Below are 288,358 nucleotides of genomic sequence, written 5' to 3' on the forward strand. Positions count from 1 at the left end.
AGTTCTGCAGGGGAGGACGTGCTTGCTGAAAGAAGGTTTTAAGAGATCATCTAGGAGCTGATGAGGCAGACAAGGAGGGCATGGCATTCTTGGCAGAGAAAGACGCAGTGTTGTGAAAGGGCATGGCATGTTGGGATGTCTTAAGTGTAAGGAAGGAATGAAGAGAAGAATGGAGAGATGAGCAGGGGCTGGGTTGTGCAAGGCTTTGTCTGCCTGTCATGTGAGTCCTGGGACTTTCACCTAAAAGCAGTGGGAGTCACTGAAAGGCTTTTTGACAGGGATGTCAAAGGATCAAATTTGTTTTCAAGAAATGTAAGTCAGGAAGCAGCGGGTGTGTCTAAAGGAGGCAAAATCGGTGGCTGGAAGACAACTTCTGAGACTACTGAGATAGTCTAGCAAGAGATCATGAGAGCCTCAAGTGAGGAAACTACTGTAGGGACAGGAAGAGGGGAGAGCCCAGTAGCAATGAGGAAGATGATGGTAATTATAACAATTTTAAAAAATCAGGTAAGATTAATAAAACCATTACTGTTCTTGCTAGGCACTGTTCTAAGGACATTGAATGAATTATTTTCCTTTATTAATTCATTCAACAAATAGGTGGGTCAGGTGCAGTGGCTCATGCCTGTAATCCCAGCACTTTGGGAGGCCTAGGTGGGAGGATCACTTGAGCCCAGGAGTTTGAGACTAGCCTGGACAACATGGCGAAACCCCATCTCTACACAAAATAGAAAAATTAGCTGGGTGTGGTGGCATGCACCTGTGGTCCCAGCTACTCAGAAGACTGAGTGAGATGGGAGGATCACTTGAGCTCAGGAGGTCGAGGCTGCAATGAGCTGAGATCGTGCCACTGCATTCCAGACTGGGCAACAGAGTAGGACCCTGTCTCTAAAAGACAAAACAAAACAAATAAACCAAAAACAAACAGGTGAATAAATCAAACACTGATCCAGGCAATAAGATACAGCAGCAAATAAAACTAACAAAAATCCTTACTATGATGGAGCTTACATTCCACTGAGGAAACGGACCATAAACAAGATAAATAAATAAAATTTAGTAGCATGTTAGATAATGTTGAGTGCTAAGGAGAAAAAACAACACAGGAAAGGGGAAATAAAGTGTTGGGGAGGAGTGTAAAAATTTTAAATAGCAGAGCCAGGCAAGACCTCAATAAAAGGTGACATTTGAATAAACCTGAAGGAAATGAGGGAACTAGTCACAAAAATATCTGGGCAAAGAGCAGTCCATGCAGAGGGAACAGCATGTGCAAAGGCCTAGAGGCATGAACACACCTGCTAAGTTTCAGTAACAGTGGGAAGGCCAGTTTGGCTAGACTTCAGTGAATGAGGGGAGGAGAAGTTGGAGATTAGGTAAAGACATAGTGGAGTCTCAATCTTGTTGAACCTTGAAGGCCCTAATGAGGCTTTGGCTTTTACTCCAAGTGAGCTGGGAGCCACTGGAGCATCCTGAGCAGAAGAGCAATATGACGGAATATACATGTTAACAAGATCGCTCTGGCAGATTTTTGAGAATAGATTGCAAGGGACAAGGGCAGAATCGGAGAAACCACTAGTGCTATATTCCTGGAGAAAAATGATGGTAGCTCAGAACAAGATGGCTGCAATGGAGCGGGTGACAAATAGAAAAAATCAGTTTCTGATTATAACTTGAATATAGAGTCAATAAAACTTGAGGGAGCTCTGATGGATCAAAGAGAGAGAGAGAGAGGAAACAGGGATAAGTCTAACGGATTAGGCTGAGCAGCTGGAAAAATGGAGTTGCCTTTAACTGAGGTAGGGAAGACTGGAGAGAGCAAATTATGTGTGAGGGGAGGGAGATACCAGGAGTTCAGTTTAGGATCTGTCAGATTTTTAGATGTCCAGATGCCAATTGGATACATTGGCCTGGACTTCAGAGAAGAGGTCTGTGTTAGAGATAACAATGTGAGAATGATCCGCATATAGGTGATATTTAAAGCTATAAGACTAGAGGAGATCAAATAGGGAGTGAGCAAATAGAAAAAAAAGAAGGGATCTGAGGACTAGGCCCCTGGACATTCCAACGTTCAGAAGTTGAGGAGTTGAGGAATAAGAAACTACTATAGGAGATGAAAATGGGCTGGGCACAGTGGCTCACGCCCGTAATCCCATACTTTGGGAGGCTGAGGTGGGTGGATTGATTGAGCCCGGGAGATGGAGGCTGCAGTGAGCTGAGACTGCACCATTGTGCTACAGCCTGGACGACAGAGCAAGACTCTGTGTCAAAAAAAAAAAAAAAAAAAAGTGGGGAGAGAGGGAGAGAAAATGGAGCCATCAGAAAAGTTGGAGGGAAACTAAGCAAGTGTGCTGTTCCGGAAGCCAAGTGAGAAAAGCGTTTCAAGGAGGACAGCATGATCAAACAATTGTGTAAAATGCTGCAACAGGTCAACTCAGATGAGGATTGGGAAAGAATCACAGGATTTGGCAATATGGAAGTCACTGGTACCCTGTTCAGAGCAGTTTCAGAATGGAGATTCAAGAAATAATGGGAGAAGAGACACTGATGTCTGTGAATTACATGGTTTGGATCTGCATCCCACCAAATCTCATGTTGAACTGTAGTCCCCAGTATTAGAGGTGGGGCCTGGTGGGAAGTGGTTGGATCCTGGGGGTGGATTTCTCATAAATGGTTTGGCACCAGCCCCTTGGTGCTTTTCTTCTGACAGTCAGTTCTTGAGACATCTGGTTGTCTAAAAGTGTGCAGCATATCCCCCCTTGCTCTCTCTTGCTCCTGCTCCCACCATGTGAGATGCCTCACCCCCCACCTTAATTGTAAGTTTCCTGAGGCCTCCCAGAAGCTGAGCTGATGTCAGGATCATGCTTCCTGTACAGACTGGAGAACTGCGAGCCAATTAAACCTCTTTTCTTTTTTTTTTTTTTTTTTTTTTTGAGACGGAGTCTTGCTCTGTCACCTCTGAAGCCAGGCCGGAGTGCAGTGGTATGATCTCACCTCACTGCAACCTCCGCCTCCTGGGTTTAAGCCATTCTCCTGCCTCAGCCTCCTGAGTAGCCATGATTTCAGGCATGCACCACCACACCCAGCTAATGTTTGTATTTTTAGTAGAGACACGGTTTTGCCATGTTGGCCAGGCTGGTCTCAAACTCTTGACCTCAAGTGATTCACCTGCCTTGGCCTCCCCAAGTGCTGGAATTACAGGCGTGAGCCACCATGCCCAGCCAAACCTCTTTTCTTTACAAATTATCCAGTCTCAGGTATTTCTTTGTAGCAATGTGAGAATGTACAGTGAGTACAGACAATTCTTTGTGTGTGTTTGTTATTATTTTTTAGAGGTAGGGTCTCACGCTGTTGCCCAGGCTGGAGTGCAGTAGTGCAATCATAGCTCAGGGCAGCCGAAACTCCTGGGTTCAAATGATCCTCCTGCCTCAGCCTCCTGAGTAGCTGGGATTACAGGCATGTGCCACCATGCCTAGCTAATTTTCATTTTTATTTTTTATTTTTGTAGATACAGGGGTATCAATGTGTTGCCCAGGCTATTCCTGAACTTCTGAGCTCAGGTGATCCGCCCGAGCTCAGGTGATCCTCCCATCTAGGCCTCCCAAAGTGCTGGGATTACAGGTATCAGCACTGCGCCTGACCTCTACAATTCTTTTAAGGAGTTTTGCTCTAGAAGGAATTGGGGAAATACAGCAATAGCCAGATGGGAAGCTGGGGCCAAGAAATATTTTTTTAAGATGGGAGAAATAGCACCATGCATGGAGGTTGATGGTAATAACCTGGTAGAGAAGGGAAAACTGATGAAGAAAGGAGGGAGAATTTTTTTTAGGAGGGAATGACCTCTAAGGTACTAGTGATGAGTTGACCTAAGCTAGGAGCTAAGTTCATCTACAGGAACAGGAGTGAACAAATAATACAAGCACAGATAGATGCTTCACATTTACATTAAATAAATAAAATTTGAAATTCAGTTCCTCACTTGTAGAAGTCACATTTCAAGCACTCAGTAGCCCTATGTAACATGTGACTGAGGCTATTTTATTGGACAGAGTGGCTGTAAAATATATCCATCATTGCAGAAATTTCTTTTGGACAGCGCTGGCCTAGGGTGTGACCATGGGTATAAGTGGCTGAGGTTGGATGGAGGACAAGATCACTAGAGGAGAGGCCAGGGTGTTAGAAAGATCATCTGTGTGTAACTTGAAATTGCTAAGACCCAAGACAGAGGTAATATTGAGGTGAGTGAAAGTGGGTCAGTTATTAAAATTATAAAAAAGTGATTAATAAATGACTGGAGACTAAGTGATATGGTCTGATGATAAGATAATTATGGAGGAGGCAGGGGGCATGGCCTAGAAGCAGCAATGAGAAGCAAGAAGAACCCTACCTCAACCTCCAGGTCCTGTGGAAGGGAAGCCAGCTACCACTGCAGAGGGTTGCAGGGAAGCAGTGTCACCAGGGGACAGAGCCAAGTTTCAGTTACTCCTCCAGGGGGAGGGGAAGGACACACTCAGAGGACAGCACGAAGGAAAGGATTCTGCTGACGATTGCTCTGAGCTCCAGAGGGCAAGTGAAAGGGTTTTGGGAGATGAGGAGGATGGCGAGTGAGGCTAGAAAAGGGATGGGCAGAGTTAGATGGGGATTAGATGCCCAGGGATGAGAGGTGACCTGGGAGTCTTGGGTTTCTTGTGGTACGGACATCAGTGGGGATAAGGGACATGATGAAATTAGTCCTGATGGTCACGAGGTGCATAGTGAAGGATTGGGGGTGGGGTGGGGTGTCTTGACAGGAGCTGGAGGGGTTGGGGATCCCCTTTGATGGTTGCTAGGAGAGGCGTGGAGTCTGGCTGAAGGGGCATCTTACACTGAGCCATGCCCTTTCTTGGTGGCTGCCTAATGGTGGCCTTACTTGATCCCCACAACTCTATAAAGTGTACACTATTGTTATTCCAGTTTTACAGAAGCAGATATATTTAAAAAGCAAGGACTTGGTGAATGAGGGCCTTTAAATTGGAGGCTGAATCTTAATCACCAATGAGGAAGTTGAAAAAGGGAGTCTATTTGGGTGTGAAAGTGGAGGGGAGTAAAGGACTGGGAGGTGGATTCTGGTTTAACATGTCTGGAGTTGAAGTTGCAGGCAGGGTGGACTGCCACGTGGAAATGAGTTGAAGGTGCTTGAAACTATGGAAGTTGGCTCGACATAGGTGTCAGAGCTGGAGAAGTGGATTTAAAGTCAGCAGTCCAAGCTAGAGCAGATTTTTCACCCCCAGATCTTCCCAGGTCTTACCACCCCAGGGAAAATGGAATTGTTTCCTAGGGGTGAGAAACAAGAAGAGATTAGAAATAAATTTCAAGGCCGGGTGCAGTGGCTCATGCCTGTAATTCCAGCACTTTGGTAGGCCAAGGCGGGCAGATCATTAGCGGTCAGGAGTTCGAGACCAGCCTGACCAACATGGTGAAACCCCATCTCTACTAAAATACAAAAATTAGCCGGGCGTGGTTGTGGGCACTTGTAATTTCAGCTACTTGGGAGGCTGAGGCAGGAGAATTGCTTGAACCCAGGAGGCAGAGGTTGCAGTGAGCTGAGATCTCGCCACTGCATTCCGGCCTGGGCAACAGAGCAAGACTCCCTCTCAAAAAATAAAATAAAAATAAGTGAATTTCAATTTAGGAACCTGATAAAATCCCAGCTGTTGCCCTCAAACTACCTGTATAATATCTTTTCTCTGGCAGTGTTCTGAAGGATTTTCTCAATTTTACTGCTGGTTGAAGGCTAATGCTTTTGAAATATTGCTTTAATAGTGACCCCTAGTGTTATAAGGAGATATCTGCTAACTGACGAGGTAGTTTGGAAATGAAAATTCCCTTAACCTGAAAGTCATTGCATAGATTGATATTGCCAGAAGGTACCTTCATAAATTATTCAGTCCATCTCTCTGCCTTTAGGGAGGATCACACTTGAACAATTCCAGGTCACTTCCCTTCAAGAAAGATGTAATGGACCCGAAGAGAGTTCACAGCATGGCAAGTAGCATAAACAATGAGAGAAATGTACTTTCCTGTGAGAATGGATTGAAGAAAAGGAGAAAGAAGAGGACAAGGAGGAGGAGGGACAAGAAGAAACTGCAGACTAGAAAATGGACACATACAAAACAGTGAAGTAATAGAACAAATCTTTACATACTAGCTCTAAGAGGCACCTCTTTGAAACTATGAAGGGGCTGCATTAGCATAATCCTGGCGACCATTTTTGAGCATTTGCTCCATGGCAGGCATGCTTACAACCACCTATAAGGTAAGAACCATTATGATCTCCATTTTACAGATAAGGAAACAAGGTACAGCACTCAATTAATCAGCCGAGATGCCAGATGCTATGGCTCACACCTGTAATCCCAGCACTTTGGAAGGCTGAGGTGGGGGAATTGTTTGAGTCAAGGCATTTGACACCAGCCTGGGCAACATAGAGAGATCTCATCTCTACAGAAAATAAACAAAATAAGCTGCATGTGGTGGTGCACACTTGTAGTACCAGCTACTTGAGAGGCTGAGCTGGGAGGATCACTTGAGTCCAGGAGTTTGAGGTTGCAGTGAGCTGAGCTCATACCACTGCCCTTCAGCCTGGGCAACAGAGGCTGAAAAAAATAAAAATAAAAAAATAGCTAAGCTGAGACAGCTCCAAGGGGCAAAATCAGGATTGGAACTCAGGCTTTTTGACTCCTAAGTGTGTGTTTCTAATCTCAATGCAACAGCCCTTAACTAATAAATAGGAATACTAATTTATATGCAGAAAGCACGTAAGTCATTAAACTGGCAAAGGCTAAAAATATAAATTTGTTCTAGAAAAGTGTGGATGTGGACATGGCAGTTTGGGAACACCTGTGATGTTTTCAGGCAAATCCCCTAATCTGACCCGGTGTGCTAATTCTCGTGTCCTTACTACACATCAAATCTACGGACTTTCAGAGTAGAAACCTCATGCAGACCAAGCAGTACATTTCAATTTTTTTAAATCTGCAACAGCAGAGAAATTCTCCATGTCTAGCTAAATCCCTCCTGTTGATGCCCATTTTCTTTTATCCTGTCATCAATGAAGATGGAAAACAGCTGGACATAATCCTCTCTAACCTTTTCTATATGTGAACACCATTAAGTCTCTCCAGGTTTCTGGTCTATCCACCTTTAAGATACGTAGTCCTCCTTCCTTTTGAACATCTCCGCAGGTTTTGTTATTTATCTTGTGATTTTAATGACCCTTAGGGAAGCATTTCCAATCCTGAAGTTTGTGCTGATGTAATAATAAACCATAAAAATGTCTTCATTCTTAAAAGCAATGCAATGCCTCTAATTTTCAAAGGACTTCCATGTTCCTTATCTTGCTTGATTCTCACATATTTGTCCCTGTTTTACAGAAGTGAAAGTGAGGCTCAGAGAAATTAAGTGATTTGCCCAAGGTCATATAAGGAAATAGTGGAAAAAAATTAACAAGATTGTTAAAAAGAGGGAGCACGGTATATGATGACTGAGAAAGTCAAAGGGAAATTTTTAGAAGACATGTCAGTGTTGAAAAATAATCTTTTTTGACTTTCTGTTTGTCTTTGATAACTATCAGCATCTGGAAATATAAATACTCAGCAAACAAAAGTACAGCCTCCCTTTCCAGTCACGCACAGGGCTTTCATTTTCAAAACTGGAGCCCAGAGCCCCTCCTTCCACTTATAGGACTTAGGGAGCTGCCAACTCAATGCCACCTAATTATTATAAAGCCAGGCACTGTTCCCACCACCCCACCTGTATTAACTTGCGGAATCTTTACAACTATCTGAGCTGGGTGTTATTGTTACCTCTCGCTTCACAGATTTGGAAACAAACACAGTTAGGTTAAATAATTGGCCCAAAGTCATACAGAGTTGGTAAATATGAAAGTAAAGTTTAAGTAAAAGCCATGTAAATTTTGCATTTAAATTATTAAGCAGTAAGTATTCATCACAGATAATGATCCAGTATAATGGCTGTAAGTTAGGTAAGATAAATACGATCCCTTGAATGCACATGGAAATCAAGTCCTAGTGAGGTTAAGTTATTCCGTGTTGATCACACAGTGAGGCAGGGCTGATACGAGTTAGCATCCATTAGCATGGCCATACTAGTTCTTAAAATGTTCAGTATTTCTGCACAAATTGGTATTAGTTGCTGCCCCAAGCCCTCCATGGGCCTCTCCCCTGTGAACCCTTCAGATCTCCCCACAGCCCAGCAACTTGTGGGGTCCCTGCTCGGTGACGATTGCACTCAGAAAGAAGACCAGTATTTGGGGAGAGCCAGAGGGCTGGAAATGAAGACTAAGGAGTTTCTCTCTTTCCTATTTGGTGTATACATGATGATATACACACACAAGAACCCCTGATACAGTGTCGGGCCCTTACCTGGTGCACAATAAATGTTTCTGAACTTTCTGGACTGATTAGACTATGATGTGAGCTGTTTAGAAAAAGGCCGTGGGAGTCTGTTTTCAGCCTTGAATTTAGTAGGGGATTACTAAGGCACCAGAGCAGATATGCAGGGGCCAGGGAGGAGCTGCCAAATAAGAGGACGTTGTCTTGGTAAAAAAGAGAGTCTCTGAAATGGGCCAGTAGTTATAAATATCAATGGCAAATGCCTGAGCACTGATGTAAAAAGATGAATGCAAGAAACCTGACCGTCTTGGAAAAGACCTGAGCATGATGGATTCTTCCAAATCTAAATCCACGGAATTAGTTCTGAGACTCAGTGTTACATGGAAAGACGACAGCAGACAAGGCACCCCTCCATCTGCAAAACACTCCTGCTAGTGCTTCTAAGGGCACAGGAAGGGGACAAACAGAAACAAAACAAAAACAGTTGAGAGTCAAGATGATGAAAGACGACCAACACAAAGGAGTTTGTGAAGTGAGAAGTGTTACTTAGTCAACAGAAAATCTGTTGTGTAGTTTTATGCCCTCATTCTTGCAAAGGATATAGCAGAAAAAAGAATTGAGTCGTAAAAAGCAAAATATATTTCTCAATTTCCTAGTCATAACTTGGTGACTTAAAACAACAAAAGCTTATTCTCATAGAGTTCTGGAGGCCAAAGTCCAAAATCAAGTTGTTGGCAAGGCCATGCTCCCCCGGAAGGTTCTGGGGCAGAACGCTTTCTTCTCTCTTCCAGCTTCTGGTGGCTCCTGGCATTCCTTGGTTTGGGGCAGCATAACTCCAGTCTCTGCCTTGGCCCTCACATGGTCTTCCCTGTGTGATTTTGTGTCCTCTATTTTGTAAGGACACTAGTCATTAGATTTAGGGCCCAATCTTAATCTATGATGATTTCATCTTGAGCTCCTCAATCAATTACAATTAATTACATATGCTAAGAAAATTACATCCCTATTTCCACATAAGGTCACATTCTGAGGTTTTGGGTGGCCATAAATTTGGGGGCGGGACATTATTCAACCCACTATAATGTGTGACACATGCAGAAAATAGACAAAAAAGGGGAGATTATGCATTTATAACATAGGAAATGGATTTACTCTTTGTGATTACCTTGTTATTCTTTATTACAGCCAATATCTAATGATTGGTGACAATCAGAAGCAAACTTGACCTTTATCTACAGGCTGTAGGACAATGGTTCCCAAATGATAAACAATGCAACAGCACTGGTCCAAGGGAAAGCTTTCATAGGCCAAGACATCTTTTCCACAATCCCTGCGGGCTCTTGGTTGAAGCCCCAGGGCTGCTCAGCCTCAGCTAAGAGGAGCTACTGAGTAAGAGCTTGCTCTAGGCACCTGGGCTCTACCATCTGCCCCCCAAGTTCTTCACGGCCTAGTAAGGAATAAGGACAGCATCAGAGCGATCAGGGAACTTGCTTTCATTTACATAGAATATTCCAAATTAAGGGAGATGCCATTAAGAGTGTTACTTCCGTCTTTGCTAACAAACCTATGAGAAACTGAGTTTCATAGTGAATGATAAAGATATGAAAACACACTGAACATTGATACTCTACTTTGTGGTGTCCTATTGGATTTATAACCACAAGCTGATAAATCTGTATCAAACTAACAATTATGTACAATGCAATAGGATTTCGTACAGTAACTCTTCTAAACTCAAAAATTATGTATATATTTATAAAAATATATTTCATCTGTGTCTCTCTGTTGTCAGGTTATCAACTATCCTTTATGCTATGTCCTTTTTACTTTTTACGTGTAAAGTATGATTTCTTTAATGAAATAGTAAATATAGATTCTTACCTTACAAAATATAGAGGGCAACTTTTGTTGGTTCCATGCTTTTTAAACATTTTCACTGAATATATTTTATATTTCAGTGATTTCTTTTTTATTGCTTTGGAGTACAGAATTACTACAGAAATAAATTTCAGAGTATAAAGGTATTTCTCCATAAGAAAACCTGCCATTTAAAAGTCAAGCTTATAGGACATATTGGTTAAAATATAATTGTATTATTTTGATTTAAAGTAACAGGATTTGCACTTAAGGTATACCCTAGATTTCCTTTGCACAATAAATTCCTAAAATGCATGTATGATTCCATTTTATATTTAAATCCAAAATTTCAAGAGCACAGTCTTTTCAAATTAAGTTACACCTCCTTCTATTTTTCCTGCAGACAGCTGTCAATAGGCAAGATATTCCCACTGTAGCACTCACCTCTCCTATCCATCTGTCTTTCTACCAGGCATCTTGAGATCAGGCAAATAGACCGTGTCTGGGGTGAAAAATGACTGCAGAGGGAAAGCTGAACCCAGGCTGGACATAGTCGCTCTGCCCAGAACATTGTTTTTTCTCTTTTATGGGCCTTTACTCTGATTATCATTTGACAAAAATGGTAGTGAGAGCAGTGTCACTGGTTAATTACAGTCTCCTGAAGTGTCAAAAGACCTTGGTCTTCCTTCATATGGAAACTCTCTACCCTCTCATTTAAAGCAATCGAGGCTGGGTGCAGTGGCTCACGCCTGTAATCCCAGCACTTTGGAAGGCTGAGGTGGGCCGACCACGTGAGTCCAGAGTTTGAGACCAGCCTGGGCAACACGGCAAAATCCTGTCTCTACACAAAATACAAAAATTAGCCTGGCTTGGTGGCACACATCTGTGGTCCCAGCTATTCGGGAGGCTGAGGCAGGGGGATGGCTTGAGCCTGGGAGGTCCAGGCTGCAGTGAGCCATGATTGTGTCACTGCACTCTAGCCTGGGTCAAGCAGCAAGACCCTGTCTCAAAAAAAAAAAAAAGCAATTGAATAACTACTCTGTCCAAGGTGTTCCAAGAATGGCTTTCAATCTAATTGTGTTTTGTCTTCATTTCCTTGATGATTATTTTGTGCAATTGCTTCTGGGTGTCCTTTTCTGTATTCTTAGGGAGAAAAGGCAAAAGTTTCTGGCACCTTAATAGGAACTGTTTTGTCAGCTGCTCATAATTAGAAACGCTGAATCAAGTGGTCTTTTAGTCTTTCTGAATATTTCAAGCATCTAGAAACCAAGGTCTTATTCATTTTTGCATTTTAAATGTTGTTTGAATTACAACCAGAGGCCTTATTTACCAATATCCAGTAAAAGTCATATTTTAAGAGATATGTACATAATATGGCTGACTTGCTTTCTAGCTGACTGTCATGAAAAAGCCATTTACTTACATATATGAGTGCAGATATATGCATATCTCTGGCTGATGCCAAATGAAATCTCTTATCCACCTGCATGATACATAGTTTAATTTGGTACATCAAAACTGGTTGGGTCTTGCCTTCCAGAAAAGGAGCTGGCATAGACACAAGGGTGGCATGAGTCAGAAAAAGATGAAAAATACTTATCAGTTTCTTCTTGGACCTTCATGTGCTTTTGCACTTCATACACAAAATATATTATGTCCTTGGAAATGGCCCTTTATACCTCCTCCCCTCCTACCATCGTGTCAGTCTAATATATCATAGCGTAAGCCAGATATAAGCCTCCTTTTGGACTGAGCTGGCTGGTAAATTAACTTATGCTAAACGGCTGTCTGCCCATGACTGTCAACTCTATCATCCTTGTCTGTCTCCTTTTCCCTTTCCCAGACATTTCATTTCACTGTGGATGACATTTCATTTTATTCTCAATGCATTTCATCTCCTTGCAATGTAAGAAAATTTTCAGTGAACAGAATACTCCACTGACCCTTCTGAAACTGACAAGGATATTTGTGTGCCCCAAACTAGTTCAATTATACAACACTGCCTGGCTTCCTTTTCAGTTTACACTGGAGAAGCTGAGTTCATAAAAGAGAGCATTTGTCTCACTTGCACTTGAATCCCAAAACTGAACTTAAACATTATAGACACACGCTATGTCTATAATTTTTGACATTATAGGCATGAAGGTCCTTAATGGGCTAGTGGGCAAAAGCCATCTAGGAATCAGAAATCAACAGATACTTTCCGAGCACTTGTAGTGTGACCTTGGATGCTAGTTTCAAGATCACCTTAATGATAGTAGTGGCATTATGGCAGCGGCCGGTGAAGCACGGCCTAGGCTACGCACTCCACGGAGCCAGCGGGAGCTGGGAACAGGTGGGAGCCTCACCCCCTTCCGAGTTAGAGGGGCAGGAGCCCCAACCTCCTGGGCGCACCGCAGCTGCCCAGCCACAGCTGCAGACCCGGGCATCCCTTCGCTTTCGGAGACCGGGGAAGCCCACCTCCCCTCGCAGGATCGGAAGTGTCTGCTCCAACTGCCAGGCCTCTCCCTGCTCCCAGTGCCCGCTCCGATTTCGGAGCAAAGTTGAGGCTGAAGCCAGGCACTGTTGGGACTAGCTGGGTGTGCACGCGCTCAGGGCAGTGCTGACTCACCAGCCCTTGCCACCTCAGCCCCCTCCGGACTTTGGGCAACGAGGAGCATGGGAGGGAGGCCGAGGGGTGGTGACGGCAGCTCGGCACAGGCCTGCAGGCCCACCTCGACATGAACAGCCTGGGCACTGTGGGCTCGTGGGCAGCAGGTTGATGGCGGTAGGAGGCAGACAGGTTCCTGAGCAGAAAGCGGTGGGTCCTCGGTGAAACCCCACTTAAGCCAGAAGCGGCCTGAAGCCTGGGGGCTGGGCTGCCCGTTCCACCGACGGGAGTGAGAACTTATGGTGCTTTTTTCAGGCCCGCCCATTGCTGCCCATGGACCAATCAGCACACACTTCCTCCCCTCTGAAGCCCACCCCCGACCCCCGAGCCATACCCTGGCAGACTAGGGGACGACCTGCCTGCGGATGGAGCCATCCACTCTGGGCCACCTCTTCACTGAGGGCTGCAGAGACAAGAAGACAACCTGCCTGCAGATAGGAGCTACTCACTCTGTGGCCTCTCACTCTGTCTCCTCTTCGCTGAGGGCTGCAGAGAGAATGGGATGACCTGCCTGCAGATAAGAGCCACTCACTCCAGGTCTCCTCTCTGCTGAGAGCAGCAGAGACACCACCGGGATGACCTGTCTGTGGATAGGAGTCACCCACTTGGGTCTCCTCTCCCCTGAGGGCTGCACAGATGTTGGGATGACCCGCCTGTGGATTAGAGCCACCCACTCAGAGTCTCTTCTCTGCTAAGGGCTGCACAGATGTTGGGGTGACCTGCCTGTGATAAGAGCCATCCACTCTGGGTCTCCTGTCTGCTGAGGGCTGCACAGATGTTGGGGTGACCTGCCTGTGATAAGAGCCATCCACTCTGGGTCTCCTGTCTGCTGAGGGCTGCACAGATGTTGGGGTGACCTGCCTGTGGACAGGAGCTACCCACTCCAGGTCTCCTCTCCACTGAGAGCTGGACACTCATTGGGACAACCTTCCTGTGGAAAGCAGCTACCCACTTTGAGTCTCCTGAGAACTGTTCTACCACTCAATGAAGCTCCTCTCCACTTTGCTTACCCTCCAGGTGTCTGCCTACCTCATTCTCCTTGGATGCGGGACAAGAACTCAGGACCTGCTGAACGGCTGGTGTAAAAGAAATGTAACACAAACAGGGCTGAAACACGCATCCCCTACTTGCCACATTGCGGGGGATGAGAAGGAGGGAAGAGCTGTGGTCCCTTGTGAAGCCCAGACCTGGGGTTCCCTGAGCCAGGGCTGCGACACCCTCTTTGGGGTTTGCAGTTCCTGGTGTCTTCAAGCTTCTGGGTGCCACCAGGTTCCCCTTGTCCAGAAGCAGGTGCCTGCAGTGGAAGCCGGGCACCTTACAGACTTTAGAAGAAGGCAGAGCAACTAGCGCTCAAGGCCCATCCACTCCCACCCCAACCCCACTCTCAACTAGAGCAGCTCTTCTTTTCCCCCGAGTAGTTCATTTGCTGGAAGGCACTGGGAGGGGTGGGGAAAGCAGCCTCAACAATAATAATGCATGCATGTACTCTATAAATACTATCTGGCCAGGCGCGGTGGCTCACGCTTGTAATCCCAGCACTTTGGGAGGCCGAGGCGGGCGGATCATGAGGTCACGAGATCGAGACCACGGTGAAACCCTGTCTCTACTAAAAATACAAAAAAAATTAGCCGGGCTTGGTGGCGGGTGCCTGTAGTCCCAGCTACTCGGAGAGGCTGAGGCAGGAGAATGGCGTGAACCCGGGAGGCGGAGCTTGCAGTGAGCCGAGATTGCGCCACTGCACCCCAGCCTGGGTGACAGAGCGAGACTCCGTCTCAAAAAAAAAAAAAAAAAAAAATACTATCTGGGGATGATGGTGATATTATTGGGAATTCTAACCTATATATGAGAAAGGGAAACAACAGCTTCCTAATTTCCAAATGCGTTATGTTTCACTGGGGAGAATGGTTCTATGAGGTGGATCAGGCAGAAGTAACATTAAATCCTGTGAGAGAAAGATCTGAAACTTTTAATTGATTTATATTTAAACCCCAACCCTCTAACTGGTGAGCTGTGTGAACCTCAGTTTTGTCATTTGTAGTAATGGAACTCATGAACCTCCTTTATGGGATTATTGTGAAGAACCACTTTTTTTTTGTTTTACAGCTGGAATCCCAATGCCTTGAATAGTACCAGGTGGTGGTAGGTGCCCAATAAATATTTGTTGAATTAATAAATGAAATGACGGTCATGAAACCGTCAAACCCAGCATCTGGCTCATCGAAGATGCTTCATTTTCTTCCTGGGCAGATGACTCAATTGGATGGAGTCAGAAATGTTTTCAGGGAGGGAGTAGAGTAAAATAGTAATAATAGCTAACACTCTATGTACCAGATACTGTTCTACAGGCTTTCCACATATTAGCTTCTTTAATCCTCAGTTCCTAGAGTCTTCACCAACCTGAGAAAGTTTCCTAATCTTTGCCCTTAGGAAAGTTAGTTAACCTATCTCTGCTTCATTTTGCACATTTAAAAATGGAAATAATAACAGTATTCACTACTGACCTCATAGATTTGTTATGAGAATGAAATTGGTTAATCCATATATAATTCTTAGAACAATTCCTCATACAGACTAAGCACTCAATATGTTTTTAACTCTGATTAGGTTGTGAAATCTCTATTACTCCGTATTTTACTAATGATGTTCTTCTGAGTTCAGTAAGTAAATGCTTTAAGAATTCTGAGATGAGAGAGATCAATGTAGGCAGTAGGGGAACTTACTAGAGAACTTACTAGGATTTAAGCTGAGCCTTCACAAAATGTGGGTGGGCAAAGAGGAGTGGGAAGGACATTCTAGGAGGAGAAATATATGTAGCTAGGGACAGTGTTAGAGTCATCCTCTAAAGTGCTTGACTTCTGGTTTGCTATTTAATGGTTTTCCCATCTGTAAAATCAAGAAAATATCTGCCCTATGGGTTACTTTTATCAGGATGTTATATGAACTAATGAACATAAAATGCTTAGTACAGTGCCGGGCACATTGTAAGCATATAGATAGTTGGTACTACTGTTTACCATTAAGGGCAGACGTAGGCCAGCTCCAGCGGTTCACATCTGTAATCCCGGCACTTTGGGTGGCCAAGGCAGGTGGATTGCTTGAGCCCAGGAGTTCGAGACCAGCCTGGGTGACATGACGAGACCCCGTCAAAAATTAGCTGGGCATGGTGGCACACACCTGTAGTCCCAGCTACTCGAGAAGCTGAGGTAGGAGGATGGCTTGAGCCCAGGAGGTGGAGGTTACAGAGCCAGACCCTGTCTCAAAAAAAAAAAAAAAAAAAAAAAAAAGAAAGAAAGAAAGAGAAAAAAAGGGGGTAGACATAGAAGTTTATGAGACAATGCGAAAAATAGCCAATTCCATTCAAGAACTGAGCTAGTCCTGGCTCCCCAGAATGTATCATTAACTTTGTGATTTTTCACTTACATAAGACCTTATTAATAACATATATCTGGTTTAAGTGGAGTCTTAAGTTTTAATGGTTTGGATTTGGGATATGGAGTGGGAATTGGTTTTAAGTATATGACTTAGAATAACTTTCATACTTTTATACTTATATTTAAGTTGGTTAAAGTTACTTTGAAACTGAATTACTGAAAAGTAAACCAAATAGTAAATTTAGTGGAGAAGTGATTTGCTCTTTCTTCAAACTCTTTCTTGCAGACAGAGGTTTGCTCCTTTTAACTTGCTGCTGCCAGGGCAAGGAACAAGAAGTAACATGAGCCACAGGACTTCCCAGCCACTCCTTAAAATGCTTAATATAAACTTCTAGCTCCCAAAATACTTTTCTTGACCTCAGTGTTCTTTTAGACTGGTATTTCCTACTTGATCCTTTTATCCAACTCCAACCCCAACCCCAATATCTTCTTTTTTTTTTTTTTGAGATGGAGTCTCGCTCTGTCACCCAGGCTGGAGTGCAGTGGCACGATCTCGGCTCACTGCCAGCTCCGCCTCCCAGGTTCACGCCATTCTCCTGCCTCAGCCTCTCGAGTAGCTGGGACTACAGGTGCCCGCCACCATGCCCAGCTAATTTTTTGTATTTTCAGTAGAGATGGGGTTTCACCGTGTTAGCCAGGATGCTCTCGATCTCCTGACCTCGTAATCTGCCCGCCTCGGCCTACCAAAGTGCTGGGATTACAGGCGTGAGCCACCGCACCAGGCTACCCCCCATATCTTAAAGGAGCATGAGTTCAGGCCTAACTTTTCCTTTCATATCTATTGTGGGAATTATTTTAATCATTTAAAAAAGTTTCTTTGTGAAGATTACACGCACACTTGGAATGAAATGGCATTTTCTCATTGGAACTTCATGCAATCAAGGGTGGAGTTTGCAGATTTATCTACAACACATGCAAGCTCTAGGTGAATTAATAGACTCATCTTCTACAATCTATATTTGGAAAAATTGTAAATGTACACTTTCTTCTTTATATATGACATGAAAGATCAAATTAAAGACCTTTACGAATTTTTCCCAAGTGCCTTGTTCATTTCTGCCTCAGGTCCTTTGCACAGTTTTCCTTACCTGGATTTATTTCCCTGCACTTTACCTGTTCAGGCTTGAGACTCTCTGCATGAAGCCTTCCCGACTACACAGCTCATACCAAGCTCTTCTCTGCACTTTTGGGATTATTTTGTCTCACTGATTTGAAACTTAGCTTTATCATTCAGTGCATTTATTCTGTCTTCCCAAATTAAAGGGTAAAATCCAAGGCAGAGAACAGGTCTTTAGTTCCTGTGTATCCCAGCTCACTACCTAACACAATGCATTGGCAGAGAAGGCCCTCAAAATAATATTTTTATGTTTATGTGACAGTCTTCTTCTCAGTTCTGAAATAACTTCGCTAATAATGATTACATGATTGAATAATTTTCTTTGCTCTGAAAACAGAAAACACGTCATTCTTGTATTTCTGATACTTCGCTAGATGATAATATCAGAGAGTGTCGCAATGAGCAAGTCATTATGGAGATTCTGTCTGGTACTAATTCCAGACTCTATGTTCAACTTCTAGAGAGCACAAGTCCACAGATAGTTCTATTTATTAATTGGATTTGGCAAGGAGAGTTAATTCCTTGCAAAACTACACAAGCAAACTATTAAAAATAACATTCAAAGGAGAAGGCTAAAAATAATGTACAAAAAATCTAAATTGCTTAATTCAAGTGTAGAAAAAGAATTCTATTAAAATTCATTTAAGTATCTAGTGATAACGTTGAAGTGTTTAAAAAAGAGGCCAAATGTGGAAAGTTAGCTCAATCTCCTCAGCAACTGTTTTTTTTCTTTCTTTTTTAAGATTTTGTTCAGCTTTTAATAATGAAGACTTTATAAGTGGTGAAAATACGAAGCAAGATTTCTTAACAGTGAATCTTCTGAAATGTTAAATAAATTTTATATACAGTTGGCCCTTCATATTCATGAGTTCCACATCTGCGGATTTAACCAACCTCAGATCAAAAATATTCCAGGAAAAAAACAAACAAACAAAAAATGGATGGTTGCATCTGTACTGAACACGTACAGACTTTTTTCCTTGTCATTATTCCCTTGACAATATAGATAACAACTATTCACATAACATTTATATTGTAGTAGGTATTATAAGTAACTTAAGATGATTTAAAGTACATAGAAGGATGTGTGTAGCTTATATGGAAATACTACACCATTTTATATAAAAGGTTTGAGCACTCATAGATTTTGGTAACCAAGGGGTTCCTGGCCAATTCCCCGTGGATACCAAGAGATGACTGCACATGTCCCTTTTCTGGAGAAAATCCAAAGCTTTATTTGTATTCCCAAAGGGGAGGTTGTAATCAAAAGAGATTTTAAAAACACAGCGTTCTTCCTACTCACTACTCTGTGTTTGTTTGTTTGGAGACGGAGTCGCTCTGTGGCTCAGGCTGGAGTGCAGTGGCACGATCTCAGCTCACTGCAATCTTTGCCTCCCAGGTTCAAGTGATTCTACTGCCTCAGCTGGGACTACAGGTGTGTGCCATCGCACTCCGCTAACTTTTGCATTTTTAATAGAGACAGGGTCTCACCATATTGGCCAGGCTGGTCTCGAGCTCCTGGCCTCAGGTGATCCGCCCACCTCAGCCTCACAAAGTGCTGGGATTACAGGCGTGAGCCACTGCACCCAGCCTTACTCTAATAGGAGAGATGAAGATACTTCCAAATTACCTTTATTCCAAGTATGTCTCCAGTTTCAGTGCATTTTTTACTTACTTTGAAGTAAACAAAAACCCTCTACCTTTATCGGTCTCAAAATTAAAAAGAAAAACAAAACACAGGTAGCATTCAAAGGCTTAACTTATATAATGATCCCTTGGACCTAGGGAACTTGACAAGGATTTCTAGAGTTGCTCTTGAGAGCTTTGAACATCTGGAGTCCTCATAGGAGTGGGGCTGCTAAGTCATTAAAAAGTGTTAGCTTTTTAGTTTGCCTGATTAAAAATGTAGTATCATCTCCCTTTGGTCCCACAAAACCCACTAGAAGCACTTAACTGATTCCCACATAGTGAAACCATTCTCTGGGCAGTTAATTAGGAACTATGCCTTTCCCAGACTCCAAGAAGTTTTCAAACTGCTCAGCACAGTGTGTCTATTACATACATTATTAAAAGAAGAAAGGTTGCCTGTGCTTCTGGTAAAAACTCCTGCAGAAAATAAAAATCAAAACTATCTTGTAACCAGGGGGATTATGTGGAATAAAGTCAGTTTTCAAGAAGTCTGGCTTCTTATTTATTAAACAGAGTGGGAATGGAGCAGGGTTGAAGGGGTGGGTTGCCCCTCCACACCTGTGGGTGTTTCCCATTAGGTGGGACGAGAGACTTGGAAAAGAAAAAGACACAGAGACAAAGTATAGAGAAAGAAATAAGGGGGCCCAGGGGACCAGCGTTCAGCATATGGAGGGCCCTGCCGGCTTCTGAGTTCCCTTAGTATTTATTGATCATTCTTGGGTGTTTCTCGGAGAGGGGCATGTGGCAGGGTCATAGGAGAATAGCGGAGAGAAGGTCAGCAGATAAACACGTGAACAAAGGTCTCTGCATCATAGACAAGGTAAAGAATTAAGTGCTGTGCTTTAGGTATGCATATACATAAACATCTCAGTGCCTTACAGAGCAGTATTGTTGCTCACATGTCCTACCTCCAGCCCTAAGGTGGTTTTCCCCTATCTCAGTAGATGGAACATACAATTGGGTTTTATACCGAGACATTCCATTACCCAGGGACGGGCAGGAGACAGATGCCTTCCTCTTGCCTCAACTGCAAAGAGGCATTCCTTCCTCTTGTACTAATCCTCCTCAACACAGACCCTTTATGGGTGTCGGGCTGGGGGACGGTCAGGTCTTTCCCTTCCCATGAGGCCATATTTCAGACTATCACACGGGGAGAAACCTTGGACAATACCTGGCTTTCCTAGGCAGAGGTCCCTGCGGCCTTCCGCAGTTTTTGTGTCCCTGGGTACTTGAGATTAGGGAGTGGTGATGACTCTTAACGAGCATGCTGCCTTCAAGCATCTGTTTAACAAAGCACATCTTGCACAGCCCTTAATCCATTTAACCCTGAGTTGACACAGCACACATTTCAGAGAGCATGGGGTTGGGGGTAAAGTTATAGATTATCAGCATCTCAAGGCAGAATAATTTCTCTTAGTACAGAACAAAATGGAGTCTCCTATGTCTACTTCTTTCTACACAGACACAGTAACAATCTGATCTCTCTTTTCCCCACACAGGGTGAGAAGAAACACCAGCTTTCAGTGAAAGTCATCTTAAAGACGCTTGCCCCTGTTTAATGTGCTCATCATAATGCAGTGAATGACACTCCAGCTGAGAACATTAGTCACTCCAGTGATAACAGAATTTGGAAAGGATGGTGAACAGTTCTAAAAATATTTTTTAAATCTTTTATGCTAAGGATAGCTGCAGAATATAATTAAAATACCAAAGAAAATACCCCAAATTAAAAATTTAAGAAACTTTTCTTCTGTGCTTCACATATCCTAAAATTAAACTTTTTACTCTTCCTTCTTGATACCTGAGCCCCAACCTGTCCTACAGAACACATCTTATTACTATACTGAATGAGAATTAAAAAGAATGGGATATTGTTTATTAATCACTTATTCTCTAAAATATTTGTTTTGCCTTTTGTCATTTTTTTTCCTTCGAGTGTTTTCAAATCTTCCTTTTGAGGTTCAAACCTTAAAATACAGTTTTCAGGTGGATTATTTACTTCTTTTCCAATTACTCTCCAAGTAGGATGTTAATTGCCAATGAGGCCATTTGAGATCACTGACCTAACATAATTCAAGCTGCCCCATGAAAAACTGTACCTCAACACAGAATTAGGAGAACTCTGGTTATTATTCAGTGTGTGCTTTATTATTACATACTGTATTTATACATATTTGTAAAGAAGTGGCAGAAAGGGAATCAGGAATATTAACAATAATATTAAAATCCCTATTATTGTTTTCGTAAAGATGTCTTTTATAGCATGACCTATGTATTTGTTCCACATATGCTCATTCTTACCAGCTTATAATTTATGGATGTTTGGTGAGGGGCAGTTACAGGGATCTCAAATGGGCTCAGTTCAGGTTCCATTTCAAGGGCAGGTATGGGAAGATTTCCCTTCCTCACCCTCACCATCTCATGAGGTCTCCAGGCCCTACTGCCCTTCTGTGGGGAGTTCAAAGAGAGGTTGCCCACATACAGAAGTGGACAAAATAGGCCAAGGTCTAAGGCTAAGACTGGAATCATTTCTGCAAGGTGGTCACCAGGAAAAGTACTGGCTGCTGCCAAAGGAAGTCCTCTCTAGGGATGCTGAGAGGAGGAAGAGGCATTAATGCAAGCCCACAGGTCCAGGCAATGGACATTGCTCATTCCAGTGGGGGCTGGGCCATCTGCAGAGCCAACTCAGCTCCCACAGCTCCTTGAACTTCAAATAATGTCCCTCCCAGTGACCTTGGCTCTAATCGTCCTCATTATTGGGAGGCTCCATTGATCTTCCTGCTCTGTCCCTCCATCCACTTTCTTTCCATGCCTGGAGGGAATCCTTTTTAATGTTGAGGCAACTCCTCTTTCCTCAAACTCTACTTTCTTGCTAACACTTGGCTATGTTCCACGTCCCACTATTCTGATTATGATCCAGGCTTTCAAAAACAAAGATGGGAAGACTTCTCCCTCACCTCCTACATTTTATTTTCCTGTAAATAAGATAGCTACTACTTTCCCAGCCCTAACTACAGGTCAGTCCCTGCAAGGCCTGCCCTCTACCTCACCACAATTTTCCTTACTCTAGAGGCTTTCAGTTCCTGAACTGATACAGCCTCTCCCTCCCCCAGAGCCTTTGTTCAGAATGGTCTTCTCCTTCCTCTAGTCGCTCATGTCTACTTAACTCCTATTTATCATTCAAATCTCAGGTCTCAGCTCCTAATACTTCAGTGAATCTTTCCCTGACCTTGAGTCTAGGTCAAATTCTCATATTATACAATTTTATAAAAGTAGGTACCACTCTTTGAGAGCATTTATAGCAACTGCAATATTATATTTTTTAGTGTTTTTATTGGGTAGTGTCTGCTTCCCACACTATACTGCCAGTTCCGTGAGGGCAGGGATTTTTTAATCACTCTTATCATTAAATCCTCAGTGCCTAACAAGAGGAGCATGACAGGCTCTTGCTGAATAAAGTCATTTTTCCCCTCACTATAATCTTTAGAGTCACTAGGATTACATCACTTCTATTTGTGAAAACCCCCTCAGTAACTAAATAAATTAGGTAAGACCAATCTGGACTTCCAAAGGATTTAGTATAATTTCTCTAACAGAATAACTAAATCTGGAGGACAATGACCAAATTTAGAAGAAAAAGGCTGAAAGTTGAAATTCCACTTGTACTTGTAGCCTAATTACAATTCCTAATTCCGCTTGTACTTGTAGCCTAAGTACAAGTAGATGTTGTAAAAGGTTATTAGCTTCGTAGTAGATTTAAATTGCACATACTACAGTTCAGGAATGAAGAAATATTCTTTTTTAAACAAGTTAAACTTTACTTGCTCTCAAGCCCCCATTTCTGTTTGGTAGCAGAAAAATAAGAAACTTAACTTTTCCACTTAAATATAACTGTCTTGGGCTGGGTGCAGTGGCTCATACCTGTAATCCCAGCACTTTGGGAGGCCGAGGTGGGCAGATCATCTGAGGTCAGGAGTTCGAGAACAGCCTGGCCAACATGGTGAAATCCCTCTCTACCAAAAATACAAAAATTAGGCAAATGTGGTGGCACACACCTGTAGTCTTAGCTACTTGGGAGGCTGAGGCAGGAGAAATGCTTGAACCCAGGAGGTGGAGGTTGCAGTGAGCCAAGATGACACCACTGCAATCCAGCCTGGGCAATGCAGCGAGACTCCCTCTCTAAATAAATATATAAATAAATACACACACTCACACACATACACACACACATTATTTAGACATTGTAATCTTTAAACTGTTCCCTAGCATAACCTCTGGGTGCGGGTGCAGGTGCAGGACTTGTTACACATAGAAAAGGCATAACTAAACAGTAAACTAGTCACTCTATGGTGTGGAGTGAATATCTTTCTGCAAAGTAGTCCAAGAGTTGAGAGATGCAATTCTGGATCTTTTTGGGGGAATGGTTCCTCATTTGAGCAGGTAGTGACATGAAAATGGCACCTATCTTTATGCTAAGTCTATTTTGTAATATAGAAAACAAGGTGTTTGAGAGGCCGAGGCAGGTGGATCACCTGAGGTCGGGAGTTCGAGACCAGCCTGACCAACATGGAGAAACCCCAACTCTACTAAAAATACGAAATTAGCTGGGCATGGTGGTGAGCGCCTGTAATGCCAGCTACTTGGGAGGCTGAGGCAGGAGAATTGCTTGAATTCGGGAGGCAGAGGTCGTGGTGAGCCAAGATCGCATCGTTGCACTCCAGCCTGGGCAACAAGAGCAAAACTCCGAAGAAAATAAGGTGTAATACCAGCCAATAACCCAGGCAGTGACCTTGCATTAACGATTAGAAGAGTTTCTTGCCTTAGAAGAAGTTAGGGGAAAAGAAAACAAAAGTCAAGTCTTTATTCCTAATACAGGAAACAAGACTATCTGTGTCTTTTAATTTACTTTTTCCATTGAGCAAATATTTAATCATATCAATAGCCTGCTATGTATTTAGTAGGTACTTTTGGGGAGACATAAAGGAATTTTACGATAGTCTCACCTTTAAAAATATTCGCAATCTTGTTGAGATTTGACAACTAAGAAAAAAATAATTTAAAGTGGAGTGAAGCGGGGCTCTTAATCTTTTGATTTTCTCCTTGACACAATGGCTAAGAGTTTTCTGATCAAAGAAGCCAACCCCTTTGGCCTTAAATTAGGCTAATGTACAAAGATGAACATATAATTTATTATGTTAAACCAGCAAGACTACTTTTTCACCAATTCAATACCATGCTATAGTTTCTATTTTACTTGGCAAGGAATTTTCTAGCCCTGTGGTGATGGTAAAATATTCAACAAGAAGGATTTGCAAGTCAAATTTAGAAAATATCCTCTTCAGTTCAGGCCAACATCATAGCATATACACTCAAGTATAATAAAAGAAGTTAAAAAAAGTTTGAGCCCAGACATTTCATTCAATATGTAAACATGTATATTGAGTCAATTCTCTATTAGAAATACTTAAATAGTTTCAATCTTTTATTTTTGTTTTATGCTATTATAGTACTGCAATCTTTTTTCCAAGGTTCTGCAATACAAAAAGCTCTGAAAACTTTTTTGTAACCCATTTTGTGGTAAAAGCTGAATGGACGTGAACTTACTTAGCAATACAACCTACAAAGTTATTAAGCTATTTATGATCTTCACCTATCTGACTTCACATGAATATATGTTTCACTGCAGAATTATTTCATTGTAGGGTGTTGTTCCAGTACCCACTGGGGGAGTTATACAATATACAGCATATGCAATATTATCTTTTTTAAATATGAGAAGTTCTGAATTCTGAGACACATTTGCCCCAGGGTTTTGAATATGGGACTTTGGAACTGTAGGCATTGCAACAAATATCCTTAACATTTTTGTTTTGTCAGGATAAATGTATATCGTGTATACATATCAAGTCAAATTATCTGGGTTTGAATCCTTGTTCTGTCATTTATTAGCTGTAGCTATACTTAAATTTTTTCGTCAGTAAAATGGGGATAAGATTTCGAATTATTCTAGGGATTAAATGAGGTAACATATGCAAAACACTTAAAATGTCTGGCAATTAGTAAGCATTTAATACATGTCAGCTATAATTATGATAACATAAGAGCGTACCAATTTATAACCAATTTATCTAACAACAGTGCATCCATTTCCCTATGCTTTTATCTATATTTGGTATTATCATTTTTGTCTAATGTGACAGGCCAAAAAACAAAGAGAGAGAGAGAGATCCCATTGTTTTGCTTACATTTCTTTGATTTCCAGCGATGTTGAAAATATTTTCCTACTTTCATGAACCATTAGTATTTTTATACTCTTTTTCTTGAGTGTCACAATTTTATAAAGATCTTCCCTATTACAATATTTACATTTCCTATTACAATTCCTTATTACAATATTTACATTTACCTGTATTTTTTCTTGGTATTTGCAAGCCTGTTTGTTACTGTCTTTCCTTCCTTTCTTTCTTCCTTTTCAGAGTTTAATCCTTTTAGGATTAATTTTGGTATACGACTTTAAAAATATCCTATAGAGTTAGCCAGTTGCCCCAGTACCAGTTAAATACCAGTTACTGAATAATTCATCTTTTCACCACTGATTAAAAACTCCATTTTTATCACATACTAAATTAGTGGTCTTCTTCTAGATATTATATATCCTTTGATTGATCTATTATTTCTTTTCTTTTTTATTTATTTATTTTTTTAAGACCGAGTTTCACTCTTCACCCAGGCTGGAGTGCAGTGGCGCAATCTCAGCTCACTGCAACCTCTGCCTCCTGGATTCAAGTGATTCTCGTGCCTCAGACACTGAGTAGCTGGTATTATAGGCATGCACCACCACACCCGGCTAATTTTTGTATTTTTAAATTTTGTATTTTGTAACTATTGTATTTGCAGTAGAGCCCCATATTGGCCGGGCTGGTTTTGAACTCCTGACCTCAAGTGATCTGCCTGCCTCGGCCTCCCTAAGTCCTGGGATTACAGGCATGAGCCACTGCACCCAGTCTGATCTATTAATATTATTTCTCTTGCCCACACCATATTGTTTTGACTTCTGGTATGTCAAATACTCTATTATTTTGATTTTTCAAAATTTTCTTAGCTATTGATACACATTTATTCTCCCTAATGAAAATCAGAATGCTTTGGCAAAGTTTTCAACAAAACTGCCTTGGGATTTTGATTGGAATTAACTTGAGGGAAACTAGCATATTCCATAATGAGTCTTCTCATTTATTCAAGAACATAAAATGTCTTCATTTCTTCATAAACTTTATGTATGTTTCATAAACTTTAAAGTCCTTTTTAATAGCTACAGCTGATTAACAAGTTCTGAAATAAGCAAGCCCTTTTAATTTTTAGCAAATGGAAAACTAAATTGATTAACATGTGAATACCTTTATTTGTACTAGGTAGTTGAGAGGGACCGAATGTTTGTGTCCGAACCCCGACCCTCGGCAAAATTAATATGTTCAAGCCCTCACCCACAATGTGATACTTGGAGATGGGGGGAGGTAATTAGGGTTAGTTGGGATCTTCAGTTAGTGCCTTTATGAGAGACACCAGAGAGCTTGCTCTCTCTCCATGTTCACATGAAGAAGAGGTCATGTGAGCACAGAGTAAGAAGGTGGCAGTCTGCAACCCAAGAGGAGAGCCTTCATTAGAAATCAACCATGCCGATGCCCAGATCTTGGACTTCTAGCCTCCAGAACTGTGAGAAATAAATTTCTGTTGTTTAAGCCACCCTGTCTATGATACTGCAATATGGCAGTCCAAGCAGACAAATACAGTAATATGTTTGTTACTTAGTGTGTCCCCAGACTCTGGGTTACTCCAGGCTTCACAAGTTAATTATAGCCCAAGGAAATAGGACAACTGAAACAGCAAATATGGCAATAGAAAGGGCTAATTTGTCTGTAAAGTACATTTTATTGTATTGCTTTGCATAAGGATTGATTCAGAAAAAATAAAGGATTCTAAGTCACCTTTTTCCCTCATTCAAAATGAAAACCTCTCTATTTTTATTTATTTATTTTTTGAGACAAGGTATCTATCACCCATGCTGCAGTACAGTGGCATGATTTTAGCTCACTGCAGCCTTGATCTCCTGGTCTCAAATGATTCTCCTGCCTTACCCTCTTGAGTAGCTGGGACTACCAGCTCCTGCCACCATGCCCAGCTAATTTTTATTTTTAAATTTTGTGTAGAGATGGAGTCTTGCTCTGTTGGCCAAGCTGGTCTGAGACTCCTGGCATCAAGCAATCCTCCTGCCTTGGCCTGAAAATAGTTTCTGGGCTCCATATTTCTAGAAATGCTAGTTTCCCTATTTTATTGCATAGAAGAATGCCAATGAGAAGACTGTTACTGATGTTTAGTGACCACATGTTACCATTTGGGCATATTTGGAAGTGGTAACATGGAAGTACAATGTAGTCATTCCTTATAGTTGTGGAACACTTTACTAAAGACATTTATATTTTTATATGCAAAACTTTCTTTCAGTCTCATTCTATGAATGGAGTAAATTCAGATTCAGAGAAATATATGTCTATCACAAGGTAGCACAGAACTAGAGTTTGATTTGACTTATTCCACTGAATGAAACCTTTTCTGAGAATTTATTGTATGCACCTAGGTCTTTCTGTGCTGTGGTGGTAGGATTTTCTCTTAGCTTCCTGACAGACTCAAGCCATACTGTACTTACTTAGCTCAGGTAGCTCCTGGTGCCCTAAGGATCTAGCCTACCACTGGACTCTGAACCCACAGCCAGATGTGTGGTGCTGCCTCTCCTAAGGTGCAAACCTCTCTCTGCCAGTCCCTACCAAACTGGAGTCCCTACTGGACCAGCAGTTGAAAAGGGTGTCTCTTAACAGCTGAAGTATTTGCTTGGAAAGCTCTCCTTCAACCCTCTCTTTCCTCTTTTCCCCATTCTGGTTAATCTGCTTTGTATACAGTGAAAAGAAGGTTTGAGATTTGATCTCAGGTCCAAATAGGAAGCCAGGCAGGCAACATGAAACTCACAGGCCTTAATTTACTCATTGTCCTACTTTATCCTGAACCAAACCTTTCACTAGTAGTTAAGTGGCCATTGGAAGTGAAATGATGTCCCAAATTCAACATAAGACTTGCTCTTGATGAAGTAGAAGGAAGCAAAAACATTGTTGAAACAGTAGGGATTTGCAAGGCAAGAACAATGAAAATAATGCCACATTAAATTGAAAAACAGGCAAACTAAAGTTGTGTTTTGAAAAGACAAGCAATATTTAGTTCTAACTTTGTAATGATTGTGTACATAGAAGATAAATCAGGAGCAAGATATGCAGCAGTGATTGTCATCTGAGGAAAAGTTAATTTCTAAAATTTTGTTCAAAAAATTGCTTATATGTCTTCTAAACTACAAGAGTGCGCAGTAACAACTTTGAATTTAAATCTGTGGGCATTTTAAATTCTTATTTATAATAGCTTTGTCTTTTTTTTTTTTTTAATTAATTTTACTTTTTTTGAGACAGGGTCTCACTCAGTCACCAAGGCTGGAATGCAGTAGCACAATCACTGCTCACTGCAGCCTCAACTTCCTGGGCTCAAGCAATCCTCCCACCTCAGTCTCCCAAGTAGCTGGGACAACAGGCAAGTGCCACTGCACCTGGCTAATTTTCTTATTTTCTGTAGACATGGGGTCTCCCTATGTTGCCCAGGCTGGTCTTGAACTCTTGGGCTCAAGTGATTCTCCTGCCTTGGCCTCCCAAAGTGCTGGAATTACAGATGTGAGCCACCATGCCCGGCCCTGTCTTATTATATTATCTTTAGATACATTATGCCTCAGAAATATTTATGGATCATGGAATGGATGATGATCCATTTATGGAATGGATCATGTCATATAGGAGAAAAAAAAGAGGGTGCTTTCAGTACTTTGGAAATATTCAACTTATTTTAAATATTTTCAAAGGAACTACACTGGAACCTCTGTGATTGGTACAGAATTACCAAATCTGATGGTGTCCCAGTATTTCACTAGTAACAGTGTTCTCAGAAGAGATTTTATGAATAGTGCTACCAGCATGGATCCAGCATATTTTCTTGCCCTCAGTCCCCTAAACTCAAGGGAAGAAAATAATACAATTTTCCTTCATAGAGTATAGATAAGAAGCATTGTGGTACATAAAGGAATACAGGACTAGGTGACAGGGAACAGCTGCATTTTAGTTTTGGCTCTGAGACATTTTTAACCAAATCATTTCATCTTTCTAGGTTTTAATTTCCTCATCTATAAAAATGTAGATAACAATTCTTTTATCATTGAATATCTGGAATGATTAAATAAAACAGATCACAAAAAAAGAAAAAAATTATTGAGGAACCGATATATGCCAAGTACTATAGTTAAAGGTGGAACTCCTAAGGGCTCCATTAGACCCATGATTGTACCAAATTACAATTTTAAATCAAATCATTAATAAAATGCTTTCAAGCAATCCTTATTTCACTCTAAAAGAAACTTTAATTTTAATACATTTTAAGGCTTACTATTACCAACTCTCAAAAGCAGAATAAATCAACAGTTGAAAAATAAAAATGCTTCCTATAGATATTTCCTTCCAAATGTGTCATCTGTTGGCAGACTAATAATTCATAGTAAAAATAATCTGTATGTTTTACATTTTTATAAAATATTTTTCAAAGGGGATACTAAATTGAGTGTAATAAGTTAAATAAGCAAACTAACTAAAATTTAACAATGGAAAAGTCTCACAAATTATTGTTACAATATTCTACTATACAAAGACTATAGATGGAAATCAATTAATTTCATACAATATTTTAAAACATTCTATAGATAAAACTTCCTTAAACAGAATTTTAATCCAAAGTGTTACCCATCAAATTTGGGGGAAAAAAGGATTACATACATCAAAATATGCTAAAAGGACATTTCGTTTTACCTGAAAATAAAATTCAGTAAAATCCAAAAAATAATTAAATATTATAGATTAAAAGCTTGAGCTGTTAAAATTAGAAAAATATCTAGGCATAACTATTAAACTACAAATATCACAAGAATTTAATAAATGTTTCAATAATATATTTTTCTATTAAACACAAATATACATATAAATATTTAGGAAGAATCCATAGCTTCTAGTTACAGATGACAAACCTGATAGGGTCGAGGCCTGGCACGGTGGCTCACGCCTGTAATCCCAGCACTTTGGGAGGCCGAGGTGGGCGGATCACGAGGTCAGGAGATCGAGACCATCCTGGCTAACACAGTGAAACCCCGTCTCTACTAAAGATACAAAAAATTAGCCGGGCGTGATGGCGGGCGCCTGCAATTCCAGCTACTCGGGAGGCTGAGGCAGGAGAATGGCGTGAACCCAGGAGGCGGAGCTTGCAGTGAGCCGAGATTGCGCCACTGCACTCCAGCCTGGGTGACGGTGCGAGACTCCGTCTCAAAAAAAAAAAAAAAAAAAAAACCTGATAGGGTCACAGCTTTTCATTTAACCTGATATACAAATAACTTGAAAGTAGTAAGACTCATATTTTTAATCATTTTGGTATATAGTTAGGTCAGATTTTATTTTCAGCAGTTTTCCATAATTTCTTATTAGAAGGTCAGCTAGTTATGTGAAAAATAATTTAAAATTACTTTATATTTGATATTTAAAAGTCTAGTTAGAATACATATGGCATATATATATCTTTATAAAAATAAACTATTGCTAGATTTTTTTCTTAGATTAGGTAGATAAATTAAAATATTCTAGAACATAATCTGAACTTAAAAAACAAAATAGAAATCACCAATTCAATCTGTAAATATAGCAGAAGAGTTCCTTTCATGTTTGACATATTGACCATATGTGTTTAGTATAGCCCTTTGAAATACATTTTTTACACCCTAAAACCTTGTTAAATAGAAATTTGTATTTTTTATTCAATCATTATTTACTAGGGAGTTTTGTTATTCACACCAAAGATTTTTGCAGTTAAACCAAGGATTACTAGTTTTTCATTTTTTATGTTTAAGTGGTGTGGTATAACTCCTTTACATACCTTATACAATAAAATGTATCAGGAAAAGCTATTACTCTTTAGATGTACAATACATAGTTACTTAGGTGATAAAGAGTTAATAAAATTTTCAAGGTCTGCTAAAGAATTTTGAAGTCCGTCATTCATATCTTGACTTCTAAGAAATTTTTTCAGAGTATCTAAAGCAGTTATTGCCTCAGATTTTGATGGTAAAGGGAGTTCAGTTCCTGGAGATCCATCATCATCCTCTTCATCAGAAGTGTAAAATCCAGTTTCATCCGATCTACTTTCTTTGGTGCATACGGAATCACCATTTGGTGCTGCTTCACATGTCTCCAAATCGTCATCCAGGGCAGCATATTCTTCTATAGATAAACCTTCAGGAAATTCTACTCCTGCCCCCAGAGCATCAGCAACCAAATCCAGACCAGTATCCTTCTCTGCATTTGTTATGTCACTTTCTCCCTTTTGAGATTTGAATCCTGCCTCTTCATAGCTTTTAACAATAGTCTCTGGGGTCACAGCCCTCCAGCAAAGATGCAATGTATCAACTGCATCTAGTAGTGAAAATGTAAATTCTTTGCTACCTTCAACAGAGCTTAAAAATTTCTTGATAAGACAGTGTCGATATTTGATTTTAAGGCTTTTAATAATGCCTTGTTTCATAGCTATACATTTGGAAGATAACCATGATGGAAAGAATGCTAACTCAATTGATTTTAGGTTGTTTACCTCTGGATGTGCTGGAAAAGACTCAACAAAAATCACCACTCTTCGTTGCTGGGCTTGAAATTTCTCATCAAGCTTTCGCATCCATTGTTCAAATACATCTGAGGTCATCCATGCCATTCTGTTAGCTTCATAACACACAGGCAATGATTTTAAACCTTTGAAACAATGTGGATTTCTCTTTTTTCCAATGACAAGCAAAGGAAGTTTCTCTGAGCCATCCATGTTTGTGCCAACCACCAGAGTTATTCTGTCTTTGCATAACTTTCCAACTGAACATGTTTCGCCTTTAAATGCAAATGTATTGGTAGGTAACATTCGATAGAGCAGCCCAGTCTCTTTTATATTAAAAACATTTTTGGGATGATAATCATTTAAATAATAAGGAAGTACATTCTGGTACCAGACAGTCGAAGGGTCTACTGATACACCTGTAGCTTCTACAGGTTGAGCTCTGAATACTAAACCATACCTGGATTTAAAACGATCCAGCCAACCATTACTGCACTTAAAATCATTATGGCCCAGTTTCTGGGCAAAATCATTAGCTTTTAGACGTAACATCGGACCATTGACTGGTACATTTAGACACTGAGCAATTCGATACCACCTCATTAATGCCTCTTCCAGATCTGTGTAAAAAGCAGTTCTCAGTCTTTTTCTCTTTGGATCAAATCTTAGAGATTCAAAGGCTTCTAGAACTTTGTCTTTATTCTTCATAATAGAAGACAATGAATTTTTCTTTATTCCATATTCAGCAGCAATCTCTGCTTTTTTCTTGCCACTTTCCACTGCATTTATGATGTCAATCTTTTCCTCAATGGATAGGCTTTTCTTTTTCTTCACTGTTACAGGCAGAGTTGAGGCATCCACAGAAGCTTCTGCCATCTCAGCCAGTGCTTATGTAGAGATTACTCTTCTTATTTCCTGGTGACTGTTTCTTTAATTAAATTTGTTTTCCAGTATGATATAGATTGCTGCTTTCTATCCTACTTAATATACTAAAAGTTGGTAAGTGTCTAATAGTCTTATTTTGTAGGAACTTGATGACAAAATATGCTTTTTCAAAGATCTGAAGAAGAAAAATGTTATACGCGACTAGAATATTTTAGAAGAGAAACTTCCTTCTGAGAACCTTGTATAGCTCAGTTTATAGCTTATTCAGAGTTGTAGAAGTCAAGCTAAAATAGAAATCTCATTATATCAAACCTGTCCAGTCCTGCTGATGTATTTTTGGAACTTCAATCCTTTAAGATGATCCATTTTATCCATGCACACATTCAACCTCCTATTAATTCTCCATAGAAGGCCTCAGAGATAAGAAGAAAAAACGTTCAAAAGTTTTCATGCAACTATTACCCATTAATTGTCAAGTTTGTTCATGGTAAAGAAGAAAATGGTAGAATCCTTCTAGAACTTGCCAGTATATCTTCTTCTGTTGTTTGAAAATGTAAAAAAAAAAAAAGGCAATTTTAGCGATGTCAATTGAATATTAAAATAATGCTTATACCCAACTATTATGCTCTTAATAATGAAAATAATAGAAGCATCGTTCTGAAAATACAATAAAGTTTCCAAGAGAAATGCTTACCTCCCAAGGGCCTCTCTGTAAAAGCTTTCTAGTTCTGTTCTACAGATTAGAATTCTCACTTGCTTTTGAATGCGTTATAATATATAGTTCTGAAATAAACCAGATAAATTTAATCTATTTTGAAAATGTGGGCTTACCAAAATTAAAGAACTAAAAATGATGCTGGATAGATGCTTGGTGGCTATTTTTCACATGAGGTCACAGACTGCACCCTCTAACTTCTCCAAAAGAAAACATAGACAGTAGTCACAAGGTTCAACTTTTAATAGCGCATGGGAGACAGTGTCTCTTTTATAGGAGTCTGACAGAAAATGCTTCGCTAAAAAATCAAGTGACAATTCTATTTAAAAAAAATCTAAATCCCATTCGACCTAAAAGCTTAAAAACCCAATATCTTCTTATTTTTATTATTTACAATTTTTCTCTTCTCTTTTTTTTAAACCCTTATCCTGTTAGTAGGCTAAGAACTCAGTAACTTTTGTATTAATTTGACACATTAGCTGAATGTACAGAGGCCAGAAATACTGGACAAAAGGCATAGAAACAAACAATTAGGAGAGTATAATGCAGGAAAAGATGTAGACTACGAATAGGAAGGATAGTGACCACAAGTCTTAACGTCTCAGGTCCTCTACTTTCTATCTGTAAAAAAAAAAGGTGCCAGGGAGTTCTGAATTGAGAAGTGACTCTGCTATTTAGTACTCATGTGATCCCAGGTCATTTACTTAACCATTTGAAGCTTCAGCTTTGTTATCTGTAAAATGGGAGTAACTACAGCACCTACCTCATTATTGTGCATTCAAAAAGATTCAATGAAAGAGTGTAAAGCAGTTAGTACAGTATATAGTACTTTAAGAAAGTGCTCAACAAATGGGTGGTGATGATCTCATCATCATTATCTCTCTCATGTCTTTTGGCTGTGTGAATCTACAATTTGGAAAACTTTATAAAATCGTACTTGCAAACAGAAGCAAGAATCCCACCTTAAATCTATACTCAAAGTAAGGCTTTTCTTTTCTTTTTTTTTTTTTTTTTTTTTGAGATGGAGTCTCACTCTGTCGCCAGGCTGGAATACAGTGGCGCAATCTCGGCTCACTGCAACCTCTGCCTCCCGGGTTCATGAGATCTCCTGCCTCAGCCTCCCGAGTAGCTGGGACTACAGGCACATGCCACCACGTTCAGCTAATTTTTGTATTTTTAGTAGAGACGGGATTTCAACATGTTGGCCAGGATGGTCTCAATCTCTTGAACTCGTGATCTGCCTGCCTCGACTGCCTCCAGCCTCCCAAAGTGCTAGGATTACAGGCGTGAGCCACTGCGCCCGGCCTAAAGTAGGGCTTTTCTTAAGCCATGAGAACAGTCACATGGCCCCAGATAGGCTCACCTATACTTTCCCAAGTCAGCACCTCCCTTATCAGAATCTATGGGGCAGCCAAGATAATAACAAGCTAATCTGATGAGCAGTGTTACTTCTGTGTGAGTGTGGGCACTCCATTCTTCTTGCTGGGCTTCCTGGTTTCCCAGGTGATGCACAACTTTTTGCACAAAATCTTTTGACAAAACTTTTGCCAAAATTCTTCTGCCCTTGTTGTCCAACTCAAAGGAGGAATTTTTATCACAGGAATTACAACCACTAAAGGAATTCTTTTTTTTAAAAAAAAAGTGTCATTTCGAAAAAAGTCTTAAAAATAATGATAGCCCAGAGTTTTAGTTTTTAAATGGTTTTACTACCTGTATTCCAAATAATTAAGGAGGAAGGTAAAACTGGATTTCATTGGTCCCACAGTTACAATGTGGTTAAGAGCAGTCCAGAATCCAGGCTTTTAAATGTCAAGTCAGCATTCTTTTCACTATATTACAGTATCTTTGAATCACACTGGTGGGGCCTCCTGTGACCATAGTTACAGATTCTATGCTCCCAGCACCAACCTAAGCCAGCAATTCCAATGCCTTAAAAAAACAAAAAGCAACATTAGGCCTCCATGGAAGAATAGGCCATTATGAATTCTGTGAACACAAATAGCAACTCTATCTGTCAGGGAGGGCTAACCTAAGTAATAAGATTTGACCATACAACTAACATTAAAAAATCTTGCTTGCATATGGGATCTCTTCTTACATTTTCCTACAATGTCCTGTAAATGTGCAATTATTTCAAAATAAAAATAAAATTCTTGCTCTTATTAGGAAGATACAAACCTTCAGAAATTGACATAGCAAAAACCAATTTTTCAAAGACAAAACCAACCAAATTTACTAAGAGAAAGAGAATCTCCCAACTTCTTCCTTCATTCCTTCCTTTTTTCCTTCCTTCCCTCCTTTTTTCTTTCCTTCCTTCCTCCTTCCCCCAATCCCTCCCTCTCTTCCTCCCTCCCTTCCTTCCTCTCTCCCTTCTGCCTTATCTCATTTATCAGAAATAAAATCTATCATCTCAAACAACAAGGATTATAGAAAAGTAACTTGAATTTCTTCTTTTCCCATCCTGGTTAAAGCGATATAATATATACTATCAGAGATTGCTCATTATCTTGAGAAAATTGAAAATGTGATCACTTTATTTAGGAAGATTAGGTTTTTCTCCTGAGTTAACATTAGTCAAAGCTACAATTTTCCATGATAAGATACAATACATCTTTATTCCTAAAAACAATCACATTTCTAATGCCAAACAGACAAATTAGACTTTTTCCCTAGAAAAGAATAAGGCATCAATACTACTTGATCAATGAAGCTGACATTCTCCAAACTCCAACAGTATAACATCTGGGATATTCTTTTGCAAGGAGTAATGGCAGAAACTAATATTTCTCAGAATAGTCATCCTCTCAAGCTCATTAATCATTCTCCCTCTTGAAAATATTACAGCAGAGAAATGCTATTCTACACGTTAGGGAATATTTTCTCTATGTCAACGGTTAAGCTAATCAGAAAATACGAATATGAAAATCATCAGAAAAGACTCATCAAATTAATTTCAAATAAAGAAAACAACGGTCAATCCTACTATTAATAAGAAAAACATAAACCTTCTTTTTAAAAAAAACATACATTTTTGTTTTTGCCTATCAGAATGTCAGTATCTAGTACTTGCTGGGGTGAGGTAACAGGTTGTTAGGAGGCACATAAATTGTTACAATATGCTTATGGAGGGCAAATTTGCAATATGATATACAAACCTTAAAACTGTATATAACGTTTTATCTAGCAAGTCTATATCAAGGATTTTTTTTTTTTTTTTTTTTAAGATGGAGTCTTGCTTTGTCGCCCAGGCTGGAGTGCAGTGGTGCAATCTCAGCTAACTGCAACCTCTGCCTCCTGGGTTCAAGCGATTCTCCTGCCTCAGCCTCCCAAGTAGCTGTGACTACAGGCATGTGCCACCACGCCCGGCTAATTTTTTGTATTTTTAGTAGAGACGGGAATTCACCATGTTAGCCAGGATGGTCTCCACCTTCTGACTTCGTGATCCGTTCTCCTTGGCCTCCCAAAGTGCTGGGATTACAGGCGTGAGCCACCATGCCCGGCCTATATCAAGGATTTTATCCCAAAAGAATAATTTTAGATGTAAAAATAATTTCTTACAAATGTATTAGTTTTCTACTGCTAATGCAACAAATTACTATATACTCAATGCCTTAAAACAACACCCATTTATTATCTCACAGTTCTGTAGATCTTAAGTCCAGGTGGGCTCAACTGGGTCCTCTGTTTAGGGTCTCACAAGGCAGAAATCAAGATGTTGGTCAGAAGCTAGGCTCTTATCTGGAGGCTCTGGGGAAGAATTTGCTTCCAAGCGCAATCAGATTGTTTGCAGAATTCAGTTCCTCACTGTTGTAGGACTATGGTCCCTAGTTTTTTCTGTTGGCTGTTGGCAGGGACTACTCTCAGCTTCTAGAGGCTTCCCTCAGGTGCTTGTCTGTGGCCCTCTTCATTTCAGCAATGGAGAACATTCCTCCTGTAGAATCTCTTTCACACTTTGCATCTCTCTGACTTCCTCTACTGCCACAAGCAGGAGAAAACTCTCTGTTCTTAAAGTGCTCACTTGATTAGGTTAGGTCTACCTAGAATATCGCCCTTTTGATTAATTCAGAGTCAATTGATTAGCAACCTTAATTACATCTCCAAAATTCCCTTGCAAGTAACATAACATAATCATGGAAGTAATATCCCATCATGTTCACAGGGAGAGGGAATTATACAAGGTAAGTGTCACTGGAGTTCATCTTAGAATTCTACCTACTACACAGGACTATTCCCTGCATTGCTATATAATTACAGACAAAACTGAAAATATGCAACAAAAAGGATTCATTCAATAAATTAAATATCTACATGCTGAAATACTATTGTGCCACACAAAGAGAATATTTAACGATATGAAAAAAAATCCATGATATATTAAGTGAAAAAAGTAAAATATAAAATTATACGTCAACAAATACAACATACACTAAAAATTACATCACAGCAGAGGTTCATGGTTATTCCTACACAGCTCACTTCCAGCAAACCATAGGGTGTCAATAACAATTTGTTAAATAAATGAGGAAATATTTATCTACATAGATATAAAGAAAAAAAAATACATTGACCAAAATGTTGAATGTTCTCTCTAGGTAAATGAATTATAAATAAGTTCAATTTTTTCCTCTTTATAGTTAAAAACATTTTTACAGCTCTAATGTTCTACCTTTTTTTTTCTTCCACAACAGTCATCTTAGAATAATGTTCTACTTTTGCACCAAGTTATTAAAAAAAAAAATCAGTATCAGAAAACATAAAGCTGGCATTCTTCCCATTCAGAATCTCCAGGGATAATGAGGCACTCTCCTTTTATCAGTAGTTTATACCCCCCTGCAGAGAATCAACTACTTTCCAAACTTAAGAAAGCACTTACTCATTGTCTTCTACAGATAGATATCAACTATATCCACTTAATCCTGCTTGTACCATTACCCTAAGTAGCAGGAGTTGCTGGTATTCTTGAACTTGCCTGGTATGTAGCAGAAAACATATTTCCATAACTCAACTAGAGTTGGCCAATTTCCTGGTGCTATAAGAGAATCAAATAAGTCCAAAGTTCAGTTTCCCAAAAAGCATCTTATTTATAATGGAAAACATGCAGAACAGTAGTATAAAGCAGACTGAAATGGGAGCTCAAATCAAAGGCTGTAAGATCCAAAAAGAGGGAAAAGTGAATTCTCATAGGGAGGATAAATAATGGGTTCATGACAGAAGTAGCATCTGAACTCAGCTGTAAAGCATGGATAGGTACATCACAGGTAAGGAGAAATAGGAAAACATTTCTGCTGATAAGAATAGAGAATAAAGCATGGAAGAGGGAAATATGCAGTTTGAAGCATATTGAACAGTTCTTTGCAACTAAAGTTTCATACCTATGTCAATACTGGTATTTATACCTATCTCTATTAGTTGGCTAACTCAGCACTTTTCCTTCAGGTATATAAAAGAGAGTGCTCATTTGCAAGGTTGAGGCCAGATCTTGGTAAGCCTTTAATGCCAGGATAAAGAATTAGACTTCATTGAGTATGCCACAAATGCCATTCAGGGCTACTAGAATTCCCTACAAGCCCAATGAATAAATAGCACCTGATTTTTCAAAAGCCAAATAAACAGCTAATAGCAGTACAAAGTTAAATGAGTAGATAATCTCCATGTCATAAGTATATACGGAAGGCAGCTATTCCCTTTTTTCTTATCTCTCCAAAAATAAATGACAGTTCAGAGAAAAGTAGTAATCTTCTACTCTAAACAAAATGAGCAGGCAGGGTCCCCCAAGTTTTGGGGCAAAGGAGGAAAGGAAGAAAAGAAGGCAGAGAAGAAGGGAGGGAGGGAGGGAGGAAGGAAGGAAGGAAGGAAAAAAGGAAGGAAGGAAGGAAGGAGGGGAGAAAGGAAAAAAGGAAGGAAGGGAGGGAGAGAGGGAAGGAGGAAATAGAAAGCGGAAGAAGGAAGGAAGAAGGGAGGGAGACAAGAAGGAAAGGAGGAAAGAAAAAGAGGAAGGGAGGGAAAAAAGGAAGAGAGGGAGAGAGGGAAGAGAAAACAAGTCTCCTCTAAGCAGGGCCAGGCTTAAAATAATGTTTTTCAGTTAGTACCAAAAATATTCCCCAATCCAAAGAACGCTGGTTGCTGCTTCCATTGTCTCAAAGGATGTATAGAATTCCACTATTTTCCTTCACCAGCTGAAGTAGTTTCTAGTGTTTTCTTGGAGCCAGACTACATTCTAATTTCCTTCAGGGCAGTGGAAATCATGGAAAGATTAATCCTGTGTATATATAGCCTTGCACAGCTTAATACTGTGGATGAGGATTAATCATACACAGTACCAGAATTCACTGAAGAGTATCTAACTTGGTTAGCATCTTCACCAAGCAGAAGTTAGCATTAGTTCCAAGTCCATCTGAATCTCCATCAAAACCATCAGCAGCTGCCAAGGAAACTATGAACAAACTAAAGCAAGTCTTCACCTTTCCAAAACAAGAGACACTTCTGAGTCTAACAGTCTAATAGTTAGACTAACTTTAGTCAAGCTAAGCATCTCCAAACTCAAGAGACAGCTAGCAGGAATCCTTAAGACAACAGCCAGCCAAAACAATTCAGTATTCATTGTCCACATCATTCAAGCACCGCTGAGTCCTACCCTACACTTCCTCCAAGTCACTCTTCTGAAACCCTAGGAACAACACTTGTACTTAGCTGCAAGTTCTGTAGTCGCTCAGTTCCTACACAATTACAGCAGTAATTAATTTAGATTGGGATTATTTTCTTATAATTGAGAAGACTAATGGTCTCCAAACCAACAAGATGGCTTTGCACAGAAAAATCCACAGTAAGCTATAAGAATTGAAATTACAGTTTGAGTGGGTTGGCATATATATTTGCTCCTTTCTTTTGTTTAAGACAGAACCACTTAAGATGAGAGATTTGTGTTTTGGAATTTCAGTACTATTTTTGTAAGAGGTGGTATCCTAGAGAGCTCAATCAATATTGTTATACGTTGGAAACATTTATGGTGCCATAGGTATTTACTATTCACAGATCTGGGGAAGATACCTGCCAGGCATATTTCACCACACTGAAACTCCCTGGAAATCTGCAGAGGTAGAGCTCTGCCTTTGGGCATTAGTCATTAAAAATATCTTGTCAGCTACTGTGACAAGTAAAGGCAACTGAGAAGTACGGTCTAAAGAATGGTAAATCTCGCCATGTGCACAGTTACCCTTCGCATTTCTACAAGCGAAATGGGAGTAAAAATGAGCATTCAAAGCTGTCAAAGGAAAAGCAGTCCAGCAGTTCGAAGGGATATTCTGTGATGGACCAACTGTATAGTACAGTGTGCAAATGAACTTCAGGTCTATCTAGCGCCACGGCGGAGCCACACTTTCCCACCATTGAGCGCGGGGCATGGGGAGAGTAGTGCAGGTTGGGGCCCCGTTTAGGAAACTACGAAGGGCTCTGAGAGAGCGAATTGTTCAGCAGTTTCCGTGACAGGACAATGATCTATTTAAGAAGTAATGGGGCAAGCAAAGAAAGCAGAGCTCGGTCATCCGGAAAAAGAAAGAGAAGCCGGAAAGAAAAGTATCAGGGAATCTACTGTGAGAGAGCGAGCAAAGCAAAAAGCGATCACAGATCCAGAGCAAGTAAGGGCTCAGGGATGCCGGGTCCGGGGGTCTAGCCTTTCTGAAGGGAGGGGGCTCCCCAGGCACGGGGGCAGCGCGAGGGAGCGCCCGCATTCCGTCTGCTGCCATATCTTCGCATTCTCCCCACCACCCCCACCTTCCCCGCGGGACTGGAATAACCTTCTTCGTGCTCACCGGTGGCTGAGAAAGCAGCTTTCGCTCTTCTGTGGTAGCGTGGCAGTGAGCTACATCCACCTCCACCCTCCCGGCACCAGCTCACGGTCTGTTGGGGGACTCCTAACGTGTGAGGCTAGGGTGTGTGAATGAAAAAGAGGGAGGCGGAGGCCTCCTGGAGACCTTCGACCTCTCAAGACCAGGCAGGGGCGCCCTTCCACAAGCTCCCAGCTCTAGCCGGTGCCTCTGGCCCGGCGCGCACATCCTTCTACTATTAGGTCGCTGCCAGAAAATTACCCGGGCAACGACACCGCCGGAGTCCCGGATGTGGTTGCTAGAGCAGCAGAGGGAGGGGCGTAACCCGCCTCCCGGAGAAGGGCGGGGAGATCCTCGTGGGAGGTGCGCTGGCACCACCGAGACGTGGCCGGGCAAGGCCGGATTGAGGCAGAGAGAGGCCGTACAGGGCCAGGGACAACGCTACTTCCGGTCTCCTCACTTCCGGCTTCGCTGCTCTTGGTGCTGGTTCTGGAGGCCGGGTTGAGAGGTTGCCGGTCCGACTGTCCTCGGCGGTTGGTCAGTGTGAATTTGTGACAGCTGCAGTTGCTCCCCGCCCCCGAGCTGCCGAGGTGCGTGGGGGAAGGGGAAGAAGGAAAAGGTCCGTGTCGCGTTTCCGCTCACTTCTTGCCAGGGTTGAGGCGATTCCAGAGAGCGGCGGAAGGGATAAGCGTCGACTTAGAAGCTACCGAGTTCCCCTAAGACAGGTGAGGGCGGAGCTGGCTCGCCTGGGAAAAGGCGGGGGAAAGATGGTTTGAGGTGGCTGGTGGGGCGGGCACGTTGCCTCCGGGTTCACCGTTCCGGACTTTCACAGGGCACGCCTCTCCTTAGTCTGTGCCATATCTGCCCAAGTGTTATGCCTTTGGTTTCTTCTGTCCTTCATTCCTCTGTCCCTCTGAGTGTGCCCCCGAAACAGTCGAGTGAAGGTGTAGAACCGGCCCTTGCAGGGAGGCACTCTCTTGGCTTTGCATACATTGGGTGGGAAAAGGGGTTGCAGGATCCAGAACCCGGACCTTTCTTGACAAAGTGTCGGAGTCGGCCACCTTCAGGCTTGGTGTCCAACCCTCGTTTCTCCCCTCCTCTCCCTGCATCCCCAACTTCCTCTCTCCCGCAGTGGGAGGAAGGGAGATAGTGATAGTCCCTCTGAGAGGTTCATCTAGCAGTGTGCAGGGAGGAGTCTTGCCTGTGAAATGTCCCAAGCCTGACTGTGCGTCTGAGGACGTTCAAGGAATGCTGGAGTTTTGGAAAGGGAGTTGTGCGATTGTCTTCTGCTCCGTTCCTGTTTGCCAAGTTACTACTGTTTACGTGTCTAGGAAACGGAAATAATTTTTTAAAAACAGTTTTTAGACACTAGACGTTTTTCCCTTTTACTTTATTTTGTTATTACTTCCTTTGTTTTGTTCTTACCTTCCTCTTGAGCCCTTTGATTTCAAAAAGTTTACACTTTATACTTCCTGCAGATCCTTTAGCCACTTTTAGGATTTCTGTCCCCCGCCCCTACCCTCTTTTCTCCTAAAGTATAAATTTCATCTAACTCTATTCTTATTTGATAAGGAAAAGCCGGAAGAGATCCAGAACTTCTCATAAACTTTTGCTTTCATACTTTCACCTGTAAGGGTGTGTTCATGTTTGCCATTTAATTAACTTAATTGGCATAGAAATGTGCACCAGAAATGGTTACCTTAAGTCAGCTGTCTGTTAAGGCTTCAGGAATTGGCCTTTTCTTTTTTCTTTTCTCTTTTTTTTTTCTTTTTGAGACAGTCTCACTCTGTCGCCCAGGCTGGAGTGCAATGGCGAGATCTCGGCTCACCGCAACGTCCATCTCCCAGGCTCAGGCGATTCTCCTGTCTCAGCCTTCCCAGTAGCTGGGATTACAGGTAGGCGCCACTACCGCCTGGCTAATTTTTGTATTTTTAGTAGAGACGGGGTTTCACTGTGTTGGCCAGGCTGGTCTCAAACTCCTGACCTCAAATGATCCGCCCTCCTCGGCCTCCCAAGTGTTGGGATTACAGGCGTGAGCCACCGCGCCAGGCCGAATTGGCCATTTCATTGCTGTTCTCTGAGAGCGGCTACAGATGACTGTATTTTCCTACTGTCTTAATTCTACTTTTCCTTTGTTTGTCCTGTGGTGTTTTTTGTTTTGTTTTCCTTGCTTAGCATGACCCACGTCTTCTCCCAACTACCAAGTCTAACACACTTTTATCTGAGAAAACAGAGAAGATTTCTAATGTATTTTCTGGATTAAATCCCTGCCTCAGTTACTTTAGTTTCTTTTCAAATTGATAAACTGGTTTTCCTTGGATTATGATTTGCCTTAATCCTGGATGATGACTTGGGGTTCATGGCCTAAGGGTCAACAACTTTCAGGGGTCTTCTTCATTTCCACCCCTGAAATTATATGCAGTTTTGTTTGAGTGAATTTTTTCCCCCCTAGGGAAAGTGTCCATTCTTTTTATCAAATTCTCAAAGGAGATATACAGCCTTTTGATAGATTAAAACCACCACTTAGGCAGTGTCTTGTTGAAGTTAGTGAAAACAGGTTTTGTGTGTGTGTGTGTGTGTGTTTTCCACTTAGGCAGTATCTCGTTGAAGTTAGCGAAAACAGGTGTGTGTGTGTGTGTTTTTTCCCAAACTGTGCAAAGGAGATATATAGCCTCTTGATAGATTAAAACCACCACTTAGGCAGCGTCTTGTTGAAGTTAGTGAAAACAGGTAGGGGTGTGTGTGTGGGTGTGTGTGTGTGTGTTTTCCCAAACTGTAAATTGTTTGCTTTGGGACCAAGGAAAGGAGAATACAGGGATTCTTCAAGTTTGATATTGAAATCTCTACTTTAAAACGTGTTTCTAAATTCCTTCCTAGACTTACAGAAGGAAATGAGGCTGCCCGCTTTATTTCCTGATTTGTGGTTTTGAGGTTTCTTTTTAGGGATAGCTGTTTGTGGTCAATGCTCTGGAGATCCAGTGGATTTACAAACTGATGCGCCTATCTTTAATATGTATTAAATATCACCAACCAACTAGGCACAGTTCAGAGTAAAAAATTTAAATTCTAGTTGTATTTTGCTTTCATTTGCTTAATTTTTTTTTTTGCTTGAGGCATGTACCTTAGGACTTGATTTGGCTTTGCTAGGAAGAACAAACAAGGTGTTTCAGTGGTGTGGTCCTTTGGAATGTTGTTGCTTATCTTGACATCCACTTTCCCTCCATTCTGTATGAGATATTTTAATGATTGTTTCTCTCTTATGAATATGTTAGTATCCTTCCAAGCTTAATGTAAGTTTTAGAATACATATTTGAACTTACTGATTTGGTTGTGAATTATTTGTTGATGGAGGGTTGCAGTTCTAAAGGTCTGATACTTTTTTTTTAGAACGTTAACTTGAAGAGACCTATACAGCTCATCATAGTCTATCTTGAGTAACCAGTTTCTTCTGCTCACAAAATGAAATAAGTTTTCCTCTGTCTAGCAACCTCACTTCGGGGAGCAGTCAACATAAGTTTATAGAGAATAGCTTATGCTAGGCTGGGCATGGTGCCTCACGCCTGTAATCCCAACACTTTGGGAGGCTGTGGCAGGTGGATCACTTGATGTCAGGAGTTCAAAACCAGCCTGGCCAACATGGTGAAACCCCATCTCTACTACAAACACAAAAATTAGCCCGATGTGGTGGTGCATGCCTGTAGTCCCAGCTACTTGGGAGGCTGAGGCAGGAGAATCACTTGAACCCAGGAGGTGGAGGCTGCAGTAAGCCAAAATCCCGCCACTTCACTCCAGCCTGGGCAACAGAGTGACACTCCATCTCAAAAACAACAACAACAACAATAACAACAACAGACTAGCTTATGCTAAATTAGTTTCCTTTTAAGGTAATGACAAATTCGGAAGATAGTTTATATCTAACACTGTAACAATTACATTTATTTGCTTACCATGTGCATTGAGCTAAGTGCTTTACATTATTATCTGATAACCTTATAAAGTGGCTAAAGTCCTCATTTCTATAGGTGAAGAAAATAAAGCTGAATGATTAGCTGAAGCTAAAGTAGTCTGCTCAGAATTGCACTGGTGGAGCCAGGATTTGAACCTAGGTTGTCTGACTCCAGACTACTACTGTAGACAACTTCTACGATGCATCCATTATGTCCTTTTTGAAATGAGTTGGAGATATATCACCTGATTTTCTATCAGGTGTTAAGAAAAGGTCATTTCCTTTTTTAATCTTTAGTGGATGAACATCTGGTTGAATATCATACTGAGAAGTTTGACAAAAAGAAGTGAATTTGGAGGAGGCAGTTGGTAGGGGTTTCCTATGGGGATGGATATAAGACTCTGGTGTGTGTGTGTCTGTGTGTGTGTATTAGAACACACACATCTTGAAATAAAGAATTGTAAGTGTTATAAATTCTTGAAATGAAGATTCAAATAATAAGCAGATGGTATGTGTGTATATGAGGAGGGGAAAATGTGAAAATGAAGATTGTAAGTAATAAACTGGGCATTGTAAGAGTCTGGAAGTATAAATAAATTTTAGAATAATAAATTTGGGATGGAGGAAAGAATAAATTCAGAATGGAAGAAGGAGTAAATTAAACAGGAAACTTTAATATGGTTATGGATGAAAAGCTAAAATATTTGTACAGAATGGAAAGTGAGTTGTTCCACTTAATATGGAAGTTGATGACTTAGGTCCATGACAATCTAAAAGTCAGATATGTAGCACTACTTCTGGATATATGAAAAAGACTATTGGTCTGAAAATAATTTTGTTTTCCTTGACCTCTACTAGCTTTTGGCAGTCATGGAAGCCACTGAATGGCTCTTGCAGATTAACAGATATCCTTTATGAGACAAAAGTATTTATTTTCTTTTTCTTTTTCCTTTATTCCTATTCTCCTCTTTCTCCCATCTCTCATTACATTCTCCTCCATTCCATCTAAGCCTTTGTCTTAGGATGGGCATAGGCAGGTGTTGCTTAAACCTTTAGTTGTTCCTGAAAAAGGAATATAAAGTCTCTTTATGAAATACACTTTTTTCCCTTAATGAACATACTTATTTAAGTGAATGCTGTTCTTCAGCATAGGCAATCTGCTTTGAAATCTACTTCTAGTATGACTGTCAGTTCAGATTGAGACATACAAAAATGAAGTTCTTGCCTGGCTTTGTCACTTCATGACCTCAGTCACCAGAATCTGAATAACTTTGGGTATTTGGAAAAAATCAGATCCTCTCTTGAAAGACAAAGATTTGGGGATCTGAAGGTAGTTGCAAAACAGGCAGTTGCTCAAATCTTTTGTGAAAATATGGCAGTGTCCTTGCCATGTTTTCACCTAAGATAAGAGTTTATATTTTATTTTTGTATATCTGTGATAGCATTGGACTGGCAGCTCCTTCATGTTCAAGCTTGAGCCTCATTGGTCCCTGGGGAACAGTGACTTACGGCCTTTGGAACAGGATCATAAAAGCAGCAGAGTTAGTGGTAAGCCCTAAATCATCCAGAGGAGGGAGTCAGTTCGCCAACTCCAGTTTCTGCTAGCCTGAGATAGTCATCATGGCACACATAAAAAATGATTATATGGCAGGCTAGAGCCAGGCCCTCCCTGGTTCCCTGGAAGCTGTGGAGCGAGGGAATGGGTCACAATTTCAGCACATCTATAATCCATTCTTGGCACACTGTTGGAAGTCTTTGCCCTAGAGAAAAGGAATATGTTACTCTGTTTAATACCTTCTGTTTGTTTAGCATGTAATAATTTACAAAGCACTTTCACATATATCCTCATTTTATTTTTACTCCAGGAATACCAAATAGGTAGAGCAGATAACATCACCACATTAGAAATAAAGAAATTGAGATTTAGGTAAAGTGCTTTGTCCAGGGTCACATACCTAAAAAGGGATGGATCAGGAATTTACACCCTCAGTGGAAAGAGCCGCTGGGTTTAAGCCCGTGATCTGTAATCTCTAAAATGGCCAGGACCTTATCTGTTTTGTTTCAGTGCTATATATTGCCCAGGCTGGTCTTGAACTCGTGGGCTCAAGCGATCTTCCTGCCTTGGCCTCCTAAAGTGCTGGGATAACAGGCATGAGCCACTGCATCCATCCTAAGTATTATAAATTCTTGAAATAAAGATTCAAGTAATAAGCAGAAAATGGAAAGGATGTTTTTTCTATTCCTCTAATGTCTCCACCCAACCACACCTCTCTCCCAGTTAATTTGAAAAGTAGGTATTGGGGAATCAGATGAAATATATGAGGAAGCTGTAAACCTGCACTGTCTAATGCCGGGGTGCTAGCCACGTGTAGCTATTTAAGTTAGTTAAAATTAAATACAGTGAAAGATTCAGTTCCTCAATTGTACCAGCCACATTTCAGTGTCAGTATCATACGTGGCTAGTGGCTACTTTATTGGACAGTGCAAATTTAGAACATTTCCAACAACACTGGCCAGCCCTGATAAAACTTTAAAATGCGACATGATATGATGTGATACATAATTCCTATGTTGTTGAACCACGACTTTAAAAATCTGCTACCCATGGTGCCTAGCAGTTTTTGTTTTAGCTGATGAAATATTATTGCCATGTTCTCTCTCAGCTTTTTGTTTTAACTAAATCCAGATGGTCAAAGTCTAAGTCTAATGTTTTTCTTGGATATTTGGGGATTATAGTCAGCTGCTTTTCTAGGATAAAGATGTCAGCTTCATTAAGGGCATGAGTGTTTTCTGTCTGCTTTGAGCTGTAGATCTGTATGTCTTGCTGTCTTGTCGACATCCTTTCTTGAATATCTTAAAGGTATCTCAAATCCAGTATGTCTAAAATGAAACTGATTTCCCCTTCCCTCCCAACAAAACTGCACAACGTTGGTTCTTTCTTTGTTCCTTTTTTCAGTGAATGACACAATTATCTTTTCATTGTAAAATCCAGAAAACTAGAAGTGATCCTTAATTCCCTCTCCCTGATAGATCCAATGATTCAACAAGTTTTTAAAATCTTACTTTCTACATAACTCTTGAATTTTTCTATTTCTTCCTGTTTCCACTACTGCCACTTCATCTTGCCTGCAACTTTTACAGTAGCCTCCATTCTTGTCTATCCTCTCTAATTCATTACCCATCTTGAAGGCACAGTGATTTATTTTGAAACACATTTGATTGTCACTCTCCTTCTTCCTCCCCCAGTGCTTTTATGGCTTTCCATTGCTTCTAGGATCAAAATAAACTGCTTAACAACGTTTAGCTCTCCAGACTCATCTTGTACCACGTTCTGCATAATTCTCCAGTTCAACCATGCTGGCCTTCTTTAGTCCTTTGTATGCACCTTGCTCCCTGCCATTTTTGCAAGGCTTTTGTACATGCTTTTCTCTCTGTCTGGACCATTCTTTCTTTACTTTCATTTCATTTTCACTTGTTAGTTCCTAGTCACCCTTCACACCTCAGCTGAAGTTTTGCATCCTTAGAGAATATGCTAACTTCCCACATTAAGGTAATAGCATCATACATTTCCCACAGTTTGCAATTTACATTTATTCATGTGACTATAAGATTGTCTTTCTGTTCAGTGGCCTATAAATTTCATGAAGGTAAGGTCCATGTCTTGTTTTCTTTTTTGCTCATTGTTGAATCCCTAGCACCTAGCTCAGTACCTGACACCTAAATTTGACTCATTAAATTTCCAAGTTAATGGTATTAGGGATTTCAGTTCATTGAGTTTTGTAATACAAGAATTTGAATATGAATTTTTATAAAAATAGTGTTAAAATGGTAGTACAATTTGAGCATTCCTAATCCAAAAACTTGAAATCCAAAATGCTGCAAAATTCAAAACTTTTGAGCCCAACATGATGCTACAAGTACATAATTCTACACCCAACTTTATGTGATGAATCGAAGTCAGAATGCAGTTGTACAACAGTTTCCCCAAGAGAAAAAAGACCTGCCTAGCCCCCTTCAGCTGCCATGTATCTTTTCCTCACACACCCAGATGCACCTACGCAAACATGCCCACAAAGGGCAGTACAATGCCATGTGTATATGTAAGAAATAATTGGTTATTGATAGCATATAAATTCAGAGACAGGAATGATGGTGATGTCAAACAACCACGGACTGTCCACGTGAGTGGCTGAGATAGTGACACCTTTGCTTTTGGATGGTACAGTGTATACAAACTTTGTTTCATGCAAAAAATTATTTAAAGTATTACATAAAATTACCTTCAGGCTATGTGTATAAGGTGTATATGAAACGTAAATGAATTTTGTGTTTACACTTGGGTCCCTTCTTGAAGATACCTCATTATGCATATGCAGATATTCCAAATGCCAAAAAAATCTGAAATCCAAAACACTTCTAGTCTCAAACATTTTGGAAAAGGGATAATCAACCTGTAATTAAATTTTCAGTTAGACTATTTCTTTCAAGTGTATGGAAATAAATTATTAGGCTGGGCACAGTGGCTCACGCCTATAATCCCAGCACTTTGGGTGGCCGAGGTGGGTGGATCACTTGAGGTTGAGAGTTCGAGACCAGCCTGGCCAACATGGTGAAACCCTGTCTCTACTAAAAAATATACATATACAGATTAGCTGGGTGTGGTGGCCTGCACCTGTAATTCCAGCTACTTGGGAGGTTGAGGTGGAAGATCATTTGAACCTGGGAGGCAGAGGTTGCAGTAAGCCGAGATTGTGCCTCTGCACTCCAGCCTGGGCAACACAGCAAGACTCCGTCTCAAAAAAAAAATGTGTTATTAGTAGTTATATAAAATATAGCAATATAGCACAGTATTCTTAGATTATTTTGTAATAGACCCTTTTATTTTTGGATGGTTTTAGTTTTACAGAATTACTGTGAAGACAGAATAGAGCTTCCCATACCCCCTTTCCCCTATTATAAGATAGGCTGTGTGCAGTGGCTCATGCCAGTAATCCTAGCAGTTTGGGAGGTCAAGGCAGGTGGATTGCTTGAGCTCAGGAGTTCAAGACCAGCCTGGGCAACATGGTGAAACCCCATCTCTACCAAAAACACAGAAAGTTAGCCAGGCATGGTGGTGCTCATCTGTGGTCTCAGCTACTTGGAAGGCTGAGGTGGGAGGATCACTTGAGCCCAGGAGGCGGAGGTTGCAGTGGGCAGAGATTATGCCACGGTACTCCATCCTGGATGACAGAGTGAGACTCCGTCTCAAAAAAACAAAAACAAAAACATACTACATTAGCATAGTACATTTGTCACAGTGAACCAATATTGACACAATTATTAAAGTCCGTATTTTATTCAGATTGCCTCACTTTTCCCGTGTCTTTTTTTTTTTTTAATCTGCTCAAGGATCCCATCTAGGATAGTATATTACCTTTAGTGGTCATGTATCCTCTCGTTTTGACAGTTTCTCAGATTTCCTTGTTTTTGATGACAAGTTGATAGTTTTGAAGATTACTGCCTGGTCAGGTATTTTGTAGACTGTCCCTCAGTTGGGACTTGTCTGCTGTTTTTCTCATGATTAGACAGGGTGATATGTTTCTAGGAGAAAGATCGCAGAAGTAAAGTGCCATTCCCATCACATCATATCAAGAATACAGACTTTTTTTTTTTTTTTTTTTTTTGAGGTAGAGTCTCACTCTGTTGCCCAGGCTGGAGTGCAGTAACACAATCTCGGCTCACTGCAACCTCCACCTCCCGGGTTCAAGTGATTTTCCTGTCTCAGCCTCCCAAGTAACTGGGTCTACAGGTGCATGCCACCATGCCCGGCTAATTTTTGTATTTTCAGTAGAGAGAGGTTTCACCATGTTGGCCAGGCTGGTCTTGAACTCCCGACCTCAGGTGATCCACGCACCTCAGCCTCCCAAAGTGTTGGGATTACAGGTGTGAGCCACTGTACCCGGCCAAGAATACAAACTATTAATATGACAGTACCATTGATATTAACCTTGACTACTTGGCTTGAGATAATGTTTGTCAGTTTTGTCCACTGTAAAGTTACTCTTTTTCCCCCTTCCTTTTGTATATTGTACTTTTTAGAAGAAAGTCTCTCTGTGAAGCACATAATTGGGGATTGGGGAATTATGCTTTACCTCTTTAAGGGTGAAGTGTCTACATAAATTTTTGAAAAATCTTCTGTAAGGGTTTTTTGTCTATTTTCCCCTTTCAGTCATTCATTTATATCAGTCTGACTCCTGGATATTTATTTTATAGTTAAGGGTAAATCCAGTAGTACTTCATTTACTGTGTTGCTCAAATTGTTTCAGCTTTGGCCATTGGGAGCTCTTTTAGTTGGTGCCTGTATTCCTTTGACATACTCCTATCATTGTGAGACTTTTGTTCTTGTTTTGTTTGTTTGTTTGTTTGTTTTTGAGCACTTTTAACTTTCTGGTATTACAAAATGCTCTAGGCTCACCTTGTGTATCACCTACCACAGGCCTAGAATCAGCCTTTTCTCCAAGGAGCACTGATTCCTTCTATTGGAGAATAGTGTTAGGAACCAACGTCTAGGCACTGTGTTTGCTCATTGCTGTTGGGATGTCATTGCTTCTAGGCCCTCCCAGTGGACAGAGTAAAGAAATATATGTATGTACACTAACTCATGTATATACACATATCTATAAATATTTCTATATGTAACGATATATATGTTAAGCTATATTTTTAGTTTATTTACTGTGAGCGTTTTTCATTAAAAAAATTACCTGTGAATATTGAAGGGGTTTATTTTACATGGTTTTGGGAATTTAGTAACAAAAAGTAACTCTCCAATTATCCATTGCTAAGGGACAAAAGCAGTTCAGATAATACCAAATAACAGGTAACCTGTTTGATCTTTGAATGAAATCAATTACAACAACAGAGATGACCACCTCTCTTGTTTCTTGGTTGACTTCACTGCTAATGTTCTGGAACTCAGCCATCTATGAAGAATGAAGCCACAGCATACTGAATAATTTAGAGTTAATTTACAACTAGTTTTCTTTTCAGAGAGTAATTTAGTTTTGAGAGTCTTCTCATTTTACTTCTCATTAGTTTCTCTGTAACACAGTCTGAGTGGGGAAATTAAAAAGACTTCTGCAAACAGTCAGTTTTGTTACCTAAGAGTTGGTTATGGTGGTGGAGATAGGCATAGTTGAAAATCTGTTAGGTTAACTTTTAAATTGTTTCTTATTATGTATATAATCCAGAATTAACTGTATTTTATCCAGGCTTTCTATTTTTGACTTATCTAGACTGATGTGTTTATCTTTTTTTTTTTTTTTTTTTGAGACAGAGTCTCAATCTGTTGCCCAGGCTGGAGTGTAGTGTCACAGTCTCGGCTCACTGCAACCTCTGCCTCCCGGGTTAAGCGATCCTCCTACCTCAGCTTCCTGAGTCACTGGGACCACAGGTGCGTGCCACCATGCCTGGCTAATTTTTGTATTTTTTTTTATAGAGATGAGGTTTTGCCAGGTTGCCCAGGCTGATCTTGAACTCCTGGGCTCAAGTGATGCGCTGGCCTTGGCCTCCCAAAGTGCTGGGATTACAGGCTTGAGCCAGCATGCCTAGCCCGATGTGTTTATCTTAATAAGCAACCTGAACTTAATTTATCAATGTGTAAAAGAACTTGTAGGTATATAGCAAAATAGCTTTTACAGATACCAGATAGTTGTTAATATAAAGACAGAAGAATAATGTAAATTATTTTGTATTATCTTCTTTGGTTATTCTATTTATAAAAATAAATGTAATATACTTTGAACATATTGTGTGGTAAGCCATTTCCAGTTCTTTTGCATTGGACAGTAAGGAAAATGATTCGTTTTTCTTCTTGTTCGGAGAACTGTCATCATAGAAAACAAAATCCTTTTAAATTGTTTTGACTGAAAAGCTTCTATATTTTGGATATTTTCAACTCTGAACATATAGTTTTAAAATGGAGACATGTATGGTAACTCAATTTTTTATTGTAAACAAGTCAGTTCAACTTGAAAATTAATATTCAATTATGAAATCAAAACAAGTCTTTTCCAGGTTTCAAGCAATGTCATCTTGGTATAAGCTCTGTTTTCTGAATATAAACCTATTTTCATTGTAATTTCTAAAAATCCAGTAGGTTTCTGGATATTGGAAAGACGTGAATACAGATATAATTGTGCAAATTTCATAGTATTTTATTTTGAGGTGAGAATTTTGTTATAGTTTATAAAAGATATTTTCCTCTTCAGACCTCAGGGCTATTTTGGGACCTACAAATAAGTATGACCACTGGCTGCTTCAATTCTTGCTATTCAAAAGGTTAATAGTCTTTAAGTTAAGTATAATGTGATAATTATTCAACAGAAAGAATATGTTTTTCCTTTTTAACCTCGAACAAATTCTGTATCTGATGTTTAAAAAGTATTTTTAAAAGTTGTGGTAATATAAAAATGTGTGGAAATTGTGGCTGAAGCATTAAAAATAACTTGCAAAATAAATATATTCTCATGGTAAAGAAAAAACTGATCTTAATTCTCTTCCTGTTTATCCATGAATGAGAAAAGATGGGCATATTCCAATAGATTTCATCAAAAGTGAAAGAAATAGAGCCACTTAAAAAACTTTAGAATAATAACTGATCTCTGGAATATCAAATCTAAAGAAACTAAGCAAAATCACTTTAAAGCAAGCCCAAGTTTTGCTACTTTTTGCTCTCAGTGTTTTCTATTTACCTCCTTTTATTGTCCTTGAGTCACCAGTCAGAAGTTCTTGATGCTGTATATCATTATTTATAGTAGTTTTCAAACTTTTTTTTTTTACTAAAGTACTTTTAGAAAGTGTAATAACTCTTCAGACATTTCTTTGAAGACTCATATTTTATCATAAAAATTCAGCAAATTTATGTGAAGACTTATGTGTGTTGTTTTATTCAAGTGAATTTTGCTTTAGATTCTATCATACTTATTTTAGCGAAAAATAATGTAAATTTATATTCCAGTGTGATGTGCCATGTTTATCTTCTCTGCTGTGGTTGTATCTGCCCTCCTGTGTCTTGGGCATACCATTTCAGACCACCTGTTATATGAGTAGTGAATTTGAAAAGCTTACATTATGATTTATGTTCAACAACACTCCTGCCATAGATCCTTTATCATTAGACTTCTGAATGTTTAAACTCAGTGTTGTCATGGAGACTCTGAAGGGGTTTTCGGGATCCTGGCAAATCTAATACCTCCTGCCCTCTCTTTCCTGGGTGCTAAGAAGACCTTAAATGCATTTAAGAGTGGTAGAGTATAAAACTCTCCCTCACTAAAATTTGGGAAAGGATCTTATAAGGTTTTCCTCTGTATAGATCTGGTCTATTCAGTATGTATATATAAAAATGTGATTTTTATGGTAAAATCAAAGCAGCTATAAAGAGCTGGATGGATTTTAAACTTGAGGTGACAAATTCTAATTAATAATTCACTTTGTAGGTCTTTGGTTCTTACACTCTTTTATTAGCAAATACCTCTGTCTGATTTATAGTAGAACCCCCAGAGATGACTTAACGACATTTTGGCCTCCAATATAACTGGTCTTTGAGGGCTGAGCATCAGTGGTGGTTTTGTAGTAGTAATTTATCACTCTTGTTTTAAAGACAGCTTTCAAAGATAACTGAATTCATACAAAAATTAGAAAATGCATAACCTAAACAGCACAAATTATATAGGTCATTAACTTCTTAAGTCTTGTTACTCCCGTGTATTTTGTTATCAAAGTTATAAACAAGAAGACCTTTAAGAAATAAATATGAAGTGGATCAGAGCACTTAAAGAATGAGCCGAGATAGCACCATTGTACTCCAGCCTGGGCAACAAGAGTGAAACTCTGTCTCAAAAGAAAAAAAAAAATTTATTTATATATATATAATATTTAGTACCTATCTCTGTAATTCTCAGAAATTTGATATATGTTTCTCTATCTGCCTTGAGTTATTTGGTCTTTTCCAGAGCTGAATGATAATGACGTACAGTAGTCTTCCCATAGTCTTGGGGAAGATGTTCCAAGACCCACATACCTGAAACTGTGGATAGTCCCAAACTATATGTACTAAGTTTTCTCCTATACATACATACCTATGATAAAGTTTAATTTGTAAATTAGGCACAATAAGAGATTAACAGTAATAATAAAATAGAACAATTATAACAACATATTTTCTTAGTCTGTTTGAGTTGCTATAAAGGAATACCTGAGGCTGAGTAATTTATAAAGAAGAGAGGTTTATTTTCAGACCATAATTGATAGTTGATAACAAACTGTGGGAAGATAAAACGTGGATAATGGGGGGACCTACTATATTTTCTTCGTTGGTGCTGTTTTATACAGGGGGTCAAATGATAACTCCTATTTCACAAGAAAGTAAAAGACAGCAAAAGTGAACTGCCTTAACCTTCCATTTTTCCATGTTACTCTTCACTATCTCTGCAGATTCCTTCTTCCTTTATTCTGGCCTCACTGGAAGAGATTTTCTCCTTTTATTTAAAGGGTAATTCCTCTACCTTTGTTCAGAATTTCTTACTGTTTTTAAAAAAACTTTTAATCTAATTTTAGACTTGCGGAAGAGCTGCAAAAATAGTACAGAGTTCCCTTACATTCCTCACCCCATTTCCCCTAATGCTAACATCTTACATAACCGTAATATAATTATTACAAGTAGGAAATGAACATTGGTATAATATTATTAATTAAACTGTAGCTCTTATTAGAATGAAACCAAATTTTCAACTACTGTCCGTTTTCAGTCCCAGAGTCCTATATAGGAACCCACATTGAATTTAGCAATTTCTCCATAGTGTCTTTTAAAGTTTCTGACATTTTGCTTGTCTTTTATGACTATGACACTTTTGAAGAGTACTAATCAGTTATTTTTAGAATACCTCGCAGTTTGGGTTTGTCTGATGTTTTCTCATGATTGGACTGAGCCTATGCATTTTTGGCAAGAATACCACAAAAAATGATGTTGTGTCTTTCCTAGTGCATTGTATTGAGGAGTTTATGATATATGTCTTACTACTTATGATTACTTGATCACTTGGTTGAGTGTGCTGTTTTTACACTGTGAAGTTACTATCTTTCCCTTTTTAGTTGGTAAGTATCTTGTTGGAGCTACATGGAGACTGTGTAAATCCTGTTTCTCCTCAAACTATTGCTCTCTAATTTTAGCATCTATCAAGTGGATCTTGTCTGCAGTATTTGTGATATTTGCCTGATGTTGATTGTTTCCCACTTTGCTTCCTATGTTAATTTACTAATTGTAGTCTATTGTGAAGAAGAGTTGTCCCTTTTCCTCCATTTACTTATCAGATTGTTTATATCAATGTGGACTCATTAGTATTTTACTCCTTGTTTTTAATCTAGTACTATCATTTATTTTGTTGCTGCATTGGCTGTTATGGGCTCCTTCTGGTTGGTTCCTATGTTCTTTCAACAAACCCCCATCTGTTTTTGAAGTTTTCTTTATTTTCTGACACCATGTCAGCATGTGGAGATTACTATGGTTCTGAGAGTCAGAATTATTACAAAATATATCGTGTATCCAGAGAAGTGTCACTCCATCCTTAGCCTTGTTACCCTGTTCCCATGCCCTTTCCCTCTTCTTTCCACCCCTTTCTCACCTGCCTGGGGTAGGTAACCTATCTCTTTAGTTTCTGGTTTATCCTTCTGGCGTGTTTTTTTTTTATTTTTTATTTATTTATTTTTTTTTAGTTTTTTTTTTTTGCTTTTTCAGTAGAAATGTGTGTTTTCTTATATCCCCCTTCATTCTTACATGAACATACCATACCATAGGTATTTTTTTGCTTTTTTCAGACTTTGCTTTTTTCAGCTAACACTGTGTCCTGGAAATCACTTCCTATTATAGAGATTTTCCTCATTCTTTATTTCCCCCCACAGTTGCATAACTTGGATGTACCATAGTTTATTCAGTCACTTTCCTATGTGCCATATTCCTACCATAGGAAGGTAATTGAATATGGCACATCCAAGTTTCCAATATTTTATAATTACAAAGAATGGTGCAGTGTGTATTTGTCTTTGTATTTTTGGAGGTATATTCCTAGGGTGGATTCCTTGAAGTGGAATTGCTGGGGCCAAAAGTAAGTGTATATGTCATTTTGTTACGCATTACCAACACTCCCTCCAGAATGGTTGTACCAATTTGTATTCCCATCAGCAATGCATGTAAGTGCCTGTTTCCCTTACATCCTCACTAATGGAATGTTTTGTCATATTTTAAAATTTTTGTGAGTCTAATAGATGAGAAATGGTATCTCAGTGTTGTTTTAATTGGCATTTCTCTAATTTTGAGTGAATTTGAGCAATTGTTATTTATTTGAGGGCCTTTGTAATTTTTTTTTTTTGGTGAATTGACTGTGTCTTTTTTCCTGTATCTGATTTTTGGTCCTTTTTTCCTTTGTTTTTTTTTTTTCCCCCCCATTTTAATGTTTACAATTTAATAATCTCTTGATTGCAGACAGGTATGGTTGTTTGGTAGTATTCAGAAACATTACAGTAATGGTAGTTTTTTCAATTGGTGTGTAGTGCTCAATAATTATATATGAAATTGCTGTCAAACCAGTAAGACTGCATTTATGCATCCATCGTTTTCAGGATTGTTGATAACCTGGGCATATTTCCCCAAATAACTTTGCCTCCTTGCATCACAAGGCCCACTTCACTCACATTTACCTCAGTGACAGTCTTTGGTAATAACACCCAAAGTTGTATACAGTGGGAATGAGGGATTCTTCTTTACGCCAAGTATTGGTAGGCAAAAGGTGGCTTTCAGTTCAGGATGTGTTACATGGACTTTCTTGAAACGCAAGCCCATTGGCCTGATGAATCTTTCATAGTTAGGTGGTTTTCTTGTAAAGCCATCTCCAACAAAGCAGACTTCAGTAACCAACCTCTTCCATGCCTTCTTCTTTCCCTTTCCTGTTTGAATAATTTAATACTTCTGTTTCTTCCTGGGCACATACTTTAGGCAGAGGGACTTCCCATTTTCCCTCATTCTTTTTCGTTTCTGTTTAATCATATTGGAAAGTCCTTCAGCTCGAGATTGTCTCTCTGTCCAGCTGATAGGCAGGTACTGCTCCCTGTGGAATCTTTTCATCATTCTTTATTTGGTGTTTCTCTTTTCATGCATCTTGATGGTCTTTTTTATTTGTATTTTCTCAGCATGGCTCTGTTTATGATTAAGCTTAGCCTTCAGACCAATCATTTTCTTTGCCTTCTTTGAACATTCATGAGCCTCTCGACTTTGCTTCTTTCTCTTTCTCTCGTGGTAATCCAAATGGTATAGCATTTATGGTGTAATTCAGTATATTCATTCTGTGGCATGGTGACGGCTGCAGAGCACCCAGAAGCAGCCCCTGGGGTGCAAAAATGCTCTCCTTTCCCTTTGTTTTTAAGAGTTCTTTATATATTAGTCTTTTATGGTGTATATTGCGAATATTTCATCTTAGTTTGCTTTGCATGTACTGTGTGTGTTGTCCAATTAAAAAATTTTATGTAGTCAATATTTTCTTTTATTGTTTCTGGATTCTCCTTTCCCTATACCAACTTTAAGCAGAATTCATCCATTTTTTTCTAGTACTTTATCTGGTTTCATTTTTTATATCTAGATTCCCAATCCATTTGGAGTTTATTCTGGAGTATGATGTGAGATAGATTGAATTTTATATTTTCCAAATGGATACCTAGTTTTCCTGGCACCATTTATTGAAAAGTCCATCTGTACTTTAGTGATTTGAGATGCCACCTTTGTTATTTACTAAATTTCTGGGTATATTTGGGTCTAATTCTAGACTTTTTAGATTCCACTGGTCTATTTATGTGCTAGTCCCACACTACTTTAATTATAGATGTTTTTTGGTGTTGTAGTGTTTGATAAAGGTGGTCTCCTTGTGGTTTTCCTTTTTCAATGTTTTCCTACCTATTCTTGCATGTTTGATTTTCCACATCAACTTGAATATCAACTTGCCAAACTTTACAAAATAGCTTGTTAGTATTTTCATTGTATTGTATCGAATTTATAAAGTAAGGGAGAAATGGCATCTTTATAATGTTGTCATCCTTTCTTAGAATGGGGATATCTTTCTATTTGCTCAAGTGTTCTTCAGTGTCTTTCAGTGGTGCTGAAGTTTTCCTTCTGTAGTTTTTACACATTGTTTAGTTTATTCCTAACTATTTAATCTTTTTGTTGCTATTATAAATGGGATTTTCTCTGCCATTATTTTCCCTGGTTATTATTTTTGTATAGGAGAACTATTTTTTTGTATGTTAGTTTATTATCTTGCTACTTCATTGAATTTTATTTTTGAGTTAATTTTATTATTGATTCTTCAAGGGTTTTTAGGTTACCGTTATATCATCCGCAAATACAGATAGTTTTACTTTCTCCTTACCTATTATTCCTCTGATTGATTTTTCTTAACTAGTTGATTTGGCTAATACCTCTAGTATGATGTTGAATATTAGTAGAAATGGCCGGGCGTGGTGGCTCATGCCTGTAATCCTAGCACTTTGGGAGGCTAAGGTGGGTGGATCACCTGAAGTCAGGAGTTCAAGACCAGCCTGGCCAACATCGTGAAACCCTGTCTCTACAAAAAATCAGCTGGGCATGGTGGCAGGCACCTGTAATTCCAGCTACTCTGGGCGGTTGGGGGCAGGTGCTGAGGCAGGAGAGTCACTTGAACCTGGGAGGCGGAGGTTGCAGTGAGCCAAGATCGTGCCACTGCACTCCAGCCTGGGTGACAGAGCGAGACACCGTCTCAAAAAACAAGAATAGTAGTAGAAATGGTGGGCATCTTTGACTTTTTCCTGATCTTAGTGGAAATGCTTCTGTTATTTCTTTATTAAATAATTTAATGGTTGTAGGACTAAAATGTATATATTTTATCATGTTAAGAAATTACCTCCTAATTCTTGTTTCTTTGAGTGTTGGGTTTCGAAAGGGTGTTGAATTTTGTTACATGCACTCCATCTCAGTGGCATGGAGAAAATTGTGTTTCCTACCCGCCTTAGATTTATGAATACGGTATGTACTAATAGATTTCCTAATTGAACCAATCCTTTAGGATAAATCCCATTTGGCCATGTTGTATTATTTTCTTAATGTATTACATTCTGTTAGCAAACAGTAAAATCATTCCCTCCAGTGTATTTCTAGTGTAAAAATTTGTTTCTCTGCATTATTGTAGCTACAATGGTGTCTGGTACTTATTTTTGTGTGTATTTATCTCTGTGATTGGATTCAGAGTGCTTTTAGAACCGGAACTAGAGTTTATTTTTTATTACCCTTAGTGCCTAGCAGAATTCTTCATATGTGGTTGGTATTATCTAAATTTTACTGAATAAAAATAGAAGCAGAAATAGCACATTAAACTTTTCTTGAATGAAGTTTGAGTATCATGTTTCACTTAGACAGTGAACAGTCACATCAGTCCTAAAGAGCACTACCACCACCTGAAGGTCGGGGAGAGCTGAGTTCTGGTCTGGAACTTTGTTTTACATACGTCACAAAAACTAACATTTTGGCATCAGACATCACAGTTTTTTCATCTGTCAAATCAGTTGACGCTCTGGTCTTTTAAAATCTGTTTCATATGTAAATGATCTTATGAAATTAATTTTTACTTATTGCAGTGTGCATTTTTACATTTTGCCAATTAATTTTTCTGAATTTTTATTTGTCTTTAGAATGGTTTGCCTGTTGTAATGAATAGATATACATATGATTATAGATAATTTTGAAAAGCAAATTCTGAATACAAATAAATTAGTTATTATTTTCCCCATTTTTTTAGTTGAACAAATTTAACCTTCAGAGAGATGGCGACTGATTTAGAGGAACTGGTAAGGCTGGAGCACAATGTGGGCTTTTCTGTCTCCAATTACAGTGCTTCTGTGCCAATCTGCCATCTGTTTATGTGACACAGTACTAGGCACAGCATTTCTTCAACTAAGCCAAGCTACTGTGATTCAGTGTGGTAAGTTTTAATGTAGGATTTAGAGCTGGATTATTTATGTTTAGTCCAAAAATCAAAGACGAATTCTTTGCACAATATGTATTCCTTGCGGGGGATTCAGGGTTCCTTGTGATTTAAAATAGCTTGAGTGTTTTAACATTTGGCAAAGCAGTGTTGTAGTTACAGGTAATCCTGAGAAGCTAGAGAATTATGTATACTGTACGTATCTTGGTTCGTGGATTTGATTTTTTAGGATCAGATCTCTGAATCTATCCTGTTGAGAGATGATCAGGGGAAGATTGTGCGTGTGTGTTCTAGGAAAGATTGACAGCCTAGCCGATGATGGGATTCATAAAAATAAATGAAAGTATTCTGTTTGTGGTTTACTGTTGTGAGTTTTGTCTTTGTAATTGTCACTCTGATACATGCTAAACTAGAAATTTCCTGCTCAATAGGGAGTTAAGTCTGGATGACAGTGATCTGAAGGAAACTACTGCCAAGCAATTGATTGTTCATACTTGTCTGGAAATTAACATTAAAATCCATGTTATGCATTCCTTGTGTTTTTAGCTATACCCAAATGTGCAGCATTCATAGGGAACATTCTTATTAAATTTAAAAAAAGAACAGGTATGTGAGTATAAGCTGAATTTATCCTCCAGTTTAAAAGCATTATGTGAGTTTACAGTTAACAAAAGTACAGTTTAGGAATATTTTATGACTTTAAAATTCCCTACTCATTAGTATTCTACTAATTTAAACCTGCATTTTTAAAACTTATGGGTCAGATTTGTTTACAAGAAGAACAGTAGCCTAATAGGCAACATTCATTGAGGGCCTATTAAGTGTCAGGCATTGTACTAGGTTTTACATGTATTATCTCATCTAATGCTACAATAACGCTGTTGGTGTTTTCTCCCATTTTATAGATTAGGCAACTAAAACTTGGAAAGATCAACATAGCTTTTAAGGAGCAGAGCTATGATTTGAGCCGAAATGAAAGAAAAGATGAGTAAATTTAGGAAACTGTATAGAAAAAAACTATTTAAAAGTAGAAGCAAGAAATTGGGGAAACAAGCAAATTAGGTATATTTTTATAACAGTGACAACAAAAAAAGCAAGGAAATTGCATTAGATATTTATTAGTTTATCCTGAGATTGTAGTCTTAATTCTTCTTTTCTGTCTGTCCTTCAATATAGTAACACTAGAACATATACCTATTTCTAATATTTAAGGAAAATATACAGATATTTGCACTCTTCTGTAACTCAGACATCTAAAAAGTGAATTGAGCACAGATCCTGCATCCAAGGTCGTATTGTTTAATAGAGGAAATTTAAATGAAATAAAATGCAGAATAATCATTCCTTCAGAGTGGTACAAGTCAAGCATTGTGGCAGTTCAGAGGAGTAGCAGCCAGGAATATCAGTGAAGGTGCCATTTATTCTGAAGTCTTATAGCGTGGGTAGAATTTGAACTACTTGAGCAAAAGCACAGACAAAGAACATTGAGAAATATGTATGGAGAAGAGTAAGTCTAATTTCGTAGGGTATCTGAAGAAGCATGATTGGTAGAAAGAAAACAGGTCAGACCATAGGAAGGATTTTGAGTGTCAAGCTGAGGAGTCGGCTTTTATATTGTAGACACATCGGGGAGGGAGACAGACCATGTTAAAGATATATGTAAGTTATTTTATAATATAATGTAAACTAGTGTTTACTGCTGTAAAGCATAAGGGGTTAGAGTGATGAAGAGTGCTAATTGACATAGATTGGTCAATGATAGCCCTTCTGAGGAGTTGATGTTTGAGCAGAAACCTAAATGAGGTGAGGAAGAGAATCATGTGAAAATCCAGGAGGAAGAACTTTCCAGACAGAGCAAAGAGCAAAGCAAAAATACTAGTAAGATTGGTGTGTTTAAGAAACAGTGGAGAGGGCTCTGTGGGTAGAACTGCCTGTCAGGAAAGATGGAAAGGAATGTGGTTCAAGATGTAGCTAGCAGCTAGGATGGCTTTCCCTAGAGTAAATGAATTTCTCTATACTCATCTGTGTTCAGTAATTATCCGGATTTCACCGTATTTGCCTTATTCATTCATTTATAATAGTAGGTTTGAGAATTACCTTCCAACTGAGGCCATGAAATTGCCAAGATAGATAGAAGAAAGAAACACCAAGGCTGCAGACAGTAACATTTATAATCATATTTCAAATCTGTCTTGATTGTGGTCTGTTTTAGAAAAGTACACTTAGGGTACCCATAGTGACAAAGTTACAAAGAGTAGCTGTGCTGGTAAATACTAGTATTATTGGAACTACTTCAACGTTTGTTCTGTTAGTCTTGAGCTGAAATCAGTGTGCTATAATTTTACATTTGATTTTCACAACAACTGTGTTATATATAGGTGAGGTTAAAAATCTCATAAATGAGGAAACAAAGTTACAGAAGTAAAGTGAGATGCAAAGGATAAAAAGAGACAGAGCTGGACCTTAAGTCCATGTCTCTTAATATGTTGGTTAGTTCTGCAATTTCATTAAGTAGGCTTATTCACCTAATAGTTTTGAACCATGTTGAATTACCACTTTGTAATAAATACATTAACCACTTTTCAAAGGCCATATTTTTACTAATACAGAAGGAAATTCCAAAAACTTTGAATTATGAATTTAATAGAATTACTTTCTTTTTTCGTAGGCAAAAATCTGAATAATTTCATCTGACACAGAAGGCATTTGTGCTTTTTGGTATTGGAACAAAATATGGTCTCTCTTGAGATGCATAATTAGTCCACTAAGCACTGCAGCCTTCATTGTCTGAAGCCATAACTAAAACAGAATTGAATTAGTTTTGTGTCTTTCTTTTCTTCTTTCACTTTCTTTACTTTCTTCATTGCTTTGCCTGGAATTGACTGAACTTAAGAATTTGATCCTTTTAATAGGAAGAAAATATAACTACTTGATAACAGAACAAACTAGCTACTTGACGTATGTAGTTAATAACCTGAACATTGGAAATATTTCACAGTACTTTTTATTGCATTTTCAAATAACTAAAAAAAAGTAGATTTAAGAAACAGCTGGAAATACTTTAATTATACCACTTTGTTTTTGTTTGCTCAGTGGTAAACTGGATTAAAGAGCAATGTAAATGTGTTTTAGAAAATATAATGTCTTACGTAGTTCCACAAATCTAACCAAGGCTAAGGCAAGTTCTTTTAGATCCTTTCTAGAAAGTTTCTACATTGTTTCTAAGCATTTTAGAAATTACGTTTTACTATGAATAATATAATGAATAGCAGGTAACTTATTTCTAGTGTGCCTTTCTTTTGCATTATTAAGATAGTGTTTTAGTCTTTGGATAACTCTTATTTTCCATACGGTATTAGCCTATAAATGCTAAATTGTCATATGTAAAGCCATTTATGTTAATGTCAAAGTGTATTTTCAGGATTTGAAAAACGTGAGTAGCACGAGAAAAAAATTACATTAACTTTTAAATTTTAGCCCTAAGTCTTGGCCAGCTACAGAAAGGGCTATAGACTAGGGGTTGAATTGTCAGGGAGGAGAATTAGTGTGTATCCTCAGGGTAAAGATGAAGTTAGTGGAGATTTGTCCACTGTCCAAATTGGCCAGCATGAAGAAAGGAGGGGGAGAGTATGGTATGAGAAGCAGCTAGAGAAGTAGGTAGAGGTCAGGCTGTAAGCAGTTTTATGAGCCATGTTACCACGATTGTAGTACTGAGAAAGTTTGCTGGAGTGCCGTTTGGTCCACCAAAGGACAGGGGGGAAGCTATTCTCCCCCAGTGCAGTTGAAATAGGTTACATTTATGACATTGAGTGAAAAGACCCACAGGGCCTGCCAATCTAAGAGGCAATTTATAGCATCAGACAGTTTACAGAATTTTTCACCCTTGACACGATTGACATATTTGGGTAATTTTTTATTTTGGGGAATTGTCTTAAACAGCATTGTACAATGTTTTCCAGCATCTCTGGCCTCTGCCTTCAAAATGCCAGGAGGACACCATTCCCAGCTATAACAACCAGACATTGCTAAATGGTGGGTGGTGGGGAGGTGGTGTCAAAATCCACCCCCAACCTCCCCAGTTGGAAAACCACTGAGCTGTCCGGATCAATGATAACATGTGCATATTTTTGGGCGGTTGATGCCATTTTCAACAACAGGCTTGTTGTCCTGGGAACTCCTGATTTCCAGGTGTCCTAGTTTAATTCTGCAACTGCCAACTGCTAGGAGTAGGAGGTTCCTGGATGCAGTGTCTCTAAGGCTCTGGTATTAGCCAAAGACAGCCCTAATGATATAAATGAAGGTTAATGCATCAATCTGCAGTTGTTGGAAGTGAAGGGTCAGGGTAAATTAAGATGGGTGCTACTCTTAACTGCTCATGATAATATGGAGATAAAAGAAACAACAGTACAAGTTGTCAACATCAAGAAAGCAGTGTGTTTGATTCATATAAATGTCTGAATGTGTGTATGTATATATATAGTTGGGAGGGCCTGTTCATGTATTTCAGTCACTCTAGGAGAGGCAGTGTAATATAAAGATTAAAAACTCAAACCAGATTGCCAGGTTTGAATCCCCAGGTCATCACTTGCTAGCTGTGTGTCATTAGGCAAATTTCCTAATCTTTCTGTTTTCTTACGTGTGAAGAGTATTGGTGTGAAATAGGAATAATAATGGTACCTAGGTCAGAGATTTGTTGTGAGGTTAAATGAGATAATGCACATAAAGTGAGTAGAATTAAATCAGTTAATATGTAAAATTAATGTGAAAAACATAGACTAGTTCCTGATATATGGTGAGTACCCATTAAATGCTAGCTCTTATTATTGTTATAGAGCTTCATTTGCAAGTGGATACACTATTTAAATTAGTTAATTTCCTTAACCTTTTTAGGCTGCAGTCTCCTCATCTGTAAGATTGGGAAAATCATATTTACCTCACCAGAATAGTTGTGAAGGCTGAGTGAAATGATTTATGTAATGTGCTTAGCACAGTGGCTGACATGTAGTAAACGCTCAATAAAGGCCAGATTTTTAGTGATTAGTGTTAGGATTAGAGTAGGGAACTATTAAGATATCAGACAAATTTTATAGCATTCTGACATTCTAAAAACTTGCTAGACCATTTCAGAGTTGTCACCTGATACTCAAAAGCATTCATAAAGATATTGGAAGACCATTTTCCATTTATCCACTTCCTGATTGTAAATCTGATGTCAAGGTCTTATGTTGTAAGCAGATGAAACCAGTTCCAGCTCATTTACTCAGAAAAGGGATTTACCAAGAGGTTATGAGGTAGGGTATAGAATTGCCTGGAGCATTGGAAAACCAGAATCCAGGCCCACATATCTAGGAATATTGATTGAAATCATGGTTGAGCAGTGGTCCAGTGATGGCACCATTGCTTAACACTGGATTTGGCAGTTTGCACTGCCAGTACCTCTAGCTCTGGTGACTGGATGCTGCCGCTATGGTCACTTCTGACCTAGAAATTTGATCTTGCTGGTTATTGTTGCCCCCTGGTGAATTCTTTGATATCTTTCTTCATAACCCTAGTTTCTGATTCTAAGTCTGGGGCAAGTGGGCTTTGATTTGGCAGAGCCTAGATCATGATGGCAGTGCCCTAGAGCTTGGGAAAGAATAGTATTAATGTAACTGAATATAGCACTCATATGTCAAGCGCTCTTCTAAATACTTTATGTTTTTATTTTATGCCACAACAATGCTATGAGGTAGGTACTATTATCATCTTGTAGATGAAGGAAGAGAGCTTTAGGAATTTGCCTAAGGTTCACAGCTAGTGGAGGAGCCATGAACTGAATACAGTCTGGCTTCAGATATTTGCTTGAATATCTGGTATTTTGAGCTTTTATGTAATACAAGGCGGGCTCTGCCCTTTCCCAAGCCTCACAATGTGGTGGCTTTCCCCAACTTTGGTTGGGGCCTGGGGCTGGGCAGCCAAAAATAAGGAAATATACATCATACTTGGCTGAAGTCTTACTTGGCAAACCAGTTATGCCTGTATTGCCATTTTAAAAGATCTAAAATGAGGAACAGAGGAATTTTTTTTCTTCATGATTGCATTTTATGTTCTGCCACTCTTCAGATATTTGCCTTTCTTTAGATATTCTCTTTGAGGCAGTACTTCTAATTTTCAGACTCTGGATCAAACACAGGGAAAATAGGTTTGTAATTCTAGTGAGAGAGTATTGGTGTAATTTATTTTTTGTGGGCAGGACACATTTTGGAAAATGACAAACTTCTTTTGCTGCTGGGTTGTGGAGCTGATTAGTTCCTCTTTGTAGGTGGGCACTATGATCAGGGTTACACACACCTCCCCCAACCAGACTGGTATGGTATGGTTGCTCTCTGGGTGGATTGGGGGCCTGCAGGAAAAATAGGTCCTCTGCCATTAGAGATGATAAAATGTAATTTTTACCTTTTTTTCAAAATCAACGGTTTATTGAGGTAAAATTTACACATAAATGTACTCATTTAAAATGTGCAATCTAATGAGTTTTGACACATATATAAACTTGGAAAACCACAGTCATAATCAAGATACAGAATGTTTCCATCACCGTACAGTTAGTTTCTTGTGTCCCTTTGCAGTCAGTTCTTCCCTACATTACTTGTCTCCCAGGCAACCACTGATCTGTCATAACAAATTAGTTTTGTATGTTCTAGAATTCTGTACAACTGGAATCATAATAGTATGTATTCTTTTTGTGCCTGACTTTTTTTTTTTAGCTCAACATAAGTTTTTTTTTCTTTTTTTTTTTAGAGACAGGTCTCACTCTGACACCCATGCTGGAATGCAGTGGCAGAATCATAGCTCACTGTAACCTTGAACTCTCAGGCTCAAGTAGTCCTCCCACCTCAACCTGCTGAGTAGCTAGGACTAACAGGCATGTACTGCCGCAGCAGACTAACAAAAAAAATTTTTTTTAGAGAGCATCTCGCTGTGTTGCCCAGTTTGGTGTCAAACTCATGTTTTGAAATTAATCAAGAGTTATTGCATGCATCAGTGGTTCATTCCTTTTGTATTGCTGAGCAATATTTCATTGTATGGATATACCACAATTTGTTTATTCATTAACCTAGTGATTGGCCTTTTTTTTTTTTTCTAGTTGTGGGTTCTTATAAGTAAAGCTGCTGGGAGTACATATCTACAAGTAAGGACATTTAATTTCTCTTTGGTGAATGTTTTTGTATAGAATGGCTAAGTCATCTAGTCAAGTATATATTTACCTTTACAAGAAATTGCTAAACAGTTGTCCAAAGTGAAGTACTTTTTTGCATTTCCTACATTCATGTATGCAAGTTCCAGTTGCCCTTCACTAACATTTGGTATTATAGTCATCTTTACTTGAGCTGTTATAGTGGTTATATAGTGGTATCTTATTGTGGTTTTAATTTGCATTTCCTTGATGACTAATGATGTTGAGCATCTTTTAATGTACTTACTCGCCATTCCTGCACTTTCATTTGTGAAGTGTTCTGTTAAGTTTTGGCCATTTTTCATTTGTGTTTTCTTACTATTGAATTGCAAGAGTTACTTATATGTCTTTACTATCAGTCATTTGTCACATATAGATACTGTAACTGATTTTCTCCTGGTCTGTGGTTCACCTTTTTGTTTTTTTTGATGGTGTCTTTTGAAAAGAGGTTTTTAATTTTAATGAGGTCCAGATTGTCAGTATTTTTCTTTTCTTGTTTTTGCTTTTTGTGTCTAAGAAATTTTGATTACCCACTGTCATGACTCCATACTGTTCCACCCCAAGATAACCACTGTTCTGCCTATATCATCAACACTTACTGGTTTTCTTTTTTAATTGGATCATGTAGTATGTACTCTTTGGTTCTGGTCTCATTTGCTGAACATTATGTCTGTGAAGTTTTTTCCTTTTTTTTTTTTTTTTTTTTTGAGACAAAGTTTTGCTGTTGTTGCCCAGGCTGGAGTGCGGTGGCACGATCTCGGCTCACTGCAACCTCTGCCTCCTAGGTTCAAGTGATTCTCCTGCCTCAGCCTCCTGAGTAAATGGGATTACAGGCATGTGCCACCACGCCTGGCTATTTTTGTATTTTTAGTGGAGACGGGGTTTCTCCATGTTGGTCTGGCTGGTCTTGAACTCCCGACCTCAGGTGATCCGCCTGCCTTGGCCTCCCAAAGTGCTGGGGTTACAGGCATGAGTCACCGTGCCTGGCTTCCATTTTTTTTTTTTTTTTTTTTTTTGTAGCAGTAGTTTGTTGTGTTTTATTGCCATATGGTAGTTCATTGTATGACTCTACCACAGTTTATTTGATAGACATTTGGATTGTTTCCAGGTTTTGGCCATTATAGGTAAAGCTGCTATGAATATTCTTGTACTTGCCTTTTAATGGACATATGCATTTATATTTCTTGGGTATATTTCCTAGGAGTGGAATTGCTGGGTTATAGGATAGTTGTATGTTTAACTCAAATAGTACTGCCAAATAGTTTTCCAAAGTGATTTTTACCAACTTTTACTTGTACCAGCAATGTATAAGAGTCTAGTTGCTCTACATACTGGCTACTACTTGGTTTTGTCAGTCTTTCTAGTTTTGGCCATTCTAATCGGTGTATAATGGTATCTCGTGGTTTTAATCTGCATGACAAGTTGAGCTGAATGACTTTGTAGCTCCTTCCCAGTACTAAGGTTTTCTGTGTGTTTTACAAAGTGGAACTGGGCATGGTGGCTCTTGCCTGTAATCCCAGCACTTTGGGAGGCCAAGGCAGGCAGATCATCTGAGGTCGGGAGTTCAAGACCAACCTGACCAATACGGTGAAACCCCGTGGTATTTCACTACATGGTGGCATGTGCCTGTAATCCCACCTCCTCAGGAGGCTGAGGCAGGAGAATCGCTTGAATCTGGGAGGCAGAGATTTTAGTGAGCAGAGATTGCACCACTGCACTCCAGCCTGGGTGACAGAGGAAGACGCTGTCTCAAAAAAAAAAAAAAAAAAAAAAAGGTGGCAAGGGTTGTAGCATGTAAACACAGGTCCTTAAATAATAGTAGATGTTCTTGGGTTTTTGTATAAATACAACAGATATTTGTATAGCTAATTTTCTGTATTAACCTTCCTCTCTTGTATAGGGCATGCTTATAGCACTGGTTCTACCTGGCTGCACATTAGAATCACCTGGTGAGCTTTTAAAACTATTTTAAAAGCATACTGGCCATTCATGTGGGTCCTGACTTGTAGATGTGTATTCAAAGCAGCTTTACTTATGAGAGCCCAAAACTAAAAAAAGTCCATCATTAGGTTAATGAATAAAGAAATTGTGATATATACATACAATGAAATATTCCTGAGCAATACAAAAGGAATGAACTACTGATGCATGCAACAACTCTTGATTAATTTCAAAAGATTAAAATTGTGATCTCTGTGGAGAGGCAGAAAGCTCCCCTGGTAGTTGTGAGATGCAGAGGGTTGATAATCATTGGCATGTACGAAGGAAATATTCCATTGCTTCTCAAGGGGGCTTGCTGTACCCTTTAGGAATGAAGCACCAACTATAAAATCTTATTAAATATGTGTCATGTTAATTTATCCCCAACTTCGACCCATTGAAAGGATTCAAGAAGCTAGTTCCCAGCCTTCACTTTTTTGGTTGTACAGTGTACTAGCTCTCTAGGTAAGTTCTATGCTCATATTTTTAATTTTGCATTACTCTTCATGTTACAAGGCTAATTCTGCTTTTAAAGTACATTCTACCTACAACTCAAGAAAATCACCTATTATAAATGCACTCTTTCTGTTAGCACTAGAGCAGTAGTCACGGTCATGTAAGAGTATTGGCTCAGATTTGATCTTCTCCTTTAACATGATTGTGAATTTAGAACATACTTGAACTTAACAAGGAACACCACCAAAAAAGGCATGTGATTTGATTGTTTCTTTATAAAATTAAAAAAAAGAATAAAATGTTCAGCTTTTTGTTTATGAATATAATAGTGAATCTAACCTTCCATTGGTATGCAGGTTTGGTACATGACGATGCTTTTAGATCATCTCCAAAAAAGTAACATCATAATTGGAATGTGACATCCACATATATTGGATTTTTAAAGATTGTTTCCAAAGATTCAGCTGTACAGAGTGTGTGCCTAATAACTTTTCTAACTTGGAAATGATTCAGTGGTGGCTAAAGCTGGCTTGTACTGCCTGCAAAAGCTGATTGGTAAATTTTCAAGAATTTGTAAGCCAACTGTTAAACACAGCCATTATTTTAAAAATTATGTAAAGTTATTATTAAATACATATATTAAAAATAAAAGTAATACATCCTCAAACTTACTAGTTCCTAAATATATTACTGTCTTTTACTGTTTGTTATCTGTGCTCTTAAAGTTGTGTCTGTGGTGTTTCCATGGTAGAAATACAATATGATGTTGTGCTGCTGTATATCTCTTTCTACTATACGATGGTGTGCTGGCCAGGTGTGGTGGCTCACGCCTGTAATCCCAGTACTTTGGGAGGCTAAGGCAGGTGGATCATGAGGTCAGGAGATCAAGACCATCCTGGCTAACACAGTGAAACCCCATCTCTACTAAAAATACAAAAAAAAAAAAAAAAAAAAATTAGCCGGGCATGGTGGCGGGCGCCTGTAGTCCCAGCTGCTTGGGAGGCTGAGGCAGGAGAATGGCGTGAACCTGGGAGGCGGAGCTTGCAGTGAGCCGACATCACACCACTGCACTCCAGCCTGGGCTACAGAGCGAGACTCTCTCAAAATAAAATAAAATAAAATAAAAGGATGGTGTGCTATTCCACATCTCTTCCTACTATATGATAGGGTGCTGCTGCATATCTCTTTCTACTGTATGACAGTGTGCTGTGCATGTCTCTACTATATAATGTTGTGCTGCAGCATATCTCTTTCTACTATATGATGGTGTGCTATTGCATATCTCTTTTTCCTGCCTCTGGATTCAGTGAGGTCATGTTCGAAGCTAGAAATTGGCCACTGTAGGAGTATTGGCACCACGGAAATGGACAACAGCCACATGCTAAGGTTAAACCTTTTTTTTTTTTTTTTTTTAGTTTGGAAAACTAGTTATTAAACATTTAGTAGCACACCCACTCTGGAGACATCGTTCTTTATTCAATGAATGCCTTCTGTGTGCTGGCTACCATTCATAAGTGCTTTGAATAAATCTTTACTTAATTTCCTCAAGTGTTATCCGATATGTTTCTTAATATTATAGATAAGAAAAATAAGATTAAGTAACGAAGATCAGAAAGCAGCTGTTATATTGTACAGCTGGGCTTTTAACCCAAGTCCAAAGCCCTTACTCTTCTCATTATAGTGTGTGGTGTGTCTGAGGCTTTGGAATAAGTTTTATAGAAGAGAGATCATTTGAGCTGAGCCTTAAGTTATGGGCAGGATCTTACTAGATATTGAAGTTGGAAGAATATTTCAAGCATTGTGAACAATTTCAGCAAATGTTCATAGACATCAAAGTACATTTCATGTTCCAGAAATGATAAGTAGTAGATTCAGTAATAGAGGATATCTAGAAGAGTAAAGTTAAAAGAAGTGAAGCCTGAAAAGTTGATTAGAACCTATTGTGAAGGACCTTAAATAGCCTCGACCTTAGAACAAAAGAGATTCTGTTTTTATTCCTAAAGAACATAATTATTTCCCAAAGCATTTTGTATAATTATTTTGGTTGTCTAATTTGAATTTAAATTCAATTTCAATTTAAAGCATGAGTGAGGTATCATGTATATTTTTTGTCCAGGGAGATAACATGGAGCTTTTGGTTTGGGGCCTTATTCTGCTGATTTGTATGTTGGCTGTTAATTTTCAGTACTATAATTAGTGGTTGGTAAATGATGTTCCCCAAAGTGGGTCATTCTTTGTAGGGAAGAAAATGAATAGATAATAGTTGCAATGTTTGCGTATCTTTTGGCAAATGAGTATTCTTATTACCTACTTTATGGCATAAAGTAGTATTGGTTTATCATTGTCTTTCTGATTTTCAGAACATCTGTTTTTTATTTAAAGTCACAAACCCAGAACAATACATAGTTCCATTGCCGTAATTTTCTCTGCTATATCTGCATCATGAACCATTTACTCCCCTTACCCCCAGAATCTTTTTTGCAGTATCTTCTGCCTTTTGTTGTTGTTGTTTTGAGATGAGGTCTTGCTCCGTCAGCCAGGCGGGAGTGCAGTGGCACAATCACGGCTCACAGCAACTGTGACCTCCCTGGGTTAAGCAATCCTTCCACCTCAGCCTCCTGAGTAGGTGGGACCACAGGCACATGCCACCAAATCAGGCTAATTAAAAAAAAAAAAAAATGTACAGACAGGGTCTCCCTATGTTGCCCAGACTGGTCTCAAACTCCTGGGCTCAGGCCATTCTCCCTGCTGGCCTCCCAAAGTGCTGGGATTGTAGGCGTGAGCCGCCCCACTTGGCCTTCTCTGCCTTTTAATGTTCCACAGGATTCTTATCTTGAGTTCTTTTGTCATCCTAAACAGTTAATGCCATCCACATCCCTACAGTGATAATTTCCAGGTTTATGTCTTCAGCCTGGAGCTCTAGACTTGCATTTGAAATTCCCAGTGAACTGGTGGACTTGGATACCCCACAAACATTCCCAAATTCAGAATGTCTACACTAGACTCAGTCTCTGGCCTTTCCAAGCCAAATAAACCTCTTGCTTTCCTTATTTTGGTGAGTGACATATTTATCTTTCCAGTTGCCCAAGCCATAAATCGGAGGACAGTGAGAAGAGGTGGGTCATTCTAGATTCCTCCTCCTTTTTCATTTCCATAATCCAGTTACTCTGTAAGTCTCTTATTTCTGCTTCCTTAATATCTGTTGAGTCTACCTTTTTTCATTCCCACAACTTTGATTCCAGTTGTTATGATTTATTGACTATATTGTAAAATAGTCTTTCAAATAGCTCTTCTGTCTTCAGTCTGTGATGCTTTCCTTTAGTCTAGCCTCCCACCAGGCTGTTTAAAACACTGTCAGCCCTCCCTATCCATGAGTTCTAATCAATGGATTCAGCCAACCTTGGATTTAAAATATTTGAGGGGGAAAAACAATAACAAATAATACAGTGTAACAGTTATTTTTATAGCATTTACATTGAATTAGGTATTACAGATACTCTAGTGATGATTTAAAGTGTACAGGAGGATATGCATAGGTTATATCCAAATACTACATCATTTTATATAAGGGCCCTGAGCATCGGTAGAATTTTGTATCCATGGGATGGGGAGTGTGGGCTGGGGGGTCCTGGAACCAGTCCCCCATGGATACCAAGGGGTGACTGTAAATTGATCAGACTCCTCTTGCTTTCTTATTCCTTTCAGTTTTTGGTTTGTTTGTTGCTTCTCTACTCTGCATTTTTCCTCTCCTCTTTTCCTGCCTTTTCATTTATTATTTGATAATCTGAGTATTTTTAATGTTGATTATTTGAATATTTTTATTTGAATTCCATTTTTATTTTTCTGATTACTTTTTAGCTGTACTTCTTTGCATTATACTTTTAGTGGTTGCCATAGGATTACAGTATATATCCTGAAATTTTGTAGTCCACTTACAAGTAATAATGCACTGCTTCACTTGAAATACAGAAATCTTACAACCTTTTAGGTCCATATTTTCCTTACCTTTCCCCTGTTCTTTGATAATAATTGTTATATATATTATATCTTGATACATATTAAGCCCCAGAAGATAATCTTATAACATTTTCTTCAAGCAATTATGTGGATTATAAATAAATTGAGAGGAAAAGGCAAAAGGAAAAAAATAGGGTTGTTTTTTGTATTTACCAAGTTATTTACCATTTCACTTCCTCCTCCTTCTTTTCTGAAAATCCATCTTTCTCTCTGATTTCATTTCCCTTCAGCCTAAAGAACTTCCTTTGGTATTTCTTGTAATGCAAGTCAAGTCTTTTGGTTTTGTCCAGAAATATCTATTTCTCCTTTATTCGATATAGAATTCTGGGTGGACAGTTTTTTCTTCTTCCTCTTCTTCTTCTTCTTCTTCTTCTTCTTCTTCTTCTTCTCCTTCTCCTTCTTCCTTCTTCCTTCTTCCTTCTTCTTCCTCCTTCTCCTTCTCTTTCTCCTCCTCCTCCCTCCTCCCTCCTCCCTCCTCCTTCCTCCCTCCTTCCTCCTCCTTCCTCTTTCTTCTTGTTTCTTCTTCTTTTTGTTTCACTCTGTTACCCAGGCTGGAGTAGAGGGACATGATCATAGCTCACTGCAGCCTCGACCTCCCTGGGCTCAGGTGATCCTCCCACCTTAGCATCCCAAATAGCTGAGACCACAGGTGCACACCACCATGCCTAGCTAATGTTTTTTGTATTTTTTGTGGAGACGGGGTTTTGTCATATTGCCCAGGCTGGTCTTGAACTCCTAGGCTCAAGCGATCCACCCATCTCAGCCTCCCGAAGTGCTGGGATTATAGATAAGAGCCACCACTCCTAGCCAGTTTCTGTCTTTCATCACTTTAAAAATGTTTCAGCTCAGGTGCAGTGGTTCATGCCTGTAATCTCAGCACTTTGGAAGGCTGAGGTGGGAGAATCATTTGAGTCTAGGAGTTTGAGACCAGCCTGGGCAACATAATAACACCGTGGGCTCTACAAAAAATTAAAAAACAAAAAATTAGCCAGGCATGGTGGCACACTGAGGTGGAGGATTGCCTGAGCTTGAGCGGTCAAGGCTGCAGTGATTCATGATCACCCTATTGCACTGCTAGCCAAGGGCAACAGACTGAGACCCTGTCTCAAAAAATAAATAAAGTAAGATAAGGTAAGGTAAAGGTAAAAGAGTAAGCAAAAGTAAGATAAAAAGGTTTCAGTCTCTTCTGGCTTTTGTAAATACAATGAGAAGTCAGCTATTAATTGGATTGTTGTTCCAGGATAGTAATACTTGTTTTTCTCTTGCTGTTTTTAAGGTTAGCTCTTTATCTTTGGCTTTAAATAGTTTTATTTTTATGTGCCTTGGCATGGAATTCTTTGTGTTTATTCTGCATTGCATTCATTGAGCATCTTTTGTCTGAAAATTTTTGTCTTTCATCAAATTTGGGAACTTTTTGGCCATTAGATCTTCAAATATTTTCTCTCTTCCATTTCTCCTTTCTTTCTGGTATTTCATCTACACGTATGTTGGATCATGTAATATCTCACAGGCTGCTAAGGCTCTTTTTTCCTCAATCTTTTCTCTCTGTTCTTCAGCTTGGATGATTTGTTTTGATTTAGTTTAGGTTCGTTTACTCTTTCCTCTGTCATCTCCATCTGGCTGCTAATTCTAACAGTGATTTTTTAAAAATTATTCTTTTTCTATAATTTTCATTTGGCTCACTTTTAATGGTTATATTCCTGTACTGAGATTTTCCTTTTTTTTGCCAAGATTTTTATTCATTGAAAATATTTTACTTGAGACTAGTTATAATAGCTTCTTTAAAATCCTTGTCTGCTAGCTCCAACATCTGGTTCATCTCAGAGTCTTTTAGAGGGATTTTTCCTCCCTTGGGAATGTTTTGTTTTCTTGTTTCATTATATGTCTTAGTACTTTTGGATTGTATTTTGAACATTGTGCACATTGGGATATGGAGATTCTGTCTAGATACTGTCCAGATTCTGTTGATTTTCTCCAATGGGTATTGTTTCCTTTGTTTTAGCAGGTAATTTTCTTGGCTGGGCTTGCATTTCAAACTGTTTCTTGATGGCAGCTCTGCTCTCAATTGAGATATTTTGTCTATAGGTGAGCTCCTTTTGCTCAAGTGTGTTAAGGGTTAGTCAGAGATGTGGGTAGGCACATTTGGGGATCTCCTTTCTGGATCTTTCCTTTTCAAGGTTTCCTATTCCTGTCATTTTTCCTCAACTTAACTTTTTCCCAAGTTAAAAAGACTACAACTTTCCCCCTGGGTGCCCTGGCCACTGCTGGATGCACAGCATGGATAGCACTTAGCTCAAAGCTAAAAGCCTAGGAGACAGAAAGTTACTTGCATAGGTCCCTGTTTCAATTCTGCAAGCGAGCATGACCTCCCCACCAGAGTTTCTGTTTACTTTCTGATACTTTCAGGGGATTTCTTTTTAAATTGTGTTCAGTTTTGTAGTTGCATTCTTGCAGGTGTGGGGAGGTTCAGTAGGGTCTTTGTCATCAGTCTGAGAAGCAGGAACCTGTGTTCTTTTTACCTGTCCTCAGAAGCCCCCTGTTAGGTTTCTCCTTCTACCTTACATGCCATTCTTTATGAGTTTTTTCTGCTAGTGCCTCCTCATTTCCCTGTATCTCAGATTTTGGGATATCCCAGAGTGTAGTCTTTAGATTCTTCTTCTTTTTTTTTAATCTCTACAGACTTTCTAGGGCAGGAGTCAGGCCAAATCCATGCTCATTCATTTGCATACTGTCAGTGGCTGCTTTGGGACTGCAACAGCCTTATGGCCCACAGAGCTTTAGATATTTACTATATGACCCTTCATAGAAAAAAGTTGTTGACTCCTGTTCTAGGTAATCTCATCCAGTCAGAGATTTAAGTGCATTTACACACTGATGTCTTCTAAATTTCTTATTCCCAGCTTCGAGCTTTTGTCTAGACCTCAGGCTCATAAATCCAATAACCTCCTTACCTTCTTCACTTGCATATAATAGGCTTGTAAACTTTGATATGTCTTAAACTAAACTCTTAATATTTCCCCTACATTGTGCTCTTCCCCCAATCTTTTCCAATGGCAATTCCATCTTTCCAGCTATTCAGGCCAAAACTCTTGAGAGTTATCCCTGACTTCTCATTTTTCCTTATCTCACATCTGTCTGTAAGGAATTCGTGTTGTCTTTACCTTCAGAATATACCTGTAATCTGACCACTTCTTTACATCCTCAGCTACTGTTCCCCTACTCCAGGCTACTATCATCTCTTGCCTAGACTATTCCAGTAGACTCCTAATTGTTCTCCTTCTGCCTGTGCATGATTATTGTTTAATTCCAACACAGCAGCAAAAGAACAGTACTTTAAAAACCTGAGTCAGATTGTTTTACCCCACTGTTCAAAACTCTCAGGTAGATTTTCATCTTACTCAGAATAAAATCCAGAGTTCTCGTGATAATCTTTGAAGTCACACATGTTCTTGCCACTGGCCGTCTCTCTGCCATTTCCTCCTTTTCTCCCCCTTGCTGTCTTCCCTCAAGCCACCTTGCCTTCTTGCCATTCCTTGAAAAGCTGAGCATGATACCGCCTCCTGGTATTTGTACTTACTGTTCTCTCTGCCTGCAGTGTTGTAGCTGTCTTTATGACTTACTCCCTCACTTTATTCAGGTCTCACAAAAATATACCTTTTCTGAGGTTTTCCCTGACCACTATATCTAAAACAGCACAAGTGTGAACACATATGCACATATATGACCATGAACATTTATGACTATTTGACATGTATATTTGTTTGTTTTTCCCAACTAGAATGTAAGCTCCATGAGAGCAGGGAGCTTTGTCCATTTTGTTCTTCACAAAACATCACAAAATATGCTATATGTCTGAAATTGTACCTAGCACATTATAGAGTTTGATAAATTAGTTGAACTGATGAATGTGTGAGTGAGCAATCACCATTCTAGCCAAGTTGCTTTACTTGCAGTTTCTAGAATATATGACTCTTTTTCCACTCTCCTTCTTATTCCTCCTATTGAGGATCTCTCCTTTACTATATATGTAATCTGTTATCATACAAGATTTAGCTTAAATGTTACCTCTGTTAAGTTTTTCATCTTATTGCTCACAACATTGTTTCCCTCTTTGTGCTCACAACACTGATTACAATTTTTTATCTGCCAAAAACACTTTAAGTTTCTAGAAGGCTAAAAACTGATTTATATTTCTGTTTTATCTCATGCACATTGCCCACAATAGTAGGCATATAGTAAATACCTGTTGAATCACCAGCTGTTTTTAGGAGGAATGAAGTAGAACATAATAGCGTAATTTGAAAAGGTAGTGATTATTTAGAGAGCTGGATCTTAGTCTTCCTAATTAGAGTCCAAATACCAGTGTGTGTATATCTCTTATTTGCAAGGAACAGAAACTTAACTCCAGTAGCCACAAGTAATCTAGATGTAGTGTGAGAATGCAGTGACAGGAAGGAAAATAGGTATTTCAAAAATGCTAAGACCATTAAATGGAGAAAGGATAGTCTCTTTAACAAATCATGCTGGAAAAACTGGATATCCACATGCAAAAGAATGATGTTGGACTCTACCTCACACCATATACAAAAATTAACTCAGAATGAATCAAAGACCTAAATGTAGACCTAAAACTATAAAAGTCTTAGGAGAAAACAGAGGAAACGTTTTCTGACATCTGATTTGGCAAGGATTTCCTAGTTATGAAACCAAAGCACAAGCAACAAAAGTAAAAATAGACAAATTGGACTACAAAATGAAAAACTTCTGTGCATCAAAGGACACAACAGAGTGAAAAGGCAACCTATAGAATGGGAGAAAAGATTTGCAAGTTATACATTTGATAAGAAGTAAATATCCAGAATATATAAAGGACTTGTATAACTCAACAGCAACAAACCCCCCCCAACAACCCAATTTTAAAATGGGCAAAGGACTTGAATAGATATTTCTACAAAGATGATATACATGTAGTCAACAAGCATATGAAAAGATACTCAATATCATTAACCATTAGGGTAATGCAAATCAAAACTACAATGAGATATCACTGCACACTTATTAGGATGGCAGCTATTAGAAAAAACAGTAAATAACAAGTGTTGGTGAGATGCAGAGATTGGAATCCTTGTGCACTGATAGTGGGAATATAAAATGATGCAGCTGCTATGGAAAACAGTATGGTGGTTTCCCCAAAAATTAAAAATAGTTCTTTTTTTCCCCAAGATGGCAGACTGGAGACATTGTTAGCATGCTTGTCCCACTTGGAAAGACAAAATAGTGTGTAGAAATTCACACTATGAACGTTTTTTCCAAGAAGCAACGTAGGAACGTAACAGAAAAACGGAAACTACAGACCCTTTGAAAGAAGCAGCAGGCAGTAGCCTACACCATGAACCCGACAGAAAATGGTGTTTCCAGAGCTTGGGAAGGGGAGAGACAGCTGCCGTGACACACACTCCCACTGGGGAACCCAGTAATCCAGGCCATGAGGGGAAGGCTTTAACCCTGTCCAGCACTGGAGCTGATTTAGTGAGCAGTGGGGAATATATGGGAAGGAGCGGCATCAGGATGGGCTTTGCATGCACGCCCAGACTCCAGCAGGGACGGAGGGAAGCCATTCCCTATCACAGGGCACCTCATGTCAGCTAACTCAGGCTGAGGTCACAGGTTGAGAGAAGCTCCCAACTGAGATTTGTGATACAAACTTGAGTGAGGATGAACACCTTTGGCCAGAATTAAGGGAGGAACAGTAAGTGTGCTGTAGCCACAGGCACAGAAACTGGGCACCCCTGCTTCCACAGACTGGGAATGGTGTATCTCAGAAACTGTGATTTCTGTCTCTCAGAATAGGTTGGTGGCCTGGGGGCAGTTTTGCCTTCCAAATGTAGGCTGCCTAGGACCTAGCTGGCTGCTGCTAGCAGAACACTATGGGTTGTGAGACCTGCCTTGCCAAGTGCATGGGAGCTGAGTGGGACTTACTGCTGCCTGCAACAGTGGGACTTACTGCTGCCTACAACCCCTCCTTCCCACGCAGATTATTTTGTACAACAAAAGCATGTGTGCTTCTCCCTGGAACATTACCCCAGCAGCCAGGAAACTACCTTCTGAGCCCTATTGGTGCTGCTGCTTGTGCTCGTACCTGGGGAGCCAGAGCAAGGACTTGCCTGACCCAGCCCCCACCCAGCTTTGCTCCTTCACTTGCCCTGGTAGTGTAACACAATGGGCAGGGGCCTTTGGGAACGCCATGGCCCTGCCTGTTACCTGAGGCAGCAGAGTACCTCTCCTGGGTAACATAAGGCAAACACAAATTCCACCACTACCACTGTAGCTGGTGCAGTTGCAAGTGCTACCTCCTGGCTGATGGACAACTAGCACAGCCATTACAACGTATGCAGGCACAATAACACAGCACTCAGGAAAGAGAAAACTGTGGCATGACCTCAACTATTGCCATCGCCTGCATCACCCTGGCTAACTAGAAGGCCTTCAGTCTGTTCATGTACCCAGTACATTACTGCTACTGCTGGCATTTGAGAAAGGCAACACACTAAGGCTCTTTACAAGGAAATCTCAATCTATGTCACTTCCCTCCCACCCCCGTCGGAGCTGCTGCTGGTACCTGCTGCTGGGAGACTAGAGGACAGGTTACATCACTGAATCTATTGCAGATATTCCCCAGCACCAGCCTGGAGTATGGCAGCTTCACTGGGCAGCTAGACCCAGAGGAGCAGCAGGATTCACAGTATGGCCCTCAGGGACTGCCACTTCTAGGGAAAGGGAGGGAGTGAGTGAGCCACATTAAGGGAGTACCCTGTGGGACAAAGGAAACTAGACTGCAGGCCTTGAATCCATGAATTTTCTACTTGCGGGAAGTTTCTTTCAGCAGAGGCACAAGTGCAGTTCTGGGCTTGGTAGAGAAAGTGCAGCTCTACCTCAACAGTCAGGCAGCCCTGGTGCTCCTGAAGGGTCTTGGAGAAGGAGATTACTTCTCCCTCTTGCCCACCACCGCAAACATAGCTACAGCTTCTCCTAGGGAGCTCATTGCGGGTGCCTCTTTAGACAGCATTTCTGGAATGTTTCAGGGTGACTACATCCACATAGGAGGAGTGCCTTCCAGATTCAGGCTTGCATGAGAGGTGGAGTCACAACTCCTCTGTATGTGGAACATCAGCATTCCTGCAGATGAAAAGAGGTGCCTGTTTGTGATCTGAATAGCTGGGACACTGGGTCAAGAGTGTGATTGGGAGGTAGATTGCTTTCCTGCTGGCTTGGAAGAAGAGCTGTGGTGGCCCCCCCACCCCCAAAGAAGACCTCAGTGCATTTCACTGAGAGCTTCCCCAGCCACTTCTGTCAAGGCTGGGACCTCTGCTCGCCATTGCAGTATTGCATTTACCCACCTGTCTTTGCTGTGGCCAGTTTTTACCCATGGGCACCTCCTACTGGCATGAACCCTGAATTGTTCAACCCAATGAATAAATTACTGGGGAAAAAAATTTAAAAAGTGCACACTACTGGGGAACAAGATAAGCTTCATGAGACCTCTGCCATTCCAGCCCCACAGGAGACAGTGAACCTTCTCACACGCTGTATTAGTTTGTTCTTGCATTGCTATAAAAAAACCGAGACTGGGTAATTTATAAAGAAAAGAGTCTTAATTGGCTCATGGTTCCACAGCCTGTTCAGGAAGCATGGCTTGGGAGGCCTGAGGAAACTTACAGTCATAGTGGAAGGTGAAGGGGAAGCAGGCACATCCTATATGGCTGGAGCAGGAGGAAGAGAATGAAGGGGGTAGTGCTACACACTTTGAAACAACCAGCTTTCATGAGAACTCACTATCGCAAGAACAGCAAGGGAGAAATCTGCCCCCATGATCCAATCACTTCCCACCAGGCTTCTCTTCCAATATTGGGGATTACAGTTCAACATGAGATTTGGGCAGGGACACAAGTCCAAACCATATCACACACCCAGCACATTTCTCCTGCAACTAGCATCTGGCAAAGCCATCACACAAAGACTCTACATAACCAAGAAACTCATACAGAGTCTTCACCACTGAAAGCACCCAGAGTTGAAGCTAAGTGACAATAAACTACAAACATTTAAGTCACATCCTGAAGGGGGAGAAAAGGAAATTTTTAAAAGAACCCAGTACAATAAAAAATAAATTCAAAAAATAGTTAGAAGAAATAGTCTGCCCACATGAGAAGGAACCAGAAAACTAATTCTGGCAATATGAAAAAACAGAGGGGGAGTCACCCTCAAAAGATCACACCACTTCTCCAGCAGTGGATCCAGATTAAGATGAGATCTTTGAAATACCAGATAAAGAACTCAAAAGGTTGATTATTAAGTTACTCAAGGAGATATAAAAGAACAGAAAGGTGAAAACCAACATAAATTTAAAAAACAATTCAGGATATGAATGAAAATTTTCTAAATTGATATTTTAAAGAAAAACCAACCAGAACTTCTGGAAGCGAAAGACATATTTAGGGAACTATAACATGCAGTGGCAAGCTTTAACAATAGACTAGACCAAGTAGGAAAAAGAATTTCAGAGCTGAAAGACAAGGCTTTTGAATTAGCTCAGTCAGACAAAAATTAAGACAGAAGAATTAAAAGAAATGAACAAAGTCATCCAGAAATAGGGAATTATATAAAATGGCCAAACTTAACAATTATAGGTGTTCCTGAGAGAAAAAAAAAATTGGAAAACTTATTTAAGGAAATAATTGAGGAAAACTCCCTGGCCTTGTTGGAGATTTGACATCCAAATACAAGAAGCTTAAAGAACTCCTGGGAAACTCATTGCAAAAAGGACATCACCAGGGCATACAGTCATCAGGCTATCTAAAGTCTGCACGAAGGAAGAATTCCTAGAGCAGTTAGACAAAAGCATCAGGTAACCTATAAAGGAAGACAGACTAACAGCAGACTTCTCAGCAGAAAGCTTACAAGCCAGAAGGGATTGGGGTCCTATCTTTAGTCTCATTAAACAGAATAACATCCAGCAAAACTAAGTTTTATAAATGAAGGAGAAATAAAGTCTTTCTCAGACAAGCAAATGCCAAGGGAATTTGTCGATACTAGACTAGCCCTACAAGAAATGCTAAAAGGAATTCTAAATCTTGAAACAAAGGGTTGATACACATCAGAATAGAAATTTCTGAAGGCATAAAATTCACAAGGATTTCATAAAACAATAATACAGTGAGGAAAACAGTCACTAGGTAACAACATGATGATCTATTTAAAAGATACAGATTGGCAGAATGGATAAAAAAATTGCAAACCAAGTATCTGCTGTCTTTAGAAGACACAGATTAACACATAAGTATTCTTACAGACTCAAGGTAAAGGGATGGAAAAAGATATTTTGCACAAGTTGAAATCAGAAGCAAGCAGGAGTAGCCATTATATCAGATAAAACAGACTATAAAAGCAACAGCAGTAAAAAAAAAAAAAAAGACAAAGAAGGTCATTATATAATAGTAAAAAGTTCAATTCAACAAGAAAATGTTACAGTCCTAAGCATATATGCACCTAACTTTGGAGCTTCCATGTTTGTAAAGCAATTACTGCTAGACCTAAGAAAAGAGACAGACAGCAACACAAAAATAGTTTGGGACTTCAGTACTCCACTGGTGACAGTAGACAAATCATTGAAGCAGACAGTCAACAAAGAAAAACTGGAGTCAAGCTACACTGTAGAACAAATAGATCTAACATATTTATAGAACATTCCACCCAGGAACTGCAGAATAAACATGATTCTCATCAGCACACACAACATTCTCCAAGGTAGATCACATGATAGGCCACAAAACAAGTCTCAATAATTTTTTAAAAATCGGAATTATATCAGGTATCCTCTCAGATCACAGCAGAATAAAACTGGAACTCAATTCTAAAAAGAATCCTCAAAACCATACATAGACATGGAAATTAACAATCTGCTCTTGAATGATGTCTGGGTTAACAATGAAATAAAGATGGACATTTAAAAAATTTTTGCAGTGAATGATAACAGTGAAACAAGTTTTCAGAACTTCTGGGCTACAGCAAAAGCAGTGCTAACAAATGTATAGTGCTAAACACCTACATCAAAAAATATGAAATATTATAAATTGACAACCTAACATCACACCTCAAGGAACTAGAGAAACAAGAACAAATCAAACCCAAAGCTAGCAGAAGAAAAATAACAAAGATCAGAGCATAACTAAATGAAATTGAAACAAAAAAATACAAAGTATCAATGAAACAAAAAGCTGGTTCTTTGAAAAGATAAGCAAAACTGATAAACTACTCACTAGATGAACCCAGAAAAGAACAGAAAAGATTCAAATAATCTCAATTAGAAATGAAAATGGAGACATTACAACTGCTACCACACAAATACAAAACATCATTCGAGACTACTGTGGACACCTGTTATGCATACAAACTAGAAAATCTAGAGGGAATAAATACATTCCTGGAATCATACAACACCTCAAGCTTGAATCAAGAAGAAATAGAAATCCTGAAAACATCAATAACAAGCAGTGAGATTGATTGAGTAATTAAAAAAAAATAAAACTGCCAATTTTAAAAAGCCCACAGCCAGATGGAGACACAGCTGAATTCTACCAGATATTCAAAGAATTATACCAATTCTGGCTGGGCACAGTGGCTTATGCCTGTAATCCCAGCCCTTTGGGAGGCCAATGCGGAGATAGATCACTTGAGGTCAGGAGTTCAAGACCAGCCTGGCCAACATGGTGAAACCCTGTCTCTACTAAAAATACAAAAATTAGCCGGGCATGTGGCACGTGCCTGTAGTCCCAGCTACTTGGGAGGCTGAGGCAGGAGAATCACTTGAACCCAGGAGGCAAAGGCTCCAGTGAGCCAAGATCACACCATTGCACTCCAGCCTGGGCGACACAGTGAGCCTCCATCTCAAAAAAAAAAAAAAAAAAAAAAAAAAAAGGTACCAATTCTACTGAAATTTTTCCAAAAAATTGAGGAGGGATTGCTCCCTAACTTATTCTATGGGGCCAGTATCACCCTGATGCCAAAACCAGGGAAGGACATAACAAAAAAGAAAACTACAGACCAATATACCTGATGAACATAGATGTAAAAATTCTCAACAAAATATTAGCAAACTGAATCCAATAGCACATCAAAAAAATAATTCCCCATGAGGCCAGGTGCAGTGTCTCCCACCTGAAATCCCAGCACTTTGGGAGGCCGAGGCGGGTGGATCACGTGAGGCCAGGAGTTCCAGGCCAGCCTGGCCAACATGGTGAAACCTCCTCTCTACTAAAAATACAAAAATTAGCTGGAAGTGTTGGTGCAGGCCTGTAATCCCAGCTACTCGGGAGGCTGAGGCAGGAGAATCACTTGAACCCAGGAGGCGGAGGTTGCAGGGAGCCGAGATCATGCCACTGCACTCCAGCCTGGGTGACAGAGCAAGACTCTATCAAAAAAAAAAAAAGAAAGAAAAGTAAAAAGGTAATTCACCATGATCGAGGGAATTTCTTTCCAGGGATTCAGAGATGGTTCAGCATATGCAAGTCAATAAATGTGGTTCATTGTATGAACAGAATTAAAAATAAAAATGGTATGATCATCTCAATAAATGCAGAAAAAGCATTTGATAAAATTCAGCATCCCTTTATGATAAAAACCCTCAACAAACTAGGCATAGAAGGAACATACCTCAAAATAAAGCCATATGTGACACACTCAATAGCCCCCATCATGCTGAACAAGGAAAAGTTGAAAGTATTCCCCCTAAGAACTGGAACAAGGGAAGGATGCCCACTTTCACCGCTTCTATTCAACATATAGTACTAGAAGTCCTAGCCAGAGCAATCAGGCAAAAGAAAGAAACAAAGGGCATCCAAACTGGAAAAGGGGAAGTCCAGTGATCTCTGTTTGCCAATGATTGGATACCTAGAAAACCCTAAGGACTCCTCCAGAAGACTCCTCAATCAGATAAATGAATAAAGTCTCAGGTTACAAAATCAATGTACACAAAATAGTAGCACTGCTATACACCAACAACAGCCAAGCAGAGAATCAACTGAGCAACTCAATTCCTTTTACAATTGGTATATATATACACACACACACACACACACCACACATACATACACACACACACATACATATACACACACACACTTAACCAAGGAGGCAAAAAATCTTCACAGGGAGAACTACAAAACACTGCTGAAAGAAATAGATGACACAAACAAATGAAAATACATTCCATAAGAATCTGTAAACTGAAAATGACCATACTGCCCAAAGAATCAGTGAAATTCCTATCAAAATGTCAGCATCATTTTTCACAGAATTAGAAAAAAAATCCTAAAATTCATATGGAACCAAAAAAGAGCCCAAATAGCCAAAATCCTAAGCAAAAGGAATAAATCTAGAGGCGTCACATTACCCCACTTCAAACTATACTATAAGGCTATAGTAAACCAAAACAGTGTGTTACTGGCATAAAAGTAGATACGTAGAATAATAGAACAGAATAGAGAACCCAGAAATAAAGCCAAATACAACCAACTGATCTTTGACAATGCATACAAAAACAGAGTGGGGAAAGGACACACTATTCAATAAATGGTGCTGAGAAAATTGGACAACCATGTAGAAGAATGAAACTGGATGGACCCTTGCCTGTCACCACATACAAAAATTAACTCAAGATGGATTAAAGACTTAAGATCTGAAACCATAAACATTCTAGAAGAAAACCTAGCAAAAACCCTTCTGGACATTGGCCTAGGCAAAGAATTTATGACTAAGACCCCAAAAGCAAATGCAAGAAAAACAAAGATAAATAAATGCTACTTAACTAAACAAAGCTTCTGCACAGCAAAAGAAATAATGATCAGAATAAACAGACAACCTACAGAATGGGAGAAAATATGTGCAGATTATGCATCTGACAAAGAACCAATATCCAGAATCTACAAGGAACAAGTAATTCCATTAAAAAGTGGGCAAATGACATGAACAGACATTTCTCAAAAGAAATACACAAATGGCCAACAAACATGAAAAAATGTTCAACATCACTAATCTTCAGGGATATGCAAATTAAAACCACAGTGAGATACCACCTTACCCCACCCAGAATGGCCATGATTAAAAAGTCAATAAACAGTAGATGTTGACGTGGATGTGGTGAAAAAGGAATGCTTATACGTTGCTGGTGATAAAACATTATATAGAGATCTCAAAGAAGTAAAAGTAGATCTACCATTTAACCCAGCATTCCCACTACTGGGTATCTACCCAAAGGAAAAAAAGTCACTATTTCAAAACTGCACATAGGTGTATTGCAGCACAGTTCACAGTTGCAAAGATATGGAATCAACCTCGGTGCCCAACAACCAATGAGTAGACAAAGAAAATGGGGTTTATATACATCATGGAATACTACTTAACAAAAAAGAATGAAATAATATCTTGCAGTGACTTGGATAGAACTGTAGGCCATTATTCTAAGTGAAGCAACTCAGGAATCAAAAAAGCAGATACCACATGTTCTCACTTATAAGTGGGGACCTAGCTGTGGGTGCACAAAGGCACACAGAGGGGCATAATGGACATTGGAGACTCAGAAGAGGGGAGGGTGGTGGGGAGTGAGGGATAAAACACTACCTGTAGGGTACAATGTACACTACTCAGGTGATGGGTGAACTAAAACCTTAGACTTCCCTACTACGTACTTCATCCATGTAACCAAAAACCACTTGTACCCCTAAAACTATTGAAATAAAAAATTTTATTTAAAAAATAGAATTACAGTATGATCTAGTAATACTAGTTCTGGGTATATATCCAAAATAATTGAAAGCAGGATCTTGCAGGATCATGCACACCCATGTTTGTAGCAGCACTGTTCACAATAGCTAAATGTTTGAAGCAACTCAAGTATCCATCATGGGATGAATGGATACATATATGTGGTATATACCTACAAGAAAATATTACCCAGCCTTAAAATGGAAGAAAATTTTGACACATGCTACCACATGGATAAACCTTGAAGACAGTATGTTAAGTGAAATAGCCAATCACGAAAAGATAAATACTGTACAATTCCACTTACCTAGAGTAGTCAAATTCATAGAAACAAATAGGGTAGTGGTTGCCAGATGCTGTGGGGATGTGGAAAATGGAGGGCAATTTAATGGGTTATACCGTTTCAATTTTATAAGATGAAAAAGTTCTGGAGATTGATTGCATAACAATCTGAATATACTTAACAGTACTGAACTATACAGATAGGTTAAGATGGTAATTTTTATGTTACGTGTTTTTTACGATAATTTTTAAAAAGAAACTAGGAACAATTCTTTCATAAGGTCATAATTTAGAAGCAGTGGCAGATTTAGACAGCATTATTACTATTTTTAATTATTTTCAAGAGCAGTTTTCACAGCAAAATTGAGGAGAAAGCACAGAGAGTTCCCCTGTACTGCCTGTTCCCACACATGCACAACTGTTGACATCCCTTGCTAGACTGGTACATTTGTTAAACGTGATGACCCTACATTGACACATCATCACCCCAAGTTCGTACTTTACCTTAGGGTTCATTCTTGGTGGTGTACATTCTGTGGATTTTGACAAATGTATAATGACATGTATCCGCCACTGTAGTATACAGAAAAGTTTCTCTGCCCTAAAAACCCTCTGTGTTCAGCCTGTTCTTCCTTCCTCACTAACTTCTAGCACCCACTCATCTTTTTACTGCCTCTATAGTTTTACCCTTTCCAGAACATCATATAGTTAGAATCATACAGTATGTAGCCTTTTCAAATTGGGTTTTTTGTTTGTTTGAGACAGCATCTTGCTCTGTTGCCCAGGCTGGAGTACAGTGTTGTGATCTTGGCTCACAGCAGCCTCCACCTCCTGGGCTCAAATGATCCTCCCACCCCAGTCTCCCAAGTAGTTGGGACTTACAGGAATGCGCCAGCACACCCAGCTAATTTTTGTATTGTTTGTAGAGACAGGGTTTCACTGTGTTCCCCAGGCTGGTCTCAAACTCCTGGACTGAAGCGATCCACTGCCTCAGCCTCCCAAAGTGTTGGGATTACCGACAGGAACCACTGCACTTGGCCTAGGTTCTTTCATTTAGTAATTTGCATAAATTTCCTCCATGTCTTTTTGTGACTTAATAGCTTATTTACTTTTAGTGCTAAATAATCTTCCATTTATGTATGTACCACATTTTATCTGTTCACTGAAGGGTCTCTTGATTGCTTTCAAGTTTTGGCAGTTATAAATTGTTATAAATAAATAAGGCTGCTGTAAACATCTGTGTGTAAATTTTTCTGTGGGTAAGTAAGTTTTCAGTTCATTTGGGCAAATACCAAAGGGTACAATTGCTGAATCATATGTAAGAGTATGTTTAATTTTGCGAGAAACCGCCAAACTCTGTTTCATAGTGGCTGTACCATTTTGCATTCCTTCTAGCAGTGAGAGTTCCTGTTGCTTCACATCCTTGTCAGCATTTGGTGTTGTCAGTGTTATAGAATTTGGCCACTTTAATAGGTTTGTTATAGTGTCTCATTATTTTAATTTGCAATTCTCTTATGACATATGATGTTGAACATCTTTTCATATGCTTACTAGCCATCTTTACATTGTCTTTGATGAAACATCTGTTTGATAAAACATCTGTTCTGATCTTTTGCCCATTTTTAGTTGGGTTGTTTTCTTAATGTTGAGTATTAAGAATTCTTTGTATATTTTAGATAACAGTCCTTTATCAGGTGTGTTCTTTGCAGATACATTCTCCCAGTCTGTGGCTTGTCTTCTCATTCCTTCATATTGTTTACTGTGGAGCAGAAATCTTAAATTTTAATGAAGTATGGCCTATCAGTTTTTACTTTCATGGATTATGGCATTGGTGTTGTATCTAAAAAGTCATCACCATAACACGGTCATCTAGGTTTTCTCCTATGCTCCCTTTATGAGCTTTATGGTTTTGCATTTTGCACTTAGGTCTGTGATCCATTTTGAGTTAATTTTTATGAAAAGTGTAAGGTCTTCGTCTGGATTCATTTTTTGCATGTGGATGTCCAGCACCATTATTCCAGCACCTTTGTGGAAAATACAGTCTTTTCACCTTTGCATTGCCTTTCCACTTTGTCAGAGATCAGTTGACTACATTAATGTGGGTCTGTTTCTGGGCTCCCTATTCCACTGACCTATTTGTCTGTTCTTTCACCAATACCACATTGTCTTGATTACTGTAGCTTTCCAGCTAGTCTTGAAGTCTGGTAATAGACACAGAATTATTTTGATAACACTTGTCAACTAAAGTTTGTGGATTTTTAAGCTAGTGATCTGTTACCAACCTAATTCTACTCTGCCCTGTGCTCTCATTTGTCTTTGCAGTACTTCAGTTGGAAAAATAGAGCTGCTGTAGTTGAATTATCAACCAAGCTTGGCTTTCTGTAATTTTTTTTTTTTTTCCAATTGTAAGTGGTGTTCTATCATAACACTATTTAAGAGACAAGGATAGTGCCTCTGGTACCTACAACAAATATGTAACTCATTTTTAATTAAGAAGTTTAGGTTAAGTGAAGTTAAAGCTGCCAGATGGAATTTTAAAATTATATATGTATTCTGTTTATTATACAAGTATTTGGTAGGTTGCAATGATAAAAAATATTAAAACAGTGGCTTGTAAGTACTATAAACATGAATACAGTCTTTATGATTTGGTATTAGTTATGGCGTTTTTTTTCTTCTTTTGTTTTAGGAGTCTACCATGGCTCAAGAATCTCCCAAAAATTCAGCAGCAGAAATTCCAGTGACTAGTAATGGAGAAGTTGATGACTCTTGTGAACATGGCTTTAATAGGGTAAGAACACTTTTCTTTCTCTTAATGCAGAGAATCATGTCTTTAAATGTTGAGATGAAAGTAATAGAATTTAATATAGGATTGTTTTCTTAGATCGGCTTCAGTCAGGAATCTAATGTTATTATATAGGGATGAAAAGGAAGTCCATTTTAGTAGTTGGTCAAGATTAAGCTCCAGACCAGTAAACTATTAGGCTTTGGTTTGTTTTCAGTAATTGATCAGCACAAGAGTATGTCTGATGATTTTGGTATCTAACTTTATAAGACTGCTTAATTCTGTTTGTAATAAAAAGATTATCCTTTTAAAATTGGCACTAATATCTTTTCTATGTGTATGTCATTTAGTACATAATTTCTAAATAGCCACTTCTGATTTTGCTGTTCATTTTCTAAAGTGCCATACTTGACTTAGTGGAAAATGATACTTGGGGTGCATTTAATTTTGATCTGTCTCTCAGTTGAAATTTAATTTTAGTGCATTTTAATGGGAACGCCATGGGTTTGAAGATAATCTGTGTTCAAATTTCAGCTATGCCATATTTCTTCAAGGTTATAGCAGTATAACCTTGAGCCAGTTATTTATTTAATCTCTTCAGGTTTTTGTTTACTAATCTCTGTAATGAATGTCTTATTTACTTTCATGAAGATGTTAATATTAAATGAGATAAGTAATACGTCTAATATAGTTGTAGAAATGATAGTGATGGTTATTATTTCTGGAGATACTTGCATTAAACTTTCCTTTTTATGACATTTGATGCAAGTGTACAACTTTAAAAATAGAGTTTTCATATTTTTGAAAAAATAGTGGTTGAAATGTACTTAAATTATTATGTAGTTTAAATAGGACTCTTTACTCCATATGTTTAAGAATAAAATCTTTTAGTTAGCAGAAGGTGATAACTTAAATCAGGATTTTTCAGTCTTAGCACTGATGACACTTTGGGCCAAATTATACTTTGTTGGGTGTATTGGCCTATACATTGTGGGATGGTTAGCACATCCCTGGCCTCTTCCTACTATTTAATAGATGCCAGTAGTACCCTGCAGTTATGACAAGCAGAAATGTCCAGATATTGCTGAATGTCTCCAGGAGAGGGGAGAAATTCCTCCTTGGTTGAGAATCACTGTTATAAATAGATCAGTTTAAATAATAGTAGAAAAGTCCACTGAATTTCATTTATTTTTGCATTAACAGTCTTTTGAAAGGAACTAGTATGTCTTCAAGCTTGAGGTTTATTTTAATGGCAAGTGCTTTAACTTGGTTTCTGAGCACTTGTGGTCCAATATAGAGTGACTCATAGAACCAAGAGACTTTTAAATTCTGAGCACACAAAAGAAATTTTCATTTCAGATTTTAGTCTTTCCAAGACATACCTGCATAATAAAGAAACTCAAGTTAGCATCATTAGACTATACCAATTACTTGATAAACTTTTACTAATTTTAATACTAATGATGCCAAGATTCAAGTTCATGATTTCTTCATCTTATTTTTGGTAACAGCTGTTTTTGCAAACTTACTATGCAAGTATTTACTGAATATCTGCTCTGTACCAGGTACTGGGGATATACAGTGAACAAAAATATCTGTCATCAGGTAGTTGATATTTTAAAAGACAATCTGATGAAAGCTAAGGACCTTTATCCAAGAATAATGCAGTACATAGAAAATGTTGCATTCATGGTTAGGGAAGTCACTTGCCATCTTAAGCCTATTTTTCTTCTTGTTCTTCTTTATTGAGGTATAGCTTCTACACAGCAGAAAGCACAACTGTTAAGTGTACCGCTCAAGAGAACTACTGCTCAGATAGAGATGTAGAACATTTCCAGGACCTCAGAAGGCTTCCTTATGCCCTCTAGGCAATACAACTCATCCCATCCTGGGATAACCACATTAACCTAACCCTATAATCATAAATTGCTTTTGGCTGTTTCTGAACTACCTATCAGTGGAATCATACAGTGTGTACTCTTTTTCAACTGGCTTTCACTCAACATTATGTCTGTGAGATTCAGTCATATTGTTGCTTATGGCAGTTTTTTTTAAAATTTTACTTTAAGTTCTGGGATACATATGCAGAACGTGCAGGTTTGTTACATAGGTATACCTGTGCCATGGTGGTTCACTACACCTGTCAACCCATCATGTAGGTTTTAAGCCCTGCATGCATTAGGTATTTGTCCTAATGCTCTACCTCCCTTTGCCCCCCACCCCCCGAGTATTTCAGTGTTTAAAATTATAGTATAGTTTTCCAGTGTGTTAATATACCACAGTTTGTATATCCATTCTTCAGCTGATGGTTATCTAGGTTGTTTCCAGTTTATGATTATTATGAATAAAGCTGCTGTGACCATTCTTGTACAGATTTTTTGGTGTACTTGATTATTTGTTTTTGGGTACGTACCCAAGAGTGAAATTGCCAGGTCACGAGTATATGAATGTTTGGCAAATGGTTGGACCAGTTGACAACACCAGCAATGAATGAGAGTTCTAGTTGTTCCACATCCTTACTAGCTCTTCATATTGTCATACATTTCAATTTTAGCCGTTCTTATAATGGTATCCCATTGTGGTTATAAAATGCGATTCCCTGATGACTATGATGTTGAGCACATTTTCATATTCTTATTAACCATTGGAGATTGTCTTTTATAAAGTACTTTTCCAAGCCTTTTGCCCATTTTTCTACTGGGTGTGTGTCTTTTTTCTAATCTATTTGAAGGAGTTCTTTATGTATTCTGGGTATATGCCATTTGTTTGGATGTATATATGCAAATATCTTCTTCCAGTCTATGTCTTGCTTTTGTACTCTATTAATGGCATCTTTTGATGAACAGAAGTTGTTAACTTTAATGAAGTCCAATTTCTCAGTGTTTCCTTCTCTAGTAATTTTTATGTTCCATTTAAGAAATCTTTGCCTACTTCAGTATCTTGAAGACACTTTATTTCTTCTAAAAGTTGTGTTGTTTTGTTTTTCACACTGTGGTCTGTGTTTCATCTTGAATTAGTTTTTGTGTATGATGTGCAGTAGGGACCAAGATTTTTCTTCCTCTTGTGTAGATATTCAATTGATCAGCACTGTGTATTGAAAAGACTCTTCTTTCTATCCATATGCAAAAAATTAAATTGGATCCTTATCTTACACCATACACAAAACTAACTCAAAATAAATTAAAAGCCTAACTGTAAGACCTGAAATTTTAAAACTTCTAGAAGAAAACATAGGGGAAAAGCTCCGTGACATTGGTCTTGGCAATGATTTTTTGATATGATGTCAAAAGCACAGGCAACAAAGACAAAAATAAACAAGTGGGACTATGTCAAACTAAAAACTTTCTGCACAGCAAAGGAAACAATCAACAAAATGAAAAGGCATCCTATGGAATGGGAGAAAATATTTTTAAACCATATATCTGATAAAGTGTTAATATCCAAAATATATAAAGAACTCATACAAGTCAATAGCAGAAAAACAACTCAATTTAAAACTGGGGATTTGAGTAGACATTTTTCAAAAAAAAAAAGTACAAATGGCCAACAGGTATGTGAAAAGGTGCTCAACATCACTAATCATCAGAGAAATGCCAATCAAAATCACAATGAGATATCACTTCATACCTATTAGGATGACTATTATCAAAAAGTCCAAAGATAAGTGTTGGCCCTTATATACTGTTAGTGGAAATGTCAGTTGGTACATCTGTTGTAGAAAACAGCATGGAAATTCCTTAAAAAATTAAAGTAGAACGACCATAAGATCTAGCAGTTCCATTTCTGGGTATATATTCAAAGGAAATTAAATCACTATCTTGAATAGTTATCTGCACTCGCATGTTCTTTGCAGCATTATAAACAATAGCCAAAATATGGAAATAACCTAAGTGTCTGTTAATGGGTGAATGGATAAAGAAAATATACATACATATATACCCACAGACAATGTGATATCATTCAGGCTCTATTAAAAAGGAAGAAATCCTACCATTTGTAACAACATAGATAAACCTAGAAGATACTAGGCTAAGTAAAATAAGCTATACACAGGAAAACAAATATGGCATGATTCTGTACTTACATGTGGAATCTTAAAGTTGAATTCATAGAAACAGATAGTAGATAGGTGATTATAGGGAGTATGTTAGTCCATTTTTGAGTTGCTCTAAAGAAATACCTGAGGCTAGGTAATTTATAAAGAAGAATTTTGTTTTGGCTCACAGTTCTGCAGGCTGTACTGGAAGTATGATGCCAACATCTGCTCATCTTCTAGTGGGGCCTCAGGGAGCTTTTACTCGTGGGGGAAGGCAAAGCAGGCACATCACATGGTGAGACAGGGAGCAAGAGAGAAAAGGCAGAAGTCCCAGACTCTTTTAAACAACCAGATCTTCTGTAAACTAACTGAGCAAGAACTCACCTATTACCAAGGGAGTGGTGTTAAACCCTTCATGAGGAATCCGCCCCCATGATCCAGTCACTTCCCACAAGGCCTCACCTCTAACATTGGGAATCACATTTCAACATGGGATTTGGAGGAGACAAACTTTGCCCCTAGCCCTCTAAATCTCTTGTTCTTCTCACATTTCAAAATCTAGTCATGCCTTCACAATAGTTTCCTAAAGTCTTAACTCATTTGGGTATTAACTCTCAAGTCTAAACTCTCAACTAGAGACGAATTTCTTCCATCTATGAGTGTGTGAGACCAAAAACAAGTTATTTACTCCCAAGATACAATGGTAGTACAGGTATCAGGTATACATTCCCATTCCAAAAGGGAGAATTTGGCCAAAAGAAGGGGAATAGGCCCCATAAAAATCTGAAACCCAGTAGGGAAATCATTAAATCTTAAAGTTCCAAAACCATCTCCTTTACTCTGTGCTCTGCATCCTGGGCACACTTGTGCAAGGCATGGGCACCTCAGGCCTTGGGCAGCTCTGCTCCAGCCTCCATCGCTGCTCTCTCTGGTTGGAGTTGAGTGCCTGTGCCTTTTCCACACTGAGATTGCAAGCTGTTGGTGGTTCTACCATTCTCGGGTCTGGAGGGTGGTGGCTCCCTTCCCACAGCTCTCCTAGGCAGTGGCCCAGTGGGGACTCTGTGTGGGGGCTGCAGTTGCCAAACTTCTTTTCACTCTTGCATTCTCTGCACCTACAGGCTTAACACCACGTGGAAGCTGCCAAGACATATGGCAGCTTATACTCTCCAAAGTGGCAGCTGGAGCAGCTGGGATGTGGGGAGTAGTGTCCCAAGGTTGCACAGGGCAGCAGCATCCTGGATCTGGCCCACAAAACCATTCTTTTCTCCTAGGCCTCTGGTCTTGTGATAGGAGGGGCTGTCCCAAAGACTTCTGAAATGCCCTTTAAGGCCTTTTTCCTATTGTCTTGGATGTTCGCACATGGCTCCCATTTAGTCATGCTAATCTCTCTAGCAAGTGGCTGCTCCACAGTCTACTCATATTCTTTCTCTACCATAGGGCCAGCCTGCAAATTTTCCAAACTTTTATACTCTGCTTTCCTTTCAAATATACATTCCAACTTTAAGTCATTTATTTGCTCTCATATCCGATCTTAGGCTGTTAGAGGCAGCCAGGTCACTCTTGAATGCTTTGCTGTTCAGAAATTTCTTCTGCCAGATAACCTAATTTGTCACTCTTAAGTTCAAACTTCCACAGATCCCTAGGACATGAATGCAACACAGCCAAGCTCTTTGCTAGGGTGTACCATGGGTGACCTTTACTTCAGTTCCCAATCGCTTCCTCATTTCCATCTGAAACCTTGTCAGCCTGGACTTCACTGTCCATATTTCTATCAGCATTTTGGTCACAACCATTTAACCAGTCTCTAAGAGGTTCCAAATTATCCTTCACCTTCCTGTCTTCTTCTGAGCCCTCTCAACTCTTCCAACCTCTGCTCGTTACCCAGTTCCAGAGCTGCTTCCACATATTCAGGAACTTTTATAGCAATACTTACTCCTCAGTACCAATTTTCTGTGTTAGTCCATTCTTATGTTGCTATAAAGAAATACATGAAACTGGGTAATTTATAAAGAAAAGAGTTTTATTTGGCTCACAGTTCTGCAGGCAGTAAAGGAAGCGTGGTACCAACATCTCCTGGTGAGGGCTTCAAGAAGCTTCTAATCATGGTAGTAGGTAAAAGGGGAGCAGACACATCACATGGTGAGAGCAGGAGCGAGAGAGAAGGGGGAGGACCCAGAGTCTTTTAAACAACCAGATCTCATGTGGACTGGGTGAGAACTCATCACCAAGGGGATGATCCTAAACCATTCATGAGGGATCTGCTGCCATGATCCAGTCATCTCCCTCCTAGCACCATCTCCAACATTGAGAATCACATTTCAGCATGAGATTTGGAGGAGACGAACATCCAAACCATATGTTGAGGAGGTGGGGGAGGAAGATTTTGATAAAAGGATACAAACCTGCAGTTGATGGGTAAGTTCTGGAGGCATAATGTATAGCATGTTAACTATAGTTTATTAACTATGTAATGTATTATATACTTGAAATATGCTGAGAGTAGATCTTAAGTATTCTCACCCACACATACAAATAAAAATGATAACTGTGAAGTAATGGATATGCTAATTAGTTTGATTGATTGTGGTAATCCTTTCATAGTATATATGTAAATTGAAACCACATTGTACACCTTACAATTAAATACAATTTTAATTGTCAATTATACCTCAATAAAGCTGGGAGAAAAAAAGACTATCCTTCCTCCACTGGGGGCTTTGTTTTCAGATGATTGTATATGTGTAGGTCTGTTTCTGGTATCTCTTTTCTTCTTTTTTTGGTCTGACCTTGAAGCAATAACACATTGTCTTATTTATTTACTACAGTAATTAAAACTGGAGCAAATGTCAGCTCCAATCTTGATACCTGGTAGTTTATTTCTCCAGCTTTGTTCTTTGAGGTTGCCTTGCACATTAAACTCATTCATGAGTCTTAAGAACCCTTATTTGCCTTTGAGTGGCACTGAAACAAGTTTTTTTTCCCCTTCCTCTCAAATTTTAACTTTAGAATAAAAAGTTTTATTTTATTTTTTATTTTTATTTTTCCATAAGTTATTGAGGTACAGGTGGTATTTGGTTACATAAATAAGTTCTTTAGTGGTGATTTGTTAGATTTTGGTGCACCCGTCATCAAGCAGTATACACTGCACCATATTTTATCCCTTGTCCCCCTCCCACTCTTTCCCCCAAACCCCTGACGTCCATTGTATAATTCTTACGTCTTTGCATCCTCATAGCCTAGTTCCCACATAATCAGTGAGAACATACGATGTTTGGTTTCCATTCCTGAGTTACTTCACTTAGAACAGTAGTCTCCAATCTCATCCAGGTCACTCCAAATGCTGTTAATTCATTCCTCTTTATGCCTGTGTAATATTGCATCATATATATACACCACAGTTTCTTTATATACTCATTGATTGATAGGCATTTGGGTTGTTTCCATGATTTTGCTATTGTGAATTGTGCCACTATAAACATGTGTGTGCAAGTATCTTTTTTGCATAATAACTTGTTTTCCTCTGGGTAGATACCCAGGAGTGGGATTGCTGGATCAAATGATAGTTCTCCTTTTAGTTCTTTAAGGAATCTCCACACTGTTGTCCATAGTGGCTGTACTAGTTTACATTCCCACTAGCAGTGGAAGAGTGTTTCCTGTTCACTGCATCCACACCAACATGTACTGTTTTTTGATTTTTCAATTATGGCCATTCTTGCAGGAGTGAGGTGATATTACATTGTGGTTTTGATTTGCATTTTCCTGATGATTTAGTGATGTTGAGCATTTTTTCATATGTTTGTTGGCCATTTGTATATCTTCTTTTGAGAATTGTCTATATCTGTAACCTACTTTTTGATGGTATTATTTGGTTTTTTCTTACTGATTTGTTTGAGTTCGTTGTAGATTCTGGATATTAGTCCTTTGTCAGACGTATAGATTGTGAAGATTTTCTCCCACTCTGTGGGTTGTCTGTTTACTCTGCTGACTGTTCCTTTTGCCATGCAAAAGCTCTTTAGTTTAATTAGGTCCCAGCTATTTATCTTTGTTTTTATTGCATTTGCTTTTGGGTTCTTGGTCATGAAATCCTTGCCTAAGCCAATGTCCAGAAGGGTTTTTCCAATGTTATCTTCTAGAATTTTCATAGTTTCAGGTCTTAGGTTTAAGTCCTTAATCCATCTTGCATTGATTTTTGTATAAGGTGAGAGATGAGGATCCAGTTTCATTCTCCTACAAGTGACTAGCCAATTATCCCAGCACCATTTGTTGAAAAGGGTGCCCTTTCCCCACTTTATGTTATTGTTTGCTTTGTCAAAGATCAGTTGGCTGTAAGTATTTAGGTTTATTTCTGGGTTCTCTATTCTCTTCCATTGGTCTGTATGCCTATTTTTATACCAGTACCACACTGTTTTGGTGATGGCTTATAGTATAGTTTGAAATCAGGTAATGTGGTGCCTCCAGATATGCTCTTTTTGTTTAGTCTTCCTTTGGCTGTGTGGGCTCTTTTTTGGTTCCATATGAATTTTAGAATTGTTTTTTCTAATTCTGTGAAGAATGATGGTGGCATTTTGATGGGGACACATTGACTTTGTAGATTGCTTTTGGCAGTATGGTCATTTTCACAATATTGATTCTACCCATCCATGAGTATGGGATGTGTTTCCATTTGTGTGTATCATCTGTGATTTCTTTCAGCAGTGTTTTGTAGTTTTCTTTGTAGAGGTCTTTTGACTCCTTCATTAGGTATATTCCGAAGTATTTTATTATTATTATTTTTTGCAGCTATTGTAAAAGGAGCTGAGTTCTTGATTTGATTCTCCTCTTGGTCACTGTTGGGGTATAGAAGAGCTACCGATTTGCCTAGATTAATCTTGTATCTGGAAACATTGCTGAATCCTTTGATCAGTTCTAGGAGCTTTCTGGAGGAGTCCTTAGGGTTTTCGAGGTAAACAATCGTATCGTCAGCAAACAGTGACAGTCTGATTTCCTCTTTACCAGTTTGGATGTCCTTATTTCTTTCTCTTATCTGATTGCTCTGGCTAGGACTTCCAGTACTATGTTGAAGAGGAGTGGTGAGAGTGGGCATCCTTGTCTTGTTCCCGTTCTCAGAGAGAATGCTTTCAACTTTTCCCCATTCAGTATTATGTTGGCTGTGGAGTTTGTCATAGTTGGCTTTTATTACATTAAGGTATGTCCCTTGCATGCTGATTTTGTGGAGAGTTTTAATCATAAAGTGATGCTGGATTTTGTCAAATGCTTTTTCAGCATCTATTGAGATGATCATTTAACTTTTGTTTTTAATTCTGTTTATGTGGTTTATCACATTTATTGACTTGCATATGTTAAACCACCCCTGTATCCCCGGTATGAAACCCACTTGATCATGGTGGATTATCATTTTGACATGCTGTTGGATTTGGTTAGCTAATATTTTGTTAAGAATTTTAGCATCAATGTTCATCAAGGATATCAGTCTGTAGTTTTCTTTTTTGATTATGTCCTTTCCTGGTTTTGGTATTAGGGTGACGCTGGCTTCATGAAATGAATTAAGGAGGGTTCCTTCTTTCTCTCTCTTGTGGAATAGTGTCAGAAGGATTGGTACCAATTCTTTGTTGAATTTCTGTATAATTCTGCTGAGAATCTCTCTGGTCCTGGACTTTTTTTGTTGGTAATTTTAAAATTAGCATTTCAGTCTTGCTGCTTGTTATTGATCTGCTCGGGGTATCAAATTCTTCCTGATTTAAGCTAGGAAGGTTGTATTTTTCCAGAAATGTATCCACCTCTTCTAGATTTTCTAGTTTATGTGTGTAAAAGTGTTCATAGTAGCCTTGAATGATGTTTTGTATGTCAGTGGTGTCAGTTGTAATATCTCCTGTTTTGTTTCTTTGTGAGATTATTTGAATTTTCTCTCTTCTTTTCTTGGTTAATCTTGCTAATGTTCTACCAATTTTGTTTATCTTTCAAATAACCACCTTTTCGTTTCATTTATTATTTGTATATTTTTGTGTTGCTTGTTTCAATTTCATTTAGTTCTGCTCTAATCTTGGTAATTTCCTTTCTTCTGCTGGGTTTGGGTTTGGTTTGTTCTTGTTTCTCTAGTTCCTTGAGGTGTGACCTTAGAATGTCAGTTTCTGCTGTTTCAGTTTTTTTGATGTAGGCGTTTAGCACCTCTTTGCACTTCTTAGTTCCACCTTGCTGTTTCCCAGAGTTTTGATAGGTTAATTTCCACCTTGTTTTCATTTTTGACCCAATGCTCATTCAGGAGCAGTTTATTAATTTCCATGTATTTGCATGGTATCAAAGGTTCCTTTTGGAGTTGATTTCCAGTTTTATTCCACTGTGGTCTGAAAGAGTGCTTGATATAATTTCAATTTTCTTAAGTTTATTGAGGTTCGTTTTGTAGCCTATCATATGCTCTATCTTAGAGAAAGTTCCATGTGCTATTGAATAGAATGTGTATTCTGTGGTGGTTGGATGAAATGTTCTATATGTATCTGTTAAGTCCATTTGTTCCAAGGTATAGTTTAAATCCATTGTTTCTTTGTTGACCTTCTGTCTTGATGACCTGTCTAGTGCTGTCAGTGGAGTATTGAAATCCCCCGCTATTATTGTGTTGCTATCTCATTTCTTAGGTCTATTAGTAATTGATAAATTTGGGAGCTCCAGCATTAGGTGCATATTTGTGTAGGATTGTGATATTTTCCTGCTAGACAAGGCCTTTTACCATTATATAATGTCCCTGTTTGTCTCTTTTAATTGCTGTTGCTTTAAAATTTGTTTTGTCTTATGTAAAAATAGCTATCCCTGCTCGCTTTTTGTGTGCATTTGCATGAAATGCCTTTTACTACCCCTTTCTTTAAGTTTATCTGAGTCCTTATGTATTAGGTGAGTCTCCTGAAGGCAGCAAATGGTTGGTTGGTGAGTTCTTATCCATTCTGTGGCTCTGTATCTTTTTTTTTTTTTTTGAGACAGGGTCTCACTCTTGTTGCCCAGGGTGGAGTGCAATGGCGCAATCTCGGCTCACTGCAGCTTCCACTTCCTGGGTTCAAGTGATTCTCTTGCCTCAGCCTCCTGAGTAGCTGGGATTACAAGGCACCCACCACCACACCCAGCTACTTTTTGTATTTCTAGTAGAGACAGGGTTTCACCGTGTTGGCCAGGTTGGTCTCCAACTTCTGACCTCAGGTGATCCACCCGCCTCGACCTCCCAAAGTGCTGGGATTATAGTCATGAGCCACCGCACCCAGTCAGTTCTGTATCTTCTGTATCTTTTTTTTTTTTTTTTTTAGACGGCGTCTCGCTCTGTTGCCAGGCTAGAGTGCAGTGGCGTGATCTCGGCTCACTGCAACCTCCACCTCCCGGGTTCAAGTGATTCTTCTGCCTCAGCCTCCCGAGTAGCTGGGATTACAAGCACATGCCACCACGCCCAGCTAATTTTTGTATTTTTAGTAGAGATGGGGTTTCACCATGTTGGCCAGGATGGTCTCAATCTCCTGACCTCATGATCCACCCCGCTCAGCCTCCCAAAATGCTGGGATTACAGGCATAAGCCAGCGTGCCCGGCCAGTTCTGTATCTTTTAATTGGAGCATTTAGACCATTTGTATTCAATGTTAGTATTGAAATGTGAGGTACAGTTGCATTCATTGTGCTCTTTGTTGCCTGTGTACTTTTGTTTTTTGTTTTTGCTTTTTAATGTGTATTTTTGTTTTATAGGTCCTGTATGATTTATGCTTTAAAGAGGTTCTGTTTTGATGTGTTTCCAGGATTTGTTTCAAGGTTTAGAGCCCTTTCAGCAGTTTTTGTGGTGGTGGCTTGGTAACGGCAGAGTCTCTCAGCATTTGTTTGTCAGAAAACGACTGTATCTTTCCTTCATATATGATACTTAGTTTTGCTGGATACAAAATTATTGGCTGATAATTGTTTTGTTTGAGGAGGCGAAAGATAGGGCCCCAATCCATTCTAGCTTGTAGGGTTTCTGCTGAGAAATCTGCTGTTGATCTGATAGGTTTTCCTTTATAGGTAACCTTGTGCTTCTGTCTCATAGCTCTTAAGATTCTTTCTACTCCTGGACCAGCCTGCTAGCCCACATGCTCCAATGTTAATGACATCAAAGGCACCCCTCTGGAGAAAATCTCAACTGCACAGCCCCTACTACACCCCAATTCAGCAGGAAGCAGTTAGAGCGGTTGTCAGCCAACCTCCCCAGCAGCACTTGGGTTTTCCTGTTGAGAGGGAGCACTGAGAGGTAGGACTAGCTGGATTTCCTAGGCTAACTAGGAATCCCTAAGCCTAGCTGGGAAGGTGACCACATCTACCTTTAAACACAGGGCTTGCAACTTAGCTCACACCCGACCAGATAGTAAAGAGAGCTCACTAAAATGCTAATTAGGCAAAAACAGGAGGTAAAGAAATAGCCAATCATCTATCACCTGAGAGCACAGCTGGAGGGACAATGATTGGGATATAAATCCAAGCATTCGAGCCAGCAATGGCCACCCTCTTTGGGTCCCCTCCCTTTGTATGGGAGCTCTGTTTTCACTCTATTAAATCTTGCAACTGCTAAAAAAAAAAAAAAAAAAAAAGATTCTTTCTTCATCTTAACTTTGGATAACCCGATGACATTGTGCCTAGGATCTTTTTGCAATGAATTTTCCAGGTGTTGTTTGTGCTTCTTGTATTTGGATGTCTAAGTCTCTAGCAAGACTGGGGAAGTTTTCCTTGATTATTCCTCTGAATATGTTTTCCAAGCTTTTAGAATTCTCCTCTTCCTCAGGAACACTGATTATTCTTAGGTTTGGTCATTTAACATAATCCCAGACTTCTTGGAGGCTTTGTTCATATTTTCTTATTCTTTTTTCTTTGTCTTTGTTGGATTGGGTTAATTCGAAGACTTTGCCTTCGAGCTCTGAATTTCTTTCTTCTACTTGTTCAGTTCTGTTGCTGAGAATTTCCAGAGCATTTTGGATTTCTAAAAGTGTGTCCATAAAAGTTTCCTGAATTTTTCATTGTTTTTCCTTTATACTATCTATTTCCTTGAATATTTCTCCCTTCACTTCTTATGTCATTTTTTTTGGATTTCCTTGCATTGGTCTTCGTATTTCTCTGGTCCCTCCCTGGTTAGCTTAATAACTAAGCTCCTGAATTCTTTTTCAGATAAATCAGGGATTCTTGGTTTGGATCTGTTGCTGGTGAACTTCTGTGATTTTTTGGGGGGATGTTGAAGAGCCTCGTTTTGTCATATTACCAGGGTCAGTTTCCTGGTTCCTTCTCGTTTGGGTAGGCTCTGTCAGGGAAGGTCTAGGGCTGAAGGCTGTCGTTCAGATTTTTTTGTCCCACGGGGTGTTCCCTTGATGTAGTACTCTCCCCATTTTCCTATGGATGTGGCTTCCTGTGAACCAAACTGCAGTGATTTTTGTCTTTCTTCTGGGTCTAGCCACCCAGAGAGTGTACCTGGCTCCAGGCTGGTACTGGGGGTTGTCTGCACAGAGTCCTGTGATGTGAACCATCTATGGGTCTCTCAGCCATGGATTCCAGCACCTATTCCAGTGGAGGTGGCAGAGGGTGCAGTGGACTCCATGAGGGTCCTTAGCTTTGGTGGTTTAATGCTCTATTTTTGTGCTGGTTGGCCTCCTCCCAGGAGATAGTGCTTTCCAGAAAGCATCAGCTGTAGGTCAGAACTCCCAAGAGTATACGCATTTGTCTTCAGCTACCAGGGTGGGTAGGGAGGGACCATCAGGTGGGGGCAGGGCTAGTTGTGTTTGAGCTCAGACTCTCCCTGGGCGATCTTGCTGCAGCTACTCTGGGGGATGGGGGTGAGATTCCCAGGTCACTGGAGTTGTGTACTTAGGAGGATTATGGCTGCCTCTGCAGAGTCACGCAGGTTGTCAGGGAAGTGGGGGAAAGCCGGCAGTCACAGGCCTCACGCAGCTCGCACGTAAACTGAAGGGCTGTTCTCACTCCCACCGTGCCCCCACCAACAGCCCTGAGTCTGTTTCACGGCAGAGAGCGTGATGGGCTTGAAAACCTGACCCAGGCTACCCACCTTCCAGCTGCGAAAGTAAAGGGCTTGGTTCTTCCATGGCCTGTGGAGTCTGCACACTGGATTTGTGCCCTCCCCTGACTTCTGGCCAGGAGGCTTCTAGCACGGTTCAAATTGTTACAAAGTTCAGCTGAAGATTTCCTTCTCACTGTGGAGTTTTACCCCCTGCTCCTCTGGTCACCCTCCTGATGGATCCCTGTGGTACCAGGCAGGAATGGCCTGCTAGGGGACCCAGCGAGCTCCCAGGGCCTTTCCACTGCTTCCTGTACCCCTGTATTTCTCTTGGCTCTCTAAACTTGACTCAGCTTTAGGTAAAGTCAGAAACTTCTCCCACGAACAGACCTTCAGCCTCTCCAGTGGGAGTGTGTGTTTGGGAGAGGAGGCTCTCCCTTTCCCACTTCCGTAGTTGGGGCACTCACAGTATTTGGGGTGTCTCCTGGGTCCTCCGGGAGCAGTCCGCTTCCTTCAGAGGGTCTGTGGGTCCTCCCGGGATTGCTGATTTGTTCTTGCAGTCAATCTGGAGCTAAAATTTGCAATGAAAAGTTTTATTAGAATAAAGTGAATTAAACTGCAACATATCAGTATGAGTTATTTGCTTATTCAAAGCCAATAATTTCCTTCTTTGTGAATTCACTGATTGACTTATATTAAATTCTCTTTTTAAAGATTCCCTTGCAATTATTTTACTTTCTATTGGAAGGCAGAAAAGGAAAACATAGGTTGTCTTGGTGTGGTCTCTCCTTATTGAATATGAACCTTATCAGTGGGCAAGCCTCCATAGAAGCAATAACCTATTTCACCTCCTTAAAGAAATTCAACATAATAAAGTTAATTATTTCTGTTTGTACCTGCTGTTACTAAAAATATACACATCAGATGACACAAACTAATAGAAAAACCTTCCATGTTCATGATTTGGAAGAATCAATACCATTAAAATAGCCATATTGCCTAAAGCAATCTACAGATTCAGTGCTTTTCTATCAAACTGCCAGTATCATTTTCACAGAACTAGAAAAAACTATCCTAAAATTCATATAGAACCAAAAAAAGTTCAAATAGCCAAAGGAATCCTAAGCAAAAAGAACAAGGCTGGAGGCATCACATTTTGCAACTTCAAACTATACTCTAAGGCTCTAGTAACCAAAACAGCATGGTACTGGTACAAAAACAGGCACATTGACCAATGAAACAGAATAGAGAACCCAGAAACAAAGCATCACACCTGCAGCCATCTGATTATTGACAAAGTCAACAAAAATAAGCAATGAGGAAAGGACTTTCTATTCAATAAATGGTGATGGAATAAATGGATAATCATATGCAGAAGAATAAAACCGGACCCCTGTCTTTCACCATATATAAAAAATAACTTCAGATGGATTAAAGATTTAAAGATAAGACCTCAAACTATAAAAATCCTAGAAGAAAACCTAGGAAACACCATCTGGACATTGACCTTGGGAAATAATTTATGAATAAATCCTCAGAAGAAATGGCAACAAAAACAAAAATTGACAAGTAGGACTTAATTAAAGAGTTTCTGCATAGCAAAAGAAACTACCAACACAGTAAACAGACAGCCTACAGAATGGGAGAAAATATTTGCAAACTATGCATCTGACGAAGGTATAATATCCAGAATTTATAAGGAACTTAAACAATTGAACAAGCAAAAAAACAACCCCATTAAACAAATGGGCAAAAGACGTGAATAGACACTTTTCAAAAGAAGACGTACAAGCAGCCAACAAACATGAAAAAATGCTCATCACTAATCATCAGAGAAATGCAAATCAAAACCACAATGAGATGCCATCTCACACCAGTCAGAATGGCTTTTATTAAAAAGACAAAAAATAACAGATACTGGCAAGGCTGCAGAGAAAAAGGGAACACTTATACACTGTTGATGGGAATGTAAATTAGTTCAACCACTGTGGAAAACAGTTTGGAGATTTCCCAAGGAACTTAAAACTACCATCAGACCCAGCAATCCCATGACTGGGTATATATCCAAGAGAAAATAAATCATTCTACCAAAAAGACACATGCACTTGTATGTTCATCGGAGTGCTATTGACAATCACAAAGACATAGAATCAATCTAGGTACCCATCAATGGTGGATTAGGTAAAGAAAATGTGGTAGATATACATCATTAAATACTATGCAGCCATAAAAAAGAAGAAAATTACGTCTTTTGCAGCAACATGGATGCAACTGGAGGCCATCCACCTGTTTTTGTTGCTGCTGAATTAACACAGGAACAGAAAACCAAATACCGTATATTCTCACTTATAAGTGCTAGCTAGACACTGGATACTCATGGACATAAAGATGGCAAGAATAGAAACTGGGAACGACTAGAGTAGGGAGGGAGAGAAGGGGGCAAAGGGTGAAAAACTACTGAATACTATACTCAGTACCTGGGTGACAGTATCAATGGTACCCCAAACCTCAGCATCATGCAATGTATCCGAGTAACAAACCTGCATATGTAACCCCTGAATCTGAAATAAAAGTTGAAATTAAATGCACACACACACAAAGAGCATATGAGCCCTTTACATATTTAATAGTTTTGAATTAAAATAAAACTCAGCCATGTGCTCTCTTAACCCATGAGTGAAAACAGTATTTCAGAAGCATCGTTTGACTATTTTGAATAAATTACCCTCAAGATCTTTTAAGCATCTGTTTACGTCAATTTTGGCTTTCTTTTCCCCATTTATTTTTCTGAGGAATAAATAGGAAAATTGCATTTAACTCCAAATCCATTTTTCTGTTTAACAGAGAAAATTTTATAGAGAAAATATATTAATATATTTTATAGACTAGTGAGATCTCCTATATAAAACTGAATCATAACTAAAGTTTTCTGAGGTACTTTACTTATATACGTGTTTCTTTTATACTTGTTTAAAATCTTATAATGGCTTTTGTTGATGCATAATGCACTTTTAAAGTTAGTCTTACATAAAATCAAGGTGGTAGGTTATTATGTTGTCATAACCTGGCTGGCCAGCTGGTGTCACTGTGGCACAGGCAATGAAATTACAATTTTTTTTTTTTGTTCTTGTTTGTGTTTCTCATTGCAGATGTTTGATTTTTCATTTTACTTCCTTTCTTAGTCTGTCCTAAGAGAGGCCCTGGTTAGCTTCACACTCAACATTCACATTTATGTAGAGATGATTTCGTCCTAGAAATCCCTTTGCCAGCAGTTTAGTCATTGCCTCGTATGTTAATATTTTTAGGTTTGTTCCTTTTTGTTTTTTTGAGACAGAGTCTCACTGTGTCGCCCCCAGGCCGGAGTGCAATGGTATGATCTCGGCTCACTGCAACCTCCGCCTCCCGGGTTCAAGTTATTCTCCTGCCTCAGCCTCCCAAGTAGCTGGGACCACAGACATGTGCCACCACGCCCGGCTAATTTTTGTATTTTTAGTGGTGAGGGGGTTTCGCCATGTTGGCCAGGCTGGTCTTGAACTCTTGACTTCAGGTGATCCTCCCACCCTGGTCCTCCAAAGTGCTGGGATTACAGGCATGAGCCACTGCGCCTGGTGTCCTCTTTTTATTAAGATGGGGCAGCAACAGCCAGATATGGAGAGGATAATCATCTTAGTATTATCTCAGTTTTTTACAGTAAAAATATTTCTGCTTCTAAATAAATGCATTTTATTTAGAAAATAAAAATAAAATTATTCTTAAAAGATAATTTTATTCTTTTAAAAATTATTCTTTTTTAAAAGTTTAGTACAATTTAATCTGAATAATTCAAATTACTCTGATTTGTAAACTGTGTGTAGTATTTGTAATGGATGCTGTTATAGTGCTGGTCAAAATTAATTAGAAATTTGCAACTCATACCATGAATTTAAGAGCAGAAGTAAGTCATACTAACTCCACATGGTTGAAACTTCTTGTGAATTAATTTATAGTTGGTAGATTTAAAGACATTGCCTCATTAGACCTAGCTAAAATGGAATTTTTCCCGTGGAAGGGCCAAAACAAAAGTCCACTAATTTAGGGTATTTTTACCTATGAACGCTTTCTCTAGGAAAATGTACATACACAAACCTACCAAATTTTGCATTCAGATTTAGTGAGCTTAGGACCCCCTGAGTCCTGCATAAGGGTTCTCAGGTTCCCTGAGTCTTAAGAACCCCCTACCTGTAAGTTTTAAGTTAAATCACAGAGTATTCATTGAGTAGAAGTACCTTAGAGATCTCACTATGTTATTTTACAGTGGAGGCAAAAGGCCCTTGCAGTTGTTATGGCATTACCCAGTATTAATTAAACAGCTGTACCAAAAGCTTATGTGGTTTGACTGTAAGTGCAGTGAGTGCAAGAGCGCTCTTTCATTACCTTATTTCCAGGGTTTGGTAACAGTTTTTGGCACGTATGACCAAAGAGGGCCTTGCAATAAATGTTTGGTGAGTAAATGAATGTTTATTCATGTAAGAACGAGGACGAGGACTAGAAACCAGATTTTTAGACTTCTCTGAAAAACCAGGGAAGAGATAATCTTACAGTTGATACATTTTGTGTTCTTAATTTCCCTGCATGTGGTATTTCGGTTTGTGAGTGTGGAGTCTTTGCTGTTATTGTTTTAATTTTTAATGATTTTGTTGAACTAAGTCGTTTCTTCATTCCTGTGTACTAAGCAGTCTGCAATATCATACACTACAATCTGGAGAAGATTTGGGAAAGAAATACAAGAAATTGTTGGAACACTGTTCCTCCAACTCCTACCCTCACCAGTCACATGTTGTAACTTATTTGTCTGCTTTTCCCAAGAGATTGGAATCACTGTTAGGTCAGAGATAGTGTGTATACACAGCACAATTTATGGTTCATAGTAGTTGCTCAATAAAAGAATGAATTCTAGTAAATAGACTTAAAAGTTGACATTTTTTCTACTTCAGCCATCCTACCCTAGAGTTTTCATAGCATGTGATGACAGTTTGTCTCCATTCTATATAGGAATGCAATATAATGTTTCCATGTTACTCACACCTAAAAAATGTAGTAGCTTGGTCAATGGCAATAATGATTTGATGGGGACTTTGTCAGAGAGCCAGTTTTGACCAAATATGTATATTAATCCCTTTTAGAGATATGGCAAATGGTTTTCAAGGTTTAACCCATGCAAATCTAGATTCATTTTAATGCTGTTTGCTTCTCAGCTATAGGCTATACTCTTAATACTACTACTACAAATTAAAATTTTAAGTATATTTTTAATATACACATATATTAAATTAATTCTGGATTGAGAGTCCTGTTGAAAATACAATTCATAATGAAAGGTTGAAGGCTTATCTGTCTTAATTATAATCTGAGAGTGTGCCCTTATTTATAAACAAAAGCTATTAGTAATATTTTTTTTTATTTCTTGGAGGAATTATTTTGTTGAAAATACAATTCGTAATGAAAGGTTGAAGGCTTATCTGTCTTAAATTATAATCTGAGAGTGTGTTGTTATTTATAAACAAAAGCTATTAGGAATATGTTGTTTTTCAATTTCTTGGAGGAATTATTTTGAATGTAGATACATATAAATATTTCCACAGTGATAGTATGTGAATCAATTCAGTATTTCTTTGATGCAAGTTGGTACATGATTCAAGCTTCTGAACTACTTAGAATCTAGACTAAGTGGGTGAGGCCAAGAGGGTAGGCAGTGAACCACAAAAAGGTACTGTAAGTTCTTGTTAAATATTGTTGAATGATTGAATGAGAGAGAGGGAGAAAGGAAGATTGAAATTGTGTGTCTGTGGCAGGTGTGTGTGTATGGTGGTAAAATGGAAAAAAAAATCAAAAATGTTAGATTTACTCTTGATTAGATGGAATAAGATATAGGAGGATATTGTGATCATAAAGTGAGTTATTAAACTTATTTAAAGTGAGAGTCTAGAAGCGTTGCTTCCCAAGTGATGAGAAAGTCTAAGAGTGGCAATTTGAGTTTAGGTTGCCTGAGTGGAAATATGGGGTATTGAAAGATGAAAGGCATTAGAAATGAAGATGTTAATGAAATCTGAGACTAAGATGTAGATAGGGTTATACTAAGTCTAAAATGTCTTTTATCTGCCCTGACACTTTTTTGGCATCTTGTCCAACTACAGATTCCCAAACCTGATCCAGATTACCAGTTTTACGCATTTCTGCAGGTATACTGAGGGAAAATAAAATCACATACCTTTACGTATCATTATTACTATCCCCTGTCATTCTGCATCAACATAGGTAGGCAGGCTCATGGAACAGATTTTAAGTGTTTTACAATTTATATTTTAAAATATAGCAACATACTACATACCATGACGTTAGTGGACTGTATTTTTAATGATCTATGAAAACTTTCAGCCTAGAGAGCTAATGTATCAGCTTTTGGAAGGAATTGTTAACTGAACATCTATAATCATTTCCTGAAAATGTGCCCAACAACATGCAAAAGGTTAGAAACACCCAGTTTAATGTGAGAGTTAGGGATAAAGCAGAAGCGCTAGATGTGCCAAAGTCCTCAATAAATATTTGAAATTGACTGAAAAGAAGGTAGATGACAATGTTGAGGTGGGGACGAGGGCAGTGAGGAAGGTGGCACACAGGAAACAGGGGTAGGGTAGGGGCAGAGTTGCACAAGAATGGAAAGCAGTTCTCTACAACAGTTCCTCAAGATAGACTAAGGATCGCCTGCATCAGAATCACCTGATTTCCTTGTTTTGAAATTCGGATTTCTGGGCTTCACATTCCAACTCAGTGAGAATCACAACAGGCAGCTAAGAGCAGTCTGCATTTTTAACAGGATCCTCAGGTGATTCCTACTGAAATTAAAGTTTGAGAACTGGTTGTTTAGAAGTACCAATAGAGAGTTTAGAAAATGCTGACCTGCCTTCTAACAATAGAATGTTGATAAGTAGAATGTTGGAAGATAATCAGTTTTATAAAACTCAAGATAATTGTGGAGAAGCAGAGAGGCCACTATAAGGGGAGTTAATAATGTTACAGAACTGGGGATGTGGAGGCTGTTCTAATAATAGCTTTGCTTCTGGCAGGTATTTTTTATAGACAGCTAACTGTTAAACTAACAAAGGAGATTTTAAATTAACAATGCATCAGACATTTAACATGAGTTTTTCAGTTTGTTTCTTTAAAAAATTTATTATGTAGATGCTTTGGAAAGTTTTGTCCATTTTGAAGGATGAGATGTTATTGAGAAAATTTCTTGCCAAATGAAGTAATAGACACTCTGCTAGATGTCAAGAATACAAATGGTGAACAAGATAGATAAGCTTCCTGATCTTAGCATATGGTCTTCGGAGTAGGGAGAGAGGATATAGACAAATTAATTTTAATACCATGTGAAAAATGTTATGCTAGGCCAAGTATAGCATGGTCTGAGTACTGGTAGGAGCATGGAAAGATTACCTGAGTTATTACTATATAAGCTGAGGTCTGAAGGATGACCTAGCCAGATAAAGGGTGAAAAATATTCTCATCAGAAGCAACTGTAACAACCCGAAGGAAGTGTGAGACCGTAGAACTGGAAATTCATGTTGTTGGAATGGAGAATGTGAGGGCAGGTGTGTGAGAAATGAGGCTAGAGAGATAAGTAGATAGTGATCCTGCAAAACCTTAAAACCATATTGAAGAGTTTAGTCTTTACCTAAAAGGCAATGGAGAGCCACTAAATGCTATAAAAATGGGAGTGTCTCAGTTGGCTTCGCATTTGAGAAAACTGTCTCTGGATACAGTATTTGAAGAATTAATTGCGGGGCTGACAGTACTAGAGACATGGGAAACAAGTTCAGTCATCAAGGGCAGAAGAGGAGTGAGACTTAGGACATTCTCAAGGATATATATTTTAAAACAAATTTGCTGAACATTTTGTGTTCTTCATGTGTTGGTTTTACACTACGGTTCAAAAGTATTACCATGCTAAATTTTAAGTTCTAAACTTATGTTTTTAATGTCATAATTATAATGACCTCTATTAAAATATGCAAAATGGAGACATTTTTCACAGCTTTATGAAAGCTATTACTACAAATATTACTTTGTATTTTTTTAAAAGTACTTAAAATATACAAAAACGTATTTGGAGCTTTCGCCAAAAGCATATTTTGTTTTAGCTTAATTGTTTGAAAAATATTTTTAAAAACTATTAAATACTCCATTATGCTAAAAGCTTGAATAAAAGGTTAGCTCAGGTTTATCCCATTTTATTATACACTTGTTAAGCTTGGCCTTGCAAAGTGTTAAACTTTGAATTGAATGTCAGCAACATAAAAATGCAAATTAGGAATTTTATGTTGTTAATTATAAATGGATCCATTGTCTCTGAAATATATTCTAGAAAATATAGGAGTAAATTCAGTAGCAGATACTTTAAAAGTTGCTAAGGTAGGCACAGACTTATATAACTGATAACACTTAAAAAAATTTAAGGGTTGGCCAGGCGCGGTGGTTTATGCCCATAATCCTAGCACTTTGGGAGGCTGAGGCCGGCGGATTGTCTGAGCTCAGGAGTTCGAGACCAGCCTGGGCAACACGGTGAAACCCCATCTCTACTAAAATACAAAGAAATTAGCCAGGTGTGGCAGCGTGCACCTATAGTCCCAGCTACTCAGGAGGCTGAGGCAGGAGAATTGCTTGAACCTGGGAGGCGGAGGTTGCAGTTAGCCGAGATCGTGCCATTGCACTACAGCCGGGTGACAGAGCGAGACTCTGTCTCAAAAAAAAAAAAATTTCAGGTTATATAAAGAAAGCATATTTAAAATTTTGGTGAACTATGAGGCTATATAATATTACTTAGAGAATGAGTATTTTATTGAAAAACAGTCAACAAACTCATAAAATCCCAAGTATTATCTCACAAGTCATAAATTCGTCTCACATAGCCCATATCATTTTGTGTTGCATTTAGCTGCCAGACCACATCAGAATGATAGTTCTCTTCAGAATTGGAATTGAACCTATTTGTATCATTTTTGGTTAGGCTCCTTCTGTTAGTAGCAGCTTAGGCATAGGAAGGCCTTAGTGCTTTTCAGATTTTACACCTGTTTTACCTATAGGAGAGTAGGGTTTTCTTCTGGAAGAACTTTTGTTTGTTTAGTAAAGAACCCCAGCAGACAGTAGGGAGGGATTTGAGTGACTGTAATGTCCTCAGCTACAGTTGTCTCCATTTGCATTTAAGATTTTATTGATATGTTTTGTTGTTCTCATATTGTTAATTGGTTTTTGGTTATTTTGTATAATCTTTGCTCCTTTCTTTTTGACTGATTGTTTCTCATTATGGTTTGGTGGTTTTCTGTATTGGTGCCATTTGAGTCTTTTCTCTTTGTCATTTATGTGTTTGCTTTACCTGTGAGTTTTATATGTTCATGTGTTTTGATGATGGTAAATGTTGTCCTTTTGCTTCCAGGTTTAGCACTGCGTTGAGCATTTATTGTAGTGCCTGTCTACTGGTGATGAATTACCTCAGCTTTTGCTTGTCTAGGAAAGACTTTATTTCTCCTTCTGGTAATTTTGTTGGATATAGTATCCTTGGCTGGCAGTTTTTGTTCTTTCTGCATTTCGAATATGTCATACCATTCTCTCCTGGCTTCTGTCTCCGGAGAAATCCACTGATAGTCATGGGGGTTCCTTTATAGGTGATTAGACACTTTTTTCTTGCTGTTTTTAGAATTCTCTATTGTTGACTTTGGACATTTTGACTATAATGTGCCATAGAGAAGATCTTTTTGTATTGTATCGGTTTGGTGATCTGAGAGCCTCCTGTATCTGGATGCCTAAATCTCTTGCTAGACTTGGGCAGTTTTCATTTATTGTTTTATTAAATAGGTTTTCTAACACTTTCATTCTCTCTTCACCCTCTGGGACCCTGATAATATGAATATTTGGTCACTTTATGTTGTCTCATGTCATGAACACTTTCCTCATTCTTTTTTACTCTTTATTTTTTTCTAATTGGGTTCTTTCAAAAGACCTGTCTTCAAGTTCTGAGATTTTTTTTTTTTTTTTTTGAGACTCAGTCTCACTCTGTCACCCAGGCTGGAGTGCAGTGGGGCACCATCTTGGCTCACTGAAACCTCTGCCTCCTGAGTTCAAGCAATTCTCCTGCCTCAACCTCCTGTGCAGCTGGGATTACAGGCACGTGCCACCACACCCAGCTAATTTTTGTATTTTTAGTAGAGACGGGGTTTCACCATGTTGGCCAGGCTGGTCTCAAACTCCTGACCTCAGGTGATCCACCTGCCTCAGCCTCTCAAAGTGCTGGCATTACAGGCATGAGCCACCTCACTCAGCCAAGTTCTGAGATTCTTTCTTCTACATGAGCTAGTCTATTATTGAAGTTTTTGAATGTATTTTGTATTTCAAGCAATGAATTCTTCAATTCCAAAATTTCCGTTTGGTTCTTTTTTTATGATCTTTATCTCTTTTGTAAATTTCTCATTCATATCCTGAATTGTTTTTCTGATTTCTGTCTATTGTTTTTCAGAATTCTCTTGTATCTTCATCTTGAGAATCAGTAGTTTGAATTCTTTATCCAAGATTTCCTGAATTTCTTTTTGGTTGAGATCTGTTGCTGGAGAATCATTGTGATCCTTTGAAGGTATTATATTTCCTTGCTTGTTCATGTTTTTTGTGTCTTTACATTAACATCTGGTGTAACGGTTTCTCCATTAGTTTGAATTTGCTGTTGTAGGGGAGAGTTGTATCTATGCTGTTGGGTGAGTAGGCTACTTTGACTTTGATTCTTGTGTGTGCAGTAGTTTACTGTGTATAATTTCTTTGGCTATATACAGCATCAGTGGTATCTGTGATTTTCCTCAGTGGATTAAGTGTACAGTTATTAGTGGAAGCTGTGGTGAAGTTTTGCTTTAGATGTCAGGCCACTCTTTGGGCCCCAGTTGTAGCAGTGGTGGGCTGAGCATGCCTGTCCTTTGGCCCCAGGGTGGTATATGCTGGCACCAGTGTTAATGGGTCCAGGTGAGTGGATTTTTGGGCCTCCAGATGGCTTACTTGTATGCCAGTAGTGGCAGCAGTGGGCCAGGCAGGTGGGCAGGTTCTTGAACCTCTAGGCAGCCAGCATAGCGTGGGCAATGGCAGTGGCAGTAGCAGACGACCCTTTGGGGCCTGAGTAGTGTGCATGGGTGTTGGCGGTGGCTGTGATGTGCTGGGCGGACCAGTCTCTGCAATGCTGTGGCCCCCAGACTATGTGTTCTGGCACAGCTGTTGGGGGGTGGGGAAGCCAGGTTGGGTAGACATGTCCTCAGGCCCCCCATGGTGTGTACAGGTGTGCTAGCTGTGGTGGAGAAGGGTGGGGTGCAGAATGCTTGGGTAGGATGTGGTGACAGCTGTGCTTCTGCACTTTCACTGGAGAGGGTGGTGCTGCCTTTAGTAACTGGCGGCAGCCTAGGCTGGTGGATAGGGAACATCTATGCCTCTCAGATCTCGGCCCCTGCGGTGCTTGTGCCTCAGCCCTGGATGCGGTAGTCTGCTGTCACTTGCACCTAAGTCCTAGGGCCAGCAGCCCATGCTTCTCTTGTTTTTCAGGACAGTGTGAGATCTTTTGGGAGCAGAGCTCTGAGATGACACCTTGCCGTATCTGCTTAGATCTCAGGGAGCATGTGGGACCCAGAGTGAGCTTCCTTTCTGGGGCAGTGCCATCACACAATCTCCTGCCAGCTCCCTACGTTTGTTTCAGGGCCCATGTGGGTCCAGGGGCTCTCCTGTAGCTAGGATTGCAAGAGTCCACAGTGGGAATGTAGACTTCTGAGGGTCTGTCATTTTCCTCTTTCCCATATTGGGAAGTCTCCCTTTGCCTCCCAGCTGATCCTGGCAGAGCAGGTTGCCTTGCTTCCTTCTCCTTCCTTGCTTTAGATATTTCCTGTCACTTTTCTATTGGATTCCAGTGGTCTGTCTTGGATGATGTATTCAAAGTGTGGTATCTACTCTTTTGGTTCTTCTTAATGGAGGGAGTGCGAAATGCCTCTAATCAGCCATCTTGAAGCCCCTCTCTTAAGTTGTCTTTTCTAAGAGGCCATAGGTGACAAGATGAACGGTATCGCTATAACTGCTTGAAAAGTTAGGTAATCAGAATTATCTATCATGTGTACTATTTAATAACACATTACTTAGCTCCCCTTCTCCCAGATAGTACTACTATTATATCTCTTTTCCAGAAATTTACACAATATTCTATGACAGGAGAATGATTCAGGTGAGTGTTGTTCTTTCTGATAAAGTTCCGAGGATACATCTAACATAACCATTCTAGACCTATACAGTTAGCTGTCTTTATCCTGGGTTCTGTATCCCAGGGTCCACATCCACAGATTCAACCAACTGCATTGAAAATATTTGGGGAAAATGAAATAAAATAAAAAGTAACAATACAATTAAAAATAATACGGATTTAAAAACAATACAGTATAACAACTATCTACATGACATTTACATTGTATTTGGTATTTTAAGTAATCTAGAGATTAAAGTATATGGTGAGGATGTGTATAGAGTATAGGCAAATATTAAGCATTTTATATAAGGGACTTGAGCATCCATGTATTTTGATATCCAAGGGATCCTGGAACCAATCTTCCAAAGGACAACCCTGTGCCATTTGTTTGTTGTTTGTGTTCAAATGTTAGGGTTTTTTTACATTTCTTGTATTTTGAGGGGTGTTTTGGTACTTTTTCCCTTAAAGAAAGCTGTTATCTTCGCTAAAACATAAGCTGCTGAAAAGCTGTCAAGACTTAAGCAAGGCAGCATTCAAGGAAGCCATTCTAAAAATAATTGACCTAATGACCAAACTTGCAAAGTTTACAAATTATTTCAGTGATTTGACAGCATTTTATTTTGTAAGTGATATATTTGTCTTTCAGAGAGGGAAGATTCTAGTAATATAAATATGAATAAAAGGAATACTAATATTTAAAACTAGAAACCATTGATTTTAGATATTAAAAACTAACTGGGAAAGTTAAAGGTCACTTATTCAGTGAAATGAACAGACTTGGAGACTGGGTTTAAAAATAGGAAGTAAATAAAAATTGAGTGTAAGGAATGTTTTCTTTTTGACCCTAAGTGTTCTTCAAAACAATATGTAGTTGAAAAGGGTGTTGTCCTGTGACAAGAGGTATTAAGTGATATTAGGAAATGAGTGAATGGGATAAAGGCAGTTCATCTGTTTTGTACCAGCAGGAAATTACAGCTTGAGAACATATTTCTATTAGTGCGCTTAAACCGAAGCAGGCTCTGAAATAATGTTTTTTAAAGCTATTTCTTTAAACAAATCTTTTAGAAAACATACTAGCTAAAATAAATTCTAAGTTTCCAATAAATTACCTATGGCTATTTAAATTTATTATACATTACGGTTAATATTGTTTCTGGAAGCTTAGTCCTAACCATATTGCTAGTTAATATCAAAATGACATACTTCTTTGTCCCAGTTTTCTCATCTGTAAAATGGGAGTGAAAGCACTTCAAGTGTTTGTCAAGATTAAGTTAGATAATATATACACAGTTCTTGCTTTGTATAGTTCCAATATACATTAATTTCAGTTAGCACAGTTTAGTTAAATAAAACCAGTCCCTCAACAACCCAGCTTATTACTCCCTCACTTTGTTCAGGACTCTGTTCACAATTTATCTCCTCAGAGAGACCTTCCCCGAATACTGCATCTGAAGTGGCAACCTTTATCTGTCACTCTCTCCCTCTTATCCTGCCTTTAACAACAAAAACAAAAACTTATTTACTTGTTTATTACTTAATTACAGGACTTATTACCACCTATGTTTGTTTACTATCAATCTCCTCCCTTCCTATGTCCCCACCCCCCAGAACATGAGTCTATGTGGGCAGGGACTTTACCTGTTTTTCCTTCACTGCCATGTCTGTAGTGTCTAGAGCAGTGGCTGTCATGAAGTTGGTGGTCATTAGATGTTGATTCAATACATAAGTAAAGAAATAAGCCATGCCTGTTGGGTCACACCTGTAATTCCAGCACTTTGGGAGGCTGAGACGGGTGGATCACTTGTGTTCATGAGTTTGAGACCAGCGGGGGCAACATGGCGAAACTCCGTCTCTACTAAAAATACAAAAATTAGCCGGGCATGGTGGTGCACGTCTGTAATCCTAGCTACTCGGGAGGCTGAGGTGGGAGGATGGCTTGAGCCCAGGGGGCGGAGGTTACAGTGGGCCCAGATCACACCACTGCACTCCAGTCTGGGCGATAGAGCCAGACCTTATCTCAAAAAAGTAAAATAAAATAAGTAAATAAATAATTTATGTTCCATAGCTCAGGCAGTGCTTTCTTCCTTCCTATTTGTTTTTTATGGACTTAGTCTATTCTGAATTCTTCTAATACTTAGTGTCTTTACTTTGGCACCACGTTCAACTTTTATGTTAATGTATATCTTGTCTCTTTTTCTGACCAAAAAGTCTAATGTAAGAATAAGCAAATATACATTAAATTGTATTTCAAAACAAACCCGTTATTATTGCAGCTTCTTAATCTACATGGCATTGAATCATAAATCCTTTAGTTCATTCAACAAATTCATTATTTATCTATTCAAATATTTATTTGATCCTCCTATGTCTCAGGTACTATTTCAGGTGCTGGGTATATAGCAGTAAACAAAATAGGCAACAACCCTGCTCTCATGACAGCTATAGTATAGTGAGGGGACACAAAAATAAACAAACATACACATAATATATCACTTAGTGGTCATTGCTATGAGAAAAATAGAACAAGGTAAGGGGAATAGGGATTTCTTTTGTGGGGGTTGGAGGGGATTGCTATGTTTTATGTTATCTTTAAAGGAGCAAGCCCTATAAATCTCTGATCCAAACCTCATATCCAAACCAGATGGTAGAACGACTTTTAGTTGGAAATCTAATGTTTTGAGAGACCCATTTGAGACCCAAGACCAATATTTTTCTTTTCCTTTAAAAGAGACTTACTAGTTTATCTCTCTTTTTTGTTTTTTTGTTTTTGTTTTTTTTTGAGGCAGGGTCTGGCTCTGCTGCCCAGTCTATAGGGCAGTCACACGAATTGGCTCACTGCAACCTCCATCACTTGGGCTCAAGCCATCCTTCCACCTCAGCCTCCCAAGTAGCTGGGACTATAGGCGCATGCCACCATGCCCAGCTGAATTTTTGTATTTTTTTAGAGTTGGGGTTTTGCCATGTTGCCTAGGCTAGTCTCAAATTCCTGAGCTCAAGCGATCCTCTTGTCTCGACCTCCCAAAGTGCTGGGATTACAGGTGTGAGCCACCATGCCTGACCAGTTTATCTCTTTGAAAGAAAGAGTTTGATTTGGATTTTATGTACAGTAGGTAACCAATCATAGTCTTGGGGTCTAGAATTCCTCAGATGCCTCACTTATTGAATATAGAGTGATGTTCTTCAGAATACCCAAGCTTGTAGTCTTTTGAAGATTTTCACAAGTGTTCCAATGACTGTTTCAAAGACCAGTTTATCTTTCAAATTCTCTTTAGCAGCCTTTCTTTGTCTATGAAAACATTCCTATTGCTACTGAAGGTACTTATTTTTAATGATCTTCCACCTGGGCTTTTCTCGCGTTTTTTGGTTTGTACTCTGTGTATTCCTTACTTTTTGTATCAAACTCATCACCTTCCCTTTAAAGCATGTCTTTTTTCCCACATTTTTTGTCTCTAACTCAGAAACTCTATTTCTACTAAAGGTATCGTTTTATACATTTTAAAACAGATCTCTCAGACTTGTAACTTCTATCTAGTTGCCCTGTTTAAAGTCACTGGATATCAGAAGTTAATTATATGGTTGGTTTCCCGTCTAGGCATGCTCTAATATAATTAAAATGGGGTTGTAAGCATAATAAGGGTGGAAATACTTATAATTTCATGACTTTGTCACTCAAAAAATAAAAATCACTCATCCTAAGTGATATGAAAATACATTCTTAGATATAATGGTCAGTTTTACATATAAGAAAATAATCTTTCGTCATTCCAACTTCTAGTCTCCAGAAGAGTTCTATTTAAAAATTGGGATGAAGGAGAAAGACATTAATACTTGAAGTACCAGACATTGTAGTGTACTTTTTGTATGTTGTCTGTGAGGTAAGAATAATTATCCCTTCACATTATCATGTTACAGTGAAGAAACTCAGCAATTCAGACTGTTTGCCTGGGGTTATGCAGCCATTAAGTGACTGGAGCCAGGATTCAAACTCAGGTATATCTGAGCTGACTTCAGAGCCCACATTGCATCCATTATATCAAACTGCCTCATCAAATGATTGCTAGTTATTATTTTTTTGAAATAATGGATGCATTTGAAATCAGAGTCAGTTCTCAGACATTTTCACTGATGTCCAAAGTGCTAAACAATTTTGTTTGCCTTCTGAAACTCCACCCTGTATCTCTCAGTCCAAAAAGCATACTAAAATGCAACGAAAGAGTCACAGAGATTGCCTTGAACCTACCGTAATATAAATACTTTACACACTGAAGTTGATAAGTGTTTTGCTTTTAACTACTACTAGTAACAAATCACTTTACACCCATCTCACTGCCAGTGTGATGAAATCCCAGGGTTGAGAACTACAGGATGAAGGAGCCATTCCCAGACACAATCCCCTCCATTTAATTTATTTCCAATAATAAATTAGTCAGTTAACTGGACAGATATTTGTTTAGCTAGAAAAAGGAAACCAGGCTGCAAAATTGGAGATTTAAGATTGAATGGATAAAATTAAAATGGCTAAAACTAAGCAAAGATACTTATGACAAGGTAGATTTTTAGATTTCATAGACAGCCTACAAATGTTATTAATAGACAGTAGAAGGTCAGTATATGGGTGTTTGTTTTTCCATTCTTAGGTGTTAGGATCTGGAGGGAATTTTAAGAACTATTTTTTTTTTTTTTTTTTTTTTTGAAACGGAGTCTCGCTGTCCCCCAGGCTGGAGTGCAGTGGCGAGATCTCAGCTCACTGCAGGCTCCGCCCCCTGGGGTTCACGCCATTCTCCTGCCTCAGCCTCCCGAGTAGCTGGGACTACAGGCGCCCGCCACCTCGCCCGGCTAATTTTTTGTATTTTTAGTAGAGATGGGGTTTCACCGTGTTAGCCAGGATGGTCTTGATCTCCTGACCTCGTGATCTGCCCGCCTTGGCCTCCCAAAGTGCTGGGATTACAGGCGTGAGCCACTGTGCCCGGCCAAGAAATATTTTTAATTTAATTAAACCAAATTGACTTTTTTATACTTCAGTTTTTAAAAGGCTTTAGTAAAAATATCTAAGAATAGTTTTAAGCAATGTAAAACTTTACCTTTCAGAATGGAAATTATATTAAATCCTATGTACTTAATTTGAAATCACAGATTCTAATAAATGTTCATGGTTAACTAAAGAAGTTTAGTGATAGAGATTCAGCATGCTCTGGACCTGGGTACCTAATCGTAATATAGTCCCAGAGAGTCCTCCAAAGATGATGCAAAGTAGAGAAAAGCATGACTCCGTGGCCTAGCACCTAGAAGATTCTATTCATCTTTAGGAACTGTTTTGTTTCTATTCTTTTAGCCATCTGTTTTCATTTACAGCATATACCTTTTTTCAGAAGTATAGAGATGATGAACCAAGTTATCCTTACTGTATTTCTACGATGTTGTGTAAGTTAGTAAGTTCCACACTGAAAATAGTGAAAAACTTAAGGAAGAAAAGGTAATTGAGTGTTGCTTATACATTGGTCAAGAAAAACATCAAGTACGTTTAAGGAGTACATTTAGGAGAACATTAGAATCCAGATGGAAACTTCTTCAGCAAACATTCCAAAACAGGGTGTTTTCAAGTTATATTATACAACATGTCACTTAACTTGTCCTACACTATTTTTACTTAAGTAGCAGAGTAGATATAATTGTTTAAGATCAAATCTTCTTGACTAGTGATTTAATAATCCCTTTGCATTTTGGTTCATGATTCTGGAAATTAACTTCTGAAAGGGCTTCTTATTTCAGTAGTATATATTATCTTAGCTATACCACTTTATTATTATATTTGACATATGGCTATGCCCTGAATTTTCATTAAAAGTTTGTATTTTAATTACTCTTAATTATTCTAAATTTCATCCCTTCTTTCTGTTCTTTTGGTCACCTCTCTATCCTAAACTTTAGCTGTCGAATACTTGAGATACAGTGGTATCTTATGATTAATCTTGCCTCAGTTTCTAACTCTTCCAAGCTGTTCTTACATGTCCACCAAATTGATATTCTTTAAGCAATGCTTTAACCAAATCAAGTAAACCCATTACTCAAAATTTTCTAATTCATTTACCCCTATCTGTCAACATAGACCTTTAGCAACGTTGGCCATGGGAGCCTAGTTGCTGGCCTCCATGCTATCCCAATAATATGATAACGACTGCCCAGTGCTACCCACCCTCTCCCCCGAAAGTTTTTCTGCTAGGTTGAAGATGAACTCTTCCTAATCCTATTCCATCCCTCCAACATTCCATATCATCCATGTTGGTCATTGATGCGGTTTAGAATCCATCTCTTCCATTAAGACTTTTTCTTCTATTGAATGCACACTGATCATTTCCTCTTCTGAATTCTTAACTACATTATAAATTGTTATATACTTTCCTCTTTGATTGCATATTGCCTTCACCTACTGATTAAGATGTGTATGTTTTGTCCTAGGTAAAAAAAAATAAAAATAAAAAAAAAATAAGGAAAGAAAGAAAGAAAGTATAACTCTGTCTTTGGAGAAATATCCTGGACCCCTGCTATAGGCTCTATACCATTACATCAAGAAAAGGTGTAATGGATTAGAAAAAATATATAACACTAGTTATATATATTTATGATCTAAAATCTGCTATCTTAAACTATGACCAGTCTAAAACTTTAGCTTACTAGCTGTGTTTACTTTTAACTTGTCATAGCCCTGAAATTCCCATGAAAATTTAATAAAGGTAAATAGAAAAGTGATTTTATTTTAGATTTAATGCCTTCATTTCAGTTTGATTTCTCTGAAGTTCTAGTCACGTGGATAGGCCAGATTTAAGTCTACATTATTCATAATTGTTGCATCACTGGAAGCCAGCAGACTGTAGCCTCAGCTTTGCTTCTTGGTGATTTTACAGTTTTACTTGGCCTTTTTGCCTAATCATTACTTAAGCCCTGAGATTTAATTTACAAGGTTCTGGAAAAAAAAAACTTAGAATATACTTAACTAGGATTGTGCCTTTTAAAGAACATTGTGCTTCTTGACTTTTTATACTTTTTAAGCTCTTAAGACCCAGTGTTGAATATTATTTTTATTATAATAAGTTTCTGTTATAGGCTAATTTGCAGTTAGGTTAACTATTATCATTGTGCAATGTAAATCTAAATAAGTTTTGTTTACTTCACCCTGATTGAAGTCAGAGAAGCCCTCTTGAAATGGAAAAGAAATTAACATGGCAAGTGAATGATTTGTTTATACTGCGCATTAGCCAGGCTCATTGTGATTATATTAGATGTCAGCTTTTACATATTAGACATGGCAATTGAATGATCTTAATTTTGCTCATTAAAATAATTTTTCTGATGTATCAGTAAGATTGAAATTTTTACATTGAATTTTAATATCTGCCTGCTGCCTAATTCCAAAATGATGAAAGTGTATTGTATGTGATGTACACAATACCACTTAATACAAATCTTGCTGTATTTGCTGCTGATTATACATCATTATAGAATGCCATGACAGCATAAGGGAATACCGCATAGCAGAGAGAAAAATAATCTAAGATTTGATTAAAAGGATACAATTATTCTGAATTGTTATGTCATGTGGGATTTTTTACAAAGTTTTTTTCTTTTATTTAAATCTTGCTAAGGATTTGAAGCATTCATTACCATCTGGACTTGGTCTCTCAGAAACCCAAATTACATCTCATGGCTTTGACAATACCAAAGAGGGCGTTATTGAAGCTGGAGCATTTCAAGGTAAGAGCCCATATATTTGTAAAGATGGCTGGGATGGAGGATGAGAGAAGTTCACCAAATGCTACCTTTATTAATAAAGCACAAGAATGGAGCCCTTTCATTCTGTGATAAAACATTGATTATAAATGTATTCCTTTTTCTCTTCAATTTAAGTAATATTAGAATTATTTCAGTAGTCTCCTTTATATAAACAGATCAATGTGCATGATATCACTGGTTATTATTTAAAAATTGGTTATAAAATACTGAAGTAAAAACAAAAATTATATCAGAAATGTAGATGTAGATTATTTTAACTTGTAACCATGAAATTTATAAATCACTGTTGATTTTTATAAATACATATTTCTTATTTCAAAGCAAATAGAAAAATGAACTTTTTACATTATATAGGTCTCCAAGACCACACTCATTAAAAGTTTGTATTTTAATTACTCTTAATTATTCCTAAATTTCCTCCCTTCTCTCCATACTTTTGACCACCTCTCTATCCTAAACTGTAGCTATTGAATACCTGAGATATAGTGGTATTTTATGATTGATCTTGCCTCAGTTTCTGACTCTTCCAAGCTGTTCTTACATGTCTGCCAAATTAATATTCTTTAAGCATTCTTTTAACCAAATCAATAATTTGCTAGGAGAACTCACAGGACTTACATGGTGACACTCATGGCTATGATTTATTATAATGAAAGTAGCAAGCACAATCAGTAAAGGCAAAAAGTGCGTAGGCTAAGTCTGAGGAAAACTAGGCATAAGCTTCCAAGAGTCTTCTCCCAGCTTAATCACACAGGAATTGCTTAATTCCTCCAGCAGTGAGACTGACAACATAGGTCAAATTTTGCTAACTAGGGAAGCTCATTTAGAAACTCCATGATTGGGATTTTTACTGGGGGCTGATCACATAGGTTTCTCTGTCTGTTACATACCGAGATTCTAGACTTCCAAAAGGAAAGCAGGTAAGCAGCATAAGCCACATTGCAGGTAAACAGCTTAAGCACAGTGAGGCACTCGTAATCATTCTGGCAATGGAGGGAATCCTCCCAAAATTCAAGTTGCCGCATGCCAGCCTTTTTAAGGATAGCAGTTAGACCTGCTGTGTTAACTCTTTTCTGCACACGTCTCATATCTGTGTCTGTTTTTAATAGGAAAATATTGGCTCCTTTCTTAATGCTTTTACTTGTGATAACTTTTTTAACTTTTTTTTTTTTTTTTTTACACGAGTGAAAGTAAAGCCGTGTAAACATTTAGATGTGGGAAATAGATTTTCTGGACAGTACTGTAAAGTAGTAGCTATAGTTTATGTTCAGTTCAATTAAGCACATATTAATTTTAATGCTGCATTACATTTTACAAAATGAAGAAACGATTATGAGCATGCCTTTGTAAACCATAGCCCTCTTGCAGATATTAGTATTCTGTATTTTTTTTTTAAAGATGGAGTCTCACTCTGTTGTCCAGGCCGGAGTGCAGTGGCACGATCTTGGCTTACTGCAACCTCTGCCCCCGAGTTCAAGCGATTCTCCTGCCTCAGCCTCCCAAGTAGTTGGGATTACAGGCACCTGCCACCGCGCCGGGCTAATTTTTGTATTTTTAGAAGAGACGGAGTTTCACTATGTTGATCAGGCTGGTCTCCAAACTCCTGAGCTCAGGCAATCCTCCCGCCTGGGCCTCCCAAAGTGCTGGGATTACAGGCGTGAGCCACTGCGCCCGGCCATATTCTGTTTTTGTTGTACAGTTGGCCAATACTTTATTTAAAGAACAATTTAGATTTTGAACTATATTCTCTGCTATATGGATCCTGGAAATAGACATTTAGGATAATCCAGTATAATATCCTCTCCTTTAGGCTGTGAAATGAATGGACTGTCTACTGACATCATTTTTTTTCTCTTTTCATTCATATGTTTAGAAAAATAAAGGAAGCAATCACGTCAATGTCTTAGTAGTCATTCTGAAGCATCACGGCATTCTTATATCAGGGATAACTTTGAATTTGGAAGGGCTGACTGAGTACCTAAAACTAAGAGTGCTGAAAAAGATAAGGCTTACTTTGCATAATTTGGTACCATTTTTTTGACTAATCACCAATTCTAAAATTTAAATGTCAACATAGAATAAAAAACTAATTTTACTATTAAGATATTTTAAATATTTTAATGAAATTATTTAGCTGGCATTTTCCCCCTTAAAGTTATTGTATAATGGTATTATACAATAATTGAAATCAGTTGGCCATTATGAACTGATATACATGAGCATTAAAATGCCCATCAGTTTCACTTGCTTATAGATACATCCTAATCCTTCCAATTGGAATAAGAAAATATATTTCATGATAATGGCAGTAATAAATGTCTCTCTGAACTGAGTTTATAAAACTTTAAAATCCAAACCGTATTGTTGATCAGTGTATTAGGAAAATAATCATTCTGCTGCTATACTTAAATTAGTTAAGCATTTGTTGGAAAGTTGTGATTGTTTATGTAGATAAATTGGAATGAACATGAGAAAGAATAACATACAATGATTACAATCTGGAAAATAGGTCTTACGAAAAAATGTTAAAGGAATTAGGGCTATGTTAGCTCTCTGGAAGATGACTAAATGATAAATTATGACTATTGCTTAAACAGTTAACAAGAAGAGTATAACCATCTACTTTTTTATCTATCTAGAGTAAATTAAAAAGTTATACTTAAATTCAGCTTAAAAACAACAAATATTGAAATCTGCCTGGCACCAAAGATGTTGCAGAATCAGTAATAGTGGAAATCATGAATAAATCAAAGCTCATAAGAGTGAAGTGTACTTGGTACCAGGGTTTTGTTTTAATGGGGGTATAAATCTTTGCACATATGTATTCATCTTTCTAGATTTTTGTTGTTGAGATGAAATAGATTTAATTCCCCAAATTTAGCCAGTTAGTAAGAGCCTGTATTATTGAGAGATCCTGTATTATTATTTATTTTTTAGTTGGTATTGGTGAATGATTTTGGTAACAGTTGTTTAAAGGGTTAAAGTATTAAAGATACAGAGAAGTGATAATTACCTTTGAAGGTAAATCAAAAAAGCTGAAGTCCCAGTTACAGCCACACTACATCATTTGCTATTTTACTTTAGAAAGTTACATATCATTTGTTATATTATACACATCTCATGTAGTGCTATGGTTTATTTCTTATGCAAGATTAATAAACTGTAATAACTAGAACAATAGAGCTCCTATTCCTGGGGTCAAGACATGGAAGAACAGTAGTCTTTTATTTTACACTTTATTTTAGAATCCCTTATGCCTTGGACAGTAGAGATACAGTCTTTGTTTAAAATGGTGATTGGACTGGATAACCTATTAAAATGCCTTCCAACTCAACAAGTAACTTGTAGATTAGTGGTTTCTATATTGAATTTAATAATGGAGATACCATGGTGTTCAGAACATCTGAGTCTCTAATAAGAAACTATTTTAACTTCTCTGGGCTTCATTAATCTTACTTACCGTTTAATGTGAGAGTTTAGTTGATTTCCATCATCCCTTCTGGTTTTAAATTTTATAACTTAACAGATTTAAAGAGACAAATATCTGTCATTTTGAAAGTTAACAACAATATTTAGTTTAGGTCTATTGCATGTTTGAATTTTAATGTGAGATCCAGTTCAAGTTAAGGTATATTTTATACTGTTAGAACTCCTGACTGTTTCTACATCAGAATTTAGTACATCTGGGATATGACCAATTTTTACTAGTAGTAAAGAAAGTAGATGTGTCTTTCTTATTAGGAAATTTAATTATGAACTTAATGCATATATTTTTTCCAGAGAACTGGGGAAGAGTGTAATTGAAATAAAAGTACATTATAGACATTAAAATATTCTTAGCTAAACATAGAAGGACTTTAATATTTTTTCAGTTTTAAAAACTTATTACTCCCTTTTTTTTGTTTAATGCTAGACATTAGCAGCAATGTTGGGTAGTCAGTGTTTCTTTCTTTCTTTTTTTTTTTTTAATTGAGACAAGGTCTGGCACTGTCACTCAGGTTGGAGTTCAGTGGTGCGATCTCGGCTGACTGCGGCCTCCTCCTCCTGGGCTCAAGCAGTCCTTCTACCACAACCTCTGAGTAGGTGGGACTACAGGCTTGTGCCACCACGCCCAGCAAGATGGTGTTTTGCCATGTTGCCCAGGCTGGTCTTGAACTCCTGAGCTCAAGCAATCCATCTGCCTCTGCCTCCCAAAGTGCTGGGATTACAAGCATGAGCCACCGCTCTCAGCCAGTAGTCAATATTTCTTACTTTGTAGATAATCAAGGCTCAGAGGTATTTAGTAATTTGCCAGGGTGTTCCTGGTATCATGTGGTAGATAGAGCCAGAATTTTAAACTCAGTGTTAGGATTTAAAACTTAGTTGTTTTTCATACAAAAATTGTGTTGTTTCCTCTGGTTCTCAAACTTGGTTGTATTTGAGAATCGTCGAGTGGCTTTTGCAAAAGAATTGATGCCTGTTTCACTGATAATCAGTAGATCTTGTTGAGTATCCCAGGTATGTTTTAAAAGCTCCAAAAGTGATTCTTATAATGTCAAAAAATATTCTACATCAGCACTTCTCAAATTTCAAAGTACATACAAATCACCTGGGGAAATGTTATGAAAATGCAGGTTTGGGTTCAGTAGGTCTGGGCAGGGACTGAGATTTTGCATTTCTAACAAGTGTCCAGGTGAATTGAAGAAGGGTCCCCTATGTCCACATTATGAATAGCAATGAGACACACTATGTGACATTTGATTTATGATTTGAAATTTTGGGCTACAATTCCTGTGAAGGCTGTAATTCTTTCACATTTCTTATAAGATGTATGAAAGCATGTTTTAATATCCCTTACATGCCTTTGAATTTTTACTTGAAGAGCTTTTCCTTTATATATGAGAGTAGCAAGTTATGAAATATTTACCGAACCTTTGAATCATCCAACTATAGGACTGTATTCACATTCTGTTAACTGATTTTGGAAATAGTAGAGTCCAGTTAAAATCCTGGTTAGATGTCATCTTACCAGATTTCATCATATAGTTACATATTTTGTTTAGTTTTGATAGTTTGATGAAAAGTTTAAATAAAAACTGAGCCTGGTAGCATACATTTATTATTAGTCCTTCCCTGAAAGAAAACAAATATATTAATTCCAACTTTTAATCCTAGTGTCTGAATATTTTTAAAGGAAATATCAGTAACCCTATATTCAAAATGTACAGTATATGGAGGAGGAAAAGGATTTTCACAGTTAAAATGTCTACCTTTTCAGGTTCCCCAGCACCGCCACTGCCATCTGTTATGTCTCCTAGCAGGGTTGCAGCTAGTCGAGTGGCTCAACAAGGAAGTGATTTAATTGTTCCTGCAGGTATTCACTGCAGTGATTGGATAAAGCCCTTCTTGCTACTGCTGAAGCTACACTAATTTACTCAGTTTCATAATCACTTGCTTTGTATTCTTAGGTGTGTGTTATTCTGACTTTTTTGGTGGCTGCCTTATTAACAATAAAGGAAATAATTTTTCTAACTGTATCCTATCTTTGTGGCTTTTCAGAATAATTAGGCTGTATCTCATACCTGAAACTTAATCCATTTTAAAATTAAAACATTATAAAATTTGATTTGCTTTAAATCATTCTTTCCTTGCTCTGGAAAATGTAGGTTTACCGTTTGATCCTAAACTCTCATCTTTGCAGCTCTGCCTTCTATTTTCAGTTAAAGGAAAAACAACCTTCAACAATTAGGTTGGTTGTTTTTAAGAATGGGTTAAATGAAAAAGGTCTTGTCTTCTTACTTTTAGCTTTAACTTACAAATAGTTTGCAGATTGCAACACAATACTATTAATTTACCAGTTATACCCAATGAAAAAATACTTGGGAAAATCAGTATCTTCACATTCAATTTGCTCTGCACTTTACTGTTACTGGACTATAAAAATGGGAGAAAAAATGAACTCCATGTTTCTTCTTATATGAAATGTTAACATTTATATTTTGTTTTGTGAAAATTTTGTAAATTCTTAAATGTGTTCTATTTTATATACCATTCTTGTTCTTGGACTGGTAAAGCTATGGGAAAGATTGGTCTGGTTATAGGAATAAGTGAGAGAAGAAATTTTTGGGGATTTTTACTGGGGGCTGATCACATTTTTACTGGGAGCTGATCCTAATTTTTCTCTTTTCCTTATTTCATTATTCTTTTTAAATTATTAGAAAGTTTCCATCCCAAAACTGAAATGAAAAATATTTTGACTATGAAAACTGTTTTACTATTAAGAACTATATAGTTGTAGAGTTGCTTTCATATCAAAAATTCTTAATTGTTGGAAGAGTACATTGTCAGGAATTTACACTGCTTCTTTATTCATTATGGCTCTTTTTGGTTTTCTTACCTTTTTTTTTGTGGTCTCTTGAGAAAAAAGAGGTACAATATAGATCTTGTTTCAACCCAGCCTTTCATACTAGTGATAGCATATCTTTAATGACTATTTAAATTGAACTACTATATGAAATTTGAATTATTTTTTTCAAATTCTCCAAAATTATAGCAACATTCTATTGTTGTTGTAGTCTGCACATTACAGTGAAAGATCACTGTGGGGAATACGTGGCCTTTTAGAGTTTTATCGACTAAGATACTTCTTTTTTAGTGTCATTAGTGTATAAGATTAGTTGTGGAAATTTTATTTTTCTTGAAGTAAACGGCAGCTTATATAGAAAATTAGGCTGATTGCAGCAGGGTTTTTTTGTTTGTTTATTTAAAGAAGACAGATAAGTCACATGGCATTTGTGTTTAATGGATAGAAGTGTTGTTTAAGTAATTAGGAAACTATCCTCAGCAATTCCAGGAAGTTCTAGTTCTTTACTTTGTGGGAACCTTTTTTCTTTTTTTAGATGCATAAGTATTTTAATTTGAACAATGTCAGGGTTTTGTTTTCTTTCCCTGCTTGTCTTCATCTGGATTGTGTTTTTATCTTTTGTTATCTTGCAGGTGGCCAGAGAACACAGACAAAAAGTGGACCAGTTATTCTAGCAGATGAAATTAAAAATCCTGCAATGGAAAAGTTAGAACTTGTTAGAAAGTGGAGTCTAAACACCTATAAGGTTTGTAATTATTTAATGTTTCCACCCTAAATGGCTCTAAAAAAGTTCATTTATATGTTTATTCAAGTCATTATGTTGCAATTAAATGCACATAGAGAAGAGAAAATGCCATCTAAACATGGTAGAAATACAATTAGAAAATGAAGTGTTTGTTTTATCATTGATCTTTGCATGTAATTTAAGAATTTAGTACAAAAGAGTAAAAAAGCTATTAAAATGCTTATTAACCGATAATGTACATAATTGAAGACATGTACTGCTTTGGAATTTATTTAGCCGTAGAGCTACTATAGATATATTTGCTCTTTCCCCTCCTTTTGATACTTTATAGGAGCTGAAGGTGAAGAGAGGTATATTAGTTCTCCGAAGTTTGAAATTCTCTGATTTTACTATGATAACTAAGCAGTAACTATGTGGGCAACACCAGATTGCAAATGAGTTGTGTTTCTAAAGTTGGTTAACATTCTTAATTGCATTGCTTCAGAGTAATTGGTGATTATTTTCTTATGCCCTCCATAAAACAAAAAAGCAAATTATTTAACCCATATTGTGTTTGATGTATTGCAAACAGCTCAACCCCCAAATCCACTTAGTATTTTTTGAATTTTAACAGGGGCAAGACAGTAGAATTCGTGGAATTGTTAGGATGAAAGCCCTAGCAGTTCAGGTTAGAACATTAGCCACAATTCTCCCTATATTCATGAACTGATTGTGGGTCTAGTGATTGGTAAATTAGGAGCTGTCTATATTTTTATACAGAACAGGCCTTTCTTACATCTTCTCAGCAGTAAAACAGAAGTGAATTTATTCTTTCAGTTAATACCTTAAAATATGATCTAGAAGTCTTCTACAAAAGTATAGGTTTTCTTAAGATGGTAAAACCTCCGTGAAACATGTTACATGAATCTGTCCAAAAATTATTTAGCTCATGTCAGTGTAGAATCTGAGAAATCCCAATGGTAGTCTTCAAAAAGTGATGCTTGCTTAAACTCTTCTTCTAAAATATTCATGGATTTCTATTCCGTCTTCTTGCTGATTCCACATAGCCAGTCAGTCATTAAGTCCTATGCATTCTGCCTTCTTAATACTCTTTCATCTTTTCCCCTGTTCTTCTCCATCCCAGCCTTCACAGCCATAGATTTATTTATTACTCTCTCACATTACTGTAACAGCTTCTTAACCAATTCACTAAGATTACATGTTCGACCCTGCCTAACGTGGGTTCGCTCCTGCTTAAAATCCTTCAGTTGATTCCCACTGTTTTTAGAATGGCATGAATCTGACCTCTATCTACCTTTCCCACTCTGTCTCTGCCTCTTTTCTATCTATGGATCAAGTGATTCATACCAAATTACCCAGAAACTTCCTAAACAATCTGTGCTGTCTCATGCTTCTGTAACTTTGTTCATAAGGCTATATTTGCCTACTGCTTGGAATTCCCTTTCATTTTACCTGTTCATCTTTCATACTAGACTGAGCAAGTTTAAGCTTTTTGTTCATTTGAGCCTTCCTTTCATGTTATTTAGTTGATGTTTTCCTTGTTCATTATCTATTTGTTCCTGTGTGTTTATGTGTTATTATCTGTTTCTCTTCTTGCATCTCTTACCTCTACAATAATCTGAGTTGAATCACTATTAAGATTCCATATTTATCTCATATTAATATGCCATATTTAGCCTATTAAAAATTTGTGTTAATGAAACTGACAACTCTTTAAAATGTTATACATATGGTATAGTACTATGTGAAGGAGGCATTATTTTCTTTAAACCTTATTTTTAAATGACAATTCTTTTCATTAGAACTTAACTTGGATATTTTAATCTAGGTCAAAAAAGAAAAAGTATCTGACTTACATGATTCTGCGGAGTTAATAGTCCAGTGTGTCCAGGCTGACATATTCCACTCAACCAAAAAAAGTTCATAGTGTAATGACTTTATGGGGTCTACATGACTCTCTGTTCTTATTGCTTTTTGAGCTGCTCAGCTCAAATTTTAGCTAATGTTGGGCATTCACTGTCATTTGGATAATGCTTCAAATACTGATTCTGATTTGGTTGATTCAGGACTGTGCTTGTTATCCATTTTACTGTTTGTTTGTTTGTGTAGATAGGGTCTCACTCTGTCACTCAGGCTCGAATGCAGTTGTATGATCATGGCCCACTGCAACCATAACCACCTGGACCCAAGTGATCCTCTCATCTCAGCCTCCTGAGCAGCTGGGATACAGGCAGGCATCACCACTCCTGGCTAATTTCTAATTTTTTTTTTTGGAGAGGGAGTCTCCCTATGTTGCTTAGGCTGGTCTTGAACTCCTGGGTTCAAGCAGTCCTCCCACCTCAGCCTCCCAAAGTGCAGGGACTTACAGGTATTGAGCCACCACACCCGGCCCCATTTTACTCTCGAATAACTTGATTCTGGCTATGTCTTTGGTCCTCTCTCCTTCGTGCTTTCTACCTTTAATTTCTTTGGTTTCTATTCTGTAACAAATGCTTTAATACTTTTCCTTAAAGGGAATATTTAGCTTCATTTATTGGTTGTTAATTTTGGTCCCAAGACCAACATGGTGATTCAAAGCAAACATATAATAGGAGCAATTTTAGGTTTAGACGTTGAACCTGTCTTCTTAAATATTATTTTAATCTACCTGATTATATTCACAAAATTTGAATCCAAAATCTATTTTCTTATTTATTTTCATCTACAGAAATAGTTGAAATAATAAACTATGGTTTATGTTTTTTATTTTTATTTTTTCCTAGTCTAGAATAGAGTGCTTTTTGAAGTTTGTCTTTAAAAAAAAAAAAAGAATAATCATCTCAGTTTCAGCATTCAGAGCTATTTGGCATCTTTCCCAAACTTTTTTCTTAATGTTTAAGAGTTTGCCATTAGCATTCACACCCTTATCAAATTAACCTTTGATGTCTTTAAACCAGCATCTTTTAAACTTTCATGCCTGTTTTTCTTGTAATGTTGCCTCATTCATTTATTGGTTGACCTACTTCCCCTATTCATTTTCCTTTTATGCTACCTTCTCTATCCCTTACCTTAATAATCCTTGTTGTATCTGTCAGTTGTTGCCATAAGTTTATTCTTTTGCTTGTACTTGAATACCTTTACTCTTTTTTTTTTTGGCACTACAGAAGAGCTCTTGGTGCTACTTGATACGATTTGGCTGTGTCCCCACCCAAATCTCAACTCGAATTGTATCTCCTAGAATTCCCATGAGTTGTAGGAGGGACCTAGGGGGAGGTAATTGAATCATGGGAGCCGGTCTTTCCCATGCTATTCTCGTGATAGTGAATAAGTCTCACAAGATCTGGTGGGTTTATCAGGGGTTTCTGCATTTGCTTCTTTCTCATTTTCTCTTGCTGCCACCATATAAGAAGTACCTTTCGCCTTCTGCCATGATTCTGAGGCCTCCCCAACCATGTGGAACTGTAAGTCCAGTTAAACCTCTTTTTATTCCCAGTCTCAGGTCTGTCTTTATCAGCAGTATGAAAACCAACTAATACAGTAAATTGGTACCAGGAATGGGGTGTTGCTGAGAAGATACCCGAAAATGTGGAAGCGACTGTGGAACTGGGTAATAGGCAGAGATTGGAATAGTTTGAAGGGCTCAGAAGAAGATAGGAAAATGTGAGAATGTTTGGAACTTCCTAGAGATTTGTTAAATGGCTTTGCCCAAAATGCTAATAGCGATATGGACAATAAAATCCAGGCTGAAGAACTTATTGGGAACTGGAGCAAAGGTGACTCCTGTTATGTTTTAGCAAAGAGACTGGCGGCATTTTGCCCCTACCCTAGAGATTTGTGGAACTTTGAACCTGAGAGAGATGATTTAGGGTATCTGGCAGAAGAAATTTCTAAGCAGCAAAGCATTCAAGCGGTGACTTGGGTACTGTTAAAGGCATTCAGTTTTATAAGGGAAGCAGAGCATAAAAGTTTGGAGAATTTGCAGCCTGACTGCGATAGAAAAGAAAAACCCATTTTGGGGGAGAAATTCAGGCCACCTGCAGAAATTTGCATACGTAGCAAGGATCCTAATGTTAATTGCCAAGACGATGGGGAAAATGTCTTCAGGCCATGTCAGAAACCTTCATGGTAGCCCCTTCCATCACAGGCCTGGAGGCCCAGGAGGAAAAAGTGGTTTCGTGGGCCAGGCCCGGGGTCCCTGTGCTGTATGCAGCCTAGGGACTTAATGCCCTATGTCCCAGCTGCTCCAGCCATGGCTGAAAGGGGCCAATGTAGAGGTTGGGCTGTGGCTTCAGAGGGTGGAAGCCCCAAGCCTTGGCAGCTTTCACATGATGTTGAGCCTGCGGGTGCACAGAAGTCAGGAATTGAGGTTTGGGAACCTCTGCCTAGATTTCAGAAGAGATATGGAAACGCCTGGATGCCCAGGCTGAAGTTTGCTACAGGGGTGGGGCCCTCATGGAGAACCTCTGCTAGGGCAGTACGGAAGGGAATCGTGGGATCAGAGCCCCCCACACAGAGTCCCTACTAGGGCACTGCCTAGTGGAGCTATGAGAAGAGGGCCACCATCCTGCAGACCCCTGAATGGTAGATCCACTGATAGCTTGCACCGTGTACCTGGAAAAACCTCAGACATTCAACACCAGCCCATGAGAGCAGCTGGGACGAAGGCTGTACCCTGAAAAGGCACAGGGTTGGAGCTGCCCAAGACCATAGGAACCCACCTCCTGCATCAGTGGGACCTGGATGCGAGACCTGGAGATCATTTTGGAGCTTTAAAATTTGACTGCCCTGATGGATTTTGGACTACATGGGCCCTATAACTCCCCCTTTGTTTTGGCCAATTTCTCCCATTTGGAATGGCTGTATTTACCCGATACCTGTACCCCCATTGTATCTAGGAACTAACTAGCTTGCTTTTGATTTTTACAGACTCATACACGGAAGGGACTTGCCTTGTCTCAGATGAGACATTGGACTGTGGACTTTTGGGTTAATGCTGAAATGAGTTCAGACTTTGGGGGACTGTTGGGAAGGCATAGTTGGTTTTGAAATGTGTGGACATGAGATTTGAAGGGGCCAGGGGTGGAATGATATAGTTTGGTTGTGTCCTCACCCAAATCCCAACTTGAACTGTATCTCCCAGAATTGCCATGTGTTGTGGGAGGGACCCAGGGATAGGTAATTGAATCATGGGGGCCGATCTTGCCTGTGCTGTTCTTGCGATAGTGAATCAGTTTCACGAGATCTGATACGTTTATCAGGGGTTTCCGATTTTGCTTCTTTCTCATTTTCTCTTGCTGCCACCATGTAAGAAGTACCTTTTGCCTCCCACTATGATTCTGAGGTCTCCCAGCCACGTGGAACTCTAAGTCCAATTAAACCTCTTTTTATTCCCAGTCTCAGGTATGTCTTTATCAGCAGGGTGAAAATGGACTAATACACTACTTAAATACTCAGAGTACACAGTTGACTGTTGCATAAATTCATAAACCAGTATAATGCTGATTCATGGTATTTTGTACACTATCACTGTATTTCACCCACCCTCTCCCAAGTAGAGAATCTGCATAGGTCAGTAATTTACTTTAGCTTCCTTTTGCCTCTTAAATTTAGCATCATTTGTCCTATTCTTCAAAATGAATTTTTCATTTATATGGAAAACTGAATAGGACCACCAGCTTATTGTAAGTGATCTCCATTTTCAGGGACTCCGAGGAAGGTTAAATAATTTAGATTGTTAATTGTCTTCCGTTTTAAACTTGCTTTATAATATATACTGATCTCCAATATTACATTTTATTTCAGTATATACTAGAAAGCAATTTAAATAAAAATCCACTGTAGAGATCATCTAAGACACTTCCTCTAGGACCCTGATGAGTTGGGAAATGGGTAGCAACTTTATATCTTCTCACTACAACTTCCTTTACAAATCTTCCCGTAGGAAATCTGTAGTACTCTCATTTCCAGATTCTTTAGGTTTTGCTGAAGAGTGTAGAATTATCAGATTGGAATATATGTGAATCTAGTTTTACAACTTCTTTCAAGTGTCCAGTTTATCTTAATTTGCCTTATAATCAGTATCATCTTACTCTTCCCACTGCTTTGGCTTCCTGGAAGCAAAAAACATTTCCTCATTAATTCTTCACCTCTATGCCTGCTTGTAACTGTTATTTCTGTGGGGAAAAAAAAGGCCACTCAGACAGTAGTGAGTACATTTCTCTCATTGTGCTAAGAAACAATGCTCCCTCAATGAATTCTGACTTAATGGATTATTATATCTAGGCTGCTGTGAAAGTACCACATGCTTTGGCTTGTGAGTAGAGTAAATGTCTCTGATAATATTGCATAGGTAAAACCCTGGTGTGGAAGAAAAATATGGGAATAAGTGACCTATCTATCTCCTTTATCTTGTTAAAATTTCAGGCATTATATCTTGCTGATGGTTTTCTTGTTAAAATCACATCTTCAATTCAACGTTTCTCTTGTGGTTTTCATTTCCTAGGAGTGTTTGTACGTTTTCCACAGTAATACTTTATCCCCTTCCATGGTTTTGATCTCTCACCTGTCCTGTTATTTGTGGTTAAGAATTTCTCTACTTTTAAAAAATAAAACTCTTTTGTTAAAAAAAAAAAAGTTTATAAGGATCCTTAGTTGATGAGAATAGAAAATGTGTTGGGAAGTAGAAAAATATATAAGCAGATTTGTGTATATTGACAAGAAAAAGTCTCAGATTATTTTGTTCATAGAAAAGAAATATTCAGGATATTATATATAGCATACTCTCATGTTTACTTTAAAAATATATGTGAGATTATATATGTTTGAAGGAAAGTCTAGTATACCTATCAGACTGTTAATAGTAGTTTTCTACTATTCAGTGTGATTAAAGGAAGAGGAAATTCACCTCTTATTTCATGCATTATTTTAATTTTTACCACAGACATTAATTCTGTAACCAGAACTTTGAAGAACATGATAAAGAGCAAGTTTTAAAAATTGTAGTACTGGCCGGGTGCGGTGGCTTATGCCTGTAATCCCAGCACTTTGGGAGGCCAAGGCGGGCAGATCACCTGAGGTCAGGAGTTCGAGACCAGCCTGACCAACATGGAGAAACCCCATCTCTACTAAAAATACAAAATTAGCTGTGTGTGGTGTCGCATGCCTGTAATCCCAGCTACTTGGGAGACTGAGGCAGAAGAATCACTTGAACCCGGGAGGTGGAGATTGTGGTGAGCTGAGATTGCACCATTGCACTCCAGCCTGGGCAACAGGAGTGAAACTCCATCTCAAAAAAACAAAACAAAAAATTGTAGTACTTATTTACTACTTTTTAAGAATATTTCTGATAACATTTAATGATGAGGTATATATTAATGCCCCAGTTATTCTTAAAATGTATTATTGAATTAAGTTGAGAGTAAAACATTAATACTAGAAAACTTATTTCCATGTGCTCTGAAATTACATACTTTTTAAAAATTACAGGTTTCTAGGCTGGGCACAACAGCTCATGCCTGTAATCCCAGCACTTTGGGAGGCCAAGGCAGGTGGATCAGTTGAGCGCAGGAGTTTGAGACCAGCCTAGCCAACATGGCAAAACCCCATCTCTACTAAAAATACAAAAAATTAGCTGGACTTGGTGGCACACGCCTGTAATCTCAGCTACTTAGGAGGCTGACACATGAGAATCACTTGAACCTGGGAGGTGGAGGTTGCAGTGAGCCGAGATTGGACCACTGCACTTCATCCAGCCTGGGCAACAGAGTGAGACTCCATCTCAGACAAAAAAAAAAAAATTATAGGTTTCTGTATTATTATTTCTGGGGCAGAATACAATAACATCATATAATACCACACTGTCTGAGTAAAAGTAACTTAGTAGTTTCTCTCTCTTCCTCTTTTCCCCCCGCCTTTCATTCCTTCCTTCCTTTTTCTTTCTTTATTCCTCATTCATACACACATATATATATACAAGTCATTTAAGGGGGAAGATAGAAGTAAAAGAGCATTTGAAAGCAATAAGAGAGTAGTATTTTGGTGCTCTTCTTATTCCTATATTAACAGTCTGTATTAGTCTTAATGCCAAATATCTCTGTTTTAGATAATTTACCCAAATGTACTAAACTTGCAAAATAATTATGTGAGAGAGTTCTTATGGCAGTATATAAGTTTGCTAAATATGTCTTAAAACTTCCTTTGATTAGTAATAATTATTAGACACGTCTGGTGAACTTACTTTCTGAGTCCTGATCAACTAAGGGAGCTGACAATTTTCAGTTTGTTACGCTAGCTTGTTTAAATCCAAAAAATGGTGTATGCCATATGCTCTAGCATTTATATTTTGTTTTGTTTTTTCTTTCTAAACAAAATGCATCTTCCACTTTTAGTGTACTCGACAGATTATCTCTGAGAAGCTAGGCCGTGGCTCAAGAACTGTGGACCTTGAACTTGAAGCTCAGATTGATATATTAAGGGATAACAAGAAAAAATATGAAAATATTTTAAAACTGGCTCAAACATTGTCCACCCAGCTTTTCCAGATGGTACATACCCAAAGGCAACTTGGAGATGCATTTGCTGACCTGAGTTTGAAGTCACTAGAACTTCATGTAAGATTATTCTAAATAACTATTAGGGATGGGAGAAAATGATAATAGAAGTATTCTAAGAGGTAATTTGTTATTGTGATTTGCTGAACTCTTAATGAAAATGGAATTCTGAGATTTTCTTTTAAAATATTTCGTATCACTTTGAGAAGGCCCAACTGACTTCTGTTAACTTTACTTTTTATGAATTATCGTATGTATATAAATTTTTCATATTTTTCTTCCTGTTTGTTAATATTTTATTTTGCCTTTTACTTCTTAATCAGTATCAAGGGTTACTGTTGTAGCATGTTCTGTTAACTTTTTCTAAAAGTTGTAAAAATGTTGTTTTCTGTATTATTCTGTTTCCAGTAACATTTATGTAGACTTCAGTGAAGTGTGTAACTTAGCTTGTGGAAATTTGGTGCCAAAAATCTTAAGCTGTCCTGCCTTTCATTTTAGTTTTTACATACATTGATTGTTAGTCTTTTTATGTGGTCCTTTATCTGCCAATATTTGCAAATCAAGGTCTATAATATTTTGAAGACTGAGTACAGAGTGGAGTTACATGGACATCTCTTAAATGGAAAATGGTTTTAGCATAATAAAGATAATTTTACTTTCCTGCTATTTTCTGAATTATTGAATACTTTGTCACCTAAGAAATGTAATTACAGCTATTGCAATAGCATTAAATTTGTATCTTCTAATATTCTAGTTAATTTAATATTACATTATTTGTTTCAACTGAAATTGAAAAGTGTTTTATAGCAAACTGGAGAATTATCAAATGATACATCTTAAAATATGTGATCGATTTTTTTATTTGGTTAGGTGCATTCCTGATTAATCTGTTAATTAGTAAAACTTGCACTGGAAAGCTTTCACTGCTGAATTACAGAGCTAGAGTTAGTTCTTGCCATATCCGAAGGAGTCATGTGTAATGTGTACTGCACCAAGATGCAGTTTATTCAAAAAGAATGAACTAAATCTGGTGTTGAGTGATCCTTCCTCAGTTGTGTGCCTAGATAGAGCTGAGCTTGGGAGTCAGCTAGTCACCAAGTTTACAAAGAAATATGTATTGTTAATATTTATACTTTGAGGAGAATCAGTCAAAACACAAAAAAATGCACTTTGTTTTATGTCTGAAAGTTTTAACCAATTATTACCTAATTTGGCTGTGAAAGTTATAGTTTCTCTGATTAATAATCTGCTATATTTTTCTTTCCAACAGCTGTGCTTATAGTATAATAGAAACAAAATGTAGAAATGAAAATATTGTTTCTACTACAAAGTAACTTAGAAAAATTATTTAGCTTTTAGGTATGTATCTGAGCTGATGACAATTTTGGTTTATTAGACTTTTTCAGTAATTATATAGCTAGCTGTGATTTTGATTCTTAAAGACGGAAAGAAAAAGTAAAACTGCTACAGCTAGATCTCTAAATCACATATTTTCCCATTAATGACGTGCTTGAGATTTTTAAATCACTTTTACTGATTTACTACTGCACAAATTAAGGTGACTTCTTTGTTTTAGGAAGAATTTGGCTATAATGCCGATACCCAGAAGCTGCTGGCTAAAAATGGAGAGACTCTTCTTGGGGCCATTAATTTTTTCATTGCTAGTGTGAACACTTTGGTGAATAAAACCATTGAAGATACATTAATGACTGTGAAACAGTATGAAAGTGCCAGGTAAGGTATACATTTTTACTGTGTTGTCTGTTTTACAGATGGCATATAATTCAGTTAATTTTTTGGTTACAAACAACAGAAACCAACTCTGGCCAATACGGGCAGGAAAAAAATGTACTGGAAAGTTATAGGATACCTCTACAGAACTGGGAGAAAGGTAGAGAACAAGATTCTGGAAACAACCAAGAACCAAAGCCAAGTTAAGCCTCAGAAGAATCTAATTAGAACCCCTATACTGGGTGCCCCTAGTACTTGATGCTGCCACAGCTACCATAAATAATTTCCTAAATACCCATGAATACTTGCTTCATTGCCTTGAGATTATCTAATTGAGCCTTGGTCATGTGCCCAAACCCTGCCTTCTAGTGAGTAGGGAAATGGAGGATCTCCCAGCTCCGGCTTCTTTAGAAGAGGACAGGGCCCTGTGTTCTACCAGGTAGGCATTACATGGTCCTCTATACTCTCGCCTAAATTTACCTTTCATCCTTATTACCACTACTTCCACAATAGCCAGACCCGTACTTTCAGTTTCTATTGAATAAATAAGCTCGTTTCGCCTCCGTGATTTTTGTTTGTTAGGATCAGTCATCTTCCATTTATCCAGATTATAACAAGCCTTCAAACCCTTTCGTATTTTACCTTTTATATAAATCAAATATTTGACTTGTATGTTGATAGCTGTTTATAATGCAGTGTTTTTATACATCCTATTTTAATGGGTTTTTATATATCCATATTCATATATATATGTATATATACATTTGCCCTGTCTCATAACTATCCTGTTAAATGGTGAACAAAATATATATTAAATATATTAATAAATATTTTGAAGGGTCTAAAATATGGCAGACCTATAATAGCCTTTTTTACCTTTTGATTCCAGGCCCAGTTTTTTCCCCATATGCCCTACCACTTTTATTTAAGTATCATTCTAGTCCCTTTTGAGGTTTTTTTCTTTTGAACACTCAAAATTCTTATTTTCCATTATACTTTTTATGCATAGTTGAAGATAAACTTTACCTTTTAGAAGGATAACTTTACTCTTTGGCCTCTTATCCTAGTTTAATGGTATGAGAAATACCTGTAAAAACTCCAAACTCATCTAGTATTTTTGCAATTGAGTGCTTATTAACTATATATTTCCTTACACTTCAATTAAGTAAAAGCTCAAATCATTTTGAAAAGTTAATTTTTGATGTTTTCACAAGAAGAGATGCTTCTGTCCCATACCATGTTTATTATGTCATTTTCCATTTAGTATTAAAGTATGAGATTCTTATTGACTTGAAAATGAAGGTCAAACAGCTGTGGTTGTGTGGAGGGGTAAGGGTGAGGATAGCTGTTAGTAAGATAGCCTTCTGTGGAAATCTCTTCAATAACATACTCAGTAATTGGTTCTTCAGTCTAAATTTAAATCCTTTCATGGAAATTATATTTTTCAAAGCGTTCATTGTATATACGAATTTAAAAATTCATTTATGTAAGTTTTACTTGATCCTTTTCTAAATTTGTCTGTTCCTTATTCATAATGTCCTAATTTGTTCATAATGGTACTCTTTCTTTTATCTCTAATCATTTTAAATATTCATATTTTCTAGTCTTTCTGATTGTTTTAACATGTATGGGTTTTAAAGATGAATATTGTTTTCTTCCAAAAATACCGCCACCACCTCCTAGTTAAGAACTTTGTGAATCTAGATTGTTTCTCTACTTTGCAATTGTCTACCTATCCTGAAATATATTTTCATTAATGATAATCTCTTTCCCTTCAGCTTTTATTTCTAAACAGTTTATAATTAATTTGTAGAGGAGAAAACACTCTAGAGGTTAAATGGTTTGCTCACTTGTAGTCAATTTCAAAGCCAAAATGAGAACCCATTGGTTCTCTATGGTTCACATTTTATCAGTAGGCCTTATACCTGAGTATTAGTGCCCTAAGTATAATGTGGTATAAGATCTCAGATTATAAAATACAGTATATAGGTTCATTTGGAACTTTTGAACAAAATTATAAATCAAGTTACATGTACTTGGTAGCTGGTTTCTTAAGGGAAACCCTTACACAGCCTCTGTGTATACTTTAAAAAACAACAACAGTAATGTTGTTTTTGTTTTATGTCATCCCATAATTTATCCTTTTTTATTCAAATTACAATGTATGATCTTATTCATTAAGCTTAGCTTGGGGTTTGACTTTTCTGTTGTTTATGAAATAGCTGTGGAATTGGCTAGTTGTTAACACTAAAACATTGCCTACTGGTAGATAATAGTCACAAAGAATCCAAGGTTAAAAGTTTTTCAGTAGCTGAATTTTCTTCTCTGTCAAAGCCAGAATTTACTGACTTTTAGGGCAAGGGTCATCTATTTGATCAGTACAAAAAGTGGTAATTTAGGCAAATGCCTGAGTGGCCTTTTAATGCTCCCTATTATGCATTGTGTACAAGTATTTCCTAGCCCTCTGGTGCTTCATGTATAGAAAATCTTGTAACAGCCCATTCAACACTTCTCCACAGCAGCACCAACAAGGGAGTCAATTGTGGTCAAGACTTTTCAGATGTGGACACCTGTTCTCTAGAAGTTTTACATAAGCCATAAAGTAACGGTCACTAATTTTGTTGATATGGACTCAGTTCAGATGGGCAACCTTGAACTGAAGTTGCTTTTTGAAAACTTAGTGAGCTTCTCTTCTTTTTGGTAATGAGCACTGTTAGAGAAGCTATTATGGAAAGTTTTACTTTGGTACCACCTACAAACTCTGAATGTAAAATTAAGAAATATAAGGTCAGTATTATAAGTTTGAATATGTTTAAATTAATCACTGTTGTTTAGAAATGTGTTCCAAGGCTATTGAAGGATATTTGTCCTTAGATTAAATCACCGTGTATTACTGTTTATTTAGTTCTACTTTTCTCTTTTATTTCCTATTGTTTTTAGTGTGCTTGCTTCTAGATACCCCTCTTCTAATTTGGCCATAATAATAAGCATTCTAAAGGTATCAGTTATTACCAGGTATCCTGTGTGTTTTATCTATATGAAGTTTTTGTGGAGGTTTTTATTCACATTTATAGATTGAAAAACTGGAGCACAAAGAGATTAAATAACTAGCTCAAGATAGAGCCAAAAGGCAGAGAGGTCACTCAGCTTGGCTCCTGAACCCATGGATTTAACTAACTAGTTATTATTGCCAAGTCAGTCTTGCCTCCTAAATCCTTTATATTTGTCTCCTTAGCTCCAATGCCTTTCTCCTGATTCAGTGACTCATTTCTTATATGGCCATCATCTTCTAATAGGTTTCCTTGCTCCTGATTTTTTAATCGTTTATTCTATCCTCCATCTCTTACACTACCACCAGAGTCATCTTTCTATCCTGATACAATCATGTCATTTTTATGTCAGATCAACATTCTTCAGTGGCTTCCTGTCACTTGTCCTACTGGATTAAATTTAAACCCTTTAACATGGCCTGTAGGGCTGCTTACTTTCAATCCTGCCTGCCTGTTTGATGTTAATTTCTTCCATTGTCATGTTCCAATTTCAGATTCTGACATACTGAATTCCCAAATGTGTCATTGTATCTTACAAATCTATGCCTTTGTCCATGCTATTCTCTTCAGAATCAGAGTATTCTACTGGTTTCCCTATCCCAATTCACCTAGCCAGCTTTTACTATCCTTCAAATTTTAATTATAGTATTTTAATTCTGTCTGAGATACCTTTTCAGATACCTAATTAAATAATTATTCCTCTTGATTTCCATTATACCTTACCCTCCTTTATGTAGTTCTTATTATCTCATTTTGTTGTAATTGTTTACAAGGTTCTTTTCCTCTAGAACACAAGCTTGTTGAGGATAAACATATCTGTTCATCTTTATAGCTCTACTTTCTAACACAGTGCCTGGAACGCAGAAAGTGCTCACTTGAGAATTGTTGAATGAATCAATGTATCAGTGAATGAATGAATGGTTCTCTTTTGACCCTGAAAGAGGTCAGTTAAATTAAATCTTAACTCATACTGCTAAGTTCAGTATGAGTTAAGAATAAATTAGGATCAGTGTGAAGGACTGATGTATTCTTTCTCAAGTCATATATGCAATATAGATTATGTTATTTAAAGTATTGTTAATTCCCAGAATAGAAGATGTGAATTATACCCCTATTATCTCCAAATAAAGAGCTTTAGTTTTAGGGTATAAGCTTTGTGATTCTGATCTTGACTAAATTAGAGGTCACTTTGCTTCTTCTTTGCTGAGTACTGAATAGTTGAAGCTGCTGGATAAATCACTGTTTAATAAGCAAGGTAGTACTATACTTAGGCGCTGTGGTAGAGCTATTATGAGGGGTTATGGGATCTTGGAGTGGTGACAGTGGTGGGATAACTATTTGAGTTGATGGGGGGAGAATATCAGAGTGAGGCATCTTACAGAACACAGGATGGTAAGTGCTTTACAATAGATACTGTTGTTACATTCTGAATACTGATGTTACAGAAATTCATCTAGAGTTGTGTTGTCAAGTATAGTAGCCACACATTTCTGGTGAGCACTTGAAATGTGGCCAGTCTGAATTGAGATGGGATAGAGGTGTAAAATACACAGTGGATTTCAAAGACTCACTACCCACTCTCCAAATGTACAGTACCTCATGAATAATTCTGTTATATTGATTACATGCCACAATGATTAATATTTTAGATATATTGGATAAAGTGAAATATATTGATAACAGGTGGAATTATTATTTCATTGTAACTACTAGAAAATTTTAAATTACATGTGTTGCTTACATTACATTTTTGTTGTGCATTGCTAACCCAGACTTTTTTCAGAACCATTTACACTTCTGTTAGTTTTAGTATGCCATTCTGGAGTCTGCTGTCCTTACCTGCTTTGCCTCACCAGTATTAAGCAATTCACATGGGGTATTTATTCTATCCTTGATCTTGTTTTGACATTTATTTTTTTTAACTGGTTTTTAGATTTTGGAAATTTTACTTGTCAGTTAATACTGTGCTTTGAGAGAAATAGTTAGAGATTAACCAGCAGCTTTTCCCCTGTTCTTATTTGAATAGCTTTGTTTTTAAAGAAATAATGATTTCAAAAGCGTCAAGTAGAATATGTGTGAGAATTTTATATATTTTATTGTATAGTATGAGACTGAATATTATATATTTCCAACCCATCTTTTGAACATATTTTACTCTTTTTGTAGTATGCTTCACTTATTCTTTTCTTTCCAGGATTGAATATGATGCATATCGCACTGATTTGGAAGAACTGAATCTTGGACCACGTGACGCAAACACTCTGCCAAAGATTGAGCAGTCACAGCATCTCTTCCAAGCACATAAGGAAAAATATGATAAAATGCGCAATGATGTTTCTGTCAAATTGAAATTTCTGGAAGAAAATAAGGTAAATTATTTACCTTGTAAGGCCTTTCTGTGGACTTAAAGTCACCCTAAAGAGAGATAGTCAGTTTTTCTCTTTCTCTTAACTCTCTTGTATGACAATTGCAAGAAGAAATTCCATTTGTAATCAGTGTTTGAGTTTTTAGAAGTATACAAAATTTATTTACCTTTCTTTGATAAAAGTTGTCAATGCCACTGTCCTAGTCTTTCACATATAACACATGGCAAAAAGTATTTGATGGGCAGCCATTGATCTTTGGATTGGCGTTGGTAGCAAGTGCTTTAAAAATTGAAATAATCATAGATTATGCTCTGAATATTTTGAAGCTTTTCTATTAATGATAGGTACAGATTTCAGGAAAAGAACTACGGCATTCTTCCCAGTAACTGATAAATGAAAAATAAAAGGTCCAGCTTAGGGCTGCTGTTAGCATAACCTAGGAGAAGGAAGCCAAGAGATCCATTTTCCACATTTTTTTCGTATGTGAACACATCTAAGGACTAGAGCAACGAGGGCTGAACTGGACCAGCTGTAGGTTTCAGCAGGAAGTGGATTCATATACTAATAGACTCCTGTGTTTTGGTTTAAGCAAAAGGACAGTTTCTCATGTTTGACATATCTCTATTGCATATTCAGCTTTGTATGCAGGATTGCAGTTCTGGAAATGGGAAATGAGTGAGCATGGTACGGAATAGGTGTAGTGCAGTCCTATAAAGATGGGTCTCACCATTGCACATTGGTTGTTTTTTCTGGGCATTTCACATCCTATGAAGTCATGACAGGTCTTCAGCTGTACTCTCTTCCAGGTACCCTCTTAAAATTTGTTTTTCAGTTCTCTCAGGAAACAGTCATGTTTATATTCTCCTCCATAACATCAAAGGGCGTTTTAGTAAACTATAACTGTCAGTATCTTATTGTTTTCTTTAACATTTCCTTAGAAACTCTCATGGCTACTATAAAACCTATAAAATAATATATTTCTTTGGGATCCACCTAGTCCAGCACTTTCACGGACTTTTTTTTTAAGCTGCTATGGGTGAAAATTACTCACCAGAGAACATTATAGTGGCAATAAAGGAAACCTCAGCAGAGTTGTTAGAAAAATTGCCTGGCATCGTTCAGACAGAGCCCAGTGCAGCCTTCTGGTATTCATTAGCTGAACACATAAGATTGCATTCATTTTAGTCATATATATACCTGTTTTACTGTGTGTGTGTGTGTGTATATTTATGTGTGTATATATACTATATACAGTATATATATGCACTATATATAGTATATATATACACTAATATATACTATATGTTATAGTATATATGTACACACTATATATTTATATATTTTAGTCATATATACATATTCATTTTAGTCATATATATTTAGTCATATATATAATGGATGTGAATATATCAATATTTAGATAATAGACATTATATATTTTAAATATAAAAATATTTTTGACATTCCGCCCTGTCATCACTACACAATAATACTAAAAGAGGTATGCTAGGAGAATATACATGTTTGATAGAAAAGTAGACAACCATAGTGAAACCTAAGGTTCACGGGATTTAAAGGAAGAGAGAATCAAATGGTAATTGGAAGCCAGATTATACCAAGCCTTGACCACGTACAGACTGAATTGTGGCCTTGGCATGTACACTGAGCAGGGAGGGAAGAAGGAGACACCTTCATACACAGCCAGGTCGTCTCTATAAATTTTAAATATCAATCAGATGAATCTTACTTCTAATTTTATCTTGTAAATATTGAAGAATTTTTAAAGTTGAGAGTAGCAGGAAAAAGTCATTTAGAAAGTCTCTTTCTTTCTTAAAGAAAGAAAGTAGAAGCACACATACTAATTAGGAATCTTTTATAGCCAAATGAAATGATTAAGGGCCTGAACTAGGGTCTTTGCAATAGTAGTATGAAGGAAGGAATATGGTGATTTTAAGGCTGCATGACAGGGGCCGGAAAATTAAAATAGGAAGCTGGTGTGGCCTCAAGGGGGTAAGGGTAAAGGATTGGTAATTTCTTCTATTGGATCCAGTGTTTAGTTTGAGATGATGACAGAATACTCAAGTGGAAACAATTGGTAGGAATTTGATGATGCGTGTTTAGAGTTTGGATGAACAGGGTCAGGGCTTCAGATATGAAGGCTTGGAAGTTATTGCTTTAAGAATAATGTTATTACTACTATTAAATAAAAATAGAAAATTGCTTCTATTCTCAAGGATTTTATATTCTTAGATGATGTCTTCGTCTTTTTGGGCTGCTGTACGGTAACAAAATACCATAAACCGAGTAGCTTATAAACAAGAGAGAATTATTTCTTTCAGTTCTAGAGTCTGGGAAGTTCACAATGAAGGTACCAGTGTCTGGTGAGGGCCCACCTTCTGACTCATAGATGGCTCCTTGCTATATCCTCACATGGTGGAACAGGGAGGGGTCCCTCCCATTCCTTTATTATGAGGGCACTAATCCCATTTATGAGGACTGTACCTCCCAAAGGTGATTAATACCTTCTAATACCATCACATTGGGGGTGAAGATTTCAGCATTTGAATTTGGCAGGGACACAAGCATTCAGACTGCAGCAGATAGCATAGATATTCTTTGTTTTGGCTTTCCACAGTTGTCATCAAGGTTAAGTTTGAATTTGAACTGAGTAATCAGCTATGTCTAAAGTAAAATCTATAAAGAAACTTTGGTCTTTGTATATTTTTTATTTAACTCTTCAAAATGATGAAGTATTGTTGGACTGTTATTTTAAGTAGTAATTGTCATTTAGAAGATGACAGAGAGCCATGAGAGAACTTTTCTTGTTTTTTTTTGTTATTGTTGAGCAACGTTTACTCTTTTCTGTTATTTTTAATAGCTTTAAAAAGGAAGGAAAAGCAGGTTTTTAGCCTAGGAACTGTCTGTCATCCGTGTTTGCTTTCTTGGTAATTTGAAATGCCTCAAGTCTAGGTTTTTTGTTCTTTTGTTAAACTGTAGGTGAATTTGTACTTCAACATCTCTTTTATGTGTGGTTGCTAGGTAATCTACTTAGCACTTTAATTTGTTTATTCGTTTGTTTGTTTCTTGTTTTTGTTTGAGACGGAGTCTCTCTATGTTGCCCAGGCTGGAGTGCAGTGATGCAATCTCTGCTTACTGCAATCTCCACCTCCTGGGTTCAAGCAATTCTCTTGCCTCAGCCTCCCTGTAGCTGGGATTACAGGTGCGTGCCATCATGTCCAGCTAATTTTTTTTTTTTTTCAGTAGAGACAGATTTCACCGTGTTGGCCAGGCTGGTCTCGAACTCCTGACCTCAGGTGATCCACCCGCCTGGGCCTCCCAAAGTGCTGGGATTACAGGCATGAGCCACTGCACCAGGCCCAACACTTTAATTTGAAGAAAACATAGTATACTCTTCCTATTTCTTCCCCCCAACCACTCCCCATCCCCTGCTTGTTTTTAGAGATACTGGATCTCACTATGTGGCCCAGGTTAGATTTGAACTTCTGGACTCAAGCAGTTTTCCCACCTCAGCCTCCCAAGCAGCTGGGACTACAGGCGCATGCCACCATATCCCGCTAGTCGTCCTGTTTCTTAACAGGAAGAAATGAAACATCAATGAATGTGCTGTTCTGTAATTCGATAATGTCCTAAAGACTACTGCAGTATATACACCTGTTTTTGCAGCTTTTCCCTCTCTCTCTCTCTCTCTCTTTTTGGCTTTCTTTTGGTTCTCATATCATGGCTTTTGGAATATCTTTTCATAACACTTCTCTTCTAAAATGAGAAGCCAGATAACCAAACAACGAGAATAGGGCATAAAGTAAAAGCAAGCAGTCCTTGAGTATGGGACTAAAAGCCAGCCATGCGACTATAGTAATAAGCTTTAGCATTTAGTGTTTTTGTTTGTTTCCTCTTAGAACTTTTTTTAAATTTTGAGGCAGATCAGGAGTTAAGGTCTTAGCTATAAAATTGATGTGTTTATATGTACTTAGTCTAGCCTTTCTTCCCTATGGCAAAACAAAGAGGGAAGCTGTATAAAACACTCACATTTCTGCATATATGCGTGATAAATGCACCTAAGGGTATTTGTCATTTACCCTTAATGAAAAATATGTGTTGTTCTACTATTTATAGTTCGTATTTTCTGTCTCTTCACCCCTGATTTAGTTGTGTTTGCCTTTAACCTAAACAATCCTTATTCATCTCTGATATTCTCTTCTTTGTTTACTAAACCACATTGAGTTGTGTAGCAGTAAAGACATAGCTCGTTAGTCTTCTAATATTTCTCCTTTCATCAGTATTTCTTCTTTTTGAGAACTTTAAATAATGTAACTTGAGCTATTTTGTGACTTAAGACAGTTTGTTTACCTGTTATTGTTTCTTTCAGAGTTCAAAACAAAACATAAACTAGTTTAGTAAAGAGAAAGAATAATAGACATTTCTGGTGCTTTGTAGACTTTGTGAGAGTAGATACCATGCTTTCTTTTACAGCCCTCATAAAGCCTAGCAATGGTGCAGGTATGTAGTACTCATTCAGCAAGTGCATGTTTGCATTCTTCCCAGAATTAGAGGCGCACTACAGGGATTGGAAGGAGATGGAAGTGAATGAAAGTCAACTCAGAGAGGATAAAAGGCGGAATCCTGATTACCTCACTCTTTGCTTTCGTGAGGCCAAAGCATAGTCTCTCAGAAATGCTTCTGTTTTCTGCAGTGTTTACTGTTTGCATGGAAAGAGGAGGCAAAAAGTTAAAGAAAAATATGCCGATCAATGTAAGCAACTCATGTTTTTTTTTTTAGATAGCTTTTTATGTGGCTTGGAACTATAAAGATGTGAAAAAATAGTTGAAGGTTAATTTTTTCTTTAAGGTGACTGTAATTTAACTTGGGAATGATAAATCTCAAGGGCTATGAATATATTGGGAGTGGGATCTGAGTGTATCAAAAGATTCAACAAAGCAGTTTGGAGTATAAATATAAAAAGCAAGGGTTTTATTCTTATTTTAAGAAGTATAAAATACACTCCTACTCTAAGATAATGTCAAATTAGCTATAACCATTAAATGCAGGTTTGTTTCATTATTATGTTATATTTTAGTGACTTAAAGGATGACAGAGGAGGCAGAAAAAGATGAACCAGACTTGGGATCTATCCTGGACACATATTTGATTTATACAGTTACTTAATTTAAAAAAATTTCTTAAAAGTTATAGTCATTCCTAATCTTAGATATGAAAACTGTTGTTTTCACTCACAGTGTTTCATATATAATCACAATACAATAACATTCCTGTATATTAGGATTTCTTTTCTAATATATTATTTAACACGCCTGTAATCCCAGCACTTTGGGAGGCCAAGGTGGACGGATCACTTGAGGTCAGGAGTTTGAAACCAGCCTGGCCAACATGGTGAAACCTCGTCTCTACTAAAAATACAAAAATTAGCCTAGCATGCCCGTAATTCCAGCTACTCCCAAGGCTGAGGCAGGAGAATCATTTGAACCTGGGAGGCGGAGGTTGCAGTGAGCCGAGATTGCGCCACTACACTCCAGCCTGGGTGAAAGAGCGAGACTCTGTCTCAAAAGAAAAACAAAAATGCTCAAAGCCTAGTACTTTTTTGTAAAAATACACTAAAGGTTTGGAAAAGCTTTGAGGGCAGAAGTATTCTTTGCTTACTAAAACTTCTCTTTGAGAGGAAAAAATGTAAATCTCAGAATTTAAAAAATAGATACGTGTTGCCAAAGTTTAAGGAGCATGTTGATACCTAATGTGCACAAGGAGATACATTCTTGAAATCTCTTTTCCCATTGTCAAAAGAAAAAGAACCCCAATTTCTTCTTGAGTACTTTAAATCATGTCAGTGACTTAATGTCACCTTTACTTCCAAAGCAAAAACAGTAGTACTTCTTGTTGTGTGCTCCTAGGGAAAGTGAGATTAAGTTATATAGGTGAAAGAACTACCTGGTTCCAAATTTTAAAATAAGCATTTATGGGTTGATGTCTGTAAGCATAACAAGCAACCAGGGAGTTCATAGTGCTGGACACAAAAGAACTTGCCTTTCAACACTCTGCGCCAAATATTACTACCTACATTTGGATTCTGTGAGTCATTCTCATATTCATGCAACTTTACTTTCAGACTTGATTTTGGCTGTGACTGGTGCTCTCAAGGGAAGGTACATGGTCAGTTAAGAGTGGTTGGGGAAGGCCTTCATGAGGGAGTGATGCTGAACATTAACATCACTTAATGTTGAGAAAGTGAGAAACTGAGAACCAGAGAGTATTCCAGGAAGGAATATCAGCATGTGTAACTGCCTTGTGGCAGGAGAGGGTGTGGTATGGTGAAAGAATGAATGTAAATAGAGCCAGTGTGACCAGAACATAGGGAGACAGCTGGAGAGATAAGTGGCGGCCAGACTATGTAGCCCTGATAGGCCATATTAGGGAAAAGTTTAATATCAGTGGGAAGCCCTTGAAATAATTATTAGCAAATGATGGGTCTAAAATATGGAGGATAGATCTTAGTAGGGCCTAAGAGTAAGTATAGTAGCTTAGACAAGAAATGGTAGGAAATTGGATTACAGTAGTGATAGTGGAAATGGAGTGAACTGAAGGCTTCGGGAGATATTTAAAAGGTAAAACAAATCCATGTAAAACAGTAAGAAAAACTGATGTATAATTGGCACCTTTCACATTTTATTCCTTTATTCAGCAAATATTGATGGAGTGCTCTTTTTATTTGTATTTATTTAGTTATTTGAGACAGGGTCTCACTGTGTTGCCCAGGCTGGAGTGCAGTGGTGCTGTCATAGCTTACTGTAGTCTTGAACTCCTGGCCGTAAATGATCCTCCTACCTCAGCGTTCCAAGTAGCTGAGACTACTGGTACATGCCATTGCACTTGGCTTTTTTTTTTTTTTTTTTGAGATAGGGTCTTGTTTTGTGATCCAGGCTAGAGTATAGTGGTGTGATCATGGCTCACTGCAGCCTTTACCTCCCAGGCTCAAGCAGTCCTCCCACCTCAGGCTTTAGAGTAGATGGGAGGACAGGCATGTGCCACCAGGCCTGGATAATTTTTTTATTTTTTTGTAGAGACAGAGTTTCACTATGTTGCCCAGGCTGTTTTCAAACTCCTGGCCTCAAGCAGTCCTTCTGCCTCAGCCTCCCAAAGAGCTAGGATTATAGGCGTGAGCTGCCATGCCAGATCTTGTGGATTGCTTTTTATATGCCAGTCACTGAGTTAGGTGATAGAGGTATAATGGTCTTACACTCACAGAGCTTATAGTCAAGTAAGACAAATAGGCATTAACCAAACAATTATGTAAATACAAGCTGTGGTAAGTGTGATGAAGGGAAAATAGAAATGTCATGTGTGTATACAAAGGACTTGGCCAGGTGTTTGTGTTGCCAGGGAGGGGCTGGGGTATCATGGAAGGCTTCCCTGAGGCAGTGATATTGGGGCCAAGATACAAAGAGAGAGGAGTAAGGTAAAGGTATGTGATGGAAAGAGATTTTAATTAGAAGAAACAGCGTATGTTGACGGTCATTGAGGCCAGAGCATAATGGGAGTGGGAGAAATAGCACTGGATGAAGCTGGAGAGGTAGTTTAGGGCCTACACAAAGATGAAATAACATAGGTACAAGGTTATTCATTGCAGCATCACTTGTTATTTCTAAAGATGAGAAAGAACTCAATGGTTCAGCAGTAAAGGACTAATTGAATAAACTGGTTTTTTCATACAGTGAAATACTTTGCAGCTCTTTAAAAAAATGAGAGTGCTAATGACAGAAAGCTCCTCAGGACAGGCAATTACATGAAAAGAGCAAAGTACAAAGTAGTGTTTATTTTACAGTATCTTATGTGTAAGAAAAGAAGAATGTATAATCATATTTTCCTGTATTTGCGTAAAGAAAAACTGGAAGGATTAATAAAGTCAGTTACCTATAGAGGGAACAGGGTGAATGGAAACAGGAATGAAAATGAAATCTCTCATTGTATACTTTTTATATCTTTTTAATTTTGAACCACATATATGTCTTACCTATTCAGAAAAATAATACTTTTAAAAAGATAGGAAAATAAGTTAGCTTAAAAAAAAGTTAGCTAGAAAATGTTTTTTAAATTCTATGCCTTTTTTCCAAAATGAGACTTAAAATAGACTTGTATTTCTCAAATATAGTCTTTAATTTTCCTCTTAGCTCAAAATTAGATGATTAATTCTGTGTTGGTAAGAAAAGAAACAGTTAACTTAGACTGTGAGTTCTGTTGCAACATCATTCTTAAATGACAGAGTAGAAATAGTGCAATATCGTACCTTTCATTTATAGAAGAAAATATTTTAACATATGGTGCAACATTTGCTGCTGTTAGTGATTTGTCTTTTTAAACCTGCATGGAAGAGGCAAAATTTGCTTGTGGTTTGCATTGCCTCCTTTCTCTCTTTAGAAATGAGGCAGAGATGAACTGTCTTTATATAAACCATACAGCCAAAAAGAACTGTGAGTTATAGGTTGATTTTTAAACTAGACTCATCCAACCCGTACCTGTTTGGAATAAATCAAGGTAATTGTAATTGTTGAAGAGTGAGTAGGGATGAAAGCCTGAGTGGGTGCTGGGGAGAAGCACACCTAGCTAACCAATTCATATAGTTTTTTTTACCAGTTGTGCTAAGATTCCAGCATGACAATTTTTGTAAGGGAGGGATATTTTGTATACAGTATTGAAAAGATTTCCAGAAAGGATAGCTTTATAATCATGAGTTACTGTTCTTATAGACTTGGTTCTTTTTCGGCAATCATAAGTTACTTATATATTTTCTAACCCTTTTTGGTCAGAAGCCATCAACTTACTATAGAGTAGGATTAGAGTTTCTTATTCTGCTGTGTATGTTGGAGGTCAGGGAATTGTTAATTGTTCCTTTCACTTTAAATGAAAAGAATTCACTTTAAAAATTTACTTTTTAATCATTATTGCTGTGATGTGTCTATTCTAATGGTTGATATACATGTGTGCTCTTCAGATCCACATTTCACTTATTTTGCCAGCCTTGGGTATTAGCCAACTTGATTTGCCAGGTTTGTGATAAAGGTGAGTTTTTAAGTGATCAATGTGATACTTGAACAGATCACTAATAACTGAATTGGTTGTGCTGTTGATGATGGTACTGGGTGCTTACGGCTGTGACTTTGCTATACTTTTTTAGTTCTTAGTAGTTATGGTTCCTTCAGTTCGCTTAAAAGTAAAACCTTTAATTAGTATTTCTGAGAAGTCTCAGAAGACACTAGCAGTGTTTAAGAATTTGACTTTGCAATGTTCTTTTTAACCTTTTCTTGAAATTCTGTCAGTAATGACTCAGCATTTTCATGTTGACCATAATTTCCTTCCATGACTCATGTATACTTTGCTTTGTTAGATTAAAACATTCATAACTTTTTTCCTCATTCCTCATAAACTTAATAACATCCTGATTTTCTATCCTTATTTCTTCCCTTAAATTTTCAAAGATGCTTTTTTAAAAATTCACCTTAAGTTTTTTAAGGTGCTTGTTTTGTGCAATTATGCCTGATCCTAAAGAACTATATAAGGTATTATCACAAATTCCCTGCGGAGAGGCAACTTACAGTCTAATGGAGGAATTTAAATAAAATCAATTATATATAAAATGCTAACTTAAACATGAGAAAGAAATACAGAATTTGATGACGAAAAATGTTAGTGTGGGCTCAAAGTACCTGGTAAGCTAGGCAGTTTGACTTGAGCAGGACCACACAAGAATGGGTAACATGTGCATGGGCAGGAAAGAGTCAGAAAAAAAATTCTTGGAGAAACCCTGGATCATATGTTTAAGTGATTTGTAAACTTCTGTTGAGTCATCTTTTCCCTTCTTGAAGCACAGCATACTATTACTACTTACAGCCTTTTTTAAAAAGAAGAGTAATTGTTTTATCATAACAAATTTTGATAAGGCTTTTCCATTGGATGGGGCATTGGTTTGACTAGTTCCTATTGCCCAGTGTCCAAAGGCTGGTGAGCACAGGGTCTGCTCATCCCTGCGGTGACTTGGCCCCATTTTGTCACTTACCAGATAGCTCCAGTAGATCTGGATACCTGAGCTTTCTGTTTCTTGTTATGTAAATATGGAATTCAGTGACTCCCTCCACCCCCTCCAACACCTGCCTACATATTTGTCCCTTTTTTCTGGATTTCATAGGGATTTTGTGAGTACCTCAAGGGACAGGGACTAATTCTGAACTTGAGATCAGGAATGGGGTAAAGATCTGAGAGAAGTTATAGGATGGGTAAAAAAAGAAAACATTGATGGGATCCCCTCCTCTTTCTATTCCCTATGGCCTCGCATGCTATTCCGGGATCTCACTACCCCTAACTCTGTAACTATGGACTTCTGTGTGGTTTTGTAAAGAGGATTCAGTGCTGTCAAGCCCATGATTGTCAAACTCCTCTGTTAGGTTAATAACAATCTCCCAACTTTTTTTGAGATAACTTTATATCTCTCACCTAATTGATGAAATGAAATACCCAATTCCTTACCTACTCTTTTGTACCTGAATTGATTTTGGACTCGGAGATCAGATGGTAAATTATGATACTTTATGTTTTCTCTGCCAACTTGAAAGTGTGTTCATTCCTCCCTCCTCCCCATAGTGCCCAGGCCTTTCTCCAGTTAAAGCACATATCATACTATGTTGTGATTGCCTGCTAGTCTGTTTTTGCCCCTAGAGGTGCTCCATGGAGCATGGCCTTCCTACATTGAGTATTGAGTTAGTTGATAGACACTAATCTTTGAGTACTATAATCTATAAATGGAGGAAGCTTGCTATAAGGATTTTTATATATATAATACCTATATCTGTATAATACGTGATCTAGATGATTATATACCAGTGCACAGATGATAATCCTGGGGTTCAGAGAGCTTAAGTAGTTTGTTGAAAGCCTTACAGCCAGACCAGGATTCAAATCTAGATCTCTCTGACTCCACAGCCCTGCTTTTATTAAAGTATAATACAATGCTGTAATGCTGCCCAAGGTGAGATTGTTAAGATAGCAGAGAGAGAAGATGGAAAGATAACCTTGGAAAACAGAAGCTGTATTGATCACGTCCAAACTTGGAGCTCTTGGAAGGAAGGAAGGGTGGAAGGAAGAAAAGGAGGGAGAAAAGGAGAGAGGGAGAAGGGAGGGAGGGATCGAAGGGCGGGAACTAACACTGTAAAATCATGGAACAAAAAAGGCGATAGACTTTTTTTGCTAAAGGTGAGAAAATCTCTGCGCTCAATGTTAATGTATGTAATTATTGGATAAAGAATTATAAGACGTCACCACAGTTCTGTGACCTGCTGTTACTGGAGTCTATAGGTAATGTTCATCAATTTTCTTCTCTTCAGAACTCTGCCTTTTGTTTTTCCTTCTGTAAGGACTTTTTTTTAACGCTCTGCTTGTCAGTGATTTGTTGAAACCTATCCCAATGCATCAGAAGAATGTAAAAACCTACTTTTCTACCCCACTTGTAGTTCATATTTGATTTGTCTTTCCTTCTCTCACTCCCTTCCCAATGCCCACACCCATAATTTTATAGTGTTTCTCTTTCTCAACCAGTAGTTGCTTTAACATGACAGGCATTTCCAAAGCCATTGCAAACTAATAAAATTATACTCCACAAACCTAATAAAAGGCCAAGGTAGGTATATTTTCTTGCCTGTTATTCTTCTGCTCTCTTTCTGGGAAAAGTTCAGTGATGGGCAGGGAAAGCATTGAATGGTGTATTTTTTAATAGGAGTAAAGAAAGGAGTTGATACCTTACACGTTAGCAGTTGGGGACCTCTTACCAAAAAATGATTTGTTACAACTTTTTCTTACACACCTTTTTCTTACAACCAGCTACTATCCCAATATTTTTGTACATTTAATATAAACCCCTATTTCATAGAATTATTGGGAAAGCCAGTAACTGCTTTGAAGAACTTAACAATCATAAATATTAGGTTGGTGCAAAAGTAATTGCGGTTTTTGCCATTTCAATGGCAAAACCTGCCATTACTTTCAGTGGCAAAACCTGCAATTACTTTTGCACCAACCTAAATATATGAAGACTAATAACTTATTTTAACAGAAAATTGCTTTTTTAAACAAATTTAGTGCCTCTGAATAAGAAGGTCATATAATCTAAATTTTATTTGAAAAAGTTCATTTGGTAGAAATAAACTGTCTTTTATATGATTTTGATGTCAACAAGGTAATGCTTATCATTAGTTTTTTTCAGTCAGTAACTTTGTAAATGTTACTTATATTCTATTGATACATGCTGTGTAGGCAAGAGAAAGTTTTCAGTGTAGTCCACTTGGCATCATCTATCAGTTCTGCTCTTAAATTTCAGTTACCTAGTTTCTATTTAAAACTCTAGCTTGTCTTTCTGCCTTAGTAGTCAGTGTTAGAGTTTGTTTTGCCCTTTAACAATGAAAGTATTGTATGATACGTTTAGGTCACTCAACAGATGTTGCCGTAGTGGTTTTTCCCATTGTTTGGCAGATCTTTACGAAAGTTCTTCATAAGTGAGTTTGCAATGATTTAGTATATTTCTAAATTGCTATAATTGTTTCTGATGTTAGGTTTTCAAAATTTGTCAAATTTGCCGCCATTCCATTATAATTGTTACCTCTATCTTCTTTTGCTCCTGTTTTAAATCTCTGCCTTTCTGTTGTATTAATATTTTATATTTCAAATCATTTCTAACTTAGGACATAAATAGTTCAATAAAGACTTTTTCCTACTCTGTAAATATGGGAAGATTATATAAATGTTTAATGTTTTATTAATCTTCATAGTTTTAGCAAGAATTAACTTTTATTTCTTTCATCTGCTCCAATCCTGTGTTAGATCCTTGTCCCAAGGATGTTTTAATACAACTTCAAGGCCAGAGATAAAATTGGGAACAAGGTTAAAGTGCTGTGTGTCTTTTCTACACTACCACTTTTCCTTTAAGTGCTCTGTTGCCCTTTCTTGTCTGTTTCAAATTTTGTTTAAAAGGTTTCTAAAATGTTTATTGCCCATGAATAGAAGCAGATTAAAATAGGTGAAAGGACATAGATCAGTCTTGGAATAAGACATTCCTGAGTTCCCCAGATCCCAATCCATCTATCACCTGTCTAAACTTAGGCAAATTACTTAACTTTCTGAGTTTTCTTTATTTTTTGTTTTTCAACTGTACTGTGGACTTAAGACTGTACAAGGCCAGATATAGTGGCTCACACCTGTAATCCTAGTGCTTTGGTAATGCAGGGTGGGAGGATCACCTGAGGCCAAGAGTTTGAGACCAGCCTGAGTGACATAGCGAGACCGTCTCTACAGAAAATAAAAAAGTTAGCCAGGCACGGTGATGCGCGCCATTATTCCTAGTTATTCAGGAGGCTGAGGTAGGAGGATCACTTGAACCAAGGGGATCAAGGCTGCAGTGAGCTATCATTGTGTTGCTGCACTCTAGCTTGGGCAACAGAGTGAGACCCTGTCTCGGGTCTCGGGGTGGGCGGGGGGAGACTAACAGAGTAGATGTAAGGGTAATGCATTATGTGTCATATAGAAGGTGTTTCAAAAAGTTAGTGCTCTCCCACCATAACAAAGCATAGTCTACCAAAAATACCTGAAATACCTGCTCTTTCTTTCATTCTGTGCTCCTCAGTTCCTGTGGGCTGATAGCTTAAATATAGAAGTAAATTTAAAAAAGGTAAAGACTCTGAAATATTTCCTGGAACATTTTGGCTTTTTGTCCTTTCTCCTAAAAGTGGGATTTGAACTTCCTCTCACCTCACTTTCTTTGTCTCTCTCTGAAAGCCAGCGAGCGGTATTTGAGAAACCAGAATCTTTCCCAGGTTGACCTTTACAAGGTCAACTTGCCTGGTAAAGTGAACCTGATAAACCAAGTAAGCCAAATAAACTGAAATAATAATTTTATGTTCTACTGAAACTGCTTGTATAGTAACAGCACGATTCTCAAAATTGCAAAAATTTCTTATTTTAAAAATTGTATTGCAATTGCTTTTCTAATACTACTTAATTATTCCCTTTAATTGGTAATTATTTCAATGTGTTTAATAACCAAAATGTTCTGAGGATTCTCTGTAGCATGTCAGGAAGAATGGCATTGAGGACATTATACAAATGCATATCATAGTACAAATTAGTTAATAAAAGATAGGCAGAAAATATTCTAAGTTTTTAATTCATTTAGTTGAAAAAGAATATTCATATTGAGGATTGTTCATTATGTTTTGATTGGATGAGTCAACACACTATTCTTATGTAAATTTGTATCTGATTTAGAAGATACGCTATCAAAATTAAGCTTGTACTAGATTACAGTAATCAATACTAATAGAAAAATGAGGTAAATTATCTGTTTTGTTATAAGCCAAAGTGTGAACAATTAGCTTTTTAGAAAAAAAAAATAGCTTCTTATATTTGAGGATGACATTTTATACTTCATTTCCATTTGGAGTTTTTTTTTCTTTTGTTTTTACATTATAATTACAAAGTTGTGAATCCTCAAAGGTCCCCTCTGTACCAGGGAACTGATCTGATGTGCATGTATACTTTAAAAGGCTTTACACATCAATCTTCTGACAATTACTGGGAGAATGTTTCTTGTGGATATGGGTATTGTATCATTTTGTCGTGAAAACTAGAATTCAATCCTAAAAAGCACCATCTTTGATGTCCTATGGATTAAGTTGCATTGTGGGGTGGGGGGCCATTTTAAATACAAGAATACACTGAGCCTGAGCCTTTGTTAGTGGGCTACTGAGTTTTCCTCAGCTACAAAAGGAGCTGTCTCTCTGTGTTTAGTCAGCTACTCGGGGGTGGGGAAACAAACTGACTTATATTGACATTTGCTGAGCTAGTTAAAAATTTTTGGATGCCCTTCCCACTTTCTTTCTGACTCTCTAACTTTCTAGACCGTTAACAGCAGCTCCCTGCAAGGCCAATACATGAATTAAATCCCATACTCTGCTTTTATTCTCTCCTCTAATTCTAAAAGATTGGAAGTTAAAATTCTTTTTTTTAAAGTTATTTTTATTTTTATTTTAAGTTCATGGGTACACATGCAGGATGTGCTGGTCTGTTACATAGGTAAACGTGTGCCATGATGGTTTGCTGCACCTATCAACCCATCACCTAAATTTTTTTTTTTTTTTGAGATGGAGTCTCACTCTGTCGCCAGGCTGGAGTGCAGTGGCGCCGTATCAGCTCACTGCAACAACCTCCGTCTCTGTGGTTCAAGCGACTCTCCTGCCTCAGCCTCCCGAGTTGCTGGGACTACATGTGCGTACCACCATGCCCAGCTCATTTTTTGTATTTTTAGTAGAGACAGGTTTCACCACGTTGGCCAGGATGGTCTCGAACTCCAGACCTCGTGATCTGCCTGCCTCGGCCTCCCAAAGTGCTGGGATTACAGGTGTGAGCCACCGTGCCTGGCCCCATCACCTAAATATTAAGCCCCGAATGCATTAACTATTTATCCTGATGCTCTCCCTCCTCCGGCAACCCACCGGTCAGCCCCAGTGTGTGTTGATCTCCTCCCTGTGTCCATGTGTTCTCATTGTTCAGCTCCCACTTATAAGTAGAACATGTGGTGTTTGGTTTTTTGTTCCTGTGTTAGTTTGCTGAGGATGATGGCTTCCAGCTACCTCCATGTCCCTCTAAAGGACATGCTCTTGTTCCTTTTTATGGCTGTATAGTATTCCATGGTGTATATGTACATTTTGTTTATCTGGTCTATCATTGATGGGCATTTGGGTTGATTCCATGTCTTCACTATTGTGAATAGTGCTGCAGTAAATATATGCGTTAATGTATCTTTATAATAGAATGATTTATATTTTGGGGGGTATATACCCAGTAATGGGATTGCTGGGTGAAATGGTATTTCTGGTTCTAGATCCTTGAGGAATCACCACACTGTCTTCCACAATGGTTGAACTAATTTACATTCCCACCAACAGTATGAAAGTGTTCCTATTTCTCCACAGCCTTCCCAGCATCTGTTGTTTCTTGACTTTTTAATAATCGCCATTCTAACTGGCATGAAATGGTTGATGGACATTTGGGTTTTTTCAGTTTTAAGCTATTACAAGTACAGCTATTATGAACTTTCATGTAGAAGTCTTTGCTTTCATTCCTCTTAGACAAATACCTAGGAGTGGAATAATTGTGTTACATAGTAGGTGCATATAAGTTTTTAAGAAACTGACAAACTTTTCTAAGATGCATATATCATTTTGCATTCCCCACAACTGTGTATGATAGTTTCAGCTGCTCAGCATCCTGGTCAATAAGGAGTATGGTCAAGGTTTTTTAATTTTAGCCATTCTAGTGGATGTGTAGTAGCATCTCATTGTGGTTTTAATTTGGATTTTCCTAATAACTAAAGATGTTGAGCATCTTTTTATGTGCTTATTTGCCATCTGTGTTTTCCTTGATGAAATATCTGTTCAAATTTTTTACCTGCTTTTTGGTTAGATTATTCTTACTGAATTGTAAGAATTGTCTTTTTTTTTTTAAGATGGAGTTTCGCTCTGTTGCCCAGGCTGCAGTGCAGTGGTGCAATATGGGCTCACCACAGTCTCCGCCTCCCGGGTTCAAGCGATTCTCCTGCCTCAGCCTCCCAAGTAGCTGGGATTACAGGCGCCCGCTACCATGCCTGGCTAATTTTTATATTTTTAGTAGAGACAGGATTTCATCATGTTGGCCAGGCTGGTCTTGAACTCCTGACCTCAGGTGATCTGCCCACCTCGGCCTCCCAAAGTTCTGGGATTATAGGCGTGGGCCACTGTGCCTGGCCAAGAATTCTTTATGTATTCTAGAATCAAGTTCTTTGATGTCTGTTTTGCAAATATTTTTTCCAGATATATGGCTTACTTTTTCATTTTTGTGTCTTTTGAAGAGAGAAATATTTTTGAAGTCCAATTTATCGATGTTTTTCATTTATAATTTATGCTTTGTATATATTGTTTAAAACTCTTTGCCAAACCAAAGATCATTAAGATTTTCTCTTATGTTTTTTTCTATAAGTTTTTGTAGCTTTAGCCCTGACACTTGGGCCCATGATCCATTTCAAATTGAATTTTGTATGTCATTTGAGATACAAGGGTCAAGGTTCATTTTTCATTACTTAATCCTTGAATCACTTCTCTGTCCACTCTCTTATGAGCTTATCTAGTCATGTGGCTTTAAATATCATCTGTATATTAATGACTCCCAAATTACAACTGTAGCCCAAACTGCTATTTTAAGAGATACCTCAAACACGTCCAAAACTAAGCTGTTAATATCCACCTTTTCTCCTCTTCCATGCCTGCCCCTCTCACAGTCTTTGCCATTTCAGTAAATGCAACTTCATTCTTTCAGTTGCTTGGAGCAAAACTCTTAGCACATCTTTGTGTGTTCTCTTTCTCTGTCACCTCCCATCTTGATCTGTTGTCAGATTCCATTGGCTTCATCTTCACATTATATTCAGAATCCCACTTCTTCTCATGATCTTTTACCACTGTAGTCCAAGCCACCATTATCTCACCCAGGTTATTGCTGTAATATTCTAATAGGTCTCTCTACTTCTACCTTTGCATGTTTATTAAATTAAATGTTGTCATTTTTCTGCTTAGAACCTACCAGTAGCTTTTCATCTCATTCAGACAAGGAGCCAGATCTTTTTAATGATATCTAAGGGCCTGCACCATCTAGCCACCCATTACCTATCTTACCACATATACCAGGCCCTTATTCACTCTGCTGCAGTCATACAGGCCTTGTTGGTGCTTCTCAAACATACCAAGCACACTGCCTACCTCAGGCCCTTTGAACTTGCTTTCCTCTGTCTGGAATGTTTTTCTTCCAGATAACTTAAAGTTTATTCTCTCACTTCCTTAAATCTATATTCAACTGTTACCTCAATGAGCCTTTCCTATTTAATTGCAACTCTCACCCATACATAACAGCTCACATTCCACATTGCTGCTTTATTTTCCTCTGTAACATGTATCACTGTCTAACATACTATATATGTTAGATGTTTCTCTTTTTTCCCTCAATAGAACATAAACTTTTTGAGAAGAGATGTTTGCCTTTTTTGATTGCTTGCATTCCCAACCCCTAGAGAAGTGCCTGACACATAACAATATGACCCTGTGTAATATTTATTATATGAATGGAGATAAGTAACATTTTAGGTGGTTTTTTCCCTCTGAATATAAAATGGGATGTCTGTAGTTCATTAGAACATTGTGAACAGGGCAAGTCTTCAACAAAGTTGATATAGACAGACTTTAGCTCTCATAATCTCTTTCCCTTTTTTAATAAACAAAAGATTGTTTAACGTACAGACAAAAATAACAAAAAAAGCAGCCATGTTCCCACCACCCAAGTTAAGAAACAAATATTATTAATACTTTTGAAGCATCCTTTGTGCTTTACCCTTACTTTATCCTCTCTACTCTCCTCCCTCTATAAACCTATTCTGAATTTGTTTATTGTTCCTATTGGTTTTCTTTATAGTTTTGCCACATATGAATGTATCATTCAGTTTGAACTCTATGTAAGTGGAATCCTCCTACCACAGGCATTCTGCAAGTTGTTTTGCTTGACCTGATACTCCTGAGTTTCATCCATAATGATACATGTAGCTACAGTTCATTTATGTTTACTGCTATATCGTATCCCCATTGCGTTGAGAGACCACTCTATCTGTTCTCCTGTATATACAACTTTGTGGTGGTTTTCTTGCTTTTTTAATGCTAAAAACAGTGTTGCCATGAACATAATTGTACATGTTTCATGAAACACACATGCAAGTTTTTCTACGGCAGATTCTTAGGGGTAAAATTACTGTTCCATAGGGCATTTGTATCTTTCATTTTACTAGTTCATGCCAGATTGTTTTCAAAAACAATTGTACATATTTATACACCTGTCAATAGTATATAGTTGTTATAATATTTAGTTTTCTTAATGTGGAGGGTATATAGTGGTGTCCCGTGTTAGTTTTAATTTGCATTTTCCTATTTCCTAATGAGGCTGGTTATCTTCTCAGATGTAATTGGCCATTCCTGTTTCCTCTGTGAAATGTTTATCTGTGTTACTTGCTCTTTTTTAATTGGGCTGTTTTTGGTTTCTGGGAGTTCTTCATATATTCCAGATACATATTCTTTCCCAGTTATATATAAAGCAGATACCTTTTCCCAGTATGTAGCTTATCTTTTCACTATCTTTTGATGAATAGCAATTCTAAATTTTAGGCCGGGTGCGGTGACTCACTCCTGTAATCCCAGTACTTTGGGAGGCCGAGGCAGGCAGATCACGAGACCGTCTTGGCCAACATGGTGAAACCCTGTCTCTACTAAAATACAAAAAATTAGCCAGGCGTGGTGGTGCATGCCTGTAATCCCAGCTACTTGGGAGGCAGAGGCAGGGGAATCGCTGGAACCGGGGAGGCAGAGGTTGCAGTGAGCTGAGATGGCGCCTCTGCACTCCAGCCTGGCAACAGAAGCAAGACTCCATCTCAAAAAAAAAAAAAAAAAAAAATTCTAAATTTTAATGTAGTTTAATTATCAATCTTTTTCTTTATAATTTATGGGTTTTAAGCCTTACTTAAGAAATTCTTTCATATATAACATCATACAGTGATTTTTCTACCCTCTGTCAAGGCAGATTGCCCTCGAAGCACTCCTTAGACCTGTCCCTGACAACCTGTTCTACAGAAGAGATCTGAGACTCAGTCACAATGGCAGAGGCGACTGAGACCAGCTCAGTTTTGGAAATCATTTTCAGAAATGGCTAGAGAGAATGTGGGGTGTGTGTGTGTGTGTGTGCGTGTGTGCATGTGTGTGTGTGTGTGTAATATAGTGAAACAGAAATTTTCTATCCTGTTTTTTCATTTACCATCATGTTTTAAATATTTTTACATCATTTATTATTAAAGTTATTAATGAATGTCATATTGTATGGGAATCAGAATTCTTATTTGACATTTTGCAGTTGTAAATAAGACCTCAGATGGCCGGGCTTGGTGGCTTACGCCTGTAATCCCAGCACTTTGGGAGGCTCAGGCAGGCAGATCACCTGAGGTCAGGAGTCTGAGACCAGCCTGGCCAACATGGTGAAACCCCATCTCTACCAAAAATACAAAAATTAGCTGGGCATGATGGTGCACACTTGTAATCCCAGCTACTCGGGAGGCCGAGGCATGAGAATCGCTTGAACCCTGGAGGCAGAGGTTGCAGTGAGCCAAGATTGCGCCACTGCATAACAGCCTGGGTGACAGAGCAAGACTCTGTCTCAAAAAACAAAACAAAACAAAACAAAAACAACCTCAGGAAACAATTTATGAATCTTTTTGAGGCATTGTTTATTTCTTTAAGAAAGACTTATAGAGGTAGTATGACTTGGTTAAAATATACTCTTGATATCAGCAGAAGTAATAAGCAGTTGAAAATAATTGAGAGTCATATGAGCTTTAAGTAAATTGATTTTCTGGGCAACACTTCCTACTTGCTTGATTCTTTACAAAGAAAGTCAATATTTAAAAGTATCCAGCCTACTTGGCTTACATAAAGCTTAGATTTAATGATGTCCATATTTACTATTCATACATTGTATAGCAATTATATATAATTTTCCCTTTCTGATATCTCACATGATTTTGAATGTACTTGGTTTGAGGAGGATTTAATGATATTTTTAATTAATCCTCTCAATAATGTTTGAAAATGGTTAATAGGGTATATATTTTGGCATCTTAAAACTGACCTATTCTCTTTAGGGTAATTAAAAAGTCATCAAAGGCTCAGTGACCCTGCAAGGCAGTGTACACTTGGTATGTGTGAAATACTTGGTCATTATTAAGCCAGCTTTTCTTCAAGAGAGATACCCCATTTAATTAAGGAATGTAATAAATCACTCTCTATTTTATTGTTATTGGTGTTAATGCTTGGTCTTGTAACTCTGCCCTGTCCACAGGTTAAAGTATTGCACAATCAGCTGGTCCTTTTCCACAATGCCATTGCCGCTTACTTTGCTGGGAATCAGAAGCAGCTTGAACAGACACTTAAACAGTTCCATATCAAATTGAAAACCCCTGGAGTGGATGCCCCGTCTTGGCTTGAAGAACAGTAAAATCACAGCGGAAAATAAGAAAGTCGTGTTGTTATATTTCTAAACAAACCTAACAAGAATTAAGCAGAGTTGGGGGAAGTGGGAGGGGTGACAAGCATTATAGTGATTCTTGCACAAACAGCTTTAATTTTTCCCTTTTTCATACTTTAACAATTGAACTGTTAAGGGTGGTTTTAATGTAAACATAGTTTCTATAATCTGAACACAATAATTTTCCTTTTTGAGAAATCCTTTTGTATTGTGAGGGTTGATGGCTATTTCTGTAGTTTGAAAACATCTAATAGAGATTTGCACTGACAAGATAAAAATTCAAGGTTTTTGGTCCTGGAAATGAGGGCCAATTGTAACTTTTCCAAAGGGAGGTTTACATGATTTGTATCAACATCAGATATTTTATATATGAATATATTAAACATCTTTAAGAGATTCATTTTCATGTATTAAAGAAAAAAGAAACTATTTTGCAGAGTAAAGTTACATGGTGTTCCTGCAGCGTCCACACAGAGGCAGCAGCTCTAATGAATGATTAGCTTGTGGAGTTGTGGCAAATACCTTTTTAAAAATGAATCTGTACCATTGTAATTTTATTTAGACTTTTTTTTAAAGACACAGAAATCACACTGTCATTTCTGTGAGGCTTTTAAGCTTATGAATTTGCTTCACCCAAAGTCATTGGACAGTTACGTTTGCAATTTCTTTTGGTTCGTAACAAAACCTGCTTAAGAGAATTTTTTTTTTTGGCAGGTGGACGTGGGAATGGAAATTCTTAATGGTTTCTAGAGTAGAAATCTGTACTTAGAAAACTAGTTTTTGGGTCAGTTCCATTTTGATAGAAGTGAACACATAGACAGCTTTTATTGACTTCCATATGTAACAACACCGTTTAAGCCTTAAATCACAGATATGTGCCTTCTCAGATACAGTAATTCTTGTTCAACCAATGTACAAAATCCATAAAGAAACCCCTGTTGGATAATGTTTGATGTGTCTATTCCTTCCATGGAATGGAGCACTATGTATAAATGTTGGGTTTCTTTGTACTTGTTAAGCCACATTTGAGGTTTATGGTAAAAATCATCTTTTGAGTTTGCTCTTTGGTTTTTCTTCATTCCTTTTGAGGAATGGGAAAACAGAAGGATTCTTTGATTTGGGTAATGAAGAGGTAATTTGGGACAGTGTGGTGGTACCAGGAAGAAAGAGGATTGGAAAGGCCAGTACTGTTTTAGTTGCTTGGCACTATTGGTTTTGTTATAATGTGGTTCCCCTGTCCACTACATGGTTCTATCAGTGTAGTGTAATCCATTTTCAATGTAAAGCTCTTTCAGTTTTTGTCATAGACATAAATTAATATTTTGAGAGGCATCCCTCACCTGTTCATTTCTTCTGTGTTGAAATGAAGTACTTAAAATTACCGTTATAAATGAACTTTGTGGACTGTAAGATTCGTTATATATGTTCAAATGCCTTTTAGCTGGCTTTTTAATTAATATGCCTGTTTTGAGCGCTTAATACAATGTAATGTGATCGTAAATCATAAACCTATTTTAAATCATTCCTTCCTGTATATTTGTACTCAGAGAGCCTTATTTTATTCTTCCAGCAGAATTACTACTTGTGATAGTTCATTTACATTCCCCAGAATGTGCCTCTGGTGTGAATTTTGTATTCTTATTAAAAGTGTTTGCTGCAGTAAATCGTTTCTCTGGACCTTCATAGTTTAAGAAGTAACTATTTGGAAATTCTGAAGACACATGATTTGCCTTTTCTGAACCTTAAAAAAAAAAAGGTGCGTCTGTCACTTGTAATTGTTTTAGCTCAGTAAGCAATTTTTTTTCCAATGTGAATTTCTTTTGAGAGCTGAACATGTCCATTCTTAACCACATTTCAATAACAGTTATTGTAGCTAAGGAGCTAAATAGTTTCATGGATTGACTTTTTTCAGAATAAATTTAAAATATCCATGATTCTGATAGTGGGCACATAAGCAAAAGAAAAAAGTAAATCAATATATTTAGCCAATGGTACATTTACTTTGTTAGGAATGTAACTTATGTTCATTATAGAAAAGAATTAGAAGAAAATTTCAAGTAATAGAAGTTAAGTACCTTCCCAAGTGAATAAATACTGCATGGAACCACTCAACACCTCTGAAGTTGGATATTCTAGTTTTGGATTTTAATATTGCAAGCTCTATTTTGAATATCCTTTAATATAACATACATTTATATCTTTGCACTTTTATGTACTTACTCCCTTAGGTTATAGACCTAGAAGTGAAAATGGGCCCTCAAAAGTATATACATACTTTTAAAACTTTGTAATATATTGCCTGTTTGCTTTCAAGAAAGACTGTGCCAATTTACACCTCTAAGAGCATACACATGTACCTGTTTAGTATATTTTTTAAGCCAGTACTGTATATATAAAATGAAATAATAAAAGAGAAAAACAGGAAGATAAAGGCTGAACAATCACCAGCTGGAGAGTTTGGGGATGCCGGGTGTGAGAGCAGGAAATGGATGAAAATGGCTGGCTTTTCTCTCATTAAAATAGAAGTTGTTATTCTAGAAAAAATAATGCACTGAGGAACTGGTCTGTAAAATTAAACTTTTCATCCCAAAGCTTCCAAATCTTAGGGTCCAGGAACTATCTGGGTTTGCAAAAGCAATTTAGCTGAAATCTAAGCTTTAAGAAGCATCTTTTCCATATTCAAAACACACTGATAATGTTACTGAAGCTTATCCCATAAGAGTGGGAAACTAGAAGATTCCTTAGAGATTATGTAACACACTTTTTTTTTTTTTAACAGGTGAAACTATCAAGGCTTCAAAATATGTTAAACTGACTTAGCCAACCCCCATCTCCAAATGTAATGCTGGATGAGTATTTGCAACTATATACTTGAATTCCCCTTTAAATCCTGCCATTTCAACCGCATAATTAAATCAATGTGTCAAAAGTGTCAAGTTTCTTCTAAAGTTAAGTTTAATGTGTATTAAATATCTTCTCATTGGGGGAAGAAAATCTATCTCCCCCCAAATGGCTTCATACTAGGTACATTGCAAAGTATGCAAGATGCTTGCCTTTCTATCCACTGACCTTTAACTTGCAGTATTCTGCAAAAGAAATCAGGTGAGCTTGAAAAGTGTTATATGAAGTAAAATTATGTATATTTAAAAAACTAAAGATAAATTTCTTCTAATCATGGAACTGTTAATTGAAAGAATAATGTAGCTACCTCAAAATGTGCCCATTCTTTAGTTTTCACTGGAGATGACTGTAGTTTTGAAAAATAAAAGTAAATTATCTGAGTTGCTAGTCATTCAAGTATAATTTATGCTAATTTCGTGGAGTACTACTTAAATACCTATTTGCAATAGTCCTAAATATCCTTTGCCAGTAGTTCTTTTTTTTTTTTTTTCTTTTTTAACCTTTCAGTTTGCCCAGGAGAGTTGAAACTACCTGAAATCTTTGATCACTCAATTTTTTTTTTTTTTTTGTGATGGAGTTTCGCTCTTGTTGCCCAGGCTGCAGTGCGATGGTGTGATCTTGGCTCACCGCAACCTCTGCCTCCCGGGTTCAAGCGATTCTTCTGCCTCTCAGCCTCCCAAGTAACTGGGATTACAGGCATGTGCCACCACGCCCGCCTTATTTTATAGTTTTAGTTAGAGACAGGGTTTCTTCATGTGGGTCAGGCTGGTCTCGAACTCCTGACCTCAGGTGATCTGCCCGCCTCCGCCTCCCAAAGTGCTGGGATTATGTTACAGGCGTGAGCCACTGTGCCAGGCCCTGATCACAATTTTAAACAAATTTAGATATTTCAAAAAATCTAATTCCCCTTTAAGACTACAAATTTTTACATTAGCTAAGACTATCCAGTTGTGAGTAGGCTGTTTTCTGATCAGAAGACCAGTTGTATTTTGCATTATTTCAAAGCTTTCCCAAGGTCACAGTTCCTTTACTATTTTTACAGTATAGCAGGACCTATTAAAATAGGTCAATGCAAACAATTTTTTTGAGGACTTTCATTAAATTCAGTTCTATGTTCCCACTTGAAAGTTTCCTGTTCAACAGGTTTCGCAGCATAAATGGGCCTTTATAATAAATTGCCAAGTGGTCATCATAATGTACAGGAAACTACAAAGTTCAGCTTTGTTTTCATGAAATAAATTTTGACTCAGTAGTTTATGTATGTTAAGTGAAAACTGTTAGTCTGGTATCAGCTCTGGTAGGGAAAAAGGAGACTAGAAATATGAGGGAATTAGGTCCAGTCTGAGCACCATAACTCTACTCCTGATTAGTATGCTATCAGAACTGAGAATTCTGGGTTTTTTAAACAACGGAAACTGTTCCACAAGAACCAAAACCACAGGTTTGTTTGGGTCCAAGCTAGGCTTTGCCATAAACTCTGTCAAAGATTGCATGAATTGTTGATTCATAAGGAAGATGTAAGAGGAACAGGATACCATTTTGTTGATTTTAAAAGTAACTTTCTATGACTTAGACTTTCATATCACTTTGCCTTTGGTACAGGTGTATATGTTCATATAAATAACTTAGAGGTGAAATGTACACCTAGATGGTATAGGGCACATAGGAAGAAGAACGTTAGCCATATACATCTCACTACATCTTGGAGCTTTGATTATTGACGTTCTACTAAAAGCAAACTCCGTAAAAACTTTTCTTTTTTTTTTTTTCAAATGAGTGTAAAGCATTATAGAGTAGTGAGAGGAAAGGTAACTTTAATCTTGCCGGCCTTCCTGAAAAGTTTTTAAATTATGAAGCCTTAGAATAATGAATAAAGTACTCAAGATAAATTATTTATATATGCTACTTTACTGTTATTCTCCTCAATGATTTCTGATTCTACGTTAGGAAGCTTTTTATAAAAACTGCCTAAGGCTTTAGGCAGATAATTATTATTCCTTTGAGGAATATATACTTATATATACTTATATATTCCTTTGAGGAATATATACTTATATATACGTATATATTCCTTTGAGGAATATATACTTATTATGACTAAACATTCAGCTGTTAAGAAAAGCACAGGGTAGGCTGTCTTATTCACCCTGTATCCCCAACTCCTTGCATAGTTTTCTTTTTTGAGACAGAGTCTCACTCTGTTGCTCAGGCCCAGCTAAGTTTTGTGCGTTTAGTAGAGACGGGATTTCGCCATGTGTGTCAGGCTGGCCTCAAACTCCTTCAATATACGTAATTCCGCCCGCATCGGCTTCCCAAAATGCTGGGATTACAGTCGTGAGCCACTGTGCCAGGCTTCCTTGTATAGTTCTTAATTCAAAGGAGCCATGTATAAAAATTTGTTGTTTTTTTGATCCAAAATTCAAATGCAGAAAAATATTCAGTGCTTGCACTGCAATTTCATTTGAATGAGTTACAAAAGAGGCAGTACACTTAAAACTTACTCTATTAATGTCAGGATGTTACCTAAGACATTAGGATGTTCACAGAAGAGTGGCCAGTTTTTAAAATGGCCATTCTTCTGTAATGGCCATTCTTTCTGTAGTAGAAAGAATGGCAGAATTAGAGAAATCACCATGTTGCAACCATGACTGAAATAATTGATTCACACAGGGATGGCCAATGGATGCTAATATCATTAGGTGAGATTAATGGAAAACAGACTATTTCCATAATACCAAAGTATTACCCTACAAACGGCTCAATTTGAAATGGGAAAAAGTACCATTAATAAGAAGAGATTTGTGCTTACAACCTAAATTGTGATCAAATTTAGAATCATGAATAGTAATCATTGTGCCTTGGATATAATGAGGTATAAATTATACAGTATCACGTATTTCTGCTGGAATTGTTCAATCTGCAGCTGATCAAGTATTTTACCTTAAATTCCAGTGTACAGAAGATACAGGGGGTTAAGGAACAATTTAAATGTTACCAAGAAGAATCAATTGGACAAATCCAGAATCTGAGACATTCTACAACATACTTGGTTTGGTCTCTTCAAAAAGTCCATCACTTTTTGAAGAAAGTGAAATTTTTTTTTCTTTTCAAAAGAAAAAAAATTAGTAATACTGTTAGAAAACAAAAGATTTGAGATCATAATTCAAAAAAAGTAGCTATATAAGACATTTGGAGGAAAAACTGAGTCACTTGAGTGTGTATTTGACACTGGTAGGAACTTATGTTTTTTTAGGTATGATATTGTGGTAATATAGGGGAACAGCTTTATTAGGAATGCATGCCTAAACTACTTAAAGCCAAAGTGGCATGATGTCTGCAGTTTACCTTTAAATGGCTCAGCAAAAATACATACATTCATATGTAATCACATATATGGAGAGAAAGCTGGAAGAGAAAAAGGAGAGAAAGATGTCAAAGTAAATATGGCAAAATGTTAGCAATTGCTGAAAGAAGTGGGTGGATATGTGGGGTTGCAAGGTACTAGTCTTTTACATTTTCTTTTTAAAAGTGTTTTTCATAATAATATTTTTTTTAAAAAAGGATATTTGGTCCAGAAAGGCAGCAGGACCCACCAAATCTTCCCTCTTGCACCAGGGTTGCAATCAGAGGCTTTTTTGGGTATAGACAGTGGCACCACTTGCTCCACTCCTACAGATACTAGAATTTCTCCTCTAGCATGGGAGATAAATTGATTTGTATTTGGAAACAGAAATTCAGGTAAGCATAAAGTTGAGCAGTTTGTCAGTAAAGAGTACAGGACAAGTGAAGAGGCAGAAATTAGGATATGACTATGTAAAAAAGATTCCATATAGGAAAACATGCATTCACTAAACTAGACCTTTTTCTCTTGTTTTTCTCCTCAGCTCATTTCCAAATTGAAGCTTTTCAAAAAAATTGCTATATTTACTACAGGTATGTGTCACCATGCCCAACTAATTTTTGTATTTTTTGTAGAGACGAGTTTCGCCATGTTGCCCAGGCTGGGCTCAAACTCCTGGGCTCAAGCGATCCTCTCGCCTCAGCCTCCCAAAGTGCTGGATTACAGGTATGAGCCACTGTTCCTGGCCCCAGATTGATGCTTTCTGAATAGCTATTTGAAAATTCAAGGGAAGTTAAATTCAAAAACAAAACACTAACTTTCTTTTAGCCTAATAAGGATGGTTTTTTTCTGTCTCAATTTTTTTGCCCTCTTGTAAATAAGCCTATACTACTATTCTGTACTACTATAGATTTTTTTAAATGAAGCTGCTTAGAGCTTTATTTACTATAACAACTTGAGACTGCTTAAAAATAAGTATTTATACACTGGTAATTTTTAATAATGGTTATTTCCAATCCAAAAATATATTTTATGAGATGGCCATGTTTTCCCTAATTCACACTTCTAAAATTAATAAAATTGCTGAACTCTTTAAAGCATTCCTCAAATAAGTAACGGATATTTATTTATATTGTTCTCAAATTCTCTTTTTCCTATTCCCCCACCCCATCTCAGATAAGAACAAAGAAAATACTATGGATTAAAATTTTCTGACTAGTTTATATCAATAACAGAAGTAGCAAAAAGCCCAGGCAATGTTTGGAGAATTGAGTTTTAACCATGGCAATGGTTACTATATAATCACTAGTACTATCAAGTGAGTTAAAAACAAAAAAATGTAAGTTTAAACAGTCATGAGTATTTGCTGAATGACTGGTCAACTTGCCTGTGTTGACTTTCATTCGCCACCTGATTCCACTAACACTGTGAAGAGGGTCACATGATTCCTGAAGTGGGCACTAACAATTTCTTTTTTCTCAAAATTTTGTTTCTCTGAAAAGGTTCACCATATTTTCTCTGTGAAGCTTAGTTAGCATTTTTCTCCAATGAAGCCAGCCATAAAATGAGGAAAAAAAATTCGTTAGAAATAGCAAATGAACAGCCATGTCTAATGACCAAATTTTGTGTGTGTCTATAAGAGACCTTGCCTAAACTCACAAGGGAAAAGCAAGTATTAAAGCTTCATAGTAGGCTGTGGCCCTAACTTGCCCCTTTGTTCTTTTAAAAAAAATACAATGACATACTAAGAGGCTGTTGTGCTGTCTTCGAGTTTTCAAGCTTTTGGAGTCACTATTTATGCTTATGACTAGAGCAATGAAAACAAGTCTTTTTTCCCCAAACACAAGTAGCTTCAGTCCAAGCCACTCCAGACTTCCTTGCCAGTGACCTCAACACTGACGTTGATTTATTCTAGGAAGAACTCTGCCTGTTTCGTTCTTTTAGCTCATTTTTATGTGAATTCCCATTCACTAGTAGTGAACTAACTTCAACAATTTCATTTCTAGTCTGCTGACTTTTCATTATTATGGTTTTGTTTTTCCTTACAGTAGCCTGTTTGGAATCCTGTACACCTAGCTTATGGAAACGCTTTAGCCCAAGCCATGACAGAGCCAGGTAATTGTCTTATCAAGACCATATTTAGTCTTGTTTAAAAGCAGGCATCCCCATCTCTTTGGTGTAGCCCTAAAAGAAGTGGAGGATCAAAGCCACATGCTTCGATTCTCAGTCCTCTTTGCCTGATCACTTTATCAAATTTCTGAAGAAAGGACTCAATCTATCCCTCTTCTTCCCGAACCGTGTCAAAGCTGGAGTTGTTTTTCAGTCCAACACTGAGCCACATTGCTCTGGGTAGAACATCAGCATGTCTTCTGAAAGGTTTCACTTAATTGGACTGTATAAGTCTACATTTCTTGGTTCACCTAAAATCTTATGATACCTGGCTGTTCCCTTCATGCACTCTTATATCTTAACTTACTGGTACTATCAAGTAGATTATTTTTTAAATGTAAGTTTAAATGGTCATGAGTATTTGCTGAATGACCGGTCAGCTTACCCACGTTGACTTTCACCACCTGATTCCACTAATACCTTGAAGAGAATCAGGCTTCAAAGAGCTTGGATCTAGCAGATTTGCTTCTGGCCCATAGAAGCCTCTTGAGGGCAAGAACTGTTTTGAACATGTTTGTAGCCCTCCTCGTGCTTTGCACGTAAAGGTCACTCAATGTTTTCAATAATGATAATTAGCAATGCTGGGCCACTTAGCCTTCAATGACTGGAGGCCCACTGGCAACATTTGCTGGTGATGAAAATCACAAGCAATGTGAAAATACATTGACTACTAACTGCTGTTGAGCCTTGAAGGTAAATACTACAAAGATGTGAAGTTGAATAAGACAGGCTTGCCCTTAAACTTTTGGGTTTAATGGGGAGAAAGTCCATACAAATCATAAGGAATGAATGGTCAGGAGAAGGGAGGGATCAGTATGGAGAACATACGATTAGTGCTTGAGGATGGAGGCAGCCAGCCTTCAGCTCCAGACTGGAATGTCTTAATTCTGAGCATGTGTGTTTGTTGGGTGGGGAAGAGGGCATGTTACCATTCTACCATGGCAGCTAGGTCAGCGAAGATGGTCCTATCCATGTTGCCATATAAATCTCACATAAATCTTAAATATAGTACAATATTATTTCTGTGTAGCCTTTGAATCTTAATACCTTCTTTTTCCCCACTAGACATTCTAACATAGAATGCTTGACTCATTTTTACCTAGTAGCACTAGAATATATTTGGACAGTTGAAGTGGCAGAATTCATCTGAAGCTTCTAGGTCATTAGGGTCATTGTTGGCTAGAACATTTAGCAATTTATATGACTTTAGTTTTGATTTAGAGGCCAGTCTAACTGCTGCCATTTTTTAGAAGGAAAATAAGTTAATAACTAGTTAGCCTACCTGTTCAAGTGTGTGGATTCTAACTGCAGGCACACAAGGACTGGGTTGCATGGGTGTTTCAAGGTCACCCAGGGGAGACAGTCTACAAACACGGCTTTCTGGAATTGGAAGGCAATTCTGGTAGGGAAGTTCCTTTTTATTTTTTTTGAGACTCTCTCTGTTGCCCAGGTTGGAGTGCAGTGGCGCAATCTTCGCTCACTGCAGCCTCTGCCTCCTGGGTTCAAGCAATCCTCCTGTCTCAGCATCCTGAGTAGCTGGGATTACAAGGTGCCTGCCACCACAGCCGGCCAATTTTTTGTATTTTACTAGAGACAGGGTTTCACCATATGGTCAGGCTAGTCTTGAACTCCTGACCTCAGGCGATCCACCCCCATTGGCCTCCCAAAGTGCTGGGATTACGTGCATGAGCCACTGCACCCGGCCTGGGAAGTTCTTTATTATAGTATCTATTTTTGCAATCTGACGAAGAAGAAATTGACTGATTTTGACAGAGAACACACACACATACACATAAAATGTGTCTTCCTTGGTTATCTCAAGACCTTTGGCTAAAGGTAGAATAGTATATGACTTTTGTTAAAAACCTTGATGCCAATAAAAAACTGAGGATAAGTCATAATTTCCATGGGCCCCTTTCTCCCTTTATGTTCTGTCCCTGCTCCAGCCTTCTGAGTTAGCCCTCTGATTTCTTCATGGTTCCCCTACCCAGCCTGCTGCAAAGGACAAAGGGCTGTGAATCATTGTAAACACAAAATATGAGACAGGTGTCAGTTCAGTTAGGAAGCTTATTTTGCCAAGGTTAAGGACACACCCATGACACAGCATCAGGAGTCCCTGATGACATTTGTCCAAGGTGATCAGAGCACAGCTTGGTTTTATACATTTTAAGGAGACATGAGACACCAATATATGTAACATGTACAATGGTTTGGTCCAGAAAAGCGAGACAACTCGAAGCAGGGGGGGCTTGCATACTTTTGAGTCTCTGGTTAGCCTTTTACTGAATATACAATTTATGTGTGAGGTTGGGTAGAGGAATAGTCACATGCCTTAGTTTGGCTTAGTGAAACAACAGGGCAAAGGAAGCCATCAGATACGCATTTGTCTCACATGAACAGAGGGATGATGACTTTGAGTTCTATCTGTCCTTTGTCCGCAAGGAATTTCCTTGTGTGCAAATGTGAGGGACGTATGTAGCTTTTTTTTTTTTTTTTTTTTTTTTGAGATGGAGTCTTGCTCTGTTGCCCAGGCTAGAATGCAGTGGCGTGATCTTGGCTCACTGCAAGCTCCACCTCCCGGGTTCACACCATTCTCCTGCCTCAGCCTCCTGAGTAGCTGGAACTACAGGCACCCACCACCATGCCTGGCTAATTTTTTTCTATTTTTTAGTAGAGATGGGGTTTCATCGTGTTAGCTAGGATGGTCTTGATCTCCTGACCTCGTGATCTGCCCACCTCGGCCTCCCAAAGTGCTGGGATTACAGGCATGAGCCTCCGCGCCCAGCCGGAGGTATGTAGCTTTTTAATCTTTGTAGCTATCTCATTTAGGAATAGCATGAGAGGCAGATTTGCACAACAACACATTTTCCAGCTCGACTTTTCCCTTTGGCTTAGTGATTTGGGGGTCTCAAAATTTGTTTTCCTTTCACATTTCCCCCTTTTTCTTTTTAAAATCTTTCAGAGAAAGAATTTTAGAAGAAAATGAGTCTCTGGTCTCAGGTTTTATCTAATCTCTCATGGCTAAGATGGTTCATTCCTAGATGGGTAGGTCCCATGTTATTAGAAAAGCTCATTTTTAGCAGGTTGTGAAGCCTCACATCCTACAAAGAGAAAATAGGGGGAGGAAGGGAGAAAATAACAACAAACAAATGAGGATCTTGGGAAATCAGTATAGGCCATATTATTCTAAAGTCTGTACATTAGTAGGCAGCAGGTATAAGAGTGGTTTATGGATGTAAATAGGTCGCTGTTATTTTCTTCTAAAGCTTACAGTTTCGGTTTTCATGGCTTAAGAAAGTACAGCTTAATTTTTAATGATTTCAAATCAGGAAAAATAGGAACAAAAGGAAAGGAAAAAAAAATTGAAAACATTATTTTGGAGACTTGTAGGCATTAAAAATTTTAGAATTCAGTTCAAACTGTAGAAAATAATACAAAGGGAAAAACATTAGGCAAGACTAGAATCTAATAACAGATGTACTATAGTTTATTTTGAAACATAATTCTTTCTCCAGTCTCATTTTCACTAAAGACACATCAAAGACAAATTCATTTACAAAATAAGTTTTAGTCTTATTATACTTGGCTGGATTATTTGCATAAAGTCAACACGGATAATGGTTTGCCATATAGGCTCCGTTTTTTTTTTTTAATTGGCTTTGCTGGAACTTTATTCCATAAGGAATCTCAGATTCAACTTTGATGCCTTAAGCCCAGCCTATGCCTGCAAATACTTGTATTAATTGGGTGAATTCCTCACCTTGAGGTCCCAAGAAGACCTGGCTCCTGGGCCTGTCAGAAAGTGACATTCTTTACCACAGGGCTGTGTAGACAGGGTATGGGGCCAGCTTTCCCAAGGGGCTTTTATTGGCCCTATAAGTCAACTTTGATTCCTTAAAGGAGACTGTTTATATCTGAAAGCATGCAATTCCAGTTAAAACCAGTGATTCCAATTGTGTCCTGTTACAAAATAAAACATTGTTATTGAACTTATGCAAATAAGTCTATTGCCATATGTTAAGAATACAACTAGTTTCCAAATTTTGGAGAAATTAGGTAGAGGCAAGTATGCTCCAAATTTTGTTTATAGGAGTATACTTAATTGTTAAAAGCTATAAAAATCTCAATAGTTTTCTTGGCTCTGAAAAACAAAGGATCAGCAATGTTTTAAGCAAAAAATCATAAAAAGATAATTTCAGTCTTCTATTAGTTCAGCCCTGCAGTTAACTCCTGTTCAGCGTGATATTCATGAACATTTCAGCTCTCCATGAGAGTCTTGGGAGGTTTTCCTCTATTCTAGTGTTGCAGTCTCCAAAGTTATCAGAAACCTGCATTCAAAAGCACCTGTCAGAGTCCTATAGCTGATTATAAAACCACCTTTAAAAAAGAATAAAAATAAAACAACTGTGCATGACAAAAGTCTTAGAACAATCATAGTTAAAGACACAACTGACAAAGAAATTTGGTTACTTCTGTGGCATACAGCGACTTTTCATAATAACCATAATTACTACCAACAGCATATGCTAAGACATATCAGAATCACAGGAATTTCACACAATTCTGGAACCCATACTAATAACACATTTATATAAATCTAATCCAAAGAAGGTTAAACACTGTTTCATATTTGACAATACTTCTTGCATGATTTTATTATATCAAATAACCCAAATGCATCTCTTTTGACTTCAGGGGACTAACATAGAAAAATTAATGAGGACCAAAGTTAGAATTTGGTTTTAGAGTTTGTGAAATATAAAGAATTTAAAACACTTGATATCACAAAATAGGATCATAGGCCATTGTAAAATAAGTCATTCATTTAGCCAAAGTGATAAAGATTACAAAAAAAAAAGTTAAAACCTTTATTCTTTGAGAGAGGAAACTTAATTTTCCAAACATTAAGACCTAATAAAGACAGCATAAGGCCAATTAAATTTGTTTCTCAAAATTTTATAAACCTATAAAATTTTAATCATCTTGACCATAAGATATAATTTCCACAAGCCTTTTATAACCTTTATACCTTTTATTAAGCAGTGAGCTAATGCTCCAAGAAAACCTTGTTAATCTGACACAGGGGCTCATATGCTGGTCTTGCATTAGTGTGCCTTTGACATTAATGGTTAATTTATAGAGAAACTGAACTGACTTTATCTGTCAAAGTCAGCCCTTACTCACATGCCTGCCTCTTCTGCAATAGTCCCTGGCCTTGAGGAGTTGAATAGCTTTAATTTCTTGCCCTGTGTCTCACGAATGCAATTTATTTTGATTGGCATCTTCTACTGGGTGTGAAGATGAGGCTTTAACTGCTGTCAGTGTTTAAGATTTAGCAGGACTTGGTGTCATTTTTAGACCAAGGAGTCAAAACCCTGTAACTTAATAGTATAAGGACTTTAAAAGCACATATAGAAAGTTACACAGATGTAAATGTAATAGGCTTAATTAAAATTTTTTTTTTCAATTTTTCTAAGAAAAGCAAAACTTAATGATATCAAAATTATTTTGATAAACATAAAATCTGTTTGTTAGGCCAGTTACGTAAAGGTAAAAAAAAAAGACCCTCTGCAGTGTGTGTGAATGCTGGTCCCTCTGGGGAGTCCATTTAGATAACCTTCAAGTCAAAACTAATGAAAAGGGTACTTGAATTAGTTAGACATAGGAAGTGTTTCCTGAGTCACAGTGAAAATTTTCTGATTTGTAAAACAATTTAAAGCCAAGAGCACAGAATATTAGGTTGGAAGGAAGCATTTCCTTTAAGATAAAACATTTTTAGCATCAGGCCACAACAAACAGTTGGAACCCAAAGAAATAAAACTTACGGGAGTTGAAAATTAGTTGAAGGATAGAGTTATCATTTTAGGCCTTTTAAATGAGGAGAGAAAGCTGAAAACAGTGAGCTGCAATAAAAGTTTAAACTTTGGGTTAAAAAAATTAAAATCTCTTATAATTTTATTAAAAGAAAATCAATACCTTAAGAAAATTTCATTGTTCTACCCAATTCTTTAGATAAGTGTCTTTTTTAAAAAATAAAAATAAAAACCCAATCTCTAGAAAGACCATTATAAATAATTTCCCTTTAACTATAGATAACTTGATCATATATAAGTTTTTTCCATAAATCCTTTTGTTATGACTTACACAGACCATTCATGACATGCTTGGACTTTCTGGTTTGTCCTGAACATCCCTTTTTCTTAAACAACCAGTCTTTTTATTCTAAGGCAGAAATCTACCATATAAAATTATTTCTCATATAAAATTATTTTCCTTTTAACCTTTCTTGCTGAAAATACCTGTTATATTTATAACTTCCTTTACCTTGCTTTTATTTACTGGTTATTTTTACCTTATTTCATAAATAACCTTTAAATAACTTTTGAATTAGACAAAAATTATTTTCCTTTAAATAAGAACACATTTCCTTTTTAGAAAAAATATTTTCCTATAATATATATTTTTAAAAAATTGGAAATGACCCAGACATTTAATGAGTATCCATTATTTAACTTAATATAACTTTAGATTCTAACTTATATGACAAGTTTATTTACAAGGATTTATTCATCACATTTACCTAATTAATTTTTTAATATTTTACCCAGATTACTTATGAAAACTGTGATAGTTATCATTTAATGTTATTTCCCAGTTAATCATTTTTATAGTCTGTGAATTTCAGGTTTTCCTAAGTAAGAACCTTACAGTTAGGTAAATATTTTCCTTCCTTCCTTCCTTCCTTCCTTCCTTCCTTCCTTTTTGCCAATAACTCAGAATTTAGCTGTTTCCATTAACTGAACAATATTAAATGCCTTATTTATCAAATTTTGCACAAGCAAAGATTAATTTTCCTTTGGGCTGCATTCATAGCTTTATAACCCTCATGGCAAATTTTGACATCTAGCAGAGATAAATATGAAATCATTTTACCAATAAATTTAAACAATAATGTATATTGACAATTCTGGAGCCATTTCTAATTTCTAGTTCATGAATGCCTTTAAAACCAGCTTATTTACTAAAGATTTACTCAAGTTACATGAACTTGAAATAGCATTTGACTTAAAGTCTCTATTTTTTCTGATAAGGTATTTGATTTAAAGCAACTATTTTTTTCTTTAAGCCAATTAATTAGACCTCTTTTATATATTTTTAGCAATGAAACATGACACATAAATGCATGGATGTATTAGACATGCAGACACAAGTAGATCTTATAGGTTCATAAGACCTTTTTTTCCTTCTATTTTAGACTTCCAATTTCTTGGTAGCCTATTTTATTACTCTAGGCAGTTGTCAGCTAGATAGCCCTAAATTTGTACATTAAAGGAACTCTTAGGTGAAAAAATCAGATAGCTAAATTTACATCTCAAGGTACAGAGAGAAAAAGTCTGATGGAAGTAGAGGGAAATTAAAAACAAATGCCAAATCAAACATAAAATTATAGAAATCTATCATAGGATTGTATAAGAAGACCAATTTTATTTAGATAGGTAGTTCTAAACTGGTTCTCTGATCTCTGACTGAGCCCACACTGAATCCTGGGTCTCCAAAAAGAGAATTATTTGAGGCTAAGACCATATGATGCTTTTACAGTGCATCCTCCTTTTTTTTTTTTTTAACAAAGACATTTCCCTAAGTGTCTAATCCATACTCTTCCTTACTTTAAACGCCCAAGTGTAACCTCTGTTATAGTAACTATTTTAGTGAAAAAGAAGAGGGAGAAGGAGAAGAAGAAGGAGGAGGAGAAGGAGGAGGAGAAGGAGGAGGAGGAGAAGAAGAAGGAGAAGGAGAAGGACAAGAAGAAACCAGGTAACATAATACAAAAACAAGGAGTTTAAGACCTGAGATGAACTTGTCTGTTTACACTCTTGGGATTCCATAAGGAAAAACAGAGGTTTCTCCCCAAAAGAGAGTCTGGCACCTTCTCTGTTTTCTTTAAGGAATGCCTGTTAGAAACTGACAGGCTGTTAGAAACTATTTTAGGTTCCTCATGCAGCAGAGGGTGGCAAGAAAAAGGAGAGACAGCAGAAACAAATGAAAAAACAGATTCAGTCCACTGAGAAGAAAAAAAAAAACTTGCTAAAAACAAACAAACCAAGGTCCTAGGAGGGAAAAAAAACAAAACAAAACATGAAGGCCTTTAAAATACAGACACACAGACACAACACACACAAACACATCTTGGATGTCAGCTTTTAATTAAGCTGACTTTTAACCATTAAGCTCCCTAAAAACAATTCTTTAAAATCTCATTTCCATATTTTAGCTAGGACACATTGCTGATATTTCAAAAGTAACACGAATACCAAACCAGAAAGGGCTTGATGTAGGAACCAAACCCAGGCTGATGCGATGAAAAAAATAAAAAGGGCAGAACCTTAGTTACCAAACTGCAGTGTGAGGTGACAGCCATTGCTCTTTTAGTTTGGCTTGGTTAGTAAAAAAAAAAAAAAAAAAAAAAAAGGTGGCCTTGTTATGTAACTAAAGCCCTTTAGGTAATCTAAATAAAAAATCTTTCCCTTTTTTTTTCTTTTGCTGGCTGTTTTTTCTTTTTCCCTTTTTTTCTTTTTCAATTATGGGAATTTAGCCAATTCAGAGGCCTTGTTCCCCACAATTTGGACTTTCCTTTGGATTTCATCAAGGCTGATAGAGTTGGTCAAACCCAATGGGAAAAAACAAAACAACAAAAATACAAACAAACAAGCAACAGTAACAACAAAAACAGCTAAGCAAATCAAACAAACAATTGTACAATTTATATGATTACTGAGTACTCTAATGGTAAGAATTTAAGACCAGCTGGTTGTGAATCTTAACTTTAGCTAAGACAGAACCCTGATTCAGCTACTTGTCTAAGAATGGGTCTCAGGCTGAAGACTGCTCTCTACCATTCTAGAAGCAGGAAAAATCTCAAATTGTTTTGAAGTAAGCTCAGACTCCACAAAAGAGTTACCTGCCTTCCATTGTCATGGAAGTAGGAAAACTTGCTCTCCTTGTTGGAAGCAAGTGAAACTCCAGAAGAGGGGTTGTATAGCCAAGTAAACTTTAGATCTCGACCAAATTTTGGGAGATCAGGGATTCTCTAAACAGGAGGCTCCCAGGCCTCAGCCAAGTATCCTATTGGTTTGAGCCATAAAGATAGCTCAAGCTGGTACCAAGCACCAATAAGAAATTTGTCAAAGGTCAGGGGAACCTCCACTCAGAATCCCGTTGTGGTTGCCAATTGTGAACCCAAAATATCTGAGACAGGTCTCAGTCAATTTAGAAAGTTTATTTTGCCGGGACTCTACAGTGGCGATTGGTTGTTTCATTATGGATGGAGGGGATGATGGTAACCTTGTTATCAAAAAGAGGTTTGTGTCTGAGGCAGAACTAGGTGAATGGTGCAAAAGGAGGCAAGAAGAATGGGAGAAAGTTCGAAAACCTGAAGATCCAGAATAATGTCCAGAGAAGGTTTATGACCCTCGATCTCTATATGAAAGGCTACAGGAACAGAAGGACAGGAAGCAGCAGGAGTATGAGGAACAGTTCAAATTCAAAAACATGGTCAGAGGCTTAGATGAAGATGAGACCAGCTTCCTTGATGAGGTTTCTCGACAGCAGGAGCTAATAGAAAAGCAACAAAGAGAAGAAGAACTGAAAGAACTGAAGGAATAGAGAAATCACCTTAAGAAGGTTGGAATTTCTCAAGAGAACAAGAAGGAAGTGGAAAAGAAACTGACTGTGAAGCCCATAGAAACCAAGAACAAGTTCTCCCAGGCGAAGCTGTTGGCAGGAGCTGTGAAGCATAAGAGCTCAGAGAGTGACAACAGTGTGAAAAGACTGAAACCAGACCCTGAGCCAGATGACAAGAATCAAGAGCTCTCATCCTGCAAGTGTCTCAGAAACACCTCCCTGAGTGGCCCCTCAATCCACTGCCCCTCTGCTGCAGTCTGTATCGGCATCCTCCCAGGCCTGGGCGCCTACTTTGGGAGCAGCGACTCCGAGTCCAGCTCAGACAGCGAAGGCACCATCAGTGCCACCAGAAAGATTGTCTCCTCCATCTTCCAAACCAACACCTTCCTCGAGGCCCCCTAGTTTCTCTGTCCTTACACAGGGAGCTCCTCCCCAATGGTAGATCAGACCATTCACGTTGCCTTACAGGCATTATGTCCCTCAAAAAAAAAAAAAACTCCTTTGCCTGCATCCTGTGCACAACATGACATTTTTAACCAATCCAATCTAAAAATGTGCTAGAATCCACCTGTGGCCTGAATCGTGTTTGGTTTCTCGTTCTACTCCAGTGCAGATGACCAAACCTGTCCCGCTGCCACTTTCCTCACTGATATTGGGAGGAGGGCAAGGCCTAGCCGAAGTTCCACTAAAAATGCCCTAGGAGAATAGGCACTGGCTGACTTGCCAAAGGGTTTGGGTTTCATTGCTTTCTGTTTTTTTCTTTTCCCTGACAGCACAAAGAAGTAAGGGCAGTTATTGGACAGGTGTTATTTAAACATTCTATTGTAGATGAATGTGTTGTTTGGTTCTACTGCATTGTGGAGAATGTGAGGGAAGAGAACTGACCCAGGTGATGAAATGGAGCCCCTCCCTGGAACTCACCAGTCCTTGATGTTGTGTGACTAAGTAAAGATGATAAACCTCATCTGCTGGGGGCGTTCACACTTGGCATGCATTGTGAAAGGGCCATTCCCTCTCCCCCTCTATCCAACCCCATTTATGCATGAAGGGACTGCTAACAAGAAAGCTTCCATCTCAAACCTTTTCTCTGCCTGGGAAATTATTTTATGTTTGTTTTTGAAATAAAGGATTTAGTTTAAGATTCTAAATTTTAGAAAAGAAAAAGAAAGTTTATTTTGCCAAGGTTAAGGACACATCCATGACATAGCCTCACGAGGTCATGATGACATGTGCCTAAGGTGGTCAGGGCACAGCTTGGTTTTATACATTTTAGGGAGACATGAGACATCAGTCAATATATATGTAAGATGTACATTGGCTCAGTCCAGAAAACTGGGACAACAAGAAGCACGGAGACGCTTCCAGGTCATAGGTAGATAAGAGAGAAATGGTTGCATTCTTTTGAGTCTCTGATTAACCTTTTACTGAATACACAACTTACATGTGAGAGGGGGCATAGAGGAATAGTCACTTATACCTTAGTCTGGCTTAGTGAAACAATAAGGCAAAGGAAGCACAGATACACATTTGTCTCACATGAGCAGAAGGATGACTTTCAGTTCTGTCTGTCCTTTGTCCACAAGGAATTTCCTTGTGTGCAAACTGTGAGGGAGATATGTCGCTTTTTAATCTTTGTAGCTATCTCATTTAGAAACAGAATGGGCGGCAGGTTTGCCCAACGACGCAGTTCCCAGCTTGACTTTTCTCTTTGGCTTAGTGATTTGGGGGTCCCGAGATTTATCTTCCTTTCGCACCATCAAGGGACTTCTGTAGACTCTGTACATGAGTACAGGGATCACCAGAGACCCCCTTTTTATGAGTTCCTGTGCAGTGGAGCTGCTGGGGTAGGATTAATTTCTCTGCCTTCTTCCCCTGCCATAGACAATGTTTAACCTGATTATGCTCTGCAGGCAAGTAGCCACCCTTGGATATTAATCTCCTTATTGAATAAGATAAACTGTGAAGAAGGCATGCCGTAAAGGAGGGAATGCAAGGCTAGAAAATATGTCTGAATCTGTCATGGGAAGCATGGAGGGAGAAATGAAGATGTGTGGACATCTAGTATTTTCTCTGCTTTCCCTTCTCTATGGTCCTTTAAAATTTTCAATTCTCCTGAAAAGAAAAATTGTATCTTGTTTTTGTGAAGCCATTTCCAGTATGAAAACAATTCCATTTGACAGTGTAAACTGTCCTGTGCTTAGCTGTCTGCTTGCCCTGCACTCCCTCCCTGCCCCCAACCATGTGAAACAGATGCCTGCAGTGACACTGCCCATCAATCACCCCACAGGAAGCAGGGTACAATTCAAAACCCCAAAATGCAGAAACTTGTTCACCTGTGCCTTCCACACAGTGGTGAGGTAGGTAGGAAGCCTAGGGTATTACTTGGAAAACAAGCAACATTTTAAGACAGATTAAGTGTAAACTTCTTTGCTTTTTTCTCTGGCATAGTTTTGAGAAATCACCACCAATTGGATACATTGTAATGTACATATAAATTTTCTTCTTTTTTACTATCTAATTTACAATTTAATATCTAACACACAAAAGTTGATCAAAGGCACAAAAACACTAGATAAAAGGCTGAATATTTAATACCAACCCTTCTGAGTTAATTACCAGATCCTTGTTTTTCAGTAGGAGGCCAGCAAGTTAGGAGTTAAGATGAAAGGAGTCCTAGATTTAACCCCAAAAGACCCCCCTTTAATTTTAGCCAGGTCAGGCCCACAAAGAGATGTAGATGTAAACTGATTATGATGCTAAGTGTTTGACAGGGATCCTCTTTGTGTCCAAGGCCAGTCAAAACTTGGCAAAAAGCTTGCCCTCTTTGCTTTTTAATGGTCCATTTTAATTATTTCTGTAAATCTGCTTGAGAAATATTAAGATTCTGATTGTTGTGGACTGGTTTATTATTTGCTACCATACCCGAAGTATTTGCCTTCTCATTATAGAAGCTTAGTGCAAAGAACTGTCCAGAGCTAGTTCACTAAACTAAGCACACACTCGATTTCCAAGGGGAGCAGAAAGGGCTTTACCAATTGCTAAGTCACCAACATATCCCTTTGCCCATCTTTCTATGTCCTACAAAGACTTACGTGGGATGTGCACATAGTATTTCCCCAGGGAAACACACACACACACACACACACACACACACACACACACACACACTCGAATATTGTTGATTGGTTGGGTTTGGAGACTGCTTAAACTGTGTGTGTTATGGTTTCAAATTACTGTTTGCTTTTCTAACTTCTTAGAAGGGTAAACAATTTGAAAACAGTTTAAACCCATAGCAAAAGAAACTGGCATCTGACAAACTCTTTAACTTAATTCCTCTTATTAAGACTCACATACTTTTTTCTGGTGATAAATAATGGAAAGAAATGATAGGTTTTGATGTTATATTTTATAGCTGTTTTTCTCCTCAAGGTTTGAATGTTATTAACAGCCAGACCCTACACAAACACCAACCAGTTTTCTAAGCACTGAATCAACTGTAAACTAAAAAGAGCTCTATCTGGAGGTTTTCTGGGTGAAAGCTCAGTGATATCTACGGTTTTTTTTTTCTTAGTCTCCTCTTCCATCTCCAGCCTCTAAAACACACACACACACACACACACACACACACACACGAAAAACAAATGAATGCACAATTTGCTCTAAGGAAATACAGTATAGATAGGCAGGCATGAGAGTCATCACGTTATCTTACTACCTCATTCCTGTATGTTGGGTAAAGGTTGTCTTTAATCTCTCCTACCTTCAAACAAATCAGGCACTATTGTTGACAAAATACCCCTATTTACTTCTGGCAAGGCAAATGTCATTGATGCTACCTTAGATACTAACATCACGTGTGGAAGCTTTTTCTATTTTAAACTTTCAACCCTGTCTTTACAAAAAATACAAAAGTTAGCTGGGCGTGGTGGCACGTGGCTGTAGTCCCACCTACTTGGGAGGCTGAAGTGGGAGGATCAGTTGAGCCCAGGAGGTTGAGGCTGCAGTGAGCAGTAACTATGCCACTGTACTCCAGCCTGGGTGATGGAGTGAGACCCTGTCTCAAAAAAAAAAACAAAAAAACCTTCAAAAATCACTACTTAGCATTCAGAAAAATATTTCTCCCTTTTCTCCCTCTTAATGATCAGAGCCTAGTCATTACTCACAGTATTTAAAGGCAACTTACCATTTAAATTTCTTAGCCTTCAAAAACGAAGTATTGGCTGGGTGTGGTGGCTCACATCTGTAATCCCAGCACTTTGGGAGGCTAAGGCAGGAGGATTGATTGAGGTCAGAAGTTAGAGACCAGCCTGGGCAACACAGTGAGACCCTGTCTCTATTAAAAAAAATTAAAAATAAACTAAAAAATCAGAAATAAAGTATTATTTTTTCAGTTCAAAAGTTGTTTGGGGCCAAGCACAGTGGCTCATGCCTGTAACCACAGCACTTTGGGAGACTGAGGTGGGAGGATGTTTGTGTCACTGTACTCTAGCCTGGGCAACAGAGTGAGACTCTATCTCAAAAAAAAAAAAAAAAAGTTATTTGGAAAATTGCCAATAAGGTATTTGATACAAATTTGCATTTTATAGTAACAGTAACAATTCTGCTGATTTTATTTTGCACTTGCCACTCCTTGAAGGAAACAAGGTCAGATTGGCAAGCCTTTGCATTTGTCTGCAAATCTGTTTAACCATAATGTGGACAGAGTTAGTTTCTTTCTGCAGTTTCCAATTTTAAAAGGCAAAGACAGCCTAGAATCTTAATACTGAACAACTGATCTAATCAAATATATATTTTAAGAAGAATAATGATTAAAGATTAAGTAAAGATCTCAGTCTGTACCCTGGAGGGCCCATGAAGCCAGCTCATGAATTAGACTCTTACTCCTTAAGCGAATACTAAAAGTCTGTTTTACATGGATTCTGAAATTTGATTCATTTTGAAGGCTTTGTGTAGTTGTTCCTAATGACAGATTGAAATACAAAATACTTGATGCAGGAGAAACTAAAAGTCTCTCTGGGCCAAGGAGGCAGAAGCCATAAGAATCAAAATAAACTGGGTGTAGGAAATACAGCATTCTGGAAAGGGCAACCCAGGGAGAGGGAAGAGCAAGCTGCAAATCGAATCAGGAAAACACAGCAGTTCTTCTGCAGGGCCTGGTACCAGTGCCTGGTACAGACCCATTTTCTGGGCCACACTGAGTTATCTAACACACTTTCTGGGAGGTTTGGCCTGGTTGGAAAAGTGAGAGCTGGTCACACGGCCCACTGCTCAAGAGCCCTGCAGTGGCAGCAGCGCCACCTCCAAGCCACGAATGCCAGTGGCTGGGCAGGCTTTTGGCACACTGGGCTTCAGGAGCCTTTCCAGCCTTACTCAAAGGCTGGTTGGCACGTTTGGGGGATACAAATGGACAATCAGCATATTAATAGACGAAGAATAAATTGTCTTCCAGATTTTGCAGCTTTAGATCCAATCCATCAAGATATGAACTCTATTTAAGAGTTGTGCCATGCTTCATTCAAGCACTTTTTGACCACGTCCTATGTACAATTTGAAAAATAAGAGTCAAAGTAGGCCAGGCATGGTGGCTTACATATGTAATCCCAGCACTCTGGGAGATTGAGGCCAGTGGATCACAAGGTCAGAAGATTGAGGCCATTCTGGCTAACATGGTGAAACCCTATCTCTACTAAAAATACAAAAATTAGCCAGGTGTGGTGGTGCATGCTTGTAATCCCAGCTACTTGGGAGGCTGAGGCAGGAGAATCGCTTGAACCTGGGAGGCGGAGGTTGCAGTGAGCTGAGATCGCTCCACTGCACTCCAGCCTGTCGACAGTGAGACTCCGTCTCAAAAAAAAAAAAAAAAAAAAAAAAAGAGTCAAAATAAGCATGATATATTCAGGGGCAGTACGTCCCACTGCTTGAGTGAAATAGGATGCATCCAGTTGTGGGAGATAAACGTAGGATGCTGCCGGATTGTCAGACTGAAGAATGCTGCCTTCTTCCTGGAGGAACACATGGAAATCTGCAGAAGGTTTTGAAGAGGTAGGTAATGTGATGAAATCAGACTTTTAAAAACAGTGACCTGACAGCAGTTTTGGGATGGATTTAGGAAGAAGAGAGAAGCAGAACGAACACCAAGGTAGTGGATGTAGGTATCCAATTTAACTTCTCTAAGCTAGGAAATCAGAATGCTTATAGGATCATGGTGAGAATCAAGTGTGGTGCCTGATATGTGACCAACAGCAGATAAATACTGGTTCCCTCTTCCACTACTTGGGGTTACTGCAGTGATGGTGCATGTAAAAAATAAAACAGGTTACTTGGGAAACAGCAGCAAATTTAGCAAATACTTGAATTTTAAAGAATTTAAGAGAGACAAAGCAGCAAAGGAAAAGCTAGGATTTCAAACAGAAAAACCAGGTCTTAGGTAAAGAGGGGGAGGTGGTGGGTGTGGGAAGAGTACTAGTTTTGACGGAAAGGTGAGTTGATTTTTGGATATTTGAATTTGGACTTGAAATTTTAAAATGACAATATGGATTCAAGAGTCCCTGACATTGAAGAGAAACCCAGAGATGTACCTTGAAGCTCAAGTTTCCAAGCCCCTCATTCCCTGGGCCCTTCCAAGGTACATGTCTAGTATTATGTTTGTAAGTTTTTATTGCTTTCCTTTAAGAAGCTCCCCCAGGAGTTATACAAGCTTTAGGCCCCACGACATCTGGATGGGTTCAGTTTGAAATCAGAAGGTATTTCTATGGGATAATGGGAGATCAAGAGTTGGAAGAACCTTGTTACTGTCCTCGGAGGAAGAGAAGGGTCAGCAGAGAAGGCCAGAGAAGCATAGAGAAGGCCTTAGGGTAGGATGCTGCCAAGGAGATCAAAGGGATGGGGGGCTGAGGATGGGTCACCAGACTTCTCAAAAAGTAACTGTTTTTAGAGTGCATGCTCAATACAGCTGGGGGGAGGCCCACTGTCATGGGGTTGAGGAAGGAGGAGTAGGCAGGGGGTGTGGACTCCCCGTTTAACAAGGTCGACAGTAAGAGAAAAGAAGATGCCACTCCTCACTTTCGATCTGCTGTAATTTAACTTGAGCCTGAACAGTCAATATTCCTTTGGGATTCATATTAGCTCCCTGAGCATGACATTGTCTTTCTCTTTATTACATTTTCTTATTCCTTAAGATTTTAAGATTTTCTTAGTTGGATCCATTTCTCTTCATGCTCCATCAATGGCCAAGAAATGGGCTATTGGCAGGCACAGTTCTGGTTTTTGGGTTGATTGGTTTGTTTACACTAATAGTTTCTCTTTCTCGATCCCAGGCTCGACCAAGGAGGTCAGGAATTCTGTCCTGGGAGTTCAGGGACTAAGGACCAGGATGGAGGAAGCAAAAGGCGTCAGGCATTAGGCTGGAAACGTCTTGGTCGGTTATCTAGGATCAAAGAGTCAAAGGTAGCGATGACTTCATCCCCGTAGAGGGCGCCTCCCTACCCCGACAGTGGATTTTCGGTCAGCCGGTTTGCCCAGGATGTTTTCTTTGACTACTGGCTTCTCACTGCTTGGCGCCCCAAGTCACTTTGAAGAAAAAAAAAAAAAAAAGATGCGATTAAATCGATTCCCTTGTTTCTTTCTGTGAGTGTGCCTTTCCCAGATAGCGTGCGTTCATTCGATCAGGCTTGGCAAAATTTTTTGAGGGGTCTTTTTACGCTTTAATACAACCTAAAGGTTCCTGTTACCATCATCATTGAGAATTAAAAACAAAAACAAAATAAAAAACGGTAACAAACTTACAGATTGGCAGGCCCCAGGGAGGAGCTGACCTTTGGGAAGCTCTAGCCCAGCCAGGTTTCAGCTGCAGGGGTTGGGACAGGACAGTTCGCTCAAGTGCTGCTACGTCTCCAGGGAGAAGCAAGTGTTGGGGCAGAGGGTGGTCCGGCGCGTGCGTCGGGGGGCGTGTGCGGGTGTGTGTGTGTGTGTGTGCGCGCCCGTGTGCACAAGAGAGGGTGCCTGGGAGGCTGCCGCAAAGGCTCCTTTGTGAAAGGCACTTGCGGGTTCAGAAGCCAGCTTGGCGCCTCCTCTTGTCCGTTCCCCGAGGACACCTGGCTCTTCTGGGCAGCCCAGCTATCTCCGTCTCCTGCCGCCCCTACTTCTCTCGGCGGCCCCCGGCCTAGCCCCGCTCCAGCTTTCGGGTGCGGGAAGCAGTGTGCCCCGAGGCGTCTCCCCCGGGGCCCCGCGCAGGTGAAGGTGAGCGCGTGGTGGTGACGGTGGCGCGCGGAGGGTGGAGGGGGGCACGAGGGAGGGGCGGAGCAGGAAAGGGGGCGCGAGGGAGGGGCGGAGCAGGAAAGGGCGCGCTGCCCTTCGCAGCCGGCCAGGAGCAGCGGGGCCGCAGCTTTGTTACCTGAGGCTGCCGCTGCGCCCCGCCCCGCCCTGCCCCCTCGCGCTCCGGGGCGGCTGGGCCTGCAGTGACCGGGAGGAGGCGGCTGCGCCGACACTGCGGCGGGAGGCTGCAGCCGTCTGCGCGCTGGGAGCTGGGGGCGCTGGCCGCGGGTGAGTGCGGGTCGGGCGGCCGAGGCGGGGGCGACTGCGGCGCGGGACTCGGGGAGCTGGAGCCCCGCCGCTCGTGAGGGTCGGGGTCGGGGTGCTGGCCGGGACCCGAGGCTGAGGCGCCGAGAAGCGCGGCTGATGGGTGCCGGGTCTCGGCTTCCTCTGAGCCTCACCGGGAAAGCTGGAAAGGAGGTTCCAGCTCCCTCCACATCGGCCGCGGAGAACAGCGATTGGTCCCTGGAGGCGAGGACGCGCCGGTGTGGACCCGCGTCTGGAGAACGAGCTGCATCGCCAGGCTGCCGTGGGTCGCACCTGGGCGGTTGACTATTAGTCTTGGCTAAGACTTTCAGATCAACCGCCCCCTAGTTTATCCCGGCCCTTGGGAGACAGCGGCGTCCCGCACAGAATGCGCAGCCACGGCGCCGCACTCGGTTCCCTAGCCAGCCGGGGGCCATGCCTGGCCCCTGACAGTGGTGGAGCGGTGGCGGGGACCTAGTGCGGTGGTGGGGACCGAGGACCAGGCGCTTCTCGCCCCGACACGCTTGCTCCGGCCGCGCAAAGTTCGGGTTGCAAGTTGCGCCCCGCGCCTGCAGGAGTGTGGGGAGGAGGAGGAAGCGGGTGGGCTGGGGATCAGCCTCCAAACAAGGGGTTCTTGGAGAGCGGGTTCTGACCGGTTTCAAACGCCAGGAGTCTCCCCTCTGTTTTTCTCAGCGGCTCGACCCGGCTCCCTTTTGGCAGAGCCGCAGTGCGGCCGTGAGGCTTTTCCCCCGCGTCTGCGACCCGGATGGGGGACGTGGGAAGATGTCGCGGCGGAGGCTCCGGGTGGGGTGGGAGCGCGCGGCCGCCGCAGACCGGGTGTCTGCGAGCCGGAAGACCCCCCCCTTTCGTTTCAATCACACGGACACCTCCCCTAGTTAGCCGTCTCCCACCCCACTTCTAGGCGCAGCCTGCTAAGCCCCCGCAGAGGGGCTGGCGCCCCGGGGGGCGTGGCGTGGGGGGCGTGGGCTTTCCAGCCGGGGCCCCTCGGGGAGAGGGGCAGGGCCGAGACCCCCGCCCAACTGGAGGGGCCGGGAATGGGCGAGCGGGTGCGGCGGCGGACCCAGCAGCTGCAGCAGCCGGACGGGAGAGCGGTCGGCGCTGCGGAAGGCCGAGGGTCGTGCAACACCCGCGCTGGGCGCCCGCCCCGCAGTCCCCGCCCCGCAGGCCGCGGCCTCTCTCCCCGCCGCAGAGCTGGCGCGGCGCGTGTGGGCGTCGATCTCAGCGCGCACCGGCGCCCCACCCTCGCGCCGCGACGCGCTCCTGCCCGGCGCTGATAAAGGCGCGGCTGGGGCTCCGCGCGGCCCACAGGGCCGCCCACTCGCGTTCAGTTTGCTGCCCCCAGCGCGGCTCCCCGGAGATTCGCGGCCCAGCCGCTGGCGGCTGAGCCGATGGCTTGTTGGTGAGTGGCTCGCGCGGGGACCGGGGTGCCGGGTTGGGGATGTAAGGAGGCTGCGGACGGCTGTCTAACGCTGAGAGCTAGTAAACTACTATGTATCCAAACTTGAAAGAAGTAGTGCCCCAGGACCCCCCAGGCCGAATTTCTTCCGGACTTAATGGTCGGTTTTCAAACTTCTGTGTGGACAGAAGCGACCTCCGGGATTCGGCCGTCTGTGACCCCCTTCTACTGACCCACAGTTGTCTTCCTGGAAGGAGCAGCCAGCGCTTCCTTCCCTCTCTCTAGAGCATCCTTTGGCACGCATGTGTTTTTTTTTTTTTTTTTTTAATCTTGTTTTTGGGACAGTGAGAGAAACTGAAAATGTACATTCAAATACAGGCGTTTTTCCTCTGCTCTCGGGTGTTGGTCTCGGGCATCTGTGAATATTTACATTGTGCTGCAGATTGAAGGCGCTTACTGGGAACGCGTTGTCCTGGGTTCTTTCACTACTGCCTGGAGCACAGGCAGACGGAACTCACTGAAGAGTTGGACGGTCCGGCTCTGGCCCGACTGTGTAATTGTACCGACTGACATTCTGTGTTTAATAATCAAGGAAGGTTTTGAAAGATAAGTGGTGGTGGAGGAGCCTTTTCCCGAGTTAGTGGAGTGAGAGTAAAAATTCCATAGTTTAGAATTGTCCGTACTTTCCGCATCCTTTTCTTCTCTCCCAAATGCAATAAAATAGGGCTGTGTGTTTCTCTACTTCTGCTCTCCAAACTCGGCTTGCTCTGCCGTGGTTTGTCATCAGAAGCATGTGGGCCAGCCCTTCCTGCCCCCACCTCATCTGTGGCACATGCCAGGAGTCAAGGGGAAAGGTTTTCTGGCAGGTTTTCCTTGATGTTCCTTTTGATTATTGTTGACCAAAGGAGTGAGTGACCAGCTGAGCACCAAGACCCCACTGGTCCTCGTTCAGGAAAGCCCTGAGCTCCAAACTGACGTCCAGGAACATGCTCTCCCCTTAAATACACTGTGAGATGAAGCCTACGTACTCTTTTTTCTTGGCTCCCTTCAAGAGACTAGAACTTCTTTTTTTTTTTTTTTTTTTTGGTTATTGTTGTTTTGTTGTTGCGACGGAGTCTGGCTCTGTCGCCAGGCTGGAGTGCTGTGGCGTGATCTTGGCTCACTGCAACCTCCAACTCCCTGATTCAAGCGATTCTCCTGCCTCAGCCTCCCAAGTAGCTGGGACTACAGGCGCGCCACCACGCCCAGCTACTGTGTGTGTGAGTGTGTGTGTGTTTGTGTGTATTTTAGTAGAGACGGGTTTCACCATGTTGGACAGGATGGTCTTGATCTCCTGACCTCGTGATCTGCCCACCTCGGCTTCCCAAAGTGCTGGGATTACAGGCGTGAGCCACCGCGCCCGGCCGAGACTAGAACTTCTAGGGATGTTTCTGACACCAAGGAAAAAGTACAGCGGGCTGTTTAGGCAAGAGAGCTTAGGAGGGGGCCAGGGGCGGCTTTGAAGACCCTTAATGAACATTCTAAGATTTTTTGCCTGCCAATTAACTAAAAGTTAAGTACATGATCACAGCATCACTTTATTGAAATTTCACATAGTTAAAAGATGCTCAACTGAGCTACAGCCTCCTTGGGAGAGTCCATCACTCAAACACAACTCTGATGGGTCATGAGTAGCACTCAGGGAACTTGAAGAGACATTCTCATCTTCAGAGCCCAGCCATGACAGCTCTGCATTTTACTCAGAGCTGGGCACTTGTCAGCCTTAGCAGCTACCTCATCCTGTTGCTGAGGTCTCCAACCTGTAGCTGAGATCTTACATACAGGCCTGTCTCTGTCTGCCCCGGGGGCAGATTGATGGGACTACTTAGCATTTTCCAGACAGAGTGGGGGCTAATCCCATTGTCCCTACTGGCAGTTGTCAGCTGTGAGAAACAGGCAGCCAGTGTGGTCTGTTAGGGCTGCAGCATCACCTGCGTTCTCCTAGTGTACCTGGAGAGTATGTGTTTGCATCTCTACTGCGGGCAGTACTGCAGCAAATCCATCGTTCTTTTGTGTATTCTCTATTTTAATTTCCATGTGGCTGTGGAAAGGGTTAGAATTCTGTCTGTACTCCACTTTTCCTACCACCTCTTTCACATTGGACATCCTGGCCCAGGGGGAAACCCTATTGGAGTAAAGGTAGTAAAAGCATTAGTGTCTTGGCTAATCATTGCTGGTGAACCTATTCATTAGAAGCCGTTGAGGGGCTAGGATCTTTGTGTGTTACCCTGGGAAGAAATTAATCAGACAGCATACCAGGGACAATGTTGTACATTTTCTTTTGTTTCCATTAACTTTTAAAAATAACATTCTTTTACATGGGGCATTGGTTAGAATCATCCCAACACAGAGCTAACAAGTGTCACTTTTTACTTTGACAGTCGTTTATCTGGTACTTCCTCTGTGCAAAGCACAGTACTAAAACATGCACCTTTCTGGCTTTGTTGTTAGGAGACAGTGAGGTTGCATAATCTTGGAGTATATAGTCTTCCTTAGTCTTTGTCAGTATCTCTGTATTTGCATTGTGAGGTTTAGTGGCGTATCTCTACATATACAGCACTGAATGAGTTATTGCTTTCTAGATTGGAGACTTTTTGAGCTTATCACCATTCTTAACAGGGATAATCTATAAATAAGTCAGCATATCTGGAATTGGAGGTAAATTGGAAGATTAACAGGTCTTCTATACATGAGATATTTTATGTACAGAAGTATTTTAAAATATGTAAGGATAAACTGCCAAAATTACCTGCACAGTCTTGAAAAAGAAGAGTTCAAATATAACTATAAACTGTAATTGACAATGAGTCATTTGCTTTAAGGGTGCCAACTAAGAAAACAGCCTAGTTATGCCCCTAATGATAATTATGAAAACTCCTTCTAGAAGCCAGTTGCATCTCAAGTGAGCTGTATGTCAGCTTGGAAAAATATTTTATATTTTACTTATTTAAAAATTATTCGGTGGTGTTGGCTGCACAACACTGTGAATGTACTTAATGCCACTAAATTGCACACTTAAAAATGGTTAAAATGATTTTTTAAAGTATCCAATTAATAACTGGAGATGCCATTTTCCTCCCATATACAGGCAGTTTTTAGAACTCCAGTATTCAAATGTTTCATTAAAATATTTGCTTTTGTAATATGGAGACAATTTAATAGATGATCACCAAGCATTGAGAAAGGACAGATCTCACAAACTTTGATAGCAAAGAATGGAAATATTACAAGTTTGTTCCTAGCAGCCAGGGGTAACTTGGCATTTTAGGTATAAACCCAATGCATATTTTAAAGCAAATGTAATGCCTGTGAAAATAAAGGGAAATTATATGCACATAAGATAACAGCTTGTTATTGTTATAAATAATAGCTAACTATGTACCAGGCATCTTGGTAAGGACCATACATGTGTTAGCTCTTTATTTTTATACAAACCGATGGAACAAGCATTTCTTCATATTGTAGATGAGGATGCTGAAATGTAGGTGACGTTACCAACCTCAGCTTATGTTGCACATCTTGAAAGTAGCAGAACTTTCTGAGAAAAAGCAGTCTATTCCTAGAATCTCCACTCTTATTCCCAAGGCAGCCCTGCCTTTTGGATATGGTTCTGTGTAAATCATTTTGTAATATTTGAATTTGTGAGATCAGATTGTTTACTTCCTGTAGTCTAAAATTATTTGATCAACTTGTGTTTGTAAGTATGGGCTTTGACAGTGGTGCTGTAAAAAGATAATTACACCCCGAAGTACCGTGTAAAAAGCCATTGTGTATGGCCCTTTGTGATCTGGAGGAAATAGTCCCCTTTCCACACTCCCATCTAGTTGGGGTGCTCACTCAATAGCCTGCATGGGGCCCTTTCTACACCCCCACTTACCTGTTCTCGTATCTGAAGAAATTTAGTTGTTTTGACCTGCCTTTCACATCAGATCGGTAACAGCCCAGCATCAAAAACAAACATTTGAAGTTCCATAAAAATGCAACCCACTAAAGTAAGTTGGTGACTGTGTATAAGGGACTTGTGGCAGATGTGACATGGGTAGCATGTCCTTGGGCATATCTCTTCTTTGCTAAAAGTGTCAGAAGCAGAAGAGGTAGGTGATGGTTTCCAAAGAGTGGCTTAGCTAGAATCCAAGATGATAGAGGTCATTTAATGTGTTCTCCTAATTTTACAAATGAGGAAACTGAAGTCCAGTGAAGCAAAGTGACTTGTCTAAAACTGTAAGCAGTAAAGCTTGATTTAGGGCTGGAATCTCATTTTTCATATCTGCTGTTCTTTTCTCTATTTGGGGAAAACCACATCACCAAGTAGAGCATAAATATGGTGGCCCTGATTCCAGGGAAATGAGCTAGGCCATTATTATATAATCTCCAAATGCCCTGTCTTATCCGTCCAAGGTGGAAGATGCCTTTTTTGACCCACTGATTGGTAGGAGACATGTCCAGACTGGAAAAAGGTATGGTCACTAATGCCTAATGCTTCAGCAGTTTGGGCAGTTTCTCTAGGGGTTGGGCAACCATTGTCCAAAGAGAACGAACTAGTTAGTAAACAAGTAGTTTATTCATAAAGTGAGCAATACTTGTTGAGCCTATAGCAGGCTCTCAATATGTATGTGCTTTGTTGATTAATATAAGGTTTCCAGTTGGATTTGTTGCAATTTCTTTGGCAGAATTTCCAGGTGGTAAAATTTGATTCACATTTAGAAAAGCGTTGGGTCCTTGTAATGCAACTTGGGTTGTGTTGCCCCTCATTGATTTTCATATTCAACTCATATCGGAGGATTGATACTAGCCTCTGAAGGGAAATGCTGATGTGAAACTGTTTGTCTGTAACTGATTTGATGTTTGTTTTATCTTGCTAGGTTTGGAAGAGGACAGTTGCCCTTTATTCTGGCGGCAGATAGCAGGTGAAAAAGTGCTACACGAGTTTGATGTTTGTGTCTTCTTCTCCAAGGCCAAGAAATTATCTCCATAGGAGGCAACAGTACTATGCATGTTATGAATTGTGTCTCCTTGGTCAGTGATAAAGAAAATGGGAATATTGCCACAGCACCTGGATTCATGATTGGGCAGACACCGCCTCCAGCACCTCCTCCACCTCCTCCTCCACCCCCTCCATCTCCACCATGTTCATGTTCAAGGGAAGAGTGTCCTTCCTCCCCTCCTCCACCCCCACCACCTCCACTTCCTGGGGAGTCTCCCATCCCACCTCCCCCACCAGGCCTACCCCCAACTACTCACATGAACGGCTACAGCCACCTTGGTAAGAAAAAGCGGATGAGAAGCTTTTTTTGGAAAACTATTCCGGAGGAGCAAGTTCGGGGCAAAACCAACATCTGGACCTTGGCAGCCAGGCAGGAGCATCACTACCAAATTGATACAAAGACCATAGAGGAGCTCTTTGGGCAGCAGGAAGACACCACCAAGTCTTCCCTTCCTAGGAGAGGAAGAACTTTAAATTCATCCTTCAGAGAAGCTCGAGAAGAGGTAAGAATGCAAGGTGGAGGGCTAATCCTCCACACACTGCATTGTTTTGTGTTTTGGGATGTGTGTACATTTCAAACAATTGCTAGACATCCCTAAGAAATGAGATAATACAAGCGAATCTGCCTTGGAAATGCTAGGCAGGGTCTTTACGATGAGCTTGAGCTCAGTATTGAGAAAGTATAAGAAGTATGCGTGCTGTATCCTCCCAGACGCCCTGGTGGATTATGACCTCATGCAGAGAACATGCTATTTGGGATCACTGCCCCTATCTCTAGCACATCTGCTGAAGGTTCCCATGTTGGAGAATTCTGCTCAAGTTCAAGATTGTTAGTCTCTGTTGAAACAAAAACTGAGTTTCTAAAATTGGTTATCTGGAATGAACTAGAGCTGACTGGGGCAGACTACCTTTTGTTAAATAGCGTCATCGGCTGACGTCCATCCTTAGGATTTCACCCTTATTTTCTCCTCTAGTTTTTATATAACAAGTGTTTCGAGATGGCCTTCATTCCTCAGATCTCTGAACTAGATTATGGCCGTTGGGGAACAGAGGCTTCCAAAGAGACAAAGCATAAAGCTGTTTTCAGAGAGATTGTATAGGAAGGATGTTTCTAGTTAACACTAAATACGTTACTTTGAGAAAAAAATAAAGCTATTAAGTTACAGGAAGTTAACTGAAAGCGTGACCCCAGAGCTGCAGATCACCATGTATTACAGAAACTGCATCAAAAATTACATTTATAAATATTGTCAGTTTAGAAACTTGAAGAAACCTCTACCTGCTAGAAAAAATAAATAAAAATAAAAAGGAAAGAATGCTGCCCCCCACACACACACACAAAGCACAACAACAACAACAAAACAGAGAAAGACAACAGAAATTCATCATTTAAAAATCTGTCATAAAGGAGCAAAGAAAACAGGTCAAAGATGGAGTTGATTAGATAAAAGAGTGGGCAGGGCCCTAGGATGGAGTAGAGCTCCATGCATTATTGAATTCTTGAGCCAACAATATTGACCTCTTTTCTCTTTCTGGCTCAGGAACATGTTAACTCCTTCTCTCCACTAATTCACTGGGGGGCCCTTAAAGCTGATTGTGTGATCTCCTGTTGAAATAGCCAAGAGTCTATTTTTTATGAAATGCAGAAAACACTGGGGTTAGAATTCTTGAAGTGTAAACTATGGCATAAATTTGAGAAGGAAATCTTCATGAGAACCCTTAGTGCCATCAGTGCTGAACACAGGCTTGCCTGTCTCTTTCTTTTATGCAAAGTCCTTTTATTTGCTGGAGTATCCTTTCAATATTGGAAGGAGCAAGAAGTCATTTCCTTAGTACCCTGGCCTTTGCCCCAGCTCCCAACAGAGGTTCTTTATTGTACAGTAGGTCATTTCTCACTATTGTCTCCCAGCTCTCTTTACTGAAATTCAAGAATACTGAAGTAATTATTGGGTGGGCCCATGTGGAAATGAGGCCTGTGTCTCAGCAGAGCGCCTGTAATAGAAGAGGGCTAGCTCACTGTGTCCCGGGGAGGCAGCTGTCCGGCTAGAGTAGGTGGCATCGTTTGTGAATTGGGAAAATTTCAAGAGGCTAAGGGGAACTTGCTGCTTTATGTTTCCAAATTAAAGAGAGGTTAAGAACCACTCAGAGAGAGAGAGGAAAGTGGCAGGGGTGTGGCATCTTTTCTCAACTATGATAGAAGCAAGGATGTCCATTTCTAAACCAGATCTGAAATTCAGGGAAAAAAGTAATCTTTCTCTTGCCTTCCTTCACCCCTGCACCCTACACCGATTTTTACACTTTTGTCATTAACTTATTTTTTAAGAATTATGTTTTTAAATGGTTTAAAAATTATTTTTAATTGTGGTGAAATAACATGTAACATAAAATTTAGCATCTTAACCACTTTTAAAAAGTATTTATTTTTTCGAGACAGAGTCTTATTCTGTCACCCAGGCTGGAGTACAGCGGTGCACTCTTGGCTCACTGCAACCTTCACCTTCTGGGTTCAGGAGATTCTCATGCCTCAGCCTCCTGAGTAGCTGGGATTACAGGGGCGTGCCACAACACCCAGCTAATTTTTGTATTTTTAGTAGAGATGGGGTTTCACCATTTTGGCACTGCTGGTCTCGAACTCCTGACCTCAAGTTATCTGCCCACCTTGGCCTTCCAAAGTGCTGGGATTATAGGTGTGAACCACTGCGCCTGGCCTAACCATTTTTAAACAGCTTGTTGACATTAAGTACATCCACAATGTTGTGCAACCATCACCACCTTCCCTCTCCAGAATGCTTTTCGTGCTGTGGAACTGAAACTCTGTACCTATTAAATCAGAACTGTCTGTTCCCCTCTTTCCCTAGCCCCTGGCAGCCACCATTCTACTTTCTTTTTCTATAAGTTGGACTCCTTTAGGTACCCCCTGTAGATGGAATCATATCGTATTCGTCTTTTTTGTCACTGGTTTATTTCACTTAGCATAATGTCCTCAAGGTTCATCCGTGTTGTAGCATGTGTCAGAATTTTAAAGCTGAATACTATTCCATTGTATATATAGACCACATTTGTTTATCCGCTCATCTGTTGATGGACAGCTGGGTTGCTTCCACCTTTTGGCTCTTGTGAATAATGCCACTGTGTACATGGGTGTACAAAAATCTTTGTTTTTAACACTTGTAGGCCCTAGTCTGAGAGACAGCATACTAGAAAGAAAAATTAAATCACCATGACTGTGTATCATAAGATAATCTAACTTTGCAACTCTTCAGTATTCAGGTATGAGAAATAGTTGAGAATGATCCCTTTAAGTGCATTAGGTAATGCTGTCACATAACAGAGATTATCCAGAATTACTTTCAATTTTCATGTTATCTGTAGCGTGGCTAGAAGCATTATATATATTTTTTTGCAGTAAAAGAATATGGTACATGCTATTTTCTTCCTTCCTTCAATTTTCTTCTGAAGAAGTTAGAACTCAGCAGGGTTATTGTCTAACAAAGATCAGTAATAAATCTTCCAACTCACTTTGCAGTAAGTGGAGTCCAGGGTCAAAAGTAATAGTCCTACCATCTGTGTGTGGACTGCAGAATTCCCTCCACAGCCTGTTCAGCAGAGGGACTGCTCCTGAGCCCGGAGCCACAGCATCACCATATTACAACACAGGCTGCAGTTCTGGAGGTTCAGACTTGCCCAGACACAGATTATGACCCTTGAAATATCATAACCTCCTACAGAAACAGCCCGACATTATGTGATTGGCTTATACTTTAAAGCCTTACACATCATTACTAATAAGTTCCATTGTACTCGTGAGGAAGAAATTTGCTGGAAGATAGGGAAGATTGGAGAATGGCTGAACTTAGAAAGAACAACATGTAAATAGTTAGAACATTTAGTGTGGGTCCGGGCACGGTGGCTCGCACCTGTAATCCCAGCACTGTGGGAGGTTGAGGCAGGCAGATCACTTGAGGTCAGGAGTTCGAGACCAGCCTGGCCAACATGGTGAAACCCTGTCTCTACTAAAAATACAAACATTAGCCGGGCATGATGTTACACGCCTGTAATCCCAGCTACTCAGGAGGCTGAGGGATGAGAATCGCTTGAACCCAGGCCAGGGAGGTTGCAGTGAGTGGAGATCATGCCACTGTACTCTAGCTTGGGCAACAGAGTGAGACTCTGTCTCAAAAAAAAGAAAAAAAGACATTTAGTTATTATTATGCTTGTATCTTCGTTAACTAAAAATTAACTCAAAGAGACTGTAGATATGATGGTATAATAATAATTAAACTGTAATAAAGCAATTAGAAATAAAGACATATTACTGGGGATGAGACTAGAGAGATTCAGCTTAAACTCATCTTTGTCTCAGAGTTGGCTGATCCCATCCCCTGAGAAGCTCTGTAGTTCCTGACCCTCTATTACTGACATTGCTCAGGCCTCCTGGGAGCCTTCCACCAGTGTTAACTAAGGGTGTGCGTGTCTCCCTCTACAGTTTGACCAGCTCTTAAGGGGAGGGCTATATCTTAGCCATTCGGTATCCTCCAAAGGAAACAAAAGGTTACTGAACTGGACAGAAATAAACCAAGAGCACAAAGGGATCAGCTTATGAGGCATCAACAGATCAAAATTGGGGCTCACATAGAAAGCACAAATATTGAAACACCTGAGGCCATTCACTATGATGTCTGTAGCAATATAACATTGACCATCTAGGAAATAAGTAAAATGGCTAATTACAAAAAGAAGACCACAGAAGAAAGAGAGAGAGAGAGAAGGGAAGGATGGAAGGAAGATTGGTTTTTCTAAATTTATGACAAGTAATAAATATTTTATTCTCCCACACTGTAATTCAGCTGTCAGTCATTCTCACCTTTTGTTATGATGCCAGTATGTTCTAGAATTTTGGGATGTGCTCACAGTCCAGAACTGTAGAACTAGATAGAGCATTTCAAATACATTTGGGAAAAAATGTGCTTCAACTGGATTTTCATTTTTTTCCCCCAAAGTTGGGGGAGAGAACAATTTCCAATTGACAGCCAACTAAAGTGAAAAAGAAAATGAAAAACCATCAAAACCCGAAAGCTAGGTCCATATTGGAGGATAGAGGAAGATCTTTACATTTTTGTTTTTCAGGACTTGAAGTGGGATGGAAATAGCCACTATGTAGTGTTACTTAAGTAGGTAAAGAAGCCGCCTTTGACATAAAAAACAAAAGTGGTTTAAAAGTTTCTTGCTTCACCTTGAGGACATTATGCTAAATAAGCCAGTACAAAGGACAAATACTGTAAGATTCCCTAGAGACAGAAAGTTGAATGGTGGTTGCCAGGAAATGAGAGAGGGGAATGGAGAGTTAATTGTTTTTTGTTGTTGTTGTTTTGAGATGGAGTCTTCCTCTGTCACCCAGGCCGGAGTGCAGTGGCATGATCTCAGCTCACTGCAACCTCCACCTCCTGGTTCAAGCAGTTCTTCTGTCTCAGCCTCCTGAGTAGGTGGGACTACATGCAATACCACCATGCCCAGCTAATTTTTTTGTATTTTTTAGTAGAGATGGGGTTTCATCATGTTGGCCAGGCTGGTCTCGAACTCCTGACCTCAAGTGATTTGCCCACCTCAGCCTCCCAATGTGCTGGGATTACAGGTATGAGCCACCGCACTGGGCTGAGAGTTAATTGTTTAATGGGTACAAAGTTTCAGTTTTGCAAGACGAAGTGCTCTGGGGATGGATGGTGGTGGTGGTTATACAACAACGCGGATGTACTTAATGCCACTGAACTGTATTCCTAAAAATTGTTATGGAGCCTGGGCAATTTAGTGAGACCCCCATCTCTACAAAAAACTTAAAAATTAGCCAGACATGGTGGCTCGTGCCTATAGTCCCCGTTACTTGGGAGGCTGATGCAGGAGGATTGCTTGAGCCCAGGAGCTGGAGGTTGCAGTGAGCTGAGATAGTGCCACTGCACTCCAGCCTGGGCAACAGAGCAAAACCTTGTCTCAGTAATAAGAAGAAGAAGGAGAAGGAGAAGGAGAAGGAGAAGAAGAAGAAAATGGTTATGGACCAGGCATGGTGGCTCAAACCTGTAATCTCAGCACTTCTGGAGGCCAAGACAGGAGGATAGCTTGCGGCCAGGAATTCAACACTAGCCTGGGCAACATAGTGAGACCTCATCTCCACAAAAAAATGTCTTAAAAACTATCCAGGTGTGATAGCATGCATCCGTAGTCCCAGCTACTCAGGAGGCTGATGCAGAAGGATTGCTTGAGCCCAGGAGTTTGAGGCTGCAGTGAGCTATGATCACACCACCGCATTCCAGCCTAGGTGACAGAGCAAGACCCCATCTCTAAAAAAAAAAAAAAAAAAAAAAAAAGTTATGATGGCAATTGTTATTTGTATTTTACCACAACTGAAAAAAAAGTTTCTTCTTCCTTCAAAGGATATGGGAGGCAAGTTTTGTAGTGAATTGAAACTACAAAAGTTATAGTAGAATAAACTAGGAGAGCTGATTTGGAGGTTTTAGCAAGAGTGATGGTGTAGCCACACGCCTCACTGAGTGGCATAGCGCTGCTGACTGTTTCCGTGGGTATCAGCACAACCCTGGCCCCCGGCAGTTGTGGGGAAACTGTGAGTAGAGCCCAGGCTCCCTTCGCATCCTAGCAGGAAATCCTTGAAATGAGTTGAGTGCATTAATTACCTCATTACCTTATATTTCAAGCTGCCTTGTTTGCCACTCTTTGGTAGGAATTTTGGGGGAAGAGCTAATGAACTCTGCAGTATGCTGACTGTACCCGTGGCACCGACTTCTGTGGCGGTCCTGCCTGCATGTCCTGGTGTGACCAGAGGAGTAATTACCGGTTGATTGGAGCTGGTGGGAGGGAGGGGATGATGCAGCTCACTCATTGGCTGGGTTTGTTTATCTCTCTTCTTTGGGCAGTTTCTTGCCTCTGATTTGTCAGCTTGTGCAGCCAGTGAGTCCCACTGGGATCCCATGTGCAGATTCCACTGCTCTGAATGATTCCAAAACACCACCCAACCCGACCCGGTTTTGTTTCTGAATGGCCCAGCTTTGAGACAGCAAGCATTTGGGAAGTGAGATAAGCTAATTTACATGTGTAGTGATAACCCTCTTTAAAGGACTTCAACAGTCACTCTTATAACATTGCTTTGGAAGGATCGAATGCGATAAAGTGGAGAAAGAGACTCCTCAGGCACCAGGCAAATCTGAGGATGCCAGGAGCGAGTGGGACTGTCCCTGAATGATATCAGTTGTCTCATTTTAATGTTGTTTGGGTGAAGTGCTGGGCTCTGTTTTTCCTGTAAGGTGCTCAGTCACAGCCAGATCAAGTTTTCCCTTAGGAATATCACCCAATTCTCTTCGTTTCTGAAACACAGCTTGAGCTGTAGAGACGCCTGCTTCTACAGCTGGGCTGCCCCTGTGTTGGGGCACCATGGGCTGCTCCTGTAGGGCCAGGGCTCAGGCCCCTGGAGGCTCTCTTGCCTGGGGAGAACATGATTCCCATCCGTCATCTCTCAGATACAGCTCTGGGGTCACCAGGCGACTTGGCCAGGCACACATATAGCTTCTTACACATCTGCCCCCATTCCTGGAGAAAACTCACAATGCAAGCACCATGCTGGTAGGGAACATTTGCTACGTCTCTATAGGAAGCTCAGTAATATGAAAACCCACAGAAACTAGAGTGAAAAGGAGTCAGAGAGAACCAGGCTAACCTATCAGTTCAACACTGCTCTGGGAAAGTTATAAAATGATGTCTATGAGGCTTAGTTTCCTTACCTGTCCAGTAGAGATCATAAGAGTAATTTTCTCCTTCACTTTTCCAGCGGCAATGTCTCTGGATCTTGGCTGAGTGAAGAGAGTCCCAGAGGGTTGAGGGGTGAACAGGATGATCGTGGGGCTTGGTTCACGTGGGGTATGGGAGAGCACTGCAGTCAAGGGTTGAATGTAGCTGAAGGTGGCACTTTCATGAAAGGAATGCGAAACCAGTCATTTATCCATCCTAGGTGAATGCAGAGGAAGTTCTTTGAACGTGCTGTGTAACTATATCACTATACAGATTCTTATGCATGGCCTTTTAATTTGTTAATTATAATGAACCCAGTTTTCTGTCTTAATAAATTGAGATTCCTTTTTTGGTATGACCTTTTAAAGGGTGTTGAGTTTGACCGGTTTTATTCTCACCCTTTCTTTCTCTCCTCTCCTCCCTTTACACTGAACTTGAACTGCAGTCCCTAGATAGGATTCCAATAAGGAGGCTGCCCTTTCAGCTTGGGAGTTTTTATTTTATGGCTGGCAGGTGATCGTGTTAACATGAAATAAACCCCTAGGTTAGTAAATAATGTGACTGTTAACGATTAGTCTTCAAAAGAAGGCAACCATACTCTTGTAGAAATTTAACCTTATAGCCAGGAAGTGACACCGATGTCGGTTAACAGTCTCGCTGCTGGTTATAAACTCAGAAGCAGACCCAGAGATCAGGAATTTCGTCTGAAACCTGATTCTCTTTTGTTCACAGTGAATCACATACATTTGGAAAGGAAGAGCATTATAACAACATTCCTATTTTAGCTAGTCTCCCTTTACCAAAAAACAAACGGGAAAAAACTGCAGCAGTTTTCAGGTTATCTTTCCTCCACGCAGCCGGGGTGTTTACATCCAGAGACAGAAATGGCTTCTGTATTTAACAGTCAAAAAAAGTTCTAATTTCTAGTCTGATAAAGCCACCTGAAATTTTGATCAGTGAAAACCTGCTGCAGCCCGATCTGGGTTTTGACAGAATAGCTATCCCATATTTCATTAAATAAAAAGATGCCATATATTGTAAGACACATCCTGATTCCAGAGATCAGGAAAATGCAAACAAACAAACAAAAAAGTGTCTTAGCCTTGGTGAAATGTATACAGCATAAGATTTTTCTTTTTTAAAATTGTGAGTAAATAAAATGTAGGACACTACCTTACACCCTCCTAAAAGGTCTATTGGACATATGTAAACTTTTTGAATGAAATGAAATTTTTCTTTTAGAAAAAAATTTAATGATGTTTCTGAAATATGACTTTATTGGTTCTTTTACGTCCATAAATCAGGGTTGGGAGTCAATCTGCCATAGCTTCAGGGTTGTTTTTTATTTTCTCAGTTCAAATCTCACGTGATTCTTGTTAGGCCAAGGCATCCATTTTTAAATTGGGGCTTTTAAATGCGGGCGATATTATTCTAAGAGGAAATTGCTAAATTTAAAACATTTAAATGATATATTTACAGTCCTCCCTCCATGACTGCAGATTCTGCATCCTCAAATTCAGCCAACCATGAATCAAAAATATTCAGAAAATAACAATACAATAAAAATAATACAAATTTAAAAATACAGCATAACAACCACTTACATAACATAATTTACATTGTCTTAGGTATTACAAGTGATCTAGGGATGGTTTAAAGTATGCAGGAGGTTGTGCATAGATTATATGCAAAATACTATGCAATTTTATATGAGACTTGAGCGTCCTCAGATTTTGGTATCCCCAGGGGTCCTGGAACTAATCCCCTGTGATACTAAAGGATGATTGACTTTACAGATACTTCTCAATTTATGATGGGGCTGCATCCTAAAAACTCATTGTAAGTCAGAAATATTGTAAGTTGAAAATGTGGCTGGGCACAGTGACTCATGGCTGTAATCCCAGCACTTTGAGAGGCCGAGGCAGGTGGATCACTTGAGGTCAATAGTTCAAGACCAGCCTGGACAACATGGTGAAATTCCGTCTCTACAAAACATACAAAATTTAGCCAGGCGTGGTGGTGCATGCCTGTAATCCCAGCTGCCCTCGGGAGGCTGAGGCAGGAGAACCACTTGAACCCGGTAGGCAGAGGTTGCAGTGCGCCAAGAGATGGTGCCACTGCACTCCAGCCTGGGCAACAGAGTGAGACTCTGTCTCAAAAAAAAAAAAAAAAAAAAAGAAAGAAAGAAAATGCATTTCATATCCCACTAAACCCATAGTAAACTTGAAAAATCATAAGTTGAACCATCATAGGTCGGGACCATCTGTATATTAAAAGTTATATAATATTAAAGTAGGTATGTGTTATTACATTTAAGGAAATATAATATCACTGTAGAAAGTTTGGGGAGATGGTAATCTTTTAATATTTGTAAAACTATGTTAGGAATATCTGTTAATCACCAGATTTATACATTGGAAATGATTCTCTGATAAATTAGTGTTGCGTTTTGATCGGTTTTAATTATCTTCTTTCTCCATCTCTTTTTATTTGAATTTAGTAATCCTATGTGTCCCTATTTTTTTTTTCCAGATTACTATTTTGGACGCAAAACGGAGCATGAACATTGGGATATTTCTTAAGCAATTTAAGAAGTAAGATTTTGCACACATTTGAAACTTTAGTCATATCCCTGCTGTCAGCATCAAAGTCTGTGGGTGTGACTGAACTGAAATTCAAATTCCTCACACCTTCAAATCCTTCTTAGACGCATGGCTTGATGAGTCTGCAAGTGACTGTCACTTTCTGCTGTTTTTCTTCAGGGAAACATAACATAGTGGCTTGAAGTATATGGAGAATTGCCCCAGGGCATCCATTCAAGCCTGTCCCATCAGGGACACCTTTAGAGTCACCTTTAGTGTCGCCCCTTAAGTGGAGGTTGGACTGATGAGTCAAGCAGCGGTCAGAGTTTTGTGTTCTGAAGTATAAGGAGAAGGTTGTGCAGGGGTTTCAGTGAGACCAAAGGGGATTATTTTTCTCACAACAGAAGAGACTCCCCATGGTTGTTGCTGCTTTCAGCCTTTTTGGGATGCCCAAGGATGGTGCTCTGGGTGAAGGGCCCTTGAGCGGAGTGTTGGGTTCCCTGTTTAGAGGCAGTGGGGCTGTTATGAGCACTCACACAAAACTGCCGGCCAGACTGGGAAGGAGGTGGGTGGGAAGGAGGGTGGAGGAGGTTTAATTTCCACTGGCTTGCACCTCTATTGGCACTCCAGCAATCGTGAAACGGAATGTGATTCATTGTCTTTTCAAGGTCTCCTCGGTCCATTGTAGAAGACATTCATCAAGGAAAAAGTGAGCATTATGGATCAGAGACCTTACGAGAATTTCTTAAGTTTTTGCCAGAGTCAGAAGAGGTAAGAAATTCAGCTCATGAGTTGTAGATGTTAGGAGTGATCATAAAAGCTTAATATTTTTAAGTGTGTCAAAGCTCACGTGGAAGGCCAGGAGCAGTGGCTCACACCTATAATCCCAGCACTTTGGGAGGCAGAGGCAGGTGAATCACCTGAGGTCAGGAGTTTGAGACCAGTCTGGCCAACATGATGGAACTCTGTCTCTACCAAAATAACAAAAATTAGCCCGGTGTGGTGGCAGGCACCTGTAATCCCAGCTACTCAGGAGGCTGGGGTATGACAATTGCCTGAACCAGGAAGGCGGAGTTTGCAGTGAGCCAAGATCATGTCACTGCACTTCAGCCTGGGTGACAGAGTGAGAATCTGTCTCCAAAAAAAAAAAAAAGAAAGCTCACATGGGAAGGGCACTCTCCTACCCAGAGCCAGAGTTTTCTCACATAAAAGTAAAAAGTGACCTGGTAGAAAGAGCATGGATTATGGAGTCAGAGAATCTAGATTCAGATTTGAGCTATTCCCTTAACTGAGAAAATGGGGCAAGGTTCTTAACTCCTGTGAACTTTAGTGTCCGCACCTGTAAAGGGAGGATAATGATGCTGACCTCATTGGATTGTCAAGATGATGAAATCCTAGTTAGGCATCTGACATGGCACTTGGCACGTGGGAGCTCAATAAATTTTCATCATCCAAAGAAAAGGATTCCTTTTCTATTATCTAAAGATGACCTTTGCATAGTATAAACCCAGGCTATTTTATAATCCATATACTTTAAAAAAAGGATGAAAACAATCATTTTTGAATAAAGATGCTCTAAAATTTTGGAGAGGTAGGTAAACTGTTAATAAAATCTTGTCTACATAATTAACTCAAAGGTGGAAATTGTTGTGATAGTAATACATACTACCATGATATAAAGTGTTTTGCTTGGACTGAATGAGTTAACTGCATTGTTGAATGGTTAGGAGCTTGATAGAAAAAAAACCCAGAAAAACAGTTGTATAAAACCTTCCAAAATTTTGATATTGTCCTTTATTTCTAAGGAAAAAATTCCTTGAAAAATTTCAGTAAGAAATTACACAAATACCTATGCTTATAGATACCTAAATAATATAGACTCTTATGAAGTTTTTTACTTTAAAAGTAATAGATGACTTTTTTTTTTTTTGAGACAGACTTGCTCTGTCGCCCAGGCTGGAGTGCAGTGATATCGGCTCGCTGCAACCTCCACCTCCCGGATTCAAGCGATTTTCCTGCCTCAGCTTCCCAAGTAGCTGGGATTACAGGTGCATGCCACCACGCCCCGCCTAACTTTTGTTAGAGATGGGATTTCACCATGTTGTTCAGGCTGGTCTTGAACTCTTGACCTCAAGTTATTCACCCGCCTTGGCCTCCCAAAGTGCTGGGATTACAGGCGTGAGCCACTGCACCTGGCCAACTTTTATAAGTAAAAAGTAAGGGTGACTTTTTAATATGTTATCCTTTTCACAGGCACTTCTGACTTCTCCCTCCCCTTTCCCACTCTTCTTCCCAGACATACTGTATGTAGCTTTACTTTAGTGTCATTAATAACAAGAGAGATATAATTGTATTTTTTCTTTTACATTGATTAGTGTTAAACTCACAATGTCAAATTTAGGATCTTAGTGAGTAACTAGAGATCTAGTTATATCTAGGTGTTCCTATTAACCTGGCCGCTCTCTCTCCCTCAGGTTTTCTCTTTGCACATTAAGTGTAATTAACCCAAGCCAAGATTAATTAGTAGCAGTTATTAATGTTAGTAGTAGAGTCTTGAAGTCTTAAAGGAAAGGTACATTAAATCATAATTTACCCTGGATTGTACATACTGAACAGTCCTTAATCTTTTCTATAAAGGATAGGAGTTCCAAAATCTTTGTTAGGATAGTTCTTAATTAATTTGAGTTTTAAAACGATGTACTTGCTCTTGAAACCTTATTCCTGCTAGGGCTGTTTTCAAGCTTCCTTGGGACCTCTCTGCATACCCACTCCTAACTGACCTCATCGTGTTGTTAAGTGAGGATCAATTTGACAGCGCATGTGAAAGTGCTCTGAAAAGCTTTAAATTGCTAACTAAATCAAAGTGAGGCACGAGGGAGGCTGCCAGCTCAGCTTCATGCAGTGGTGAGGTGGGAAACTGAATTCAATTTTCTTAATATCTTCATTTCTCATTTAAAATTCAAAGGTGATTAGAAAATGCAAAGGGATTTTTCAAAGAAGCAAGTAAGCTGTCAAACCTCATATTTAAAAGAACTTTGTATTTTTGGGTTGTGTGGGGGATATAATTCAAAAGGAAGACTGTTGAGGGCAAGGTGATGAAAACCCATCCAGGCACTGCCTTGAATCCCTGAGACTCTGTCACCCCCAGTTAGCTAACCCAGGAGACGGGGTCCTGCTGAAATGAAAGTATTGGCCTGGGACCCTGAAGTGCCTTTCCAGCCACTGAACCAGGCAGCAGCTGTTTCTCCCCACAACCTCCTGCTGCAGGGTCATCCTTAGTCTGAATATCTGGCGTGCTTGGTCACACTTCGCCTCCTTGTTTACATTACTGACTCTGGGCTTCAGCTCACCACACCCTCCAAACTCAACTGGGAGTTTCCTTCAGCAGGAACACCCTGACAGTCCCCAGAGCCGGCGGGAGCCCCTTCCTAAACCCTCCGCAGTATCTGTGCTGTGGGAGGGGGTCTCAGGGAAAGCCGAAGCCACTCCCTGACTGCTGCCCACTGTAAGGACAAACTTTTTTGTGTCCCCTGGCACCACTCAGACCCAGGGCCAACCCGGGAGTCTTTGGGTCTCTGGATGGAGGTTGGAGGATGCAGAAGAGGCCAAGGAGGAGACAGGGCCAAATAAGAGAGGTTTAGGAATGTGGCGGAAATATGCTAATAAATTCGTAAGTGGACACATAACCACGTGGCTCTCAGCCTGTGTGTAACGTTCTGTGCTCATTTTTAGCACAAGTAAGGACTAAACTTTTATTGAGTATCCCCATGTACCAGGCACTGACTGGACAGGGCAGAATGAAGTGAGATGAGATAATGTTTTGAAAGTGCTTAGCCTAGTGCCTGGCACATAAAAAAATCATATATGATTCTTTTGTGTATTTTTCATTTAATCCTTGCAGCAATGTTTTAAGACACTCTTGTTTTACAAATGAGAAACTGAGGCTCACACAGGTTAGTTATACCTTGTCTGGTGTCACATGATTGCTGAGTGATACAGCAGCAGGGTGGACTTGAGCCCTGATTCCACTGAGCCCAGTGTGGTTCTGCTGCACTCCACTGCCTGCCTTGGAGGAAGGAATGGCAAAGGTTGTCAAAACCCCGCCTCGCACTGCTGGCCTGCCAGCCTTTTCATCACCTCTGCTATCACAAAGTACTGGTGTGAATAAGTGTCACTTGAATAATACTGTAATCTTATCAGCATGCTGAAAGATATAAACGGAAACAGCCCTTTTCTCTCCTGCCTTCTCAGCTGACAAGCCGACCAAAGCCAAGGTTAATTTGTTGTTGAGAATTTCTCTGCCCTCTACCACAAATCTTTTATCTGGCATGTTTGTTCATCTTTCCTCTAATGTGTGGTTCACACTTACAAAGGAAGAAGGTGGGCCCAGAAATGAAACTCTGGGAGTGTGTTCTTGTCCAGCACACAGTTCCCAAGCCAGGGAACCCCCGCACCGTGCCTGACCAGCCCTTCCTCTGTTGTGGGCTGGTGCTAGACATGGTAGAAACTTTCTGTTCTCCTGAAGCAGGTTGAGTTGCCTCTGCTAGACATTTGTAGTATCTCTTTCCCACCTTCTTGGTTGACTCTGCTGCTGGGAGGGGAATGACAGGAAGCTCATGGGTCTTCTGTTGGGTGGGTATGTTTGTGGGAAATCCTGCCATTTCAAGCCATGTGACTGGAATTAGATAGGATGAAGGAGGTGTGCCCTTTGAAGTGTGAGAGTCTCAGGGAGCCTGCTCTCACTGTTAGGACAGCAGCCGGGCACAACCAGGGCCATAATGAGTGTCTCTTGGCTCAGCCCACAAAATTATGCCTAACCATGTTTAATAAATGTTTTTTTGGTAATGAGAGTGCATAATAATTATAGGGTCTGTTCACCTTTCTTTTTTACTTCCCTGCCACTGTGAAGATACAATAATCCCTCTTAAAGAACATAAATCTCATTTTGAAATTGAACAAAGAACTGTATACATGGCATTTAAATTAAATACAGTCTTTCCATTACCCTTCTCTTGAAATCCATAAATTTTTTTTTAGATTTTTACGTAAGTGAAGGAGATTAATCATTGTTCAGTTACAGTTTAGCACATGTTTAATAGAAACATTTACCAAGTTTACTTAGCATGACCTGTTCTTACACTTTAGACTGAAAACCATGCTGTGATTTTCAGAGGCTTCACACATGCTACATATATGGTCTTATACAACCTCCCTCTGCCCCTGCCCATATATAGTGAATTGTTCAACTCTAGTTCAGAAGGGATTAGAATTCATTGTATAGGTTTCTCAGAGCAGAAGCCAGGGACTGATTTGGGCTTAGCTAAACCAGAAGTGCCATGTGCCCTTAAATTTAATAAGGCTAAAAATGGTCAATTCACTTTGAGGCTCTACCAGTAAGGGAAATGCAATTATATAAATGGCTATTTTCTGTCCTAAAAAAAGAAAATAGCCTTAAGAGTCAGACTTAATACTAGGGTGTGAACTCGAAGTGTTACATTTTATATTTTCAAATAATTGAGGTAGATGTTTCAGTTTGTGGATCTTTGCAAATATTCCTCTCTTTATATTTTTGAACTGTCATTTCCTATCTTGCAAGGAACTTAAAATCATGTTATTAATCATAACCAAGGGAGTGGAAGAGAATAAGCTTTATAAAGAATAATGTGAAGTGTTAGCTACTTATTGGCAACAGTTAGCTGCAAAGATAGGCTGTACACTTCACTAATAGTATTAAGGTACTACTTACCATAAAGAATTTTGTTGGATGACTCTCTATTAACAGTGGACTTAGAAGTGGTTTTGCCATGGGAATGGCCCAGTGTTCTGTGTGGGGAAGGCATGATTTATGATCTAATGTTGTTTGAAAACTTTCCTTTCATCTCCACTCTCACCTACTTGCTATTTGGCTGTATACCTGTTGTCAGATCTCTTCTCTTTTTCCTGTATTACGGTTGAAGGAATAATTGTTTGTGTGTTTAAAAACTTAGTTTAGTTTATTTTTTAAAGAGTAATCATGTTCATTGTAGATATCTTCATTGTAGAAAATAAAAATGAGCAACAGAAGAAAATTGCAGACAACTGTAATCCTATCACCTAGTGTATGTGGGGCTTTTTGGGGGAGGGGTTTCCCTATGTTGCCCAGGCTAGTCTTGAACTCCCGGCCTCAAGTGATCCTTCTGCCTTGGCCTCCCAAAGAGCTGAGATTACAGGCATGAGTCACTACCTGGAGATGTGGGGCTTTTTCATCTTTTTCCTGTGTATGCAGGTGTGTGCATGGGAGGATTGGAGGTTAATAGATACCTTTTTAAAAAATTTATAGAAATGGCATCCTAGTGTACATACTATTTTATTGCCTAGTCTTTTCAGGCTGGAACCCCGCTTTTCCAGAAGCTGACCTCCTTTCCAGGCATCCACAGTACAACTCTTCTGCCAGGGTCCCTGGGGGCAATCTTAACAGTGATCGTCCAGTTGTTTAAGCAATTTTCCTATTTGTCTTCCTGCTGAAGAGCAGATATGTACTCACCTGAAGACACAATAGTCTCTTCCTTTAAAGCTATTATATGTGAAGTGGGATTTGACCACTGAAAGAAAATCTGTGTTAGATCTTACTCAGTCTAAGTATTTTATATACAAAATACTCAAAATAAGATTTTTTTCCGTTTATGACTTAAAGGACCATATTATAATGACTCTACAGTCTTTTATTTCTTCTCCCAATGATCTAATTTCCAGATTATTGCTTACAGAAAATTTTCATCCTTAGAACTGATTCCTTTTTAGTCCCTCCCTTTTGTAACCTTCCTGAGGATTCTGCTGGCTCCAGCTCTCCTGTTTACACGAGACTATGTATCTATAACTACATAAGTGACGCTAGCTCTTTGCTTTCAAATTTGTGAGTTTGTATTTTTCTTTTAAAAAAACCAAATAGCAGATGGGAGGATTTCCTTTTTTGTCTTTTCTAAATTAATTTGAATTTAGCACTAAAATCCTATTTTTTTAAGAAGAATTGGAAGATGAAATTTAAATAATCTTAAATTTTATTCATAAGTGATTTTATATACCCCCCCTTTCCATTTGTCTTTTAGGTAAAGAAGTTAAAAGCGTTTAGTGGCGACGTGTCCAAGCTGTCTCTGGCAGATTCCTTTCTGTACGGCTTAATTCAGGTGCCAAAGTAAGGATACAGTCGCTGGTCATTAGTCTTCACACAGTAAGATTTTTAAACTAATGACATCAAATTCTACAGTTTTACTTTTTTATTTTTCAGCTATTCACTTCGGATTGAAGCCATGGTGCTAAAGAAGGAATTTCTACCTTCTTGCTCTTCTCTATATACAGATATAACAGTTTTAAGAACTGCTATAAAAGGTGAGTCAACATGGGATCCTTCGCAGAATTTGTTTTTATTAATTTCGATAGCAGTTTTTTTAAAAAGCCAAATGAAATTGGACATGGAAAGTCCTGAATTTCTGATATACCCTTAAAAGGGAAATGAGATGTTACTAGGGATGCACTTAAGGTTTATTTCCATTGACATTTTTCCCTTGTAATGAATGTTAATTTGCGTATTACCCTCCCACAGAAGGGAGTTTCTTTCATCTCAGGCTTCAGAGTCAACCTTGCTGGTTACGGCTTGCTCTTGTTCCTCTCCTGGATGAGCTTTCTCTGTGTATGTTGGTATGTGGTGTGTGCATGTGTGCTGTGGGCTGTGCACGTACACAAAGCCCGGGCCCCTGGCCCAGCTGCCTCCCTCCCCGCCGTCGTGGCCTCTGTTGGTGGCTGGGACCCAGCCTTTCCAGAAGCAGACCTCCTTTCCTGGGGTCAACCGTGTGACTCTTCTGCCAGGGTTCCTGACGTTTCTGTTCTGTGGCGTCGTCTCCCACTCCTCCATACTCCAATTTCTGCTGAGCTATTTAAATTTGAGAGGGGCAGGTAGGCCATTTTCATGTATTTGAACAACTCTTTAAGTTCTTGCCTGCCCAGCTTGGCTAGCCTCTTCTCAGAGCTGCCCTGCTGTCTCCTTCCAGAGGGGTAGGAGCTTTGGTTTCTGGCATCTTGGCACTGAGAGTCCCGGCGGAGTTGCAGCTGGCTTCTTCTCAGCTCTCGGCCGTATTCTCTGGCCCTCCCTGACCCTCACACTTTTCAGCATGCGTCAGTGCCAGCCTGATTTCCTTTTGGTCATTTTCTGGATTTCTAGTTATTGTTGTAGAATTGTTTATTCCTATTTGGTTTTCCTGTTTACTTGCTCTGGCCTGTTTTGAGATACGTTTTTTTCTCTTTGGTCCATCATATTTTCTTCATTTTAGAGAGGAGACTAAGAAGGAAAAAGATTTTTAAAAATTTCAACATAGAGGCCTTTAAACTTTTTTTCCATACACACTATTGCAGCGACTTTGGAAGGTTTGTTCTGGAAGAATGTGTTTTTATATTGAGCAATGCAAACTTGTGGGCATGGTAGAAACATTTCTTATCTGGTCATCCTTCCAAAACTGGCCTTCTTAGATAACACAATATAGGCAGTGATCCAACTGTAATTTTTTGAAAGTATTACTAGACTTAATGGAGAATATTAACTTAAAAATGTCAGTGACATTTTATTATTTATTGATAGTGTAATTTTAATAATCAAGTTTTCTTTTTACCTTTCTAAATGTATTAAAAATTTTAAATTTTATTTCTTTGCATGGCTATACAAAGGATTTGGTGTTAATAAGGGACTAGTTTACCAATATATTACAATGATAAGTTTCTTTCTAAAACTTTCAGCCAATCCAAATGAAATGTGTGGCTTTGAATGAAATGAAAAGATTACCTGGGTGCCTGGGCCCTCGCGGTTTGTGCTTTGCAAGTTATTTACATGTTATCCCAGCTTGTTTATTTTTTTATCTCTTCATAACTCATTGACTAAGCAAAACGTTGCTTGCTGTTAGTTTTCATATTCCATAAATTCAGTCTCTTTGAGACTGCATACTCAAAGAGTAGTGGATATACAAGGAAAAATTAAATAGCTGCTTGGAAGGAAGTTAACTCCTATCTCACGGGATACTGCTTTGCATTAGGCTTTTGCATTTTTCACTAATTGAAAATTTTTATTATTGAACTATTTTGTGCTATTTAACTATCATACCTATTTGATTTCCAAGTAAACACTATGACACGGATTGCCGGTCGCAAATGATGTGTTAGGTATCCCATAGAATGTATTGCTTTGTTTGTTTTTTCCGTTTTATATACAGTTTAAGGTCACAGTTTGCTTCAGACACACTTGAACTTGGATGTGGTAGCTGTCTTTTGTGCATTTGAAGCTGCAGGCTTCTCTAAGGTGCTGTGATGTGTTCTTTTTGATAGAACTGATGTCATGTGAAGAGCTACATTCAATATTACACCTGGTGCTCCAGGCTGGGAATATCATGAATGCAGTAAGTAAAATCCAAAACAATTGTAATGTTATGTTTTCAACCTTATTTGTCTATCTAAAGGTGTTTGTCTGTGTGTGTATGTGTGTGTGTGTGTATATATGTATACATAATTTTTTCTTTTTGATTTGTCTTCTTTAGGGAGGGTATGCCGGCAATGCAGTAGGATTTAAACTGTCTTCTTTGCTCAAATTGGCAGACACAAAAGCAAACAAACCTGGGATGAATCTCCTGCACTTTGTTGCACAGGTATGTGGAAATGATTAGGACTTAGAGAACGCATATGAATACCCCTTGGAGGCAGTGAAGTTTTCCCCAGGCATAAGATATGGTGTCCAGCAGGGTTAGGAAAGGACATGGCGAGTTCCAAGACGGTTCTGTTTGTAGAAGTGCCATTAGAAGATTCCTGAGTTGTACTGCACCCAGGGCTATGGGGCTGAAGGGAAGTGGGAGAATGAAGCAGAGAGGCTGGTGAAGCCAGCTATGAAGGATTTAAGTGTCAAAGGTGGGGAATTTGGATTTCATGCTTTAGCAATGGGGAACCAACAGGAGTTTGTGCACAGTGTAATAGCTTGACTGGAGCTCTTTTGTTTTTGTTTTTAGGCAAATAAGGCACTGTGGAAGCTAGGTTAGAGTAGAGAAAGAACTAGAAATAGGAATACACCTCCGCAGAAGTTGGCTGTAATTGTTTGGTGAGCGTTGAGGGAGGGTAATGGTCATAGGGTCAGAGAATAGAGGATGGAGGATTGAAATATTTCTGATGTGGAATTGACTAGATTTGTGACCAATTATGTGTAGAAAGATCACTTCTGTCTTTCTCTGTGAACCATGCATTTGAACACCATGCTGCTAGCACAGGGTTTGGGGTCTGACCCTATCCATTGCTTTGTTTTTTTTGTTTTTTTTTTGTTTTTTTTTTGACTGGGTCTCTATAACACCAAAAGAGTGAGGTACAAAGTGGAAAATCAAGGACAGTTATATCTTTGTTTTGAAATGATCTCAGCTAATTGAACTGATTGGCTTTTCCTCCATTGAATCACTCAGTTGTTTTGACATCAGTGCTGTAGTCGTAGCTTTAACCTGGGGAGGAAGCCGTGGTGCAGTCTTGTTTTGAATGTGAGCTTCAGAACAGGACAGGACTGGGAGATTTTGACTGTCTTTTGCTAGCTGTACTTCCTCAGGCAAGTTACTTAAACCTGAAGACCCTCAATTTCTTCATCTAATGGCAAGAGTAGTGATAACTTACCCCAAAACTAGGTAATTGAGAATGCTGAAGGAGCTGACTCCATAAAGTGCTTATATATCAATGTTTTGCCTATGGTGAGCTCTCCATAAATAACCATACACACTATTATTTCTATATTCTTCAGAAGACAAAGGGCCATGTTTAACTTGGGACTTAATTGAAAGGTTAATTTTCAGGCATTGAAAGAAGAAAATGTGTTCCTTGCCCAGCATGGGTTGTGGATAGTATTCGGGCAAAGCTCTCCTGAATCCAGGTGTCCAGGCCCTCTGGGTAACTTGGTCTCTGTCCATGTGGGGAGGCCTCCTGGGTCAGTCATTGCTTCCTTTCCACTTGCCTTCCTCTCACCTTCTGAACAGGTGAAGAATCCAAACACTGCCATGGCTCCTGTACCTTCTGATTAAACTCTGTTTGCAAACTGGTTTAACAGCTGAAGGTATCTCGTTCATTTAAAGGCATGCTCACAGGTATGGGTGGTATTTAAGCAGGATATATTGGATTCTTTCAGAAACAAGGGGCCCTGCTGAGCTGCAGCCAAATGCTCATTAATTGTATTTTGTGTCAAGAGCAATTGCTCTGGAAAGTTAAATGTATCTTGAGAGTCGGAGAGTTCTAGCCCATCTTACTAAGAGTATCAGAGTTCATGTCTCCGTGAAATGCTTTGAATGTGTCAAGTTTAAAAACAGGAGCAGTGATTTTAAGATTCCTTTAAGCCCTAAGAAAATTATTTCCTTCCAGTTTTATCAATATAGTGAGAGAAAATTCTGTTTTTGTTCCAGGAAGCCCAAAAGAAAGATACCATTCTTCTAAACTTTTCAGAAAAATTGGATCACGTTCAGAAGACTGCTAGGTGAGCAAGTGAATTGTGAGAATTCGAGATTCTTTACCTTTTTATGAAAACTGATAAATAGTTAAAACTTTAAGATTCCGGTTTAAAGTCTAAAAGGTTTTGTTTCATTGAACTTTCAGACTGTCCTTCATTTGCTTAACCCAGGTGTGTGTGCACCTTTGGAATTTGGGGGTTTTGAAAACTTAATCTTTATTTGTAAACTAAAGAAACTATTTCAGTCTATTCTAATGAATATCATCAGTATAAAAAATATGGATTAAGAATTTCAAATCCCTCCATACCCAAGAGATAGAGCTTAAACACCACCACCTATTTCCTTGGGAGTTGGTAGATATCAATCAAACTTTCATGGCCACATTTCACTGTTTCCTTGTAGAATCTAACATGGTACATTTATTTTCCTTTGCATTAAAAGAGTTTGGAACCGTACCAAGAGCTGTGAAATGATTTTACTTTAAATTAGTCACTCACAGAGAAAGGCACATACAGAGAAAGTATCTGCCAAACATAAGGCTCTAATTACATCACTCTAATTTGCTTCTGATCCTAATGTAGATATGTATCTTAATGTAGCTAGACTCTGTGTGTATATACTATTTTGACTTTTGTATATGTGTTTTAAAATTTATATTACATCCACGCATCCCACGGTAAATGTTCAATAACCAGCTGTTGGAGAAAAAAGTCCTGATTTGTAGCATTTGCTGATTTCCGTGTTGTAAATACCATCACCATGGCTGATGTCAAGCTACTGACATACGTTATTGAATATAGATTAGGAAAAGACACCCGCAGTTGGTTCTCATGAGCAAGTTCAGCCACCGCTTCATGTGCCAAGCCAGTTCCTAGCATATACTTATTGAGTGTATCCAAGTATGACATCTGTGAACCACATGCATATAAATAAATGAACCATAGCTCACAGCCCTGCCACTGGCCTGTACCTCAAAGTTACTGATTCTATGAACATCTAGCCACAGATTACATGTCTTTCCCAAAGTGGGATTATCAGTTCAAAGGTGTAAACAGTTTATAATTCATGTTTACAGATGTCTAGATTATTCTCCAAAAAGAATGGACATCTTATAAGATAGGAACTTTTGAATTACTGAAAGAAATTTGTGTGGGAACATTTTTACTGTAATTAGTATAAAAATGTTCCTAAGAGATATATAGATAGAAATTAGCATTATATTTTTGAAATGGTGTTTCTGGTCAGAGCTGGATTGGAACTAGATATTGTCTTAGAAAAATCCTATTCAGCAAGCTTGTTTATTTGAAATGGAAGGTGAAATACACTTGTGAAATACAAACAGGTCTCAGATATGTGCCGGTGACCAGTGAAGGTGGAAAACTTTATTGCACAAAGAAACATTTGAATTGACAATGGAAGCATGAATGCATCCTAATTTATGAATTTCACATGCATTTTAGGTTTCGCCTACTCAATTTTCTGGGTAACAAAACCATCATTCACATTCTGCCTATCTTTTTTTTTTTTTTTTTTTTTTTTTGAGATAGAGCCTCACTGTGTCACCCAGGCTGGAGTGCAGTAGTGCAATCTTGGCTCACTGCAATCTCCGCCTCCTGGGTTCAAGTGATTCTCCTGTCTCAGCCTCCCAAGTAGCTGGGACTACAGGCACCCACCACCATGCCCAGCTAATTTTTTTGTATTTTTAGTAGAGACGGGGTTTCACCATGTTGGCCAGGCTGGTCTCGAACTCCTGACCTTAGGTGATCTGCCCGCCCCACCCTCCCAAAGTGCTGGGATTACAGGCCTGAGCTACCATGCCAGGCCCACATTCTGCCTATCTTGATTTGATGTGTATAACAAAAGCATTGCAATCAATCCAACCGTTAATTTGCAGAATTAGGGCTGGCTTTGGTGGCTGATGACTGTGATCCCAGCACTTTGGGAGGCCAAGGCAGGAAGACTGCTTGAGACCAGTAGTTTGAGACCAGACTGGGCAACATAGTAAGACCCTGTCTCTACAAAAAATTTAAAAATTAGCTGGGTGTGGTGGCGCACACCTGTGATCCCAATTACTTGGAAGGCTGTGGTGAGAGGATCACCTGAGCCCAGGAGGTCAGTGCTGCAGTGAGCCATGATCTTGCCACTGCTTTTCAGCTTGGGCAATAGAGTGAGACTGTCTCTTAAAAAAAAAAAATAATAATAATCATAATCAGCTGGGCCTGGTGGCTCACATCTGTAATCGTAGCACTTTGGGAGGCTGAGGTGGGCAGATCACTTGAGCTCAGGAGTTCTAGACCAGCCTGGCCAACATGGCGAAACCCTGTCTCCACTAAAAATACAAAAATTAAGCTGGGCATGATGGCACATGCCTATAATCCCAGCTACTCTGGAGGCTGAGGCATGAGAATTGCTTGAACCCAGGAGGCAGAGGTTGCAGTGAGCCGAGATGAGGCCACTGCAATCCAGCCTGAGTGACAGAGGGAGATTGTGTCTCAAAAAAAAAAAAAAAGTTGCACATTTGTTAGCTATGTTTTAGTTCTCTGTAAAATATAGAAAGCTTGCTCTGGCCACCTGTGGTGAACAACATGGAATCTGCTGTTCTCTCACTGTTACCTTTAGTGTTAGAATTATCAACATATACTGCCTTGCTTCTTGTGGGTTAGAGTTTCCTATTTGTGTTTAGTGGCCCATGGAAAGCATATGAATCCCGGAATCCACTGGCATTTAGTTTGTAATGCTTATTGCATAAAGGTGTTCAGAGCTAGTTTACAAAAAGGTTTACAGGTCCCATGGTTTTGATTATCTTACCATCAGAGCACAGTTACAACCTCCTCTCTTTGAACCAGTGTATGTCTTTAGAAACGAATCACCTCTTAAAACAGGAGGAAACGCAAAAGATCTAAATACAAGGGTAGGGAAATATCATCACAGTAGCTCTCCTCTTCTGTTTCCAAGGTTGAACAACAGTTAGTCTTATTTAATATACCTACATGACACGTGGCTTCCTTGTTCCAGCTGCCCACTGTCCCCTTTCTTCTTTTAGATTATCTCTGGAGAACACAGAGGCAGAACTGCACTTGCTGTTTGTCAGGACAAAATCACTAAAAGAAAATATCCAGCGGGATGGTGAACTTTGTCAGCAAATGGAAGATTTTCTTCAGGTTTGTAGGTGACTCAAGTCAGTCCCTCTAATCTTGTCTCCCAGCAGCACCCCGGGGCTGGTTAAATTTGCATGGGTGTATTTGTGGAAGCAGCAGTTCCCATTCATATTTTTTTTCTCCAAGTTAGTCAAAGGAACTTGGTATTTCCATGCCCATTCTTTGCAGAGGATGTTAAATGTGATCTAAGCCTGATGTATTTTTTTTGTCTTTTCGTTTGTTTGACTTGTTTGTTTATTTCTTTGTTTTGAGATGGAGTCTTGCTCTGTCACTCAGGCTGGAGTATAATGGTGCGATCTTGGCTCACTGCAACCTCCGCCTCCCTGGTTCAAGCAATTCTCCTGCAGGACCTCAGCCTCCCGAGTAGCTGGGGCTACAGGCATGCACCATCACACCTGGCTAATTTTTGTATTTTTTCAGTAGAGACAGGGTTTTGCCATGTTGGCCAGGCTGCTCTCAAGCTGACCTCAGGTGATCCGCCCTCACTGGGCCTCCCAAAGTGCTGGGATTACAGGTGTGAGCCACCACACCCAGCCCAAGCCTGATGTATTTGTTTAGGGACAGTGCTTCTGCGAGGCTCCTGTTGTTCACTGCTCAGTTTGCATGATTGCAGTTTACTGTGGTGAACTGGTATCAGCCATGGAGTAGCACTTGGGCTATACCTGGCAACTCAGGTTTTGTTTCTAAACCAATTAAACTTTTGGATAACAGAACAAAGTTCCACAGAAATCAAGATGCCTTAGAACTTGGGCTGTCATTTCTTCACTTGTTTATGTTGAAGAAACAAGCTGCGTTTTGGCATGTTTTATAATGAGAGCAGCAGAACACATGAGAGTTGTGCCCATCAACACCAGGAGTACACAGGGCCCACAGGGTGTGTCGGGAGCTGCTCCAAATAACATCAACAAAAAAACAGCAGAGAGGACATGTTCGTGACAGCTCACTGTGACTCACTAATCGCATAGTCTGACATACTTCTTTTATCTTCCTTATTAAAAAAAAATAATAATAAGCACCATCTCATGCTTTTAGTCTTCAGCGAAAGGCTGTGCTACCTGAAGTGTTGTTAGTGTTTTGAGAGCTGTGAGGTGGAATCATGTGGCAGGGCTGCCCTTGGCACTGGCGAGGAACAGTGTGCTCCTGAGGTTGTGCCAGCTGAAGCCGTCGCTTCTTAATTCAGCTCCTTCAAAATACTATGGCCTTCGGTGGATGCTTGATTTTGTTTGACTCTGCTGTGAGTTTATTTTTATTATTAAACATGTGCTCTGTATTTTCCTTCAAGTAAAACCAAACTAATTTTCTTGTTACAAACACCACCACCAACACCACAAAAATACTGAACAGTAAACAAATGCATTAAACAAATCCAGAAAATCAAGAATAAGGACCATCGCACATCAAGATTAAAATTCTGGATGTTTCATTCCTCCAAGTTCTCATATTAACTATTACCATCTCATAGTCAGTATTCACACAGAGAAGCTTAGGATGAAGAACAGCTCTGACTTAGCCTCACCTCTGGACTGCTTTTCATAGTCAGTCTTGTTTTAACCCTTTACGCTTCCTTCTGGCAGTCGTTTTTTTTCTTTTTCGAGACAGAGTCTCACCCTGTCACCCAGGCTGGAGTGCAGTGGCACGATCTCAGCTCACTGCAACCTCTGCCTCCTGGGTTCAAGTGATTCTCCTCCCTCAGCCTCCTGAGCAGCTGAGACTACAGGCGCGTGTCACCACACCATGATAATTTTTTGTATTTTTAGTAGCGATGGGGTTTCACCGTGTTAGCCAGGATGGTCTCGATCTCCTGACGTCGTGATCCGCCTGCCTCCCAAAGTGCTGGGATTACAGGCTTGAGCCACCACGCCAACCCAGTCATTTTTATCTCTATAAGTAAAACGTTTCATACAGCTGCATACTTTTCTTTCTTAAATTCAACTTCCTTTTGAATAGGTGAGATAAAATTTTTCAAGGTAGGTCAGGGTCAGGCCTCTCAGGTCTCTGAACACCAGTCTGAATGCTGGACTCAAACTCTATGCCATAAGAAGTGGGGAATTCTTCAAGGATTCAGAGCAGAAAAATAACAGAAACACATTTTTGCAGATCTATTTCAGCATTTTCACCCTTGGAGTAAGAAATACTGAGTAAACTTGTCTGAAACTTCGGTTTGTAGCAGGCAAGTTAGAGATGTAAGGTTGAATTGGACACTACAGCTGCTAACCTGTTGTCATTCTTGCTTTGCCAGTGTAGCTTTGAACTTTTCCATTTCTGGCCCTAATCATGTAGAACTCCTGGCCGGTAACTTCACGTGTGGTTACTGTTCAGATCCACACTCAGAATGTTTCATTTTCCCAAGTCCAAAGGGTGACTTCAGTGTGTTTAAGTTTTTCCTTCCTGGTACTCTGTCAATCCCCACAGGATCTAGAGATGAAACATACGAGGTGGAGCTGAGCTCCCATGTAGATTCTTGTCAAGAGGCCTATTTTTCTGTAGCTGAGCTGTTCTTGGCTGGAATCCATCTTTCTCCCTGTGGAAGAATGACAGGCAAAGATTTATGCTTTCATTAATACCATTCCTGTATAAAGAAAAATACAGCACGAATGCACACACTGCCTTGGGCTACTGACTCAGGTGGTTACTTTCTCTGGTATTTGGTTTCCTACATAGTTTTGGTTTCCTACTACCTCTTGAGTGTGTTTGCTTTAAGAGAAGGGCTTTTAAGGGGGAAAGTGGGTTGGAGTGGGTAGGAGGTGGCATGTTCACAGAATTTGCCTGTAGGTTCTGTAGCTCTCCACGCAGGTTCAAACAGCAGTTCCACCCCTCCAAAGTGGGCAACTTTAGCTTTACCATTTCCCAGCCCATCCCCACTTCACTCAAAAAATGTTTTCAAATATAACCTTTTTTAAAAACGTGATACATGTGATTTCATAAAGTAACATACTTCATTCATTCCTTCTTCATATAGCCATTATTTCCCAGTAAACAAGGAAGCAACATAGGCTAGGCGCAGTTGCTTACCCCTGTAATCCCAGCACTTAGGGAGGCTGAGGCGGGAGGATGGCTTGAGGCCTTCCTGGGAAACATAGGGAAACCCTGTCTCTACAAAATATTTAAATATTAACTGGGTGTGATGGTGCATAGCTATAGTCCCAGCTACTCAGGAGGCCGAGGTGGGAGGATTGCTTGAGCCCAGGAGGTCGAGGCTACAGTGAGCCATGATCACACCATTGTACTCCAGCCTGGGTAATGGAGTGAGACCCTGTCTCAACATAAGACTTCAGTGTGATTCCAAATGTTCATTCTCGTGGGCTGTGGCTGCTATGGAGCCCTTTTTCTCTGCACCATACTGCTTCCTCATGCAGCTCCCCATGTTGTCACTGAACTGCCATCGGGGAAGTGTGTGTGACCCTTAGACATAGCAGATTCCATGCTGAAGGCCTTGGAACTCATTGGAGGAAAACAGGCTTCCTTCCTTCCCATCTCTGTGTTGCGGCAGTACCAGAATGCATAGGGGCCTCAGAGACTTATTTGTCCTAGAAGAATTAGGAGAAAATGAAGAAGCGAAGAGGGTGGATTTGTAAAGGACAGTAATGCCTAGCCATCGGGACCCATCAGAATCTCCTGGGGTGGTGCTTTCAGAAAATATTAGTGTTGAGTCCACCCCAAACCTGTGAAATTGAACGGGAGGAATACAGGCATGGCCTGTTGCCAAGCTTCCCAGCTGACTTGGATCAGCACCCCGGGTTTAGGCATGAGGGCTTTGGTCCTGTGGGGGTGACCCTGACCCTCACAGAGCTCATTTGGGGTTAAGTTTAGACACCCACTCAGTGGGGCAAAATTGATAATGCATCAGTACAGCGAGTAGCTTCAGGGACCCTAAAGTAAACTCTTGACCAGTGTAAGACTCAATTTTAAGAGGAGGAGGAACAGATGCAAAATGGATCTTCCTTGGTAAAAACCAGTTGTATACCCGTGTAATTTTTTTCAGTGACATTAAAAGTGAACATTTTGTTAGTGACATTCTGCAGGTTAAAGCTCTTAAATCTAGTTGCTTAGTCTAGGTCTCACGCGGGAGTTCACCTTGCTTTCCCCGAGGCTTGGTCTGGGTTGAATTATTTTCCTTTTGGCTCTGATTGCGTTGGCCTTGCAATAAACCTTCCTTTTCCAAGACCTGAAATGAAACCCCAGAGTATGTCTTCTCTGGGCACCGGATGCAGTGCCCGGCGCTGCCTCAGCTGACCACGTTTACCTCAGTGTGTGTTCGTTTGTTTTTCTGCAGTTTGCCATAGAAAAGCTGAGGGAACTGGAATGCTGGAAACAAGAGCTCCAGGACGAGGCCTACACCCTTATAGATTTTTTCTGTGAAGACAAAAAAACCATGAAACTGGATGAATGCTTTCAGATATTTAGAGATTTCTGTACCAAATTCAACAAAGCAGTTAAGGTACGTCTGGCAGCATCTGTGTCTCGGCGTTGCTTGGATTTTTATTTTCCTTCTTCTCGACCTAGTCCTCTGCTCACCACAGAAAGGCACTTTGCATCTCCACGGTTTCGGGAACATCTGGCCCAGGTGGCATTGCCAGGCTCTTGGCTGGGATTGCTGGAAAGTGGCTCTGCCATCCCAGCCCCGCAGGCTTGCATAGCATCAGGGGCGGCATTTGACTGCCTCTGCTACTTTGGTACACAGGCTGCCTGACACTCACATTAATGCCTTGAGAGCATTTTATTAGTAAAGTTCCTCCATGATGGCAGTCATACCATTTAAAAGTCTCTTGAAGATCCTGAATGTCTTTCTCACCCGCTCCCAGAAGAGAACGTCCTCTTTCAGGGAGACTTCTGTTGTGGTGGGATGATGGAATGGCCCTCCCTTTCCCTTCTTCCAAGCTCCGCTGCCGTCACTGTGGGATTGGCACCAGGGCAACCATGTCGTCCTCCCCAGAGTGGTCTTCCAGATTCCCAAATAACCACAAAGCCTGCTGCCGTACTGAGCAAAGCAGCTACATTTCTTGCCCTTCAACCACCAATTCCAGTCATCTCTGGGTTTAATGTAGAAGCCAGAAAACTCTCTGGGTTGCTTGGCTTTCAAGTAAAACTTTAATTTGTCAATTGAAAGCAAACCGGTCACTCACATCCCTTCATTTTGGGTGGTGATGAGGAAGCAAAGCTCATGAGTCATCTCTCCTCCTCCAGTTGGAATGCAGCTTAGTCCATAGCTGAATTTCTTTGAGGGATTGGTCAGATTTATCTCAAGCCCAGAATTGCTTTGTGTTCTCGACCCCTCCTTTCTCTATCCAGTTAAGAGAAGGAGGCTCAGCCTGTGGCCACGTTTGCGCTCCTCTGGCCAAGAAGTGAGCTCAGCTGTGGGAGGCAGTGGTGGGTGTCAAGGCCAAGTTGGCTCTTAATGAGGCCCTCACTCCCAGGAATTCCATAGGCCTGTGAGGCCACCTGTGTGATGCTCTCAGCCCCACTGTCCAAAGAGCCAGGCACCGGCCCCACCACCACCACAGGCAACCTTGAAAGAAGGCCCGAGAGACTTGGGGACGAGGTGGGAGGCTGAGGCCAGAGCTGCAGGCGGAGCCAAGAGTCCCCAGCTAGAGCCCCACAGAAACTTGGAAGGGAAAGGCTATCATTGGAGGAAATTGATTGTCAAGTAAAACTGCTGACAATAACACATTTGGGCTGTGAGATCCACATATTTCCATGACACAAATCTACTTAAAGTGCATGGCCAGGTGGTAGAGTGTGCTTCGGTATGTGAGCTTGTTCTGGTGCGGTTTCGATGGGAAGGGCTGGGTACCCTGGAGCAGGGTGAAGGGTTGAAAGATTTGTAAAGCACACCTGCTCCTCTTCCTCTTCTCTGATTGTGGGAACAGGCTAGGATGTGAGAGGCAGAGCCATGTGCTGCAGGCTGCAGCTGGCAGAGCCACCATGCCACATGTGGTGCTGCTTTACCAAGGAGCAGTCAGGGAACAGAGCTGAACAGAGCATCTCTTAATATCATGGCTATACATTAATACATCCAAATCATTGTTAAGTAGAATGTGCTACACATGGATGTGTGTAGGACAGATCCATGCTGCACAGAAGTACAATTTGAGGCTCACTCTTTAAACACCCACAGTATTTTTCTCTCAGCTATTGCCTATATAGCCCTTTCCTGGAAGTCCTCGCTGTCTCATACTGCTCAGAAACAGAGTTGGCTTTCCTTGGAGTTGAGGTCGCATGCATATGTGGAATGGCAGCCTCCACTGAGCAGTGCCTTGGCTGGAAAGCTGGAAATTGGGCCCAAGGATCAGATAAAAACTGTAGACAGATTGTTGGGCCAGGTCTACAGCATTCACCCCTTCTGGTCAGATCCCTAGTAGCTCTGGAGAGCCTCACCCTCCTTCTACACACACACACACACACACACACACACACACACACACACACGTGTGTGCACACACACAGACAGCCTCTTTCTTGGTGTAAGACATGACCCAGAGCTCCCCTCCATGCCTGTATCTTTCTTTGGCTCTCAACGTAGGTGGCTCTGGAACTGCACATTGGTCCCACATGTCTCATGCATCTTTGGGCTTCTCTCCATCCCTCAGGACAACCACGACCGGAAGGAGCAGGAGCTGAGGCAGCTGCAGAGGCTGAAGGAGCAGGAGAAGAAGCAGCGCTCCTGGGCAACTGGGGAGCTGGGAGCATTTGGCCGGAGCAGCAGTGAGAATGATGTGGAGCTGCTGACCAAGAAGGGTGCAGAGGGCCTGCTCCCTTTCCTGCACCCCAGGCCCATCAGCCCCTCCAGCCCCTCCTACCGGCCCCCGAACACCCGCCGCTCCCGCCTCTCCCTGGGTCCCTCTGCTGACCGGGAGCTGCTGACCTTCTTGGAGAGCTCCACCGGCAGCCCTGAGGAGCCCAATAAGTTCCACAGCCTGCCCCGGAGCAGCCCCCGGCAGGCCCGGCCCACGATAGCCTGCCTGGAGCCTGCAGAAGTGAGGCACCAGGACTCCAGCTTTGCACACAAACCTCAGGCCTCGGGGGGCCAGGAGGAGGCCCCCAACCCACCCTCAGCACGGGGGCACCAGCTTCCAGCTGCCCAGCCTGAGGACCCTGCCTCTGCCTTCCCCAGAGCTCGGCGCCACGGCGTCAGTGTCCTCCGAAAGAGGTACAGTGAGCCGGTGAGCCTGGGCTCAGCACAGTCTCCTCCTCTCTCGCCATTGGCTCTGGGAATTAAGGAGCATGAGCTGGTGACAGGGCTGGCCCAGTTCAACCTCCAGGGTTCCCAGAGCGTGGAGACCTCCCAGCTGACTTTGAGTGACTTCAGCCCGATGGAGCTAGAGTCTGTGGGGCATGGGGGCCCACAGTCCCTCAGTGCCAGCAGCAGCAGCCTGACACCCATGGGCAGAGATGCCCTGGGGAGTCTCAGCCCAGCCCTGGAGGACGGCAAGGCTGCCCCTGATGAGCCTGGAAGTGCGGCTTTGGGATCTGTGGGTAGCAGCGACCCTGAGAGCAAAGATCCTAGGCCTCTGTTCTGCATCTCAGACACCACCGACTGCTCACTGACCCTGGACTGCTCAGAGGGAAGCGACTCCAGACCCAGAGGTGGGGACCCAGAGGAAGGCGGGGAAGGGGATGGCTCTATGTCCTCTGGGGTTGGAGAAATGGGGGACAGCCAAGTCTCCTCCAACCCTACATCCAGCCCCACTGGGGAGGCTCCTGCCCCCGTGTCTGTGGATAGTGAGCCCAGTTGCAAGGGTGGCCCGCCCAGGGACAAACCCACCAAAAGGAAAGATGTTGTAGCACCAAAGAGAGGCTCCCTGAAAGAGGCGTCTCCTGGGACCTCCAAGCCCGGGAGCGCCCGGCGGAGCCAGGGGGCAGTGGCCAAGCCCGTGCGGACCCTGACCGCGTCGGAGAACGAGAGCATGCGCAAGGCCATGCCCATCGCCAAGTCCAGCAGAGGCGCCGGCTGGAGGCGACCAGAGCTGTCATCCCGGGGGCCCTCCCAGAATCCCCCCAGCAGCACAGATACTGTGTGGTCACGCCAGAACTCCGTGCGGAGGGCCTCGGACACGTCGCCCAGGAGGCCCTCCACAGGCGCCGAGGAGCAGAGGCTGCTGCGGGGCAGCAGTGGCTCCGGCAGCACCCGTCCAGGGAGGGACGTCCCCCTGCAGCCCAGGGGTTCTTTCAAGAAGCCCAGTGCCAAACCACTCAGGAACCTCCCTAGACAGAAGCCTGAGGAAAATAAGACCTGCCGCGCCCACTCCGAGGGCCCTGAGAGTCCCAAAGAAGAGCCGAAGACCCCGCCAGTGCCCAGCGTCCCCCATGAACTACCCCGTGTCCCGAGCTTTGCCCGGAACACGGTGGCCTCCTCCTCTCGAAGCATGAGAACAGATCTTCCGCCCGTGGCCAAAGCCCCCGGCATCACCCGGACAGTGTCACAGCGGCAGCTGAGGGTGAAAGGGGACCCCGAGGATGCTGCTCCCAAGGACAGCGGCACTTTGAGGCGAGCCAGCAGTGCCCGGGCCCCCAAGAAGTGCCCAGAGTCTGCAGAGGGTCCCAGTGCCAACACGGAGGCCCCTCTGAAGGCCAGAGGGGCTGGGGAAAGGGCCTCCCTCCGTCGGAAGGACTCCAGTCGGACCACGCTGGGGGGAATCCTCAATCCCTTATGGAAGTGATGGGTGTCTGTCCTCTCCCGCCTCCTGGGATTCAGACGGTGAAGACCGACTTCTGGGACGAGGATGGGGAAAGAGGCAGCGTGTTTTTGTTACAGATAAAGCAGCCACTGGTGCCACTGTTAGTGACGCTGGGATGGCACAGTCCAGGTGGCCTGTGAACTGCAGCCTGCTGTGCTGAGCCCTGCTGCAGTCCAGCGTCCAGATAGATGCACGTTCACTACTGTGATGGCCACACCTCCCCCATGCACCCCACCCTCCCCCAAAGCCCACATCCCAAGAAAGAATAGGAGTGTAAGGTGACATTCTTATGAAACAAGTCAAAAAAGTTTTTTTCTGGCCAGTTTTTATATATCAAAGACTTTCTTTTTAATATAAAAATTAGCTAGGTGCAGTGGTTCACGCTTGTAATCCAGCACTTTGGGAGGCTAAAGTGGGTGGATTGCTTGAGCCTAGGAGTTCGAGACCAGCCTAGGCAACATGGAGAAACCCCGTCTCTATCAGAAATACAAAATTTAGCCGAGTGTGGTGGCACATGCCTGTGGCCCCAGCCACTCTGAACGCTGAGATGGGAAGATCACTTGAGGCCAGGACCCCACCACTGCACTCCAGCCTGGGTGACAGAGTGAGACCTTGTCTCAAAACAAAACAAAAATGAAATGTTTTAGTTTTTGTTCCTTTTGCAGAGTGAAATGCCTCCCAGGAAAAAAATACATATGTATTTTTTTGCGACAGGGTCTTGCTCTGTCTCCCAGACTGGAGTACAGTGGCACAATCATAGCTCACTGCAGCTTTGACCTCCCAGACCCAAGTGATCCTCCCACCTCAGCCTCCCTAGGAGCTGGGACTACAGGCGTGCACCACCACGCCTGGCTACTTGTTTTTTTTTTTAATTTATCTTTTGTAGAGATGGGATCTCAATATGTTGCTCAGGCTGATCTCGAACTCCTGGGCTCAAGTGATCCTCCCACCTCAGCCTCCCAGAGTGCTGGGATTACAGGTGTGAGCCACCACACTTGGCCAGCATATCCTCAGTATGAAGATATTTGTATCTTCCTGTGTTCTCTGGCCTCGGAGTTTCACCTGCCCACACACCGTCCGTTGCTGGCAACTGGACTTCCCCACAAGCCTTGGGTATCCTGTGATGGGCTGTGTCTCCCTGAAGATTGTCTGGCTTGCCCACTTCTCTGTGCATGACTCTGGGTGTGAATCTGTCTAGGAACAGGAGGGAAAGTTGGACTCAGACAGAAATCAGATGCTTTCATGTATTCAGGGCGCACATTGTGAGCAGCGGAGTATGAGCCTCGGGGTCCTCATGGTTGCAGGGCAGGCTTCCCTGCAGATGGGTGGCAGCCCCTGGTAGAATGCTGGATTTCTCTGGAATCTAGAAGTGCCATATTTTAGTGGAAAGGCATCAGGGCTGTTTGACAGCGTGCGTCTTTCCAATCCCGTGTTCCTCCATTCGTGTGTCTGTTATAAAACTGAGTGAAGGCTGCTATGACCTGTGTTCACTCTGGTTACAGGGAGGTGCAAACCATTCTGTCTCCCAGCCTTTCTTCTCTCTTTGTGTGCTCCCAGCATTTCCTTCTTTTCTAACATGGCCTGGAGAGAGTCTGTCTCTCTCCTTGTCTCTGTCTCTTAATAATAGTTTTTAACGTTGACATCTCCTCCTTGGTACAATGGTTTTTAAATCCTGAGAAGAACCAAATCAAGTTTGCTAAAGCAGACTAAAAGCATGAAATTGCTTTCAGAAGAATGTATATCATCAGGAAAAGTTTGGGGGCAGAGTGGGGGAATCAGGCTTTATTCAAAAGAAAGAGTTGAAAACATGGACTTTTTCTACCCAGTGCCCATTTCACGACTCCTCTGAGACTAATTGGGAAATGGGGAAATTCTTGGAACTTTTTTTTTTTAAGAAACTTTTTTTTGTGTGTGGTTTTTTTTTTATTTTAGGTCACTTATTAGTGAAACCTCATTTTAGATCTGACATTGGTAGATAGATGGATTTAGGCAAATATGATGCGTTTGTGGGGAATCCACGTGGTTGACCTTAGAGCCTCCCTTCTGCAGACTGTTGCCTTTCATCTAAGTTAATTGGAAATGCTGAGCTTCCATAAGTCAGCTGAGTTGTAAAGGTAAACATTATGGCTGAAGTAGTAAAGCACGACCACAAAACCTCTTGTAAAAACGGCCCTGAGTAGGTATTTCCGGGGCTCCACAAAGATGCTTATGGGAATCCTGAGCTGCTTTTCACCATCTCAAGAAGCCTAAGAAGTTATATATTTAATCAGGTAGACAAAACAGTTCAAAGCATAAGGTCCATGGTGGTGGAAAATGGATGCAAGTGAGTCTAAGTTTGTGGATTTGTGGATAGCAGAGGGGTTGGGACCTCTTGGAGGAACCCTGGGTACCGAGCTCCCAGGCCCTCCCTCTATCACGGATGCTGGGTGACTTTGGGAAGTCACTACCTCTTCCCAAGCCCGTTTCCCATATCACAGATGTAGGGCCATGGCCTCGATGATGGTCTCCACGGGTCCTTCCACCTCTATGAGTCCAAGTCAGGTCAATCAGCAAGGACCCATCTCTGCCCTGGATCAGCTCCTCAGAACCAACCCCCAGCATCTCTAAAGCAAAAGCCTCACCTCAAGGGCTGTTCAGAAGAGAGCACCTTCAGCATGAGTTGTTGCTGGAAGATCTAATAAGCTGTGTTTCCTGGGAAGTGGTGCTTTACTTAGCCCTGTGGACAACTTCTGTATGCATCTGTGTGAGCAGATGATCATTGTATTACCTTTTATCGGTAGTAAGCTTGGAAAAATAATTTAAGAATACAATGGAGAAATGTAAATAAGTTTCTATGTAAATTTGTTTAAAATAAACTGAATGTATTTAAAGGTCCATTTATATGTTCTTTTATGTAACATGTAGTTTAATAAAGTTCCTGTTTATGAGAGTCGTGTTTCATCTCAGCTTCTTCCATGGGTGTGTCTGTGTGATCTTGCTGGGAGAGTATTCAATTTCCTGCCCAGAGAGAAGCAGAGATCCAGGAGGCGAGGGAGGGTTGGGATGCAGCTGATTTGTCCTCCAAAGGCTCGAGAGCGTAAATGAGGCTGTTGGCTGTGTGTCTTCTTGCTAGCACAGAACCTGCTCGTAATTGAGGACTTAGGGAATGGGCCTTGCCCCAGGCCGTGGGGATGTAACCCCGCCTCTGACATGCAGGCTATCCATGGAGTGCGCAGCTCACGTTATTCCATGCTGAGCTAAGTTTTATGTCATCTCCGTGGGCCCGGCAAGTCTAGATGGTGTCCTGGGTGTCCTGCATTTTGGTTCAGGACACCATTAGGAAATCACAGCTCACCTCATGGCTGACTCAGGAATGAGCAGAGAGGAGGGAGAGATGGCTTGATATGACCAGCATTGTGCATATTTGAAAAGGAGTGGGGATTGTGCCTCAGATACACCTCATACCTCGGATTATGTCATATTTCAGTCCTAGCTACTTACCTGCTTTGTCTGAAGTGGGCTAGAGGAACATCCCTGGGTCAGAATCAGCAGATGAGAGTAAATGATGTTCTTGTTGGGAGTTGCTGCTTGCTCCCTGAACATTTAGAAGCTGGTCTTGTCTGTGTTGTAAGCAGTTTGGGACACCAGACTCCTCCCTAAACCTTCAATCCTGCTGTTCAAGGGATTACTGACATGTACCGCCCCTGTCCCCCCACCAAGAAAGCTTTTTATTTTTCTAATGGGTCTCAAGTAATCTTCCATTTCTCCTTCCCTTTTATTTTATGGCTTTCATAAAGAACCTGTGGTTTCATCCTCCTAAAGAAATTCATTAAATTAAAGGGGCCACCATCACCTAATTGTTCATTCAAGACTGCATATATATGCATTAGGGTGAGGGACCCCAGAAGACTATGGTAGAACTATTAATTCACCTTCGGGGGTGTGCACATTTGTGAATTTCTGCCTCTAAGGGTGCAGTATCCTTTCCCTACCTCCCCCCATATGGCAATGATGACATTTTGCAATTTTACAGAATTTTCCATTGAAACTTAATTCATCATTATATTTTTGCTACATGCTCCAACCCTGTCAGAAAAATAGAAGAGAGAACTTTTTTGCTGTATGTCCCCAAACGCATATAAGCATCAAATGTATAAACCAAATTTGAATAAAGGACATTGCATCTGATCACTCATTAAGCACTGCTTAAAATTATTTGGGCCGTGAGCACAAACCAACCAGGGCACCAGGGTCTCTGCAGAATCATCCTGCTCAGCATCTGCGGGGAAAGAATGCATAGCTCAGACCGAATCTGTGGCAGGGTTGAAAACATAACCCAGAGCACCGAACCTCGGGGCTTTTCATCCACTAATATCTCCCGGTTTGGATGTCCCACAGCTCACTGGATCTCCTAAGTGAAGACAAGAGTTAACATTGTAGTTGAAGAAAACGGCTTTTCTGTCTGCTGGTCCAGAGCTCTGCAATGGGGCTTTTGGCTTCCTGATTGGTAGATAGGACAATTGGACTGGCTGCAAGCAGCGTTCATAGTTGTTCATTCACAGACCCTTTACCAAGGGCCCACCAGGAGCCTGATATCCCTGACTATGAGCTGTGGAGGGAGGCACCTAGGCGTTTCAGGGAGGATGCCTATTCCAGGTTCTCACTGACGGAGTCGTGCCAGGCTCCTGGAGTCAGGTCCTGGGCTTTCCCCTGCCCGCCTCAGAAACACACTAAAGGGCTGAGTCATGCAGGCAGTCCCCAGCTCACAAGCCAAGGATGTTCCCTAAGTTTGCTTGCAGTGAGATTTGAGGATTTCAGAACGCACTTTCCCAGAGCAATCCTTTCATGAATTATGGGTATGTTTTCAGGATAGCACATTATAAAGCTATTTAACCTGTCCGCTGTGGTCTGAATGTTTGCTCCCCCTCAAATTCCTGTGTTGAAATCCTAACTCCAAGGAGGTAGGATTAGGAGGTGGGGCTTTTGGGGAGTGATTAGGTCATGAGCCTGGAGCCCTCATGAATGGGATTAATGCCCTTATAAAGAAGGCCCGAGGATGCGCAAGCATCCCTTCCACCATGTGAGGACACAGCAAGAAGTGACCGTCCATGAACGGGTTCTCACCAAACACTGGGTTTGTCAGTGCTCTGATCTTAAACTTCCCAGCCTCTAGAACTGTGAAAAATACATTTCTGTTGTTGGTGAGACCTTAGGTCTATGGTATTCTGTTATAGCAGCCCAGGCGGCCTACAATGCCAGGTGTGGGTAGATTACGGCATTGGAATTTCTACAGAAGAGAAGCTCACTTACAGCAGTGTTCCTGAAGGAAAAGGCCAGGAGTGCCAGGAATGTTTCTCTTCTACATCCTGCCATCAAGTGCAGGTGAAGGCACTGCAGCTTCGGGGCACTGGTGACCGGAGGAGTGATGTCCACTCTCCGCTGCTGGAGAAGAAAAGACCTCTCTGCTCTTGAGGCGGGGCTGAATGCAGAGGCAGACAGAGGGGTTTCCATCTCCCAGGTCAACTCCAGGAAACATGGGTCATTTCTCTAACTGTAATTGGCTTTTGGCTGTTCTTCCTAATAGAGAGCACACTGGGCCAACAGAAGGGTGCACATCCTCTGCCTTATTTTCTGGGAGGGAGGCTAGATTCAGCCTAGCCTGCTAGACAACTAATGAGAAGGTGGCAGAGGCTGTGGGGAGGCCACTTGTGTGGCCAGGGCCATGGACCCATGAGCCAAGGCTAGCTGGTAGCTGGGGAACTGAGCCACCTTGGTGAGAGCCGGGATGTTCACTGCAGGTGGTGAGCTTCCCTCGGTGCTCCTGACCTGACAGTGTTGGAGCATCCAGCGGCACTCACAGCATGAAGTGCTCCTGTGCGCAGCAGAATTACTTGGGGGTGGTGACTCCTAGTCCCACCCCAGACTTACAAGCCAGAATCTTTCTGATGGGCCCCCAGATTTGCACTTTAGCAATTTTCCACTGATTCATTTTCCCTCCTGCTGTTGAGACCCACTGGGCTGGAGAGAGGCAAGAAGGCGGACTGGTAAGAATTCCGGGGTTCCCATGCAGGCTAATGAGCTGTTCTCCATGCTGGACCCCTCTTACAGCCTCTGTCCAGGCAATGTAGTTGTGTTTCACTCTGAGCAAGCAAGAAAGAGCATTTACTCTGAGCTCAGCATCCGATTAAGAGAACAGCTGCCTAAAGGAGCCTGAGGAGCTGATCTAACTTAGATCTTAAAACATAAAGACTTGCAGTCATATGCATGGCCATGCATGGTCATCTGGAGCTCTCAATCACACAACATTAGAGCTTCCATAACAATGGCTCCTGGGGGAACATTGGAAGTGACACTTCACTAGCATCTTGCCATAGCTGCCATTTGGACAGATTATAATTTAGTGTATGTGAAGGATTTTACTAACAAGTGCTGAACAATGCCACAGCCCTGTCTGAGTATCCACAGTAAGAATTTGTCAGCAAAGCTATTCTTTGGAACCCTGTTCCCTGGACTTCATGGGTGTTGGAGCTTTCCACAGCCTTCACAAGGATCACTTCAACTTGGACCTTGGGAGCCCCATCCAGCGGCTTTGGTTCCTTCCCTCTTGCTCTGTGCTGGGGCCAGGCAGGCCAGCATCTGCACTGACCTCACGGGTCAGGAAGGGGGTGGGGTGCAGCTCTCCAGGGTGCTGACTCAGAATGCAGGCAGAAGAAGGGATGCGGGAAGACAGCCTCCCACCCTATTTTAGGATGTGGAAACCCTCCCTGGAAGAAGGACTGAGCCTGGTTCTTTCCAAAGTGGCCAGCATAGAATAATGGACCATTTTCCCAGTCCCGTGCTGTCAATGGCTGCTCATCAGTCTGACAAGGTTGTTGGAAGAATCTGGACAGTCTTGCTACGTTCAGGGACGGTCTTGCTAGTCTAGGCAGGCGCTGAAGAAGGGTTTGAGCTATATTTGAATGAAAACGATAGTTCAGCCAGGCTCAGTAGTACATGCCTGTAATCCTAGCTACTTGGAGCCCAGGAGTCTGAGGCCAGCCTGGGAAACCTAGTGAGACCTCATCTAAAAAAAAAAAAGAAAAAAAAGAAAATGATGATTCAGCTTTGGAAGCTGCCTCAGCAGAAAGAACAGTGCCTCCATTCAGCTATGGCTGAGTGGAGCCATCAGCATCCCTATTGGCTGTATTTCCTTCTTTCCCAAGGCACAAGAGGTTCCCACCAGCTGATTCATCCCCAGGGAGGAGAGGGAAGATGTGGGCTCCCTGCAGGGCAGGCTTCTTCACCTCTACTGAGAGACAGAGGCAGCAGAACAGCTTCCCCACCCCCACAGGGCCTCCTACTCCCAAGTTCAAGATCGACTCCAATACAATAGAACTGGAGTCACTAGATAAGCAGTGGGGTAAAGTGCCTAATTGTTCTCAGCTCTTTCTCAAGCCCCTGCTTTTCTCAACCAGCTCACAATGGGTTGAACTCTGGCTGGAGCTTGTCTTCCAAGAAGCTCGTGGCTTTGCACACAGTTACTCACCACATTCCTGCTGTCCTAGTGACCAAGGAGGAGGTGAAACGTCATTCCCATTTGTCAAATATCATTCCCACTTGTCAAACATCATTCTCACTTGTCAGTGGAGGAATTCCTTCCAGGAGTTGTGAAGGGGAATTTGTGAACCAGTGGTTCCATGTGGCTAGCATTGGCAACGTTCCTGGAACGATAGCATCAGAATGAGGCCCACCTGGTCACTGGACACTGTCCTCAGCCCTGGAACCTCCTTTTCAGGAGGAACCTTGATGAGCTGGAGTAAGACAGAGGAGAATGACCGGGCAGTCAGGGTATGGGCACCAGGCTTCACGGTGAGCACCTGAGGCTGCCAAGACCATTTAAGCTTAAAAAAGGCTAATAAGAACCTCGTGGTGTAATTAATCTTATTCTGTGTTGTTCCAAAACACAACAGAGATAAATCCTCGGGGTCAGGATGAGTTCATGCCAAAGCTGCACATCTACCTACCTCCCTGGGCTGGAGGCCTCAAAGCCCCTTCCACTGGGAGACTTGAACTTGTGAAATGACTGCCCCAAACTCAGTTGCTGGGCTGATCAAGTAGGCCCTGAAGGCCACTTCTCCCTTATGGGGGTCACCTCCTGGGAAGGCCAGCTGCACCTTAGCATGCCATGAGAAGCGGCTTCCTGGTTATCATCATCATCATCATCACATCAAAAGTGTTTTTTTTTGAGACAGTGTCTCACTCTGTCTCCCAGGCTGGAGTGCAGTGGCACAATACTGGCTCACTGTAGCCTCCGCCTCCCAGGTTCAAGTGATTCTCCTGCCTCAGCCTCTTGAGTAGCTGGGATTACAGGCACCCGCCACCAAGCCCACTAATTTTTGTATTTTTAGTAGAGACGGGGTTTCACCATGTTGATCAGGCTGGTCTCGAACCCCTGACCTCAAGTGATCCACCCACCTCAGCCTCCCAAAGTGCTGGGATTAGGGGCATGAGCCACTGTGCCCGGCCCAAAAACACTTCTTGAGCAGCTCCTAGGTGTAGGACCCACTGTCACCTTGAATGGCATTTGTATATTCCTCTTGGATTCACCCACATGGCAGAGCTCTGGAGTACAAGGACCGTCACCTTATAACAGATTTGCAGTGGGAGTTAGGAAAAGTCTGTGACTCCTGGAAGCGCTGCATCTTGCAGGGATTCTGGAAATGAGGTGCTCAGGTCTGTGTTGTCTAACGGCTCCTCGGAGTCCCAGTTGTCCTCCACCCCAGCTCAAATACGTCTTCTTCTTCTTCTTCTTTTTTTTTTCATTTTAAAACATTTTATCGAGGAGAAATTTGAAGATACACAAAAGTAGAGTAGCATCATTTCACCAAAGAGGAGATATGGACAGCAAATAAGCACATGAAAAGATGCTCCTGATTATCATTAGCCATTAGGGAAATGCAGATTAAAATCACAATCAAATAGCACAATATACCTATCAGAATGGCTAAAATAAAAAACAACGAGATGCTGGTTGAGGTGGCTCACGCCTGTAATCCCAGTGCTTTGGGATACCGAGATGAGCAGATCACTTGAGTCCAGGGATTTGAGACCAGTTTGGCCAATATGGTGAAACCCCATCTTTACCCAAAAATACAACAATTAGCCGAGCATGGGGGTGCACAACTGTAGTTCCAGCTACTCAGGAGGCTGCGGGGGGAGGAGCACTTGAACCTAGGAAGCGGAGGTTGCAGTGAGCCCAGATCACACTACTGCACTCCAGCCTGGGCAACGGAGCGAGACTGCATCTCAAAAACAAAACAAAACAAAACAAAACAAAAAAACAGGGACAACATCAAATGTTGGAGAAGGCGCAGAAAAACAGGATCACTCATACATTGACTGGTGGGAATTTAAAATGGTAGAGCCCCTCTGAGCAGCAGTTTGACAATTTCTTACATGCAACCATAAAACCCAGCAATTGTTAGACTTGGCATATATGCCAGAGGAATGAAGACCTAAGTTCATGCAAAAGCATACACTTTTATAGCATATTTATCCATAATAGCTAATAACAAGAAACAATCCAGAAGTCCTATAACAGGCCAATGGGTAAATAAACTGTGGTATATTCATATAATGGAATACTACTCAGCAATAGCAAGAAATGAACTATGGATACATGCGAACACCTGGGTTAATTTCCACAGAATTATGCTGAGTGAAGAAAAGCCAATCACAAGAGGTTACCATACTGTATAATTCCATTTGTACACCGTTCTTAGAATGACAAAATTATAGAAATGGAGAACAAAGTAGTGGCTATAAAAGGGTGACACGAGGGATCCTTGTATTGATGGAAATGTTCTGTAGCTTGACTGCATCAATGCCAATATTCTGATTGTAAGATTGTACTCTGGTTTTGCAATATGTTGCCATTGGGGGAAACTAGGTGAAGGGTACACAAAATCTCTCTGTAGTTTTTCTTGCAACTTCATGTATGTGAGTCTACAATTTTCTTTTTCTTTCTTTTCTTCCTTTCTTTCTTTCTTTCTTTCTCTTTCTTTTTCTTTCTCTCTCTCTCTCCTTCCTTCCTTCTCTCTCTCTCTTTTTCTTTCTTTCTTTCTTTTTTTTTTTTTTGGATGGAGTTTTGCTCCTGTTGCCCTGGCTGGAGTGCAGTGGCACGATCTTGGCTCACTGCAATCTCCGCCTCCCGGGTTCAAGCGATTCTCCTGCCTCAGCCTCTGGAGTAGCTGAAATTACAGGCATGTGCCACCACACCTGGCTAATTTTGTATTTTTAGTAGAGATGGGGTTTCTCCATGTTAGGAGGCTGGTCTGGAACTCCCGACCTCAGGTGATCTGCCTGCCTCAGCCCCAAAGTGCTAGGATTACAGGCATGAGCCACCGCACCCTGCGGGCTCTACTATTTTCTAAGAATACAAACCTTAATTTAAAAAAGTCTTAGAGCATATGAAAATAAAGCGACATTACATTCTCATGCCTGATACAAATGAAGGCCGGGCACGATGGCTCATGCCTGTAATCCCAGTACTTTGGGAGGCTGAGGTGGGCGGATCAGTTGAGGTCAGGAGTTCGAGACCAGCCTGACCAACATGGCGAAACCCTGTCTCTACTAAAAAAATACAAAAAAAAAAAAAAAATTAGCTGGATGTGGTTGCACGCTCCTGTAGTCCCAGACACTCATGAGGCTGAGGCAGGAGAATCGCTTGAGCCTGGGAGGCAGAGGTTGCGGTGAGCCGAGATTGCACCACTGCACTCCAGCCTGGGCAACAGAGCGAGACTCCATCTCAAAAAAAGAAAAAAAGAAAGTATATGATACACATGAAAATAATTTCTGCTATAAATATTACCATATTGTATTATAATAGCAACAACCAAAAATTGAAGCAAAGTAACTTATTAGTTTCATAATCAGTAGATGCAAAAACCAGAGAAAATATTCTGAAAAGAATCTGGACACCAATAATGAAAGCAACAAAAACACAGAACTCTTTCTACCTGTCACAGGCTCTTATGAGAATTACGGTTAAATTTTTAAAAATCAGAAAATAAAAATAATGTTAAAATGGCATTAACAGAAGGCAGCTCATTGGTAGCAAGGCCCCAGGGGAGCCATGCGTGCACAAACTAGACTGATGGTGTGATTTTTTAAAGCCAACTTAAAACTGGCAATTACAAACACAACGAATTCGATTATAAGAAAATATGGAATCTTATAATGACATTTTACAATAATGACAAGTGAAAGCTCAGAGAAGCAACATGAAAAGCATCCGCCAGCTCAAATGCTTCCCTCCATCATCTTTCCTCTGACCCCTGGTCTTGGAATAGATCTTTCCCTCTCTTGAGCTCTTGGAGCACCTGGGGTCATCACACTGATCCCCACTTGCCTGGCTCGACAGTTATTCTGTTTGTTTGGCTGCTGAACTGGGCAGTGACCTTCTCAGGGTGTGTGTGTGTTGAGGGGGTATATTTTTTCATCTGTGGAGCTCTCCAGGACCCAGTGAGGGCCAGCATTAAGTGGGTGCTCGCCATGTGCAGGCTGATGGAATTGAATACACGAGGGGAAGATGCTGGGATCTCCCTGGTCCTAGGGGAACAGATGATCAAGATCCACGGCCCAGGGCCCTGCTCATGGTCAGATCTCTGCCTCTGCCTGGGCTTGGCCTCAGCAGGAAAAGGTGACAGCACCCAGGGCTTCTGTTGAAAGCTCCCATAGAGGGAGTAAAGAAATGGCTTCTGGTAGAGGAGGGTCCTTTGAGGCCAGAAAAGGGACACGGGCAAAGATAAAGAGAGTACCAAGTGCCCCAGGCACCTAACCTAGGCTTTACATTGAGAGGAATGGCAAACTTATGGCATCCCAGAAATCCTCAGGCTTGTCAGGAGGCAGATGGAGTGGCCACAGCCCCCCTGCAGGCAGCTGCCTCCACCTGTTCTGAACGCTCCTACGCCACACTCTCAAGCCTTGAGCAGGAAGGAGCAGCCATTGTGCCTTTCAAGGCATGTCCCACATCTGCAGTTTGCAGAGGGCTCAACATATTCCAGGCAATATTGGGAAATGGACAAGCTGGGTGCTTGCCTTCTACCAGCAGCTAGGCAGGGCCAGCTAGGCCATTTATTAGCTATTTGGCCTTGGGCAAATTGCTGAACATCTCTGCTTGGGAACAATAGCTGTATGTAATCGCAGAGCAATTGAGAGGGTTAAATGACTAAAGGTGTTGAAACAGTATAAGTGTTTGCCATTATCACTCTTCTAGGTCACAACACAGACATGGCAACTTCTCAGTTGGAAATGCACCCCTGGAGTTCTGCCTGCCAGAGAGAGATGGCTGTAGAGACCTGTGTGCATCAGGTGGGGAGTCAGAGCAGCCTGAAGACTCAAGGCAGTGACCTTTGATGCCTTGACGTCACCCATATCTGCTTGGTGACCTTGGGTAGGTCTTTGAACCCAGCTATGCCTCTATTTCTGCTTCCTCCTCCACTGGAGAAAGCAAGGCATGGTTCCATGACACCTGACAGCACATTAATAGCCAGACTGTGTCTAATTTATTGGATCTATAAAATGCATTTGCTTCCAAAGCCCATGATCTCATCCTCAAGGCCAAAGTCTTCAGGGGAATCCCTCCCACCCAGGACTCCTGGCATCCCTCCCTCCCGGAGAATGTTTGCCCAACACTTATAAGAATGGAAGGTGCTGTCTACATAGCAGCAGGCACTGTGTCCCTTTCAGAGAAAGGTCAAGAGAACACACTGTGCCCAGAGCTCTCCCTTAAGGTCAACAAAGCCCAGCAGAAGCAGGAAGAACAGGGAGGCTCTGTCTCTGGGGCCCAGGACTCTCTTCCCTGACTCCACCTTGGGATCACCTGCTTCCCAGGTACCACCTGCACTGGTGTGTCCTCCACCCACATTGACGCTGCCACCCCAGCTGTGAAGAAGGCAAGACAGGAGGGGAGGAGACATTTAGTGCTCCAGTGACTGTGGAGCACTACCAAAGAGGAGTCCACAAGATGTTAGGGAAGGAGCAGAGGCCTGGAGCTCACGAAACCTCCTGGCCTTGTCCTGGGCGGACCTAGGCAGTCACACATCCTCTCTAAATGTCTGTTTCCTCATTCTTCCAAGGGAGGTGGGCTCAATGCCCACGTTCCCATCAGGGCTGAAGTTCTTTGATTCTCATAGCACAGTTCTTGGTAAGAGTGTTAGGGTGTTGACCCCCACTGCAGCCCACCCCTCTGCTCCAGTGCTCACATCTTATGCCGGTAGCCTCCACCCATCTCCTAGAAGGGTCTCAAAGAGCCCTTCCCTCGCTGCTCTTTGTGATCCCTTCCAGAACCCTGGGGCCTCTTTGAGGACCTGCGAATACTGATGGGTGATGGCATGAGCTTTGGAACCAGACAGACCTGATTCAAATCCCAACTTTGCACCTACTGATTGGGTTACCTTGGGGAGTCACAGGTTCTCATCTGTAAAACAGTAAAAACCATGCCTACCTTTTGGGGTGATTATTTAAGTGGTGCAGAGGAGGTGCTCAATAAACGGTGAATTGAATTAATAGGGAAGTCTGTTCTGCGACTATTTCCTGTATGCTTCATGACAATGGCTGGCACTTTGTTCCCTGATGGGGACACATGTCAGAAAAATGGTGGCTAGTCAGACAGGCTTACACCCCTGTTCCATCACAAATGAGATACAACCATAAGATAAAATAATGATGGCTTATCATCCAGCACCAAAGGAATTTCCAAAAGAGAAGTTCTGCAAGCACTTTGAGCATACCAGACCATTGCTTCTCACATGACGGTACACTGTTTGGCTGTTTCTAACAATGAAACACATCTCTAAGGCTTGTCACCATGGAACCCTCTTGGAGGAAAGGACCAGGAATCTCCCAGGGACCTCTATCACATTGCGAACCTGTGGCCCTCCCAGCATGGCTTGGGTGTCTCAGCACAGAGCTTCAGCCTGTTGGATGCTGCTCACGGATGTCAGATGGTGCGGGGCGAGCTGGGAGCCAGCCCGGGTTCCTGGCTGATTGTCCAGGTTTCTGCTAACTCATTATGGGACTTAGTGACTAAGCAAGCCACTCGTTCTCTTTGTGCCTCTGCAGCCCAGAATGGGAAGACAGCTTGCCACCTGCCTACGGTCAAGGGAGCTCATTTTAAAAGGGCTTTAATCTTGAGTGACAGGTGGCATATTGGAACCAAATAGTGGTTTTAACCACATAATATTCTTCCCAGGAGCTAACTCTGAATGTTATTTTGCTGTAGATTCAAAATAAAATTGCTCAGATATTTATATGTTTATAGCATATATTTATAAACATACGTTCAGATGTTTATAAACCTGAGGGTAAACATAGCCATCAGGAAAAAAGGTTCACCTAGCTGTTTCTTTCTTCATGCTGCTGGTTGATAAATTGGCCTCCCTGAGAAATTTTCCAGGCCCTCAATTCCAACTCAGTCTAGTAACCAATAGAACTGGTGGCATGACCCGTCTATGTCAGGATGGAATTTCTAGGAGCTTCAGACTCCAAGTCAGTTGGAACCCCAAACATTTGGAACTAAATCAAGTAGCACAGGTTTTCTTGTCTGCTGACGTCTGCTGACCCTGGTCCCCAGGAAGTTGAAACTAGGGATGCAAAACACATCTGTGCTGTTAGAAGTCAGGAGGGCAGGTGGTGACCTGAAAAGGACACAGGGCAGGGAAAGAGGGATGTGGGGGTAGGGGTTCTGTGGTCTGGCATGTTCTGTGTCATGATCTGGATGCTGATTACTTGGGCATGTGCAATTTGCGAAACTTCATCTTTACAATATGTACAATTTTTTCTATGTATATATACAGTGTTTTAATAAAAAAAAAACCACACACACACAACAGGGCCATGCAGGATTTGGGGGCTTTCATGATGGAAACCCATTTCGAAGGGTGCTTCTTTGAGAGGCACTCTGATGCTTACTGTTCAGAGCCCCGCTTCAGGAAAAGTCCTGTCATAAACCTTGACCAACTGCCCACATTAATACCCTGCTCAATTTCCTTGCCAGCAGCTTTATGGGCCCATGGGTTCCAGCAAAACTATTGACATTAGCACATCAACACATCATACCCACACTCTGCAGAGGCTTCTGGACGTGTTGTGCTCAGAGCGAATGCTGAACAGGCTGTGGGAAAGATTGGGCCTGTAAAGGCCCTCAGCCCCACAATGACGTCATTTCCTCCAGCCAGCATGCACTCCCATTAGAGCCCTGTCCAGGTTCTGTGCTTACCTGCCCAGGTGAGTCAATGAGCTCATCTGAGGTTTGAGGCGGTTGTCCTGGAAAGAGAAAAAACATTCAACAACAAACATAAAGTAGTACCTGCGCCTCCCACCCCCTAGGAGGCCTTCACCTTGAACTTCACATAGGAAAGGCCAGCTAATGCCAGTGCGTGACTTCAGACTGGGCACTCATGTGCTAAGATAAACACGGCCAATCCCTTTAAACAAACGTTGTGGAAATGTTAGGCCAAGCGGTCAGAAAATGGAACCAGGCAGAGGATGGGACACAGGGAGTGCCAGCTAGGGGCTAGAACCTTCTCCTCCTGCCACCAAGGAGCCGCGTGACTGGGGCAACTCACCTGCCCTCCCTGGGCCTTGAGTTCCTTAACCCAAAAGTAAGAAATTGGGTCAGAGTAATTTCTAAGTTCCTTGAAAAGAATGGAATGAAATCAGCATGCCCATGCGGTCAGGGTTTGTACAGATTGGTGGGCTGGGTTTGCATTGGCTTGTTTTGTGCTGGACTGCAGGGCCAGAAGAGGAAGCTGACCACATGCCTCTGTTCTCCGTGCACAGTTGTCATCAGTCTGTGCAAAGCCCTTCCATGCCAAGTATTATTCTATTCTCCCCCTTTATCCCTAGGCTCGTCTTCTCAGCAGGCATCCACCACAATATATTTGATATCTGTTCTTAGATATGTGCGTTTATATACGTGAGGGGTGTGTGTGTGTGTGTATGTATGTCTATCTATAGATATATCCTTGTAAAATATGTAGCATAGTTTGGGGTATGTTTTAAATTTACATAAATGGTAGCATGTTGCAAATCTCATTCCGTTGCTTCACTCTGCACGCTGTTTTGATGATCCCTCCATGTTGCTGTGTGTGCATTTAGCTTGTTAATCTTGTTAATTCTTACTGATGCATAGAAATTTTTTTTTTGAGACAGTCTCGCTCTGTCACCCAGGCTGGAGTGCAGTGGGGTGGTCTCGGCTCCCTGCAAACTCTACCTCCTGGGTTCACGCCATTCTCCTGCCTCAGCCTCCTGAGTAGCTGGGACTACAGGGGCCAGCCACCACACCTGGCTAATTTTTTTTGTATTTTTAGTAGAGATGGGGTTTCACTGTGTTAGCCAGGATGGTCTCGATCTCCTGACCTTGTGATCCGCCCTCCTCGGCCTCCCAAAGTCCTGGGATTACAGGCGTGAGCCACCACGCCTGGCCAGAATTCTTTTTTTCTCTTTTTGAGACAGAGTCTCTCTGTGTTGCTCAGGCTGGAGTGCAGTGGTGAAATCTCGGCTCACTGCAACCTCCACCTCCTGGGTTCAAGTGATTCTTGTGCCTCAGCCTCCTGAGTAGCTGAGATTACAGGTGTGTGCCACCATGCCTGGATAATTTTTATGTTTTTAGTAGAGGCGGGTGTTTCACCTTGTTGGCCAGGCTGGTTTTGAACTCTTGACCTCAGGTGATCCTCCCACCTCTGCCTCCCAAAGTGCTGGGATTACAGGCGTGAGCCACCGCGCCCAGCTTAGGAAAGTTTTGACCACAAGTTTAGCATCTAACCCAGTGCCTTCCTCTTCCCTCTCTCTTCTTCCCTCTCTCTTTCATTGAGCATCAATTATGTGATAACCCTGTGCTAGCATGTGGGCTTCCGAAACTCTCAAGAATCACTGTCAAGTGGGGGAGGGGGTTGTGAAAATAAGTCATTGCAATGCATAAAGAAGAGTTTTTTTTTTTTTTTCCTCATGACAATGTCGTCACCTGGGACACTGGAGGCAGAGAAGAAGCACTGGCTAACTCAGGCAGCATTGAGGAGGGGACTCTTGGGGCTGAATTCTGTCAAGAGGGCGGTGGTGAGGAGCCATCTGAGCCGGGGCCACCATGTGTAGGTTTGAGTGAGGACAGCACAGTGCCTTCAGGTGGCGCAAGGGTCCTGAGTTTCTGGAGCGGGAGGCTGAGGCCCGGAGGCTGGGTGGTGATGGGCTGGGGCGCAGGGAGGTGAGGCTGCAGGGGGGGAAGGGAGGGAGGCGGAGCATATCCTGGGGGCAATAATTCATCGAAGAACAGAGCGGGCAAGAACAAATTTGCACTTCAGAAGATTCTCTGGAGGTGTCTGGTGAGGAAAGACTCTGAGGGCAGGCAGGGATTGTGAGGCTATGACCTTGGTAGAGGTGACAGGAGCTGAGGCTCTGTCCCCGGCAGCTGTGGTGAAGGGAGATGGACAGGAGGAGCAGAGGGAGGAGGTGTGGCCCTGGGCATCTGGGGCCATCTGAGTGGAGATGGGGTGGGCAGCCTTGGAAACGCAGGGTCACCACTTCACACACATTCATGGAAAGCTGTAGAAATGTGTAGCGCTGGGTGTACAGAGAACTGAGGATCTGCGGTCCCAGTGGATAGGGTGTCACCGGGGCAAAGAGTGAGAGAGCCCTTCTGAGCCAGAGAAATGCCTCCCCTCGGAATAGGGGTCCCCAGTCTCGTAAAGCAAGCAACCATCAGCAAAGTTGTTTCCCAGAAAGGAGAAAAGGCCACTGGGCCGACTGTCAGCCTTGCCTGGAAGACGGAAGACATGTCCTGCCCACTTAGACCCCGGGAAAGGTTATCCAGGTTGCATGGCTGTCCCCATCCTCAGGACAGAGAGGATGTGGCCCAGCCAGGGGGCAGGCGCAGCTGTCTGGCAGAGCACTTCCATGGGACACCCACACACTGGGAGGATGGCTTCGCTTTGTTCTTGTGCTCACCGGCCGTGACAGGGGAGCCTCTTGTTTCCCCTCTCCTGAAATGGAAACCTAAATGCAGCCTCTGAAATTAGTAGGGCCGTCTTGACTACACCATACTGAGGAAGCCGCATTACCTGAAGGAGAAATAATTATCTTTCTGCTCACTTCAAGGTTGACTTTGCTGAAAAGAAATTTTCTTCTCCTCCCCACCCATTCACCAAACTGGACTTTCAGGCTCTGCTGCTCTCTGGGAAAGTGTTCGGGGGTTACCAGTGCCTCAGGTCTCTCTTCTCCTCCTCCTCCCACGGGCCCCCCATCCCCAACAGCTCGGTTTGTTTGTTTCCTCTGAATCCCTCTTTTGTCCCCTGACCTCAGATCCATGGCCAGGTGGCCAAGTTGAACGCAGGTGCAGCCTCAGCAGTCTGCCTTCCCGTAGGCAGTGCTGCCAGGCTCTCTCTCCGAGGGCCCTGGAATCTGTCCTCAGCACAGCCCTGTCTGAGCAGGAAAACCCCAGGCTACAGTCAGCTTCCTGGCAGAAGTGAGCTCCCTGTGCTTAGAAATGATGCCAAAAATTGGCCTCTAAGGCCGTTTCAACGCTGGCCACGCTCGCTTCCCTCCTGGGCCCCTCCGGCAGCTCTGTGCCCTTCCTGAAGGAGGGCCACGTTCTCTACCCTCCTGTGGGAACAGGAGTTGGGGGGATTTTTCGGCCCATCTTGGTTAGAGTGACATGTAGCTGTGGACCTCTGGTTAGGGACATGTCAAAACCGCCGGGAAGCTTACGTTTTTTAAATAAAAATAGAACAAAGTCAGTGTTTCCAGAAAGTTCACCCTGTGGCACTCTGGTGACCTCCCTTCCTTCCTGGCCTCCTTCAGCCCTTCCTTCTGTCCTCCCTCACTTCCTACCCTACCTGGGCTGCAGGAAGACCCCTAGGAGGCTCAGTGGGGTACAAATCCTAGCGAAAGCTGCCCAGGAGGATTCAGATACATCATAAAGCTTGGGAAGCTCCACACTATCACATGCTGCTAGTGCACTGCCTGCTGTGGTGGGAGGCCGTGTCATTTAGATGAGAAATCTGGGCCGGAGTCTCTGGAGAGAAAAGGCCTGGGAAAATGGGTAGGAAAAAAGAAGGCGGTTGTATGGGGCTGGTGGGGCAATTTGTGTCCGTGGAACCCAGTGAACTATTTGTCCCTTCGGTCAATAAAACATTTGACCTCATTCCTCCAGGGTCTAAACGTTTGAAGACTAGACTTCCTTCTGCATCTTTGAATTAGACCATTTTGCTATGATTTAAGCCAGAGTTTTGAATTCCTAGGTCTACCTACAGCCCAGGTAAAATAGGAAGAGAGAGAATATAGAAGGAGTGAGAGAGGATGTGGGGACAGCAGTTATTTTGGATTCTCAAATATTATTTATTTTGTGAGATGGGGTCTTGCTCTGTTGCCCAGGCTGGAGTACAGTGGCTTGATCATGGCTCATTGCAGCCTCAACCTCCCTGGGCTCAGGTGATCCTTCCACCTCAGCCTCCCCAGTAGCTGGGACTACTGGTGTGCACCACCACGCCCGGCTAATTTTCGTATTTTTTGTAGAGATAAGGTTTTGTCATGTTGCCCAGGCTCGTCCTGAACTCCTTAGCTCAAGCAATTCACCCGTCTCAGCCTCCCACAATGGTGGATTTACAGGTGTGAGACACCGTGCCCTGTAAGAATTTATTTTAAAAAATTATTTATAGTGGTTTTTATTTCAAATATTTATGCTATAAAAATGTGCAGCGTACAAAGTAAGAGCCACCCTCCCTGAATATGACAGCCCCAAACCAAGTCCTCCCCTCAGGGCACCCGCTCTTAAGCGGTGCATCCCTGAGGCCCTTTTCTCTGCACCGATGCTCGGACTCTCCGTGTGTGCCATTTTGCAGTGGGGTCACGCTCCACGTGTTGTTCTGCCACTGCCTTTGGTTTCTCGACACTGCCTCGTGGACACATAGGGAGAGCTTGCAGCTGGTGACAAGCTCTCCAGCAGGTGAGTAATCCAGCAGCTCTTTCTGCCTCGAGGTGGGTGAGGTAACCTCTCTGGGTGCCAAAAGCAGGAGCGGAGAGAGTGATTCACAGAGCTGTTCTCCTTATTTGTCCAATTGTGAGCAGCCTAGTTCACTGAAGTAAGAGCCCAGGAAGGATGAGCCGTTTTATTTACCTGAGTGAGTCTCTGGTTTAGTGTTCCTTCTTAAACACTGAGTTCATAGGGCTCCTAAAGCAGACCGGAGTTGCAGAAAGGGCACTGGGCAGAGTCAGTCCACAAGTATCTGCTGAGGTCCTACCATGCGTCAGACACTGTGCAGGCACAGGGTTGTGCTGAAGACGAGAGCAACAACGTCCCAAAGCTCTGTCATGTTGGTGGATGTGTCATGCTGGTGGGGGAAAGACAGAGAAGAGTCAGATAAACATATAAGTACCTTTAGACACTGGTCACTGCTTACAGAAAATACAGTCGGGTGAGCTGATGGTCCCTTGAAGGGGAGACATAATCAGCGGACTTGGGGTCCAGCTTCCATCCAGCAAGAACTGTGTGACATGGAACATGACACTCCCCTCTCCCGGAATTCATGACACTACCCTCTCCTGGAATTCACTTTCCTCCACTGCACAAAGACAGTGCTGGACCCAGTCACCTGGTGGTGCCACCTTCTAGCCATAGAAAGAGCATACAGTTGGTTCAGACACAATATTCTGTGACTATTTCTTCCCAGAGTTGCTGTTCTATGGTTGCAGTCTCTAGGAAGGGAGACATTGATTAAAAATCCTTCCACAAATGGCTAAAGCTCTGGAGAACACAGAACAGCAGGAAGAGGAACCCAGCCTTGAGACCAATATATTTTATGCAAATTCAAAGCAACTTTGTGCTCTCTGGGCCTTTACTGGAAGCCCGAGTGAGAGGAAAGTCAGGTGATTCTCCAGGTTTGGGAAGCCAGGCTCCCACGGCCAGCAACTGCAGGGCAAGGCAGAGGCCAGAGACCTGGGGAGGAAGGTGGAGGGAGGTGGCGCTGGAGGAGAGGATGGCAGGAGCTTCCTAGGCCCTTGGGAACCGTGGTCTGCCGCAACACCCGTCAGCTGAAGAGGCTCCCCTTCCACGTGTGACCTCTCAGCTCCACCACGTTAATCCCTCACGGCATGGCCCCACCACAAACAGGGCCAGCAGATCTGGTTTGCTGAACACTCCCAGGACCAACCCGAAAGGGGACCTGAGTTCAGGCACCACCAAGAAAATCCTGCTTTGCAAAGACGACCAGTTTAGCCCTGGAGAACCAGAGGTGGGAGGAAGGAGTGGAGAGGATCTCCGCCTTCCCCTCCCTCAAAGGAAAGTGACTCATACAATTTCTTTCTTTTTTTTAAATTCACAGGTTCACATGCCATTTAGAAAGTGGGTTCAGTGCCTGGGGACTTGACCCTGAGCATTATGGACTCTGACAGCGGCAGGATTGTGAAGTTTAATCAATGATGAGATTTTCCCATCTCAGCCTGACAGGAATGACACACAGCTGAGAAGATGGCAGAGGGGGTTTTCCTTTAGGGGAAGAAAGGAGGCCCCCCCGGAAACCTTCTCTCCTATCTGGTTCGTGCTCATTCATAATGCAGCAGGCTTGGGAGCTGCAAATAACATACTAGTGCAAGAAGGCAAGCCAGTCAGGCAGTCTCATATCACTGCTCCATCTCTCACACTGACGCAAGGATTCAAGCTACTGAGGCCCGTGGCTCTTCACAGGGACTTGAGATGGCAAGAAGCAGAGGCAACTTGGGGGAGATGCCCATTTTAGGGTTTTGATGAAAGTGGAGTGAAATAATTCTCAGTACAATAGTCAGACACAGTAAGACTGAGTGCCGGCCACGTGACAGGCACTGTGACAGGCTCAAGGCATCAAATATCAGATCAAATAAGAGGCTGGCAGGGGTGGACCTCTAGGACACATTTACCTGGGAAGGCCCCTGGCAGGTGCTCAGTGCCGAGTACAAAGTGAAATAAATGCAACTTAAAGGCCTGATGTTCCGAGACCTACGATGACCTAGGAGTCCAGTGGGAAAGTCCGAGGGGCAGCCACAAGCCAGCAAGGGACTGCTTCCTTTTTCTCCTCTCCACAGCCTAAGGAAACACTCCCTTGGAATCACAGAAAGGACTAAAGATTTCTCCATTTTACAACCAACAGACATTAAGCAATATGAAAAGAAATACTTCCCTGGACTTAAAGTAAGGACTAGAGGTGTGCTGATTTTGTACCTAAAATAGATTGAGATTCTTGGGAAATTTTGGCCTGAGATCCTGAACCATCTGGCCGTGCCCTAAGCCTTTGCCTTTGCTGGCAGCAAATATGTTCCAAGATCCTCCAAAAATTTGTCAGTCAAGTATTGATACATTTACAGGGAGAGTGAGAAAAAATATTACTGAGTTTGGGAGACTAAGGCCTTAACTCTGACTTCGAAAGGCTCACTAGGATTTCTTACGGGCCTGGGGTCTTCGTTTATTTTCAAAGGCGACCACTTCAAGCTACACCCAGAGAGAAGCTCAGGTTGCACAGCGCCGAGTTTCTGAGAAGGTTACTAACAGCCGTCCTTGAAATATACCACCTTCCCTGCCTCTTCCCTCCTTGGGAGGAGCTGTATAAAATGAGGAGGCATGGCCCTAGGGGAGCTGGAGAATGTTCCTGAGAGATTATAGATCTGGAGGTTTTCACGCATTTGCAGAAGCTCAAGTCCATCTCTTTCCCATCCTTGTGTTTTGAAGAGCCAGGCCCTTCCGCGTGGTCCTCAACAGGGTGATGGGGGTGGGCGATGTGTCAGAACAACCTGGAGAGATTTAAAAAAATAGATTTGCCACCTCCACCACCTCTTCTAGTTCTCTGGGGATGGGGGGATGGGGGGATGGGGGAGAGTGGGATATTTGGAGAAGTGTTCCTGGGAGGCCTCACTGACTAGCCTGATGGCTTGCCACCACCCCTGACCCCGCAAACTTTTTGTTAGTTCTTATGTTTCAGAGAACGGGCTCTGGAGTTTGCAAGATGTGGATTTCAATCTCAGATCCGCCACTTGCTTTTTGCTCATTTTCTCACCTTCCCAGGAGGGTCAGGATGATCATGAGATAATGTAATATGTCCGGTAGGTAAAGCCCCCAGTACAAGCTGCCCTCTTCTTTCCCTCAGGCACATGGGCCAGGACAACAAAGAGAACTGTCTACTGGCAAAGGCAGCTATGGCGGAGTCTGCTAGGATGGCCGCCCCCAGGAGCTCTCTCTGCTATGGCCAGGGAGCACTGGGGCAGTCCCAGAAGGCAAAACCAGTGAGAGGGGCTAGGACCCCATGGCTGCCTAGGGGATCCCTCAGGAAAAACCAAAGCTAGAGTGGCCCTGAGGAAGCTCTGGAGTGACCTAGGACCCACTGATTTTGGCGACATGGGGCTTTCCATGCTCAAGACAGGACAGTCCAGGGCAAACCTGACATATCAGCCACTCCAGCAGCTTTCGTCTTCCTGGGGGTAGCTGGGGGATGCTGCTTAAGGACAGTCACTCCTAGAACAGCGTCTAGGATGAAGAAATATGGCTCACGAGGACATTTAAAACAACAAACTTGATCTCACTGCCACCAGGGCCACAGAACCCCACATGGGTGGATGGGGCAGGCTGAGGCCGCTCAGTGGGGTGCTGGGAAGCTGGGAGGCAGGTCAGGGGCCTGCTCAGGGGACTTCTTTTCTTTCTGTTTCCTCCTTTTTTCATTCAAATCTCTACCTTCGAGGGAGGGGGCCTTGGACAGCTGTACCCTCATGAAAGTAAAGAGTAGCTCTTTCTGGTCCCCCACCAGGAAGCAGAGGATTAGGGGACCCCACACAGCTTCCTTTGGGGGCTGGTGGGAACAGCCAGCACTCTTTTGGGCTGAGTCACATGGAGGTCCCGTGCGTCCTCCCCTTTTCCCGCCTGAGCCATGATTTGCCCGTGGCCGATGTGTGGCCTGTGGAATTGGCACTGGGCAAGCCTGCGGCTGGGTCCCCAGGCTCCTGCTCTAGGCAGGCATCTGCTCTCTTGCCTGGCTTTCCTGCTTGTTCTCTTCTCCCTGGCCTCTTCAAACCCTGATAAATAAGTCCCTTTCTCCTCCACTCTTTACCCCACTTTCATTTCTTTCTCTTCCATCACTATGTCCTGAGGAACTAAGGAAGGCCTAGGCAGCTCCCTGGCCCCATGACTTCTCCCTGCCCAAGAAGTTCTTAAATGTTTAAGGGAAAGATGGTTTTTCACAAAGGAAATGTTCACTCCTCCACAGGACTGTGAGTTCCACAAGGTCAGGGACTGTGTTTTCCCTGCCCCTTGCTGTCTCCCAGTATTGGGCATGTAAACACGTGTTCATGGATTATACAAATAAAAACGAAGACTGCTTTTAACAACGGTGGCCTCTGAGGACAAGTGACATAGAGAGAGAAGGAGAAGATGTTCAAACTTTTTATTTATTTACAATTTCCTTCTCTTAAAAGTGTTGACTTTGGTCAGGCCTTCTGGCCAAATAGAATGTAGCCTGAGGTCATTGTCAGGGTCTTCTCAAGAGATGGATGTTGCAGGAGGGGCTGCTTCACCTCCAGTTCCCATGGAAGCTCCATTTATACAGGGAGAGAAATCAGGGAAATGAGAAGCAAGGAAGTGGGAGGAAGGTGCACATTTAGATGAATTATCTCTATCACTCCATCTAGCCAGCATCTGAGCTTTGTCTGTCCTGGTTCAGAAAAGCTAATTTCTCTCCAGAATCCAGAGGAGGGAGGGAAGGGGCTAATTTTATCGAGCATCTACTGTGTGCCATGCACATCACATAATTTATATCACTGATTCATAAGAATCTAGTTTGATTATGATCCTTATTGAACAGATGAAGTTCAATAATTCACCTGAAGTCATGCCCATGAGAGGTAAACCTGGGATTTAAACTGACCTTCCTACGCTTAAGCCTGTCACCCTCCTTCCATTATGTTACACTACCTGTGGTTACAAATATAAAGACAAAAAGCTGTTGCCAGAGTAGAAGACAGTAAGGGGGAAGCATCCTCTAAAAGTTGGATGAGCCTCACAGGCATATGAACAACGCTGGATGTAAGTGGGTACTTACTGTAGGATCCTATTTATATGATGCTCAAGAACAGGCAAAACTAACCTAGGGTGCTGGAAATCAGAGCAGTGTTCGTCTCTATGGGTGGGGATTGATTGTAAAAGGACAGGAGAGAGCTTCACTGGGATAATGGAATTCTTCCATATTTTATTTGGGTGATAGCAGGAATAGTGTTTATAGGAACATACTCTGGGAAACTGCTCAGGTTTTTCTTATGTTCTGATCTAGGTTCATCAAGCCAGGCCAGGCACCGTGGCGGCTCACACCTGTAATCCCAGCTCTTTGGGAGGCTGAGGCGGGAGGATCACCTGAGGTCAGGAGTTTGAGGCCAGCATGGGCAACATAGTGAGGCTCCATCTCTATAAAAAGTATGAAGAACTTAGCCCAGTGTGGTGTTGTGTGTCTGTAGTTCCAGCTACTTTCAAGGTTGAGGCTGGAGGATCACTTGAGATGCAGGAGTTCGAGGTTGCAGTGAGCTATGATCATATCACTGCACTCCAGCCTGGGTGACAGAGCAAGACTGTCTCAAACACAAACAAACAAAAGTTAGAATCACGTTTGTAAACATTAAGGACTTGCATTCAGCTTTGGGCTCAAGGCCAGCGTGTAAAATTTTAGAATGGCTCCCACTGTACATTTTGAACCCAGCTATCCCTCCTGCGGCTAAATCGATATTCCATGATGGAGTCATCAGCTGTCTATTGATTTAAACTCTTCAAACTTATTTATAATATCGTCAACCTGTATTCTATCCTGGGCTAATGAATTCTTTTTCACCTGTTTAAAAAGTAGTACTTGCTTTTACCTGTCCTGTAGCTCCTTTCTCCAGGTCTCAAGGAAATACTTGTTAGCTCAAGTATTCCAAAATGTTTTCCTTGTCTGAGATGTGCGTGGTGTCTTACATTTGAAGCATATTTTCTCTTCGACCTCCACCTTCCAGAACTGAGGTTCCCTCCTTCTTGTCTGGCCTAGTTGATTCTCCGGGCTCATCTAAATGCCACCCCCTAGTCCCCTTCAATGTGGCTCTTTGTGCCAATAATATCTCAGGACAGCCTCCCTACTGTGGTATTTAAGTGAACCTCTGGGTAATAAGATGCTCGTGTCAAATTCGGTGATTTGTTGAGGGCCAGCTGGGCATCCACTTTTAATAAAAAGCCTTCTATTCCTCCTCTGTTCCTTGAGATAATCAGAAGAGAGAGCTCCAACAGGGCCATTCTTCCCCAAGAAAGCCTTGAGCACTTCCCCCAGAGTGTGTGGGGAGGAGGAGGAAGGCCACACCCAGGCACTTATGTCAATGGGAGCCAGTGAGGCTCTTAGCTGCATCAGCCCCAGAGAATGGTGCCAAATTCATGCTCCAGACAAAAGGTGTCAAATTCATGCTCCAGACAAAAGACGAATTCCTACCTGTCCTAGAGTTCTACTTCCCCTTGAATATTGGGAACTGTGATGGTGCAGGGGCTGCTGAATATTGAGAGAGAAGTGATCTTTCTTCTGCTCACTCTGGAGCAGGTCCTATGATGGACAGCCTCCTCCCGACACCCAGGGAGAGAACAAGCCAGTGTGGAGTGATTCTGTTTCTCCTCTGGGCAGGGACCTGGACTGCCCATCACTGAGCCCTTGGAGTCACCGCTTACCTCAGCCGGCCCCCATTCTGCCCCGTCAGGGCTGAGACCCAACGATTGATTCATGGGCAATGTTTTCATGGGCATCCCAGGGGGGGTGGCTGACTTTCCAGTGACACCTGAGTTTGGGGAAGGTTCAGAGGGACAAGCTGGTCTTTCTAGCCTGGGAGTGTGTGTTCTGGTACCCCCTGAGCTATATCATTAATCTCTTTCCAATTCTATCAAGGCTAAATTAAACATGGGAATTCCTCCTGTTACGGGTTGAATTGTGTCCCCCACCTCCCTATGTTGAAATCTTTATCCCAGTACTTCAGAATGTGACCTTATTTGGAAATAGGGTCACTGCAGATGCAATTAGTTAAGGTCATTCTGGAACAAGGTGGGCCCCTGATCCCATATGACTGGTGTCCTTATGAAGGAGGAAGTTAGGACACAGGCACACACACAGGGAGAACGCCACGTGAAGATGGAGGCAGAGATTGGGATGGCGCTTTCACAAACCGAGGGATGCTGAAGATTGCCCACAGCCTCCAGAAGCTGGGAGAGAGGCCTCAGGAGGAACCAGAGTCCAGAACTGGGGGACAATACACTTCTGTTGTTTAAGCCACCGGTTTATGGCACTTTATTACGGCGGCCCTAGCAAACTAATACACCTGTGCCAAACATTTTCTCAACTTCAGAACTTCTCAGAGCCTTTACTAGAAACAAAATGTGTGTGCTGATTTCCATGTTTGACCAAAGGACACTTTTTTTTTCCACTGGGCATCTGGCAGGGATTTCTTTACAGGAACACACGCTGGGAAACACTGTTGTAGCTTCATCAGGATCTTCCCATTAGAAAGAGAAGACACTGTTTCAAAACCACAGCCTGAGACTTGTGTTGTGGGTCCTAGCACCCAAATCACTCAATGTCTCTGTGCCTCAGTTTCCACACCTGTATAGCCCAAGTAGGTGGTCTACTCAGCACCTGCCCCGGGTGTGACGCATTACAGGTACTTTGCAGATGCCTAGGGAACACCTTCTAGTGTTGTTTTCAGGAATGATACCATAAATGATGCCAGGGTTGGAGGTGTGTTGGAGCTGGGGTCTCCTGTCAGCTCTGCCATGGAGCCGGGAACACACGCAGCAGGGACCATGGGGTGGGGAAAACCTTCCCTAATCAGTCTGCTTAAATCCAATAACAGCAGCAGCGTGAGCCAGAGGCCTTGGGGACAGCCTGAGACAAGAGTTCCCAGAAGGCAGATTCACACAGTCTGGAGGCAGCCTTCTTGACTCCTCTTCTCTCCAGCCGCCAGGCAGCTCATGCTTCACCCAGGGCTCTGTGAGCTGCACTCTCCATGGTTTCCAGACAGAAACTGTGGCCAGTGTGAGCTCTAGGAAGGGGCTGAGGCAGGCAGCATGGAAACTGGTGGCTGTGAGCTGAAAATAAAACAACACTGAGCCAGGGAGTGTCACTTCCTAATTCCTAGCTCAGGATGGATCTGGCAGATAAGTGGGAGGAGTAGGAGATGAGGGCAAAGGGGTGAGGGACACCGATTGTTATGCCGCAAAGACCCCGCCTCCAAAAGCACCCAAGTGCACCGGGGCCCCTGCATTCACCTCGCAACTGTGAAACCCACTTCTAACAGCTCACACCCAGTGGAGGAGGAGAGGGTGGGTGGCAGGGCTGGGCAGCTGCTCTATGCGTGAGATAAGTGCAGTGACCTCAGGTTAATAATTCCCCCCACCCTCAAAGCCTCTGAGGGGACTCGGGAGAAGCAAAGGAAGCCGCAGCAGTTCTGTGGGCCCGGCAGGATGGGTGTGAGGTGCCTGAGAAAAATGAGGCTGGAAGGTGGGTGGAAGCCGGACTGTGGGGTCTTGAAAGTCCAGCGAAGGATTTCAGGTCTTATTCTGAGGACTATGGGGAAGTGAAGTTTTTGGGGACCCAGAAAGTGACCAAGACAGGAATCTCTGAGGCACCTCCCTGAGAAGTGGTCAGGGTGGTACAGAAATCACTACAAAAGCTCAGGGCCTACGAGGCTGGTGAAAGAATAAGATAACCCTTATCCCTCCTCATACCTGCTAGAATAGCTAGACTTAAAAGGACGAATGATACCAAGTGCCATCAAGAACACGGGCAGCAAGAACTGGCACATGCAGCTGCAGGAGGCCCTCTGAAAGAGGATATGGGGGAGAGGCGAGCCATGTCCTGCCTCTGCTTCTAAAAGATGAAAACTCAAAGCTCTGACTGAGATCTTTCTGAGAAACTGCCAAACAATTTTTCAAAGTGGTCTTGCCACTTTGGAAAGAGATTGTGAAACTACTGTGGAAAGCTATTTGACAATTTCTTATAAAATTTAACATATATCCACCCTATTTTGCAGCAATCCTGCTTCCAGGTATTTACCAGGAAAAATGAAAGCATATGTTTCAAAAAGATTTATATGAAAATGTTCATAGAAGCTTTTTTCACAAGGCAAAAAACTGGACACAGCCCAAAATTTCCAGCAACAAAAGAATGGATAAACAAAGTGGGCATATTCATACAATGGAATACTACTTAGCAATAAAAAGGAGCCAACAGCCAGGCATGGTGGCTCATGCGTGTAATTCTAGCACTTTGGGAGGCCAAGGTGAGCAGATCACCTGAGGTCAGGAGTTTAAGACCAGCCTAGCCAACATGGTGAAACTCTGTCTCTACTAAAAATACAGAAATTAGCTGGGTGTGGTGGCAGGCACCTGTATTCCCAGCTACTTAGGAGGCTGAGCAGGAGAATTGCTTGAACCTGGGAGGCGGAGAGTGCAGTGAGCCGAAATCACATGCCACTGCACTCCAGAGCAAGACACCATCTCTAAATAAATAAATAAAAATAAGGAGCCAACTGCAGATGTGCACACATGGATGAGCCTCACAGGTACATGAACAATGGATAAAGTGGGCACTTACTGTATTATGCTCTTCATAGGAAGCCCAAGAACAGGAGAAACCAATCTAGCCAATCTAGCCTGAAATCAGAACAGTGACTGAATTAGTGGGTAGGAGTTGATTGGAAAAGAGTAAAAAAGGCTGCACTAGGATAATGAGATTCTTCCATGTTTTATTTGGGAGATGCCAAGAATAGTGTTTGTAAGAATACACTCTGGGAAACTGCTCAGGTTTTTTCTTAGGTTCCGGTCTAGGTTCATCAAACCTACCCATTAGAAAGAGAAGAGGATACTGTTTCCAAACGGCAGCCTGGGCCTTGTGAAATGGACGCTGGCACTCAGGTCAGTGAATTTCTCTAAGCCTCAGTTTCCACATCTGGACAGACAGAATAGGCAGTCCATTCAGGCAGGGTCTAGCACAGGAGGTGATGCATTACAATAAGAACTTTTCTCAATAAAGAAAAGTTAGGTAAAACATTAAGCCAGATTAGCTGTAGTCCCTTGGAGTTACTCACTTCAGCCATATCCTCACCAGCTTTGCATTTGTTCCTTTTAGAGGGGAGTGAGAGATGGCTCACTCTTCCATTTCTCCTCTTCCAGGAAAGGCCCTAACCACTTCTCACCTGCTTCCCAAAGAGCCAAATGAGCAACCTAAGAGAGAGAATGTGGGGCTGGGCACAGTGCCTCACGCCTGTAATCTCACCACCTTGGGAGGCCAAGGTGGGAGGATCACTTAAGGCCAAGTGTTCAAAACCAGCCTGGACAACATAGTGAGACCTCTACTTTACAAAAATAAAAAAATCAACTGAGTGTGGTGGCATGCACCTGTAGTCCCAGCTTCTTGGGAGGCTGAAGCTGAAGGATTGCTCGAGCCCAGGAGTTTGAGGCAGTAGTCAGTTATGATCATACAACTGCATTCCAGTCTGGGCAACAGAGCAACACTCTGTCTCTAAAACAATTAAAAAAATAAATAAATAAAAAGAGAAAGAGAATGTGAAAGACAACACAAAGACTCTACGCGTACAGGAGCTTTTACCCGCTTCCTCTCATTTCATCCTTAAAACAGACCTCTGTGGTTGCAGGATAAACACTAACCCTGTCCTACAGATGGTTGAATTACCCAGCTGAAGCGTCATAACCCAGATTTGAACCCTGTTCTCCTGGCTCCTACCAGGTCAGGGTTAAAACTGCAGTGGGAGTGGTACAGCTCAGTTCCTAAAAAACTTGAGTTGCAGAGGAAATGAGGTTATTTGCATTAATTAAGAGAGGCAACTATAAGGTACTTTCTCTGGGCAGGTTCGAATTGCAGAAGGAGGGGCTGCTGGTTGTATACAGTTCACCTTGGTGCAAGATGGTGATCCGGGTGAGTATGTGCCCAATTCTCACTGACGGCAGCTGGCCAAACTCTATGTTGGTGAGGACCACTTCTCGCTCACCCCCGTTCCCAGGGGAATCATTAGGTGCTAGGCTGGCACATTCTAGAAGGTGCATTAACTTGGAGTTGTCTGGAGGAGCAAACGCAGAGGATTCTGAGGAGAAGGCTTGTCAGAATCCAGTCTGTCTCCAGACAACCAGTTTAGTCAGCATTTTCCTCTTGGGCCTGACGCCCTGTGCGGCACAAAATCCAAATGGGCCGGAAGTTCGCGAATATTCACATTCTTGCCTTCCTTCCCATAACTCAATTTAGGAGGTTTATTTTGTTTGTCGGCGTGATTTTTTGTTTTTCTTTTTCTTTCTTTCTTTTTTTTTAATTCATTTTAATTGCTCACTTGGGGACTGAGGTCTGACAAAAGATCAGAACCTTATGATTATGCCGAGTTTAGAAGTCAGGCTAAACCCAAGGACTGAAAGTGTGCTTTATAGGAAAATGGGTGCATCCTACTAATAGAAAACTGCTTAGGGCACTTGAAAGAGGTGATATTGAAAATACTTCATAACCCAGGAGGCCCAGGCCCTGGCCAGTCCTAATAAAGGCGCAGGGTCTTGGAAAGCTCAGCTGCACCAAGCATTTGGGGGAGATCAAGGAAAGCGGGGAAGGCCCAGGGCTGCTGGGGAGCCTCCTGGGAACTCAAGACAACAGCTATCCACCAACTGCTACCAAAGTATTTCATTTTCAGCAAGCAGTTTCCCTTCACTTGTGCAAACATCTGAATACTAGCCCTGCAGCTAGCATTACATTTTAAGATGGAGAAACTAAAGCTAAGGGAGATTAAAAGATCCAGCTAAGGTCATACAATAATACCCCAGCTCAGGCTATGACCCTTCTCTTTAGATCCTCAGCCTAGTATCAGGAAAAGCATCTCTCTAACATACCAGCATTTCGTAGTTAGCCTGCCTACCCATAGGCCTTGTCAATACCATAATATTTTGAGTTATTTGTAATTAGATAGAAAACAGGCTAAGAGCCAAGTAAGTATTATCTATATGAAGGGTTGGCAAATGTTTTCTGTAAAAGGGCACCTAGTAAATATTTTTGGGTTTGTAGGCCATGCAGTCTCTATCACTCTGTCTTTGTAGTAGCAACAATACAAATAAATAAACAAATGGGTGTGGCTATATTCTAATAAAATTTTGTTTATGGGCTCTGCATTAAGCTGTTCTTGCATTGCCACAAAGAAATACCTGAGACTGGGTAATTTATTTAAAAAAGAGTTTTAATTGGTTTGTGGTTCTGCAGGCTATACAGGAAGCATAGCAGCTTCTGCTTCTGGGGAGGCCTCAGGAAACTTACAATTGTGGTGGAAGGCAAAAGAGGAACAGGCATGTCATATGGTGGGAGCAGGAGCAAGAAAGAGAGTGGGGAGAGAGGGGCCACACACTTAAACGACCAAACCTTATAAGAACTCACTGACTATCACGAGGTCAGCACCAAGCTATGTTGCCCTCATGATCAAACACCTCCCAACAGGCTCCACCTCCAACATCAGGGGGTTACAATTCAAAATGAGATTTGGGCAGCGACAAATATTCAAACTATATCATTCAGCCCCTGGCCCCCACCAAATCTCATGTTCTTCTCACATTGCAAAATACAGTCATGCCTTCCTAATAGTCCCCCCAAATCTCAACTTATTCCAGCATTAACTCAAAAGTTCAAAGTCTCATCTGAGACTAATCTCCTTCCACCTATGAGCCTATAAAATGAAAACAAGTTATTTACTTCCAAGATACAATGGGGGTACAGGCATTGGGTAAACATTGGGAGAAACAAAGGAAGTAAGTAGTTCTTTACCCAAATGTTTACATTGGGGTAAACAAAGGGAGAAATTGGACAAAAGAAAGGGGATACAGGCCCCACACAAGTCTAGAACCCAGCAGGGGAGCCATTAAATCTCAAAACTCCAAAATAGTCATTTGATTTCATTTCCTGTATCCAGGGCATGCTGGTGCAAGGCATGGGCACCCAAGGCCTTGGGAAGCTCCACCCCTGTGGCTTTTCAATGCTGATATTGCAAGTTGCTGATGGCTCTACCACTCTGGGGTCTGGAGGGCAGCAGCTCCCTTCCCACAGCTCCACAAGGCAGTGCTTCAGTGGGAACTCTGTGTGGGAGCTCCAAACTCACATTTCCCCTCCATGCTGCCCTTGTAGAGGGCATCTGTGGGGGCTCCACCCCTTCAGCAGGCTTCTGCCTGGGCACCCAAGCTTTTCCATATATCCTCTGAAATCTAGGTGGAGGTTGCCAAACATTCTTCACTCTTGCAGTCTGTGTGCCTGCAGGCTTAACATCATATGGAAACCACCAAGGTTTATGGCTTGCATTTTCCAAAGTGGCAGCCTGAGCTGTATGTGGGCCCCTTTGAGCCATCGCTGGAGCTAGAGTGGCTAGGATGTGGGAACAAGTGTCCCGAGGCAGTACAAAGCAACAGGGCCCTGGGCCAGGCCCACAAAAACATTCTTTCTCCCTTGGACTCTGGGCCTGTGATGGGATGGGCTGCCACAAAGATCTCTGAAATGCCTTAAAGATCTTCAAGGTCTTGGCTGTTAGCACTTGGCTCCCTTTTAGTTACGCAAATTTCTCTAGCAAGTGGTTGCTCCACAACTTGCTTGAACTCCTCCCCTGAAAATGCTTTTTCTTTCTCTGCTATATGGCCAGGATGCAAATTTTCCAAGCTTTTACTCTGCTTCCTTTTTAAATGTGAATTCCAACTTCAAGTCATTTTTTTATTCCCACATCTTAGCATAGGTTGTTAGAAGCAGCCAGGTCACATATTGAATGCTTTCTGCTTAGAAAATTCTCCCACCATATACCGTAAATCATCACCCAGAAGTTCAAACTTCCACAGGTCCCCAGGGCAGAGGCACAATGCAACCAGGTTCTTTGCTAAGGCATAACACATGTGACCTTTGCTCCAGTTCCCAATAACTGCCTCATTTCCGTCTGAGACCTCATCAGCTTGGACTTCATTGTCCATATCACTATCAGCATTTTGGTTAGAATCATTTAACTAGTCTCTAAAAAGCTGCAAACTTTCCCTCATCTTCCTGTCTTCTTCTGAGCCCTCCAAACTCTTCTAACCTCTGCCTGTTAGCCAGTTTCGAAGTCATTTCCACATTTTGGAAATGCTCCACTCCTGGCACTAATTTTCTGTATTCGGCTGTTCTTGCATTGCTATAAGAAATACCTGAGACTGGGTAATTTATTTAAAAAAAAAAAAAAGCTGGTTTAATTGGCTCATGGTTCTGTTAGCTGTACAGGAAGCATAGCGGAACCCTCAGGAAACTGAAAATGGTGGAAAGCAAAGGAGAAACAGGCACATCACGTGGCAGGAGCAAGAGAGTTGGGGCGGGGGAGGTGCCGTACATGCACACAGCTAGATCTCACAAGAACTCACTCACTATTGCAAGGACAGCAGCAAGCCATGAGGATCTACTCCCACGACACCTAAACACCTCCCACCGGGCTCCACCTTTTACACTGGGGACTACAGTTCAACATGAGATTCAGGTGGGGACAAATATCCAAACTATATCAGGCACTAAAATTTGAATTTCATGTAATATATTCACATGTCAAAAAAAGTATTATTCTTTGATTTTTTTCCCTCCACTTTTACCATTAAAAAATGTGAAAAACATTATTAGCTGCAGGTCATATAAAAACAGGTGGTGCAGAGGACTTGGGCCCTGGGCTATACTTTTCCAATTCCTGAACTGGATGGTTCAGGCCTGTCAAGATTCACCATTTCTCCAGCATAGTGTTTATATAAAATGGAAACTAATGGGTGGTGTGGATTATTTAACTCACCCACCTGCATGGGTAAGCCTGTAGGAATCCTTGAATTCCAGAAATCTGGAGGCTGCAGGTGCATGGTGGGGCCCAGCCTGCCCAGGGGTTTGTGTGTGTGCAAAATTACCCTGTGGAATGAGGCACAGGCTCCCCATGCCAAGAACATCCCTCCTGAAGCCCAGCCACAGGCCCTTGCCTGATAATTATCCTGTCCTGTTTCTCTCTATACTTATTTGAGAAGACAACTGTTAAGAGCCAGCATTTAGACTTCTTAATCTTCATCATGTTATTTAACATAACAAAATAGTTGTATGCATGGGGCCTAGACTGCCAGAGTTTGAATCCCAGATATCACTGTGCTTTCCTTGAATAAGTTAATTATCTTCTCTGTGCCATAGTTCTTCAACCATGCTGTGGTGAGAATTAGCTGAGTCAATACACAGAAAGGAGCTTTAATGTGCCTAGTAAAAGTTAGGCATTATTATGCCTGTTCTGCTTCCCTCCTCTTTCTCACCTGAATCCATCCATCCAACATTTATAAAGTGCCAGGCTCTGTGTGGGAAAGGAAATGTAAAACCAGGGGAGACTTGGCGCTGGTCCTAGAGTCCTTCAGTCTGTTCAAGATTTGAGCTGTTTCAGTTAGCTATTGCTACCATCTCAAAACTTAGCGACGGCAAATAGCAGCAAACATTTATTTGCCTACAGTTCAGCAATTAGAGCAGAGTTCAGTGCAGATGACTCGTCTCTGCTCCACATAGTGTTGGCGAGGGTGGTTCTCCCAGAGCTAGAGGATCCAAGATAGCCTTGCTCACAAGTCTGGTACCTCTGCAGGGTGGCTGGAGCACCGAGGAGCTGGCTGAGTCAAATTCTCTCCCCTCAGCATCTCTCTCTCCATGTGGTTTTTCTCTCTAGCAGGACAGCTGGATTTGTGTACATGGCAGTTGGCTCCCATGAGGGTGAAAACAGAAGCATCTGTTTCTAGGAAACACACGCCAAGGCCCGGAGTCATACAGTGTCACCTGCACCACGTGCTATGGCCAAGGCAAGTTATAAGCCAGCCCAGATGTAAGACTGTGTCCGGAATTGGTGGGTTCTTGGTCTCACTGACTTCAAGAATGAAGCCTCGGACCCTCGCGGTGAGTGTTACAGCTCTTAAGGTGGCGCATCTGGAGTTGTTCGTTCCTTCCGATGTTCGGATGTGTTCGGAGTTTCTTCCTTCTGGTGGGCTCGTGGTCTCACTGGCTCAGGAGTGAAGCTACAGACCTTCACGGTGAGTGTTACAGCTCTTAAGGCGGCGCGTCTGGAGTTGCTCGTTCCTCCTGGTGGGCTCGTGGTCTCGCTGGCTGGCTTCAGGAGTGAAGCTGCAGACCTTCGCAGTGAGTGTTACAGCTCATAAAAGCAGCATGCACCCAAAGAGTGAGCAGTAGCAAGATTTATTGCAAAGAGTGAAAGAACAAAGCTTCCACAGTGTGGAAGGGGACCCGAGCGGGTTGCCACTGCTGGCTCGGGCAGCCTGCTTTTATTCTCTTATCTGGCCCCATCCATGTCCTGCTGATTGGTAGAGCCGAGTAGTCTGTTTTGACACGGCGCTGATTGGTGTGTTTACAATCCCTGAGCTAGACATAAAGGTTCTCCACGTCCCCATCAGATCAGTTAGATACAGAGTATCGACACAAAGGTTCTCCAAGGCCCCACCAGAGCAGCTAGATACAGAGTGTCGATTGGTGCACTCACAAACCCTGAGCTAGACACAGGGTGCTGATTGGTGTGTTTACAATCCCTGAGCTAGACATAAAGGTTCTCCAAATCTCCACCAGACTCAGGAGCCCAGCTGGCTTCACCCAGTGGATCCCGCACCAGGGCTGCAGGTGGAGCTGCCTGCCAATCCCGCCGCCGTGCGCTCGCACTCCTCAGCCCTTGGGTGGTCGATGGGACTGGGCGCCGTGGAGCCGGGGGCGGCGCTCGTCGGGGAGGCTCGGCCCACCCAGGAGCCCGTGGAGGGGGTGGGAGGCTCAGGCATGGCGGGCTGCAGGTCCCGAGCCCTGCCCCGCGGGAAGGCAGCTAAGGCCCCGTGAGAAATTGAGCGCAGCGCTGGTGGGCTGGCACTGCTGGGGGACCCAGTACACTCTCCGCAGCCGCTGGTCCGGGTGCTAAGCCCCTCATTGCCTGGGGCCTGCAGGGCCGGCCAGCTGCTCCGAGTGCGGGGCCCGCCAAGCCCACGCCCACCCGGAACTCCAGCTGGCCCACAAGCGCCGCGCGTGCAGCCCGGGTTCCCGCTGGCGCCTCTCCCTCACCTCCCCGCGAGCCGAGGGAGCCGGCTTCCGCCTTGGCCAGCTCAGAAAGGGGCTCCCACAGTGCAGCGGTGGGCTGAAGGGCTCCTCAAGTGCCACCAAAGTGGGAGCCCAGGCAGAGGAGGCGCCGAGGGCTGTGAGGACTGCCAAGTCATCTCCACATCTTGGTGGGAAGAGCATGCAGGAGAGCAGGAGGAACTGTGGGTGCCGTCTTTGCAGCTCTTTAGCCACGAAGCTGGGGACAGAAAAACAAGGGGGTAAGCACCATGTTTAGCTGCTTAACCCTTTACCACCAGAGCCTACAACAATGTTTCTGAAGTCCCTCAAAAAATATTTATTTATCTGCTAGTTTTGAACAGTTCTCTTAATTTTGAAATGAATTGTCTTTTCAATGCTTTGTTTTACTGAAAAAATACTGAAATAATGCTAATGAAAAATTACAGTTTCCACTCACTTACCCCACCCTAACTCAGAAACTTTGGCATGTCACTGTCTATTTGTATACATTCCATTTTTATGATGATAAAAGTTATATAATATGATGGAAGATTTGAGAAGTAGAGAAGCCTTTTACAGTCTGTTCCTATATAATTCTGTATTCAGCAGTTTTTACTTATTACAATAGGAAACATTTTTTCCACCTCCCTACATGGTCTTCATAATTACCTTTTAAAAATAGCTGCTATAATGTTCCATTGTGTTGATTCACCGCAATCCATTAAGTCCTTCCCCTTATGGTCATCTAGGCTGCCTCTGCTGTGAAACATTTTTCCATGTTTCGAGAAAGCCTTCCTGATTATGTCTTTTGAAATGGCTGAATGATAGTTCATCATGTTTATCTTCTCTAATCTGTTAAAACATATGTCCCTCATGTTGGCCATCTTGGCTGTGTGCACAGACTAGGCCAGAATTGAGGCTGCTCACAGGGACACATGCTGAGATCAGGACAGGCTAAATCTGTGACTCAGGCAGAAGCAATGGGCAAGTCCAGGGGAATCAGGGCACCAAGGCATTGGGTCACAGAATAGCTTGACCAGCGCTTCTGAACTACCTTTCCTCCTGTTTATCAGTCAGTCTCACATGCCCAAGCTTTTGTCCTAGGATGTCTCAAAATGCCTCTTGCCTCTTCTCAGCTTCTTATTGTGATTTTTTTCAATATTACAATAAACATATGGTGTCATAGGATTTTTTTATTTCTTTTGAATTATTTTATTAAGATAAAATTCCAGGAGTGAATTACTAGGTCAAAGGGTGTACATATCTTTGTGGCTCCTGCTATGAATTGCAAAATTGCTCTCCGAAACCGGGATTGTTGTTGGATGTTACCATTGATCAGTCTGGATGCAAATGGGCGTCTCCAAGTGTGCGGCTTTGGTTCTCTCATGTTCTCATTGTTGTCTTTGAGAGCTCACTTTTCTACTTGCTCCCTTACATTCAGGTCTCCAAGGAAAAGAGAGGCATCTTAGCAATTTTAACATCCCAAATTCTAGCACAGTGCCCATTTCTACAGAGTAGAATGGAAATATTTAATAAATCAATGAATGATTATCTGCAATGAAAATTATTTTCTCAGGCTTAGGTTCAAATTCCATTTCCCTAGGCCTTGTTCATACTCCTGGGCCTCAGTTTACTCAACTATAAAATGGGGAGAACATCTGCCTTGCAGGATTTGTGTAGGGATTTGAGATGGTGTTTTTGAAGAGTCTACCATGGAATCTGACACAGTGAAAAGCAACTATTTTTATTATGATGTCCTGTGCTCATTCACTGAATTTCCTATTGTGATAACCACTCATATACTTCTGTCTCTATGTTAGGATCTAGCTGTTTTGCTCACAAACTTGAATGCATTCTTCATATACTCTAGTTTTATAGTCTTGTCACATATGCTTTAAATACTTTCATCATTTTTCTTATAGAAGTTTATAATTTTATGTCTACATTTGTACCTTTTTTCTTTGAGATTTCTTTTATATTTTTGTTATAGTCTCACAAATCTGATATATATTCCATTGTCTACCAGATTTTCTGTGATTTATTTTTTTTAATTGAAAAATGTAACCCACCAGTCTACAGTAGAAGATGTGCCTCTAACTCAGTATTTCCCCAGGCTGGTGTATTTCCCCAGGCTGGCATACTACCAGATTAGTTTACTCAAGCCGTTGAAGCCCAGTACCAAGAGCTGGGTGGCTTAAAACGACGGAAATGTATTCTCTCACAATTCTGGAAGTCAGAAGTCTGAAATCCAGGTGCTGGCAGGGCCTGCTCCCACTGAAGGCTCTGGGGAAGATATGTTTCCTGTTTCTTCCAGCTTCTGGTGGCCCCAGGTGTTCCCTGGCTTGTGGCTGTATCATTCTAATCTCTACCTCCATGCCACATTACTTCCTTTTCTTTTCTGTTTGTTTCTCAAAACTCCCTTTGTTTCTGTCTTATTGGGACACTTGTGAGGGCATTTAGGACCTACTTGCATAATCCAGGGTAATCTCATCCCAAAATCCCTAATTTAACCACATCTGCACAGATCCCCTTTTCAAATAAGATAACATTGACCAGTTTTAGGGATAAGGACTTGACATCTTTGAGTGGTCACTGTTAAATCTACTATAAGCATTTAAAAAAACCCAACTCATTCTCTATTCTTCAGGGGAAAGAATAGCATGTGTCCAAATGAGGTTAATACAGGGAGATGAACTCGGGAAGGTTGAAGGTGGGCTCTGTAGGGTGGGGGAGCAGCCCGCCTCTGAGTTCTGATTTAGATCCTCAGTCCCACCTGTGGGGAAGTGGCCTATTTTAAATTCTATCCCATCAGTGTTGTCAACAGAGGCTCATGCTCTTGGGGTCTGGTGTGGAGACATCTTTTAGACTCTGGTGACTAGTTAGCTACCAATATCTTAGTGACAGCGTGCCCCGCTAGAAGATTATATCTCTCTGCCTTCCTTGCCTCTTGTTGTGGCCACGAGACTAAGTTCTGGTTAAAGATATGTAAATGAGAATTCACTGCATGGAATTTTCAGGGAAATTCCCTCAAAGGAAGACACATAACTGGGCAGTGACCTCATTTCTCCTTACCCTTTGTCTTCTTTCTGCCTGAAATACAGATGTGATGGCTGGAGCTTTAGCAGTTATATTGAGCCATGATGTGAATGTAAAGCTTGAAGCCAGGTACTAGAAAGAGAAACAGAAGGCTAGACAGAGCTAGGACCCTGATGAGCTGCTGTACTAGTTCAGGGCTGCTTACTTCTGTATTTATTTTATGTGAGAGAAATAAGCCTCTAACTTAGTTAAGCCACTTTGGTTAGTTGTCGTTAATAACAATACATCTCAGTGTCTAATTGGGATAATTTCAAAACTTTATTCCCTATCTTTCTTTATTGACGTTTGGCACGAGTTTTCTTTACCTATGGCTTTCAGTTCAAATGTCACTTCTTCAGTGCTACCTTCTTTTACCAACCACCATATCTAAAGTTGCCACACACGTTATTACATGCTCTGTCATGCTGTCCTGGCTGATGTTCCTTATTGTGCCTTTCATACCAGCAATCACCAGCAATTAAATTAATCCCTCCCTCCCTCCCTCCTTCCCTTCTCCTTCCTTCCTTCCTTCCTCCTTCCTTCCTTCCTTCCTTCCTTTTCTCTCCTTCCTTCTTTCCTTCCCTCTCCTTCTTTGTTCTCTGTCTTCCTTGCTGGAGACTGTAAGTTCTGTGAAGGCAGGGACCCTGCCTGGTTTGCACCATGCCTGTTCCTGGGAGAGAGCTTGGCACATGGCAGGTGCTGGATAAGTATGTGTGAATGGATGAGCCTGTGTGAGAACCAAAATGGGACACTGGGAGTAGGTGGTGCTGTTGAAAAGTTTCCTTAGGGGAAATCCAAGAAGCCCAAGTGGAAAACCTGTCAGTGCAAGTGGTTAAGAGTCCAGGGTACTAAGGAGGAGGGTGATGTAGACTTTCTCTAATCCTTCTCCTCCAGAGCGTAAAGCACAGCCACTCAGGGCCCCATTGCCTAAGCACAACATGAATTCACACTCATTGCCTGCACCCACTATCGCTCTTGGGGTCTGGAGTGGAGGCATCTTTTGGACTCTGGTAGCATAGATGACTAGTTAGCTACCAATACCTTAGTGACAGAGTCCCCCGCTAGATGATTATATCTCTTTGCCTTCCTTGCCTCTTGTTGGCCTCTACCAGCTAGCTGCGCTGTATGATCTTGAATTCCTAAAGCTTCCATGTCAGGATCTAGCTTGGTCCCATGGAGAAATAACCACCCTGAGACTAGAGAAGGAGGGTTGTTAACTAACTGAGCCCCCAACATCCCTAATGGCACAGGCCTTTTCCTCCCTGGAAGATATTTGACAGAAATGACTCTGGTTTCTCTGTCTCATTTCTGGGTTAAATCCCACTAGTCTCAGTTGCCCAGCCCAGGTCTTCGTATTAGTCCATTTTCACACTGCTGTAAAGAACTACCTGAGACTGAGTCATTTATAAAGGAAAGAGGTTTAATTGACTCACAGTTCCACATGGCTGGAGAGGTCTCAGGAAATTTACAATCGTGGCGGAAGCAAAAGGGGAAGCAAGACACATCTTACATGGCAGTAGGAGGTAGAGGGGAGGTACTACACTTTTAAAACCATCAGAACTCATGAGAACTTACTATCAGGAGAACAACATGGGGGAAAACGCCCCCATGATCCGATCACCTCCCACCAGGTCCTCCCTTGATACATGAAGATTACAATTCTAGATGAGATTTGGGTAGGGATGCAGAGCCAAACAGGATCACACTCCTTCATGGAGCCTTGCCCAGTTTCTTTGGTTCACCTGGATTTCTTCTGTTCTGATCCCCATTCCTCTCATTTCGATGTCGTTTGTTCGTTTACTCTTTTATTCATTTAACTAAAAATTTGGTTAGGGCCTCCTCTGTGTGGGGCACTATGCCAGTCACTGGGGGTTAGAATGAGAGCAAACATAAGACATGGTCCCTATTGATCGCATATCATGAGCCCACAACAGGGTGGCACAAAAGCCAACTAAAGAGTCACAGAAGAGCCTTAAATGGCACCTTCCAAGGGGCAGAGAGGCTGTCCTTCTTCTCTTGCGTGTGGGTGGGGTTGGGGGTGGGGCTGGGTCACGCAGAGCCTGCCTTTCCCTGCTCAGCAAGCTCAAACATGCTCTTAACACAACTGGTCAACCAGTGCGCTCTGTTCCATGACCTCAAATACAAATGCAATCAACTCTCCATTTTAACATTGCTTCTTAATCTAGAATCCAAACAACCCCAAAGCCTGGTGTGACTAAGAGGCAGCTTCTATGTTATATCACAGGGCCAGCAAGATGTAGCCAGTCCCCCACATGGCTCACAAGTGCAGCACTGTATCTATGGGTAATCTACACTCAGGGCGATGTCCCTGGGCCCCTGCTGGATTCTGAGGTGTCGACAAACCAGCACGGGTGGGCTGTGTTCTGGAGCACTTAAACCTTGGGTGTATTTCATTGGAACTTGATTCTTTGAAAATGGCACGGCGTCTCTGGCATCCAGTTAATTAGAATGTTGAAGCAACCAGACCAGCCCATGGTTGACCTTGCTGGGCCGGCTGTGTTTACTGAATGCATGTGGAGCGCCCATTTTGTTATGATCTGTCTGTTTTTAATCCCATCTGACTTCTCCCTGCCACCCAGAACAGTTTGGGCTTCTCCCGCCCCTGTGCTGCAGGCTGCTCAGGGAACGTAAATTCATTTTGGAGATTAAGCAAAACATAATTAAGAGGGCAAATCTCTTAGAGGAAAGAAAACCGTAAACAGTGATGCAGTCCAGCCAAAATCACCTGCTGCTTTAACCACCTGTTTATCTGCCCTTTCACTGAGCGTGATGAGTATTTTGGAGTTGACCTTCTTGGCTCTGTGGCTCTGGAAGCTTCAGCACGTGGTTTTGTTGGCAGATCTTCATTCCTGGTGTTTCACCAGGCTGTGAACTCTCAATTGCTGGGGACCAGAGCTTCAGTGGACCTCACTCCAGCACATGCTCCACCCACACGCATGGGCCTGCATTCACGGGGATGCGTAAGGCTTCCAAGGGAAACTGCCAAGGTTCCTTGGGATCAGCAATGTGATGCTGCGAGTCTGTGGGAGTAAAGATGAAGCAGCAGTGCCGACTAGCAGGGTGTCTGCTGAGATTCTGTTTCCTCCAGGTGGCCCTGGGAAGGGGTGGAAGCTGTCCTCACCCAGAGAGCCCAGTGGAACAGCCATTGGTGACTTCCCAACCCTAAGTCTCCAGAATGATCCCCCGGCTTCTACCACTTCACTACTGCCCCACTCCACTCCTTCCCCACTCTCCTCCTGCACCTGTTATGGTTTGAATTGTGTGCTCCATCCCCGAAATAGAGATATGTTGAAATAGAGAAGCTCTTACCCCAATTCCTCAGAATGTGACCTCATTTGGAAAGAGGGTTTTTGCCGATGTGGTCAGTTAGACAGAGTCATACTGGAATAGGGGGAGCCCCTAATCCTAGATGACTGGTGTCCTTATATGTACACAGCCACGTGAACACAGACACACAGGGAGAACATGGTGGGAGGACGAAGGCAAAGACTGGAGTGACGAGGCTGCAAGCCTAGAAATCCCAAAGACTGCCAGCAAGCCCGCAGAAGCTGGGAAGAGTCAAGGAAGGACTCCCCTGTGGCTTTCAGAGGAGGCATGGCCCTGCCAGCACCTTGACCTAAGTCTCGTAGCCTCTGGAACTGTGGGAGAATACATTTCGTCTGTTTTAATCCATTCGATTTGCGGTACTGTGGCACAGCAGCTAAGAGGCAGGAAACCAATACACCCTCCCCACTCATTAGGTTGCCCCAGAGGTTAGTTTATTGTGAAGCTCGTGAAGTGTAAGATTCGGATCCTTCCTTGTGCAGCCTCCTTCCAAAGCCCTGTACCTCATTTTGTGTTTGCTATTTTGTATGCTTTCTCTTAAAAAATGCTCCCCACAATTGGGTAAGATTTGGACTCCCCCAAACCCGGATCTGGATCCACAGTCCTTGCTCTGCTTGAGCTCCAGCCCAGGCCCCTCCACTAGGGCAGAGCAGAGCCAGAGCAGGGCTCTGGGAAGCCCCCTCAGGGCCAACCAACACGTTCCCCTTGGGTTCTGCAGCATCCCTGCTCTGTGGACAGCATCACCATCAGGAGGCCGTGGGAAGAGAACTCAGTGTTAGGTTGTTGTATCCATTTGTCGGGGAAAAGGCTGAATTAGAAACCTTCCGGGGTCTCTTCTAGCCAAGTGCCTTGGGGATAACTGCATAGACTCACTTTCTTTCAGAGTCCCAGTGAGAAGAAGCTAAAGTTCCAGCCGGCAGCCTCTGTTTGAATAGAGCCGAGGAGCCTGATGTGATGAGAGCCAGAGCCCTGGGGAAGCCTGTCATGGCTACAGTGTGGCCACCCTTAGCCCAACCTTGTCTGCTTCATGGCTTCCCCACTTCCAACCAGCACTCATCTTCATTCCCTACATTTAGATGGGCAGAGATGGCAGAAATGCCTGCTCACCACTGCCATGTGCGCACACGCACACACGGACACGTCTCTTGTCCCAGCAGGGCTTCGTTCTCATCCTGCTTTCCCACCTCCAGGTCACTCCTAATTCAAACCAGTATCTCAAACACTTATGTGGCAATTAGTCTGTGCTAGGTGCTGTGGCGAATGGCACAAGGGCCCTGGGAACGGTGCATTGTCTGAAGAGGGAGACAGATGTGAAAGTAAATAGCCACACTGCATATAAATAACATGAAAGGATGTGGTGAAGGCCCAGTGTGTAAGCAACATGCTATCTGACTTCTTGAGGAGCAATGTATTCTGATTTGGGTGGGGGTTGGGAAGGTTTTATGAAGGAGGCGCTGCTAAAAATCATGTGATAGATTGACAGGCCTGACCCGTCAGGGAAGAGCAACGTTCCTGGAGGAACCTGATAGGAATCCTCAGCAGCTGGGCTTGGGAAGGTCCAGGGACCTCACAGAAGTAGGTCCAGGTGCCTGGGACACGGGAGGGCTCCGGACAGCCGCTATTTGCCACACGGAACCAAAGCATTTCACTATTTTAACAAGCGGTTCAGCTGGTCCAGAGTATCCCCGCTGGCTCTCAGCCCTGAAGTGGCGTGGGGGCTGGGCACATCGACAGCACTTGATAGGCTCCTTCACTCTGGAAATGCATTTCCTTCCATTACCAGAACAGCCTCTCACAGTTTGGCCTGCCTCTTCTCATGCTATGTCGCAACAAAGCCACCTGCCTCCCATGAAAGGTGGCATTGTTTTTCCACCTGAGCCACCCACACCTGGGCAGGTAGAACAGTGGGTCCCCACTCCAGGGAGCTCTCCCACTCGGGCCTGTCATGGCTCACACCCCAAGCAGCTGCAGTGCTTGCCCTATGTGGAGGGTAGCAGGGTGCCTCCTAGGCAGCAGAATGGTGGGGTGCACTGGATAACGAGACAGTAGGTGTGGCTCCCATGAAATAAACAACCCCTGGGCATTGCACATTCAGGCACAGTGCTGCAGTTTTCTTAAAGTTGTAATTATCTCTGGGAAAGCTACTCTCCTCAGAGCTCACTGACCCTTGGGGGATAAAATGTTGACAATAGGAAGAAATGTATGAGATTTTATTTTGTTTTGTTTTTCTTTAGACAATTGAGCCGCCCGCAATCACAGTTATGTAAAAGTCTCACTCCTGTAATCCCAGCACTTTGGGAGGCTGAGGCGGGCGGATCACTTGAGGTCAGGAGTTCCAGGCCAGCTGGCCAACATGGAGAAACCCCGTCTCTGCTGAAAATACAAAAATTAGCCAGGCGTGGTGGTGCATGCCTGTAGTCCCAGCTACTTGGGAGGCTGAGGCACAAGAATCGCTTGAACCGGGGAGGCAGAGGTCGCAGTGAGCTGAGATAGCACCACTGCACTCCAGCCTGGGCGACAGAGAGAGACTCCACCTCAAAAAACAAACAAACAAACAAAACAAAAAAATACAGTTCCATGAAAGCAAATTCTCATAACTGAAGTCTCCAGGAAAAGAGCAAAGACCAGAACCCTGAGGATGCGAGTGAGGGTCAGGTGCAGGCCCTCAGGGTGGGGTCTAGGGACACTAAACCCAGGCTACTTCCATTGCTGGCTGCTTCAGGGGCTGGTGTTGCTAGGGGTGTGGCCCTGTCTTTAAAATGCCTGTTAAGACATAGATTACCTGGGCAGAGCCTCTGAGATGAGTTTTTAAATGTAGTGGAGTGCCTCATCTGAGACCTTCAGGCAAGAGTGGAGCACAGAGGAAAGGGGGTACGCGGCATGGCATTCTGCGTGTGGGGGTGGGGAGGGGGAGAGAGAGAGAAATGCAGAGAGAGAAGGCACCAGCCACAAGGCTTGTCGATGGGAGGTGGCCTAAAGACCCTGGGCCCCTCAGGGCTGGCACTCCTGCAGCTCTTGTTGTCTCCGCCCTGCCACAGACCACATATGCTCACACCTACAACTTCTCCACTCTGACATCAGCAAAGGGACAGCAAGTTTTATGCTTCAGGTTGTTTTCTTGCCTCCAGTCCTAGAAAAGCAAACCTGTAGGTGCTGGACCCACAGAGCACCTCTGAGCTATCCTGTCTGCACCTCCAGGTGCCTGCATGTCCCCGCAGGCCCAAGACTCCTCTGTGCTGGCTGGGCAACTCTTGTTCACTTCCGTTTCTCACAGCCTCCTCTTCCCCCTTTCTCCCGTCTTTGTCATTTTTAATCCTCTCACTTTCCTCTGCACCTTCTCACAGTGTCTTTCTCAAGAGAGAAGCAAACTGCGGGTCAAGGTGCACCACCAGCCATGAACAGGTAGCTTCTGAATCAAGTAGGATGGAAATGGTTCATTCTTCCAAAGACTCTTAAAAGAGCAGCCCCTGCTGCAGAATAGAAAGAGGCTCCAGAGGAGCAGTGAGCTCGAGGAACCCTCATGAAGATCCCCAGTTTCTGTATGCAGCTGCCTCAGGCCCAGACAAATTCTTCCATCTGGAGCGTGTCCCCACAGATCTTCCCGGCCGCGGCTGTGGTCCACGTTATCTCAGGCTGTCAGGTCTCAGACATTAGAAACCAACTCATCTCATCAGGGTCATCCCACACCGTCTGCCACCATAGATGGAGAGGATTTCATGTGATGTTTTCTGAAGATGATTCTGTTGTCCCGGGAGAGCCCTTGGGGGACGTGGTAGTGCCAGTCAGAGCCTTTGACGCTGTGCAGCGAGGTGGCTTATTCTCCCAGTGACTTTCCAACCAGATACTCTCAGTCAGAGTGAAGGGCTCCACTTAGAAACTCCCTTGCCCATTAACTCGTCAGAGTTATGCCATTCATCTTTATTCTTTTTAAAATATTTATACTCAAAGAAATTGTACGGGGAGTGAGCACACACCAATCATATAACTGTCAAATGAAAGACTTTCCTTAAATGTTCAAGGGCACTGGAGGAATAAATTTGGAGTCATGCAGATCTTGTTTCACGAGTGTGTACATGTGTATGAAACTTTATGTGGGTGGAAAACCAACAAGAGAAAAAAGAGAGCAGAAACTGTTGTGTGATTGCATCTTCCTGCCCGAGATATCCTGTGCTCTGCATCTGATAACCTGCCACCAGTGAGTAATTTTTATGGGTTTTGGAGAACCCATTATGTACACCACATTGGCATGATTTGGGATTTTAAGACATGGTCCTTCTCCTCAAGAAGCATGTGATCTTTGGGGGAAAATAGAAAACTTACATGTGTGATTCACTATGGAGCCCCCTCCCCAGTGCACCCCCTAAGTAAAGTTGATGTATGCAGTGCTCGGTGAGGTGTTCTGAAGGGAAGTTTAGAGGAGGAAGAGTGGCGGGCTCAGGTTCCAGGAGAAGGCTCCATGGGTGGGTGCTCCACGTTATTTGGGGAAACAGCAGGTGCCAAGGCATAGAGGCAGGAAAAATGAACAGGGGTGGAGGCTTGGAGGGGCTGCAACCCTACTGCCATTCTACTCCTTGGTTCAGGAAAAGATCAGGGGGCCAGGCAAGATGGCTTATGCCTGTAATCCTAGCACTTTGGGAGGCCAAGGCAGGAGGATCGCCTGAACCCAGGAGTTCGAGACCAGCCTGGGGAACAAGGCAAAATCTCATCTCTACAAAATTACAAAAATTAGCCGGGTGTGGTGGCACACACTTGGGGAGGCTGAGGTGGGAGGATCACTTGAACCTGGGAGGTCAAGGCTGCAGTGAGCTGTAATTGTGCCACTACACTCCAGCCTGGGTGACAGAGTGAGAGGCTGTCTCAAAAAAATAAAGTGTAATTTAAAATATTAGGGCCTTTGGTTCCCAAAAAGTCTGATTGGAGACCATGAGCAGGTCACTTATTCTTGAAGCCTCAGTGTCTCATGAGCAGAAGGCTAAGAGGTGAGAGTCCAAACATGTGACCAACAGTAGCAGCACGGGCACCACCCAGTAAGACCTGATACTGGCTGAAGTCCCTGTTTGGGCCTTGTATTAACCTTTTAGCTGCAGTGTCATGAGGAGATGGCAGTACAGAGTGGCAGGGGGTGCCTGGGGCTCAGGGTAGCAGCTTTTACAAAAGCATCTTGTTATTTTAGCAGCCAGTACAAATGTACTGGTGTGTGCCAGGAGAATGTCAGCCCTGGTAATCATGATACTTGTTCTGCTGACCTTATATGGCTGTGGTAAAGATCAAATATCATAATGAACATGGGAGCACTTTGTAAAGTGTCACAGGCTATGCAAATACGAATTGTTGCTAATCGTGTCATTACAGGGTGGTGTGATGCAGTGTGGTATCCTGGGTAGAAAACAGAAATGCAAGCCTATAAAATAATAATGTAACCAGAAAGAGAGAGATTGTTGGGACCATTTATAATTGGATATAGCTTATTTTATTTAAAAAAATATATAATTTAACATAAAGTGCTAAATATTAAAAACTTCTAATATGTCACATTCACAGCAAGATTATAAACCCAAGAACAAGAATTTGTGACTTACTGCACTTTGTATCCTTTAGAGCAGAGGTTCTCAAACTCAAGACTCTTCACACTTTTATTTTTTAAGAGACAGGCTGGAGTGCAGCAATGTAATCACAGCTGACTGCAGCCGGGAATTCCTGGGCTCAACAATCTTCCCGCCTGAGCCCCCTGAGTAGCTGGGACTACAGGTGCATGCCACCATGCCCAGCTAAAGTCTTCACACTCTTAACAAATTATTGATGAGTCTTCTCCTTTGGGAAGATAGATTAGACAAAATTCCATATTCCTCCCGCTATGTACAGCTAAAAACTCTAGACAGTCTGTATGAAACAAACATAAGAAAACTCTGAAAGGTGAACAGAAAGTGGCAGATTGGCTAGGGACCGCAGGACCCAAGAAGTCACACAGTGGTAAGTTCCTGGGTTCACTTTTTGCCCCGTATATTCCAGACTTGGAGCTGAAGAAGCTGGCAACCTGGAAATACCAATGGGCACAGACCAGAGAAGCCCCAACAAAAACCTCCTCTCTCCAGCCAGAAGCCCAGGAAAGGGGTAGCAAAACAAGACAGAAAACTTTGGATAAGAATCACCCTAGGCCAGCCAAAACCCATGACCACACCCAAACCCAGGCTAGCAGAGGCAGGTGGGGAGCCTAGGCCTGTACTCTCGTGAGGCTGTAACGAGGCACCTCAGCACCCTCAGCGGGCTACTGTCGAGAAGGCCATGAAGGGAGCCCGGATATCATCTCTGCCAGCCTCTGAGTCTCTTTTTCACACACACACACACACACACACACCACACATATACACACACATACACACATATACACACGTATACACACCACACTTATACACATGTGCACACACATGTACACCCACACTACACATATACACACATACAAACACACCACACACATACACATACAAACATACCACACACATGCACACACACCACACACATACACACAACACACACACATACACACAACACATATATACACATACACTACACACATGCACACACATACACACACATGTGTACACCACACACATATACATATACACACACCAGACACAGATACATACACACATACACATACACACATACACAGACACACACAAAGCACATATACACACATACACAGACACATACACATATGCGCACACATACATCATACATGCACATACCACATACACATATGCACACACATACACGTGCACCAGACACACATATATACACACAGACACAAATACACTCACACCACACACACACACACAAACACACAGTGTTGGTCCATTTGTGCTGCTGTAAAGAAATATCTGAGGCTGAGTAATTTCTAAAGAAAAGAGGTCTATTTTGGCTCATGGATCTGCAGACTATACAGGAAGCATGGTGCTGGCATCTGCTTCTGGTGAGGGCCCCACAAAGTTTCCAGTCATGGCAGAATGTGAAGGAGGACCACCATACCACATGGCAAGAGCAGGAGCAAGAGAGAGAGGAGGAAGTTCCAGACTCTTTTAACAAGCAGATTTTGTGTGAACTCACAGAGGGAGAACACGCTGTCTCAAGGACAGGTGCTCAAGGACAGCACCAAGCCATTCATGAGGGATCTGCCCCAATCACCCATGCACCTCCCACCAGGCCCTGCCTCCAACATTGGGGATTACATTTCAACATGACGTTTGGAGAGGACAAACATCCAAACAATATCATTCCACCCCTGGCCCCCAAATCTCATGTCCTTCTCACATTGCAAAATCATCATCCTTCCTCAAGAGTTCCTGAAAGTCTTAACTCATTTCAGTGTCAGATCAAAAGTCCCATTTCAAAAGTCCTGACTCTCATCTGAGATTCAAGGCATGTTCCTTTAAGCCTGTAAGAGCTTGTAGGATCAAAACAAGTTATTTACTTCGAAGATACAATGGTGGCACAGGCATTGGGTAAGCATTCCTGTTCCAAAAGAGAGAAGTCAGTCAAAAGAAAGGGGAAACAGGCTCCACACAAGACCAAAATCCAGCAGGGCAGACATTAAACTTCAAAGCTTCAACAAAATCCTTGACTCCATGTTCCACATCGAGGGCACACTGATGTAAGGGGTGGGCTCACAAGGCCTGGGCAGCTCTGTCCCTGTTGCTTTGCAGGGTGAAGCCCCCGTGGGTGCTCTCATGGGTTGGAGTTGAGTGCCTGTGGCTCTTCCAGGCTCAGAGTGCAAGAGCCCCCAGCTGTGTGGGGGCTCCAACCCCACATTTTCCCTTGGCACTGCCCTAGTAGAGGCTCTCTGCAGGGGTATGGCCATGTGGCATTCTTCTGCCTGGGCACCCAGCCTTTCTCATGTGTCCTCTTAAATCTAGGTGGAAGTTGCCAGGCCTCCTTCACTCTTGCATTCTGTGCACCTGCAGGCTTAACACTGTGTAGTAGCTGCCAAAACTTATGGCTTGTGTCCTCTGAAGCAGTGGCTTGAGTTGTACCAGGGGCCCTTTGAGCCATGACTGGAGCTGTAGCAGTGAGGATGCAGGGAGCTGTGTCCTGAGGCTGCACAAGGAAGTGGGACCCTGGGCC

At 40.9% G+C, this 288,358-nt stretch overlaps 3 protein-coding genes, 2 long non-coding RNA genes and 2 pseudogenes across 10 annotated transcripts; 4 read left to right on the forward strand and 3 right to left on the reverse strand.

The window, feature by feature from the left end:
* Positions 1–19,828: 19,828 nt before the first annotated feature.
* Positions 19,829–20,344, reverse strand: LOC115835904. Its single transcript, XR_004030862.1, has 2 exons — positions 20,306–20,344; positions 19,829–19,938 (listed from the first exon to the last, which is right to left on the reverse strand). It is a non-coding gene; the product is annotated as an uncharacterized LOC115835904 (long non-coding RNA).
* A 10,794-nt stretch (positions 20,345–31,138) lies between these two features.
* TIGD4 (tigger transposable element derived 4) lies at positions 31,139–41,556 on the reverse strand. The gene is made up of 2 exons (XM_004088536.3): positions 41,302–41,556; positions 31,139–33,331 (listed from the first exon to the last, which is right to left on the reverse strand). Exon 2 carries the CDS (start codon positions 32,782–32,784, stop codon positions 31,246–31,248), a length of 1,539 nt encoding a protein of 512 aa, XP_004088584.1. The 5' UTR covers positions 32,785–33,331; positions 41,302–41,556; the 3' UTR covers positions 31,139–31,245.
* Positions 41,557–41,693: 137 nt separating this feature from the next.
* ARFIP1 (ADP ribosylation factor interacting protein 1) lies at positions 41,694–171,605 on the forward strand. Of its 2 annotated transcripts, none has more exons than XM_012508222.2 (8): positions 41,694–42,056; positions 91,773–91,874; positions 125,827–125,935; positions 132,950–133,062; positions 141,429–141,650; positions 143,167–143,324; positions 148,566–148,740; positions 169,756–171,605. In XM_012508222.2, exons 2-8 carry the CDS (start codon positions 91,782–91,784, stop codon positions 169,909–169,911), a joined length of 1,026 nt encoding a protein of 341 aa, XP_012363676.1. In that variant the 5' UTR covers positions 41,694–42,056; positions 91,773–91,781; the 3' UTR covers positions 169,912–171,605. The 2 variants fall into 2 exon arrangements, with proteins under 2 accessions (XP_012363676.1, XP_012363677.1); XM_012508223.2 differs by having other exon boundaries at positions 41,719–41,921.
* Positions 57,755–58,660, reverse strand: LOC100600535 (annotated as a pseudogene).
* Positions 171,606–186,560: 14,955 nt separating the features above from the next.
* Positions 186,561–191,926, forward strand: LOC115836041 (annotated as a pseudogene). The gene has a single exon (XR_004031043.1). The product of XR_004031043.1 is annotated as a PSME3-interacting protein pseudogene (transcript).
* A 4,305-nt stretch (positions 191,927–196,231) lies between these two features.
* FHDC1 (FH2 domain containing 1) lies at positions 196,232–239,643 on the forward strand. 4 transcript variants are annotated; one of them, XM_030816243.1, is made up of 12 exons: positions 196,232–196,270; positions 202,907–203,531; positions 213,352–213,413; positions 214,070–214,172; positions 220,487–220,572; positions 220,666–220,766; positions 222,747–222,817; positions 222,956–223,063; positions 224,837–224,907; positions 227,925–228,042; positions 232,313–232,477; positions 234,627–239,643. In XM_030816243.1, exons 2-12 carry the CDS (start codon positions 203,034–203,036, stop codon positions 236,694–236,696), a joined length of 3,453 nt encoding a protein of 1,150 aa, XP_030672103.1. In that variant the 5' UTR covers positions 196,232–196,270; positions 202,907–203,033; the 3' UTR covers positions 236,697–239,643. The 4 variants fall into 4 exon arrangements, with proteins under 4 accessions (XP_030672103.1, XP_030672102.1, XP_030672104.1 ...); XM_030816242.1 differs by lacking the exon at positions 196,232–196,270 and adding an exon at positions 196,412–196,573; XM_003257848.4 differs by lacking the exon at positions 196,232–196,270 and adding an exon at positions 197,869–198,008.
* Positions 239,644–283,080: 43,437 nt separating this feature from the next.
* Positions 283,081–284,292, forward strand: LOC101178070. The gene is made up of 2 exons (XR_001116113.1): positions 283,081–283,111; positions 283,585–284,292. It is a non-coding gene; the product is annotated as an uncharacterized LOC101178070 (long non-coding RNA).
* Positions 284,293–288,358: the final 4,066 nt, after the last annotated feature.

This window comes from Nomascus leucogenys, chromosome 7b, assembly GCF_006542625.1.
Source record: "Nomascus leucogenys isolate Asia chromosome 7b, Asia_NLE_v1, whole genome shotgun sequence".
Lineage (NCBI taxonomy): Eukaryota > Metazoa > Chordata > Mammalia > Primates > Hylobatidae > Nomascus > Nomascus leucogenys.

Coding starts and splice junctions, on each gene's coding strand:
- TIGD4 (XM_004088536.3), bottom strand. CDS start 32,784: ATGGCAGAAGCTTCTGTGGATGCCTCAACTCTGCCTGTAACAGTGAAG.
- ARFIP1 (XM_012508222.2), top strand. CDS start 91,782: ATGGCTCAAGAATCTCCCAAAAATTCAGCAGCAGAAATTCCAGTGACT. Junction 91,875..125,826: donor GTGAACATGGCTTTAATAGG/GTAAGAACACTT, acceptor AATCTTGCTAAG/GATTTGAAGCATTCATTACC. Junction 133,063..141,428: donor GGAGTCTAAACACCTATAAG/GTTTGTAATTAT, acceptor TTCCACTTTTAG/TGTACTCGACAGATTATCTC.
- FHDC1 (XM_030816243.1), top strand. CDS start 203,034: ATGCATGTTATGAATTGTGTCTCCTTGGTCAGTGATAAAGAAAATGGG. Junction 220,573..220,665: donor GGCTTAATTCAGGTGCCAAA/GTAAGGATACAG, acceptor TTTATTTTTCAG/CTATTCACTTCGGATTGAAG. Junction 220,767..222,746: donor TTTAAGAACTGCTATAAAAG/GTGAGTCAACAT, acceptor TCTTTTTGATAG/AACTGATGTCATGTGAAGAG.